At 40.4% G+C, this 256,793-nt stretch overlaps 8 protein-coding genes, 1 non-coding gene and 4 pseudogenes across 40 annotated transcripts; 6 read left to right on the top strand and 7 right to left on the bottom strand.

Moving 5' to 3' along the window:
* Window positions 1-21,085: 21,085 nt before the first annotated feature.
* On the bottom strand, window positions 21,086-22,489 carry LOC118663527 (annotated as a pseudogene).
* A 1,372-nt stretch (window positions 22,490-23,861) lies between these two features.
* Window positions 23,862-48,157, top strand: SPTY2D1 (SPT2 chromatin protein domain containing 1). 3 transcript variants are annotated; one of them, XM_036325617.1, is made up of 7 exons: window positions 23,862-24,164; window positions 36,414-36,620; window positions 37,849-37,963; window positions 39,656-41,134; window positions 42,334-42,502; window positions 43,608-43,685; window positions 44,921-48,157. In XM_036325617.1, the coding sequence occupies exons 2-7, from the start codon at window positions 36,618-36,620 to the stop codon at window positions 45,012-45,014; spliced, it is 1,938 nt and encodes a 645-aa protein (XP_036181510.1). In that variant the 5' UTR covers window positions 23,862-24,164; window positions 36,414-36,617; the 3' UTR covers window positions 45,015-48,157. The 3 variants fall into 3 exon arrangements, with proteins under 3 accessions (XP_036181510.1, XP_036181509.1, XP_036181511.1); XM_036325616.1 differs by lacking the exon at window positions 36,414-36,620; XM_036325618.1 differs by lacking the exons at window positions 36,414-36,620; window positions 37,849-37,963.
* A 119-nt stretch (window positions 48,158-48,276) lies between these two features.
* SPTY2D1OS (SPTY2D1 opposite strand) lies at window positions 48,277-55,461 on the bottom strand. 4 transcript variants are annotated; one of them, XM_036325630.1, is made up of 5 exons: window positions 55,343-55,461; window positions 53,295-53,636; window positions 52,778-52,866; window positions 49,789-49,890; window positions 48,277-48,586 (listed from the first exon to the last, which is right to left on the bottom strand). In XM_036325630.1, exons 2-5 carry the CDS (start codon window positions 53,361-53,363, stop codon window positions 48,556-48,558), a joined length of 291 nt encoding a protein of 96 aa, XP_036181523.1. In that variant the 5' UTR covers window positions 53,364-53,636; window positions 55,343-55,461; the 3' UTR covers window positions 48,277-48,555. The 4 variants fall into 4 exon arrangements, with proteins under 4 accessions (XP_036181523.1, XP_036181521.1, XP_036181524.1 ...); XM_036325628.1 differs by having other exon boundaries at window positions 53,295-53,505; window positions 55,319-55,457; XM_036325631.1 differs by having other exon boundaries at window positions 53,295-53,505; window positions 55,343-55,440.
* Window positions 55,462-55,521: 60 nt separating this feature from the next.
* Window positions 55,522-83,529, top strand: UEVLD (UEV and lactate/malate dehyrogenase domains). Of its 10 annotated transcripts, XM_036325625.1 has the most exons (13): window positions 56,177-56,999; window positions 57,366-57,450; window positions 59,072-59,137; window positions 61,001-61,168; window positions 61,492-61,578; window positions 63,115-63,250; window positions 64,356-64,474; window positions 68,012-68,114; window positions 73,716-73,886; window positions 74,866-75,039; window positions 79,570-79,633; window positions 81,905-82,028; window positions 82,820-83,529. In XM_036325625.1, the coding sequence occupies exons 5-13, from the start codon at window positions 61,504-61,506 to the stop codon at window positions 82,985-82,987; spliced, it is 1,134 nt and encodes a 377-aa protein (XP_036181518.1). In that variant the 5' UTR covers window positions 56,177-56,999; window positions 57,366-57,450; window positions 59,072-59,137; window positions 61,001-61,168; window positions 61,492-61,503; the 3' UTR covers window positions 82,988-83,529. The 10 variants fall into 10 exon arrangements, 9 of the variants coding, with proteins under 9 accessions (XP_036181514.1, XP_036181518.1, XP_036181515.1 ...); XM_036325621.1 differs by lacking the exons at window positions 56,177-56,999; window positions 61,001-61,168 and adding an exon at window positions 55,522-55,649 and having other exon boundaries at window positions 61,415-61,578; XM_036325622.1 differs by lacking the exon at window positions 61,001-61,168 and having other exon boundaries at window positions 56,177-56,785; window positions 61,415-61,578.
* Window positions 83,530-87,743: 4,214 nt separating this feature from the next.
* TSG101 (tumor susceptibility 101) lies at window positions 87,744-116,604 on the top strand. Of its 3 annotated transcripts, none has more exons than XM_036325613.1 (10): window positions 87,744-87,898; window positions 93,358-93,442; window positions 95,372-95,437; window positions 96,333-96,496; window positions 99,347-99,473; window positions 102,996-103,062; window positions 109,195-109,286; window positions 113,393-113,595; window positions 114,766-115,005; window positions 116,267-116,604. In XM_036325613.1, the coding sequence occupies exons 1-10, from the start codon at window positions 87,857-87,859 to the stop codon at window positions 116,354-116,356; spliced, it is 1,176 nt and encodes a 391-aa protein (XP_036181506.1). In that variant the 5' UTR covers window positions 87,744-87,856; the 3' UTR covers window positions 116,357-116,604. The 3 variants fall into 3 exon arrangements, with proteins under 3 accessions (XP_036181506.1, XP_036181507.1, XP_036181508.1); XM_036325614.1 differs by lacking the exon at window positions 87,744-87,898 and adding an exon at window positions 88,930-88,959; XM_036325615.1 differs by lacking the exons at window positions 87,744-87,898; window positions 93,358-93,442 and adding an exon at window positions 95,228-95,279.
* A 5,081-nt stretch (window positions 116,605-121,685) lies between these two features.
* LOC118664903 (L-lactate dehydrogenase C chain) lies at window positions 121,686-145,491 on the bottom strand. Its single transcript, XM_036325612.1, has 7 exons — window positions 145,297-145,491; window positions 140,715-140,832; window positions 138,683-138,856; window positions 132,006-132,179; window positions 129,636-129,753; window positions 124,643-124,766; window positions 121,686-122,152 (listed from the first exon to the last, which is right to left on the bottom strand). The coding sequence occupies exons 1-7, from the start codon at window positions 145,420-145,422 to the stop codon at window positions 121,988-121,990; spliced, it is 999 nt and encodes a 332-aa protein (XP_036181505.1). The 5' UTR covers window positions 145,423-145,491; the 3' UTR covers window positions 121,686-121,987.
* On the top strand, window positions 122,270-123,022 carry LOC118664902 (annotated as a pseudogene).
* A 6,655-nt stretch (window positions 145,492-152,146) lies between the features above and the next one.
* LDHA (lactate dehydrogenase A) lies at window positions 152,147-163,573 on the bottom strand. Of its 2 annotated transcripts, none has more exons than XM_036325611.1 (8): window positions 163,422-163,573; window positions 161,224-161,376; window positions 158,423-158,540; window positions 156,969-157,142; window positions 155,541-155,714; window positions 154,706-154,823; window positions 153,601-153,724; window positions 152,147-152,834 (listed from the first exon to the last, which is right to left on the bottom strand). In XM_036325611.1, the coding sequence occupies exons 2-8, from the start codon at window positions 161,347-161,349 to the stop codon at window positions 152,670-152,672; spliced, it is 999 nt and encodes a 332-aa protein (XP_036181504.1). In that variant the 5' UTR covers window positions 161,350-161,376; window positions 163,422-163,573; the 3' UTR covers window positions 152,147-152,669. The 2 variants fall into 2 exon arrangements, with proteins under 2 accessions (XP_036181504.1, XP_036181503.1); XM_036325610.1 differs by lacking the exon at window positions 163,422-163,573 and adding an exon at window positions 161,607-161,684.
* Window positions 155,652-156,552, top strand: LOC118664085 (annotated as a pseudogene).
* Window positions 163,574-169,135: 5,562 nt separating the features above from the next.
* On the bottom strand, window positions 169,136-169,238 carry LOC118665536. The gene has a single exon (XR_004970651.1). It is a non-coding gene; the product is annotated as a U6 spliceosomal RNA (small nuclear RNA).
* Window positions 169,239-179,115: 9,877 nt separating this feature from the next.
* Window positions 179,116-213,769, bottom strand: GTF2H1 (general transcription factor IIH subunit 1). Of its 2 annotated transcripts, XM_036325609.1 has the most exons (16): window positions 213,586-213,769; window positions 211,558-211,703; window positions 206,148-206,316; window positions 202,714-202,906; window positions 201,563-201,728; window positions 200,575-200,668; window positions 198,833-198,982; window positions 198,625-198,704; window positions 194,848-194,975; window positions 194,657-194,744; window positions 191,053-191,141; window positions 190,560-190,677; window positions 186,863-186,953; window positions 186,306-186,421; window positions 183,272-183,364; window positions 179,116-180,323 (listed from the first exon to the last, which is right to left on the bottom strand). In XM_036325609.1, exons 3-16 carry the CDS (start codon window positions 206,299-206,301, stop codon window positions 180,237-180,239), a joined length of 1,647 nt encoding a protein of 548 aa, XP_036181502.1. In that variant the 5' UTR covers window positions 206,302-206,316; window positions 211,558-211,703; window positions 213,586-213,769; the 3' UTR covers window positions 179,116-180,236. The 2 variants fall into 2 exon arrangements, with proteins under 2 accessions (XP_036181502.1, XP_036181500.1); XM_036325607.1 differs by lacking the exon at window positions 211,558-211,703 and having other exon boundaries at window positions 213,586-213,768.
* Window positions 206,985-213,829, bottom strand: LOC118665428 (annotated as a pseudogene).
* Window positions 213,830-214,021: 192 nt separating this feature from the next.
* Window positions 214,022-253,016, top strand: HPS5 (HPS5 biogenesis of lysosomal organelles complex 2 subunit 2). Of its 14 annotated transcripts, XM_036325594.1 has the most exons (25): window positions 214,193-214,460; window positions 214,608-214,842; window positions 218,012-218,075; window positions 219,122-219,285; window positions 220,937-221,047; window positions 221,225-221,289; window positions 221,738-221,930; window positions 223,010-223,143; window positions 227,992-228,204; window positions 228,706-228,777; window positions 231,667-231,755; window positions 233,384-233,562; window positions 234,255-234,413; window positions 235,227-235,413; window positions 236,332-236,455; window positions 238,038-238,187; window positions 239,506-239,583; window positions 239,882-240,459; window positions 244,789-244,909; window positions 245,113-245,268; window positions 245,781-245,900; window positions 247,635-247,748; window positions 249,211-249,317; window positions 250,465-250,735; window positions 252,135-253,016. In XM_036325594.1, the coding sequence occupies exons 4-25, from the start codon at window positions 219,178-219,180 to the stop codon at window positions 252,193-252,195; spliced, it is 3,390 nt and encodes a 1,129-aa protein (XP_036181487.1). In that variant the 5' UTR covers window positions 214,193-214,460; window positions 214,608-214,842; window positions 218,012-218,075; window positions 219,122-219,177; the 3' UTR covers window positions 252,196-253,016. The 14 variants fall into 14 exon arrangements, 13 of the variants coding, with proteins under 13 accessions (XP_036181489.1, XP_036181487.1, XP_036181488.1 ...); XM_036325596.1 differs by lacking the exons at window positions 214,193-214,460; window positions 214,608-214,842 and adding an exon at window positions 214,022-214,137; XM_036325595.1 differs by lacking the exon at window positions 214,608-214,842 and having other exon boundaries at window positions 214,193-214,373.
* Window positions 253,017-256,793: the final 3,777 nt, after the last annotated feature.

Here is a 256,793-nt window from a genome sequence, read left to right as displayed (position 1 = left end):
TGTGAAAGTAATGTATTTATTGTGGAAAATTTGGAAAAAACAGAAAAGCATAAATAATATAATAGGAATCCCCTATAATGCCACAGTCCAGAGATACTCACCTTTGAATATTTTAATATACTTCCTTCCAATTGTTTTACATGCATATTTCAAATTTTTAAAAGTGAAAACTCACCATAATTTATTTTTTTCCCATACTGTTGAATATGTAAATTTTTTCTATTTTAAATAATGCTACACTAAACATACTCTACCTAAATCTTTGCCCACATCTTTAATTATTTTCTCAGGAAAAATTCTTAAAAGTAGGATGATTAAACCAAAGGGAATTATTATATTTATGATTCAAAAATTGCTCTGCAGCCCTAGCCGGTTTGGTTCAGTGGATAGAGCTTCTGCCTGCAGACCAAAGGTTCTGGGGTTCGATTCTGGTCAAGGGCATGTACCTTGGTTGCAGGCTCCTCCCTGGCCTGGGCCCTGGTCAGGGTGCGTGCAGGAGGCAACCAATCAATATGTTCCTCTCACATGGATGTTTCTCTCTGTCTTCCCCCTCTCTCTTCCACTCTAAAAGATCAATGGAGCCCTGACCAGTTTGGCTCAGTGGATAGAGCGCCGGCCTGTGGACTGAAGGGTCCCGGGTTCGATTCCGGTCAAGGGCATGTACCTTGGTTGCAGGCACATCCCCAGTGGGGGGTGTGCAGGAGGCACCAGATTGATGTTTCTCTCTCATCGATGTTTCTAACTCTCTATTCCTTTCCCTTCCACTCTGTAAAAAATCAATAAAATATATTAAAAAAAAAAAGATCAATGGAAAAATATCCTTGGGTGAGGATTAACAAAAACAAAACAAAACAAAAAACTGCTCTCCAGATAAATTGCCAAATTACAAACTCTTTACTTAAGCATGATGTAAAGATCACACTTCTATTTTTCTAAAGGCTCCACTCTCTGTATTAGTAATAAATGTTTTCTGGTGTTTGTTATGCTGGGTAGCATTCGGGGTATTCTACCAACAGGGTGGAGCAAAAGTAGGTCTACAGTTGTTTGTATGAAAATAATACAATAATTACTAAACAATAGCCCTGTGGGTGGGGCTCAGCTGGTTGGAATGTTGTCCCAGATACTGAAATGTTGCCGCCAGTCAGGGCACATACTCATTTTAGTAGCAACCTGGGTTCGATCCCTGGTTGGGATGCATGTGGAAGGCAACTGATAAATACTTCTGTCTCACATCAATGTTTCTCTCTTTCCCTCGCCCTTCCTCTCTCCCTAAAATCAATAATAATCTAAAAATACATTAAAAAACAATACAAGAATGGCCCTAGATGGTTTGGCTCAGTGGATAGAGCGTCTGAGGGTTCCAGGTTCGATTCCGGTCAAGGGCATATGCCTGGGTTGCAGGTTGGATCCCCAGTAGGGGGAGTGCAGGAGGCAGCTGATCAATGATTCTCTCTGATTGATGTTTCTATCTCTCTCTCCCTCTCCCTTCCTCTCTGAAATCAATAAAACTATTTTTAAATAAAAAAGTAATATAAATTACTTGCACTAAGACTGTTGGCAATAAAATTTGGGACTTGTTAAGCCCACATCCCCAGGGGTCTGCCCACCAGGGAAAGCACCAAAGCCTATACCCCTGGAGACCCACCGACACAGGGCAGTCCCAGGGAAAACAAGCAGCGAGGCTTATGTCCAGGGAGGACATAAACTTTACTGGGTAGGATAATCTCCTTCATTCACTTCCTTGTAGCTTATCAGTAGAGCAGTGACCTTGGAATAGCCCTTATAATGGAACACAGAGATTAACCTAGACAAGATTAAAATCAACAGAACTAGATAGAGACAGGATTTTTGGCAAAGGTCAGATAAGAAACTATGGATATGAAACAAGGAACTGTAGAACCTTACCCAAAACATACCATGATGTGATTATAGAGGCATGCTTATAGGATCAAATGGTATAAATACAGATGTAACAGGACAATAAAGAGAGAACATGGCTAGGCTGCTGATCAACTGAACGCTGCCTCAGTGTCATTCCTTCTTCGCTGACTCCGTCCACACCTTTGGGAACCCCTGGACCTGCTGGGGCTGGAGCCCAACAATTGGCGCCCATTTTTAAATAAAAAAAATATAAGAATAAACTCTGTGTTTTCGATACTCACAACTGTAAATCTACTTTTGCCCACACTCTTTTTTTTTTAATTCTTGCAATACCTTTATGATATGGGCACTAATATTGTCTCCATTATACAGATTAGCAACTTGAGGCTCAGAGAGGCTAAGGGACTTTACCTAGGTCACATGTGAGGAAACAGGAAATTATAATACCCCCAAATTCTTTAATAAGCCTTGGCTAAAAATCATATCTGAAGCCAAGGGCCACAAGCTTTAGTTTCCCATTTGATGAGGAATCTTGAATAAGATAACTGTTGACACAGGTACTTGGAGATAAATTGTTCAGCTGGCCTCACACCTCTGATAGCTAATGAAAAGAATCGAGAATAATTACATGTCAGTACCATCAAATTTTTGTTAAACCTATAAGTGCTTATATTCTGTCATTATAAAGGTGAATTTCTAAGTTTGTTTACTAAGAATGACAAAAGACTTCCTTGTAATATGACAGGTTGGTTTTAATGGTTTCAGGGATTGCTGACTAACAACTTTGAGCTGTTGGCAGCAAAAGGGCACCAGGTGTTAGACTTGTGGAGTCATACCAGACCTAGGTTCAGCAACTTTGGTACTTGAGTTCTGGCTAAGAAAGATTTCAGAGCCAAGACTCAAACTAGAAGAGAAAGTTTATTTAGAAAGTCACAGAAGTAGTAGAAGCGAGTCAGCTGGGCTGCATAGGCTCAGGAAATAAGGTACAGAGGCAAAGGAAGGGCCCTTGGGCCTTAGGAGAGAGAAGGGCAAAGGTAACCGGCTTGTGGGGGAAGAAGAGGAGGAAGAGAAAGGCACAGGCATGCTCTAGGGAGGGAGAGTGCCCACTGGGTCTGTCTTGAGGATTTTATTTTTAAAGTGTTTTTTTTATTGATTTCAGAGAGGTAGGGAGAGGGAGAGAGATAGAAACATCAATAATAGAAACATCAGTGATAAGAGACAATTATTACTCAGCTGCCTCCCACACGCCCCCTACTGGGGATCCAACCCGAAACCTGGGCATGTGCCCTGACTGGGAATCAAACCTTGACCTCTTCATTCTTAGGTCAACACCCAACCACATAGCCACACTGGCAGGGCTGTCTTTGGGGGGGGGGGGGGGGGCGGGGGGGGTGTTAAAGGCTGGGAGTTTAGAAAATATCTTAGGGGAAAATCTCAATAGAAAATTCATGGAGAAACCAAGATGGCGGCATAGGTTAACGCCGGAGATCGCTGCCTCAAACAACCACTTCAGAGATATAACTAAAGGACAGAACGGACATCACCCAGAACCACGGGAAGGCTGGCTGAGTGGAAATTCTACAACTAGGAGGAAAGAGAATATCATACCCAGACTCAGAGGAGGCGCTGTGCTGAAGTGAAATACTCAGGTGCGGAAGTGCGCGCGGAGCGGGCTGGCGGCGGAGGGCGCGGTTGTTGTTTTCAATCGGGAGGGAGTTTCAGACTCTGAGCTCCAGATCCGGGCGAGTCTCTGGGGACCGAGACTCAAACGGGAGAAACGGGACTGTCTGGCTTCGGTCGGAACTCGAAGGCAGCTTTCTCTCCGAGGTTTGCAGCCATTGCTGGGGCTCTGAGAGGCAGAGCCCCTGGGGAAGGAACTGAGAGTCGCCATAACTGCTTGTTCCGCCCGCCCTGTAGATCCCCGGGGACCCGCCCCGCCCAAGCCCTGCACAGAACCATTTGCCTGATAGCCTCAGGCAAACGCTAGATTAGCACCGCCCTAGAGATCCAGCACAGAAGCCCTCCCACTACAGACACAGCAGACTCTCATAGCCAGTTAGCCTGGAGGTCAAATCACCCCGGTATTGCCGACAACAATCAAGGCTTAAAGGCAACAAGACTGCGGACAAAGACCACTAGGGGGTGCACCAAGAAAGCATAAAAAATGCGGAGACAAAGAAACAGGACAAAACTGTCAATGGAGGATATTGAGTTCAGAACCACACTTTTAAGGTCTCTTAAGAACTGTCTAGAAGCTGCCGATAAACTTAGTAAGGCCCTCGAAAAGACTGGTGAGACCGCCGATAAATGTAGTGAGATCCTCAAGAAATCTAATGAGACCCTCGATGTTGTGATAAAGAACCAACTAGAAATTAAGCATACACTGACTGAAATAAAGAATATTATACAGACACCCAACAGCAGACCAGAGGAGCGCAAGAATCAAGTCAAAGATTCGAAATGCGAAGAAGCAAAAAACACCCAACTGGAAAAGCAAAGTGAAAAAAGAATCCGAAAATATGAAGATAGTGTAAGGAGCCTCTGGGACAGCTTCAAGCGCACCAACATCAGAATTATAGGGGTGCCAGAGGATGAGAGAGAGCAAGATATTGAAAACCTATTTAAAGAAATAATGACAGAAAACTTCCCCCACCTGGTGAAAGAAATAGACCTACAGGTCCAGGAAGCGCAGAGAACCCCAAACAAAAGGAATCCAAAGAGGACCACACCAAGACACATCATAATTAAAATGCCAAGAGCAAAAGACAAAGAGAGAATCTTAAAAGCAGCAAGAGAAAGAAACCCAGTTACCTACAAGGGAATACCCATACGACTGTCAGCTGATTTCTCAACAGAAACTTTGCAGGCCAGAAGGGAGTGGCAAGAAATATTCAAAGTGATGAATACCAAGAACCTACAACCAAGATTACTTTATCCAGCAAAGCTATCATTCAGAACGGAAGGTCAGATAAAGAGCTTCACAGATAAGGAAAAGCTAAAGGAGTTCATCACCACCAAACCAGTATTATATGAAATGCTGAAAGGTATCCTTTAAGAAGAGGAAGAAGAAAAAAAAAGGTAAAGATACAAATTATGAACAACAAATATGCATCTATCAACAAGTGAATCTAAGAATCAAGTGAATAAATAATCTGGTGATCATAATAGAATCAGGGACATAGAAAGGGAATGGACTGACTATTCTTGGGGGGGAAAGGGGTGTGGGAGATGCGGGAAGAGACTGGACAAAAATCGTGCACCTATGGAAGAGGACAGTGGGTGGGGAGTGAGGGCGGAGGGTGGGGCGGGAGCTGGGAGGAGGGGAGTTATGGGGGGAAAAAAAAGAGGAACAAATGTAATAATCTGAACAATAAAGATTTAATTAAAAAAAAAAAAGAAAAGAAAATTCATGAGCTTTATACTGATGTACCAAAATGAGATTTATTCTCTTAACTTCATGTGTTCTTGGGGGTTGTTGGCAAATGGCACTAATTGGATTTCTGCTGTCTGTCTCCGTGAGTAGGGTGATTTAAGCTATTTACCCTGTGGCTAGGGAGGAAAAGTGTAAACCATTTAAACTGATTTGAGAGAGAAAACATGAATTTGTTGTTCCACTTATTTATCCATTCATTGGTTGATTCTTGTAAGTGCCTTAACCCAGGATGTTACTGTAACTGGCAAGATGATAAGACCTCAATTCTTGTCTTTTTTTAAAAATATATTTTATTGATTTTTTACAGAGAGGAAGGGAGAGAGATAGTCAGAAACATCAATGAGAGAGAAACATCACTCAGCTGCCTCCTGCACACCTCCCACTGGGGATGTGCCTGCAACCAAGGTACATGCTCTTGACCGGAATCAAACCTGGGACCTTTCAGTCCACAGGCCGATGCTCTATCCACTGAGCCAAACCAGTTAGGGCAATTCTTGTCTTTTTGAAAAAAATATTTTTTTATTGATTTTAGAGAGGAAGGGAGAGGGAGAGAGAATCATTGATCAGCTGCCTCCTGCACACCCACTACTAGGGATCGGTCCCGCAACTGAGACATGTACCCTTGAGTGGAATCAAACCCAGGACCCTTCAGTCCTCAGGCCATGTTCTATCCACTGAGCCAAACCAGCTAGGGCAAATCTTGTCTTCTTGAAGGAAAGATTTCAGTCAAGAGACAAAGTGCAACAAGGCAAGAATTTATTGGCTGCATCAGTAACACTTAGGACAGTGAAGCAAGGAAGGGCATAGAAGAAGCAATAGGAGAGCCTACACCCAGCCTAGGCTGGGCTGCTTTGGCTCACTGGGAATTCAGAGAAAAGGAGGCAATGGAGGGGTTCAGGGAGTTAGACCCGGAGGAGCTGCCGCTGCCAATTGTTTCCCTGGTTGCAACTCTCCTGAAGTCCCTTGGAGGGAAGAAGGGGCCAGAGAGGAATGATGAGGGTGTGCTCCCCTGGAGGAGAGCTCTGAGTCCTTTGCATTGAGGGTATTTCTCTGCTGCAGGTGGAAATCTTAGGGGAGGTCTCAGGGTGTGGTGGACAGTTGGATACACATGAGCAGAGCAAGGAGGAGGAGCCAGGTACAGAAGGCCACCATGGTGGAAAACCCTTGGTGCCGAGCACATGACAACTGTAGTGTGGGACCTGGGGGTGACCTTACCTCTCCTAGCACATCACTGATCATGGGGTTTGGACCCCCCTGACATTTCCTCCCTAGAGATAACATCTAGGCCTCGGTTGTATTTCAGCTCCAGGCCCAGAAAAGCAGCAAAATGCCCCACACTGGGGATTGAACCCACAACTCAGGCACATGCCCTGACCAGGAATTGAACCGTGACCTCCTGGTTCATAAGTTGACGCTCAACCACTGAACCACACCGGCCAGATAATACTCTTAGGTCCTTGGTTAGAGAAGATAGAATTTGCAATGTATTAGATGGCTGTAAACTGACTGGCCGTTTAACTATTTGCCTCAGTTTTCCTATTCCACTTGTCCTGGCTTACTAGCCTGTCTCAAACCTAGTCAAATCTCCTTCCATCACCATTTATCCCCGCTTTGTTCTCTCCTACCTACCCCCACCGCCCTAATAGTTGGTATTTTTAATCTTTTTATTTTTGCCAACCTGAGAGGCGGAAAATAATCTAATTTTAAGTTTCTTCATTTAATTATGAAAGCGGTTGTGTTTCTCTTTGTGTTTATTAGTCATGTGTAAACTGTTTTTTCTGTGAACTGCCAGTTCTTTCTTTTGTGCTTTGAGATTCTCTCCATCACAAAGCCCTTTCCCACACCTGCTCCTCCCGACCCACAGCCCCACCCCTTGCCCTGCTCAGTCCTCTACCGCCACCTAGCGAGAAGGCCGGGATTTACCACAGGCCCTCACTGACACTAATTGCCTGGGCCTCACCAGAGCTAAACTCCCTGCTGGAATCATGCCCTTGGTTCCTAGGCACTTGGTTTAGCAAATAAAAGTGCAGAACCTCCATTTAGATATGGATTTCCAATTAGTAAATTTTTAGTTAGTATATACAATACTAAAAAATCATTCATGGGTTATCTGCAATTCAGAAGTAACTGGGTGTCTGTAATTTATTCTGCAATCCTATTTCCAGGCTTCCATTCCCATTAAGACCAGGTCCCAAAAGCAGGTTGAGAAGCTATTTCATGTCCAGGGCAGCTTTGCTCATAGTGCTCATAACTTCATAAACCACATTATTTGAGAAGCTGCAAAGTCAACTTGCATAATCAGTTTTACTCCATAAAATTGTAGCTCTAATGTTTGCATATAAGGAAAATAGTTATCATGTTAGTAATACCTCTAACAGTATAAGCCCCACCCCCAAATTGGCCAGTAATCTTGTAGGAAGGTACTGTATGATAAAATGGTTAATCATAAATAGAATGTAAATGTATCACTGAGCACTGTTTTCTAGTGTATCAAAATTTTTATTTCATCATTTCCTTCACTGTGCTATTGTTATGATGTGCTTAACCGAGAACGTGGCTAGTGAAAGGAAGATAAACCTGGATGTTACTGTAAAACTTAGTTTAACAAATATTTAAAGAATTTGAATTTTATCTGCCTCTTGTAATTTGGATCTCCTCTTATGTACATAGTGCTAATATGACGACCTTTCTCTGCACTATATGCAAACAGGGTAACTAAACAAAGCCACTTTCAGTCCTTGAAGGTATATCCAGGTTTATGACAGTAATTGTGTTTACATTTTATGGTGCCTAGTATTGACAAAATGTTAAAAAAAATTAATAAAAAAAAAAAGACCAGGTCCCCACCCTGACTATGCCTTACCTCCTCTACTCTCAGCAAGTTCTATTGTGCCACATTCCATCCCAGTGGTTTTCACAATGGTGGTTGCAGGTGAAAATGAATCATTGTAATTAAGACCTTGGCTCTGCATTTTTTTTTACTTTTCCCCCCAGTATAATTTGTCTTAGTTCTCAGCCTCTTTTTAAAAATATTTTTATTGATTTTTAGAGAGAGAAGGACAGAGAGATAGAAACATTGATGAGAGAGGAACATCATCATCATCATCATCATCATCATCATCATCATCGATCAGCTGCCTCCTGCACACCCCCTAGTGGGGATCAAGCCCGCAATCCAGGCATGTTCCCTGACTGGGAATTGAACCGGCGACTTCTGGGCTCCTGGGTTCCTGGGTTTTGAGCCACACTGAGCCACATTGGCTGGGCTGTCTCTGCATTTGAATCCTAGCTCTCACAGTGTGAAATCTCTTGAAAGGAACATCCTCTCTTGTGTCGGTCTCTGTTTCCTCATCAGGAGAATAAGAATAATATTTTCCTCTCTGGTTGTACTGATGATTTCTAACATTAAGGCTACCATTTACTGAGCACCAAGTATTTAACATGTGTCAGTTCCTGTGGTTGTTACTATTAGAATAAAAGAGCATAGACTATGAGGGTGATCTTTCACCCCAATGATTGGCAGAGTTGATTCAGTTGATATGGCTGGCTAGGCAGGTGTCCCCTTCCTCCCTCACCGATCCATGTGGTCCTCCCCAAAGCTGGGCACTCAGTTGAAGAGGACGACCTATCCCCCTCCACCCAGAGGAAAGGACTGGTCTTCAGGGTATACGAGTAGCTATGCTCCCTGCTAGAACCTCCAAACAAGCTCTCAAGGCCCGTTTTTAGGAGAACATCGGGTAGTCAAGCTTCCAAGACTCCGTATATATCCAAATGAGGCACTGCATGTGGCAGACTGCCTTTCTTTAAAAATAAAATAAAATAAAGTAAATGTTTTTTAAAAGAGCACAGCAAATATAAAGATATGTTTTAGGCATATAAAAATTAAATACTGAGGAGGCATCAAGAAGAGTTGAGGGTGGTTACCATTAGGAAGACATCTGGGGTATATGGAGAGGAGTGGAATAAAAGACTATTCTTTTAAAATAAATTTCCTGCTTAACCTTTAAAACCAAAGTCAGCCCTGGCAGAGTAGTTCAGTAGTTTATAGCATTGTCCCCATACACCAAGGTTTGGGGTTCCATACAGCAATCAACCAATAAATGTATATACAACAAAAATTGAAGTTTCTCTCTCTCTCTTTAATAAATAAGTAAAAGTTAAAAACAAAAAATGAAGTTAGCATGTTCTGATTGAAGTTGTCTGTGATCTTAATTCTGTTCTCTTTAGTGTGTCTGTCAGCTTCCCTTTTAATAAAAAAAAGTAGCTGCAGCCATTCCAGGCCTCATATTAGCACATCTAACCATCTGGAGCAGCCTTCTTTCCCTCCCATTATTCTAAAGGCCTGGACCTAGAGAATGCCAGGGCCTGATTACAGGGTCACATTATGACTTTCATTGGCCCTAGATACTTCCTCCATAAAAATAAAAAATTTAAATGAAATTATATTTTATGAATGCACTGGTGATAAAGATGAATATATTAATACTATCTATTGCATGTGTGTTCAGGAAGCCATAACAAAATACCACAGAGCTGTTTAAACAACAGACATTTATTTTCTCACAGTTCTAGAGGCTAGAAGTGAAGGTGCCTCAAGGATTGGTGTCTGATGAGGCCTCTCTTCCTGTTTTTTTTGTTTTGTTTTGTTTTTAATTGATTTTTTACAGAGAAAAAGGGAGAGGGAGAGGGAGTTAGAAACATTGATCAGCTGCCTCCCCCCTACTGGGGATGTGCTGGCAACCCAGGCACATGCCCTTGACCGGAATCAAACCTGGGACCCTTCAGTCTGCAGGCTGACGCTCTCTCCACTGAGCCAAACCGGTTAGGGCTCTTCCTGGCTTGTAGTTGGCCATCGCTAGCTGTGTCCTCATGTGGCCTTTCTTATATGTGGACATGGAGAGAAACTCTTTGGTATATCCTCCTCTCCTGTGAGGACACTGTGAAATAAAAATTTAACTTCCAGAGCTGAAAAATTTTTTTGGAAAGAAAGGGTTTATTAGGTCATTGGTGCAAGAAAAAGACAACCAGGTCCTGGCGCAGTGCTGAGTGGAAAAGGCAAGCATGTCTGCCAGCCTGGAGTTGGGAGTATGTTTTTAAAATATATTTGTATTGATTTCAGAGAGGAAGAGAAGGAGAGAGATAGAAACATCAATGATGAAAGAGAATCACTGATCAGCTGCTTCCTGCAGGCCCCACATTAGGGATCGAGCCTGCAACCCGGTCATGTGTCCTGATTGGGAATTGAACTGTCTGTCACCTCCTGGTTCATAGGTGCTACTCAACCACTGAGCCACGCCAGCCGGCCGGGGGCATTTTTTATACATCAAGCAGGGGGGAGAAAGCGGTAAACCACTCTGAAAGAATTTACATTAGCTATAGAAAAAGGGGATGGGAGAAGGTGGATCTGGACAGTTCTGGGATAGGTGCAGAATCCAAATAAGAAGGAAAAGATGTTCCTTCCTGTGGATTGTCTATAGGCAACAGATTGGAAAATTTGTGTATAAACAAGAAACGGAGGCTCCAGGGGTCCGATGGCACCTGCTATTCTCTCTTTTGGATAATCTCAGAAATAGCCACCTGGAATTTAATCTGAAATTCTAACAGACATAAAGGATATTCCAGCAGTCTTTTGTCAGCTGGCCTGCAGTTGTTAACAGCTGTAATTTAATTTAGGACTTCTCAGAACTTTCTCCTTGTCAACACCATCATATGGGATTAAGGCTCCACTCTTTATTTTTTTTAATGTTTTTATTTATCTTTTAGAGAGAGAGGATGAGAGAGCGATAGAAAGATAGAAACATCAATGAGAGAGAGAATCATTGATCGGCCGCCTCCCAAATGCCCATCCCGCTACTAGGGGCCTAGCCCCCAACCCGGGCTTGTACCCTGACTGAATGGAACCAGGAACCTCTTGGTTTGAACCACACTGCAGGGCAAGACTCCACTCTTAAAACCTCATTTCACCTTACAGCCCTAGCCGCAAATACAGTCACATTGGGAATTAGGATTCAACATAGGGATCTGGGAGGGGACACAGTTCAATCCATAATATATGAAAGTATCTTTTTTAATCTAAAAGTTCACTTTTTTCCTTTTGATTTTATTTAAAAATTAAGGCATTTTCATGTGCCCTTAAAAAGACTTCGTGCTCTAGGCCAGCGGTTCTCAACCTGTGGGTCGCGACCCCTTTGGCGGTCGAACGACCCTTTCACAGGGGTCGCCTAAGACCATCCTGCTTATCAGATATTTACATTACGATTCATAACAGTAGCAACATTACAGTTATGAAGTAGCAGCGAAAATAATTTTATGGTTGCGTCACAACATGAGGAACTGTATTTAAAGGGCCAGCAGGTTGAGAACCACTGCTCTAGGCACTGTGCTTACTATGCCTGAGGAATGCTCCTTCTTGTTTGATTGGTTTACAACCACACCCACTGGAAAGCCTGGGTGAGGTTATGCTGATGGGATTATGGCACTCACTAGAGCTGGGAGGAGGGTCTATCCCACCCAGTGGGGATTTCCGATATACAATGGCACAGGGAGTGGGGTGGATACCAGCAAAATAATAAAAATATCTGTTGCAGATGGGAACAATTTACAAAAGAAAAAGAACAACGAATTACAATTACCACATTAAAAGTGGCTAATAATTGATGCTGGCTAGTAATTAAGGATAGGAAAAGTAAGACAACAATAAGGTATTTTTCACCAATCAAATTGACAAAAATTTAAGTTTGATTAATATCCAGAGCCATTGTATAGAGAAAAGCATGCACCGGTATATTGGTGGTGGGAATCTAAATTGGTACACCCGTTTGGGAGGACAGTTAAGTAGTAGCTATCAAAATTTTAATTTTGGCCAAAACCGGTTTGGCTCAGTGGATAGAGCGTCGGCCTGCGGACTGAAGGGTCCCAGGTTTGATTCCGGTCAAGGGCATGTACGTGGGTTGCAGGCACATCCCCAGTGGGAGGTGTGCAGGAGGCAGCTGATTGATGTTTCTCTTTCATTGATGTTTCTGACTCTCTATCTCTCTCCCTTCCTCTCTGAAAAAAATCAATAAAATATATATTTAAAAAAAATTTAATTTTGAATACTCTTTATCCCAGCAATCCAATTTCTAGGTACCTAAATACCTAGTGTAAGCAAACATGAGGACTATTTGCACAAAGAAGCATTTATAAGGCTATTCATTGCTGAATTGTCCATGATAGCAAAAAATTGTAAGAAGCCTCACAATTCATTAGCAGTGGTGTGGTTAAATAATCTATGCTAAATACATACAATGGAATACACTGCAGCAGCTGTATAAAATGAAGTAGGCCCAGCTGGCATGCCTTAGTGGTTGAGCGTCAACCTATGAACCAGGAGGTCACGGTTCAATTCCCGTCAGGGCACATGCCCAGATTGCAGGCTTGATCCCCAATAGGAAGCAGCCGATCAGTGATTCTCTCTCATCACTGATGTCTCTATCGCTCTCTCCTTCTCTTTTCCTCTCTGAAATCAATAAAAATATATTTAAAAATAAAATAAAGGAGGTCAATATGTACTGAAATGTAAACAGCTCCAAGACATATTTTAAACTGAAAAAAATCCATATACATATATATACATATATAGAATTATCTCATTTCTGTAAACAAAGTTATGTTTCCAAATATAAATATTCTAAATTTGCATTGATATGCAAATATTTACATATGCTACTTTATGTAAATACATATAATGCACCTTTATATATGTATATTACATGTATATGGTACATTAGATGTAATTGTGCATAATAAAACATCTCAGAAGAACACACAGCCATCTGATATGGTAGTTTTCCTCTGGTGAAGCTGCCCAAATGACATTCCTATAATGTCTGGCCTTCCCTTTGCTCCTTTTCTATCTTTTATAATAAAAAGCTAATATGCAAATTGACTGAACAGCTGAATGACCAGTCACTATGATGTGCACTGGCCACCAGGGGGCAGACACTCAGTGCAGGAGCACAGGGGGAGCGCTGCTCAGCCAGAAGCCCTGAGCTGGGCTCACGGCTGGCAAGTGCAGCAGAGGTGGCAAGAGCCTCTCCCGCCTCCACAGCAGCACTAAGGACCCCTCGAGGGATGTCTGCCTGCCAGCTTAGCTCCCCTTGGGGAGTGAGCCTAAGCCAGCAGGCGGACATCCCCCAAGGGATCCCAGACTGTGGGAGGGCACAGGCCAGGCTGAGGGACCCCCCTGCCCAGTGCACAAATCTCATGCACCAGGCCTCTAGTTATTCATAACTAGCTAATTACAACAGTTTCAAGAGGAGTGAAATTGAGTGAAACTTTTGTGTTATTTCTAGTCCTTGTAAATTTTTTTCATCAAGCATTGTATTAAAATGCTGTGCAATACATACATTAAAAAATAACCAAAGCCCTAACTGGTTTGGCTCAGTGGATAGAGCATCAGCCTGTGGACTGAAGGGTCCTGGGTTTGATTCTGGTCGAGGGCATGTACCGTGGTTGTGGGCTCGATCCCCAGTAGGGGGCGTGCAGGAGGCAGCTGATTGATGTTTCTCTCTCATTGATGTTTCTAACTCTCTATCCCTCTCCCTTCTTCTCTGTAAAAATCAATAAAATATATATATTTTAAAAATAACCAAAAAGTAACTTGCCTAGGAACACATAACTCTTCCACGGCAGAGCTAAGATGAAAGCCTAGACCGTGGTCAGCAAAGATGCAGGCTCATTTCATTACTCCCTGTCCACACAACCTCTCTGAGTTTGACTTTCTCCCAATAGCTCCCACCCCCCACCCTCATCACTGTGTGTCTCTCACTTTTTCTTCATCACGAAATCTCATCAAATACCATAGTCACCCATCTTTCCTCCCACCCCGTTAGCCTCTAGTGCAGTGGCTCTCAACCTTGGCTGCACATTAGAATCCCCTGGGAATCTTTTTAAAATCCTGATTTCTGGGCCTGACTTCTTTGTTATGGGGTGAGGCCCCAACATTAGTAACAAAGAAACAGAATTTCCGGAGGATGAGGCCCAGATATCAGGATTTTCAAAAGATTCTCAGGGGATTCTAATGTGCAGCCAAGGTGGAGAGCCAGCGCTCTAGTGGCTCTGTTCTCCCTGCATCCCGTTACTGAAACTGCTTACAGAGCCCTGCCAGCAGGTTTGGGTTGTTTAATTACTGCAGGAAGTCTGAGTGCTGAGATAGCTAAACACTGGAGCCTGCCCTGCCCAGGCCTCTGCCTCTCCCCGATGATAATAAAAACGCCACTGCAGCAGCTCTGACACTCCAGAGAGTCCATTCCAGACTGAGATCTCTGATACTAGTAGAGTACTTCATGTCTGTACAGTGACTCCCCAGAAAGGGGTACATAAGGCTTTCCTGGATACTGTTAGAAGATCAAAGAAATGCATGCCCGTGAGTGCACATTTATAAAGGGAAAGCTCTACGTGACTGTTGGCCGTCACAATTTCTTTTTTTTAAACCTAAAAAAAAAGTTGGTTTGTTTTGAAAAGGCAGTACATGCACAAGGGGAAACAAATAGCACCAAAGAAAATGCAGTGAAAAGTAACCCTTCCTTTCACAGGTGACAGCTCTCTCCTCCACAGAGGCAACCATTTCCTAGATCATCAGTTCTCAACCTGTGGGCCGCAACCCCTTTGGCGGTCGAACGACCCTTTGACAGGGGTCGCCTAAGACCACCCTGCATATCAGATATTTACATGACGATTCATAACAGTAGCAACATTACAGTTATGAAGTAGAAAATAATTTTATGGTTGGGTCACAACATGAGGAACTGTATTTAAAGGGCCAGAAGGTTGAGAACCACTGTCCTAGATCATCTTTTTGGCACCCACCCTTTCAGAAATCACCTTTATATATACAAGCACATATGTGTGTATATACATCTATATTCACCATTTTTTTTTACCCCAGTAGTAGCATACATTGTTCTGCGTCTTGCTTTTTACCACTTAATATATTTTAGAGATTATTCCATAATATACATTCTTTTCATAGTTTTCTACCCTAAGGCTGTACCAAAATGTATTTAATTCATTTCCTACTAATGGACATTCAGATGGTTTTTCAAACCATGCTACAATGAATAACTCCGTTACGTTGTCTTTTCACACATGTGGAATAGTCTGGTTGAACATATTCCTAGAAAGGGAGTTTCTGTGTCAGAGGAGTTGGATTTTAATCCTCACCTGAGCACATGGTTATTGACTTTAGAGAATGGGGAAGGGAGAGAGAAACACTGTTGTCTCCCGTATGTGCCCCCACTGGGGATCAAACCCCCAACGTAGATATGTGCCCTGACTGGGAATCGAACCCACGACCTTTCAGTGCAGGGGATGATGCTACAACCAACTAAGCAATACCAGCCAGGGCCAGAGGAGTTGGATTTTAGGCTTTGACGGATGAGGCCAGTGCATGGTAGCATAACACAGCCTGGAGCTAATTGCTGACTCAGCCACTTATTAGTTGCGTGAACTTGGACAAATCACTCTATGTCACAGGTTCCCCATCCCTCACAGGGTTGCTGGGAAAATTCAATGCGTTAATACACAAAAACTGCTTAGAGTACCTGGCATGTAATAAACACATAGCATTAGCCTTTATTATATCAATTTATTATTTTGTCAAGTTAATTTTATTTAAAAGGAACCTCGCCAACATTGCTTATTTTCCAACTTTTTTAACTTTGTCAATCTGATGGGTGAGAAGGGTATCTCATTGTGATTTTAATTTTCCTATAATATACTCATTACTGAATAATTCAGTGGCCTTATTCCTACTGACCCTCCTTGCAGCATTTGACATTTGAAGTCTAGATCTTTTAAGTTGTCCCCTTCTCCTTGGCAAGTCTTCTCTATTGCCTCCTGGAATACTACACTATACTCCTTTGGTTCTCTTCCTTTCTGGTCTTTTAATGGTTCCTCTCCCTCCTTTCCTCCTGCCCTGATTCTTAAGCTCTTCTCAGCATGGCTTCACCCACTTTCTAACCTTATTTCCTATCCTTATTTCTGACATTATTTTCTTCTAAATACATACACTACTTGTTCTCTGGTCCCATTTGTATGCTTTCCTGCCTCTGTCTTTGCTCATGTTCTAACTGGAATTCCATCTCTTCTAGGATTGACAGATAAAATACAGGACAACCATGAAATCTAAATTTTTAGTGTTTTTATCTGAAATTAAAATTTAACTGGATATTTTATTTTAGTTGCTAAATCTAGCAATCCTCCCTCTAAGACACTGTGCCCCCTAATGCAGTTAAATCTTTCTGTCTTACATCATTGTTACTTGTGTTCATACAAGAATAAAAGCCTTAACCAGGCAAGAGCTGGGTCTTTCCTTTCTTTGTATTGTATATACAGCTGTGCATACCATAGTTTCTCAGGAAATATTTGCTGAATTCAGTGATATAAATTTTCTGTTATATGGTTACAGGGAAATTTCTTTCCCCTTCATTCCTTTCCTCATTCCCACCTCCAGCAGTTCTTGTTGATTTTGAGTAATTGCTTAATCCAAGCCCACTTAAATTATCTATAATTTAATGTGTGTGTGTTTATACCAATTCAAATGGATTAGTTAATCTATAGTAGCTAATCTTTCAAAGATTTGTCTTGGCTCTCCCATTGACTAGCTGTACAATATTAGTCCAGATATTTTACCTCTTCATGCCTTGATTTTTGTTTCTGTTTTTTTTTTATAGGGTGTAACACTTTATTTTTTAAAATTGATTTGAGAGAGAAAGAGAGAGACCAGTTGCCTCCTGCACGTGCCCCAATTGAGGATTAAGCCCACAACCTACGTATGTGCCCTGACCTGGAATCAAACTGCCACCTTCTGGTATATGGGACGATGGTTCAACCAACTGCGCCACACTAGCCAGGTCAAGCCTTGGTTTTCTTAATCTATACAATAGTAACAAGTGCATTACTACAGACACCTATGATTAAAGCAGGTGATCCATGTCAAGCACTTAATATACATTAAGGGCTCAATATATGTTAGCTGTTGTATCTGTGAAAGGCTCTATGAAGGAAAATATACTGGGGGCTGTAAGAATTTACACAAGGAGTCCTGGAGAACCAAGATGGCGGCATAGGTTAACGCCGGAGTTTGCTGCTTTGAACAACTACTTCAAAAGTGAAACCAAAAAACGGAAGGGACATCACCCAGAACCACAGGAACGCTGGCTGAGTGGAAGTCCTACAACTAGGAGGAAAGAGAAACGCATATGGACACTCAGAGGAGGCGCAGTGCTGAAGTCAAATTCTGAGGTGCGGAGTGCGCGGAGCGGGCTGGCGGCGGAGGGCACGGTTGGCGTTTTCAATCGGGAGGGAGCCGCAGACTCTGAGCTCCAGATCCGGGCGAGTCTTTAGGGACCCAGACTCAAACGGGAGAAGCGGGACTGTCTGGCTTCGGTCAGAGCGAGTGCAGCTTTCTCTCTGAGCTTTGCAGCGGGTGCTGGGACTCAGAGAGGCAGAGCCCCTGGGGACAGGACTGAGAGCCGCCATAACTGCTCTCTCCGGCCCACCCTGTTGATCCTGTGCGACCCGCCCCGCCCAAGCCCTGCACACAGGCATTTGCCGGATAGCCTCAGGCTAACGCCAGATTAGCACCTCCCTAGAGGACAGAAGTTCTCTCACTGCTGACACAGCTGATTCTCATAGCCACTTGGCCTGGAGGTCAAACCCTCCCTGGAATTAGCTACAACAATCAAGATTTAACTATAAGACTGTGAACAAAGACCACTAGGGGGTACACCAAGGAAGCATAACAAAATGCGGAGACAAAGAAACAGGACAAAATTGTCAATGGAAGATATAGAGTTCAGAACCACACTTTTAAGGTCTCTCAAGAACTGTTTAGAAGCCGCCGATAAACTTAATGAGATCTACAAGAAAACTAATAAGACCCTCGATCTTATATTGGGGAACCAACTAGAAATTAAGCATACACGGACTGAAATAACGAATATTATACAGACTCCCGACAGCAGACCAGAGGAGCGCAAGAATCAAGTCAATGATTTGAAATGCGAGGAAGCAAAAAACACCCAACCGGAAAAGCAAAATGAAAAAAGAATCCAAAAATGCGAGGATAGTGTAAGGAGCCTCTGGGACAGCTTCAAGCGTACCAACATCAGAATTATAGGGGTGCCAGAAGATGAGAGAGAGCAAGATATTGAAAACCTATTTGAAGAAATAATGACAGAAAACTTCCCCCACCTGGTGAAAGAAATGGACTTACAAGTCCAAGAAGCGCGGAGAACCCCAAACAAAAGGAATCCAAAGAGGACCACACCAAGACACATCATAATTAAAATGCCAAGAGCAAAAGATAAAGAGAGAATCTTAAAAACAGCAAGAGAAAGAAACTCAGTTACCTACAAGGGAATACCCATACGACTGTCAGCTGATTTCTCAACAGAAACTTTGCAGGCCAGAAGGGAGTGGCAAGAAATATTCAAAGTGATGAATACCAAGAACCTACAACCAAGATTACTTTATCCAGCAAAGCTATCATTCAGAATTGAAGGTCAGATAAAGAGCTTCACAGATAAGGAAAAGCTAAAGGAGTTCATCACCACCAAACCAGGATTATATGAAATGCTGAAAGGTATCCTTTAAGAAGAGGAAGAGGAAGAAAAAGGTAAAGATACAAATTGTGAACAACAAATATGCATCTATCAACAAGTGAATCTAAGAATCAAGTGAATAAATAATCTGATGAACAGAATGAACTGTTGATTATAATAGAATCAGGGACATAGAAAGGGAATGGACTGACTATTCCTGGGGGGGAAAGGGGTGTGGGAGATGCGGGAAGAGACTGGACAAAAATCGTGCACCTATGGATGAGGACAGTGGGTGGGGAGTGAGGGCGGAGGGTGGGGCGGGAACTGGGAGGAGGGGAGTTATGGGGGGAAAAAAAAGAGGAACAAATGTAATAATCTGAACAATAAAGATTTAATTTAAAAAAAAAAAAAAAAAGAATTTACACAAGGAGTCCTGAGCTAGATCAGAGAGAGCTTCCTTGAGAAATAATACCTGATATTTATTGAGTTCTCACCATATGCCAGTATATTAGATTGCTAGGGCTACCATAATAAAGCACCACAGACTGGGTGGCTTAACAGAAATTTGTTTTCTCACAATTGGAGATTGAAGTGTTGGCAGGGTTGGTTTCTTCTGAGGCCTTTATCCTGGGCTTATAGGTAACCATTTTCTTTCTGTGTCTTCACATGGTCTTCCCTCTGTACCTGTCTGTCTCCATATGTCCTCTTCTTAGAAGGATACCCTAATTGAATTAAGACCCGCTCTAATGACCTCATTTTACCTTAATTATCTTTTTAAAGACCCTATCTCCAAATATGGTCACACTCTGAGGTCCTGGGGGTTAGGACTCCAGCATATGAATTTTGGAGGCACACAACTCAGCCCCTAACAGTTAAGCACTAATCTGTAGTCCTTACATGCATGATTTTACATCAACTCTATCATTGCTATTTTAATCTTACAAACTGAAGTGTAGAGAGAGGTTAAGCATTTTCCAAATTATACAATACCTAGGAACCAATAGTGCTCAGGCCTGAATCTAGATAACCACCCACTGAAGGTTTATGAAATACTGAAGGATGAGTTGGAGCTGGCCCCACCAAAGATTAGAGGGAGCATACCAGGTAGAGGGGAGTATATTGAAAGGCCCTGGAGTGGAAGAGAGCTTGGCACATATGAGGGGATGAACGAGTCAAGGTGATGATGTTAAAGAAGTGGACCAGAGAAATCCACAGCAGTCCTTACAGGCCATGGCTAGGATTAAGATTTTGGTCTTTATCCTAAGAATAATGGGAAACCATTGAAGGATGACTTTACCCACTGAATAATAAACCACTTGAAAGAAACACAAAAATCCTAGTTTTAATTTTTTACAGATGAGGAACCAAGATCTGCTAGATTTTTCAATGTATTGCACCTAAGCTTCCATATAACTCAATCACGAGGGGGAAATATTAGTAAAGTTGGCTTCTTACTACTTAACACAGGTGGGTGCCCTGGCCAGTGTGGCTCATTTGGGTGGGCATCCTTTCGTGTACCAAAAGATTGCTGGTTCCATTTCCCGGTCAGGGCACATGCCCGGGTGGGGGCTTAATACTTGGTAGATGGCGTGCAGGAGGCAGCCCATCAATGTTTCTTTTTCATTGATGTTTCTCTCTCTCCCTTCCTCTCTCTCTAAAAATCAATAAAAATATTAAAACAAACAAAAACAGGTGGGTATGTATCTAAAAGCAATGTATGGTGTAGGTGGCCTATAAGCTATGCTGGGTTCCCCAGATGGGAATGGGAAAATTGAGAGTTCTAGCCACCAAACTAATTTAATCTTGGTCTGATGTATTGGCCGCCTTAAATGTAGAAATGTCGTGAGGGCCACCACTCAGCATTAAAACTCGGAAGAATAAGACCAAGTAGCTTTTCCTAATTTGTTGTTGTTAATCCTCACCTGAGGATACTTTTCGATTGATTTTTAGGGAGAGTGGAAGAGAGAAGGAAAGACAGAGAGAAACAACTATGTGAGAGAAACACATGGATTGATTGCCTCCTGCACTCCCCCAACCAGGACCTGGGCAGGGAGGAGCCTGCAACCGAGGTACATGCCTTTGAGCCTAATTGAACCCGGGACCCTTCAATCTGCAGGCCCACGCTCTATCCACTCAGCCAAACCAGCTAAGGGCGCTTTGCCTAATATATATATATATTTTTTAATTTACAGTGTAAAATTTTTATATTTAGAATTAGGCAGCTGGACTCAGTTTAGATGATTCCAATTTTGTTGGCAACATCCAAAGCATCATAGTCAGGAGCCAGTCGAACATATGCCTTCTTCTCGCCATCAGGCCTGATCAGGGTGTTGACCTTGGCCACATCAATGTCATAGAGCTTCTTCACAGCCTATTTGATCTGGTGCTTGTTGGCCTTGACATCCACAATGAACACTAGTGTATTGCCGGGAGCCGGTCCATGCTTGCTGTTTCAAGGGACCTGGCATATATAGCATACTGTTCTTAATATGTTTGCTCACCTTCTTGGCACTATATGTTTTAACCAAGGTCTCTGAGAAAGGTTGTTTCCCCAGGTAGGGATTTTCCCCTGAAGTTAGGGAGGGAATAAAACCTCAACTAGTGCCAGGTGGGTAATTAATCACTTTAACTACGAACAATCATGCTTAAGCTACATAATCTTTACTCCCTGGAATGGAGATGAGAAACGCCCTAACCTTTGAAATAGAGATTGATAGGATTGGAATCAACTGGTATAAATACAGATGTAAGAAGACAGACAAAAGAGAGACAGAACCTAGGCACAGAACCTACACAGAACGTTCTCTAGAGACAGAAGAACTTCGCTGGAGAGAACATGGCAAAAGATCCTGGACAGAAACTGGCCTCAGAACCTAGAGACAGAACCTAGTGAGAGAACATGGCAAAAGATCCTGGACTGAACCTGACTACAGAAATTGGCAAGAGAACCTGACTAGAACCTAGTGACTGAACCTGGCTGGAGAACCTGGACAGAACCTGGCTGGAGAACCTAGCGAAGGAACTTGGCTACAGAACCTTGCTGGAGAACCTGGAGAACCTAGCAAGAGAACATGGACACAGAACCTGGCTGGAGATCCAGACCAGAACTTGGCTGGAGATCCGAAGCAGAACCTCTCTGGAGATCCAGACCAGAACTTGGCTGGAGATCCTGGCTGGAGATCCTGGCTAGGCTGCTGATCAACTGAACGCTGTCTCCGTGTCCTTCCTTCTTCGCCGACTCCGTCTACGCCTTTGGGGACCCCTGGACCTGCTGGGGTTGGACCCCGGCAGTGTATTATTGTCTTCTATCTTCTTCATGGCTGACTCGGTAGTCAGGGGGAATTTGATGATGGCATAGTGGTCAAGCTTGTTTCTCCTGGGTGCGCTCTTCCGAGGGTATTTAGGCTGCCTCCGGAGCCTTAGTGTCTTTGGCCGTCGGAAAGTGGGTGACGTGCGGATCTTCTTTTTTGTGTGGCTGTGGACGCCTTTCAACACTGCTTTCTTTGCCTTCAAAGCCTTTGCTTTGGCTTCGGCTTTGAGAGGGGCAGGGGCTTCCTTCTTAGCTTTCGGCGCCATCTTCGTAAAAAGCAATATTTTTAAACAGCTTTATGTAGCTACAATTTACATACTGCAAAACTCACCTATTTTAAGTGTACAATAATTTTTAGTAAATTTACAGGACAACCACCACCGCAATCCAGTTGTGGAATATTTCCATCACACTGAAAAGATTCTTACTGTCCATTTACAATTAACGCCGGCCTGTTCCAAATGTGGACGAAAGGGGCCACATGCTGACCTGACAAGCTCAGGAGAGGCCTGCATAGCAGTCTTGCAGACTCAGAGACCTAAAGTAACCACAAAGGATGGTCTGAAATTAAACTTTAACTAAAAGCAGTTATGGTGGACAGTTATGTCCTAGGCCAGTATCTTCACTGATAAGGGCACAGCCAGGTGTGCTGGGCCCAGGACAGATACCACAAATTCCTTCATCATCATGTTAATTGTTCCTGCACCCACCTAAGTATGTGTCCATCATTTTACTTTTTATCCTATCCCAGAGGTTTCCCCACTTCGCTTAATCCCACCTCCTTAAATCTGTCACCAATGAATTTCATGTAACCCACCTATGTTCCTCCTTTGATTGCAATATATAAATACGGATGTAACCCTGCCATTCTCCGGAGCACTATCTCAATTCGTTGAGGTTCTGCTTCCCGGCATATGTCAACAGTTTGGCTCAAATTAACTCACAAAAATTCTTCACAATGGTTTTTTTTACGTTAACACAAATCAGCCTAAGTGTATTTTACAGAGTTGAGATGACCTTACAGACCTCAGACAAGCCCTAAAAGGAACCCAGGATTGGACTCCCAATGACTATGAATATAGGGTATATATGTATGTTTTTTCAGCGTGCCAACTATATCCAGGCTCGATCTGTATGTGAGGAATTCATTCTTCCACTGACCAAAACAGTTAGCTTCCCTTACGTGTTTAAAATGGTGCAAAAGCGGTAAGCGGGTGCCTCTAAACACGCAATGCGCATCGGTGTAGGAGATGAGCGCCATGTGCTGAGTGATAACGTGTATCCAAGGCAGGGCCAGTCCGTGGCGTGAGCGCCTGCGCGGCTTCGTGAGCGCCTAGAAACCAGTAACTAAAATCCCCTGCCCGCCATCTGCCGGTTCTGCTGCTGGGGCACTGCCGTCTCAGACCTGAGCGTCCACCCGGGATACACATCGAATCCAGGCCCGGTAGGTAAACCCACCCCCTCGCTTTCCCCACCCGGAGCTCGCTCGGAGGACCGCGATTGTCAGGCTACACTCGGGGGCCGCTAGAATGGGGCGCTCTGCCATAGCCACACCCCACAGTTTACTGGGCGGTGTCTCCTTGGTCGAAGAAGGACTTGGTCCCGCCCCCTTTGAGTGACGTCATTAGCCACGTACCACGTCTCTACGTGTCTCTAGCCTGAAAGCGGAAGTTACGCTAGGGACTCGCGAGCGCAGCGATGGACCTGTAAGGATATAGGCCATTTGGGGCAGGGGGCGGGCAGACCTCCTTGGACGGCGCCGGAAGTGGTCGTGCCGAGAAGAGCTAGGGAAGAAGCTGGCGAGCCAGCTCATTTGGCTGCCGCTGGCCGCCGGGGTAAGACGCCTTCTCCCTCCTCTCCGAGAGCCTGGCCCATTCTATCCGATTCGGTCAACATGGATTTCAGGGAAATTCTCATGATAGCTTCTAAAGGACAAGGAACCAACAGCGTACCGGTAAGTAGCCACTGGGACGCCCCTGAGATTCTAATTTTAAAGTTGGGAATGTGTATCGATCGGGCGGAACTTCGAGGCATCCGCCTCTCGGCTCCGAGAGAGGAAAGACCTGAACAGCTTTGCTTACTTTTCTTGGGCATGCACTTCTGGGAACTCCGGGTGCAGATGGGGCTGAGGCGGGACGACGAGGCGGGAGCTCCCAGTGCGGGGCTTGGCCAGCCCAGGTCCCCCTGCAGCCAGGGCCGTGCGGGGTGGGTGCGTTACAGCTGCGAGGAGCTGGTGAGCGGAGTCGTGCCTGGCACACAGTGGGATCTAGCGCTTGTGTTTTCTGGCTTCGGTATAAACTTCTGCCCAGAGTGGGGAGCAAGTAAGTGTATTGAAGAGTTCAGAGGTTTTAGAGACTTGGCCTGATAGCCTTTTGGCTGACTTCCCGCCGATTTTCGGGTCAAACATTTAGCGCTTTTCCCGAACAAGTTCTTCTGATTTGTGGCCCCACCCACTTCACAAACGAAGTGATTAAGTTATCATTTCCCAAGGACCACTTTTTGTGTTGGAAAGAGACATGGAGCAGAGTCCACGAAATCTTTGGCTAACTTAAGCATGGGTGAGCTAGTTTTGGCTTCCGTTTACTTGTGGCCTTCCAGGTTTGTCTTTGTTTGAAATCTAGGTCTCATTTGCTTGGCAATGTTTGCCAATTCGCTGGTACTCGCCGCGGTGGTGTGCGGCTTTTAAAATCGAAACGCTGAAATGGTAGAGAGTATCTGGTTTGCGGGATTGTAGCTGCTTTGCATAAGCTAGTCATTTCTGGGTCCTCAGATGGTCCCCACAACACAGCTGTAAACCGGTAAATTGCATTGTGATACCTGCGGTTCTAATCATTGATGTAGAACTCAAACAGCTCTGTTAAAGTCAATTCAGCTGGAATTTATTGCTCTCTCATTGCGGTCTGCATTTCTTAGAATTTTGTCTATATGTGTTTTTTTCTCTCTTGTACGTTTCTTGTCGTCTGATGCTGTCCCACCCTTTTTAAAGCAGTGATCTGATGATAGTAAAATAACTGGTAAATAAAACATATCCATCCGTTTATTATCTGTCCCCACCATCTCCATCCCAAGTACTCTTACTATCCATTCCCTTGGACTCATTAGCTATGCAGGTTGAAATTCTGGGCTTAAACCTTTGAAACCTTGAACAACAGAATTATTTCCTACATCTGTAAATTTCCTAGACAAGTCAATACTGAATTTTGTAGTACTGGATCTTTGCATTAGGTCCATATTTAATTCTAGATCTTCCTGAGTTTCAGTGTAGGTGAAAAATGGGTGGTAATACTATCTTTGATGCCCAGGAATAGCCTGTAGGAGAATTAAATAGTCTTTAAAATACACACACACACACACACACACACACACACACACAAATCTGTTTCACTTATTTATGCCTTCATTGGTTGATTCTTGTATGTGCTCTGATGGGGGATCGAACCCATAACTTTGGTGTATCAGGATGACACTCTAACCAACTGAGCTATCCAACCAGGACTCTTTTTTTAAATTTATATACTTATTTTTAGAGAGAGAGATGAAGGGGAGAAAACATCAATTTGTTGTTCCACTTTTTTATGCATTCATTGATTGCTTCTTGTATGTACCCTGACCTGGAATAGAGTATCAGGACCACGCTCTCACCAATTGAGCTACCCACCCAGGGCCAAGAGTTGGTCATTTCTTACTCTAAAAATCATTAGCCTCTGAGAGAAAGGCAAATGCAGAGCAGAAGCAGATTTCAGAATATGTGTAAATTTCAGACTATATGCATTATTTATTGATCTGCCTATGATTTGAATAATGAAGATTGGAAGCAGAAAGATAAACAGGTAAATTAGTGAGGTCATTTAAAATTTAATAGATGAATATAGGTATATATGTTATGAAAGCATGCTTTCCCCTACCCATCCCCCAAAAGCTAGTAAGCTTAAAAGTTGGTTTAGTTAGCAGCATTATAATCCTTATCCTTTTACATCACAAGAGAAACTGATGTAGAGCAAGACTTTAAATTTAATCCGTGATCTTGCTTCAACTTGATTCACCTAGTTATTCTAAGTTACATTCTTCATTAGCTTGACGTCAAGTCTTTTGGAGCACACCATCAATGCAAACAATGTATACATAATAAGGCCCAGGAAAAAATACTTTCTTTCTGCAGGATTCTTTATTATTTTATATTGTTGACACTATTACATGCCCCCCTCCACACACACACTTTTACCTCTTTACCCATCTCCAGCCAGCCCCTGCCCTCCCCCGCCACCATTACCACACTGTTTTCTGTGTCTTTGGGTTATGCATATATGTTCTTTGGTTAATCTCTTCATCTTCTTTCATCCAATCTCTCCATCCCCCTTTCTCTGACTTCTGTCAGTCTGTTCCATGTGGCCATGCCTTTGGTTCTATTTTGTTTGTTAGTTTATTTTGTTCATTAGATTCCACCTATAAGTGAGATCATATGGTATTTGTCTTTCTCTGACTGGCTTTTTTTGCTTAGGTAATAATCTCCAGGTTCTGCAGGATTCTTTTTTTTTTTTTTTTTAATATATATTTTATTGATTTTTTACAGAGAGGAAGGGAGAGGAATAGAGAGTTTAGAAACATCGATGAGAGAGAAACATCGATCAGCTGCCTCCTGCACACCCCCTACTGGGGATGTGCCCGCAACCAAGGTACATGCCCTTGACCGGAATCGAACCCGGGACCCTTCAGTCCGCAGGCCGAGGCTCTATCCACTGAGCCAAACCGGTCAGGGCTGCAGGATTCTTTTTTAAATCAACTGGAGACACACATTTTTACAAAATACATATTTTTAAATTTTTGGAAACTTGTAAAACACATAGAATGCTAACATATACTTATATGCCCACACCTCACATTTAATATACATCAATATTCTGCCATATTCTTTAAAAAGATGATTTTATTGATTTTAGAGAGGAAGGGAGGGAGAGATAGAAACATCAATGATGAGAGAGAATCATTGATCAGCCACCTCCCATATGCCCCCCACTGGGGACTGAGCCCTCAACCTGGGCATGTGCCCTGACCAAGAATCGAACCGTGACCACCTGGTTCATAGGTTGCCCGCTCAACCACTGAGCCACACGGGCCAGGCGCCATATTCGTATTATTTTAAAGAAATAAAGCCTAGCCCTAGCTGGTTTGGCTCAATGGATAGAGCGTCAGCCTGCGGACTGAAGGGTCCCAGGTTCAATTCCGGCCAAGGGCACATGCCTGGGTTGCAGGCTCGATCCCCAATAGGGGCTTGCAGGAGGCAGCCAGTCAGTGATTCTCTCTCATCATTGATGTTTCTATCTCTCTCCCTCTCCCTTCCTCTCTAAAATCAATAAAATATATCTTTAAAAAAAAAGAAAGAAAGCCTAATTGATATGAAGTCTCCCAAGCCCTGTTTTCTTTTTTTTTTTAATTATAACATATGGTACAGTGTAATACAGGTTCTTGTGTGTGTGGTTGTTTTTTTGTTAATCCTCCCCCAACGATATTTTTCCATTGATTTTTAATCCTTTTTTTTTTTCCTGTTCATTGATTTTTAGAGTGTGTGTAAGGGAGGGGGAGAGACACACAGAGAGAGACATTGATGTGGTTGCCTCCCACACACACACCCCTGTGGATCAAGCCTGCAACCCCGCAACTGACATACATGCCCTTGTGTGGAATCAAATCCAGGACCCTTCAGTCTGCAGGCGGACAGTCTATCCACCGAGCCAAATTGGCTAAGGCAGTACAGATTCTTATAAAACAAATATCCTTGTAAGCCACCATCCAAATCAAGAAACCTTTCAAGCCACATACACACACCCAGCTTGACATAAACTTGGTTGATTGATTGATGTTCTAGAACCAGATCTTTGCCATAATTGGCAGTGACATCATCATCCCTCTCTAGTGCATGATTCGTTTTTCCTTTTTAGCCATCTTCTTCCCTATCTTCCATTTGGATCCTGTCAGACTTGATGTTCAGATTTAGTCTTCATAGTTCCTATGGCAGACCTTTACTACAGGAAATTATCACTAGCATTGATTAGAATGAAATCCAAGGGAGGCTAAAATCTAAAACACCTGTACAGCCACTCCCAACTCTTTGCAGGGCTTTATTTTTAAGAGGTGTCTGTTGTCATCTGACTTGAGAATTAATGAACATTTATTTCCCCATGGGACATCTTTTTTTCTGTTGTTTTCTTTTTAAACGAACTAATTTTTATAATGTTTTAGTTAAAACAAAGAAAGGATTGCATCATGCCTAGAAATATTTGGCACACTATATTTCCCAGTGGGAAACTGAATGCAGAATAACAGCTGATCAAGGTGATGTAACCAGTCATTATCATTAGCTCTGCTTATATTTAAACAAGAAAAGACATTTTTTGTAACCTTATACTTACGATTTTCCCCCCTGCCTTCCTCTAGCAAAAACAAAGCATTTGTCTTGTTTTGATACAACAGTAGAGCTTAGATTATGGATTCTTCTAGGTTTCAAGTAGCTATATTCAATGGCTTGTAGTGCATGAGACAGGTTACATGATCTTTCTCACAGTGAGACTCTGAACATCATCTCAGACAAGATAATAGTCGCTCTGATGTGACCCTCAAACCAAAAAGTAAAGGGGAAGCCTTCATTTGGTGCCAGATATATAAGGATTTGGGGGGCTATGGCTCCTTGAGAAAAATAGAGGTACTGAAAATGGAGCCCAGGAGCTCTAACTGGGATGGCAGTTACAGATGTCTTCAGGAGCTAGATATTGTAAATTCTTGAAGTAGTCTGGGTATAAAATGATCAGTGGCAAAGCGCCACATATTCCAAAGAAACCCACTATTTATTACAGTAGTTATATTTCCTTTTAAAGAACAGTATGGCTGAAACCGGTTTGGCTCAGTGGATAGAGCGTCGGCCTGCGGACTGAAAGGTCCCGGGTTCGATTCCGGTCAAGGGCATGTGCCTGGGTTGTGGGCACTTCCCCGGTGGGGGATGTGCAGGAGGCAGCTGATCGATGTTTCTCTCTCATCGATGTTTCTAGCTCTCTATCTCTCTCTCTTCCTCTCTGTAAAAAATCAATAAATATATTAAAAAAAAAAAAAAAAAGAACAGTATGAGCCCTGGCTGGTTTGGTTCATTGGTTAGAGCACTGGCCCTCGGACCGAAGGAGCATAGGTTCCATCCCTAGCCCCAGTTCGGGCACCTGCAGGAGGCAGCCTATTGCTGTCTGTCTGTCTGTCTGTCTGTCTCTCTCTTTCTCTCTCTCTCTCTCTCTTCCCCACCCCCCCCCCACCCCCCACTCCTTCACTCCCTCCCTTCTCTCTAAAAATCAATGGAAAACATATCCTTCGGCGAGGATTAATAAATAAATAAATAGATAAATAGTATGAGCCAACAATAAAGTTTCTACAAGCTATCACTTTGTAAAACTTGATCTATAATCTTTGTAACTGGATTGCTCCCTATTCTTGGATCTGAAGATGATTTTTCCAATGCCTAGAAATATGGATTTCTAGCCTAGAGCTATACTTCTCAACCAGTATTTTAGTGAAAGGGTCTTTTTTTTTTTAATCCTCAACTGAGAATATGTTGTTATTGATTTGAGAGAGAGAAACATTGATCAGTATTGCTTCCCATATGTGAACGGCTGGGATCAAGCCCCAACCTAAGTAAGTGCCCTGACCAGGAATGGAACCTGCAACCTTTTGGTGTGCCAGATGATGTTCCAAGGCCAGGGCTAGGGAAAGGGTCTTTCAGAAACCAACATCCCCACAGAAATTATTTCTCTTCCTCATCATTACCTAGATAATCTCTTTCTGAATAATAATAGCAATAGCAATGAACATTTACTAGTATAGTGCTTACTCTGTGCGAGGCATTATATACATATTAATTAATTTAAGTATTATAATAACCATATAAGGAAAGTTGTTTTACAGATGAGACCCAGAGAGATGTAGAAACCAGCGTCACACAGCTAATAAAGTGACAGGGCTAGTAATGGCAGAGCAGAGAATCTAATCCAGACGGACTGGCTGCAGAGTTCATTCTGTGGAAAGAACTGTGTTGAATGAGGAAAGTGTGTCATCTATACAGCCTGGACCACTGCACCCATCCAGCTCCCTATCCAACTCCAGGCTAATATAGCCTTAAGCAGTAACCCTATTGGTTTTATTAGTAACACTTCTTAGTGTATAATAAAGTCTGATGGGAGAGATATTTAAAGACCAAATCGACAGCATTTGAAACTGGTGAATAGAGAAAATTTTGGCCTGTAAGGGAGAGTGCCATCATGGTTAACAGAAACAGTCTGAGGGTGAGGGAAGAGAAAGGTCAGTGGTGGACCTGTTTGAGGTAATGGTACTGTCCAAGAGGTAGGTGGAAATTAAGGAATGGCATTTAAGATTGAGGTTAGAGCTAGAGATATAAATGTTGGAATTAAATTAGAAGTGAGGCATGTTGTAGTGGGAACACTTTTGGACCTGCCTGAGACCTAGATGCTAATTCAGACTCTGTCTGCTACAAACTGGAAATACATGGTTGTCCTTCCTGGGGCATTTCTTTATTTTTATATCTTTAATATATTGATTTCAGAGGAGGAGGAATAGGGAGAGATAGAAATATCAATGATGAGAGAGAATCATTGATCAGGTGCCTCCTGCATGCCCCCTGCTGGGGATCAAGCCTGCATGTATCCTTGACCGGAATTGAACCCAGGACTCTTCAGCCTTCAGGCCAATGTTCCATCCACTGAGCCAAACCAGCTAGGGCTTCCTGGGGCATTTCTAACATAGAGGTTGGACTAGAGGCTCTGAAGTACCTATCTGATATTTCATTTTATAATCAGGTACTAGAGGCCTGGTGCACAAAAATTTGTGCACTCGGGGTGGGGAGAGGGGGATCCCTCAACCCGGCCTGTGCCCTCTCGCAGTCTGGGACCCCTCGGGAGATAACGACCTGCTGGCTTAGGCCTGCTTCCGGGTGGCAGAGGGCAGGCCCAATCCCTAGGTGCAGCCCCTGGTCGGGCTCAGAGCAGGGCCGATTGGGGGGTTGGGGCACCGCCCCCTGTCACACTCAAGGCAGGGTTGACGGGGAGGTTGCAGCGCCACCCCGTCACGCACAGAGCAGGGCCAATCAGGGGTTTGGGGAGTCCCCCCTGTCATTCACAGAGCAGGGCCGATCAGGGGGTTGAGGAGCTCCCCCCTGTCACTCACAGAGTAGGGCCGATAGGGGAGTTGGGGCACCGCCCCCTGTCACACACACAGCAGGGCGGATCAGGGGGTTGGGGCGCCGCACCCGGTCACACACAGAGCCGCAGGGCGATCAGGGGGTTGGGGAGCTCCCCCCTATCAGGCACAGAGCAGGGCTGATCAGGGGTTTGGGGCGCCTTCCCCTGTCACGAACAGAGCAGGGCCGATAGGGAGGTTGTGGCCCCGCCCCCTGTCACGTTGCTCCAGGGGCCAGGAGGCCTCGCTGCTCCGCTGATCCTGGTGCTGGGAGGCATATTACCCTTTTACTATATAGGATAGAGGCCTGGTGCATGGGTGGGGACCGGCTGGTTTGCCCTGAAGGGTGTCTTGGATCAGGGTGGGGGTCCCCACTGGGGTGCCTGGCCAGCCTGGATGAGGGGATGATGGCTGTTTGCAGCTGGTCACACACCCTTCAGGGTGGGGGTCCCCACTGGGGTGCCTGGCCAGTCTGGGTGAGGGGCTGAGGGCTGTTTTCAGGCTGGCGGGTGACTGAAGCTCCCAACTGCTCCTTTTTTCTTTTTTCTTTTTTATTCTGGGCCAGCTTTAGCGCTGAGTCTTGGCTCCAGCTCTTAGGCCTCAGCTGCTGAAAGCAGGTATCTGGTTTGTTTGGGTTCTATAATGGAAACACTGTTTCAACTCCAGCTCTGAGATCCCGGCTGGCTGAAAGCAGGTTTCTGGGGTTTTGTTTAGCTTCTATATTTGTAACAATGTTTCAAACTGCAAGCTCAGAGGCCGGCAGCAGCAGGTGGGGAACGTTGGAGTCCTCCATCACTGAAGCAAGCAAGCCTCATGTTCGCTTTAAGCTGCCTGGCTGCCGGCCGCCATCTTGGCTGGCAGTTAATTTGAATATCGCCCTGATTAGCCAATGGGAAGGGTAGCAGAGGTACGGCTAATTACCATGTTTCTCTTTTATTAGATAGGATATTATAAACAAAATAATAGTAAATTTTACATGTAATGCCACAGCAATTCTGAATAGCAACATTTTGGTTTTATACAGGTTTCATATGCACAATCCTACAGCACATCATCTGTACACTGTATGGTGTGTTTACCACCCAGGTCAAGTCTCCATTCATCACTATTTATCCCCCCTAAACCCTCCTCCACTTTCTCACCCCACCCCCAATTTTCTTTTCTTTTTTGAAAATTTTTTATATATATATTTTTTATTTTTTTACAGAAAGGAAAGGAGAGGGATAGAGAGTTAGAAACATCGATGAGAGAGAAACATTGATCAGCTGCCTCCTGCACACCTCCCACTGGGGATGTGCCCGCAACCGAGGTACATGCCCTTGACCGGAATCGAACCCAGGACCCTTCAGTCCGCAGGCCGACGCTCTATTCACTGAGCCAAACCAGTTACGGCCCCCAATTTTCTTAATATGACCATGACAGTATAGTCTCAATGCAAAGAACACATATGTTTTAAAGTGACTTAGTGTGTTCTAAGTCTATTGGCTTTAAAATTATAAACCTTGGCAAAATCTCCAATACTGTTTTTAAATGGTACAAGCTTCACTGTTATGGATCATTCATTGGGGTCCAGCAAATGACTGAGTTGGCTTACAGTATAATGAAATGGATATGCTTAGGATGAAAGAAACTCTGGTCCAGCTGCTTTTCATGAAGCTGAAATAATGAAGCAGCCTGGTGAGTTGAATCACATTCAGTATTTGTGGAAGCATCTTGATGTGCTGCTGCTAGAGTTAAATGTGACCATCTGATGTAGGGGAAAGTGCCAAGCAGTTCTTCTGCCTTATAACTAGAATATGTTGTAATTCCAGCTTGAGGCTTTCTTCAACATTTTTATTGTGATATAATTCACATAGCATAAAACCCACCCACTTAATGTGTAAAAGTCAGAGTTGTGCATCCATCACCAATATCTGATTCCAGAACATTTTCATCTTCCTCAAAAATAATTCCTTACCTTTTAAGCAGTCATTTCTCCCCGATCCCCTTCTCCACTCAGCCCTGGCAACTACTAATCTGTATGGGTTTGCCAATTCTGGACATTTCATATAAATAAAATCATATACTCAGTGTAACATTACATAGTGATAGATATCATAAAATAAGGAATAAAGGTTAGGCCATAAGTAAATGATTAAATAAGTGATTATACAAAGTATATAAGATTTTTTTAAGTTTTGGAAACCCCCATGAATTTTTACTTAACTCTCTTAAGTTTGAAAATAGACACCTTCAAAGGCCAAGAGAATACCTTTTGGAGAATGCTTTCTAAGCTGGTTCCTAACATCCTTGAACTGAGAAATTATAATTATTTCTCTGGCTTAACTAATTAAGAGATAATTAGTTTCTATGCCCATTAATGCTTCAACAAGGGTATCATTTTAATTCTTTTGGAGTAAAAGCAGAATATCCTAGAAGTTAAAAAAATGACAATTATATAAGTAAATTTAAATGATGGTAATGTGATTTTATTCTGTAGTCAATGTTGACTTTTAACTTATGAAGTGGAGAGGGGCATTGCTCAGATAAAAACTTTGAAAGAAAAAAATATACAATATGTAGCTTTGATGGTCAGTTTTATGCTAGCTTTGTTTATTGATTGATGAGCAGGAGACATCTATTTGTTGTTCCACTTACTTAAGCATTCATTGGTTGATTCTTGTGAGTACCTTGACAAGAGATCGAACCCGCAACCTTAGCGTATCAGGAATCAGCTAAGCTACACAGCTAGCGCAGGATTTTTTTTCTTAGTGAATCTGAGTTCCTGAAAATCCCCTCATTGTTTCTTCCTTGTGCTCTGCCTTTTCTGTATTTAAGTTCCTAGTTTGTGTTTCCTAAAGTGCTGTATATATAGCTTTGGCTCTACCATGATTTTAAACTGATGCACAAATACTTTTTATTCTAATAGTCATTTTTTAAAATATATATCGTGATATGATTTGGAAAAATATAACTAGCCTTCTAACCTGTCATTTCATAGATATTATTACTTGAGGTAAAGCTGTAATATTAAGTCATGGTATTAAGTTTATGTATTTTCTTCTTTTTTTTTTTATTTCTTAAAGTATTACAAAGAGTATTACACATATCTCCTTTTTCCCCCCCCTTGACATTCCCCTGGCTTCCCCCATCCCCCAGTGTCTTGTGTCCATTGGTTATTCTCATATGCATGCATACAAGTCCTTCGGTTGATCTCCTACCCGCCCCCCCCCAACCCTCCCCAGAGTTCCCACTAGTTTGACAGTCTGCTCAATGCTGCTCTGCCTCTGTATCCATTTTTGTTCATCAGTCTATAATGGTCCTTATTATCCATAAATGAGTGAGTTCATGTGGTATTTTTCTCAACTTCCCAGGGGCCGTCTCAGTCTCACAGGGGCCATCTCAGCCTCACAGGGGCTGTCTCAGCCTCACAGGGGCCACCTCAACCTCACCAGGGCCGTTTCAACCTCACCGGGGCCGATTCAGCCTAAGTCTACGTATTTTCTTAAAATTACTCTATCTATAATAATAAAAGCATAATATGCTAATTAGACCAGACAGCCAAACGACCTTCCGGACGTCATTCCCAACGAAGCCGTGGAGGCAGGGGCCAAGGCAGAGGTGGTTAGGGGTGATCAGGCAGGCAAGCAGTTAGGGGTGGTCAGGCAGTCAGGCAAGTAGTTGAACCACTGAGTTAGGGGCAATCAGGCAGGCAGGCAGAGGGGTTAAAGGCAATTAGGCAGGCAGGTGAGTGGTTAGGAGCCAGCGGTCCTGGATTGAGAGGGTGCAGGCCAGGCTGAGGGACCCCCTTCTTCCCCTCCCCCTTCCCATGCACGAATTTCATGCACCGGGCCTCTAGTAAATAATAATACAGATGGTATACTGAAAGGAGAAAAATCATGAATATGGTATGAGAATGTCTGAAGCTTGGTAAACATTGTGTTAAATTGTGCCCATTGACATTGTTTTCCTTTTGGGTACCTGTATTCAGTGAAGAGTCGCTTTGCTACTAGTCATAATCCCATTACCTATCCCAAGTCCCAGGTTAAGAAGAAAGATGTTTATCTTGAAACCAGGTTAGGAAGTGCTCATTGTTATAATATCTAGATCAGGGGTCCTCAAACTTTTTAAACAGGGGGCCAATTCACTGTCCCTCAGACCGTTGGAGGGCCGGACTATAGTTTAAAAAAACAATTATGAACAAATTCCTATGCACACTGCACATATCTTATTTTGAAGTAAAAAAACAAAACGGGAACAAATACAATATTTGTATTTGCATGTGGCCCGAGGGCCTTAGTTTGAGGACCCCTGATCTAGATAACAAACCGATCCTATTTTAAATAATTAACGCTGCCCTGGCTGGTGTGGCACAGTTGGCTGGAGCATTGTCCCATACCCCAAAGGTGGCAGGTTTGATTCCGATCAAGGTTCCATCTCATCAGGGCACATTGGGAGGCAACAGATCAATGTTTCTGTCTCACATCAGTGTTTCTCACTCTCCCCCTCTCCTTCCCTCTCTCTAAATATCAATTTTAAAAAAAAGATTCTCGCCGAACCGGTTTGGCTCAGTGGATAGAGCGTCGGCCTGCGGACTGAGGGGTCCCGGGTTCGGTTCCGGTCAAGGGCATGTACCTTGGTTGCGGGCACATCCCCAGTAGGGGGCGTGCAGGAGGCAGCTGATCGATCTCTCTCATCGATGTTTCTAACTCTCTATCCCTCTCCCTTCTTCTCTGTAAAAAATCAATAAAATATATTTTTTAAAAAAAGATTCTCTAAAAATAAATAAATGAATTAACACTAACCTGTGTATTGGCATTTTTCTGTGGGAAACACTGTATATAAGCTTTGATTTGGCAGGCAAATCTATTCTTGTAAACCAGGACAATTTTATATACCTAGTTGGGTAAACAATGTGCTCCTTCCCTTAAGTCTCCCTTTACCTCTCCTTTTCTCCTTAAGTGGATTGGGGATAAGGATTTTTATTATTTATTTTAAGGATCTCATTATGACTCAGCCAAGGGGACTGGGAAAGAACTCTGGATGCTCTTGCGATTTTTCTGTCAGGGATGTGTCAGTTCTCAGCATTGTTGTTATGCAGGATTTTCAGGTTGGTCAGGGCCTGCTTCCTTGGCCAGTTGCTTCTAGACTGACTTAGCTGGAACTTCAGCCTGTTTCAAGATGCCTTGTATTGGACAGCCATATGGTAAGCATGGATCCTTTGGCTTTCCTCAAGGAATTTCATACCCACTTGAGGAATTATTTTGGTTCCTATGTACCTGAATTTGTTCTCAGAGTTAGTGTTTCATTTTTAACTAATACAGCAACAGTTTCAATGGATAAGAATGTCATCTGCTTAATAAGACAAATGAGGGAGGGCACTTGAAACATCTTCTTTCCTAGCCTATACATTTAATGTGGAATGGTCCTAGAGATGAATCATCTCAGCCTGAGTTACTAGCTGTTTATCACACTTCTTTAATGATAGTTACTTATAAAATGGAAATGTTTTTCTTTTCACAGTTCAAATTAACAATATTCTAGTGTTAGTCATTTCCCGATGCAGTTATATAAAAAGTGAAGCCCAGAGAGATGTCATCTGTGCCAGGATAATGTTAGCACTTTTTGGGTGGTCAAAGTAAAATCTGTGTTTCATGTTGTAGGCAAAACTATGTAGCCATGTGTCCCTATTAGAAAATCAGCTGGAGTAGGGTACTCAGGAAAGAATATAGGTGTGAGTAGTAGTTTTTTCTGCTTGTTTGAAAAGTTGGACTTGAAATGCTTAATTCTGAAGGTGGCTGATTTTTAAAAAATGTATATTGATTGGTGATGGCAATCTTTAGTCTACTCATTCAAATGTTAATGTCTTTTAGAAACAGTGTCACAGATACACCCAGAAATTATGTTCTACCAGCTACTTTTCTGGGAATCCCTTAGCCTAGTTAAGTTGACACAAAAAATTAACCATCACAGTTCACAGTACACTGTTGCCTGAAATTGGGTCTCTCTTCTGAAAGGGGGCTCACAGGCTGTCATGGAGCCCCAGCCGAAGATGCCTAATAGTTCTATTTTTTATGAACCTTCACCTCCAGTAAGGCCTCATTGTAATGGAGAAGGCTGATTTTTTAAAATCAGAATTTTAAAGCAGTGTGTTCTAAGTGGTGAATTTTTTTTTTTTTTTTTAGCCTGGACTGAATTTCTCATTTATGCATTATTTGGGATGTTACAGAAAAACTGCACATAAAATTAGTCATATTTAGCCTGAACCTTGATGGCTAAGCTTTAATGTGGGTTATTTGATGTCTTAATTATTCAGAATAGGTATTTCAGTCAATACTTAAACCTCTTTATTGCTTGCCACAGTGCCTTACACCTAATAGACAATATATTTTTAAAGTTGAATTGATTATAACTTTTACTTTTTTTTTTTGTAGAAAAGGTATAGTTTGGCAGTGGGTCCTGCCAAAAAAGACCCAAAAGTTAAGGGTGTCCAGTCAGCAGCTGTACAAGCTTTTCTCAGAAGAAAAGAGGAGGAGCTCAGACAAAAAGGTACGTTATCTCTAGCCTTATTCTCAGTTATTTTGTTGTTGGTTTTTTTGTTCTGTTTGTTAGTCTTCCGGTGAGGATATTTTTTCCATTGATTTTAGGGAGACTGGGAAGGAGAGAGGAACATTGATGCGAGAGTGTCAGATCAATGGGTTGCCTTCCATGAGGGATCCAATCTGAAACTCAAGTAGTACCTGCCCTTGACCGGAATCAAACCTGCCATCCTTCTGTGCGTGGGCAGTCTAACTACTGAGCCACGCCAGCCAGGGCTTACTCTCAATTTTAAAGTCTTCCACCTTCACAGCTAGCTTATACTTAACCAATGGATATTCGTAGTAACATAACAGGCTAATGGATTTGTTGCGTATGTGTATGAATCAGCTGTATTTATTTATAGCAGTATATACATTGTGTGTGTTTTTTTAATATGTTTTTATTGATTTCAGAGAGGAAGGGAGAGATAGAAACTTCAATGATGAGAATCATTGTTCAGCTGCCTCCTGCACGCCCCCTACTGGGGATCAAGCCCACAACCTGGGCATGTGCTCTGACGGGGAATCAAATCATGACCTCTTTGTTCATAGGTCAACACTCTACCACTGAGCCACACCAATCAGGTCATGTTCTTGCATTGATCATTTGTATGGGTGTTATCTTTTATTCCCCCTTAAATAAAAGCTTTTTGGGAAAAGCGATCATATCTTCTGAATCTGCTTCTAGCCTATTTTGTATTTTAATTTTTTGGTTATTATTAAAAGTATTATCTAAAAAATTAAAATAGAGGCAATTTTTGAAAACTAGTAAACTCGAAGTAATTTTACTTCATGAGAAGGAAACTGATTTAATAAATTTAAGTATTCATTGATTCTAATAACTATTAAATTGGTACTAATGTTCCCTTACCTTGGTATATCTGGTATGAACTATTTTCTATATTTAAAGTTAAAAGTCAAGTCTCTCGCTTAGTCATATAGAAAAACCCATATGTAACCCACTCATTGTGTTCAGATGACTCAACTAATACTCATTCAAATGACTTTCTCATTTGATTCCTAGATGTCTTTAAACTGTATTGATTTTTGTGGGTGTGCTTTTTAAATATATTTTTATTGATTTCAGAGAGGAAGGGAGCGGGAGAGAGAGAGAGAGAGAGAGAAACATCAATGATGAGAATCATTGATCAGCTGCCTCCTGCACGCCCCCTACTTGAGATCGAGCCTGCAGCCCAGACATGTGCCCTGACCAGGAATGGAACTGTGACCTCCTGATTCATAGGTCAATGCTAAACCACTGAGCCATGCCGGCCAGGCTGTATTGGTGTTTTTTATTGTTGTTTTTTGTTAATCCTCACTGGAGGATATTTTTTCCATTGATTTTAGAGAAAGTGGAAGGGACAGGGAAGGGGAGAGGGATGAGAGGAAAACATCGATGTGAGAGAGCCACATTTATTGGTTGCCTCCTGTGTGTGCCCCAACTGGAGCAGGTAACCTGCAACTCAGGTACATGCCCTTGACCAGATTCGAACCCATGACCCTTCAGTTTGTGGACCGACGCTCTAATCACGGAGCCACGCCAGTCAGGGCCAAACTATATTGTTTCAAACTACATGTTGCTTATGTTTTGGCCACCAACTGATTGCTTATAAACATACTGTTACCTTGAGACCTTAAAATACATTCTTTTTGTCCCTTTTAGCCTTAGAGGAAAAAAGGAGAAAAGAAGAACTAGTGAAAAAGCGAATTGAGTTAAAACATGACAAGAAAGCAAGAGCTATGGCCAAGAGGACAAAGGACAATTTTTATGGTTACAATGGGGTTCCTGTTGAGGAAAAGTCAAAGAAAAGACAGGCAATGGAAAGCCATGGTCAGGGAACAGACCAAGAGTATGAGATGGAAGAAGAGGAAGAATTCTTAGAATACAATCAAGCAGCATCAGAGCAGGAGTATGAAGAAGAGCAAGAACCTCCTCCCAAAGTTGAAAGTAAACCAAAGGTCCCCCTTAAAAGTGCCCCACCACTCATGAACTTCACTGACTTGCTCAGGCTGGCTGAGAAAAAGCAGCACGAACCAGTGGAAATCAAGGTGGTGAAGAAAACAGAAGAGCGGCCTATGACTGCACAAGAACTTAGGGAGCGAGAATTTCTTGAACGAAGGCATAGGAAAAAGAAACCTGAGGCAGATGCAAGACTACCTCCAACCAAAAAGGCACCCTCTCAGACAGAAAGTATGGGCACAAAACCTAGCAGAGTTTCTGGGAACAAGCATCCTTCTTCCAAGGGTACTCCCCTTCCTCGTGATGAGAAGAAATCCAGACCCAGCGCAGCTAATGAGAAACATTTAGGTTTGTTTTCATCCAAATCCATGCCAGGAGAGAGGACCAAAGCAGGCTCTAGCAACTGCTCCCAACCCTCGCTTCGGAAGGACCATGACAGGCCTGTTTTCAATGGGGCTGGAAAGACCCACTCGAGCACCTATTCACCAAGTGTTCCAAAGACTTCTGCTAAAGGGATGCAGAAATCTGTTACTGAGCACAAAGCCAAAAAATCTCCTCCCCATCCTACCCATTCCAGACCTGGACCCGTGGTCACCCCACATAAGGCTAAGAGTCCAGGTGTCAAGCAGCCAGGCAGCAGTTCCAGCCCAGCTCCTGGGCGGCCCGGCACAGTGAGTGTTCGGCCTACAGTTAGTTCTGGCTCCGTGCCCAAGCGCCAGGATGGCAGCTCCAGCTCAGGACCTGAGCGATCAGTCAGTGGGACCAAGAGGCCAGCAAGTGACTCAAATCCTGGAAGGACAGGTGGCTCTGGACGACCCATCAGTGGCTCAGGTGGTTCTGGGAAGTCAGTGGTCAGCTCTGGTGGCCCTGGGCGGCCTGTGCACAGTCCACATGACCGACAACCAATGAGTGGCTCAGTGCCCCCCAGGCGGTCAGTCAGTGGCCCGGGGCGATCAGTAAGTGGCTCAGTTCCAGCTGGACGGACTGTCAGTAGTTCAGGCCCTGGAAGACCAGTGAGCAGCTTGGGACCTGGGCGAATAGTTAGTAGCTCAGGTCCCCCCCATAAGCCCAAATGCACTGTTGTCTCAGAAACAATATCTTCTAAGAATATCATTACCCGGCCCAGCAATGGACAGATGAATGGAATGAAGCCTTCCTTGGCTGGCTACAGATCTGCCCAAGGTAAAATTGCCCCTCCCTAAGAGTATCTATTTGTCACTAGGAAATTGGAAAACACACCTTTTAAAAATATAACCAGGGACCCTGTAATCCTTCTATGTGCCCTTTAATGTATTCGTATGTTGACAGAATCCTGGTTTGTTTGGTTTTTTTTTGTCTGTGTCCGAGAATTCCTTTAGTGATCATAGCTTGGAAAAGTCTTTAGAAAGAGACTTATCTAGGTCCTGGGTGTTTATCCCAGTAATGTCTCCAAGTTTAATAACCTTAGCTCTGTGATTTGTAAGACAGTGAGTGTATATGCCTAAATCGTTCAACATTGGTTCTCCACCGAGAATGATTTTGATCCCTAGTGAACATTTGGCAATGTCTAGAGATATTTTTGATTGACACAACTGGGGATGGGATGCTACTAGCATCTGTTGGACAGAAGGCGGGAATGCTGCTATTATCCTACAGTGCACAGGACAGCTTCCTCATAACAAAGAATTATCCGGCCCAATATGTCAGTAATGCCGAAGCTGAGAAAGAAGCTCTGAGCCAATGAGACAAGCCATGCATATTAAAACTTTAGAAGAACAAAAGGAGTGTCTGTAATCAAGGACAAGAAAGCAGTCTCCAGATGCTGGTCTATTGGTCGGTGTCAGTCTTTTGCTAAATTTTAATCAGACTTTTGGAAAAATGACAAAAATAAGGATAATATAGTGAATTTTTCCTAAAGTCAAACTTTACTCAGTTTGACCAGTTACCCATAATTCTGAGAATCTTTCCTACTTTGTTGGACTTTTTATAAATGTAAGGACATTAATGATGATAATAGATAGTAGATTGTTACCTATGGTGTCTTGTCTTTGCAAAATTAAAAGTTAGTGATCCTATAGCTATTTGTAATTTTTTTAATGTTGCCAATTTTTTAAGTCCAGAAGAATGGAAACTACTAAGCTAGAAAATGTAAGACACAGTAAGTCCTGGGACATACAGGAATTCTATTCCTTGTGGATACCGTGAAGCATCAGGGATGATGGAGGAATGACTCCATGCCGTGCACTAGCTTGCTGGCTCAGGTTTTTGAGAAGACCATCTTAATGACTTCTCAAAATGTCAGTTTACATAGAACTTTGTTGAAACTATTATTATTTTTGAGGGGAGCGGGGGACTATTTCAAGTTTTAATGCTCTTATAAATAATGGCTTTTCTATTCTTAGGTCCTCAAAGGCTTCCCTTCCCTAGTGGTTACAAAAGACAGCGAGACTATGAAGAGGAGGAAGATGAGGACTATGACTCTGAAATGGAAGATTTTATCGAAGATGAAGGAGAATCTCAGGAAGAAATATCCAAGCACATTCGCGAAATCTTTGGCTATGACCGAAAAAAGTAAGGCCAAAGAAGAATTATATATATACTTTTCATTTTGAATAACTCATGCAAAGAGAAAAAATAAACATTAATAGTTGAGGTACTGAATGCAATTCTTAGCTAGGAATTCTTGCATGATTTAGCTTTACTTCTTTAGTATTTATTATTTAAGAATTAACTCAGAATTATTTGTGTAGCTCTTTGCATGAGTGCCAAAAACTATCCCCTTTTAAAAAGTTTTCTGTAAGATGTATATTTAATGTGAGTAAAGCACTGTGGTATGGTAGAAAACAGATTGGCTTTGAAATCCGAAAGCCATCCACAAAGCTATGTTGAAAGCTGATCTGATCTGACACCTGCTTTTCTTTGGTGTAAAGAACTTTGCTACTCAAAAGTGTGGGTCCCTGGACCAATAGCATTGGTATCACCTGGAAGCTTGTTAGAAATGCAGGCTCTCAGGCCCCACTTCATATCTCCTGAGTCCAAATCAGCTTTATAAGGTTCCCAGGTGATATGCACATTAAAGTTTGAGAAGCAGAGGAAAGATGAGGGTTTGAGTGGAAGTTCCACCACTTGTTAGCTAGGTAAACTTGAGTAAGTTATTTTATGTAAAATGATATTTGGAAGGATTAAATGAAGTACTATGTGTATAGAACAGAAAGACTGTACCACATTAGTTAAGCTATGTATTCTTGGTCAAGCCATTAACCTATGTGCTTCAGTCTCTTTTCTAAAAGTCCTTCCCTTCCTCATGATGGTCTTAAAGTTCAAATGAAATATATACAAAATAATTTTCACATATATTGTGCTTTCAGGATTTTAATATAAACTATCACGTAAGTAGAGGTGAGTTGAGTAAGCATTGGATTGATACCTTCATCAGCATTAGATTCAGGAATAGTTGCCTCTGGGAGTAATAAGGGCTCATTTAATTTGCCTTTACTTCAGAAATCCACCTCTACCCATCCTTTGCTCTCCTATTCCCTGCCAAGCAAGGAGGAGGAACCCTAAGTGTGTTTGATTTAGTTGTAAAGATGTTGATTTTAAAAACAGCACGATTTAGTTCCTTTAGAAAATTGAATTTTTGTTATTTTTTTAAACAATTTTGATTCCCTCTCCTCAGATACAAAGATGAAAGTGATTATGCCTTACGTTACATGGAGAGTAGTTGGAAAGAACAGCAGAAGGAAGAAGCAAAGAGGTAAGCAAAAAACTTATATTTGTGTTGGCATGTCCTAAAAACTCCTGTTTGCTGCTTCAGTTGTACCATTGGGCCACACAATTCTGAATTCCAGTCCTGCTTGTTGTTGTGGGGCTTTAGACAAATTCCTTAGCTTTTCTAATTCTTGTTTTCTTGTTTGTAAAATGAGAATATACTGTTTTTACTGCTTGGGGTATTGTGAGGATTAAGATAATGTTGACACATTGCCTAGGGCAGTGCCTCATCCATGTAGGCACATAACAACTGTTTGAAGCCACCTCTGATCCCAGCATAACATGGTCTTGGTTTTTTTGTTCCCCATCCTGATTCCCTTTGACATCAGACACATCTCAGTCTTGCCTAACCTGTACCACTGCTGGCCTCAGGGACCTGATGAGGGATATTAAATTCCCTCTGTCTGATTCCCGTTTGGCTACCTGGTAATGAAAATTTCTTGGGTAGAGGTAACCAATGATTACTAGTACTTTGTTTATAGCATTTACTTGGTGAAATAATTGACTTCAGTCTCAACCCAGAACATTAAACCTTAAACCTTTTTCTCCCTCTTGCCCTTCCTTGTCCTGTAACTAGGTATCAAGCTAAAGTGTTGGTAAGGGACAAGCATGGAATGTTGTTATTTTTATATAAGTATTTTTTTTTATTTTTAAGATCTGTTGAGAATTCTACTTTATTACTTTAAGAGGAAAATAAAATTTTGAGGTGGTGAGGTCTTTTTAAAAAAAATATATTTTTATTGATTTTAGGGATGGGGAGAGATAGAAACATCAATGAGAGAGAATCATTGATCGGCTGCCTCCTGCACACCCCCTACTGGGAATCAAACCATGACTTCCTGGATCATAAGTCAATGCTCAAACCACTGAGCCACAGCAGGCAAGCTGTGAGGTCTTTTTTCCACTATAATTTGAGGCAATAGCATGGCTCTTGGTAGTAATTTTGAGTACACACTACATTCCATCTGAGCTCTCAGTGGAAATTTCATTCTTGCTTTTTAAAGAAAGAATCTTTGTCCTACCCTATATAAGCAGCTGGCTTATGCGGGGCGGCAGAGCAGATTTTTGTGGATGACCTGCTGCTCTCCCATACTACCAGCAGTATTGGAATAAACAGTCCTTTTCTGAAAAGAAAAGAAGGGAAGGGAAGGGAAAGGAAGGGAAAGCAATTTCATGTACATATATTGACAAATACCATTTTTTCTTTTCCTTTTTTGACAGTTTAAGGCTAGGTATGCAAGAGGACTTAGAGGAAATGAGACGGGAAGAAGAAGCAATGAAATGCCGAAAGGTCAAGAAGCTGAAAAGACATTAGCTGCTGCTTTTATTTATTTTTGTGAAACTCTGGAGACACTCTACTGCAAAGAAGTCCTGCCTTCGGACTGAAGAAGCCCATTCTCATTTTAGATTTATACTTGGGTCCTCAAGGACAAGGAATGGATATTGTATATTTTGAGCATAAAGTATTTTCAAATACTTTCTGGGGTGAAATCTGTAGTGCAGATGACATAATGCCCAGTGAGTGCTCTGAGGAAGTTAACTGCTCACAGGTCCCGGCCTTGATCCTGATGAGCTATGCACTCTAATGTGGGCCCACTCAACAGTCAGCCAATCTTCTTTTGTTCCTTTGCTATTTTAAAAAGGAAAAAAGATTGCTTCTTGACTTCCATAATTCTGTTGATGGGTGAGTAGGGCAATGGCTGGCTCCCAATCAAACTTATTTTGTCTTTTTATGAGAAATCTGGCCCTTCCATGAATGTTGCCAGGAATAAAGTGACCTGTTCTAATCTATATGTTTGGATTGAGAACTTGAAAATGTAGAGTAGGCTTTATAATTATATGGATGTCATCTCTGTGACTTTGAAGTAAAAAATAGAATAAATTATATTGTATTCTATATTCATGGATTGGATGCTGAGCATTCTTATTCACTGATTTAGGTGATTAGGCAATTAACCAAAAATATTTGAATTTAAAAAACAAGCTATGCCATTTGGTATAAGAATATTCTTTTCCAAGTTTTCCTTTCAGATTTATTGTAAAATAGACAATGTTACTGTGCTGAATTTTATCTAAAAAGTCATTTTATATTGAAGAAAAAATATTTTATTCAAAGATTAGAGTTGAAAGAGTAATTAGCTTAAAAAATAAGCAAGTGACACGTGAGGCGACCCTTACTCCTCCATTATGAAGATACTTTGGAATCCAAGGTGCCCTTGTATCTCTTGATGTTAATGACTTTGCATTTTTATCTTTAAATTCCTTAGCAATTAATGGCAAAAACCAAAAACTAAATTCATGTGTATCAAGCGCACCACCGCCTCTTTTTACTCATATTGCACTTTTATTTCAAACTATGCACTGTGAAGAGATTGTTTCCCCAGGTTGAAAAGGATGTTTCCTGCTACTGGTGGTATCCTGGGCTGTGGAACTTACTTCCTTACCTTTCTTCAAGTCCTCTCTATAGACTTACGCTCTCTTAAGCCTCAAATGCAAGCAATTCTCAGTCTGACTTAGGTTTTAGCTGGAGAGAAGCTAAGTCTCAAGGAAAGTCAGTGACAGAAAATGAGATATGCTGATGATAGAGAGCACTTGTCCTTGATGCTAAATGTGGAGGGTTGGGGACAGAGGGACAAAAGCTTACAGAACACTTCTACAATAAGGGTGTGGCTACTTTAGGCTGTTGGATGGTAGTAAAGGTTGTCCTACAAAGAATGCTTACTATTCAGTAGGTCCAAAACTTGTTTTGTGGTATTACTTTTTATTCAAAAAGCTTTCTTCTTCAAGTTTGGGTATTATACATGACCATTTTTAACCTTCCTTAATGAGTTGACCATGTGACTCAGTCCCTTAACCCTGACTCATTTTGAATTGAGTTTCACACTTTGAAAGTGCAAGGATTTAATTTTGAAGTTGAGTCCAATGAAAGGTGTCTTCATCACTAGGAATAGCACCCTTCCTAATGCTACACATAGACTGTTACACTGGTGGCAGAAAATCCTATTAACTGCCTCACTGATCTCAAATACCTTCAGTCCAGTGAAATTGGTTTGAGGGTAGTGTGATGTTCCATGTAATAAAACAGGTTTGGAACATTATTTCCTTTGCTGCCATGTACTTCCTCCACCCCTTCAAATTCATTTTTCTTGGATAAATTTTTTTTCAATATTCAGACTCTTTGAAATTGGCAATTACAATCAAGTGCTTGTCACAGCGGAAAGATTCTTGGCGGCTTGAAGTTTCCTGGCACTTTACTCAATGACATGTGTACAGAAAGGCACCATTGTGCTTGATAGAAGTTCCAGAACTTGGTAAGAAGTCAGGTTGTGTCCTATGCGTCTGTCACTTCTGAGTGTTTCCAATATGGATGTTGAGTTTTAGTAATCTGCAACATCAACATTAGAAAAGGGCACTTCTGTGGTTCATTTTTTTTGAGAAGTTCTGAGTCGTTTAAATTAATCTTGGCCTTGTTTCCAAATCCTGTCTTCCATTTTATTCTGTAATTCCTGACCACAAAGTTCACAAACCTTTGAAGAAACTGGAATGGGCTGTTATTTTATCAAGGTTTACAAATTAAGTGCTTGATTTTCAATGTATCCTCCGTTTTGACTTTCAGATTTTATTCAATATTTGAAGATGTGCCTTTTATTGGATAATGTTAATGCACGAATGTAGTAATGTTATTTCACGGTTGTAATAATGTTACATGATCATGGGTGTGGTATTCTCTAACAGATGACGTGAAAGGAAAGTAGTTTTCATAAAACTCGTATGCCTCTGATTGCACAGTCCCACTTGCTTTTGATGGTTGCTATGTCAAAGCAAGGGCACTTTCTTTTAAGGCTACTTTCAGGATTTGTCTTTGTATTGTCTCTATACTATAAATGCAATTATGTCCATTTGGAGGGCAGGGTACCACATGTCACAGGCAGCCTTACATGTGTGCCGTGAAAAGGTTCAAAGACTTAACAAAAAAGAAAGTCTATGGGAACTCAAAATTTCATTTTTTTTAATGTAATCCCCAAGATTTTCTCCCAAGAAATAAATTACTGTTTTGTATTTTGTAACTTAAAAGCAGCTACTGGTACATTTCTGAGATATAGCAGGAGACCAAAACATGTTTGGGAAGAGAATAAATATATGAAGAGAGATGGTTGGTTTATTTTCAATGTGCAGAATATATTAGACTATTTATTTTATGAGTGAATGTGATGAAATAAATATTCAGGTTTTAGTGTATGATTAAGAATGGGATATATAGGTTTCTTTGAAGTTATTAAATCCATCATTTCTTTTACATAAACATTGTTTCTAAACAAGTTTAGAAACATTTACATAGCTTAGCTTGTTAACCTGGTGCTGTTGACCTGCAAGAGAATCTACTTTTGCATATACAGGTGAAAGTTTTGCAATTTATGTATAAAAGAAATTGTAGGCATTAAAAATATTTTATTGATATCTCCCTGGTTTGCACTTATTTACCAAAACTCATATTCCTATATCATCACCCTGAACATATTTCCAGCTAGAAACCCCAGTAGACTCATCAGACTTCAGAGATGGGGTTTGTCTCCTTATACACATGCCTCTGTTCATTCTCCCTTATACATTCACATCTGTTCAGACCCTACTAGTGACCTATCATCTCTCCCACCAGCTTCCAGAAGGCACCCAAGTTAGGAGAACTGTTTGGAGGTGTCCTCTGAACTGGAGGGAAATAGAACTGGGTATATACTTATCAAGAAAAGCAAGCTCTGATCCCCTATAATAAGACCTGAGATGAATCTTTAGGAATACATACATGAGGGACAACCATGCAGCCGAAGAATGCAGTCACTTCATGAAATGTGTTGAGACTAAGTCGTAAGTACAAGAGATGCTAGTATCCTAGGTTGAGAAATTACAAAGTTTTGCTCATGGGTTTTGAATTCACATTTCCTTCCACAAAAAAAAAAAAAAAGGCTAATCCATTCACTGCATAGAGCCACTTACAAAATAGTTGAGCAAATCTGTACCAAATAGGCATCAACAAAATGTGTACATAACAAAAAGATATGCTGGTAAGGGTGCACTCCTGACAATGGAACTATATCAGTCATCCAAGCAGCCACAGAATGGGAACAACTTCTACATTTTATTTTAAAAGTACTATGTTTACTCCTGTTACAGCTGTTCCTCCCTCCCCATCTCCCCTTAGGGTCAGAAAGCTCCAAATCCCTAGAGGGCTCATTCAGAATAACCTAAGGCTCAGACACCCAGCGTAACTGGATAGATCTCATACTTAGTTTCTGTCCTTGGTCTCATAAACTGCATCATAATGAGGACTAAGCAGTTAGCTTTTGTTTCTACACTTGCCTGTTTAAGCAGCAGTCAGTGCAAAAAGAATCATCAGGCCACTTCTTTGGCTATACAGATGAAGAAGACATTTGGACCATGAGGCAGTCAAGATCTTTAGATACCCCAGTCTCTTGTTTGGCCCTTTTCCTTGACGCACAAAAGCATGCTAGGAAAAGGCCAGGATCTTAACCTTCACTGCAACTCAGCTGCGTGGGTTGGTAAGTTACTTACGACTCTCAACTTCATTGTTGCAATTTTGTGAAATGAGGCTACTACTCAGTTACTGGAAGGATTAAAATAATGTAAAATTGAGTATCTTATACCTAATATGAAAATGAGGACCTTTCCCCCACAAGGTGGAAGCTTTGAGTTCTTAATAATAGTTGTGGAAAGGCCACAGAGAAATACCCCCAAAGAATAGGCTTAAAGTTGCTGCAATCTCTAGCCCTTGAACATAATTTCAATCAGGGACCCAGGAGAAAGGCATTACTTGGGAAATAGGTCTAAAGAGCTCTTGAGAATTTCTATCCTTAATAAGGATACAGAACAGAGGAGAAACTGAACTGGATATCTTAGTCTTACTACCAGTCTTAGGGACTATGAAACAGAAGGTAATCAACCACTTCCATCCACCCCCAACTACCTCCCCAGCCTCCCTCTCCCTGTTTTTGAGCTAATAGAATACCAAGTCTTTATCTTCAAAAGTACGGTAACTTTTTACATAAAATGTGACAAAAATAATGTGCAATTACTTTATGTGAAACCAACAACAGGAACTGTACAGCCAGCGGGTCAGGAGGGCTTCAGAGCTGCATTGCTTCACCAGGATCATCTTTGCTTGTTTCCAGTGGGATCTGAAGGGAGAAAAGTATGTCGGGTGGGTCATGCTTCGTGTGGGCTGAGGTCATTGCCCTCCTTGCCAAGAGTGGACAGGGGTAGCTGCGTCCAATTCTGTCACCACATGCCTCGGATCTCAGTTGCCAGAGGGGCTTAGCAGTATTGGAGCTGACGAGGCAGAGAAGGGCCAAATATCCAAGGTCCAACAGGAGGAGAGAGGAGAGAGACATGTGCCACCAGAACCATTACAAACCAGTGTTTACTTGAGGGAGAGTTAAGTGGGGTTGTTCGTGTGGGCTTGTCTAAGAAATGGCCTTGAAGACGGCATACACAATGTCCCATGAGAAAAGACTAGGTCTCCATGTCAGGCAGCTTTGACAGTGGGCCCGAGAAATCTTGACCTCTACACTGCCAGTTTATTTGAAAGAGACTGAAAAAGAATAGAGGCTCTTAGGAAAATGTATGTAAAAGATCACATGAAAGACAGGGGAAGTCTCCCAACTGTAAGTGGAAAGTGAATAGTAATAGAAGTGGGTAAGCTACATAACTTCTTTGAAATAAAGACGAGGGTGTTTCTAAAGTTACTAGAGTTGGATTTTGATGCTTAATTCATTTATTTGGGACAGTGGTTCTCAACCTTCCTAATGCCGCGACCCTTTAATACAGTTCCTCATGTTGTGGTGACCCCCAATTTCATTGTTACAAATTGAACATAATTAAAGCATAGTGATTAATCACAAAAACAATACGTAATTATATATGTGTTTTCCGATGGTCTTAGGCGACCCCTGTGAAAGGGTCGCTCGACCCCCAAAGGGGTCGCGACCCACAGGTTGAGAACCGCTGATCTGGGGGAACACATTTCAAAGTAGGAATAGAGAACAAAGTTGAGGGCACACTTACCCCTCCTGGGGGATACTTATATCCCTTCCACATTGTTCCTGCAATGAGAAGCATCCATAAGACAACAATCATTGTGGCTCAGTTGGTGGTGTGTGCAGGGGCAAATAGGTGTTTCTGAAAGGTGTGTTGTGTTCCCTGAGTCCTGGGAATTGGGCTGTCTTCATTCAAGGCCTGATGGTGGATGGCCCAGCATGATAGCTCCTGGCTGGAGCTTTGTGGTCTAGTCTGAACTGAAATGGCTTGCCATGGTCATTTTGGGGGGCAGGGCTCAGATACCAATTGTGACATCAGCTCCTGTGACCTTGGGGACCAGTCAGAGTGAGTATAGGATGGTTGGCCAGGATGCCAGATGTGTTGGGGCTGAAGAACCCTTATCAGGATGACCCTGTTCCGTGGTGGCTGACTCTATGCAGTTGGGATCTAGCTGGCATCCGATCTTTATTAACTCATCACCTAACAATATTTTGACTTTCAGCTTTATGCAGTCAAATGAAAAAAAAAAAAAAAGAAGAAGAATTCTTATGTAAAACACAAAACAAAAAATACCCTGGATTAACTGGAAGGGTTAATTGGCTAGATATGTTATGAGCAATTACTTTAGATAAGATTGTTAGGACTATTCAAAGAAAAAAATTTTTTAATTATCGATTGATTTTTAGAGAGAAAGAGGAAGGGAAAGAGAGAAACATCAATTTGTTGTTCCATTTATTTATGCATTCATTGGTTGCTTCTTGTATATGTCCTGATGGGGGAATCTAACCAACTGGACTACCTGGACAGGGTGAAAAATCTTGAATGTTGTGAACTAGCACAGTTAAACTTTCATGCAAGGTAAACCTCATTACAATTTCCTTCAGAAGGGAAAAGAAGGAACATGGGCTATTACACTCAATTTATAGCTGGAGAAACTGAGGCACAGGATAATTTCAGCAGTTTGGTCAGGAACACAGTGTGGCAACAGCTCAGCTAAACAAGTGCCCAGGGCCTCCATTCTCATCCCCACCCCCACAGAGGTGTGATTGTGTTGTGCCAATATACTCCTAGGAATTCTGGGGCAGAGGGAGTGGGGGGAAAAGCACCACCATCATGCCTTGCTCTTAGAGTATCTGGGGCTGGGTGAGACTCGATACCCCTGCCTTCAGTGTAGCTGCCTAGAAAACCTGCTCCTGTAGTCGGTACATTACTAAGACTCAGAAGTAAGTTTCTTTAACTGTGGTAACATCTTTGAAAAAACAGGTCTGAATAAAATGGGTGGGGATGATTTGATTTGCTAAAAGGACACTCTTAATATTTGCTACAGGTAGGCTGGTCTAGCAGAATGAGTGTGAGGGGCTATTAAATCCAGAGATCTATGCTTACATCCCAGCTTCGCAAACAAGTTGGCCTGTGTGGCCTTGGATAAACAGCTGAGGTCATTGCCACAAGCTAATCTGGTTCATGATTGGTTGACTGGTTCATGATTTTGCTTAGTTTTTAAGTTAGCATTTACTAAATGCTAATTATCAAGCTTTGCATTAAATGCTTTACATGAATTCCCAAATATAATCCAACTAATAAGATCCTGAGATATCTCCATTGCACAGATGAAGAAACTGCACTTCACAGAGATTAAAATTTCCCAAGTCACATAGCTAGTAAGTTGCACAGTTGGGACTTAACCCAAATTCACCTTAACTCCAATTCAGTATTTGCCAAAAGGGGCATTAAAATGCTGGCCCAATTTATTATAGAGCTTGTAAGTTAATAGATGGGAACAGTTTTCAAAACTAATACCTTTCCTTTCAAAACAGACCAGAGTTGTTAACAAATCTTTGAACCTTGATCTGCTTTTCAGCAGTGCTCCCCAAATTCTATTTCCCTGCTATCTACCTCTAATCATTTCCCCTTCTACGGTTTATCATATTCTCCAGAGGAATACAAAGTCTCCACTGAGATTTCAAGGTGTTACCAAGTCCTCTGGAAAGGGAGGAATTCAGCCCAACAGACATGACCACCACTCACAGTTGTAGATCTTCATCCAAAGCCTGGCTGTTCCGTCGGGCCTTGCTCTCCTGAACAGGCCACCTCTCTTTCCACCTCAGAGTTGGAGTCTGAATCAGAAATAAATGTAAAGGCAGACATGGCTCCACTTGTTGGTCCAGTAGGTAACTGTCTCTGTATAGGACTGGAAGGACGGCTGAAAGTCCCCTCCAAGGCCTACCTTCCCTCTCCTGATCAGCCACTTGGCCTGGACTTAGTGAAATCCAGAAGGTGGGCACTATCTTTGGCAGAGCCCTTATAAAGCCCATAATGCTTTGAAATAAGTGACGCTATATACCTAAGAGTAAGGGGGATTTAAAGATGTCCCAATGGGATGGGAAGTAGCCTGGGAAACTAACTTGGCTCCCATCACATCCTGACTTTCTAATTCGTGGTGAGATCTCAACTATCTTTCCCATTTGGTCAGAAACCCCAGCTGGGAGGGTTAGCGAGAGCCAGGACTGACTACCAGGAATTTGCAGGCAGAATCGTTACTTACCATAAACTCCGGAAACGTGCCCATGTAACATGCAAGGCCAACAAAAAGCATCCAGCCAAGCACAATCATGATAAAAGAATTTCTAAGACACAACTGCAGAGTGAAAGACTTTTCACCAAATCTTGGCAAAGGAGTGTGCTCAAAAAACCCTCAGTTGGTAGAGGTCTCGCATGTCAGTTCCAGTCCTTGGCTCCAAGGGATCCAGAACTCCCTAGTAGAGAAGTTGGAGTCTAGTAGGGCATTGTGACATCATTGGTCACACGACTCATACTCACTACCCGTCAGGTCAGGTCATTCCTCTGTTCAAAACCCTCTGGTGGCTTCCTCTTTCAGAGTAAAAGCCTAACAAATAGAAAAGCAGCCCTTGACATTGGAACTGGGCTGACCCAGCTCTGTCTCAGTGTCGTTAACTGACTTGGCACTCGTAGCTAGGCTATGTGATTCTCCTGTCTCACAGAAAACCAACATTAGATGGGTCATTCGGACCATGACAAAATGAGACAAACAAGGCCACTTCATAATTCTGTCTAAGCAAAAATAAGGTCACTGTATAACCCACAAAATACCAAACATCCTCTTCTCTCTGCAAATATAAGTGATTGCTGCTTTTTTTTTTTAACCTATCACAGCTCTATCATCACTCTAGGTTGCCCACTTTATAGATATTTTAGATAACCAATCATAGAATTGTCCTTTTGGACAGCACCCAACCCAAAGTGGAGCTTTGCTTTCTTACACTGTCTCCCAAATCACCCCAAACCCAAATCCTATAATTATGGAGTAATCAACCCTTCTTGTTTAAGTGTGAGTGTGTGCCTGCTGGTCTCTGGCTGAAGGGCATTTGACAAGCCAGTCACAATTGTTTGCAAAGCACTCACGCTGGTTCTCACATTTTTTTCTTGCTTTAGGATTACCCAGGCTTCTTAAAACAGACTCCTCAACCCCACCCCCCTAAGGTTCTGAGTTTGTAGGTTTGAGGTGGGGTCTCAGAATTTGTATTTTTAACAAGTTGTGGGTGATGCTGAGGCTGTAAGTCTGGGGACCACACGGGGTAGAATCACTGCCTTAGCTCCCTCTTATTTCTCTGAGTTAGCCTACTTCTGCTTCCTCACTTCTTACTTCATTCTACTCCAGCCATACTGGCCTCGCTGTTTCAAGCCTCCCCAGGCTCATGCCTGTTTTAGGACTTTGCTTTGAATATCCTCTATGAAATGCTTATTGTTTCAGCCCTCAAGGGGACTTACCCTGATCTCCTTATGCTGCCTTTTAAAATTGTATTACCATAACACAAAATTACTTTATAACCTGCACTCTCATTTATTTATTGTATTTATTATTTTGCTCTCCTCCTACAAATAAAAACCTTAGGAAAGCTGATATTTTTGTGTATTTTGTTCACTTCTGTATCATCAGACCTAGAAAAATATCTAGCCAATAGTCAATGCTTAACCAAAAGTCTGTTGAATGCATAAACGCTCCTTCCAGCCTTTCAACCTTCTTCCCCTAATTGAGTCACAGCATTCTTGCCTCTAGGTCTTCCAATTAATACTATCACCCTACTGCCAGCCCAACCTCTTAACAGTTAAAAAATATCTCCTGCTCCTGCTCCAGCTCCAGCTCCAGCCAAGAACACAAAGCAGGTAGCTCACAAGTCAAGATCACCAAACAAAGCCAGTATATTGCATAACTTCGCCTTCCTTCTTCAGGTGACCTAATCCACCAATCTACCGCCTCTCCTATTTTCAAAGTGTTTTTTTTTCTTTTTTCTTCTTTCTCACCTGGCTGTTGCCTTTCTCTACCACCCATATGGTTAGGGGACTCTCCCTTGATAAAAAAAGGCAACCCCTCCCCCGATGCGGCATCCTCCTCACAGGGCTGTCCCCATCTCCCAGTTCTCCACTACGCTCCTGCTGGCTTCCTATTCTAGGGCTCTGACATTCTGATTTTGAACTTTCATGATCTCTTTCTTCCTAAATCCAACTACAATATTCGTCCTTGATCTTTTTCGATACTGAATTTAACACCTCTTTCTAGGAACTCTCTTCCACCTCCTTGACTGCTTCTCCTCAGGTCCTTGCTAGTCCTCTCTTCATAGATGTGCCCAAGTTTCTTCCCCGCAAACTGGACGCTACTTCCCTCGGAACCGCCGCGGAGTGTGGGGCGTTGGAGGCGGGTTGACTGTCGAGCCGGGGAAGGGGCGGGGCCTTGCGCCTCCCGGGAAGTTTGGTCCTCGGCGGCCGCCGTCCAGGAGCCGGCGCGAAAGGAGGTCGAGGGGCTGGGGTCGCGGAATCGGACTCGGGAAACCGCCTGGAGATGGAGTTCGACTGCGAGGGTCTGAGACGGCTGCTGGGCAAGGTGCGGGCAGCCCTCCGGGCTGGTGCTGGGGCCTCGGGGCGTTTTCACCCCCGGCCGGGCCGCCCCCCAGCGGCTTGTCCCCCGCTTGTTGCGGGGCTTGGAGCGGAGGGGGCGCTGGCCTGAGGTCGGCTGCGGGGGGAGGCCTCGGGGAAGCACCCGGTCTCTCCCTCCCGGGGCTGGGCTCCGGCTGCACCCGCAGCTCCGAGGCCCCAGCCTCCTGCGGTGTGAGACCTCCTCACGCCTCCAGCGTCTCTCGGTCTCACGTAGCTTCTGGCACCTGCCTGTCCCTGGAGCCGCTCCCTTTTCTCTCCGCTGAAATGGCTTGTTCCACCCACTCTGTTGACTTGCAGTGTTCACTCGGCCTCTGTAAGGTCCAGCTCAGATGCCAGTGCCTGGGAGACAGAGGCAATCCATTCGCTCTGCTTGCTTTCAGAAATACCGATGATCCATCACATCGTGGGGTCATTGTGTACCTGCACACCTTACTCGTGTTTCTGAACGCCGCCGCCTCGCCTGTGCCTCCCCGCGGCGGAGGTGCTCAGTAACCCTGCGGCGGAGGAAGGACGGGAGTAGATTTAGGCTTGAAGACGGGGCTGGAAGGCCCAGAGGAGGTCCTCTTAGCCTTGGAAGGTTGGCCGGAGGGCTGACCCACGAGTCTGACCTACATTTCTGGGGCTCCGCCAGCGCCAGTTTCCGGTTCAGGCTCTCTGATTCCAAACCATTGGATAGTCTGAGGCAGCCCCTCTTCTCATCAGTTTTCTAGTTGTAATTCTTTTTTTTTAAATATTTTTTTAAAATTGATTTCAGAGAGGGAGAGAGATAGAAACATCAATGATGAGAGAGAATCATTGATCAGCTGCCTTCTGCACGCCCCCCACTGAGGATCAAGCCCACCACCCCTGGCGTATGCTCTGGCCAGGAATGGAACCGTGAGCCCCTGGTTCCGCCGGCCAGGCTGTAGCAGTTCTTTATTTTTATGCCTGAATATTCCGTGTTATGGTTATATTACATTTTATTCATCAATTGATAGACATTTGGATTGTTGTAAATGATTCCTCAAAATCATTTTTAGAATGGTAATAGACTCTTAACATACTTCTTTTTCTTGTATTTAATCCTCAGCACAAGTCTACAAGGTAGGTATTATTTCTCTTTGCAAATAAGAAAAATTCAAAGAAAATTAGATGATTTTGCCCACAGGGCCACCAAGGTCACGTTTCTGGGAGTGCATCTGTATGAATGAGGAGACAGTTCACTCAGCCTGACTGCAAACCCATGCATGCTTTTTTTTTCTGTTCTCCCTTTGAAAGCCAAGATGCAGTACCAGGAGGGTTGGAAGGGAAATTCAAGGTGTGTCAAGTGAATGAATGAATGAGCTATTCAAGAATAAGACTGGATCTTGAACAGTGGTGACAGGAGTGATAGATACACCTGCCCTACTTCTTAAGCCTTCAGGAGGTATTTGGAGGCAGTTTGATTTAGTGATTCAAGGCCCGGGTCCTAGGTTTCATCTCTGGCTTCCCTACTTAATTTACTAACTCAGCAGGTTATTTGTATTCTCTAGCTTTCATGTTCATCTTTATAGGGTTGTTATTACTACTCATGTTTGTAAAACTCAGAGCCTCGTACACAGTCAGTGTTCGGTTAAATGTTGATTGTAATTGTTCTGTCATCTATAGATTTATTCTTATCCCATGCTCATTTTTCTCTTTTCAGTACAAGTTCAGGGATCTAACTGTGGAAGAACTAAAGAATGTAAATACGTTTTTCCCACATTTCAGATATTCCATGGACACCTATGGTAAGAATTGTATTCTCTAGTTTTTGCTACATTATGTAAACTATTATTTGTTCCTAGTGAGCTACAAAACTATAATTTCTCTCTTTTATCCCCTGATTTTGAACTACACTTTGTGACCTGTGATTTCTGAAGAAATTTAAATTAATACATTTTACAATGTATTAATTTTCTATTGCTGCCATACAAATTAGCACAAATTTAATGACTTAAAACAACACATATTTACTATCTTACAATTCTGGAGGCCAGAAGTCCAGCACAGGTCACTGTAGATGGAAAGTGTGGACTAAAATCAAAGTGTTGGCAGTTCTCAGTTCCTTTTGGAGGCTCTGGGAGAGAATCCATTTCCTTGCCTTTTTCAGTTTCTTAAAGTCATCCTCATTCTTTGGCTCCAGGTCTCCTTCCTCCATCTTCAAAGCTAGCAATGTTGCATCTCTCTCACCATCCTCTGTAGTCCGATCTCCCTCTACCCACAGCTAGGAAAGGTCCTCTATTTTTAAGGACCAGTGTGATTCGATTACGTCCATTCCAATAGCACGGGATAATTTCCCACCTCAGGTCCTTAATTACATCTAAAACGTCTATTTGCCAAGTAAGATTAGCATATTTAGAGGTCCCAGGATTAGGGTATTAAATATCTTTGGAGGTCATGATTCTGCTTACCACATACATGGTTGAAGTTTTAGTTATCTTGTTCACTTAATACAGAGAGTCTGGCTACCTAAGAAAGATTTTGATTTACTATCTTTCAAAAATTCTGACCACAGCCTACACTTGGAAATACATTTCATGCCATGAACCCATATACACATAGCTAAAATACTGTGGACTCTTTGGCATTTTTTCTTCTATTTATTCCATTCCATTTAAAAACAAGTATAGTATAGTTACCGAGGTACTAAAAGGACTACATTCCAAGGCAGTATGATAGTTTGAAGCCAAAGGTAGTCTTTTCTATATTTAGTTCAGAGATTAGGGCATTCATTCTCCATCAGTGTGTCCTAGTCATTGATGAAATTTCAGGGATGTGAAGATTGAATAAAGGTTGAGAATAATGTAATTAGAGAAACCAAAGAAAATAATTATGGATCTTTCTAAAAGGTCACTTTAAAAAATAAAGCTAACATTTTTTTTCTTATTCCAAAACTTATAACCTGATTTCTGAAAGTGATTGGAACTGCTTTGTTACATGTGACAATTATTTAATAGTGTCCTCACGTTTTATAATCCTTTACTTCTTTTTACATTATATCATTAGACCCTTATAACAACTTTATGATGCAGTCTTATTATCTTTATTTTATGGATGATCAAACTGAAAGTCAAAGAGATTAAAGTACCAAAAGTCACGTGCCTTTAAGTGGGGAAGGTGGGCCTAGAACTTGGGATTTCAGTATCAAAGTCCTGTGTTTACTCACCTACCCGCTCTGCTTTCTAAGAAAAAAAAAAATGTAGTAATTTTCCTTTGTCAACATTTTTATTGATTCCTAGACAATGGTATTTAGAAATTATGTTTTCTGTACATGTGTATGTGCATATGTACGTTACCTGCCATTGAGTCGACTTGATTCCTCTTCCTACTTCTGATTGCACATTTTGAGGCTTTTTTTTCCCCTTTCAGTTTTCAAAGATAGTTCCCAGAAAGACTTGCTGAATTTCACTGGTACTGTTCCTGTGATGTATCAGGGTAAGTGTGGATGTTGAGAAATTGTGGGAATTTTCTAAATGAGCAGTTCAATAAGAACTTAAATTTGTTTAGTGCCATAATATTCAGACCTGTTCTGCATTTCTTATGGTTAGATGTTAGAAAGAGAGATAAGGAATTCCTATCCACCCCAAGGATTGGTTGGTTGATTGAGTTCACAATTCTTACCCATCCCAATAATTTCAAGGTATTTGCATATTAATGGAGGAGCTTGTGAATTTAAATGAATCATTGTTTAGTAGCATTTCAGTTTCTAGGACAATGTGGGAGGTAGCAGGCGGGCATAACAGTTATCTTACTGCCATTGGTAAGATGCCCCTCATTGACTCTCCTAGTGCCATGGAGTTATGTCATTGATTCTTATGCTGGCTGGGCCTTTCAAGGTAGTAGTGGTACCTGCAATACCTTTTCATTGGAAGTACCTTTTTCCCCCTTTGCTTTTGACTAGAATTATATTAACTCAACGTGATGCACACTAGTTACTTCTTGCTGATCAGAAGGTCAGAATGTATTATCTTTCTCATTATCAAATGGGCCAGTATAAATGGTTACTTTGTGATGCTATGATCACTTGACTTTATAATCGCAGAGTTATCTACAGACCAATAGCTACTTCTCTCTATACCTGTATTGTAAATACTTGGGCACTATATATGGTGACAGATGTTAACTAGACTTATTGTGGTGACATACCTCAAAAAAACATTTCTTTAATAGTTAGACAAAAGTAGAAGAGGAGTATGGTTCTGAGAACTGCTAATATGAAATAGTAGACCAGGTATTAGGACATTTCTGTAATGTACTAATTTTCAGTCCTAGCTGGACATCAGAATTACATGGGAATCTTTTTAAAAATGACATCCAGTCCCCATTCCATTGAATCAGAAACTTTAGGAGAGTGGCCTGGATATTGGTATGTTTTGAAATTCCTTAAGTGTTTCTAATTTGCAGACACCTCTGAGTACCGTTGTGCTTAGGGGAGCAGTAAGCAAGATGAAAAAAGTAACTTTCAGTGGAAGGAGGATTTCCTTAGTAAGAAAAGGTTGCAGTGGAAAAGAAAATATTTTTATTTATAATGGGCCTATTTTCAATTTTCAAAATGCAAACCCTGCCAACCCGTCGTGGTACTTACCATATCATATACTGTTCTAAGCATTTTACATACATTAACTAATTTTATCCTCACAATAACCCTATGATGTAGGAGCTATTCTTATTCACATTTTATAGAAGAAGGAATTAAGACATAGAAGTTAAGTTGCCTAAAATCATGCAGCTAGTAATGAGTGAAAACTACGCATTCTTGCTTCTGAGCATCCATGTTCTTAAGTACAGCGAAAGACATATGCAATAAAGCTATGGGAGCAGTAATAAATATCAGGAGATAAAATAAAACAGCCAAGGTAATTGATGAGATTTCTAGTTGAAGTTTTATTTTTATAAACTTACATTAGGTTTCACTTTGGGCTTCCTGACAACCAAGGCAGTCAGATTTTGGTTCTCGGTAGGCATGACATACATGATTACAATCGGAAGAACTTATATGCAACTTCCTTTCTCAGTACACTAAAATTTAAGAACCACTGGACAATGTGACTATTAAGGTTATTTTCAGCTCTAAGTTCTATGTATCAAAAACTAGCTGGTATGTTATAGTACCTGCAATTAGTGAGCAACTTGAGGGCCAGTATCAGATTCAACTTTACTCATTCATTTATTTTTTCATTTATTTATTAATTCAGTCATTCTTAATTATATAAGAGACTTGTATTGAGCAGCCAGTACGTTAGGCACTATCTTTAGTGAAGGGGTTATAGAAATGAATAATACATAATCCTCTCTTAGAAAGAAGTTTATAGTGTAAAGTGAGAAACAGAACTGTAAGCAACTAACTTCAGTGCAGAAGTATAAAAATACGTGTCCACTACCAGTCAAGATAGGTACTATAGCTCTGCTTGGGTAGAGTGAAGAAGATTACATATAGAAGATTGTGTATCTCAAACTCCTGGCATAGTAGGTCCTTTATATATTTATTGAATTGAGTTGGGTGTCTTAATTAAATTTCCTCAAATATTATGCTGGTAATTTAATGGGAATATATTTTCAATGTTAATGTAGATGAAATGAGAAAAATAGGCCTCAGTTTACATAAGTTCTTTTCATATAAACTTGACTACACATCTTAAAATGCCACCCAGCTATACCATACATAGTGTGCATGCCTTATTGTTTGAAGTATGTTTATTTTGTCTCAAATAGGTAATACATATAACATACCAATTCGTTTGTGGATTTTGGATTCTCACCCTTTTGCTCCCCCCATTTGCTTCTTAAAGCCAACTGCAAATATGGGAATCTCAGTTGGAAAACATGTGGATGCTCAAGGCAGAATATACTTGCCCTACCTCCAAAACTGGAGCCATGTAAGATCAATTTGGATTTTCTTTGAATAATTCTTATTTTTTTGAGTATTTATCTTTGATCTTAGTGAATAAAAGTAACAAATAAGTTACTGAATTTTCTTTCAATGATATTTTTCATATGGTCATTAAGAGTAATTTGAAATTGAGCTCCCAGGGATACCTGAGTCCCAGAACCCTGATGACAGCAGCCTGCCTGAAGCTGCTCTCTTTGAGTCTAAGAGCCAACTGTTGTTTGCTCCCTATCCTCCTTTATAATAAAAGGCTAATATGCAAATCAAACGAACAGTGGAACAACTGGTCACTATGACATGCACTGACCACCAGGGGGCAGACACTCAACGCAGGAGCTGCCCCCTGGTGGTCAGTGCACTCCCACATGGGGAGCGCCGCTCAGCCAGAAGCCCTGAGCCAGGGCATGGTGAGCACAGCAGCATGGGGGGAGCCTCTCCCGCCTTGTGGGGCGTTAAGGATGGCCCACGGGGAGCGGGCCTAAGCCGTCAATCGGACATCCCCCAGGGCTCCTGGACTGCAAGAGGGTACGGGCCAGGCTGAGGGAACTCCCCACCCCCCAAGTGCATGAATTTGTGCACCGGGCCTCTAGTCTTTTTATAGTTGTTTACTGCTTGATAAAGTACATGTAAAGTTACTAGCAAGTATTGGGCATTATTTCCTAGTCCCTCTCTATTGAAGAGTCTTATGTAATATACATATTTATTTGTAGTTTTGCCTGTTTTTGACCTTTGGTATACTAAGTCAGATAATCTGTTATGTGCTTTGTTTTAACTGAGCATTTAAATGTTATCTGGATACGTAACCATTCTTTCCTTAGTCTTTTAGAGGGTAATGAGAGAGTTACCTGGAGCTTTGATGTATATCCAGGCTTTGACACAGGACTGGAAAGTTCAAAAGTTTAGGTTTCCAGGCTCATTAAAACAAGAATAGAATCATTTCCTCATGCTTCAACTTACTTGATTTTAGTGATTTAGCAGCTTGACTACACTGACTCCATTTTATCTCTTTATTCCTCAGTATTTAGGGATGAAGAGGTATCATATCAGCAGTTTACTCTTAATTGGTTCAGAAAAATAAAAAGAGGGAAAGAGACCAAGAAAGCAAATGTGATACAATTTTAGTGATCTGGGTGAAAAGTACATGGAAATTCTTTTACTATTTTTGCAATTTTTCTTGATTTGCAAATGTTTCAAAGTAAAAATTTAAACAAAGACAGACAGCTCCCAAACATACTCTGCTCATAAGCACATTCATGTTATACCCTATATTTTGGAGATGTGGATTTAGCATTTCTCCCTTCATTTTTCAGTTAAAAGAATTAAGTACTTTTTCAGTGAAAAGTATTAAAACAATTGAAGGTAAAAGTAATGAAACAGTTGAAGGTATAATTTCTATGGTAGTGTTCCAAAATGAGAACATAATACAATAGTTTGTTTTGGCTGACTATAACAATGTGTAGATTAACAAGATAGTACTCGTTAGCAAAATTTTTGCATAACTCTTCCCTTTGTGTATATTCTGCAGCCTAAATCTGTTGTTGTAGGATTAATTAAAGAAATGATTGCCAAGTTTCAAGAGGAACTTCCCCTGTATTCTCTATCATCATCTGATGAGGCACGGCAGGTGGATTTGCTAGCCTATATTGCAAAAATCACTGAAGGTTTGTATTTTATTATTCAGAGAGTTTTAAGTTTATAATTTCTCACTGATAGCCTTTACTCTCTGCTACTTTATTTTAACAAATAAATACATGCATATGTACATATATACACATGCATATATACACACACAAGTCTGTATTGAATTAAAAATTCCTGTACATATATCATAGGGTAAGTATTACCTACCATAGTTCCAATTACCTAACTCTACAGTTCTAAGGAATATGCTTTCTTAAAATGTAAAAGATTAGCCCTGGCCAGTGTGGCTCAGTTGGTTGGCATGTTGTCCTGTAAACTGAATGGTCATGGTTTTTATTGATGTTTCTCTCTCTCTCTCTCTCAGAATCAATAAAAACATATCCTTGGGTGAGGAGTTTTAAAAAATACATAAAAGATTACCCTTATACTGATAAATAAAATAGTTTGTATTTTGTATAAAACCACTTGAATATACAGGGCTGGGCAAAAGTAGGTTAAATTGCCAGCCATTATTACCTAAAAGATACATCATAAATATGGATACAAGTAATAATAATAATAACAATAATAATAAAAAGAATACAAATAAATATTACAGGGAAAACTCTGTGTTTCACGTACTCAGAACTATAAACCTATGTTTGCTGACCCCTGTATTAATGATCCCAAAACTTTTCCATTATATCTTTATGCATCTTTTTGCCTCATTTCAATATATTGGACCAGAAAATCTGTGATTCTCACTGATTATAAAGTAAAATACCCATACTTGCAAAATTTTGTGAGGTGTTAAATATTTTTGCATTTTAAACCACAGCAGTGAGAATCAGAATATTTTCCAGAATTATGGAAATCCCGTTTTTTAGTCTTATTTAATATTTTTTAAATGTTTGGAAAGATATTTTCTTTTTAAAAGGGTTGTCTTTATTTAGTGGAATATTTAATAAGAGATTCCTAGCTTTCTAGTATACCATTTGTTTGACAGGTATTTTTGAGTGCCTGTTATGGGCTAGCACCATGCTTTCTGTCCTAAGTTATTGAAGCTTGGTGTATTTTTTTGAAAGATGTTAAAAAGGTTTTTGATATTATTTTTAAATTGTCATGATCATTCACTTTTCTTTCTAGGTATCTCAGACATAAATTCAAAGAACTGGGCAAATCATGAGAATAAAACAGTAAAGAAAATTACTGTGGTTGGAGGTGGAGAACTGGGAGTTGCCTGCACATTAGCAATTTCAGCAAAGGTATGTTAGTATCTTTTATAATAAAAGGGTAATATGTAAATTGACCCTAATGGTGGAATGACCAGAACGACTGCTTGACCAGTCACTATGGGGCACACTGACCACCTCTCGGTCCCTTTCCTGGCCAGCTGGCTCCCATCGCCCGATGGTGAATGGGGAGCTGGGGGTGTGTGGAGGGGGACATGGGTGGTGCCAGGCCATGGCCCCCGCCCCACCAGAGAGGGCAACCCATGGCTGGGGTGGGGCTGGCGAGCAGGCGGGAACGGCCGACCTCGGTCCCTTCCCCCAGCCGTCAGGCTCCAATCACCTGATGGCGAATGGGGAACTGTGGGTGGGTGGTGGCAGGGGGCAGGGCCAGCTGCAGGCAGCCTGGGAAGATGGCTCTGATCCCAGGCCAGGCCTAGGGACTGTACCTGTGCACGAATTTTGTGCACCGGGCCTCTAGTAGTAGTTATAAATATATATCATATTGATATGCTTTTAGGTAGTTTATGTTTAATTTTTTCATGTGGAATAAACTCATTTTGCCTTAAAATATATTTAGTTGACCAAAAAAATGGCTAAAAACTCATTAGGGATGTTGCCTCTTAATTAGCAGTTAGCCATGGAATAGGCTTTGAAAAAGTGGTTTGAATAATGGGGTCATCAACCTAATTCAAGGGAAACCTCAATTTGACATTCATCTGACTTCATCACAAATTCTTTTGTTTTAATTAAACTCTTATTTAATAAGTTAATTTTAGCTTTTTCTGAAATTAGAATATCTTTTACAGTTGCCTTTTTTGTGTAATTACTCTGCTTTCTTCTATGATCATAGTTCCTGAGTTGATAGTTTGAGATTTATTTTTATCAGTCCTTTTACTAGATTGTTTCCATATAAATTATTTTCAGAAAGGCATTTCAATCCCCTTCCAGAGTGGTTCAAAAGACCCTCCAGGGCCCAGAATCATGGTAACAGCATGTCTGTGTCATTTGAGGGATATAGCCCAGGATAGACTAGCTGTCCCTTCATATACTTATTTGGTAGTTGGCATTTGGTTTTCTATTCTATTAAAATTTGATTATTTGCCATCTAATTTCTTCCATTTAAGAATCACATATGTCTTGGAGGTAGGGTCTACTTCAGCAAATGATTACATTGTACCTAGGGAGCTAGAAAATTTTAAAGCTGGCTGCTCAGAACAATATATGCTAACTTTTGACACATTATAGTTTTATTTCCTCCGTCGTCCGTCAGAATATAGTGTTCCCTCTTAATTGGAATTGGATTTTTTTTCACTTCTTTTGTTACTGAATAGAATGCTTCTGTAAATATTGCTTTACAAGTTGCTTATTTTCTCATCTGAATTTTTTTTAGGTGTGTATAAAATCGTATTAGTGAGTCAGAGAACATGAATGGTTTTTATGGCACTTATTACATATTGCAGGATTGCTCTTCAGAAAGGCAATACAAATTTATGCTGCTAATAAAAACGTGCATATCAACCAGATTTTTGCCATTCCTAACAGTACTGAGTTTTATCAGTTTTCTTTGTTTTTGTTAAGTACAGGAAGGCCTCTTAAAGTCATGTTTCTTTAGTTGTTAGCAGAGTCTCACTGTCAGTATTTCTTTGTGAGCTGTCTAGATGGAAATTTTTTTCCATGTTTCTTTTTGAACATTAATATTTTGATACAGGATAACAATATTCAAATAGTGCAATAGTAGCCATAATAGTGACAGTAGTATGTAGCAGTGGTGGTAGCAGCAATAACTAACCTTTACTGAATGCTTAAGTAGGTGCCAGCACTTCACTCATTTTAAACACTTGACTCATTTTTACAGCAATTCTATGGCTTAGATACCATCATTACTGCCATTTTTACAAATGAAGAAACCAGGGCATAGGAAGGTTACCAACTTGCCAAAGTCACACTGTTAGTAAATGGAGGGAGGATTTGAAGCGAGGCAGTCTATTTATAGAACCTATATTCTAAAACCTTACTACTCAGATGTGGCTTTTAGACCAGCAGCATTGACATCACCTGAGATCTTATTAGAAATGCATAATCTCAGGCCCCACTCCAGACCTATGGTAGAAATCTGCATTTTAACAAAATCCCATGTGCTTCCCTGATCTATTAAATGTGATCTCTCTCTTTTTTTTTTTTTTTTTTTTTGTAAATATATTTTATTGATTTTTTACAGAGAGGAAGGGAGAGAGATAGAGAGTTAGAAACATCGATGAGAGAGAAACATCGATCAGCTGCCTCCTGCACATCTCCCACCGGGGATATGCCCGCAACCCAGGTACATGCCCTTGACCGGAATCGAACCTGGGACCTTTCAGTCCGCAGGCCGACGCTCTATCCACTGAGCCAAACCGGTTTCGGCTAAATGTGATCTCTTAAAGCTTGAGAAGCTCTGCTCCAAACCACTATGTGAAACTGCTTTGTTGTTATTGTTGTTATTGATGGACACTTAAGTTGTTTCTAGACTTTTTTTTCTTAAATGAGTTTATTTGAGCCAAGGTGATGACATATGCTAGAAGCAAGATCTCAAATGCTCTCTCTAGTCTTTTGAATATCCTTATACTTTTACATATTGTATCATTATCCTACATGTTCTAATAAACTTATAGGCTAATTTATATAAATGAGATTGATGGATTAAAGGAGCTTTGTGTTTTTCAATTTTGATAGAAATTGTCAAATTATCCCCCATGTCAACTATACCAGTTTATTCTCATACCCACCTTGTATGAAAATACCTGTTTTACAGTTGTTAATCTTTTGGATCTTACCATGTATGATAAATTAAAAAAGGTAACTCAGCTTTCTTTGCATTTTTCTTACAAGTGGTTAACAATAATAAAATTAATCGGTACAATTTAGAGGGGACTGCTCTCTGCCAGCCCTGTGTAACATAATTAATCCTCACACCACATGAAGTAAGGCCAAGTTCAGTGACTTTCCCAGCATTACAGAGCGAATAGGTAGTACAGCTGGGTTGTTTTCTTAACTTCCACACTTCCTTCCCAGTAGTCAGGTAGATCCCTGGGGACTCTTGCCCCTGCACTCTAAGATAGGAGAGAGCCTTAAATCCCTTACTGTTTTGGAAAAAGACCTTCCACAAAGGTAATTAGACTTTTAGGATGTTCCTTTTGTCATTTATAGTAATAAATGACAATAAAAAACACAATAACTCCTTTAATCTATCAATCTCATTTATATAAATTACCCTATAAGTTTATTAGTACATGTAGGATAATGATACAATATGTAAAAATATAAGGATATTCTAAAGATTAGAGAGAGCATTTGAGATCTTGCTTCCAGCATATGTCATCACCTTGGTTTCCAGTCAAGCCTAAAGGATCACAGTATTCATAATAATTTCTTGCTTGCATGTCCCTTTCATTATTATTGTGTTACTTTTGATTCCTAAGACAACATATGACGCCTCTGCATTTTCCCTTAGCCCTCACTTCTGGATGAATTTAAACTGAGTAACCGGACATGCCCCATGTAATGCTGTTCTTTTTTTATTGTACTGTACAGGGCATTGCAGACAGACTTGTCCTCTTAGACCTCTCAGAAGGGACTAAAGGAGGGATGATGGACCTTGAGGTCTTCAGCCTGCCTAATGTGGAGATCAGCAAAGGTGTGGTTTCTCTGCTTAACAGATGTATGCCTCATTTGCTCTTGTATTTAAGTCCTGGAATTTTTAAATAAATTGTATTTTTTTACAGCTGTTTTAGGTTCAGAGCATTATTGAGCAGAAGATACAGAATTTCCCATATATACCCCCTGCTCCCACACATTCATAGCTTCCCCCATTGTCAACATCTCCTACCTGAGTGATACAGTTGATAAACCTACCTGGAAACATTATTATCATTCAAAATCCATAGTTTACATTAGGATTCACTCTCGGCATTGTACATTCTATGGATGTGGACAAATCTATAATGACATTTACCCACCATTATTGTATCATAGAGAGTTGTTTCACTGCCTAAAAATCCTCTGTGCTCTGCCCAGAGTACTAGAATTTTAATACTGAAGGTACTTTAAAGATCACCTAGTCGAAATCCCTCAATTTACATATTTGGAAACTAAGATTTCAAATAAGTTAAGTGATTTACTCACAGTCATACAGGGACTGCAACTGATTATATTAATAAGAGCCAGATAAGCAAATAATATTCAGATTGATCAAAGGGGTTTATTCTTTCTCTTTCAAATCACTTTAGGACACTGTTTAGTACATGGACCCTGGAGGTGGTAAGGCCATTTAGGATATGAGGAAACTGTTTCTTTCTATGTGTCTCACTTTAATATGAATTTGTTTTCTCTGATTGCTTCCTTTTTCATAATATATTGGTTAAGAATACTGGTCTTAGAGTTGGAAAGATGGAGTTTGCATCTTAATTCTGCCACATTATAGCTCTGACACTTGTCAGATTATATAATCTCAAAGTTCAGTTTTATCATCTCTAAAGTGGGAATAATACATACTTCTTGGTATACGGCAAAAGTGCTAAACTAATATTCTTTCTAAAAATTCAGTTAACATTGCTTTCCCTAAAAATACATTGTTAAAATAAGTTTAATAACAACAAAAAGGGTTTTGTAGCAATAGATAAAAATTTAATGCTAAAAAAGTAATTTTATCTTATATTTTTAATGTAAAAATTTTGCATGTACTTTATAATGTGTGTAATATATTAGTGCAGACATATATCTGTAGGTAAATGCTTTATTTGAGGATGTGAACTTAAAAATATTTTATCCCTAGCTGGTTTGGCTCAGTGGATAGAACATCAGCCCTCAGACTGAAGGGTCCCAGGTTTGATTCCAGTCAAGGACATGTACCTCAGTTGCAGGCTCGATCCCCGGCCCTTGTCAGGGCCCATGTGGGGGGCAGCCAATCGATGTGTCTCTCTTACATAGATGTTTCTCTCTCTCTGTCTCACTTCCTCCCTCCACTCTCTCTAAAACTCAATGGAAAAATATCCTCAGGTGAGGATTAACAACAACAACAACAACAAAATATATATATATATATAAAATTATTATTATCATTATCAGGGATGCATGATCAAAAAAATTGGAAGACCATTGAATTAAAAATTGTTTACTCCAACCTTCCAAATCTAGGTTATAGCAAAAGTCAGGTTGTAACATGTTGTAGTTGTTTGGCTTGCCTTTCCCTTTCCTTACTTGGGTCCCTTGTATTGCTTGACCATGTTTTCCAAATAAAATGTTGAGACATAATGGTTTCACAAGCTTAAATGTACTAAGAACAGTGGGTCAGAAAAGTTGATATAATACCTTTAGGTTATAAAAATTGGTGTAACAATTCTAGCAAGCCTCTAGATCCCTATAGGACACAATGAGTTAATTTTCCTTTTCTAGAAAGAGTAGAATAGTTGCTTTAATGATCCTTTTGTAAGCCTCATAAAGAGGATTCCTGGGGGAGCTGGATATTCTCTTGTGCCTGTCATTTCTAGGTACTGAAGTTCTTAAGGGACATCTTAACTCTTCCAAAGTACTTTAGGGAACTGTTAGTACATGGGCCCTAGAAGTTGTGAGGCCACTTAAGACATGAGGAAATTATTTCTTCCTATGTATCTCATTAACCATCAATAACTATTGTTTTAGATCATTGAAAATATAGAATCCTTGGAATAGATATATAGAGCATGGTGCTTGCCACCAAATAGGAAATGTTGAATGAGTATACACTATCTTGGGGCAAGTTTCATGTTGCCCATGTTAATTTTGGTTGCACATTCCTGATAATATTTAATTACTATGACATGAAGTAATTTAAAATACAAGGTTAACTAACATTTCATAAATATAATCTATGCTATGAAAAAGTGCATTAATAATTTTGGGTAATTAAACTCATTTGGAAATTTTAGTAATGTTCCCGTCATAACCATCACTGATGATTGCAATTGACTGATCATCTTAGAGTTGTTACTTTGCTCCATATGGATATTTTATTTTATTTTTGTTAATCCTCACCTGAGGATATTTTTTTCATTGATTTTTTTTTTTTTTTTAGAGAGAGTGGAAGGGAGGGAAAGATGGGGGTGGGGAGAAACATTGATGTGAGAGAGACACATTGATTGGTTGCCTCCCACATGCACCCCAATCAGCCCGGGGATCAAACCTGCAACCCAGGTACGTGCCCATGACCGGGAATCCAGTCCAAGACCCTTCAGTGCATGGGCTGATGCTCTAACCACTGAGAACACCAGCCAGGTTATGTTGTTTGTATTTTTATGATTACAAATAATGCTTTAGAGAACATTGTAATGCAAAAATCTTTGTGCACTTCTCTAACTAGTGGGATAAAGTAGAATTACTGGGTCCAAGGGATGTGTTTTTAAAATGTGTACTTTTAAGTTGTACCTATTTATACTCTCACTTACTGTGTATGAGGGTTCCTGTTTCCATTCTCTCAATTACTTTTATTCATTGTTAAACACAGCTAATGGAATAATTCTCCTATGGTATTATTTTAATCATGTCATTTTCTGACTGAAGACACTATTATGCTTGTTTCACTGCCATTATTTTAGGGAATCAATAACATATGTTGATATTTTATATATATTTATAGTTTCTTACTTCTCTTTATTTTATAAATGATTCAGAGAGATCGTGGCTTTGGTCACACAGTAAGGGGCTTAGCTTGGGTTTCAAACATATGTTTATTACCAATTTCTTATTTACTCCAGGAATAGTCTCTGCATATACAAGCATAAATATTTGTGTGTAGAGGTATAAACATGTGTGTGCATGGAGAAAAAAGTGTTCAATAGTTCTAAAACTTAGCCAAGTAAGATTTACTCAGTAGTCATTGATTCCTAAAACATGGTTCATGGATTGATAACTTGTGTCCAAGTCACCTGAGGTGCTTTTAAAAATTACAGATGCCTGGAAGCTTGACATATGGACTAGGAAGCCTTTCTTGCACTTTTGAAATATTAGACAGCTTCTACACTGTTCACTAATGATCAGCCTTGAGTGTGAGGCATTTTTATCATTCAAAGTAGAGGAAGCTAAAGGGGGAAAAGAAAAGAAATGTTCCTGGCAAGGTAGGCTGATGCCAAATTATAGGATCGTAAGTTGAACTATTCACTGATATTTAATAATATTGACAAGCCATCTAATCTTTCCAGGTATCAATTTCCTCATCTTTATGAGGGTATAGGACTAAATCTGTAAACATAGGACAGTGCTAAACAGTACTCTGAAGCCAGACTGCCTGGGCTTAAATTCTGGCTCTGCTACTTACAAGTTCTATGACTTTGAACAAGTTACTTAACTTCTCTGTGCCTCAAATCTGTCAAATGGGGATGATATTAACTCCATAGTGTCTTGTAGCTTAGATTAAATGAGTAAACATAGGGAAAGCTCTTAGAACAATACTTGACACACAAAAGTGGTAGGAAAGTGTTAACTATATCCCTTCCAGATCTACAGTCTTCTAATTCTTGAGATTTTGACTGACCACCAGGTATCTATTTTGAACACTAAAACACAGGAATTAATTATAGTTTATGAAGAACCATAATTAAAATCCATGAGTCAGTTTTTGGAGCTACCATCCCCACAGTTGCATTAGATTATGTACTAAAATTGGGTAGTGCATTTCCCAGTGGACACATTGCACATAAACTTGTGTAGAAAGATGGCCTTAGAGGCTTCATTAAGACTAAACCCTGGAATCTACTCATTGTCTCCCTGGGATGCCAGTATTCATTTACAAAGGTTGATTAAACTGATACCATTTTAGTTGTTTCATTATTTTTCTGTTGTATCTGATGTTGCTAATGTCTGGCCACTGTTTTGACATGTACTTATTCTAAAACACACTGTGTAACAGAAAGTTATGTTGTAAAATAGCATGTGTATGCTTGAGGATCATAGCAGTGAACTCCAAAACCAGTGGTTGTTTTTTATAAATCTCATTTGAGAACATGCTTAGAGAGAGAAAGAAAGGAAGGAAAGGAGAGAGAGGGAGAGGGAGAGGGAGAGAGAAATATCAATCAGCTGCCTCCCATATGTGCCCTGACCGAGGAGGATTAAACCCACAACCCAGGTATGTGCCCTGACTGGAATTGAACCAGCAACCTTTTGGTGCATGGGACAATGCTCAAAACTGAGCCACTCCAGTTGGGCAGCAGTGAACTCCAGAGAATAGCTTTTTCTAAGTCATAACAGTTGCTTATGCATTAAGGTCCATTGAAAGAAGAATCTAAACCCAACGACTCTAGGCTTCATTCAGTATAAGAAAAAGTCAGGCCGAAGCCGGTTTGGCTCAGTGGATAGAGCGTCGGCCTGCGGACTGAAGGGTCCCGGGTTTGATTCCGGTCAGGGGCATGTACCTGGGTTGCGGGCACATCCCCAGTGGGGGATGTGCAGAAGGCAGCTGATCGATGTTTCTCTCTTATCGATGTTTCTGACTCTATATCTCTCTCCCTTCCTCTCTGTAAAAAATCAATAAAAATATTTTTTTTTTTTTTTTAAAAAGAAAAAGTCAGTAAAAAATGAGCTGAGACATTTTATCTTCATGTAAAGATTTTCAAACCATTTTTATCCCCTCTTTGGAGTAGAATCCGTCCTTAATAAATTAAATAGATACAGCAGAACTACTCTGCTTGGAGAAGTTGAAATAAATGGCCTGGAGCCATGCCTACCAGCCTTCTGATTTTCACTTATTCCCAGTCCTCCCAGATGGCCCCTGAATCACTTTTTTTTTTAAAATATATTTTATTGATTTTTTACAGAGAAGAAGGGAGAGGGATAGAGAGTTAGAAACATCAATGAGACAAGAGAGACAAGAGTTCCTTTTAAGGAACTTTAGAACACCTAAGCTAAAAGTTTTAAAATGAGTGATGTAATTGATTTTAAGTTTATTTTGCCTATAACATATTTACTTTCCCTAATAAAATGATGGATTAAATAAAAATTAATTCCTTTTTTGTGGGTTCTGGATCCTGTAATTTGTTTGGTTTATCTTTATTGCTCTCTTTCCCTCCTTGGAATACACTGTTGCTCCTTAATCCTCTTTCTGGTGGCAAACTTCAGCACTTTGTATACTTCCTATTGAGATAAGATTGATCTGGAGGTAGGTGTGCAGAAAAGGTCTCTACTTGGAGAGAAGAAAAACCTTCTTTATGAACACAGACTTGATTAAAACATATACCTTGAGCTCAGACTGTTTCTTTTTATTCATTAGATTTGTCTGCCTCTGCTCATTCCAAAGTGGTCATCTTTACCGTTAACTCTTTGGGTAGTTCTCAGTCCTACCTTGATGTGGTGCAGAGAAATGTGGATATGTTCAGAGCCCTTGTCCCAGCTCTGGGACATTATAGTCAACACAGTGTCCTGCTTGTTGCATCTCAACCAGGTAATAGGTTTTATTTTAAATGAATTTGATGATCCAGTGCATCAGTAGAATTGCTGTTACTGATAAAAGTCATAAAACTGGATTATAAAAGGATGACTAGTCAATTAAATTGCTCTTATAATGAACAATACAGTATTTCCATATCCTGTCATACAGTGACTTCTTATGACTAGCATTAACTAGAAGGTTACAAATTATCGTTTTTATATTATACTATTATTATTATGTTCCAGGTTGTTAGCCATGCTTTTCAGTGAGAAAATGGTTATCTCCCAAGAGAAAAATGCAGTGGCTATGTGAAAGAGCTTTTTTTAATTCTGAAGTGTCATACAATGTTAGTGAGCATGCCAGAGTACATTTTTAACATTTTGAATTTAAATTATTGGAAACTGTTTTACTTAAGAAAGAAATATTTTTAAAGAGTTAGGTGTGGTACTGGCCTCAAGTTGGTGAACAGATTTTTTTACATGTTCCCCATGTAGGAGTATGGCATGCATTTCACTTGTTTTTCTTATAGTAATTGAGGAACTCTGGTCTCTTTAATTCTTGACATCCTTTTGGCATATTAGAAAAAAAGTAGTTGTGTTTTTGTTCATAATCCTATACCACATAGTGGTGGTATATGAATCAGTATTTTAATTTAAAGATAGAAACTCAGCTTAAGATAGATAGAAAGATAACTTGATCAATGAAAAAAATTATCTTCTGGTTTTCTGTACCCGGTTTTTATCCTTCTTGCTTAACTATTCTAGGAAATTATTCTCCGCTTTATATTTAGCAGCGAAGTTATGTTAAATCATGCTGAAACCGGGTGGTTTTTTAAAAATATACGTTAGAAATATACCTTATAGTGCATTTAGGACCTAAGAAGAATATATACAAGGTCTAATATACTTATTAAAATAATATTTGTTTATGAACTAGGCTAGAAGTATGTTTTTTAAAATATTTACATTTTTACCTTGTGTGCAATATTTAGTGGAGATCATGACTTATGTGACATGGAAACTGAGTGCATTTCCTGCAAATCGAGTAATTGGAATTGGATGCAATCTGGACTCACAGAGGTTACAGTATATTATTACAAATGTTTTAAAGGCAGAGACTTCAGGAAAACCAGTGTGGGTTATTGGTGAGCAGGGAGAAGACAAAGGTAAGAAGTACATTTTTACTAGTTATATTGATAACCTAAATCACTAGTGGCCATGATATTCAGATATAACTGGGGACTCAAGAATTGTGGAGCTTAGTTGGGTTTTGTTCCACATTTGGGTGCCTTTTCTGTAACATCTCTGTCTAGTGAATAGATACCTCAAATGTGTTATCCTACTTATATTTACCTTTCTGTAAGTTTACAATTAGGCAAGACTCCTTAGTCACGTTTTATATTTCTTCAAAAGTATTTTCTTAAAATTTAAAGCTCCGTATATGCTTTGATGCCAAATATTAACAGCTGTTATGTCTGGGATAGAAGTAACTTTTAAAAATGTGTACTTTCCTGTGTTTTCTAATTTTGTTATGGATATGTGGTATTTGTATAATTTTTAAGAAAATTATTGTAATAAAATACAGTAGTATTTTAAATATGTATAAATCTGCACTGGCTACCTAGAGAGTTCAGTGCTATAGAGTAAACTTTTACAAAGCCTGACAGTGTAATTCAAGCAGAAATACTTTCCAGGTTCAAAATGCTAAACATTAATCAATAGGACCCTAGAAAAAGGTAGCAAACGAGAACTTGGAGCCAGACGCATTAGAGTAATGAATGTCTAGGGATTCAGACAAACCCAAGACCTGAATTTTACTCACTGCGCCATTTGAATTCTGGTCCAGGTTGATCTTTTGGTTATCTGGCTATTGTAAATCTCCCAGTCAGTTTGCTATTTCTCCTCTAGTCTGCCAAATTAACAATGATAGTAGCCAAAACTTACACGGTGCTTACAAATGCTTTCATTATAATGCAGTCTTCCTAAATCGTATACCTCCTTCCAAAAACGTTTACTGGCTTTCTGTGATCAACCATTAAATTCCTTTCGTTGGCATTCAAGGAGTCCCACAGTATTCAAGGAATGCCCTCATTTTCCTTCGCAGTTATAGTTATGGAGGTAGTCATGTTATTAAAGAGTTGGAAGGAACCCAAGGGATCATCAGTTACACTTTAAGAACCCAGAAATGGATACAGGGATGGTAAGAGTGACCTGCCCAGGAGCCTATAGCTTTCCTGGTCTAAAACCCAGGGCTTGTGCTGCCTAGCCCCACTCTACAGCTTTGCTTCAGCCACAGGGATCTTTGCCCATCTCATTTTCCTCCTAATCCCTTCTCCTTCTCTCTCAGCATATTTAAATCTCATCCTTCAAGATTTCGGTCAAGCTCCCCTTATTATACTATGAAGCTTTTCCAGATCACATCACTCCACAGTGATTTTTTTCAGTCTTTTGAGCTAAAAGTTATTGTTAGCTATATGGTGAATAACCATATATTGTCTCACGATGCTTATTCTTTTGTGAAACTGCTGTTTATTCTGATCCAGTTTGAATTTTGTGTTTGCACCTTCTCCTTATTAAAAGTGTAAATTATTAAGCTGTTCTTCTAGTTGAAAAAAATCATACATTCACATCGCAAAAAAATTTAAATAGTACAAAAAGGTATACAGTGAAAAATAAGTCTCCCTTGTATGCCGAAACCCCTTTCTCTAAAAGCAATCACAGCTACCAGTTTCTTATGTAATCTTACAGAAATGTTCTGTGCATAGAGAAGCAGATGTATAAAATATATATCATACATTATTCTCTACCTTGCCCTTTTACGTATTGATAACTTGCAAATGACTACTATATATGCATTTCATTCTTTTTAACTACTGGATATATCAAAATTTATTTAACCAGTCCCCCAAATAGGTTATAATTTTTTAATGAATTAGAACATTTCATAAATATAGTTGCATTAATATCACAAATTGTAAAGAGAAAATAAAGGATGGTGTGACAATAAGTAAACCTAAGACACTATGCTAACTCCTGTTAGAGCTATATAGATGTATAAGAACCTGACCCTGTTTTTAGGAAGCTTAGCATATAATATAGGAAATGACTGTACTAGAAGGCAGTATTGACTTCCTGTGAGAAAGGCCTAAGGGAAGTAGGATAAAAACATAAGGAATATTATGGTAAATTTGTCTTCAGCTCTCAAATGGGAACTAGAAATAGAGGGATGTAGGTACATGAGAATTGAGATTACTTAAGTATAATATGTAATATTTGACACATACAAAAGTATATAATGTAATGTATATATATGTTTTAGAGCAGTGGTTCTCAACCTTCCTAATGCCGCGACCCTTTAATACAGTTCCTCATGTTGTGGTAACCCCCAACCATAAAATTATTTTCGTTGCTACTTCATAACTGTAATTTTGCTACTGTTATGAATCGTAATGTAAATATCTGATATGCTGGATGTATTTTCATTGTTCGTGACCCACAGGTTGAGAACCGCTGTTTTAGAGCATAATAGAATAAACATTCCTAACTTGCAAATGACTACTTATATATATATGTATCCACACTCAACGAATCCACACTCAATTATTAAGAACAGTACCGATACCACTGAAACTACCTATGTACTCCCCAACCCTACCTTTCATTTAGATACCACTATCAGATCACTTTTTATCCTGTTTTCTATTTGTTTTCAGAGATAGTGATAGCAATGGATTGGTATACTTAGCTTGGCCCTGAAGCCAGAAATGGATTAGAGGCTCCCTCTGCTGGTTTTATAGATATCAACTGGTTATATTTTTGTATAAGTGATACTACCACAGTAATAGCATTTATAATTATACTAGAGGCCCTCACCTGGCCTGCATCCTCTCACAATCTGGGACCACTCAAGGGATGTCAGATAGCCGGTTTTGGCCCCATCACCACAGGCCCGATCCAGACAGGAGGGAGCCCAATCCTGTGCGTTGAGCATCTGCCTCCTGGTGGTCAGTGCGCATCATAGTGACTGGTCATTTGGTTACGTAGGCTTTTATATATATAGATTGAGTGGATACTATGTGTATTAAATGGTTTGCATATCTCAACTTAAGAAGGAGATGGTGGTTTTCCAAATTAATATATCAGAAAGCTTAAAACTCAGGTTGACTAATCTGTTTGTGGTTACACATGTAGTAATGGCAAAACTGAGGTTTGAACCCTGGTCGACTCCAAAGCTGTGCTTTTCCTTGCTGTGACTTAATTAGATAATTTACTGAAAGCATTTAGTACAGTGTCTGGCATCAAGTAAACACTCAGTAAATAGTAGTTGTTATTACAGTAATCAGCAAGATGGTTATGAATAAAAAATTGGTAAAAACATGTAGAACTATGTTTTGCAGTAAAGCAACATTAGGATTTGGAAACATAATAATAGTAAGTGTGTAAGTAAAATTATTCTCCAACTATTTCAGAGACAAGTGGCAATTACAGCCTAGGGAGAAATCATATAACGTACAAAATGCTTTAGGATCTGTTTCCTGCTTCCTTCCCCAGCTTCATCTTCTGCCATTAAGCCAGGCATTCTATGCTAGTCAGATGGTCAACTTGCAATTTCCTGAATGGTTCATGCACTCTCATGTCTCCCTGCCTTTGCACCTGATGCTTCCTTTCCCTGAATATTCATTCACTGGCTACTTTCTGCTTACCCTTCAAGACTGGGCTTGAGTGCCACCTCTCCCAGGAAGCCTTTCCTAATTATCCAGGTTAAGTAAGTTTATGCCTCTATTATAAACACTATCACACTATGTTATAACTGCATACTTACCAGTCTTACCCCACAAGACTGTAGGTTCCTTGGAATGGTCTCAGTAAATGTGTTTTGAGATGAAGGAATGATCCTGACACCATCTTGTGATCAAAGGTCATTCATATTATGCCATACCAAATTAGATAGTCAGCAAAACATGTACTTTGGAGCAGCTATTTTCAGCTGTGATATTGAAATCATATGTAAACTGCAGGTAGCCTCTTCGAATGGTGTTCTAGAAATCCAAGGCTTTACCTCAGGACAGAGTGTTAGATCATCTGCTTTACGTACACATCCATCTTTCCGAAGGGGAAGGTGTTATATGTAAAGGAAAAGTGCTGTCCCATGGTCATTTTTCATTCAAATTTTGGGCTCCGGAGGATTACTGTTCTTGAAAAATGGAACCAAAAAGATTAGGATTGATACTAGACACAGTATTTAAAAGAGCTCCCTAAACTAGCATGGATTTACATTAGGAAGTTTGAAATCTAGCCTAGAATAGATGGTGAAATTATTCCTCACCTAGTGAAAGAAATTAGTCTGTGTGGGTCCCAGCAGAACAAATACCAAGTGTTTGTAATACTTGAGAGCCTGTTATTCGCAGCCTGCTGAGGAAGGAAGGCTTTCTATTTGGACAGTAAAATGGCCCAGGTAGAACTATTGTTGATGAGAGAGAACAGGTAAGGAGGCTTCAAGTAGACTTTGGGGATCTTGTGTTTTGGGGATTGCAGCTCAAAGTCTTACCCCAGCTGTCACTACAGCACATTTAGTGTCATTAGTGGAAAATGTAACTATTGCTAGAAGGTGGGTACCCTTGATGGCAAACAATCATTTATCACATCTTAATCCTAAAAGAGTTATTAACAAAATATATTGATTTTTTACTTTTTAGTTACCAAATGGGGTGGCCAAGAAGAAGTCATGAGTCATAACTCTCAGGTGCAGCTGTCCAGCAGGTAACACTGAGTGTAAATTTACATTTCTCTAACTAACATTTACTTACCAGGCTCCTGCAGACAAAACTAGCTAGTATGGACAAATCCAAAAATACAAGGGAGCAATGATTTCTATTGTTTCTGTTTTTTTAATATATTTTATTGATTTTTTTATAGAGAGTAAGGGAGAGAGATAGAGAGCTAGAAACATCGATGAGAGAGAAACATCGATCAGCTGCCTCCTGCACACCCCCCACTGGGGATGTGCCCGCAACCCAGGTACATGCCCTTGACCGGAATCGAACCCGGGACCCTTCAGTCCGCAGGCCGACGCTCTATCCACTGAGCCAAACCGGTTTCGGCTCTATTGTTTCTTATCTGAAAATGGATCAGAGTGCTTTGCAAACTTTACTTCAGATACACACTTGACATTTCTTTAAATGTTGAACAGGTTCCTGATTTATAGACAGTGATTTACTGCTTCCATATCTAAACATCTGAGGATATTGACAATTTTCTCTTTTTTTAAAATATATTGTATTGATTTTTTTCAGAGAGGAAGGGAGAGGGATAGAGAGCCAGAAACATCGATGAGAGAGAAACATCGATCAGCTGCCTCCTGCACATCCCCGACTGGGGATGTGCCCACAACCAAGGTACATGCCCTTGACCGGAATTGAACCTGGGACCCTTCAGTCCGCAGGCCGACGCTCTATCCATCGAGCCCAATTGGTTAGGGCTTGACAATTTTTTTTAATGTAGAAGAAAACTACTCATACCACTTAAAATTTGAAATGTACTTATGAATCACACATAAATACATTTAGAAATTAGTCTAACACGAATGGATAAGCCATATTATAAGTGCAGGCAAAAACAAAGTATAATGCACAGATCCTTGTATCTTTTGCTTTATTCAGAGGCCTTCTGGGGGTGAAGAGCTTATAGGTTGGACTCTACATATATTTTCACACCATTTGTTGTTTCACCATCATATAATGACATACTTTCCTACAGTCTGAGTGGTGGAGATTTTTAGCTTTTTAAAACTTCAGCATATAGTTCTGAACTGGAAAGAATATTCTCTTATTGATAAGGGGAGTATGTTGCACAATCCATTCTAACCTGATTCTTTATGTAAACCTGCATTTATAGCTTTTAAAAGGAAGAAATTCAAACATGTTTTTAAATTTTATATCATGTTTTATTAGTTACCAAAACAATGTGTACTATTATAAAACTGTAAATGCTGTCGATGTCTATAAAGCAGGAAGTGAAAAGCTGGGGTAATTCCATTCTCTAAGAACCACTGTTAGCAGTTTAGTGCCCATATGTTCAAACATTTCTTTCAATGCTTCTGCAAACATCATTTTTATTATTTTTTATTATAACAGATTTATGTTATTCATATTATCTTGCTTTGTTTTCTTTTCTTTCTTTTTTTAAATATATTTTATTGATTTTTTACAGAGAGGAAAGGAGAGGGATAGAGAGTTAGAAACATCGATGAGAGAGAAACATCGATCAGTTGCCTCCTGCACACTCCCCACTGGGGTTGTGCCCGCAACCAAGGTACATGTCCTTGACCAGAATCAAACCTGGGACCCTTGAGTCTGCAGGCTGATGCTTTATCCACTGAGCCAAACCGGTTAGGGTGCTTTGTTTTCTTAATAATAAATCTTGGACATTTTCCATATTGCCCATATAAATCTACTTTATTCTTCTCTAGAGCTACATGGCACTATATTAGATAGAGATTTATTTAATTCACTTTTGATTGTTTCCAAATTTTTTCTGTCTCAGACAAGGCAAACATAATTATATGTATGTCTTTGCACATTTGAGCATATTGCTGTAGGACAAATTCCTAGAAGAGGAATTTCTAGATCAAACGTTGCCAAATCTTTCTCCTAAAAAATTGTGTCACCTTATACTCTCACCGGCAGTTATGGGAATGCCTTTTTCTCTGTAGCTTCTCTAAAAGTAGTTACCAATTTTTTTAATATTTGCCAATTTTGATAGGCAAAACTGATGTATTGTTTCAACTCACATTTAGTTAAATAGTAGTAGTGGTAGAGCATCTTTTTATGTTAAGTCATTTTTATTGTCCTGTGAACTGCTTATCCAACATTTTAAGAAAACCTTAATCATTAGTTTATCTGTGGATTTTCCTAACAATTAGTGTGTAACTCATATTTCTGTGTTATAAAAATATGTAACTAATACTTTAAATTGAAAGACTAAATACATATTTTATTCATTTTCTGAATTGATTTTTTTTTCATAACCTAGAGCCATGGAACTATTAAAGGTCAAAGGTCAAAGATCCTGGTCTGTTGGACTATCAGTAGCTGACCTAGTTGACAGTCTTATAAATGATAGAAAGAAAGTGCATTCTGTATCAACTTTAGCAAAGGTAATTGCTATTCTCATTCTCTCATCATATGGTTAAACTTTTATATTATTAGCTTAAAACCTGAAAAGATGCTATTCATATTGTAATGAGGTATCTTCGATATTAGAGTAATACATGGGCGGGAAACAGTTTGGTCTGATCCCTCTCTTGCTTGGCTATGGAAATTCTGCACTTCTATGTTTCTCTTCACCCCCATGTAATTTTGGGGAATTCCTACGAAGCATTTATGTATTCCATAAACTCCTTCTGGTTGTCCTTTATCACCTTAGCCATCCAGGTCACCCCAGACTGATGTGTCACCAGTCTTAGCTGTTCATCAGTTTGCACTCTCCGGCTCAGTTGTCCTTTACCACTTCATCTCAAGCACCACTAAGACAGGCACAAATGCTTAACCAAATTTTCTTGAAAACTTAGGAATTCCAGGAGAAATAAAACATGGAAAGGAGAACTTAAAACAGGTTATTACATTGGACTGTACCCAGAGCCCATTCTGTGCCCCTCCCCTGGGAATCTATTCTAACAGTCTTTTTTCTTTGCCCCCAACTTGCTACTCATATTGCAGGGGGCTAGCTTCTCTTCCCATAAAGGGGATATCTTTGACCAAGTTCCTCCCATCTCACAAAAAATATCTGAAACAATAACTTGAATTTAGAAAATAAATGAACATTTTTTTTTTTCTTAAAGTTCAACTTTGTACTACGGCTATAAAAGCAAGAAAGTAACCATTTTTTATGATATTAACTTGTTTGTAGAGCTTTAGCTCTATTATAATCTAATTTTATTCATTTCAGGGATATTATGATATAAATAGTGAAGTGTTTTTAAGTTTGCCTTGCATCCTTGGAACCAGTGGGGTATCTGAAGTCATCAAAAGCACAGTGCAAGAAGACGGAGTGACTGAGAAGCTCCAGAGCAGCGCCTCCTCACTTCATGATCTCCAGCAACAGTTAAAACTTTAAGTCCAAAGTTCACAGCTACCTGGAGGGAAGCGTCATTTAATTTTGCCAACATATAAAGGGTTGAGAACTTCTGTATCTTTTTTTTTTTTAAATATATTTTATTGATTTTTCACAGAGAGGAAGGGAGAGAGACAGAGAGTTAGAAACATCGATCAGCTGCCTCCTGCACACCTCCCACTGGGGATATGCCTGCAACCCAGGTACATGCCCTTGACCGGAATCGAACCTGGGACCTTTCAGTCCACAGGCTGACGCTCTATCCACTGAGCCAAACCAGTTTCGGCAGACTTCTGTATCTTATTACTTATCCTTACAAACTACTTGGTTAAGGTAGATGGTTTTTTGGTTGGTTTTGTAATTTGAATTCTTAGGGAGTTAGATAAGGAGGGGGAAAATCCGATTTTCTTTGTCGTTCTTTATATAACTACTAGAGGCCTGGTGCATGAAATTCATGCACGGGTAGGGTCCCTAGGCCTGGCCAGCAATCAGAGCCAATCAGGGTCCCTGCCTCCCCGTCTCCCCGCCTCCTCCTTCCCTCACTCCCTCAATGCCCCGCCACTGCCACTGGTCGCCTGCCATGTTCCGCACTGCCCCTTGGTGGTCAGCGCATGTCATAGCAAGCGATCGAACTCCCAGTCGAACTCCCGAGGAGACACTTTGCATATTAGCCTTTTATATATAGATATTCTTTAAACCTATAGCAGAGATGAACTTTATCTGCAAAATGCATCATGTAAAATTATGTATCCTCAACTGAAAGCACATTCAGCACTTTGGGAATATTTTGAAAGTAATATATTTTTAGAAGAAAAGTACTCTTCAACTGCTACAGTAAACATGCTAAGTCAAAGGGTCAGTATGGATTTGCCAAATCTGTGCTAGGTATATAGTCAAAGGATCCACAATTTAAGGTATAAAAATAAAGTTGGTAGTAATGGTAATAAAGCATTTTGTTTTCCTTCTTCAATTAATTAGCTACCAAACAATGGAAAAGAATTTTACATGTACTTTAAAATAGTAAAAGGGAAAGTGAATTTTTTTTAAAATATATATTTTATTGATTTTTTTATAGAGAGGAAGGGAGAGAGATAGTTAGAAACATCGATGAGAGAGAAACATCGATCAGCTGCCTCCTGCACATCTCCTACTGGGGATGTGCCCGCTACCCAGGTACATGCCCTTGGCCGGAATCGAACCTGGGACCTCTCAGTCCGCAGGCCGACGCTCTATCCATTGAGCCAAACCGGTTTCGGCGAATTTTTTTAATATATGAAGAAAAAGTATAGTTTACCTTCCAGTGGAACTGTCCTTTTTGAAACTTTCTATAACCTCTTTCTGGGCTATCAGAGTTCTAACACCTCATAAATTCACAGTAATATTAGTAGAATCAGAGAGAAATGTGTATTTTCAGTGAAAATAGATTGTGAATGAAAGCCAAGCAGTTTACTTTTAAGCTAAAATAGGTTGTCATAAAAGCCATTGGTTTTAAAGGGGGAGAGGTTGGATGAACTGATTATTCTGAGCAGATCCTTTAACAATTCCTAAAGAAACAATCAGAGTACATATGCTTTGGTGATGGTTCAATAACAATATCTTCATATGTGAAAGATTGCATATCATTACTGAGGTGGCATACAACTAATAGTAACAACCAACATCAACACTTGATGTTTGAGGCAGTGTGATGAGCACTTTATTTTGTTGAATCCTCACTGTAAACCATTGAGGTGGGGATTATCATCCTCATTTTATAGAGGAGGAAACTGAGCTTTAGTGACCAAGATCTCACGGGTAAAGGGCACTTATCCATACCACCTCTACTTTTTCTAATTGCTAGTAGAGGGAAAAGGCCTAATAGCCAAAATAGTCACCACAGGCCCCTAAAGCTGAGGGTCTGTACCTTCCATTCCCATGTAGGAGCTGACTTCCCCCCCCAACGTAGTTTTTAGAAAGATTGATTCCCTGACTTCCCAGATTTGCCCTCAGCAAATGGCAGAGAGGGGTATGCACTGCGGTAGGTGCTTATTTATTTGGTCATTCAGGTAGTGTTGACTGGGAGCCCGCTGTACCGCAGCACTGCATTTTCAGGCACTGCAGGTACAGTGGTGAGCAAACCTGGGTTAGGTACAAGCCCTTAAGGTCCTTATAATCTAGTATGGCATACACAGTGATCAGATGTCACAAATAAATATACAGTTGAAAATGTAATAAGTTCTGTGAAGAAGTCCAGGTGCTTTGAAAGCATATCATAAATAAATGGTCAGAGAGATAGGAGCCCAATGGTTTAAAGGACAGATACATTCTAGATAGAGAGGAAACCATCCATCTAATGCTGATTTAGTACAATAAAGTTTATAATGATGAGCTTAAATCATTAAGAAAAGATAAGAGTATATTCAGTATATAATTGTTTATATTATATCCTGTGTTTAAAAAGTAGGAAAGTAATATGCTTGGAAAGATTCCCACCAGAATTAACTAGTATAAAAACCTTGGACATTTGAAAGAGATGAGCATTAGTTCTGGTGTAAGTTCACTAGATGGGTAGATTATTTTGGTGTTACTCTAACAATGTATCCTCATTGTCCATTTGTATGAGATAGGAACGTAAAACTAAAAGAACGATTCTTACATTTTTTAGAAATACAACTAGCCTTTTCTAATATCAGATACCTAATGAGAAATTAGATAATTTTACTGTCTACTGTGCTCTAAAACATAAACCTAACCACAAGATACTGTATTATAGATGAATTGCCAAGAATTTGCTACATTAATTATAGAAACATGACAACACAACAGATATTTATTGAGCACCTATTATTATTCCAAGTACTATGTTAGAATCTGAATATTCAAAGATGAGAAACAGCCTTTGCTCTACAGAAGCCCACAGCATAGAAGTAATTCTATCAGACAGTTCCTTGAATGTTGAATATTATCAGTTATGTTGTAAATTCCATATACAAGTCAAGAAGCAGTACCACCACCATCTCACTATGATTTGGTAATAATTTGACATTTGTGATGCTGCTATTTTCACTTTTTTATTTTTCCAAAATCATGCAATGTCTCTTGTTCTAAGTTTTAGTGATGCTTGGATTAAAATGATTCTTTGATATTGTAGCAGAAATAAATATTTTATTTTTCCAGTTTTACATTGCGATTTTCCTTACATGTCGAAAATTATGAAAAAAATAAACTTTGACTTTAAAATTAGATGTTTAATTTATTGAGTGGAAGGAAATTTATTCAGATTGAAGAGAAAGATCCTTTCATATAATTCTATAGTCCCCAAGATATTTAGTTATTTCATTTTAAGTGGCTTAAGTGCAAAATGAAGAGACTAGATTTTGTTAATTGTTTGCAAACTTTAAAAAAATATTTTTAGCAAGAAAACTTTATTAATTGCGCTCCCCTAATTAATAAAAACATAGTTGCTCTAAATTAGGTGTGGGGAAACTTTTTTCTGCCAAGAGCCATTTGGATATTTATAACATCTTTCGAGGTCATGCAGAATTATCAACTTAAAAATTTGCCTACTATATTTGGTCAGACATTTAATTTACTCACCCCTAATTCCTTGGCAGGGCCAGACCAAATGATTTCTCAAGCGTTGTACAGCACACAGGTGCGCCAGACATTCTCTACCCCTGCCTAAGTGAAGGTACTCCTAAGCTGTTTGAAAACCAGATGGCTTTTAAGTGACTTAAAAGAGGTGCAGTGGCAAGATAGACTGCCTTATAGTTTCCTTTGACGAACTGTTGCTTTACTAACGTATGGTGTCCATAGTTTTAGAAGCAATATAGTTTTTGTGTTTGCATGCAACAATTTATAATGATGCTTTCACGTGGTTTTGATTATACCCTTTGTGTATGTGGCCTTCACTTAAGTGCCAACTTGGAAGGGAATTAATACCACAACCTGTTCCTTGTTAGCATTAGGCTGAATCATCCAAATCACCATACTACAGTTTACAATACCTTGAATAACATTATACTTATAAAACTGGCAATGTTCAGTGACTAATATGACTCTGAACAACTTTTATCCGAAGTAGAAATTCAATCAAGATCAAGTACTCTTGTGCTGTACAAGGCAATGAGCATCTGAAGACGAGCCTGCCCTCAAAGACTTGGCCTTTGACAGTGGACAGGTTAGGATACAAATGTAGTGCAAAGTAAAATAATGCAGCCGGTGTTAGCATTGAGGTCTGGGCACAGAAGTTCTGACCCAGGGGAATGGTTTCCTGAAGAAATTACTGCCAGGCTTCCTGTGAAGGAGGAATCTGCACGTGGCCCTTGGGAATGCAGTATTAAGAACTTATAAGCTTCAGACAAACACACACCCTGAGACACGGGGCATCATGTAATGCAAGCCGCCCGTGTTGGACGGTGAAAAACCTCGGCCCAAGCCGGAAGTGCATTGCTATTATCGCAAGGGCAAGTCAGTGGCAGTTGTCTGGCGCCCAGTCCAGTGCCCTCCCTTTCGATGAATCAGCCATTAAAGCTCGTTGGCAAGACCTTCAGTGCTTGTCCTCCCTGCACCCGCTCCCCAAGTCTGAGGGCAACTGCAAACACCTGCAGATCTCCCCAGCCCCGGGTCGCGACCCTCGGCACCAGCGGCCGCACAACACGGGCGCTACCAGCCGCACCTGAGCAGCGGGTGGGCGGGAACCACCCAGCTTCAGCGCTGACCTCGGAAGTGACGTAACGGAAGCGGAAAGAATGTCATGGCGGCCGACTTCCTGTAGTTAGGGGCGGGGCGGCGGGGGGCTGGCTGCTTGGTGCTCAGTGCTGTGGGGCGGGCTGGGCGGCCCCGGCGCGGCTGACCCTCTGCCTGCGGGGACGGAGCTGCGCGGTGGCCGCCATGGCCGTGTCGGAGAGCCAGCTCAAGAAGATGGTGTCCAAGGTGAGGCCGCGACGCGCTCGCCCCGGCGCGCGCCCACCGCCGCCTTCCGCGCCCGGGCCGGCATGGCCCGACCAGTCCAGCGAGCCTGCCCGGCCCACCGGCCGGGAGCCCGGTGTGGTCCTCGGGCGCCGGTGCGGCCCGGACCCAGAGGTTCCGGTCGCCTGGTCCCGTTCTCGATGCCGGGCCGGAGAGGGTGGGGGGCGGCGGCTGTCAACAAAGGCGCGGGGTGGAGGCCGTCTGCCACCTGCGGGCCGGCCCGCCCCCTTCTCTTTGGGTTGAGTTCGGAGCAGTCTGTGGGGCAGAACAGTTTTCGTTTTCGTTTTTATAGACACAAAGAGAAGGTTGTATTTAATTGTCGATCTGGGGCAGCCCTGCACTCCAGTGTAGGGATCGCCAGCTCTGGCCCTTCCCTCGAAGCCCCGGAGATTGTGTCTCCCTGCTTTGTATTCCTCACACAGCTCCGTCCCCGACCCGCGGGGGAGCAGTGACTTGGTGAACAGGCAAGTTTTAGGCAAAAACGCCCAGAGGAGCCAAAATACCAGTCTCTCCCTACCTCGGGTGAAATAGAGAGAATTGCATTTCCATCTCAGGGGCTTTGGCTTGCTCAGAGCAACTATCTTTTCATTTACGTTTTAAATCTTGTTTTTCAGTTGCAGTTCACATTCTTTATTATTTTGTATTAGTTTCAGGTGCACAGCATAGTGGTTAGATAAGCAGATACTTTGCAAAGTGTTCCCTCAGGTATTTCCACCTGGCGCCATACATAGTCGTTACAGTATTATTGGGTGTGTTCTTTACGCTGCATTTGACATCCCATGACAGTTTTGTGACTTGCAGTTTGTACTTTTTAATCCCTTTACCTCTTTCATCCAGCCTCCCAGCCCCCTCACCGCTGGTAGCCATCAGTCTGTTCTCTGTATCTATGAGCCTGTTTCTATTTTGTTTGTTTTGGTCTTTAGATACCACATAAAAAGTGAAATCATATAGTATTTGTATTTCTCTGTCTTACTTATTTCACTTAGCATTAATGTCCTCTAGGTCCATTCATGCTGTCACAAATGGTAAGATTTCATTCTTTTTTATGACTGAGTAATATTCCATTGCGTTTATTCACTATGTCTTGTTTATCCACTTGTCTATTGATGGACACTTGGGTTGCTTTCATATCTTTTTTAAAAATATATTTTCACTGATTTCAGAGAAGGGAAAGGGAGAGAGAGATTGAAACATCAGTGATGAGAGAGAATCATTGATCAGCTTCCTCCTGCACACCCCCTTCTGGGGGTTGAGCCTGCCATCCAGGCATGTGCCCTTGACCAGAATCGAACCTGGGACCCTTCAGTCCCCAGGCCAAAGCTCTATCCACTGAGCCAAACCAGCTAAGGCAGTGATGGCGAACCTTTTGAGCTCAGCGTGTCAGCATTTTGAAAAACCCTAACTTAACTCTGGTGCCGTGTCACATATAGAAATTTTTTGATATTTGCAACCATAGTAAAACAAAGATGTATATTTTTTATATTTATTTTATATATTTAAATGCCATTTAACAAAGAAAAATCAACCAAAAAAATGAGTTGTGTCACCTCTGACACGCGTACCATAGGTTCGCCATCACTGGGCTAGGGCCATATCTTGAGTATTGTAGTTAACATTGCAATGAACATAGGGTTGCATACATTCTTTTGAATTAGTGTTTTCGGCTTATTTGGAAATATACCCAGAAGTGGAATTGTTGGGTCATAAAGCAATTCCACTTTTTATTTTTTTGAGGAACCTCCTGTTTTCCCACAGTAGCTGCACCAATCTGCATTCCCACCAGCAGTGCATCAGAGTTCCACTTTATCCACATCCTCCCCACCACTTGTTTGATGATTTATTGATTATAGTCATTCTGACAAGTGTGAGGTGATATCTCATTATGGTTTTAATTTGCATTTCTCTGATGATTAGTGACATTGAGCATCTTTTCATGTCTATTGGCGATAAAGGTAAATATCTTTAATTGTATGCTTATAATATGAATTTATTTGCTTTGAACTTAATTTATAATCCTCACAGTTCGAGACTAGTGTAAATTTTCTTTTAAAAAAAACACACCAGGGATTTTGTCTATTAAAGCTATGAATTATTTTGGTAATAACTTCAAATATGGCACCTGATACCAGAGTATACTGGGCGTTTGTTTTTCCCCCTTACATTTACCAAACCTAATTGGAATAAGATGTATATGAAGTAATTGAGAGTTGATTCTTGTGTAATTCACTGGGTTAGCTTTGGATGTTTGAGGAACCTCCTGTTTTCCCACAGTAGCTGCACCAATCTGCATTCCCACCAGCAGTGCATCAGAGTTCCACTGCTGAGCAAGAATGATAGAAAAAAAAAAAAAGAATGATAGACCCTAGCTGGTTTAGCTCAGTAGTTAGAGCGTTGGCCTGTGGACTGAAGGGTCCCAGGTTCGATTCCAACAAGTACCTGAGTTGCTGGTTCAGTCACCGGTGTCCTGATGTGTCTCTCACATTGATTTCTCTCTGACTCTCCCACTCCCTTCCACTCTCTAAAAAAAAAATCAATGGAAAAAAATATCCTTGGATGAGGATTAACAACAGCAACAATAAAAAAACTGACCTGGGAAAAAAACACACAGAGATGTAAATAAAAAAGAATGATAGACATTGAAGTAATGTAAACAGTTTTCAATATTAATAAAATATCCTATATAATAAAAGGCTAATATGCAAATCAACTGAACAGTGGAATGACTGGTTGCTATGATGCCCACTGACACCAGGGGGCAGACGCTCAACACAGGAGCTGCCCCCTGGTGGTCGTACTGCACAGCAGCAGTGGCAGGAGCCTTTCCCACCTCCACAGCAGCGCTAAGGCTGTCCGATTGACAGGGAGTGGGCCTAAGCCATCAGTCAGACATCCCCTGAGGGCTCCCGGATTGCGAGAGGGTGCAGGCCGGGCTGAGGGACCCCCCAAGTGCACGAATCTCGTGCACTGGGCCTCTAGTTATGTTTATAAGCTTATTTCTTTGAAAAAAAAATTTTTTTTCCTCGTCTGTAGTCTTTGGTTGAAAAGAACATAACCTCTATAGAGAAAGTGACAGTTTTCTTTTTTTTTAAAATATATATTTTATTGATTTTTTACAGAGAGGAAGGGAGAGGGATAGGGAGTTAGAAACATCGATGAGAGAAAAACTTTGATCAGCTGCCTCCTGCACACCTCCTACTGGGGATGTGCTCACAACCAAGGTACATGCCCTTGACTGGAATCGAACCTGGGACCCTTGAGTCCGCAGGCCGATGCTCTATCCACTGAGCCAAACCAGCTAGGGCAGAAAGTGACAGTTTTCAAAATATTTCTTCTCTTGGTTGTCTAGTATCTTCTAGTCTTCTTGGTTTTCTTTTGATAAAGTAGTTATTCTTATTGTCGAGAAAGTTTTGGGGAGCCCTAGAAAATAGTGGCCCAGACCTATGTTGTAACATTTATATATCACTTTTTAAAAAACAGTACATTGTTTTACATACTGTGTGACTGAAGAGTGTCTTTTCCATGCAATTTTTGATCTTTAAGTTGATAACATAATATTAAGTATATATATATATGGACAACAATATTCAGATAATGATTTTGAATTTTAAAACCATAATTAAGATTCCTAGGCTTCCTCTAGAGCAGTGGTTCTCAACCTTCCTAATGCCGCAACTCTTTAATACAGTTCCTCATGTTGTGGTGACCCCCAACCATAAAATTATTTTCGTTGCTACTTCTTAACTGTAATTTTGCTACTGTTATGAATCATAATGTAAATATCTGATATGCAGGATGTATTTTCATTGTTAGAAATTGAACATAATTAAAGCGTAGTGATTAATCACAAAAACAATATGTAATTATATATGTGTTTTCCGATGGTCTTAGGCGACCCCTGTGAAAGGGTCGTTCAACCCCCAAAGGGATCGCGACCCACGAGTTGAGAACCGCTGCTCTAGAGGAACCTGCCTCCCTCTCTGTCTGACCTCTCTTTACCCTAAGAAACAAAAATGATGTAGGGGAGAGGTGGAAGAAGGCATTCTACCTATCTTTTAGTTTTTTGGCCCAATATCTGAAAAACTGAGTCTCCTACCAGTGATAATATTAATTCCTAGTATCAGCATCTTTTCTATCCAGCCAATAAACAGATGGTAGGAATAGTAAGTAGCATCAATTTGTGAAATTTCATACTCTGGTGGAGGACTAGCTTCAGGTGTTATTCTTTCAGTTGGGTGTGGTTCCTGTAGGAATTGATAGCCAGGACCCTAGACACAGGTGATGGTTCTTTTTTTTCTTTTCTTTTTTTTATAATATATTTCTTTATTGATTTCAGAGAGGAAGGGAGAAGGAGAGAGAGAGAGATAGAAACAGAGATAGAGATAGATTCAATGATGAGAGAGAATCATTGATTGGCTGCCTCCTGCACGCCCTCCACTGGGGATGGAGCCCGCAACCCAGGCATGTGCCCTTGGCTGGAATCGAACATGGGACCCTTCAGTCCACAGGTTGACGCTCTGTCCACTGAGCCAAGCCAGCTAGGGCAAGGTGATGGCTCTTGATTCTTTTTTTTTTAAATATATTTTATTGATTTTTCACAGAGAGGAAGGGAAAGGCATAGAGAGTTAGAAACATGGATGAGAGAGAAACATCGATCAGCTGCCTCCTGCACACCTCCTACTGGGGATGTGCCCGAAACGAAGGTACATGCCCTTGACTAGAATCGAACCTGGGATCTTTCAGTCCACAGGCCGACGCTCTATCCACTGAGCCAAACTGGTTAGGGCTGGTTCTTGATTCTTTATCTGATTGGGGGACCCTGCACCCATCATAGTACTTTGCTGCACCTGCCTTGACCTATTTTATTTTGAGGTACAGTTGACATACAACATTATATTATCTTTTTATATATTACAGATCACTTTTTCCTTTGAACATTATCTTAGCTCCCAACTTAAATATAACTTTTAGTTAACACCCTCCTATGTCATTTTAGCAATTTATGGAGGTATATTTATACCATTAGTCCATCTTGCTTTACACAAATAACTTTAAGTTTTTCAGGCTTTAATGTTAATGATTAGTCAGAACCATTATACTTTTAAGAAGAGTGCTATTGCCGAAACCGGTTTGGCTCAGTTGGATGGAGCGTCGGCCTGCGGACTGAGGGGTCCTAGGTTCGATTCCGGTCAAGGGCATGTGCCTGGGTTGCGGGCACATCCCCAGTGGGAGATGTGCAGGAGGCGGCTGATCGATGTTTCTAACTCTCTATCTCTCTCCCTTCCTCTCTGTAAAAAATCAATAAAATATATTAAAAAAAAAAAAAAAAGAAGAGTGCTATTAAAAAATAAGATTTAAGAAAATTAACCTAGCAGTAAAATATGTACATTGGTTTTAAACTAAATTCTTGTGATTTTGCTTTTCAGTACAAATACAGAGACCTAACTGTACGTGAAACTATCAATGTTATTACATTATACAAAGATCTCAAACCTGTATTGGATTCTTATGGTGAGTTTACATAATAAAATATCAGTCACTGTACTTTTGAGTTTACTCCTTTTGTTAATTATTGTAGGTTTTTCATTTTCCTTTTAAGATTGTTGTTTTTTTCTATTGTAGGACTAAACCTCCAACTAATATAAGTGTTGGAGGGATAGAAAATTGCAAGATCTAATAATAATGTCTTATATTTGTTTAGTTATTTTAAGTGTTAAAAGGGTACTCTAAGATATAGCTCTGCAAATTTAGACCTAGAGGGGATGTTAAAGATGTTTTAGTTAATCATTTCCCAAAGCATTATCCATAGTTGTGAAGAATGTTGCTGGGAGTTTGGGTTCTATGGTTAAGTTTGAGTAGTGACATACAAAACAAAATTAAGTGGGCTTCTTTGCAGCAGTATTACAATGTTTCTCAGAGCCTTTAATATGCTACCTCACCAAGAGGGGAGAGAATATATTGTAGTGTATCCTAAAGTTAATTAGCTACTGACACATTCCTTCCTACTCCCAGCATCTCTGAATATTCTTAGGAAGACATTCAGCAATTATATGCTGGACCATCACTCATTTTGTAGATGAGGAAAACATTTTTAAAATATGACGCTTAATTCTGTAGAGTGTGTAGGTGACAGTTTCGTTATTGAGATGAGTGAAGTTGGGTTTTAAGTAAGAAATAACAATACCTAAAGTTGTTCCTTTTTTAAAAATAGTCTTTTTGGCTCCACACCTTATGTGCCAGGGCCAAGAGCTCCTGTCCATTAGGAGACCCTTGGCACCAAGGACAAGGAGCTGAATTTGTAGCTGAGACTCTCAATCTAAACTCCCCTCACCCCTAGAGCTTTGAAAACATTAGGAGCCTGGTGAGGAGAGGTGGGAGGCAACAGAGGGACAATCAGTCCTGAGTTTCCTGAACAACATAGACGTGAACTTCAAGTTCTCTTTCAAACTTACGGCACGATTCTACTTCATGTCCACATACTGTACAATGGTACCTAGATCTGCAAAAAGACTTGTCTTACCAAAATTAGTTTATTTAAAACTGGCTTCAATGGGGTAGGGTGGGATGGAGGGGGACTGGAGCTAGAATTTTACTGTGACAGTTTTTACTTCATGCTAAAAGAGTAACAAAGACTCCAACATCATTGAACAAACCTTACATTAGCGTTATATGGTCAGACCATGTCCAAACCATTATTATCAATATGCTTTTAGAATAAAGTAAGTCGTAATTTAAATAAGATGTGTTTTTTTAAAAAAGAAAACAAAACCACAAAATCAGAATAAATTACAGCATAGTTTGTAATTGTCAGTAGTAAGTAAAAGAACTAAAGGTCAACAGTATTTTGTTCTTGTACTTCACATTACAGCCTTTTCCATATGTGGTACAGAGTTAATTCCAAATCATTACAAATAATAGCAGCCAATATAATACAAATTATGTGTGCCTTATTTAATCAATCAATTATAGTTAGAAGAATTTGTGTGACATGGTATGAGAAATATTTGTATTAAGAGGTGTCTATATTTTATTGTGAAAACTCTTTTTAAAAACTGGTTTGATGCTATGTTTGGGCTAAACATGGGGAATCTAAAATTTTATGATATTAAACTAACATTTAGTATGGTATTAGTTCATAGTATTTTTTACGTAATTTTATAATCGTGTTAGTTGGGGAAGCAGAGCTCATAATTACTGTGATTGTAGCACTCATATTCATTTTTCCAAGTAATTCAAAGCATCTTTTCTTTACTCATTTAAAAACTGATCGCATTGAGTGAATCAACAAAGGATACTCTGTTATTTGGCAAAATGGACGATACATTTAACAAGTTAACGCGTTTCAAGGGTAATAATGAGTTTTAACCAGCACTTCTGAAAGAATAACTTAATGGGAACATCTACAATGCTCATGTTTAAATCATTATTCTTTCCTTTCAGTTTTTAATGATGGCAGTTCCAGGGAACTAATGAACCTCACTGGAACAGTTCCTGTGCTTTATAGAGGTAAATATCTTATGTAATTTATGTTTCCAGTATAGATGCATTTTGATTCACATAATATATTGTCAAAGAGTTATAAGTAAATTAAACCTATTTCCTCGTGATTTTCATGATGATGTAGAGATTTAACTTCTGTTGAAATTGAACTTCATTTGGCGGCAGCACCTACTATTTCAGCTTACTCTTTCCCTTCCTACCAACATACAGTATATCAATAAGTGACTCCTTGTGCTGACGTTTCATAGATTCAGAGAATCTTAAAACTAGAATCTTACATGCCTCCTAGTTCAGCATTCCACCCCATTCAGACTTTTCTAACAGTGGTAGCTGTACAGTGTAGTGGCTAAAATAGAGGCTTTAAAGTCAGATTTCTCAACTGAAAGAGATTCTGTTACATAAAGCAAAGAGAACAAGATGACATCGTTGATTGAATAACTATTACTGAAAATGCCATATGAATTGGTCAACTTGTGGCCACCAATCAGCATCTGTTTGACTGTTGGATTAGCTTTGGCAACAGAATTTTACCACTTTCTGATAGGATACCATAATCCATGGTCTTCCTTGTATGACCCTTCTCAGTGAACATTATTAACTGAAATGTCGGGGGTCAAGTAGCAAAGAATGGATTGAGTTAAAAGATAATTCATGAAGAATGCTTTTAGGGCAGCAAGCACACACTTAGCAGAGTAGTGATCAATTACCCACTGAATCCTACTGATGTATTTTACAAACTGAAAATTTAAGAAACTGATCTTAAACAGAACTTTGAAATATTAAAATATTTGTTGTGATTTTTAAAAAGTGTTGCTTACTTGTAGCTCTCTCTTGCTCGCCTACTAAGCCATTATTGAAAAATAATAAAAAATGGAGTAACTGTAGTTTCTTTCTCTCTCAGGTAATACATACAATATTCCAATATGCCTGTGGCTGCTGGACACATACCCATATAACCCCCCTATCTGTTTTGTTAAGCCTACTAGTTCAATGACTATTAAAACGGGAAAGCATGTTGATGCAAATGGGAAAATATATCTTCCTTATCTACACGAATGGAAACACGTAAGTATTAACAGTGTTCTGTGAATTTGTTGTATTTTATATATTTTACTTACTGGCATCTACTTTTTGTTAACTTCCAAGGAGGAGATAAGTTCATATAAGATCACAATTTGCTGAGCTGAGTAATCAGAAAAGGCTCTCCAGAACAAATATAGTCATGTGCCCTGTGACAACATTTCAACCAATAACAGATCGCATATACGATGGTGGTCACATAAGATAATGGAGCTGGAAATTCCTGTTGTCCAGTGATGTAGCCATCCTAACATTATAGCATAATGCATAACTCATGTTGGTGGTCATGCTGGTATAAGCAAACCTACTACGTTGCTAGTCATATAAAAGTATAGCATATACAATTACAGTAGTAGGCTATTCCATCAAGGTTTGTGAAAGTGCATTCCGTGATGTTCACACAATGATGAAATCACTAACAACGCATTTCTCAGAATGTATCCCCGTTGTTAGGTGTCACATGACTGTATATCTTATGTTTGTATAGAGCTTGGTAATTTACAGAATACACACAGTCACTTTTATTTGCTTGAGTTGAACCTTTAAGAATAGGTAGAATTCATACAGTAGGAAATACATTTTAAAAAATAGTATACTGATGACATATATTTGTTTAACTGTTCAAATCTCATTACTCAGAGTGTTCCTTTCAAGAAGTAATAGGAAATTTTTGTTTCTACCTCTGATGGTAAAGCTCTGGCAGACCAGTGTTCTTATCAAAATAACTAGAAAAAAAAAACAAAGTATAAACAACATCTCTAAGGCTTTGGAAAACTGTTGAGGCAATAAGATTTAAGGGACAAGATCTACTAGTGAAGAGAACTGCAAGAGATAAGCCAACATTCTGCCAATTTCCCCTGGGAGTATTTACTAATTTTCGCCACAGGTTAAGCGGCTGAGAATCTGGGCAGAGGGCCTTCGCTGAGAGGCAAAGAAACCTGCAGAGTTTCTAGCCATTTCACAAGGCTGAAAAGACAACAGTTGTTGTTCTGTATGCCAATACAGCCAATCCTTTAGGAACCAAAATTTGGGAGAAGGGGAAGTTACAAAGAAATAAACAGGCCCGGCCAGCATGGCTCAGTAGTGGAATGTCTACCTAGGAACCAGGAGGTCATAGTTCGACTCCGGTCAGGGCATATGCCCAGGTTGTGGGCTCGACTCCCAGTAGGGGGCAAGTTGGAGGCAACCAATCAATGATTTGCTCTCATCATTGATGTTTCTATCTCCTTTCCTCTCTGAGATCAATAAAAATATATTAAAAATAAATAAACATTTAAAAATAAATAAATAAACAAGATAATCTGCATTTTCCCCTTAAGGGATATGCTGGATTCCTAAGCTTCAAAGACAAGATGCTAAAAAGCTAAGCAGCCCTGGCCAGTTTTTCTCAGTGGTTACAGCGTCGGCCCAAAAACGAAAGGGTCTCGGGTTTGATTTCTGGTCAAGTGATTTCTGAGATAGCCTGCTTATGATTTCAGAGTTTATAATACTATCTTTAAACAAAAAAATTAATCTAAGAATATGTGTTTCCAAGGTAACATCATCTTTTAAAGGCCTTAGTATTTGACTACTGCTGTGTTCATTCCTGAATTTGTAACAGAACACTTAATTTGTTCATTTGAGATATGTTTTGGTTAGCTCTATGGAGTCAAACGAATAATACTACTACCTGAATTTTGCAGTATATTCTTTTGGTTACTGCTTTTTCTTAATATACAGTAGCCCCCTGTTATCCTTTGGGGTTACATTGCAAGACCCCTAGTAGATGCCTAAAACTTCAGATAGTACCGAAGTATATGTATCATGTGGCTTTTTTCCTATACATACATATTTATGATAAAGTTTAATTTATAAATTAGGCACAGTAAGAGATTAACAACAATAACTAGTAATAAAATACAGTTATAACAGTATACTATAATACAATTTATGTGAACGTGATCACTTGTTTCAGAGAATCCCTTGATGAAGTGTTCAGAGAGGCTCAGTGCTTTCTGATGCAACATGTTACCGTCAGTTGGAGCACATTTTCTGTTCATGTCTTCTATCCACAAATTTTATTTTTAAAGATTTTTTTTTATTTTTTATTTTTTAAAATATATTTTATTGATTTTTTACAGAGAGGAAGAGAGAGAGATAGAGATTTAGAAACATCGATCAGCTGCCTCCTGCACACCCCCTACTGGGTATGTGCCTGCAACCAAGGTACATGCCCTTGACCGGAACCGAACCTGGGACCCTTCAGTCCTCAGGCTGACACTCTATCCACCGAGCCAAACCAGCTAGGGCATTTTTATTGATTTTTAAAGAGAGGAGGGGAGAGGGAGAAAAAAAAATCAGCTGCCACCTGCATGCCCCTCACCAGGGATGAGCCTGCAACTCTGGCATGTGCCCTAACCAGGAATCAAACCAGCAACCAACTAAGCTATGAGTCAGGGCTCCCACAAATTTAATGCCCTTTCCATCTTTACTAAGCCACTTTATCACACACTGTGGCCATAACTTTTGCAGTTTGAAGTGTTGCAGCAAAACTAGCATTAACTTCTTTTTCTGTAGTTTCCATTTAATATTTAGGACCATGGGTAACAAACTGCAGATGTGAAACCTTAGATAAGTGGGGAATACTATACATGAAGCAGCAGACTTGCTACACATAAATAAGTAATAAGTAAAAAAAAAAAATCACATAGCTCTATTAATTAAATGAAAATTTTGGGTTTGGGGGTGCTGTAAAGAAAATTATCAAGCTGAGTTGAAAACTGGTAAGAAATGGCCAGACTTCTTTTTGCCGAAAATTAAATCTGTAGCTGACTTAAATTTGTTTTTTGTTTTTAGCCTCAGTCAGACCTGTTGGGGCTTATTCAGGTCATGATTGTGGTGTTTGGAGATGAACCTCCAGTCTTCTCTCGACCTACAGTTTCAGCGTCTTATCCACCATACCAGGCAACAGGGCCACCAAATAGTAAGTAGAATTGAGATTTGGTTTTTAAACTCAGAAACAAAAGACAGAAAACCTTGTTAACAAAATGTTTTTAATGACTTCACTTTGCTTTCTAGCTTGTCAAGTTAGTGGATTTTTTGGAGATATTCTGAGGCCTCACATCTGCATGTACAGATTCCCACCAAAGACTGGCATTTGGGCTTTCGTTTGTGGGTAGAAATCTAACTCTGGTGTGCTGCATTCCAAAATGGGGGAGAAAGAATGCTGGAATAGAGCTAGAATTTTTTAAAAATTATGCATGCCATAGAATAGCCTTATTTGGTCATTTATGGAAGCAGATAAAACTTGAAAGGTAGTCTGAACTCTCCTTTTCTTTGCAACTCCAGGGTCAGTGTTGTAGATAAGAATCAAAAAACAAAGTCATAAATCATTCACATTCAGCTATTCTGGGTATACACAATTGGACATCTAGCTCTCAGCTTTCTTCTCTTTAGTACAGCCAATTCATGATTTTACTTTGAGGGAAAGGCACGGGGGCATAGAGTCAATACCAGTTCTCCCCTAATTGGTGTACATTATCTCAACTATTTTTTTTTTAATAATTCTTAAAATCACCCTGGATAATTGAGAATTGGTTGTACGTGTTTGATTTTAATAAACCTGCATTGATTTCATTGTTTTGAGTTGTGATTATATTTTACAAATTTTGCTTAAGATTATAATTAACCAGATTTATTTATCTTATAAGTCAGATTACATGAGCTTTAATTTTTCTGCTGAAAATTATTCTTCCTTTTTAATCCATTCTGTCTTGAGGAGTATCTTGACTCAGAAACTGAATGCGAATTTAATAGAAAGAACTTTCTGAACCCATTTACTTTTCCTTTCCTGCCTTCCCAGAGTAAGTTTGGTTTTAGAATTTAGTACCTCTTTTAATGAAAATTCTAGGTATTATTCATCTTAAATTCTGTTGTCTCCAGTACCCAAGACTATGTAATCTTGCTCATATGTCTTTTAAAAATCAAATATTTCTTATTTCATTATTCGTGTTTATTTGCTCAGATAACATAGCAGTGACCACTTAAGATAAAGCTAGCCTTTTCAGAAATTTAGGCAGTCTCCTGAGCAACATTTTTCCCCTAAATTTTTTTCAGTTTTATATTGACATTGGAAGCACAACGTTCTAGAAAGAGACCACATTGAAGAGGGTACTACTGGAATTCAATTTTGCGAAATGATCTAGAACTAGTTTAAGTAAATTACTAACTAAAAGACCAATTTATTGCCCATCCTCTCCAGTTTTAATATTTTTATACATTTAAACAATATTATTAGGTATAATTTTAAAGAAATTAAAGTTTGAATTTTGTTCCCTGCATCAAGGAATAGCTCAAAAATTTGGGTACATACTTAAATGAATATTATCTTCTAGTTGAGAAATCATGTACTTCTATTATCACTATTATTATCATTAGTCAAAACACTTTTTAAAAAATACATTTTTTTATTGGTTTTGGAGAGTAAGGGAGAGCGACATAGAAACATCAGTGATGAGAGAATCATTGATTGATTGATTGGCTGTCTCCTGCATGAAAACACTTTTGATCTATTTTAGGATAACTTTCACGCTTTAAAAAGTGTTATGTTCAAATCTCGTTTTTGACAACTAACAGTCAACTTTTATTGAATGGGCCTGGCCAGCATGGCTTATTGGTTGACCTATGAACCAGGAGGCCACGGTTCGATTCCTGGTCAGGGCCACATGCCCAGATTGCAGGCTTGATCCTCAGTGGGGGGCAAGCAGGAGGCAGCTGATCAGTGACCTCTCTCATCATTGATGTTTCTATCTCTCCTTCTCTCTTCCTCTCTGAAATCAATAAAAATACTTATTTTAGAAAAACATTTATTGAATGATAACAATGAGACACAGTTAAGCACTTCGTATTCATTGTTATTTAATCCTTAAAATAACCCTATTCATTATGTGTATTTGTATCCCATTATAGTCTGGCTCTAAAATGACTTCACTTCATTATATGCTTCCCTGCCAGTGTTCACTCCAAATAGCATTTGTTTCCCAAAATCAAAATTTGAAGGCTTTGGTAGAATTGTTAGCTTTTCAGAACCTCAGAAAAGGAAAATTGCTTGTAACTATGAGGTGGTGGTTTATATGTGTGAGAGAGAAACTAGCATGGGGGTATTAACTGATTATGTATGTTGCTGACACTTAATAGTGGCCTCATCCTTTGATGTTCATAAAGATCAACTGTGCTTTGCCCCTAGGAAAAAAGATATTTTATGTCATCTACTAATTGTGACATTTTGGGAGGTTCTTATCTTTCTGAAATAGCCTTGAACACCATTAGCTTCAGAAAAATTTTACTTAGGACATGGATAGATTCATCCTAACTAGAAGATTATGAACACTGGTACTCAGAGATGTATGCTCGGCAACTCCGATAAAGACTTCTGTGGTCCTGGGTGAGAGTCCAGCATACTTCTCCCACCTCTGTTGCCTTCATATACCGTTCCTCTACTAGATCACTTTTGTTTACCCCCACCTCCTAGGTTTAAATTACCTGCCTCCTGTATGACTTCCTCTGTCGTAACACATCACTCTGTACTATTATTCCTTGCTTGCTTATCTCCCTGACTAGACTATAAGCAATTTGCGGCCAGGAATTCCTTTTTATTTTCCCATCAAATTCCCAGTGCCTGTCACATAGAAGGCACTAACATACTGATTGGATTAAGGATAATTCATTGTTATGTTCAGTGAGAAAAATTTCACTGAGGACATTGATTCTAAGACAGCTCATTTCCATTTAACATCAAAGTTCTGTTTTCTTCCTCTATGTTGATTAGCCTCTTGGCACGACTGACTAGTTCTGTCATTGGTGTTCTCTTTAAAATATATGTAAAACATTCTTTAGGCTTGCTAGATTTGAGCTTTTTCCCCCTAGTATTCCCAAGCTTTTGTTTTGTTTTAAACTATTCTAGCTGAATGTAAGTTTTGTACAGGACTTCTCATAGTAATTTGAAGTCTTTTAAAGTCCTCAATCAAGTCAACAAAACCAGCTGTGCTAATCGGTCAACATAGTCTTAAAAGAAATATAATAAGATTTCTTAGATATAATACAGAGGTCACTAAGAAGCTGACATTGGACCAGAGTTACCTTCTTCTAAATTCCAAATTAAACCAGTTCCTGTCTCAAATTGGATACTTCTTGAGAGCTTGCAGAGCTGACCAGGTTGACCTATTTGCCAGTAGTCCTTGTTGGGATTGTCACCTGTGTTGTCTTAACTCATGTTTAATGCTTTGAGAATTATGTGATTTACAGAGCATTATGCTTGAAGTAAAGAACTAATGTGGGTGAAGTGTTTTTGTTTTGTGCTGAGATTTGGATTCTTTAAGTGTATGAAATTTTTGATTCTTTAACTGTGTGAAATTTTGCTACGGTTTGACAGTGATGTATATCTCATGTGATCACTTATGTACCAGGACTATAAATATTATTTTAAAATGTTAAAACTTATTTTCAGCTTCCTACATGCCAGGCATGCCCAGTGGAATCTCTTCATACCCATCTGGATACCCTTCCAATCCCAGGTAATCAAAAATCTATTTTTTTAATAACTTAGAAATTCTGTTGATCTAGAGTCAAAATAATAGGTGCCAGGGCATTAAACTAAATTTAGTTAACAATTTAATGAAAGTAAAATTGGGTGTATTGGAATTTTATGGTATGTACATAGCTCTAAAGGAGTTTTTGCCATTTTAGAGAAACGTGCTCTGTCCCATTTATAGAGAGGAAAGGGAGAGGACAATGACAATGATCTTTGATTGGCTTTGGACCTTGAAATTCTTGCTGCTTCCCTTAGGGAACAGTGTAAGTGACTCAAAGGTGAAAGGAATACGACTTTTAACGAATTCAACCAGGAGAATAATATTTTAATACCCTTTTTAAAACTTAACCTTTCTGGCCTGGCCAGTGTGGTTCAGTGGTAACGTTGACCTATGAACCAGGAGGTCACAGTTCAATTCCAAGTCAGGGCACATGCCCAGGTTGCGGGCTCGATCTCCTGTGTAGTCCGTGAAGGAGGCAGCCAATCACTGATTCTCATCATTGATGTTTCTACCTCTCTCTCCCTCTCCCTTCCTCTCTGAAATCAATAAAAATATTTAAAAACAAAAAAACCCCAACCTCTTTAAATGTGTACTTGTTCCATTGGTAATCTAGGAATAGTTTTGAAAGGTGGTCTTTGGGCAGACTTCAAGTGAAAGACTGGCATATACTGGTGCCTGAATGAGATTTCCAGCTACTATAACAATTAACAAGAAATTTTTAACCCTGCTAACTCTTCTTAGGGCCAGATAACCCTCACAGATAAATGCAGTCAGATTTCCTGAACAGATAACTGCTATGGCTAAATATATAGATTTACATATATAATATGTAGGATCTTATAACTTAAATTTAGGAAACTTATTTATTTCTGGGTCTTTCTCTTAATCTCAGAGACTAGCTCTCTAAGGTAGTATGTGTTCAGTCACATTAGACAGGTAAGCAGAGATTAGATGAACATCTGTCAGGTGCAATAGAGAAGGATTCCTATGATTATAATATATAAGCAGGCTGTACGTTTTAGATTTTTTGAGGCCCTTAATTTTCTGATTAAGTTCTAGATATGGAATCCTGTATGAAGCCCTGAAATTACAGCCTATAATTAGCAGTTGCTAGTAAGAAGGAACTTAAGATGTGTAGGGAATAGTTGTTGGAAGGACAAGAGGGAAATGGACTTCTGAATAATAAAGCCATTGCAAAGAAACTTGTCAATAAAAATGAAGATGTTGACAGAAATGTAACCTTTACCCACTTATCATATGTAACAATAAAAGTGTGTTTTGTGAGATTGTTTGTAAGAAGTTTCTTTTTGAGACAGTTATTTTTCAAAGATTTGATTTTTTTTCCTGTGAAACATACTTTTCATCTCAAAGCATAACATGCTAATGAGTGTGAAGGTAACTGTATTCACATGGCCATCGATAACTCTCTGTATAAGAGGCCTTGGCAGAAGAGCCAGAACCTCTTTCTCTTCTCCCTTTGTCCTAAAGGAGAATTAATAAATCAGTGACTGAAGAAGAATCTTTATCTTAAAACAATGGCTATGAGAGTCTTTTTTTCTTTTCTTTTTTTCTTTTTTTGAGAGTCTTTATTCTTGCTATAAAAAGTTGGACTAGTTGATCTCTAAGGTCTCTTCCAAATCTTAAGAACTTTTCATTTTTATTTAGCATCTGCAGGATGTATACAAGGAAACTAAAAGGTATGTCAAGAATGGTTGTCCCAGTTTTGATATGTGTATTAGCAAGCATGTATCAACATAATAAAAGCTATATATGACAAACTACAGCCAACATCATAATCAATGGGCAAAAACTAAAACCATTTCCCTTAAGCACAGGAACAAGACAGGGATGCCCCCTCTCACCACTCCTGTTCAACATAGTACTGGAAGTACTAGCCATTGCGATCAGACAAGAAAAAGAAATGAAAGGCATCCAAATTGGAAAAGAAGAAGTAAAACTGTCCTTATTTGCAGATGACAGGATACTGTACATAGAAAACCCTAAAGACTCCATCAAAAAATTATTAGACTTAATAAATGAATTTGGCAATGTAGCAGAATACAAAATTAATGCCAAGAAATCTAAGGCATTTCTTTACACCAATAGTGAACTTACAGAAAGGGAGACTAAAAAAGCAATCCCATTTACCATCGCACCAAAAAAATTAAGATACCTAGGAATAAACTTAACTAAGGAGGTAAAAGACTTATATGGGAAAAACTACAGGACACTGAAAAAAGAGATAGAGGAAGACATAAATAGATGGAAGAACACATCATGTTCATGGATTGGTAGAATCAACATCATCAAAATGTCCATACTACACAAAGCAATCTATAGATTCAATGCAATCCCCATTAAATTACTAACAGCATATTTCACAGATCTAGAACAAACGTTTCAAAAATTCATCTGGAATAAAAGAAGACCTCGAATAGCTGCAGCAATCCTGAGAAAGAAGAACAAAGTAGGTGGGATCTCAATACCAGATATTCAAGCCGTATTACAAAGCCACTGTTCTTAAAACAGCTTGGTACTGGCACAAGAACAGACATATAGATCAAAGGAATAGAATAGAGAACCCAGAAATCGACCCAAACCACTATGCCCAATTAATATTCAACAAAGGAGGCAAGAGCATACAATGGAGTCAAGACAGTCTCTTCAATAAATGGTGTTGGGAAAATTGGACAGATACATGCAAAAAGATGAAACTAGACCACCAACTCACACCATACACAAAAATAAACTCAAAATGGATAAAAGACTTAAACGTAAGACGGGAAACCATAAAAATACTAGAGGAATCCACCGGCAGCGAAATCACAAACATATGCCGAAGGAATTTCTTCTTTGATACTGCTCCTAGGGCAATGGAAACTAAAGAGAAAATAAACAAATGGGACTACATCAAAATAAAAAGCTTTTGCACAGCAAAGGAAACCATCGGCAAAACAACAAGAAAGCCCACTGCATTGGAGAACATATTTGCCAATGATATCACCGATAAGGGTTTAATCTCCAAAATTTACAGGGAACTCATGCAACTTAACAAAAGGAAGATAAGCAATCCAATCAAAAAATGGGCAACGGACCTAAATAGACACTTTTTGAAAGAGGACATGCAGAAGACCAAAAGACATATGAAAACATGCTCAAAGTCACTAATTATACGAGAGATGCAAATCAAAACGACAATGCGGTATCATCTCACACCTGTCAGAATGGCTATCATCAACAAATCAACAGACAACAAGTGTTGGAGAGGATGTGGAGAAAAAGGAACCCTTCTGCACTGCTGGTGGGAATGCAGACTGGTGCAGCCACTGTGGAGAACAGTATGGAGTTTCCTCAAAAAACTAAAAATGGAACTCCCATTTGACCCAGTGATCCCACTTCTAGAAATATATCCCAAGAAACCAGAAACACCAATCAGAAAGGATATATACACCCCTATGTTCATAGCAGCACAATTCACCATAGCTAAGATTTGGAAACAGCCTAAGTGCCCATCGGCAGATGAGTGGATTAAAAAGCTGTGGTACATCTACATAATGGAATACTACGCTGCAGTAAAAAAGAAAGAATTCTTGCCATTTGCAACAGCATGGATGGAACTGGAGAGCATTATGCTAAGTGAAATAAGCCAGTCAGAGAAAGATAAATACCACGTGATCTTACTCATTTGTGGAATATAGAGAACAACATAGACTGACGAACAGGGACAGATCCAAAGACAGAGAAACAGCGATCAGATTATCAATCCCAACGGAAAGTAGGGGAGGGGTGGGGTTAAGGGGAAGAGATCAACCAAAGGACTTGTATGCATCCATATAAGCCAAACCAATGGACGCGGACAACAGGGGGATGAGAGCATGAGTGTGGGGGGGAGGTTGGGGGTTAATGGGGGAATGAGGTCACATTTGTAATAGCTTAACCAGTAAAGAAATTTTAAAGAGTATTAGAAAACAGTTCCTGGTATCAGAAAAGACAGAAAATGGTAAGTGCTGTGATAAATAAACAGAGCTTTAAAAGAAGGTGTCACATCTGGTTTGGAAGTGGGAGCTTAGAGATAGCTTCATAAATGCAAGTACTGGTTTTTAATGATGACCTTAAGAAAATTAGGTGTTTAGAAGTAGATGGAGCAGCAAAGAGTAATAACATTTGATAACTGAGAGGAAATTTATTATCAAGTCCAGTCCACTCAAGTTTTATGCAAGCCAAAAAAATAAAAATAAAATAAAAACCAGGAAAGAATAGGGAAACACTTTAGTGTGGCTGGAAAATACAGAGTTGTGAGTAAGGGAATTGAAGAGAATTAGGTAGGTACAACTTTCATAGGTATTACACATCTCCCAAAACCTTCCCTGATCTCCTCTAACTAGTATTGATTTTCTGTTCTCCTTCTCCTGAATTTTGATTTAGCATGTTATTTCCTTTATCCTATCAAGATTTTTTTTTACAGGGATCTTGCCCTGTAAAGTTAGTAATATCTTGAGGAAGAAATGGATTCACATCTTAGCTTCTGCCTCAAGTACTGACACTGTGCCTTAAATAGTAAATTTTGAAGAGATACATAAAGAAAAAGGAACATAAAAATGTTGGAAATTTTTTTAAAAATACACTTAGATCAAAAGGGCTCTTTAAAAACCTGAAAGAGAGTTGGTACCTAGGGCAAATTGCTTAATAACATGCAAAGGTAGAAAATAGTCCAGTAATCCCCTTTATCTGCGATTTTGCTTTCCACAGTTCGTTACCCACAGCCAACCATGGTCCAAAAATATTAAATGGAAAATTCAGAAATTAACAGTTTATAAGTTTTCAGCTGCATGGTGTTCTGAGTGCCATGATTAAATCTTGCACTGTCTCACTCCGCTTTGCCTAGGACATAAATCATCCCTTTGTACAGTGTACCGATGCTGTATATGCTACCTGCCCATTAGTCACCTAGTAACCCTCTTAGTTATCAAATCAGCTGTCTCACAGTATCACAGTGCTTGTGTTCAGGTAGCTCTTCTTTTACTCAGTAATGGCTCCAGAATGCAAGAGGAGTGATACTATTGTCAGGGATATTGTAAATGATATTTATGTTAGAACAATGTTAGAAGATAGGAGGAGAATGCTTCTAAGGAAAGTTCCTTCCAACTCTATGGGAATGCACGAATAACACAAAGTTTCTATAGAATGAGAAGAAAAATTTTAAAACTATTTAGGTAGTATTTTCAGATCAAATATTAACAAAGGTTATCAGTGAACCACAGGTAAAAACTAAATAGTGTAATTTCCCTATTTGCTAGGAAATCAGAATGGAAAAATTCTCTCACAAAATATTTTTTGCTTCCCATTCTGATGCTGTTGAACTGCCCTTAGACTCAGCGGTTCTCAACTTGTGGGTCGCGAACAATGAAAATACATCCTGCATATCAGATATTTACATTATGATTCATAACAGTAGCAAAATTACAGTTATGGAGTAGCAACGAAAATAATTTTATGGTTGGGGGTCACCACAACATGAGGAACTGTATTAAAGGGTCGCGGCATTAGGAAGGTTGAGAACCACTGCGTCTAGTTGCTTTCTGTTGCTGTGAAGGTTACCTTCAGATAACCAGGGCCAAGCAAGAGCATTTTAACCATTCACTTTGAGACTAAAGCTAGTGTCGTTTATGGAATTTTTTTTAAAATTGGACATCCTTAGCCTCTAGAGATGAGGAAGACATTTTTTAAAATATATATTTTATTGATTTTTTTACAGAGAGGAAAGGAAAGAGATAGAGTTAGAGACATCGATGAGAGAGAAACATCAATCAGCTGCCTCCTGCACACTCCCTACTGGGTATGTGCTCACAACCAAGGTACATGCCCTTAACCGGAATCGAACCTGGGACCCTTGAGTCCACAGGCCGATGCTCTATCCACTGAGCCAAACCGGTTAGGGCTTATTTATGGAATTTCTATAGAACGTTGCTTGAATAGACACCTGTAGCTCCAAAACTGTGAAGTCATGAACTAGTAAATGAATGACCTGTCAAGTTTAACTTCCTGAATGGGGTTCTAAAGACACTGTAGAGTTGGGTGATCTTAATATTTACTGTTTTCCGTTCTTCTCTTTAGTGGTTACCCAGGCTGTCCTTACCCACCTGGTGGTCCGTATCCTGCCACAACAAGTTCCCAGTACCCTTCTCAGCCTCCCGTGACCACTGTTGGTAAGTAGCCTTAAAAATTGTATTTCTCCACATAAGGAGAGTGAGTCTCCTGTTGTGAAGAGTACTTTTCACTTTTTTTATTGAATAAATTTGACCTGTACCATTGTGTAAGTTAAGGAGTACAGCATGCTACTTTGATACATTTATATGTTGTAATACTGCCATTGTAGCAATGTCACTTTATGAAATTATAATACAGTATACTGCACACTAGATCTAGTGCCTTAGCAGGGTCAGGCCAAATGATTTCTCGTGGGCCAGACGTTTTCCACCCCTGTTAGCAGGTATAAAAATATTAAAATTCCCTGTCCAGGTTGTTCATTTGGTTAGAACATCTTGATTCGCCAAGTTGCGTATTTGATCCCTTATCAGGGCACATACAAGAATCAACCAATGAATGCATAAATAAGTGGAACAATGTTTCGCTCTCTCTCTTCTTCTCTCTCTTTAAAAGCAATAAAAATGTTAAAGAATGTTAAAATTTTTTCTTAAGATGTTTAAGATGGGGGAATTGCTTTTTTTGAGAAGTAAACCAGAGGAGGAGAATCTTCCACCATATTTTTTGTTGTTTATGTAAACAATCTCTTTAAATGTCAGGGTCCATTGAATTTTGAACTTCAGTGTGGGTTTTCTCTTTTGGCATTTACATTTCAGATCTTAATTATAATTCTTTTTAGAAAGCAGGTGGATTTAAAGTACTCAAATATGCTGTGTAAAATGGTCTGTGTGTGAGAGGAAAGGACTAGGTCTGTCTTGGCATTTCTAGCCCCCATAGATGAACTGTGGCCTTTATAGAAAGCCAGGCAACTGCTGCCACAGTGGGGTTCCCATTTTGAGTGTTAATGGCTTTAGCTGGAAACTTATTTGGTGCTATGTGGTAGCATTTGTCTTAACATATAAGAGAAACAGTGTAAATTCCAGGATTTAAATGTTTTTAGAGATGGGTATCTGAAACTTTATCCTAAGTATAACTTTTTGTAAATTTAGAATGACCAGAGTTTGTTAATGGAAGAGGTAGAGCTGGTAATGGAGAAAAGCAGTATCATCTAGCACAGCGGTCAACAATCTTTCGGACCTCACGGACCACCAGTTTGGCGACCACTGATCTAGCAGGTCGTTATTTACAGGACCTTCAAGAAATTTGCCTTTCATAGGTTTTAATTCGCATAACTTCAATGTTGTAGCAAGTGTAGATCATAAGTTTAGGAATGAGATTTGATGTGAAGGCCAACAAGTAGAAGTTTACAACAGCAACAAAATTTCTGGTAAAAATAAGAATTACAGATGGATTATAGCAGTGTTTCTTAACCTCAGGAACCTTTTAAGGCATTTTTTTCTTAATCATACCCTCCCCCCCCAAATGAACTGTTAGTACCATAGTTTATACTGTATATCTGTTTATGTACTATATATCTCCAATTTATACATAAAAGGAGCAAGGTTTTTTTTATCTCCTCAAAGCCAATTCTCATGAACTAGAGAAGCAATGTCAAAGGCATTGAGCATGTGCATGGATTACAGTGATGGTGGCTAAAAGTGGACTAGAACTCAGAGGTAAGAACTAGAGAAAATCAAGTTCAAAGATTATCTGAGGTTTGGGGTTAGGAAAAGAGGTAATAAATGGACCTTTCCTTAGCCAAGAACAGAGCTTAACCAGTGAACCAGAACAAAAGCAGAGTAGATAAGGCAGTCACTGTGCTTTTAGACGCGTGCAAATTAGAAAGAGGGATACATGAAAGCTTAAAAGCACCTGGTCCTTCAAAGGGATCTGGAAGAAAGCAAGTTGTCTTGCTGAGAAAGGTTAGTACTTTTGAAGTGTGAGAAATCAGGCACGTATTTAAAGGGGTCTGGATTCTTATTCCAAAGGAGAGACTAAGTGGAAGACTTCCATCTGATGGTTTCAATCTTCTTTGAAAATGTTCTGAGGATTTTTGTTACATTTTGGCAGATGAGGCCTTTGGAGTTAGAAGTCCTGGTAATCTGATAGATCTGAGAGGAAGATAAGAAAAATTGAGTGAAGGGAGCCTAGAGGTGATGCAGTAGCTGGTAAATTCCTGAGAACACTCTGGAAAAGTTAGGTACTAAGAAGCCATAAATAATAAGACCTCAGTTTTAACTGGGAAAATATGATTAGCCTCTAGCTTTACAATTCTGAACTCCAAAGCACCGGTTGTCTGAGTTAATACTTCTGTTTCTCAGAAAAATGAAATAAGCTGAAATACTTTGGTAAGATCAGAAGTGAATTCTAGAAAGTATATACTATGGATTTGTGTGTTAGTAATCAACCAAAAGCAGGAATTGCCTCTGGTAGGATGGATACTGTTTGGGCTCTCCTCAGCAATAAGTTTCTAGTGGAAAGAAGTCGAGACCCTGGTAGGTAGAACTAGGAATCTGATGTTGGGCTCTTCCTTGTGCATAAGCAGTGTCCTTTGAACAGATGGACAAGGGACACTCCTCAGGAAAACCTGGCCATGTGAGACACTGTACTAATTTTCACTTGCAAGAGAAAGAAAATCCAATTTAGAAAAACAAAAACAGTTCTTCTGGGGTGGAAACAAGAGAAAGGGGTGGGGAGCAAAACTTTTAACACCCATGACCCCTGAGAACACCAATGTCTCCTCCCCATGTCATTTTCGAAGGCCCAGAAGAGCACTCAGGGTAACCTGGGTATGGAACAGCTTCTGGGAGAAGACAACTTTATTCCTCAATAACTAAAAAGCAGAGTGAGACCGGTTTATGGAATAGTGGGAGTTGTGATCAAATGGGACACTGAAGAGCATGTGTGGAGCTGGTTGTGTTGTGGTTTGGACAGCGGGTTCCTTTTACATCTGTAACTTGGGACCAGGAAGGGGCTTGTAATAGATGGAAACAAGTGGTGAGAGTTTAGGTACATTCTTACAAACTAAAGGGGCTTTTTCCCTGATGAGTGAATTCATTGTCAAGGTGATAAAAATTTTCAGCCCAAACTGGAGGTATACTTCCTTAGTCTGTAATCATTCCTATGCATTGGAGGCAATAAAAGGTAAACATACTTAGAATAATTCCCCACATAGTATTCCATCATCGAACATAATTGAAAATCAAATGCCATTTATACATTTGCTGATTTAGGACCTTAAGTGAAAAACATTGATAATTATAAAGAGAATCCTTACTTATGTTAAATGTAGGACATTTTGTGGGTGGTTTTTTTTTTGTTTTTTTTTTGGTTTTAAATGTGTTGTTAGTGTTGAAAGTATTACAGATGCCTCCCCGCCCCGTTTTTTTCTCATTGGCCCCATCCACCCTGCACCCACCCCTCCCAGGCCTTCACTACCCAGGACCTTTTGAAGAAAATATCTGCAGCATTTATTTGATCTGAAATGTGCAAGGCAATTATTTAAAACACTGGCTAGGAAAAGTCATTTAGAAGAGAATAGTAAAGAATCTGAGAATAAGTTTATCAGCTGTTGAGTTTTTCTGGATGTCATTGTCTTGCTCATTGGTTCTGGTCAAGAGAAAGGAGTAGCCTTGGCTGGTGTGACTCATTTGGTTGTAACATTGTCCCATGGACCAAGAAGTGGCAGGTTCGATTCCCAACCAGGGCACATATTCAGGTTGCCAGTCCCATGCCTAGTAGGGTGTGTATGAGAGGCGATTGAAGTTTTTCTCTCTTCTTCCCCCCTTCTCTCCTCCCTGTCTCCCTCCCTTCCTCTCCCGCTCTCAAAAAAAAAATGTAAAGGAATAAAGCCTTGCAGAAGGGAAGCCTTATTAACCTGTACATTAGGGACTCTTCCTGGTCTCAGTCCTGTTACAGGCTTCTCACATGGGTTCCTGTCTCCTTCAGTTTAGCAGTGAGGCCTGAGAATGGTCTTGGCCTAAATAAAATGCTTTTCATTGGTATAACTTTGTTGTTGAGAAATATATGAATTGATAACCTCTTGAAGGAAAAGTATTTCTGAATCAACTCAGATTTCAAAGTTATTTATGGAATTGTAACATTTAAAAGTTTTTCTTTCCTCCTACTTCGAAAGTGTCAGCTTATACTTTGTCCTGTTTTTGAAGGTTCCTGTGAAAGAAATAGAAGGACTTGGGAAATAAGTGTTTTTTGCCCTATTCTCCTGCAGGTCCCAGTAGGGATGGTACAATCAGTGAGGACACCATTCGAGCTTCTCTCATCTCAGCGGTCAGTGACAAACTGAGATGGCGGATGAAGGAGGAAATGGATCGCGCTCAGGCAGAGCTCAATGCCCTGAAACGAACAGAGGAAGACCTGAAAAAAGGTCACCAAAAACTGGAAGAGATGGTTACCCGTTTAGATCAAGAAGTAGTAAGTAACTCACTGAATAGTTGCAATTTTTAGATTGAATGGTAGAGGCAGTGTTACCTCATTACACTGGACGTTGTAGGATACAGTCAGTTCAGAAAATTATACATCTTCACACATTTGAATATAGCTTCTGTATAGCTTTGTTTAAATGGAGCCTGTCTCATATCTGATTGGAAGGTGGATGGTATTTAGAGCATTTTTGCTGGCACCTTCACCCTGGGGGGTGGTGTTTTGACACAGAGGAGGACTGTGTGTTTGAGTGCTTGATTTTGCCAGTTACCAGGAAATAAGAATTTGAGAGCTCTTAGCCATGGTAAAGATCTGCAGACCCTGGTGCAGACCTCAGTGTTAGTTCTTTGTATTGTTTCCAGATGTTGTTTGCGCTATATTTAAAGCATCTCCATTGAGCCCTTCTGACTTAATTCAAGGATATAAATGTAGTTTACAACCTTTAGTTCTTAAGCTTTCTTACATTTTATCAGCCTGTTTTGCCCTAGATAGTCAGTATAAGTCAGCCCTGTGACGTTAACAATGAAATAGAGGCAATAACATAATTTGAGTGCCAGCTTCACTCTCTACTTTGATCCCCGCAAGGGACAACTCATTCCAATAAATGTGCAGTTTTGATGAAAGGGTTAAGAGTTAGTGAATGTTTTGAGGGCTTTGGGGTGGTTCTAGTGTAAAGTGAGCTTCCCAGTAGCCAGCTATTTTCAAAAGTTCAGGAAAGTGATCTTGCCTATCTCAGAGCTTGCAGCTACCGCCTGTGATATCTTGTGACTTATGTTCAACTGTGTAGGGTTCTGTCTGTTGAATCTCTGTAAACTGAGGAAGAGTTATCCCTTTGTGGCAGATGCCCACTTGTTTGAAAGAAAGGTATCTTTTGTAGTTTTCATGTAAAGAACCGCTGGTTGTAAAGTGTCTTGTCTGATGGTTTATTTTGCAATATCATTTGTCAGTGGTAAGTGATAAGGTTATCACTGCCACTGAAAGGGTTCAGGCTCAAGGTATTTCCAACATTATCCTGCTTTCACTCATCATACCTTCTCCTCTACCTTTGACCAATGTGCTGAATGAAACATTAATCTCATCCATGAGTTGTAGATGTCTGACAAGCAGATAATTACACACAATTAGTATAAAGTCATCATGCTTGGACTGTTCTGTTTTCAGGCTGAGGTTGATAAAAACATAGAACTTTTGAGAAAGAAGGATGAAGAACTCAGCTCTGCTCTGGAAAAAATGGAAAATCAATCTGAAAACAACGATATTGATGAAGTTATCATTCCGACAGCCCCACTATATAAACAGATCCTAAATCTGTATGCAGAAGAAAATGCTATTGAAGACACTATCTTTTACCTGGGAGAAGCCTTGAGGCGGGGAGTAATAGACCTGGATGTCTTCTTAAAGGTATGTCTTCCTCACTCTGCTTTCCAAGATTTTGGAAATCTTAGAGACACTGATCTTAAAAATCACAAACCCAAGAGAGTTTCTCTGGAGGGTGTGGGTTAAAATTCCTCATTTTCCCCAAAAGAGAGCAAGTTGACATATATGGCAGTGTCTTCTCACATACAAAGGCTGAGAACCCGTAAGGCTGAGGACCCGTCTGAGCAGGGGAAGGAAAGTGGACTAGTGACCACCCGCCCCCCGCCCCCGCCCCGGGAGCATTACACTGAGTATCGTTCTTACAGCTGAGCTCGGGTGGGTCAGGAGGTACACTCACGTTTCCATTGGCTCTTTCTGGTCATACTATGTAAATGAAATCACTGACAACCCTCCACCCCCATTATTTTTCTGATAATTTTCTTCAGTTTACATAATTTCAGACCAGTTTTTCCAGCCCTGCAAAGTTAGGGCTGCCTTGCTGGTACCAAAGCCCTCTGAATGCAGGTTGTTTCAGGCTTAATGCTATTGTACAGGCACAAAGAAAAGATCCTGTAAGCCAAATCTGACTACTGTTCTTTGTTGGGTGATAAGCAGCATGGTTTTGGGAAAAGCAGTAGCCACCCTTTGGATATTTAGTCTGGCTGCTGTTGATGGTTCACTGTACATGTGAGGCTAGTCGGGTCACGCGATGATCTTGCCTATCTCAGTGAGGGCCCAAACCACTCTTGGACCTTGTGCAAGCTCATGATGGTTGCGTATAAACACGAGACCAAAGGGGACTCCCTTCCATACACTGTCCCCTGCTTAGGTGGCATAACTGAGGGACAGATGCACAGGGAGAGGAGGCAAGAGAGGTAAGCTATTTGCTAAGCATGGGACAAAAGCTGGCCTTGCGTTGCTTATCCCTGCCCTTCCTAGCCAAGTGAGGACAGTCATAGTTATCAAAGTTTTTTGTAACTTCATTAGGATCACAGTACAAATTTCCCTGGCATCTTGATAGTCTCAAGATGTAGCTCAAATTCCTGAGCTAGATTCTGCAATATGGTGCTTTTCTTGTGAAATATATCTTTATAAGGTCTCAGAAGATTACTTTCCTTAACACAATCTACCAGCATGAATCTAGTGGAGTTTAAAAAACCACATGTAATGAAGTATTGGTTTCAAAGGAAGGTTGATATAATGAGTTTAGGATTCTTAGGTCGCATCTATGTTACAGACTGTCTGATACTTTATACCTGGGCCAAAGCCATTCTAAACTGTTGAAACTTTTCCCCCCCACTTCCAGCATGTACGTCTTCTGTCCCGTAAACAGTTCCAGCTGAGAGCACTAATGCAAAAAGCAAGAAAGACTGCAGGTCTCAGTGACCTTTACTGACTTCTCTGACACCAGCTGGAGACGAGCTCTTCTTAAGGCATTCTTTTCTTCTTTCTTTCTCTGATCAGTAGGTGACCAGAATAAGTTATTGCAGTTTATCACTCAAGTGTAAAATATTTTGAATCAATAATATATTTTCTGTTTTCTTTTGGTAAAGACTGGCTTTTATTAATGCACTTTCTAGCCTCTGTAAACTTTTGTGCTGAATGTTCGGACTGACTATGCTAAATAAAATTTGTTGCATAACTGTTCTCTTCTTTATTGAACATTTTTAGGAAAAGTCCATGAAACCTTAAGACGTCCTGAGTGATACCCTCCTGCCAATCAGTCCCTACTTAGATTTGTTTCCTCTCTAGGCCTGACGAACCCATAACTTTTCATCAAGAAGAAAGTGGCCAACCTCTACACCTAAAAACTCACGTTAACTAGGCAAGATGGTCTGGTCACAACTAGGGAAGAAGGTGCGATGAACTACTCTTGTTGTTAATCCTCACCCGAGGATATTTTCCCATTTATTTTTAGACAGAGTGGAGGGGGGGAGACATCGATTGGTTGCCAGGGATCGAGCCTGAAACCAGTATGTGCCCTTGAGCAGAACCAAACCCGGGACCCTTCAGTCTGCAGGCCGGCGCTCTGTCTACTGCGTCAAACCAGCTAGGGCAATGAACTACTCTTCTATTGTCATTTGAAGTCCGTCTTCCTGGCAAGTAGTTCTGTTTGGGACCACTAAATGACTGTACTGTCCTGCAGAGCTCATCTAGTAGAACAGAAGGCTCATGAGGTTATAAAAAAATGAATGTCCTAATTCTGAGATGTTTTCAAGATATTTAGGGAGTAGGCAGTTTACTCCTAGAAATTTCTTAGAAGGGTTGGTTATTTAAGGTAAAGCGCAGAGATCCAGAAATTAATATTAAATCAATTTTACCACTAACAGTAAAGTCTATGTAGCATCAGTTTAAAAGCACATATTGTCAGTCAACAGTGAGTGCCTACTAGATGGCAGACACTGGGTTAGGCTCAGCAGTAAGACAGACATCACTACTTAAGAATATATAAGGCACATGACCAGAATTGAACCCAGGACCCTTTGGTCCGTAGGCTGATGCTCTATCCACTGATCCAAACCAGCTAGGGCTGTGAGCTCAATTTCTTAGTCAAGCAAATGAGTGAAAGTCTAATGTCAACATGCTTTCACAAAACGCTTCTAACACATGATACTATCATAAGCACTAGAAAAAGAAGCCTACTGTGGGTGGAGCAATTAAAAAGGGCACCTGGCCAGTTGTTAGGAGTGTCTTCCTATTTCCAGTCAGAGCACGTACGAGAGGAAACCGGCCATGTTTCTCCCACACATTGATGTTTCTCTCTCCCTTCCTCTCTAAAATCAATAAAAACATATCCTTGGGTAAGGATTTAAAATAAAAGGTCACCTCTTCCTCTGGGTTAAGCCAGATAGGGCTCCCACTCAACCCTTGAACTGGACACACTTGTACAACCACATGTGGTAGCCTTACCTCCAACAGAGGAAACCTTGATTAACACTATGGCACAAAGCACGTAACTTCTAATAAGATGCTGATTGCACAGGCCACACCAATTGCTCCAGTTCCTATAACGGGGATCTTACTGTGATGAATGGCCTTCTCTGAAGTGCAATTCTTAAGTTCATGATTGGCAGTCGCCATCGTGGAAATCTAATAGAGGAAAACTGCAAAGTCACATCCACATCAGAAATTGGTTTGTAGAGAACTCCTGGGCGCCAGTGAGGAAGGAGGTGCTTCAGACACAACGGAATGACAAAGTTGACTATCAAGCTGGGTAGTTTCTGGCCAGCAGCCCAGCATCCAGGAGGCAAAGCAAGGAGAGGAAGAGGAAGGTGTTTACAAGAGGGAATGAAGGAAGGAAAGGGGGCTGCTTCACCAAAGAGACTATAGCCAGTTGGCTCTTACTCCCCTTCCACCATCGTCCTCCCCCTGCCCTAGTTGTCAGCTCCAGAACAGAGCCAAGTATAGCCCAAGGCCAAGTACAGCCAGGCACAAGGTACCTCCAGCCACACTCACACGGGAGAACGGGAGAAAGGCCAGCCCCCGCCCCCAAGGGACCCAGGGTAAGAAATTCGCTCCCATTGCATCCTCTCACCTGCTGGTGCACAGGACTTCTGCTGTCCAGCTTATGGCCGCTCTCACTGGAGAGGTAGAGGATGAGAATGCAGAAAAGCTGGCTGAGGTCCGAGGAGGAAAACCGTTGATTACTGAAGCTGTGCCCAGCTCGTGCACCCTTCATAGGGGCCTAGCACACCTGGCGTAAGCACGAGGTCTGAGATAGGGGCTCTGATGCCTGACACCTGTGCACATTTGGTGGGCTGAGGTATCTAGTTGGCGATCTTCAAAGAGGCTCAGAGGCTCCTTGGGCTCCAACTGCAGGAGGTGCAGCAGGCACACTGAACTAGCGGGCCTCAGCTATCAAAAGGAGTACAGCTTCCCCAGAACCCATCCACCGGAGAGTCCAAGTAAAACTATTTCTAACCACCCTGACTGGTTTGCCCCTGTGGATAGAGCGTCAGCCTGCGAACTGAAAGGTCCCAGGTCTGATTCCAGTCAAGGGCATGTACCTTGATTGCGGGCACATCTCCAGTAGGAGGTGTGCAGGAGGCAGCTGATCAATGTTTCTCTCTCATCGATGTTTCCAACTCTCTATCCCTCTGTCTTCCTCTCTGTAAAAATCAATAAAATATATTTTAAAAAGTGTTTTTTTAAAAAAACAACCATTTCTAACCAAACTTTGTCCAGATGTATACAATAAGGGTTTTTTACACTTGATTGGGAATTTTTCACTAGGGCTGTAGGAGAAAGATACCACAGGGATACTTTTTAAAAATACATACATTTTTTATTGATTTCAGAGAGGAAAGGAGAGGGAGAGAATAAAAACATCAATGATGAGAGAGAATCATTGATCGGCTGCCTCCTGCCTGCCCCCCTACTGGGGACCGAGCCCACAACCCCTCAGGACTACTTTTTACCACTCGCAAAAGTGAGCTTAAGTAGAAAAATATAATTTTTAAACCCTCTATGCAATGAAGATGTTCTGTTAATTTTTAAAAATTGATTTGAAAGAGAAACATGGATTTGTTCTACTTGTTTATGAATACACTGGTTGCTTCTTTTTTAATTTTTATTGATTTTAGAGAGGAAGGGAGAGGAAGAGAGAGATAGAAACATCAATGAGAGAATCACTGATCAGCCGTCTCCTGCACACTCCACACTGGGGATCAAGTCCACAACCCAGGCATATACCCCGACCGGGAATCAAACCTCGAGCTCCTGGTTCATAGATCGATGCTCAACCACTGAGCCACGCCGGTCAGGCCACTGGTTGCTTCTTATATGGTCCCTGACTAGAGATCGAGCCTGCAACCTTAACATACGGGGAGCTACCAAGTGAGCTACCTGGCTAGGGCCTGCAACAGGATTTTGAAATAAGATATGAAACCCTAAGAATTTGATCAGTGCAGTGCCGATAACCATTTCTACAAATGGAAGGGAAAACAATTCATTATCTGAGTGTAGAATCCAAAATTCCCCACTTATCCCTTAGTCTGAAATAAACCAAGATTTCCACATCTTTTTTGCCATATTCTACATAATTAACTGTTTTTCTAATTCATTTGTCAATCATAATAGACAATACATATCTGACAAATAATTTTATAAATGTAGGGCAGTGTTTAACTTTTTTTTTTCATTATCTCTCCCTCAAGAGCTTTTTTAGGCATTTTCCCCTAATCATTCGGTTCCTCCCACCTCATGAAATTAGATACTAAGTAATAAGATTTTACCTGGTAGGGCTGAGCTTTACAGAGCCAAACCCTTGTAATATCTAAGAGTCTCATTTAAACACACACACACACACACCAAAGGGTGATATTGCCCCCACTGAGAATACATGATATAGTTGTACTTCCTAGAATATTCACTGTAGAAACTATTTACAGCTTTTCAATCTCTGCCAGGATTTCCTAAAATAAAATTTTAATTTGGAATACAAAGAGGAGCTTTTAAAACAAGGCAAAATCCACAGAAGATTCCCCTTTCCCTCGATCCTACCTAAACTCATTACTATATTTTGTGTATTCATGGGAAGTGTGTGTGTGTGTGTGTGTGTGTGTGTGTGTGTGTTTTAAAAAAAACAACAAAATAGCCCTAGCGGTTTGGCTCAGTAGATAGAGTGGCGGCCTGTGGACTAAAGGGACCTGGGTTCAATTCCTGTCAAGAGCACATGCCTGGGGTTGCAGGGTCAATCCCCAATAGGGGGTGTGCAAGAGGCAGCCGATCAATAATTCTCTCACTGATATTTCTCTTTCTCCCTCTCTGAAATCAATAAAAAATTAAAAAACAAAATAATAGGGAACAAATCATGTTTGGTAGTAAATGACTAGAATGAAAGCTATTACAGTAGCAAGACTAACAGGGTGAACTGTGACTCTCTTTGCAAATAGGTACACCTGCACTAGAGCCATGCAAGGCCTCAGGGCCGGCACAGATGCCTTCTAACTTTTCCCGCTGCTCTAGTCTTAATTTGTAAATCACCTTGGTCCTGATTTCTTAGCTTTTGTTTCATTGGTATTTCCTACAGCTGCCTTAATTCTTTGTGGAGTAAAGGAAACATATGTTACATATTATATGTATATACACATATACATATGTACATATATTTGTATATATAAATCAAAAGAAGAACATTCACTCCTAGATTGGACACAAAGAGGGAGCTATCAGTTGACTTTTATAAAGCATTCATTAATAATTAATTAGTTGATGTACCTTAAATACTCACTGTAAGATACTGGAGGGCAGAAATCATGTCATATTGACTTATAATCATTACACAGCAAGAATAATAGTAATTTGCTGAACGAATTGGAAAGAAATGTAATCGATTTCCAAATTGAAAGTTGGAAATCAGAGGTTCCATGTTTCACATTAGTTTCAGTTAATCACACAAACCAAGACATTTCCTTATATTTATTTTCCACAATGCTTAATTTTCACTTATATCTAATGTGATGGTCTAAGCTCCCGGTGTAGTATTTCAACAAAGACACCAAATCCACAATTTGAATTTAGATTAATTGGTATTATACTTGCAGGGTTGAAGATATTTAAATTTTTTTACACCAAAAAGGTATATTTCTGTTTTCCTTCTGAAATACATGGTCTTAAAAATAAGCACTCAGTAAAAATTATACATAGACACATGAAGCAATATAAAGTGAATATGCTGTTTCCCTAAGGGAAGAAAGCACAAGATAAAATTTCAATACCAGAAAAAGTGCTTGTTTTGTGAAAAAAATCAAGTTCTATATTATAATGGATTGTTATATATATTTTATTAAACCCAAAGGCCACTCTTACATTTGTACAAGTTGGGTATCTTAGAATAGAGCAATGCGAGATTCATAAAAGAGGATATTTCTTTACCACTTCCTTTTTCTACCCTTGAGAGGCTGGAGTATGCTATAGGTCTCCAATGCCTTCTTATATTTTTCGTATCAGATGAAAATACTTTCAAAATGTAAAATACACAGTTTGTTATCTTCTGTTCTATAAAACAGTGGAACATTAAAAGGCTTTAAAATACCAGGTCTTTTTGGATATTCCAAACTGTGTCTGCACTCTTCTTAAAAAGGTCCTCCTCCTCAGAATTCAAGTTAACTTTCACAATATCTGAGATACCACTTTGCCCCAAGATACAAGGGACACTGAGAAAGATTTCTTCTTTTATTCCATATAAGCCCTAAAAGGCAAAATTAGATTACTGTTCAGTTAACCTGATATGGAAAAGCAGCTGTGATAGAAAGCTTCTTAAGAATAAGAGTATACTGGAGCACAACAAGAATCCTCAGCGGGTGGTTGAGTGATCATTGACAATACCAAGAGCATCCTAATGTCCTATGACCATGTGGAACTTGTGTTCAGTATCATGAATATTGTGCCAGAGGCCTCAAAGGGACCAAGAAAGGCACTGTTTACCCCCTACCGGGTCATCCTTCTATCTAAGGGTAAGGGTGCCATGCAGTCCTTCATAATGTCATTTCATCTGATAAAGAACTGTACAATCAAGCAGCCTGTGTTTGAGATACATCAAGAGAACAGTGAATTCTGAAGCAGAAAGTGACTGAGAAGGCTCTGTTTTGTATAAATTGACTTTTACACCATGGTGTGCCACTGAGTTTGGACAAAAGATGCCACAGATGGAATCTCAAGTCTCCAGAAGTGAGCCTCCAATGGAACCTATGGGTATGGGTACCCTCTCATGCCTAGCAGGGCACTCACCAGTTGCCAATGGAATATACTCCTACCTTCCAGGATACCTCTATCCACTGCCCCAACCTGACTGATACCCTGAGCCTCCCGTGATGTACAGGGCCCATGGCATAGGTGCAGTCATGACCACTACCCTATCTTGGGCCTATTGAAACATTGGTCTCCAGCCTTAATATTCCCTCCACTCCAGCTTCTGAATCCAAGGCCACAGAAGCAGCTGCCAGAAAGTCTATTAAAACCTGCACAAATTGCCTGGTCCGCGTGACTCAGTGGTTGAGCATCGCCCTATGAACCGGGAGGTCACAGTTCAATTCCTGGTCAGGGAACATGCCCGGGTTGCGGGCTCAATCCCATTGTGGGGCATGCAGGAGGCAACCGATCAATGATTCTCTCTCATCATTGATGTTTCTATCTTTCTCCCTCTCCTTTCCTCTCTGAAATCAATAAAAATATATTCAAAAAACAGCCCTGCACAACACACACAATGCTTGCATTCTCATAAACTAGCCTCTGCCTCTCCCTACTATCCCTGGAAGATAAGAAGACCCAGTAGACCCCTCAGACCTCCCTGTCTCTCATCACTCATTACTCTTTCCTACTCCACCCTTGGGGTTGAGTCTAGGGTTGGAGGAGGTGACGGAAAGGTCTTGTTATTCCTCCAGGTCTGATTATAAACAGTTACCAGGAACTAGCATTCAGAGAAGGGCAAAGTCCCTTGATTCTAGAGTGGTGCCTCCCAGTTTCCCACAATAGCTCAAAGCCCACAGGCACTACTCAACCAAGCATCCCTCTCACCATTTCTGGGCTCTCCTCAGGAGCTCAGGGTATACACCTTGTTCCTGTCTTGCTCTAGTCACCCACAGAGGGATTCTCTGGCCGCCTCCTCCACTGAAGTCCAGCTTCCTCATTTGGTAGTCACTTTATATTCAACCTCATGAGCTCCATCAGACCAACCACATGTCTTCCTCTGAGGGCCCCTGTACAGGCTGTACTCACATTCACTCCACTCTGGTCTGTGCCTAGCTTTGGAAGCCCACTGTCCCACCAGACTGTCAGCCCACATTCCATTCCCAGCCAGGCTCCAGCTCCAGCTCCACTCACCTTCCCTTACTTTCCCTGTACTTGGTCATTCTGTTGTCACCTCTCTGTAACTTTTGAAGTTTTTTCATGAGCTTCCAGATGTTGGGTGGTATCAGAAAGAAGGTCACTATGCTGGGAAAGAACACCCTCTGGTTCCCTGCCAGTGTTCCAGGAATTTGTTTCTCTCTACTTTCTCTCTCTCTCTTTCCTCTAGAAGGGGCTTCTCTGACTAGAACTGGAGAATGCATGCCCATCCCATCATGCCATTTGGGGGCTGTGAGTGGGCTGAAAACAAGGTCCTAGACCCCTGGGGCCTAGCCTGGCCCTGTGTGATGACCATGACCTGCTGCCACCCCCTCAGCCTACCCTCTTCCTTTTGGTGGCCTGACTCTGCGTGCTTTTCCCTTCACCGTGCACTTCCCATTACTCCCTTTGCTCTCTGCATTTCAACAGATGACCCTTTATTTTCAGATCCTCAAGTGTTCTCTGCTTATATATACCTCAGATCCTCTTGCACATGTGTTCCCTCTGCTTGGAATATTAATCCAGCCTTCCAAATTAACTCCTACGCATTACTTGGATTAGGTCATTTTACTTCTTTGGGAAGACTTCCCTAATGACCACCCATGCCCCTTCCCAGAGTAGTTAAATTCTCTTCTTGTGTACTCTTAGCACTTTTTAGTTTTTCATTATAGCACTTAGTATAATTTATTATTAGATATTTTCTTTTGTAATTGTTTTATTAAGTCCATTTTTCATTAACTTCTATAAGGGCAGGATCTCTGTCTTTTTTGTTCACCATTATAACACCTTGTATATGCCTGGCATATAGTAAGGACTCAACAAACATTAATGATAATAAAGATCAATTTAAGCCTACCTTAACCATAGTCGAAACTGGATGCACTCTCCTAAGATTTTTCAAAATGGATTCTACCAGATTTGTCACAGATAGGCCAATAGCCCAAGAGGTGTACCCCTTCAGCTTAATAATCTCATAGGCACTACAGTTGTAGAAAATAAGAAAAGCAAATGAATGAGAAGTCAACTTAGAGAAAAGAATATATTGCAAGCATCCATTCTGAAGCAACCTACATATCAATGCCACTCCATTAAAATTTTCTAGAAACCAGTTATAAATAATACAAATTTTAATACTACTCTCACAGACTTCATTATCACTTTAATAATTCACCCTCCTTTTATCATAAAGGCAGAATATTGAAGCCATTCAAGATGAAAATTAGTTTTAAACTTTTTGTATTATTGCTTTTTTAACTTTTTTATTGAACTTGTTGGGGTGACACTGGTTAAAAAAATACACAGGTTTTAGGTATACAACTCTATAATATATGATCTGTATGTTATACTGTGTATTTTATATTATTGCTTAAATATCCAAACATAGAATCTGTTCACCTTGAAAGTTAGCATATGTATCTTGCTAGCCACTAAAAATTGTTACTGAGGTGCAATGTATACAATTTAAGCCATGTGCACATATTTTTCCTAAGAATATATCATTAAACCAGTAATATATGGAAATTTGGGAAAATGTTGATAAACCTTCTTTATTTTTATTTATTTCAGAGAGGAAGGGAGAGGGAGAGAGAGAAAAACACCAATGATGAGACAGAATCATTGATCAGCTGCCTCCTGCATGCCCCACACTGGGGATCAATCCTGCAACCTGGGTATATGCCCTGACAGGGAATCAAACTGTGACATCCTGGTTCATAGGTCGACACTCAACCGCTGAGCCATACTGGCTGGGCCATGATACATTTTCAAAAGAAAATAACACAGTCCTAAACACTATGTAATTTCTCATCTCAAACTTGTAAAATACACAATACTTTTATTTTGTTGTTAATCCTCACCGGAGGATATTTTTTTCCATTGAGAGAGAGTAGAAGGGACCAAGGGAGAGGGGGAGAGAGAAACATTAATGTGAGAGAAACACATCAATTGGTTGCCTCCCACATGCCGTGATCATGGCTAGAAATAAACCCAAAATCCAGGTATGTGCCCTTGACCAGGAATCAAACCCACAACCCTTCAGTTCGCAGGCTGATGCTCTAGCCACTGAGAAACACCAGCCAGGAGAGAACATAACACTTTTTTTTTTTAAATATATTTTATTGATTTTTTTTACAGAGAGGAAGGGAGAGAGATAGAGAGTTAGAAACATCGATGAGAGAGAAACATCGATCAGCTGCCTCCTGCACATCCCCCACTGGGGATATGCCCGCAACCCAGGTACATGCCCTTGACCGGAATCGAACCTGGGACCTTTCAGTCGGCAGGCCGACGCTCTATCCAATGAGCCAAACCGGTTTCGGCTATAACACATTTTTATAGAAACTTTAGAACAGTATCAATCCACCAAGTTATTAATAGTGATTATTTTTTAGTGACAGGCTTACAGGTGCTATTATTTTCTTTTAAAAAAAAATTTCATTAAATTCAGAGAGGAAAGGAGAGGGAGAAAGAGATAGAAACAGCAATGATGAGAGAGAATCACTGATTGGCTGCCTCCTGCAGGCCCACACTAGGGACCGAGCCTACAACCTGGACATGTGCCCTGACTAGGAATTGAACTGTGACCTCTTGGTTCATAGGTCAATGCTCAACCATTGAGCCACGCCGGCTGGGCTGCTATTATTTTCTTTATGCTTTCCTGAATATTCTTGTTGTCTACAATATATATGTATTATATTTTTGTACTGCCACCAACAGTGGTCTCAGGTTTGGATTGACTCAAAAGACAAGGAGGTTTTAAGATAGCACTGAGTTTACTTAGTTTTGAGAAAAGAATATACGATAGGAAACACAGAATGTACAGCATCGTTATTCCTATCAGGTTATCTAACAACCACCTACACATAATGTCAAGGCACCAGGACTGCACATAACATACTTGATTGCAAAATGTAAGACTGATGTGTAAATGGAACATCTCAGCACATAACAGTTGGACTGTACTCATTGTGGTGTGCTGGGATTTGACTATCAATCCAGAACCAGGGGTACTATTAGAATTCATGCACATTAGTGTCAAATTAGAATTAGCTTTCAGACTCTTAATTGGTGTCAAATTAGAATTAGCTTTCAGACTCTTAATTGGTGTCAAATTAGGATTAGCTTTCAGACCAAGCATCTGTGGGTTAAGTAAAAGGAAAGGGAGGAAGATTATGCCTAGAAAGTCATTAATTGATGGTATATAAGTAGAAAGCTCTGCCTAGATAACTGGGGACAAATCTTACCAGTGGAATCTGGATGACAGATCTATCCTCTCAGGAATTAACAAAATCGCTTTGAGAGCCCTAGTCGCTTTGCTCAGTGGTTAGAGCATCAGCCCTCAGACTAAAAGGTCACAGGTTCGATTCCCAGTCAAGGGCATGTACCTCAGTTGCAGGCTTGATCCCCAGTCCTGGTCAGGGTACATGCAGGAGGCAACCAATCCATGTGTTTCTCTCACATCAAGGTTTCTCTGTCTGTCTCTTGCCCCTCTTCCATTCTCTCTAAAAATCAATGGAAAAATATCCTCCAGGTAGGATTAACAAAAAATGGCTTGAGAAAGAGGATTGAGAAAAAATGGCTAAAAACATAATCTTTTACCTGTTATTAACCATCCTAATGAAAATAAAATTTTTGGTATAAAAGGAAAGCTAAAGGGAGCAAAGAGAACAAGCAGTTCTAAGGCTGATATTTTAAGACATCTGATCCATGTTCTAAATTACATGATCTATTGGGAACCTAGAAGGACATCTTATTAAATCCTGATCTCACTCCTCTGCAATTATTGGTTAGGTACTGGAAAATCAAAGATTATAAAAGAGTTGAGTCATTTTTTAGATAAATACTAGCAGTACTCTGAGGATTTTTTTTATAATTATAGATCCTCTGCTAAATGACTAAAAGGCAAATAATTCCATTTTGGCCACTGCATTGTTGAGAGGACTAATTGGAACAAGTACTGATCTGTAACATGTTATAGTATTTGGTATTTAAAACATACAAGATAGTGATGTGGCCTGAAAGCTACACCTGAGCACTTGTAATACCTCCTTAAAATGCTAATACTCTATACCAGGGAAGGCGAACCTATGACATGCGTGTCAGAGGTGACACGTGAACTCATTTTTTTGGTTGATTTTCCTTTGTTAAATGGCATTTAAATATATAAAATAAATATCAAAAATATAAGTCTTTGTTTTACTATGGTTGCAAATATCAAAAAATTTCTGTATGTGACACGGCACCAGAGTTAAGTTAGGGTTTTTCAAAATGCTGACACGCCGAGCTCAAAAGGTCGCCATCACTGCTCTAAACTGTGTTTTTTGTCCAGTGTCCTTTCACCAAGCTTGATAAACTTAATGTTAGGTTAAAGCTTATTATGTTTCATTAACTTGACAGTCTGAACTTCAAAACACTATGTATAGCCATGTACTTTATTTTCTTTTTTAAATAGTGGTAAAATTGGCCATTTTAACCATTTTGTGTATACAGTTCATTGGTATGCTATCTAATAAAAGGGCAATATGCAAATTAACTGTCACTCCATGACAAAGATGGTGGTGCCCAGTCCTCTCAGCCCCACCAGAGTCCCCCAGTCCTGGGGAAGCGGGGGCAGCCGCTGAGAGCGGGCAGCATGAGCAGCCTGGCAGAATTCCTGCTCTGTTGCTGTGCCCCACTCAGGCCGGCCCCCTGGAGCCGGAGTGGACACAGACAGGGACAGGGGGCTGGCCCGCAGCCTCGGCGGCCGAGCGCAAGCCTGGAGAGGAGATGGCGGGCCCGCCTCCCGCGGAAGCAGCACGGCTCCCTCCCACCTCCCGCGGAATGAATGCGGCTCCCGCGGGATGAATGCAGCTCCCTGTGGTTCCAGCAGATTCCCGTGGAAGCGGCGGGTGGTCTACTGCACATGATATCATGCGATGGGCTACTAGTTAAGTACATAAACACTGTTGTATAACTATTACCACCACCTTATCCAGAACTTTGTCATCTTCCCAATTGAAACTCTGTATAGATTAAGGTGATCATATGATTTTATGATCAGAAAATAATTTATTTTTTTAAACTAAAAGGCATTTAAAAAATAAAAACTTGCCCATAATCACTGTTGCTATATTGTGTATCTTTTTAGTCTCTGCCCTAATTATCATACATTTTTGTAGAGTTGACATCCTAAATATACATTACACTTGAGCTTTTATAAATTTAATATTCCAGTTTAGAATATCCAGAAGTGATTTTTAGATTGTGTAACTTTTACTAATATGTGACTTGGCTAAAGCATAAAGGAGAATCATGTGGGCTGTTAAAGCTGATTTACACAGAGTCAGACACTTCATTTATAAATACACCCAGTTAACTTCTGATCATCTGCATCGGCTCCGTGTTGTTTTTTTCATCGAGTCATTTGATGAATCCAAGTTCTAGGTGCTATTCTAAGCATTTTATGTGTATTAACTCATTTACTCTTCATAACAGCCCTCTAAAGTGAGCTCTATTATTATCCCCATTTTAAAAACTTGGAAACTGAGCTTCTGAAATTTTAAATAGCTTGGCAATATCACACTACTTAATAAGTGGTGAAGTCAGGTTTCAAACCTAGGAAAGCTGGTTCCAAAGTGCTCATAATTACTTGCTAAATTACCCTCAACCACATATGAGTTCTTGTAAAGCACATTTGCTTTGTGAAAATGCCCCCAAATAAAGCAATGGGTAATATAAGTCTGAATTCAAGGATTTTCATAAGATTAGAATCATTTACCACACAAAACTCAACGATCAACTATATTTTTTTCTGTGACATTTGTTCTTACTACTGATTATTAATGCTTTAAGAAACTTAGTGAGTACTTTACCTCTCAACAACTTGTCTATGGATATTTTTCCATTGGTCCTTGTCTGAATCAGTTCCTAAGTTAGGGTTTAGAGTCTTCAGAGCAACACCAGCGACATTCACCCCACTCCATAAGGGCACTAAAAAGAAATGTATCTCAGAATGAACTCTTCTTCCTAGCACTGCTTCGGTTGTTTTAGTAATTTTTTATAAACTTAGATTACTACCTTATACCATATAATAAAAATAAGTTTCAAATGGCCAAAAGGGGAAATGTAAAAAATAAAATTATGCTTTAGAAAAATATGTAGTAGAATTTATTTATAACTATGTGACATAGGAGGTATTTTAAAGCAAGGTACAAGTACAGAATCCACGAAGAAAAGGATGGTTAAAAAGATAAAATATTACAAGCAAAACAGGAAAAGAGCAACAAATTAACACCAAACTTCTCAACAGTAACAAAGAGCTGAGGGGGAACTACTGTCAATCTAGAATCTCATATCCAATTAAAGAATAAGGTGAAGCTAACCTGGCCAAATAGCACAGTTAGAGCATCATCCTGATATACCAAGGTTGTAGGTTTAATCTCCAGTCAGGGCAAATATAAGAATCAACAAAAGAATGCATAAATAAGTGGGACAATAAATCTCTCAATCTAATATGTCTCTCTCTCTCTCTCTCTCTCTCAAGTCAATAAATAAAAAATGTTGCCCAACCAGTGTAGCTCAGTGGTTGAGCATCAACCTATGCATCAAGAGGTTGCTGGTTCGATTCCCGTCAGGGCACACTCCCCAGTTGCAGGCTTGGTCCCCAGTAGGAGGCATGCAGGAGGCAGCTAATTGATGTTTCTATCTCTATCTGCCTCTCTCTTCCTGTCTCTCTAAAAATCAATTTAAAAATAAATAAAATATATATTTTTAAAAATACACTGATTTGTTTTCAAATAAAATAATGTAATATTAAAAGTGAGAAATAAAAACATAATTAGGAAATTTTATTTTTAATGACTTCCAGGAGGAAGAGCTGAATTAGTACAGTAACACAAACCAATAGGTCAAATTAAGTATTTGTCTAAGTCAAATCAAAAGTATTTCTTATAATACTGCACCCTCCTGCAATCCGAGACCCCTCAGGGGTGTTGGAGAGCCAGTTTCGGCCTGATCCCAGCAGGCCTGGCTGAGGGTCCCCACTAGTCCATGATTGGGGCTGGTGAAGGACCGTGGGAGGGCTCCAGAGCGTGTTGGCTCGTCTCCCCCAGTCCTGTTCAGTCGGACCCCAGCAGCAAGCTAACCTACTGGTCGGAGCGTCTGCCCCCTGGTGGTCAGTGCGCATCACAGCAACTGGTTGAACGGCAGAACAAACAGTTGGACACTTAGCATATTAGGCTTTTATTATATAGGATGACATTTGGAGTAAAACAAACAAACAAACAAAAAAAAAAACAGGCAAGCCCTAACCGGTTTGGCTCAGTGGATAGAGTGTCGGCCTGCAGACTGAAAGGTCCCGGATTTGATTCAGGTTAAGGGCATGTACCTTGGTTGCGGGCACATCCCCAGCAGGAGGTGCGCAGGAGGCGGCTGATCGATGTTTCTCTCTCATCGATGTTTCTAGCTCTCTATCCCTCTCCCTCCCTCTCTGTAAAAAATCAATAAAATATATTTTTTAAAAAAACACAACAGACAAGAAGGACTTATTAAATGTTTTGACTAAACAAATGAATAACTGAATCAATGGTCCTTATTCTTAATGGGTTTACTGCCACTGTGGAAAGAAGATTCAAACATGATACAATTAGAGAACACTGTAAGAAGTATAAAGTTCTAATTGTGCTGCAGAACTTAAATGTTTAAGTTCAGAAAAGAAAAAGATAGGTATGGCCTAAGTAACAGTTTAAACATAAATTATATAAATTTATTTAAATGAAAAGTCTGGAATAAACAGAGCTACAGAGTCAGAAAGTAAATTAGTGGTTGCGTGGGGCTGGGGTAGGAGTGAGTTCAGGAGCAAAAGTTTCTTTCTGGGGTGATGAAAATGTTCTATAACTAGATTGTGGTCATGACTGCACAACTCGGTGAATATACTAAAAACCAGTATTGTCCCTTTGTAATGTTTAAAAAATAACAATAAATGAAAGTGCTCCAGATAAGAGAAACATTCACTGGCTTTTAAAATAGTTATATGCTCTATGCACAATTTAATGAGTGGTAACTAAATCCATGATGCAAAAAGCTGAAAATAAAGAAATCAAAAAAGATAGTGTACACCGGGAAAATACCAATAAAACAAAAGTTACACAGCTATATTAATTTCACAAAAAATAGACTTTAAAGAAAATAAAGCATCATTATAGATAAGTGTGATTACATAATGAAAATGGGTTTATACTTACCACTAGAATCACCATGTTCTCCAATAATCCAACCGTGGCAGCTAGCGGGATGGACACCCAACTTCTCTCCAATCAGGTAACGGAAACGGGCAGAGTCTAGATTACAACCACTTCCAATTATACGAGCGGCAGGTAAGCCACTTAGCTTCCAGACCACATATGTCAAAATATCCACTAGGAAGAAAAATTTCTTGTTACAAAAAGATTTATAATAACTTCCTTTTATAGTTTGCTTTTCTGAATAGACAGATCAAATGTCTTAGTCAAATATAAATTTATTACAAAGTTTGAAGCAAAGCAATTCAACAAGGAAATATTGATAATCTCTCTCGTAGGTTTTAAGAGGTTGAATTATTCACTATTAGAATTTTTTAAATTCTCTTTTAAGATAATATATGTGCCTATCTGTATATTTTATAGTTCGTTAATTCTACCTCAAGGCTGCCTAGATTTTCCCTCTCTATCACCAAAGCCTCATCGAAGCTACCAACATTTTCTACCTAGACAAAAGTCATATGCATACCCAGGGCAGTGTGCCAGTGTGTGCATGCTCAGGAAAAACATGAGAAGATCCTAAGCTTAAGCTCTGTATGACCTTGAGGCTCTGCACAAGCAGGAAGTGAAGGGCACAGTGGTAAAACTGGCTGAGTGTTGAAGGCATACTCCAACATGCACACAGAGGCCTATAGCAAAGACTGGGAAATACTTTTTGGTTCCACATTTTTTAAAAGTTCCATTCAATAATTAGCTGATCACGAAACAAAGAGATAAAAGATGTCTGTGGCCACGCACAACAAAGAATACAGACTTGCAGATTGAGTGCACAAAAGTCATGAAATAAACAAAAGGCAGCTGCAACAAGCATCAACAACAAAAATCCCTAGAAGAATTTGATTTATACAGTTTTCATACTATCATTTTTTTAATGTTCAGTTTTTAACAAAAATTATGAGGCATGAAACAAAATAAGGTAGTTTGGCCGAAACCGGTTTGGCTCAGTGGATAGAGCGTCGGCCTGCAGACTGAAGGGTCCCGGGTTCGATTCTGGTCAAGGGCATGTACCTGGGTTGTGGGCATATCCCCAGTGGGGGATGTGCAGGAGGCAGCTGATCGATGTTTCTCTCTCATAGATGTTTCTAACTCTCTATTTCTCTCCCTTCCTCTCTGTAAAAAATCAATAAAATATATTAAAAAAAAAAAATAAGGTAGTTTGCACCAAAGGAAAAAAAGCATCAATAGAAACTTAGAAAGCCCTAACATTGAACTAACCTATCTTCAAGTCTACTGACTCCTCCTCCTGCCTTTTCAATCTGATGTTAAACCCTATATACTGAATTTTCATTTAGCTTTCAACTTCAGAATTTCTATTTAGTATTTTTTAAATTTCTGTTTATTAATATTCAATATGTAGTGAGACATCAGTCTCATATTTCCTTTACTTCTTTAGGCTTGGTTTGCTTTAGCTCTTTAAACATACTTATAATAGCTGATTTAAAGTATTTGTCTGAGCCCTAGCTGGTTTGGCTCAGTGGATATAGTGTCGGCCTGTGGACTAAAGGGTCCCAGGTTCGATTCCGGTCAAGGATGTATGCCCAGGTTGCAGGCTCTATCCTGCAACAAGTGTGGGGTATGCAGGAGGCAGCCAATCAATGATTCTCTCTCATTACTGATGTTTCTATCTCTCTTTTCCTCTCCCTTCCTCACTAAAATCAATAAAAAAATATATTTAAAAATAAATAAATAAAGTATTTGTCTGATAAATCTTTGTTCAGTGACTCTGGCCAGAACTTCCAGCATGATGTTAAATAGAAGTGGTGAAATGACATCTTTGTCTTACCTGATCTTATTAGCAGGGAGAAACCTTTCAAGTCTTTCTCCACTGAGTATGATGCTAGTTATAGGTTTTGCATCTTTAATATCTTTTTATAGGTTATATGTTTTATCAGAATAATTTCCTTCTACACATAGTTTACTGAGGGATTCACTTGTAAAATCATGATTAGGTGTTGAATTTTGTTGAATGTTTTCTCTGTGCCTATTAACCCTTTTGTCACTACGTAATACTAGAGGCCTGGTGCATGAAATTTGTGCACTCGAGGGGGTCCCACATCTCAGCCTGCACCCTCTCACAGTCCGGAAGCCCTCAGGGGATATCCGACTGATGGCTTAGGCCCACTCCCCACAGAATGACCGGAATGACCGGTCGACCATTCGCCATGATGCACACTGACCACCATAGGACAGTTGCTCAATGCAGGAGCTGCCCCCTGGTGGTCAGTGCGCTGCCACAGCCAACCTCCTGCGGCCCTTTTTCCCTTGCCAACTGCCCCGCCCATAGGCCCCAATTGGGGGGCCAGCCAGCCAACCTCCCAGGGCCCCTCCCTCCGGCCAGCCAGCACCCCCGATAGGCCTCCATCACTGGCCAGGCCAAGGGACCCTACCCGTGCACAAATTCGTGCACCAGGTTTCTAGTATAATGATAAAAGGATCAATAGATGCAGAAAAAAGTATTTGATAAAATTTAACCCCCATACATGATTTTTAAAAAACTCTCCACAATTATGAAGAGAAGTGAATTTCTAGGGGGAAAAAAGCCCACATTAAACATCATAATCAATAAGACTGAATGTCTTTGCCATGAAATAAAGAATTAGGCAAGTATGTCCACTCTCAACACTTATACAAGGTATCACGGACACTAATACTACTACCAGTATGTACTACCAGAGGGCATACATATAAATAGTATTTACTGGAAAAATCTTAGCAGCAGAGAAGTAGGGAGCCACTCTATGTACACTGACTTCTCATTATTCCACAGCATAGGCTAGGCCAGCCGTGGGCAAACTACAGCCCGCGGGCCAGATCTGGCCCGTTTGAAATGAATAAAACTAAAAAAAAAAGACCGTACCCTTTTATGTAATGATGTTTACTTTGAATTTATATTAGTTCACACAAACACTCCATCCATGCTTTTGTTCCGGCCCTCCGGTCCAGTTTAAGAACCCATTGTGGCCCTCGAGTCAAAAAGTTTGCCCACCCCTGGGCTAGGCACAGATCTTCTGTATACAAAATGGCCAAGTGCAGAGGAGCCTCTCTTGGCTGATGTGCTGGCTGTTTTCTTGAAACTCCTCTGAGAACAAAAATGAGCCCCACCAGCACATTGTGTTACATATCTGTATGTAGCTTTGGAGGGGGAAGTGAACCCCTAGTTTCCTTAAATAACAAGAAATTTATCAAAGGATAGCTGGGTCTGCGAACAGTGGTAAGCAGCATGCATTTCCAGAGCCAAGATATATCCTTAGGGCCCTGAAAAGAACCTTGCATGCCAGGAATACTGACATCAGCTTAAGACCTTGCTGTTTCTACATAGGCTGGCTCAATGGCTCAATTTAGCTGATCCAACTCTCTAATAAGCTACCAAAACAAAGGGAGGAACCTAGCCAATTTGGCTCAGTAGATAGAGCGATGGCCTGCAGACTGAAGGGTCCCAGGTTCGATTCCAGTCAAGGGCACATGCCTGGGTTGCAGGCTCGATCCCTAGTAAGAGGCGAGCAGGAGGCAGCCAATCAATGATTCTTTCTCATCATTGACATTTCTATCTCTCTTTCCCTCTCCCTTCCTCTCTGAAATCAATAAAATTTTTTTTTTTAAAAAAAGGGAGTAAATGAGCCTCCAGGGTGATGTACATTTGTCTGTCATTACTACTTACATTCACCATTTTACTAGAAGTGCTAACTAGTGAAATGAGGCAAGAAAGTAAAAAGGTCTTCAAATTGGAAAAGAAAGAAAACTAGTAAAATTGTATTTGCAGATGACACGATAATATATAGAGCAGCGGTTCTCAACCTGTGGGTCGTGACCCCTTTGGGGGTCGAACGACCCTTTCACAGGGGTCGCCTAAGACCATTAGAAAACACATATATAATTACATATTGTTTTTGTGATTAATCACTATGCTTTAATTATGTTCAATCTGTAACAATGAAATTGGGGGTCACCACAACATGAGGAACTGTATTAAAGGGTCAAGGCATTAGGAAGGTTGAGAACCACTGATATAGAGAATATCCCAAAAATTTAAAGAGAATTACTAGAATTAAAAAGTGAATTTAGCAATTTTTCAAGATACAAGGTCAATACATAAAAATCAACAGTATTACTATTTACTCACAATAAACAAAAATGAAATGTAAAGAACTCCTTTTATAGCATCAAAAACATAAAATATTTAGGGACATTTTGTGAGGATGTGGAAAAAAGGAAACCCGTGTGCACTGTTGATGGTAATATAAACTGGGACAGCCACTATAAAAAGGAGTATGAAGGTTCCTCAAAAAATTAAAATACAGAACTATCATATAATCTAGCAATCACACTTCTTGGTATATATCCAAAAGAAATTAAATCAGTATCTCAAAGATACCTGCGCTCCCATGTTCATTGCGGCATTATTCACAATAGCCAGGATATGAAAGCAACCTAGGTGTCTATCTATGAATGAATGAAGAATATGTGGCATATTGTCTGGCGTGGCTCAGTGGTTGAGCATCGAGATTATAATGCCTATGTTTTCTTCAAGGATTTTTATGGTTTCGAGTCTAACATATAAATTTTAATCCATTTTGAGTTTATTCTTATGTATGGTGTAAGAAGGTTGTCTAGATTCATTTTACTGCACATACCTGTCCAATTTTTCTAACACCATTTATTGAATAGACTATCTTTATCCCATTGTATGTTCTTGCCTCCTTTGTCATATATTAATTTATTATAAAGGTGTGGGTTTATTTTTGGGTAACGCAAAATTTAGAGACAAATAGTATCCTATATAATAAAAGTCTAATATGCAAATTGACCAAACAGCAGAATGACCGGTTGCTATGTCACACACTGACCACCAGGGGGCAGACGCTCAGTGCAGGAGCTGCCCCCTGGTGGTCAGTGCGCTCCCACAGGGGTTGCGATGCTCAGCTAGAAGCTGGGCTCACAGGCTGGCGAGCAGAGCGGCGGTGGCAGGAGTCTCTGGATGTCCAATTTTGGTATCCACAGCGGTACCAAATGCCCTGAGAATACCAAGAGATGACTGTATGTGTTGAAGTTGTTAATTAACCCTACTGTGGTAATCATTTCCCAATATGTAAATGTATCAAATCATCATCACACTGTACACCTTAAACTTGCATGTTATATGGCAATTATAGTTCAAAAAAGCTGGAAAAAATCATTGTATTATATATTTTGAATGGGTAGTTTATTGTGCATAAATTTTACCTCAATAAAGTTCTTTAAAAAAAAAAGAGAAAAAATATATTTTTGAATAGAAATAATCCTGTTATTTGCAGATTTTTAATATTTCCTACAACTTTTGTGATACTATGTTAGTACAGTTTTGGTATTATTATATTGAACACATTGTTTGCGGGTAGTTTTTATCACACGCTAACAGGTGGCATGGGCCATTTTTGCTAATTTTTTGCGCAAATGGAAACGTTCAGTAAAATTACGATAACTTTAGTTTACGTATTTATACGTTACCCGCATTCTACCACTAGTCTATAAAAAATGTATTAATACGTCTCCCGCACTCTACTACACTGGTAGAACGTATAAATACGTTTCCCGCATACAATGTGTTAAAATCTTTTTTCTTGAAATATTAATTTTTATTGCATGTAACATTATATTTAAAACTGTTTTTCTTGAAAATAAAAAAATCTATATATATATATAAGCCTAAGCAACCATTATGACCGAATGACCAGAACGACTGGAATGACCGGTCACTATGATGCGCACCTACCACCAGGGGGCAAACGTTCAATGCAGGAACTGGCCCCTGGTGGTTAGTATGCTCCCACAATGGGAGCACTGCTCAGCCAGAAGCCAGGCTCACAGCTGGTGAGTGCAGCTATGGCTGTGGGAGCCTCTTCCGCCTCTGCAGCAGCACTACCAGGTGGTGGTGGCAGTGGCAGGCACAACAGGGCCAGGATGAGTGGCAGCAGAGCTGTGCCCGGCCCCGGCTGGAGTTTTCCCCGGCCACCTGTCGCTTTGGCACTACTACATCCCTCAGGGGGATATCGGACTGTTGGTTTTGGCCCAATCCCCGAAGGCCTGGCTGAAATCGGCAGTCCGACATCCCTCCAAGGGGTCACGGATTACAAGAGGGCTCAGGTCAGGCTAAGGGACCCCACCCATGCACGAATTTGTGCACCAGATCTCTAATAATAATAATAATAATAATAATAATAATAATAATAATAAAATAAACTCTTAAAATAAAGAACCCAGTACATGCTTTCTCTCCAGAGCCTGCCCATGCCTTTATTCTTCAAGCTTGTATCTTTCTTTTCATTCTGTTAGGGTCCCCACAAGACTTGCAACTAAGGGAGTATTGGACTACAGCAGCACATCCTGGGCTAACCCCCTTCAAGCCCCTTCTTTTGCCTCTGTAACTTGATTCCTGAGTTCACACAGCCCAGCTGGCTCACTTCTTCTGCCTCTGTGACTTTCTTTCTAAAGGGCCAAGGCACCTCTCTAAGCATTCTGCTCCAGTCTCCTCTTTAAGTGTACTTTCGCTTTGCATGCTAAATAAACTTCCCCTTGCACTAGGGGTAAAAAAAAAAAGGAATGGTCTGGAAAGATCATCCTTATGCAGTTAAAGAGAAAAGACTCACCTGGATTTGAGACAATAAGCATCTTACAGTCGGGACTATACTGGACCAGGGCAGGAATAACTGATTTCATGATATCCACATTACGTTGAACCAGGGAAAGACGACTTTCTCCTTCCTGTTGCCGTACACCTGCTGTGACAATAATTAATTTGGAGTTTTCAGATACACGATAATCTAAAAGAGAAACAAAAGACAATATTTGGATCATGACTGCCATAATCATTGTTCCTTAATTCTTTAAAAGAGTATTGTATGATCTTGGTATTAAAGCATTTATATACTTTCATGTCTGGCATTTGGAAATGAATAGACTTTCCATGTAGTAATATCATTTTGAATAACCTGAAGGAAGTCTTGTCACTATGACTTAAAAGTTTCAAACAGCTTTTTTAAAAAAAAAATAGAACATACTATGCTTTTAAGCAGACATTCTCATTTATTATTAAGGCCTGAGGCAATGCAAATCAACTCTCTGGCTTCTTAGAAACACTATATATATCAGAAGCTTAAAACTCTGAAAATGTATGTATCTGTTTCAGGATTCCAAGAGTAGGAATGTATTTATTTCTAATTAGAAGGGACTGGATTTGAGATCACAGGCACATTCTTGATCCAGAAAAGAAAATAAACTACCTTCTAAATCTGATGATCAGTTGTAAAACTGTTTCACCTATGAACAAAAATAGATACAGAGGCAGCATCGAACAGACTGTCAAACTACAGCAGGAAGGCTGGGAGGGTTTGGGGGGAGGTAAGAGATCAACCAAAGGACTTGTATGCATGCATATAAGCATAACCAATGGACACAAGACACTGGGGGATAGGGGAGACCGGGGGAAGGTCAAGGAAAAAAAAAAAAAAGGAGACATATGTAATACTCTTTGTAATACTTTAAGCAATAAAACAAAATTTTAAAATAAAAAAAAATAGCCCTGACCGGTTTGGCTCAGTGGCTAGAGCAGCAGTGGGCAAACTAAGGCCCATGGGCCATAAGACTAAAAAAAAAAAAAAGACCGTACCCTTTTATGTAATGATGTTTACTTTGAATTTATATTAGTTCACACAAACACTCCATCCATGCTTTTGTTCCGGCCCTCCGGTCCAGTTTAAGAACCCATTGTGGCCCTACAGTAAAAAAGTTTGCCCACCCCTGGCTAGAGCGTCGGCCTGTGGACTGAGGAGTCCCAGGTTCGATTCCGGTCAAGGGCATGTACCTTGGTTGCGGGCACATCCGCATTAGGGGATGTGCAGGAGGCAGCTGATCGATGTGTTCTCTCTCATCGATGTTTCTATCTCTCTATCCCTCTCCCTTCCTCTCTGTAAAAAATCAATAAAATATATATTTTTTAAAAAAGCACCGTGTCTAGGCTAGTCTTGGACTTCAATTTCTGAATGAGATTTGAATAGACATTACATAATGTATCAACTGAATTGGTAATATTTCACTGGGATGCACTAATGTTTGTTATACTTAAACTCTTCTTATATTTCAAAATTAATATTTTAAAATAATTGTTTCTATGAATATTAATTTGAATATCTTAAAAAGACATTAAAAGCAAGTTGTTTAAAAATTGTCCTGCCCAGCCGATGTGGCTCAGTGGTCGAACACTTACCTATGTCTTAGGAGGTCGCCAGTTCAATTCCTGGTCAGGGCACATGCCTGAGTTTCAGGCTCAGTCCCTGGTCGGGTCATGTGTGGGAGGCAACCAACTGATATTTCTTTCTCTCTCCCTCTCCCTTCCTCTCTCTCTAAAATTAATAAAAACATATATTTTAAAAATTGTCCTTTTAAATCTGAGAAAAATAAAAGTGAAGGAAAACCATAAGAATTTAGTATAGCCTTGGCTGAGTGGCTCATTGATTGGAGCATCATCTCATACACCAAAAGGTTATGGGTTCGATTCTTGGTCAAGGCACATATAAGAATCAACCAATGAATGAATAAATAAGTGAAACAACAAATCAATGCCCCCCCCCTTCCCTGTCTCTCAAATCAATAAATAAAAATTAAAAAAACACTAAAATTAACCTTTTCCACCAACAATCTTTGAAGTAGCAAAGAAAAGACTGCCATGCTGAAGATCCATCATTTCTCCCTTTAACTTGTCCTCTGCGACATCAACAAGGGCGAGTTCATCAGCCAAATCCTAAAATACATTAAAGTTATGAATAAGATATTCTGGAAAATGTTCTTATTTTAGGAGAATGAGAAAAAATTTTGTGTGGCTATTTTATACGCAAAGGATATATATATATATACTTTTAAATATATTTTATTGATTTTTTACAGAGAGGAAGGGAGAGAGATAGAGAGTTAGAAACATCGATGAGAGAGAAACATTGATCAGCCGTCTCCTGCACACCTCCCACTGCGGATGTGCCCGCAACCAACGTATATGCCCTTGGCCGGAATCGAACCTGGGACCCCTCGGTCCGCAGGCCGATGCTCCATCCATTGAGCCAAACTGGCTACGGCAGGAGAGTTATATTTTTAATAGAAAAAATTATATAAAAATGATGTTTTTTTTGTTTTTTATTGCTTAAAATATTACAAAGAGTAGTACATTTGTCTCCTTCCCCCCCCACCCCGACCTTCCCCCAGGCTCCCCTAACCCGCCAGTGTCTTGTGTCCATTGGTTATGCTTATATGCATACAAGTCCTTTGGTTGATCTCTTACCGCGCCCCTCCCCCAAAAAATGATAGTTTTTTAATATGCCTAGAATGGGCCAGAAGTCAAGGTAAACAACAGAATATAATAAAAAGTCATTGTTTTGCCTTCATATAATTGTTAATTTTGTTAGAATTGGGTTTCTTCCACTTCAGATAACAGTTTAAAACTGTTGCCCTGGCTGGCTCAGTTGGTTGGAGCATGTCCAGATACACCAAGGTTGCAGTAAGATGACATGGTCAAGGCACATACAATCTATACATATAAGAGCCCAGCAACCGAATGGCAGAACAACCACAATGACCAGTCGACCAGTCGCTATGACGCACACTGACCATCAGGGGCCACGCCCCCCACCAATGCACAAATTCGTGCACTGGGCCTCTAGTCTATATATATAAAAGGCTAATATGCAAAGTATCCCCTCAGGAGTTCGACCAGGAGACTGGGAGTTTGATCACAATGACATGCACTGGCCACCCGGGTTGGCGCGGAACGAAGGAAGTCCCTGGTCAGCAGCTGGAAGGCCCCCATCAGCCCTGGTCGCCAGCCTAGGGACCCTACCTGTGCACGAATTTTGTGCACCAGGCCTCTAGTAAATGCATAAATAAGTGGAACAACAAAGGGATGTCTCTGTCTCTCTGTCTCTATCTCTGTCTCTCTCCTCCCTACCCTCCTTCCTTCCCCTCTTACATTCCTCTCTCCCTTCCTCTTTCTCTCTAAAAATCAATTTAAAAAATAAAGCCTATGAGAAATTATTAAATTCTCTCCAAGGATTTTACTATATTTAGCCCATATGCCTTATTTCTAAATTGGCTAAAGTTGTTTTCAGTATGCATCGTTATGGCCAAATAGAAAAGTAGCCACCTATAGGAACCCTTTCTATGTAGGTCAGTACAGTACAATTAATATCAGCCCTCCAACCTAACAGTAGATGTGCATATAACCAGACCCAACCAATTGTTCCATTCTTCCTTCTGGTCACAGAAATTAGTTCACAAATGGGCATATGGCCCAGGCATAACAAATGGGCACAATGTCTATAAGGTTTGAAGTGGAAGATGGAAAATTAAGTGTCATTTTTCTTTGGAATCATAGCTCTAAGAATGACATAAGACTCTTAAGAATAAACTGTATAGTTATCTTTACCACTACACAGAAAGACCCTGCCTGAGAATTAAGCCAATAGAGAAAATATAAACCAAGATATATAAATACTGTGTCTCAATATGTATGAATTCTAGAATCTAGTAGTACCTGAAGCTAGCTCTGCTCTTAGATTTTCTAGTTATGTGAACAATATATAGTCTCTTTATATGCTTACTCTAATTTGAATTGGGTTTTCATCAGATTCAACAGAATATAAAACTATATAGAAGGAGTGTATTCCCTTAGATTCCAGTGGCCAGATTTCAAAGGTGAGCAATAACAAAAAAGGATACAAGTCCCTATTTACTAATGGTTTTTTCTCAAATCAGATACCATGTCATCTTAAAGGACAACTGTAAATTCTAAAATTTACTAAATTATGTGTCATATATCAGGAATAGGAGGAGGATAAGGAGTTTCATCCAGAAGAATGAAACTTTTGGCTAGCTGATTTTTAAAAATATATATTTTTATTGATTTCAGAGAGGAAGGGAGAGAGAAATAGAGATAGAAACATCAATGATGAGAGAGAATCATGGATCAGCTGCCTCCTGCATGCCCCCCACTGCGGATCAAGCCAGCAACCCAGGCATGTGCCCTAATGGAGAATTGAACCCAGGACCCTTCAGTCTGCAGGCTGATGCTCTATCCAGTGAGCAACACCAGCCAGGGCTAGCTGATTTTTAAAAAACTATATGTTTACAGATCTGTTTTTACATCAGTCTATGTATCTGTCTGGGTCTGGAACAGGAAAACAGAAACCATTCTAAGCATTTCAACGGAAGGAATTTAATATAGGAAATTGTTTAGACAGATGTTGGAGGGATGAAAGAAGAAAAAGGTAACACTTGAGATAACCCAAAGATTGTAACCACAGCTTGAAACTATCACCCCTAAGGCTGAAGGCACAGAAAGACTAAAACAGGTGCTTCAGGAACTAGTCTCAGAACTCTGGAGGAGGCAAAATCTGGCTGCTGCTGCTGCTGCTAGCACTGAATGGGCAAGATGAGGCCAATGCTCGAGCTCCAAAACAAACTGGGGGCAAAAAAAACCCCCACAAATTCAGAAAAAGGGAGGGAGGGAGGTAAGGAGGGAGGGAGGGAGGGAGGGAGTGGGGAGGGAGAGATGGAGGAAGGAAAGAAGGGGAAGGGAGAAAAGGGGAAGGGAGGGGAGAGAGAAGGGGAAAGGAAAGGGGAGGAGGAGGGAGAAGGCATGAATAGCGAATCTTGAAAAATAACAGTTAGAGGTTTTATGCTTCCTGATTTAAAAACTTATTACAAAACTACAGTAATCTAAACTGTGAGGTAATAGAATACAGACATATAGCGCAATGGAACAAAATAGGGAGCCTAGAAATAAACTCTAATGCATATGATCAAGTGATTTTTGGCAAGGGTGCCAAGAGCATTCAACCAGGAAAGGATATCTTTTTAACAAATGGCATATTTTCATATAAAAGAATGAAGTAGGAGCACTTACTTTATACCATATACAAAGTTAACTCAAAATGGATCGAAGATCTAAAACTATAAAACTCTTAGAAGAAAACACAGAGGAAAAGCTTCATGACACTGAATGTGGCAATGATTTTTAGATATGACACCAAAAGCACAGGCAATAAGAGTAAAAATGATAATCTAAACTACATTAAACTAAAAAATTTCTGTGCATCAAAGGACACAATCAAGAGAGTAAAAGGAAACTAAGGGAATGGGAGAAAATATGTAAAAATCATGTATCTGATAAGCAGTTAACATCTAAAATATAAGAACTCTTGCAACTAAACAACAAATAACTGGATTTTTAAGTGGGCAAAGGATTTTTTAAAGTATTTTTTTTATTGATTTCAGAGAGGAAGGGAGAGACAGAAACATCAATGAAGTGAGAGAATCATTGATCAGCTGCCTCCTGCACGCCCCTCACTGGGGATCGAGCCCTCAACCCCGGCATGTGCCCTGACCAGGACTCGAACCATGACCTCCTGGACCATAGGTAGACACTCGACCACTGAGCCATGCTGGCCGGGTAAAATGGGCAAAGGATCTAAATAGACATTCCTCCAAAGAAGATATACAAACGGCCAATAAGCACATGAAACGATGCTCTGGAAACAGAAAGGAAAATTAAAGAACTTCCATTTCAAAATAACTTTATCAAATCGTGTACTTTTTGTTTTATAACGAGCATGTCATACCATTTTTTTTTTTAATTGTAAAGTGGAAGCCACTAGGAAATATAATTTTCACCCATTCCTCCTCAAGGAAGACAATTCATGGATTGAACTGTTATAATGCAATGTCATAATGCTTAACAACGTGCCTACAAATAAATCTGAACTAGTCTAAGAATGGTAAGCTCCAAGTAAATGTTTTTTAAAATATATATATATATATATATATTTTTTTTTTTTTATTGATTTTTTACAGAGAGGAAGGGAGAGGGATAGAGAGTTAGAAACATCGATGAGAGAGAAACATCGATCAGCTGCCTCCTGCACACTCCCCCACTGGGGATGTGCCCGCAACCCAGGTACATGCCCTTGACTGGAATCGAACCCGGGACCCTTCAGTCCGCAGGCCGACGCTCTATCCACTGAGCCAGACCAGTCAAGGCTAAATGTTTCTTAAATTGCGTCAAAATCAGAGGAGAGGAATACGACCAAGAGGGGAAAAAAAGTCAGATGAAGAGGATACATATTTGCGGCCAAGGGATTAGCCGTGCAAACCTGAACTCATCCATCGACAAGGCCCCGAAGAGCTTGACCCTCAGCCCCAGAACGGGCTGATCACTTACCTTCAATAAGATACAAATGGCGCAAGCCATGCCCACCGCACCGACCCCGACGACGGTGATCTTCTGGTGGGAGATTTTATCTTCCACGACCAGGTTCTTAATAAGCTGCTCCTTGACCGTTGACATTGTGAGAACCTGAGAGAGACGACGCCATATCAGTGGAATCGAACTCCCTAAATAACGCTGGTCGCGAGCGATGTACTTAGTCACACTGACCTAAGACACCACCTCGGAGTCTGCACCAGGGGGAAGCCGGGGTGGAGGGGAAGCCAAAGAGAGGATATCCTGGTCAAAGGTGACGAGAGGTGGTCGGGGCCGAAGCACCAACGGCTTCCTGAGCTTGCCCTGCCCCAGCCACCATTTCCGCCCCTGCGCCGGATACTCACCAATGCTCTGCTTGGCGCAACCCACTAAAGACACCCCGGAAGCATAACACACAGCCTCGCAGGACTTTTAAAAGAGTGACTCCGCAGCACAACAACCACGGCAGTTGAGGTGCGAAGCCCGGCTGCCGTTACTCCCCGCCCAACACGCCAGCACGCTCCGCGTACGTCAGCACGCAAGCCCCGCCCCCGCTGGCCGGCGCAGGCGCATTGGCAGACGCTCGACGTCCTCTCGGTGTGAGCTGGTTGCTGGGGTGCCTGCGATTGCACCTTCCTGCTGTCCTTGTGAAGAATTGAGAGACGATCTTGGAGAGTGTGCAGTCAAGGTGATCGGACTGTGGTTTCGTTTCCTTCAGGGGGCCTGGGACTGATTTTCGGGCCCTGACTCTTGGAGACTCCACAACCACCCGGCTAGGCACACCAGGCCCCCGTGGGAAAGAACCCTCCTGGGAGCACCTCCCGTGTTTACGGTGGTGCCAGCTTAAAGCAGTAAAGTGTGGACTTGGGAGTGGCCAACCCGACTTGGAGAAACATACATTTTGGTGCACTTATCACACCTATATCCAAACATTCATTTGCAGGAATTTTTTTTTTTTAAATATATTTTATTGATTTTTCACAGAGAAGAAGGGAGAGGGATAGAGAGTTAGAAACATCGATGAGAGAGAAACATCGATCAGCTGCCTCCTGCACGCCCCCCAGTGAGGATGTGCCCGCAACCCAGGTACATGCCCTTGACCGGAATCGAACCTGGGACCCTTGAGTCCGCAGGCCGACGCTCTATCCACTGAGCCAAACCGGTTCGGCCATTTGCAGGAATTTTTAAAAATTATTATTAAGCTAGGTAACTTCAGGATGGAGTGCTGAAATAATGTTTGAATGAAAATGAGCTCGGCCGGTGTGGCTCAGTAGTTGAGCATCCACCCATGTACCAAGAGGTCACTGGTTTGATTTCCAGGGCACATGCCCAGGTTGCAGGCTCAATCCCCAGTGGGGGGTGTGCAAGAGATAACCAATGGATGTTTCTTTCTCATCAATGTTTCCCTCTCCCTTCCTCTTTCTCTAAAAATCAATAAAAAACGTTGTTGGTTTTTTTAAAATAGAAGAAGCCATAGCTGGGCCTGCGGACTGAAGAGTCCCTGGTTCGATCCCGGTCAAGGGCACATGCCTGGGTTGCAGGTTTGATCCCCAGTGGGGGGACCTGCAGGAGGTAGATGATCAATGATTCTCATCATTGATGTTTCCATTTCTTTCCCTCTCTGAAATCAAAGATATATATGGCCGTGTCTAGTTTTCTAAGAGTGATTTCTTTTTTTTTTTACAGAGAGGAAGGGAGAGGGATAGAGAGTTAGCAAAATTGATGAGAGAGAAACATAAATAAGTTGCTTCCTGCACACCCCCTACTGGGAATGTGCCCGCAGCCAAGGTACATGCCCTTGATCAGAATCGAATCTGGGACCTTTCAGTCCGCAGGCCGTCGCTCTATCCACTGAGCTAAACCGGTTAGGGCAAGTGATTTTTAATTTATAACTCACACAAAGGGGCACAACCTCTGTAATTTTTTGTCATTTGCATTTGAATCTTTTTCAAAACCTAAAGGGTAATTCATTTTCTGTATCAAAGCCTATGATTAATATAGTTCAGATCATGCAATAACTGCTTAAAACCCTTCAATATTTGCAACAGCATGGATGGAACTGGAAAGCATTATGCTAAGTGAAATAAGCCAGTCAGAGAAAGATAACTATCACATGATCTCATTCATTTGTGGAATATAATGAACAACATAGACTGATGAACGAAAACAGACCCAGAGACAGAGAAGCATCAATCAGACCGTCAAACCTCAGAGGGAAGGTAGGGGAGGATGGGGGTAAGGGGGGGAGATCAACCAAAGGACTTATATGCTAGCATATAGGCCTAACCAATGGACACAGACAACAGGGGGGTGAGGGCATGAGTGGGGGGGGATGAGGGGTAACGTGGGGATAAGGACACATATGTAATACCTTAATAAAAAATTTTAACAAACAAACAAAAACCCTTCAACAGCTTTCTGTCACACTTAAAAATAATTGCCCTGGTTCATGCAGCTCAGTTGGGCGTCCTCCTGTTCCATCCCCTGGTAGGGGGCATGCAGAAGGCAGCCCATTGCTGTTTTGCTCTCACATCAGTGTTCCTCTCCCTCTATCTCTAAAAAAAATCAATTTTAAAAAAAGGAGAGCCCTAACCGGTTTGGCTCAGTGGATAAAGCGTCGACCTGCAGACTCAAGGGTCCCAGGTTCGATTCTGGTCAAGGGCATGTACCGTGCTTGCGGGCACATACCCAGTAGGGGCGTGTGCAGGAGGCAGCTGATCGATGTTTCTCTCTCATTGATGTTTCTAACTCTCTATTCCTCTCTGTAAAAAATCAATAAAATATTAAAAAAGGAGAAAATAACCAATTTTTACAACCTATGATACATTAAAAATTTGGCCTCCTCACACCTCTGCAACTTCATCTCAAAACACTCTTCATCACATTCTCCCCCCAGCTTTTTCTTGGCTGAGAACTTGTTGCTGTTCCCTATACGTATCTGGAAAGTTCTCCCCCAGCCCTTCTCAAAGTTGATTGTTCATTTTCAGTTTTGAGCACATATGCCACTTCCTCTAGCTTTCCTTGATCAATGTGTCAACTACCACCACCTCCCTACTCCTGTTCCTCTTAGGGCCTTTAACCTATTGCCAGACCCAGGCAAGAGGTTTCTATGGTGGATAGCAGTGGCAGCTGTTGTTGGTCCTGTACTCCCACTTACTTGTGTGTTTCCACAGCAACTCCCTGCCTTTGAACCTCACTTACCATGGGGCTGAGAGGGAGACACTGCTGGCCTAGATGACCTCAAATCTAAGCTCTACATCTGCTTCATAACCCTGTTGGCCTAAGGAGTTATCATCTGGTAGTGACCAAACTCCTGTTCTGAAGGAAGAAAAGCTCTTCATTCATACCTGCCCAAGGCCTAGGGACATTGGCAGGAGCTAGACATCCTCTCTGCCTGAGTGGGTTCTCTGGTGGCCGTGAGCCAAGCCTACTTCCCATTTTGTTATTTTATGGCAGTATAAATACAAGAGAGCCAAATATGCAAGATTTTTGCATATTCCCACATCTACTAAAGTATAGTAGGCACTCAGCAAAGGATTAGAAGGAACATGGCTTTGAAGTCTTGATAGTTTTATTTTCTCAACATAGGTTTTAGTGGGGAAAAATATATCTATCTACACAGAGAGAGAGATATAGGCATATCTAGCTATATGAAAGGAGGACCATGTTGTGACCATTCCATTTTTTTTCCCCGCTAACTGGCAATTTGCGTGAGATGGCGGCTAAGACCTGCTTAATCCACTTCACAAGGCATTAAAACTAAAATGAGATCATATTCCATTAAAAAAGACTCAGGGCTCCTTGCAGAGTTGGCCTATTCCTTGCCTGTGGCAGAAAGTTACAATGTGTACCTGGAACACTTACTGTGCCAGGAAGCAAGGAAGCTTAACAAGATTAAATCTGAAAAGTCTATGAAAATTTAAAAGTCTCTCTTAAGCATTATTTTTCAGTCATGTTGGTGTTTACTAATTTATTGTATCAAACAATTTGATATTAAGAAATGTAAATTAAAAAAAATTCTTGCCGAAACCGGTTTGGCTCAGTGGATAGAGCGTCGGCCTGCGGACCGAGAGGTCCCAGGTTCGATTCTGGTCAAGGGCGTGTACCTGGGTTGCGGGCACATCCCCCCCAGTGGGAGATGTGCAGGAGGCAGCTGATCGATGTTTCTCTCTCATCGATGTTTCTGGTTCTCTGTCTCTTTTTCTTTCTCTCTGTAAAAAATCAATAAAATATATTAAAAAAAAAATTCTTTTTAAAGACTGAAGATGCCGCCCTAGCCGGTTTGGCTCAGTGGATAGAGCGTCAGCCTGCGGACTGAAGGGTCCCAGGTTCGATTCCGGTCAAGGGCATGTACCTTAGTTGCAGGCACATCCCCAATAGGAGGTGTGCAGGAGGCAGCTGATCGATGTTTCTCTCGCACTGATGTTTCTAACTCTCTATCCCTCTCCCTTCCTCTGTGTAAAAAATCAATAAAATATATTTAAAAAAAAAAAAAGACTTAAGGTGCTTAACGTAAAAGGCTATAGGGCCCTAGCTGGTTTGGCTCAGTGGATAGAGCATTGGCCTGCGGACTGAAGGGTCCCAAGTTCGACTCTGGCCAAGGGCAAATGCTTGGGTTGCGGGCTCAATCCCTAGTAGGGGACCTGCTGGAGACAGCTGATCAATGATTCTCATCATTGATGTTTCTCTCTCCCCCTCTCCCTTTCTCTCTGAAATCAATAAAGAAATATATTTTAAAAAAAACAAACAACACAAAGGCTGTAGGATTGCATACACTTTTTTTCCTTTACAGTAAATTGAAAAGTCCCAAGATTAGTGGTTGGAGTGCACAACTATGTGGATCCACAGAATCCTACACTTCAAGAGTAAATTTTACGGTAAGTTATAGCTTAAAGTTGTTTTTTAGAGTCTACTACAGGAAAGCAAATAGTCAAGACTGCATAAGTCAGTCCTGTCATTTTACATTTAAGACACATTTTTTTAAAAATATATTTTATTGATTTTTTTACAGAGAGGAAGGGAGAGAGATAGAGAGTTAGGAACATTGATGAGAGAGAAACATCGATCAGCTGCCTCCTGCACACCCCCCACTGGGGATGTGCCTGCAACCAAGGTACATGCCCTTGACCGGAATCGAACCTGGAACCCTTCAGTCTGCAGGCCAATGTTCTATCCACTGAGCCAAGCCAGCTAGGGCTTAAGACACATTTTAAAAAGTGTAATTATTTTCCCTAACTAGCTCTCAGGAAGGAAATTTTGGGGAAAAAATTCTAGAAAAGGGATGACAATAAACTTCCTCTGGAAGTAGTTTTTAGGTCTGGATAAAGGTCATAGTTATGGACTATTTTATTTAAAATCATTAAAGATAGTAGTCCTACCCAGCCAGAGTGGTTCAGTGGTTGAACGGCGACCTTTGAACCAGATCACGGTTTGATTACCAGTCAGGGCACATGCTGGGTTTGGGGCTCAACTCCCAGTAGGGGGCGTGCAGGAGGCAGAGGATCAATGATTCTATCATTGATGTTTCTCTCTCCCTCTCCCTTCCTGTCTGAAATCAATAAAAAATAAAAAACAGTAGTTCCTCCACTTATCCACGGTTTTGCTTCCCATGGTTACCCATAGTCAAATGCAGTCTGAAAATATTAATTGAACATTCCAGAAATTATTCATGTTTTAAATTACACACCATCCTGAGTAGCATGAGGAAATCTTGTGCCATCCCACTTCATCCTGCCTGAGCCATGAATCATCCCTTTGTCGAGATTATCCACATGGTACACACTACCCACCAATTAGTCATTTAGTAGCCATCTCGGTTATCAGCTCAACTCTGTATCACAGTGCTGATGTTCAAGTAACTCTTATTTGACCTAATGCCACATTTATAACTTTAGTCTTGGTTATAATTGTTCTATTTTATTGTTAATTCCTCACTAATTTATTTAATTATTACTGGGGATGTGCCCGCAACCAAGGCACATGCCCTTGACCAGAATCAAACCTGGGACCTTCCAGTCAGCAGGCCGATGCTCTATCCACTGAGCCAAACCGGTTAGGGCTTAATTATTCTTACTAATTGTTTCCTAATTTATAAATTAAACTTAATCATATCCCATATGTATGATAAAAAAACAGTATACATAGGGTTTGGCATTGTCTGTGGTTTCAAGCATCCACTGGGAGTCTTGGATGTATCACCGACGGATGAGGGGGGACTACTGTACCATTATGTTACTGGCCTCCAGAAAAACAAAGTTTCTTAAATATCTGTGTGTTCCCCTGTGTTGGTAAAGTACCACTGCTTATGTTCAGCTGGCAAATGTTTTTTACATTAGTTTGTAGTATATTATATACATGAATTGTAGGGTACAATTATGATTAGCACTATTATCAAGTTATCTTATGTAATACTTTAGGGCTTAGTTTATTAAAATAATTTATTAAAATGGAAATGGTACCAAAATAACCTAATCAATCTAGCCACAGCCTTAATCTGTTAATTCAGATAAAACTAAAGTCTGGACAATAGTAAATATTCCTTAAAAAAAAAATCATTGCAGCTCAATTGGTTCAAGCACCATCCCATATACCAAGGTTGTGCGTGGATTCAATGCCCAGTCAGAGCACTTATAAGAATCAACCAACGAATGCACAAATTAGAACAACAAATAGGTGTTTCTTCCTCTCCAAAATCAACCAATAAATAAACAAAAATCATTGCAAAAAAAAAAAAAACATTGCAGTTGCCCAAGAATAACGCGTAGTAGCCCCCAATAATGTAATGAATAGTAGCTTTATGATTTTATATCATAATAAATTAACAGAGTAGTCACTGTTCAAGGTTTATTTGGCATTTTAGTTGGTATGACACTTGGATAGTTGGCTGTATTATTTATATGTAGACTTTTCTTTTTACATTATATGGCAATGTACACTAATCTGATACATATAGTACACAGAATAAGATCCTTTAGAACAGTTATGCACAAAACATGCAATATTGGCTTTACATTGGCTCCCAGGATGTGACTAATTATAGAAAAAGGAACCACAAGTCATATAACACATGGTGAACACACATCTAGTCTGAAGGGCAACTGTAGCGGGAGCAACATTGGCAGTGGTGCCTCTGAGGAGGTGGAACTATTTCACACTAACCAGTTTAGGGCTACCCAAGATAAGGACCCTCCAGCATCAGGATGCAGATGCTGGGTTTTATGAACCATTACTAGTTCTATCTTTAGGAAACGGATGTTCTTAGTCACAGATCAGATAAAAAGGACAATATGCACAATCGCCAACTAAAATCCTGCTGTAGCCTAGACAGTGAGGTGGTAGGACATCAGGAGACTTTAAAACTGCAGCTCTTTCTGGATCCCCCACAGTGTGTCCGCACTCTTCTTCAAGCGGGCCTCTTCCTCAGGTGTCAGGGTCACCTTCACAACGTCTGAGATTCCATTCTGTCCCAAGATGCAGGGAACACTAAGGAAGACGTCGTCCTTTATTCCATAGAGACCCTGAAGACAAAATGAAAAATACTTTATGTTTTTTCTATACATTTTGGGGTCTCCCAAGACTTTCATTCTCTACAATTATGAAGCTTATTTGATATAAATTGATAAGTAGAAATTCCTTTCCAGATTTTCAGTGAGGATGTAATCAACAGTGTAAAATAAAGTCATTAAAATTGCAGCAAGATTTCCATTCTAGACTCTGGCCTGATAGCTCAGTTGGTTAGAGCATCGTCCTGATATGCCAAGGTTGCCAGTTCAATCTCCAGACAGGGCACATACAGGAAGTAAGCAATGAGTTCATAGATAAGTGGAATTAGCAAATAGATGTTTCTCTTTCACTCTCTCTGAAATCAATCAATAAAAAATTTAAGAAAAAATTTCATTCTAAAAGAAAATCTTAGCTATTGCTATTATCCATAGTACTTTCCCATTTTTACTGATAATACTTTGGTAACTGTAAATTGAGTGTGATTTCCATTTTTCCCAAAAGAAGAAATTCTGTTTCTTTTAGTCTTCCACTCATCTGAACATAATTGAATAGATTTTAAGTCAACAAGTTATCAAGTATCTATGTGCTACACACAGTGCTAGTGGACATTAATCTTAATGCTTGCCCATGTTTCTTCCAAAAAAGAAAGTTACAGGTGCATTAATTTCTTAAATCAATGACTGAGGACGTACATTAATCTAATTGCTTTCTCAAAAGAAATTGTTTTTTAAAAATATAAATAATGACATTCAAGTACAACGTATCACTACATAGACCTACCTTAATCATGGTGGAAATTGGATGCACCCGCCTAAGATTCTTCATCATACTTTCTGCTAAATCAGCCACAGATAGGCCAATGGCCCAGGATGTATAGCCTTTCAGTTTGATTACCTCGTAAGCACTGTAGGGTAGGAAATCACAGGGAAGGGCAGGAAAAAGTAAGATAAGAGAAACAAACAAAAACAACACACAAACATAAGCCTTATAGTGAATAATGCCACAAAAATGCATTATACACACAAGAGCAGACCTTTCGCTCTAGCCGGTTTGGCTCCGTGAGTAGAGCGTCAGCCTGCGGACTGAAGGGTCCTAGGTTGTGGGCTCAGTCTCCAGTAGGAGGTGTGCAGGAGGCAGCCAATCAGTGATTCCCTCTCATCATTGATGTTTCTCTCTCTCTCTTCCTCTCCCTTCCTATCTGAAATCAATAAAAATGTTTTTTAAAAAAGAGAGATCTTTCCATGTATACAAGGATATTATGTATAAGGATGTTCACAATAGTATTGCCAGCAATAGCCAAAACCTGACAACAAGCCCAATTCTCTCCAACAGAAGAATGAATACACTATGGTATACTCATACATTGAAATATTACATAACTATCAAAACAAATAACTATAGTGTCTTGCAACAAAATAGATGATTCTTTAAGATATAACATTGGATTTAAAATAAATCCAGGAATACATAAACATGCTTACTTAGGATTATCTCAAGAGTGTGAGGAAGCTGGGGGTTGGAGGGATGAGTGAGAGAAGCAGAGAATTCACTCATTTCCAAGCACCAGCAGACTAGTAATTCTAGCCCAACAAACACTACAGTTAGTTGATAGCAACTTAATAATTTACTATATAAGCAGAAAGATTTATCATACTATAAACTGGGAATTATGGCAAAAGATAGACTGTAGCATTAATAAATGTCTGTAATTTTTAATATCTTTACCTCTTTTTATAGTATGATCTTTAACAAGGCTTTAGGAAACAAGTTTTCTCTCTACAAAATATACTCAAATGCAAATGCTAGTAAACTTTTAATATTTTTAAACAATAATACAAACAATAAAGTTTAATCTCACACGCTGCCAAATTATGAGACATATTACCTGTCAACCACCTGTTTGTGAACTTGTTTCCACTGTTCCTTATCTGCATCAGTGCCTAAATCAGGGTGCAGATTCTTTAGGGAGACACCAGCAACATTCACTCCACTCCATACAGGCACTAAAAGAAACAGTACAAAATTCACTTATTGCCAGGCACCAGTCAGCAACTAGTAATTCTGACCCATTTTTCTAATTCTCTTTTATCTGGGGAGTATTACCCCTTTTAGTAGATACTCAAGACTACAATACCTAAAATAAAAAGAAAAAAATAAATGGAAAAAAAGACTACAATACCCTTATTTTAGATTTTCATTTGTTTATATCTTATTGTAAAACTAAGAATTTCTACAATATTCTAACCTATTTTCCTAACCAACTGGGATGCTTAATAGACATATATTGGAATATAAAGATAGTATAAGATTATAAGGAGAATTATCGTGGTATAAGGAACTGAGAATTCTGCAAAAATTATAGCACTTCTACTGTGATAATAGGATTTTTTCATACTCTCTATTTGACTTGACTGACCTTTTCAGGGCTAAACAGTGCAAGGCAATTATAAACAGCTATGATATTGAGTGACTGAGGTCTTATGTAATGTCCATGGTTAAGAAGTAAAATAAATTTCATTCCCCACCCTGCATGCCAGGTAAATGTCATGTAAGATGGCTAAAATCTTAACAATTCTTAGCATTAAATTATACAAAAAGTAGATTTCTGAAAACCATTCTACCTTGATGAATGGATATCTGATTTAGGCTCCAATTTAATAAAACTGTCAATTTTTTACACAATCTTTTGAAAACGGAAAGAGGAAATAAGGTATGCTTACCACTAGAGTCTCCATGCTCCCCAAGGACCCACCCATGACAGCTTAATGGGTGAACTCCCAGCCTCTCCCCCATCAGGTATCGGAAACGGGCTGAATCCAGGTTGCAACCACTTCCAATAACACGGTTCTTGGGAAAGCCGCTTAACTTCCAAGCCACATAGGTCAAGATATCCACTGTGAAGAAAACATTTAGGCAAAGATACCAGGTGAATGATTAGATAATGATTAGCCACTGAAGACATACGGCGGAGGCCTGCCTGAGCTTTGCTGCTGCTGGTGTAGCCACTGCCTTTGTCTACGCCTCCACCATGCCACCCTACACCATAGTCTACTTCCCTGTTTGAGGGCGCTCTGAGGCCATCACATGCTGCTGGCTGACCAGGGCCAGAGCTAGAAGGAAGAGGTGGTGACTAAGGAGACCTGGCTGCAGGGCTCCCTCAAGACCTCCTGTCTGTACAGGCAGTTCCCCAAGTTCCAGGTTGGAGACCTCACCCTGTGCCAGTCCAATGCCATCCTGTACCACCTGAACTGCTCCCCTCGGGCTACATGGGAAGGACCTTCAGGAGGAGACCCTGGTAGGCGTGGTGAATGACAGCATGGAGAACCTCTGCTGCAAATACATCACCTTCATCTACACCAACTAATAGGCAGGCAAGGAGGACTATGTGGGGGAACCGTCTGGGCACCTGAAGTCTTTTGAGACTCCACTTTCCAGAACCATGGGTAACATGATGATCTCCTTCGCAAACTACAACCTGCTGAACTTGCTGCTGATCACCAGGCCCTGGCCACCCACTGCCTGGACTCCTTCCCCCTGCTCTTGGCCTACCTGGCTCGCCCAAGTGCCTGGCCCAAGCTCAAGGTCTTCCTGGCCTTCCCCCAGCACGTGAGCCTCCCATCAACAACCATGGGAAAAAGGGAGGGCTTGTGCCACCCTCAGCAGGTGGCAGGGGTTGCCTGCCTCCCTTTCCCAAGGACCCATACAATTTTCAAGAGAGAGAAAAAGACATAGGGCTCTGTATGGATCTTGATCATGATCATGGTCAATGTTTTTGTTAATATTTGTAAACCTCTATAACATGTATAATATAGCAAAACATTAAGTATCCAATAAATGCAATTTAATCAAAATAAGCTATGCATCAATTAAGAGGATAACACATTAGCCATAAACTTATACCTTATCCAAGGTGTTCTTGCACAAATAACTAATTTTAAAGTTCCAACTGCATTCAGAGGCATTGTAACCTATCCCCTTTCATGCTTTAAATTTAACTATTTTAAATTAAAAAAAAAAATTAACTATTTTACAAAAAGAAAAATCCACTCCCAGGAAGAAAGTGAAAGATGAGAAATAAATATGTGTATACAGAATATACTATCAGCTTTACTCTAGCTCATGTATTGTTATGCAATTAAAAACCTCACCTGGATTGGAAACAACAAGCAGTTTGCAGTTGGGACTGTATTTTACAACATTAGGAATGATAAATTTAAAGATGTTCACGTTACGCTGGACCAAATTAAGGCGGCTCTCCCCCTCTTGTTGACGTGCCCCAGCTGTGATAATAACCAGCTTGGAGTTTGCAGTCACACTATAGTCTAGACAACAGAAAACAGTAATTAGATTAAGGCCTTTAAGAGATCTCCAATACCTAGCCGGCAAAAAATTTTCCCATCAACTTTTTTTTTCGGGGGGGGGGGGGGTATCGGGGGGGGGGGGGACGACAGTGGTTTGTATATGTGGCAGAAAAATGTCTTTAATGCCCCCCCAGACCTCTCTCCTTTAGTTTTTGGAGTTTTATCACTGTGGCCACTTACATGGACGGAGAGTACATCAATGCCCCCTTTTTGTTTTAGTCACATTGTGACTTTATATAACTACAACTGGGGGATGCTGGAAGGAATAAAACTTAATAGATTCTCATATCAAATGAGATACATTGCCAAGTTTTTGGCCACCTCAGCTCAATGCTCATACTCTTCCACACTCCTGCTTCTACTTAAATACTTAATTGTGGTCACATCAGCCCAGGAACAGGCCTTCTTTTTAGAAAAGCAAAGGCAGCTTTACACTAGTCAAGTACATCTTGCTTCTAGATCCCTATGGTACAGGATGGTTAAGTGAGGGATGAAGATAATGAAGATACCTATCAGGTAAGTTGTCAATGATTTTCAAGTGTCAAAACAGATACTATTGCCGTCGCCGGTTTGGCTCAGTGGATAGAGCGTCGGCCTGCGGACTGAAAGGTCCCAGGTTCGATTCCGGTCAAGGGCATGTACCTTGGTTGCAGGCACATCCCCAGTGGGGGGTGTGCAGGAGGCAGCTGATCAATGTTTCTCTCTCATCGATGTTTCTAACTCTCTATCTCTCTCCCTTCCTCTCTGTAAAAAAATCAATAAAATATATATTTTTTTAAAAAACCAGATACTGCCGAAACCGGTTTGGCTCAGTGGATAGAGCGTCGGCTTGCGGACTGAAAGGTCCCAGGTTCGATTCCGGTCAAGGGCATGTACCTGGGTTGCGGGCACATCCCCAGTAGGGGGCGTGCTGGAGGCAGCTGATCGATGTTTCTCTCTCATTGATGTTTCTAACTCTCTATCCTTCTCCCTTCCTCTCTGTAAAAAATCAATAAAATATGTTTAAAAAAAATAAAATAAAATAAAAAAATAATAAACCAGATACTATTATTACGTTAGTGTGCAAAAGGAAATATGGAAAGTAAATAAATTGAAACTTCGGTATCAGTAGGTACCGATGCAAAATTGTTCCAAGGCTCTCTTATCCTGCATAAAAAAAAAGTGTTTGAAGAGCTAGGATTTTGAGCCTGGTAAACAGTTAAGTCTAGCAGGGACTACAATATAAATGTGCTGAAATTAACCTTTGCCAGAGACAATTTTTGGTGTTTTAAGGAAAAGGCTGCCATGTTGGAGATCCATCATTTCTCCCTTTAATTTGTCTTCCATGACATCAACAAGAGCGAGTTCATCTGCCAAGTCCTAAAACACAAACGTTTTTGTTAAATCAAAACTGCTTCCAAAGGCAACACCTCAAAAATAAAACATTTTCAACAACAACAAAAATCAAACTTGCTACTTCCAAATTTTTAGATGGGCCTGCAAAATTTCCATATTTCTGGCATAGGAGCAGGCCCCCATGTTAAAACAGAACACTGGATTGGCAGTGTAGTGTTCAATTACGTAAAACTGATTGAGTTATTCTTTCAAATTCAGTTTCACATATTGATTTTAGGTTGTTATTTATTAAATAGGTGATAATGACCAGTATTAAAACTTAGAATTAGCCCTAGCTGGTTTGGCTCAGTGGATAGAGCATTGGCCTGCAGACCGAAGAGTCCTGGGTTCAATTCTGGTCAAGGGTACATGCCCAGGTTGTGGGCTCAATCCCCAGTGGGGGGCATGCAAGAGGCAGGAGATCAATGATTCTCATCATTGATGTTTCTATTTCTCTCCCTCTCCCTTCCTCTCTGAAATCAATAAAAATATATTTTTTTAAAAAAGACTTAGAATTAAAAAGTCTGGATCATTCCATGGTTATGTTTCCACATATTAAAGAGCTATAACAACTTTACATATATAGATTTGTGCATTGTAAATTATTAGTGAAAAATATCCATTCAGTTCAACATATAAAAGTCCTTAGAGCCCTAACTGGTTTGGCTCAGTGGATAGAGCGTCGGCCTGCGGACTGAAAGGTCCCAGGTTCGATTCTGGTCCAAGGGCATGTACCTTGGTTGCGGGCACATCCCCAGTGGAAGGTGTGCAGGAGGCAGCTGATCGATGTTTCTCTCTCATCGATGTTTCTAACTCTCTATCCCTCTCCTTCCTCTCTGTAAAAAATCAATAAAATATATATTAAAAAAAAAAAAAGTCCTTAGATGCATCTGACCAGGAGCACCAACAATAGTTTTAATACAAATGGGATATGGACTGTCATAACCAAAGAGGTTGTACTATATGAGCTGCAGATCTACCCCCAAATCATCTACAGTGTAATGAGTGGTCTGGCAGTTACTCTTACCCACACCTGAATTAGAGGGCATCACTGAAAAAGGCCATAGGTGGTGTAGGAAACACAGATGGCATCAATTTCTGAGTCAGTGGTGGAGTTGGAATACTTTTGTGGCCTTTCCTAAGAACAGATAGAGCAAGTACGTTGCTCTGCAACATCTGCATAGCTCATTTCTGCTTTCAATCCCTTCTCACTTCAATCCTTTTCTGTTTAGAACCCAGAATTCATAATTCCATTTACTTATTTATATTAAATTCATTGGGGTCACATCGTATATAATAAAACCCTAATATGCTAAGTGTCCAGTTGTCCGTTCAACCAATCAAAGTGTAATATGCTAATGATATGCTAAGGTCGCTCAAACGCTCACTATGAAGTGCACTGGCCACCAGGGGGCAGACAGTTGACCCGTAGGTTAGCTTGCACTGGGGTCCAGCCGATGGGGACTGAGAGAGATGGGCCAGACACACCCTGGAGCCCTCTCGCTGTCCCTCCCTGGCCCCGATAGTGCACCAGTGGGGCCCCTCAGCCTGGCCTGCACCCTCTCGCAATCTGGGACCCCTTGGGGGTTGTTGGAGAGCCAATTTCAGCCCAATCCTGCAGGCCAGGCCTAGGGACCCCACTGGTGCACTAATTCATGCACTGAGCCTCTATTTGGTTAATAAGATCATAAAGGTTTCAAGTGTATATTTCTATGATACATGATCTGTATATTGCACTGTGTGCCCTCTGCTCAATCACTCTATTATTAAGAACTCCAAATCTGAACTTAAAATATCTTAATATTGTAAGTTGCCTCAATTTTGGTTTTATATAAACCAGGCTTGATTACAGTAAAAAGTGCTTTTTATTCATTCACAATTTTTTTTTTAATATATTTTATTGATTTTTTACAGAGAGGAAGGGAGAGAGATAGAGAGCTAGAAACATCGATGAGAGAGAAACATCGATCAGCCGCCTCCTGCACATCTCCTACTGGGGATGTGCCCGCAACCCAGGTACATGCCCTTGACCGGAATCGAACCTGGGACCTTTCAGTCCGCAAGCCGACGCTCTATCCACTGAGCCAAACCGGTTTCGGCAACACAAATTTTTTTCTTCTAATTAAACTTTAGCTTCCAAATTAATACTAAAATTGCTATCCAAGTAGAGGGCTAATGGTGACTTGCATGGGAGCAAGACTTTAAGATTTCCCACAGTCAAAAACAAAATTAAAAAATTTAAAAAAATTAAAAATTAAAAAAATAAAAACATCCATCCTCTTTACTGACAAAATATAAAAAGAAAATAGATTTCCCACATTCAGTGTGATTTTCATTTTACCATAATATATATTATTTCACTTCAAAAATTACTTCAAAATAATTTTAGCTTGTTTAAAGGGACTCTTTCATTTGTAGGCAATTCATGCATGTTAATACAGCAGAGTGAATTTAAGAAACTGTGTTGCCAATCTAGTAACCTTGATTTTTTTTTTGTTCTGATATCCTTTTGGCATAGCATATTGCAAAAGTTTATTTCACATAACGTTCTTTGAGTGCATGAACCTCAATATTTGCATATACAATGTGATCACGCAGTTATTAGGGAGTGGAGGAGTGGGTGGGGTCAAGTTATCCTTGCCTTCCAGAGTGATGGACTCTCACTTACCTTCATTAAGATACTGATGGCACAAGCCATGCCAACAGCACCAACCCCAACGACGGTAATCTTATTCTGGGGGCTCTGTTCTTCCTTAAGAAGATTCACAATCAGCTGATCCTTGAGTGTTGCCATTTTGTTGGACTTAGAACCAAAAGGAACCTATTGCGGGGGAAACATGAACTGTCATTGCACACTTCTTAACCAAAAGGTGTTCGGGAAAAGCTTATTTCACTTCCTTTTGGGGTACTTGCCACTAGAAATCGCAAGGAACGTCTAAAAAGTGGGAAGAGGACAAACCTAAAGATAGCCAAAGGAGAGGCGAAAGGCCATTAATGCCAGGGTCTGGTCTGGTCTGGTCTGGCTAGGAACGTGGTTTGGAAAAACCTCACCTTCGCATGTAAAATTAATATTGACGTCTGAGTGTAAGTATATCCTCCTGAGTGTTCACCCATCTTGCTCTCTTAACCCCAGGCTGGGCCGGCCTTTCCTCAAACAAGGTCACCAAGAGCCGTCCACTCCAGAGGTACGTGCAAAAGTACCATTAACTGCTTAACTGCCTCGCTACCCAATCCTGGGGCAGCGAGGCGGGCAGGGAGCTCTGCTCATGCGCGATCACTCACCGCTCCCCCCCCCCCCCCCCCCTCGGGGAGATCGGACCGACTGCGCGGTCCCAGGCGCCCTCCGGACCGCCCTCGGGTAGGGTAGTAACACCCAGACCCGGAAGATGAGCAGCCGGCCCCTCCCCCGCCACCTGGAGCGCTTGCGCATTTCAGAGCTGGGAAGGGACTACAGAGGTCCAGAGGCCGCGGGCAGTATGTAGAGAGGTGGGCGCTGGCCCCGCCCGTGCGGAAAAGAAGAGAAACTCTCCCGCCCCGAGGGTCAGAAGGCGCAAGCTCGGAGTCAGACTTTAGACTTAGCTAGAAATCCGAAGCAGACCGGAGCCACGTGAAGCCCGGCTGGCAGCCTCCTGGGCCTGGCGCCCGGCCAGAGCCAGGCTCTAAATCGCAATTCCAGGGGCTGCTAACCAACCCTGGAGGGGAGGCGCCTGGTGTGGCTTCGGCAGCGATCCTTGTTGCAAAGGAGTGAGGCCCGGGATAAGGAAACTTTTTGTCAATCCAGGAAGTGCAGAAATAGCTTCAGAGGCCTGAGGCCTGGATGGAGTCCTAGGCTTAATACTTGGTGGAATCCTCGATTTCCAGAGCTTGGGAGGGAACACACATTGGACTCTGTTCATCTAACCCGGCACTGCATTCGCTGGATCTAGTTTTGACAGCGTTCCAACGGGCAAAAATATCCAAGAGGGCTTACAGGCAAGCAGCCGGGGTCGCCAGGCTGGGATCGGGTCTCTCCTTACAAATCTCTGCTATTTCTGGACAGCCTTGTAGGCTCCTGCAGCCCAGCAGGGGGGAGGGAGCAGTTCTCCCTCCAGAGACCTCCTGGCTTCACCAAAACTTAAGCTCTGGGCTCCAGCGCTTCCTCCAATGTGGGGACACGTGTGGGAGAGCAGCTTTGCAGAGAGAGGGTGTGCTCCCCAACTCTGCCACCTGCCGTGACCTTAGAGACGCCCCAACCCTCTCCCAGCTTTAGGCTTCCCCATTTGCCAGAAGGAACGGTTCGGGATGATTCTCCTCTCCATAGACCGTGTGAACCGCGGAGAGCTGATGCACAGGGCTTAGCATAGATACCTCAGTCGCTGCTTAATAAATAAATGCAAGTGGCGCAGAGAGCACTCTGTAATCTACAGGCGGCGGCCACTCCCAGGGAGCCCGCTTCCCCAGAGTCCCCGGGTTAAAATCCGACTCAGCGGCTTTCCGGAACCCACCCAGGCTGCTGAGGCTTCTTTGGCTCCATGGGGTCTTTTGCCGAGTTCCAGCCCAGAGGTCCACCCCACCCTTCAGACCCGTCAGCTCCTTGTCCTGCATCCCCCTGGACTCTCCACCCCAGGTTAGGTGCGGCCACCTCCTGCGTTCCCCAGCCAGGCCGGATGCCATTGTGCGCCCTGACAGCAGAAGCTGAGTGCGGCGGGCTCCGCACCCACGCCGGGCGGGGGCCACCGCCCAGGGCTCCCCACTATGCTTCTGGAAAACAGCGCCTACACCCCCAGGGAGTGGGGACCGCTGGGCAGGTAGCGCCAGGCCACAGAGGCCCGGGCCAGCTCGCTTGCCCGCCCCATCGGGCGCAGAGCGCGCCGGGCCCTACCGTACCGGGCGTGCACGGCGGGCGGGCGTCGGTGGCGCGCAAAGAAGGATCCGGACTTGGCGGCTGCAGCTCCGGTACTTTGAACCCAGCTCGGGAGGGGCCTTAAATGGAAGGGTGAGGCTGACGTCAGGGGGGCGGGGGGAAGCGGGGCGGACGTGCGGGAACCCACGTGTGGGTCGGGCTGGGGGCGGGCTCCCAGCTGGGCCGGGCAGTGGGGAGGCCCTGGCGGCGCGCGCAGCCGGACGACCACAAGCAGACCCACGTGTGCTGGCCGCCCGGAGCCGCTCGGCCCTCCGGTTACAAAGACCCCAGCCGGAGCCACCAGCTGGATCAACTCGACCCTCACTTTCCTCTTCCGTAAAATGTGAAGTTTACCCTCAGAGAAGGCTTGATTTGAATCTTGGTTTCCCAGTGCCCAGGACATCTGGCACGAAATAGTCACTCGACAACTATTTGTTGAAAGAAAATGCCTAGCACAGGGTCAGTCTGTCTTTCTCACCTAAGTCGAATGATCTCCAAAAGTTGACCTGCTTTTCCCCCTCCTGCTAAACCTTCCAAGCCCCACAACTCACAGGGAGGACTCAGCCTCTATGGTCTGCTCTCCCTACTGGCCTACCCCACCCAGCACTTAGCATTCCAACCACACCCGGGAACTGTCAACGATATTGGTTTGTTTTTTATGTTTTTGCTTTTAAACATGTTATTTTTACCTCCACTCCAAGCCTTTGCTCAGACTGGTTCTCTTGCCTGGCTTGCCTTCCTCGTCCATCTCTTCTTTAAACTACCAATCTCCTGGTACTCCCCACCCCATACACCCACAGCGTTGGTACCTCCCTCCTATCTGCTTCTACCTCACTGGTCTGTGCATCCCTCAAACCCTCTGGCATTAGAGGTATGTGGCTCTGCTCTCCTACCTGACAGTGAGTCCAAGGGCATAAATGAGTCTATTTCCTCCCTGCACCTGGGACTTACCAAAGCAAGAACAATCCATAACTGTGAGTTTCTTGGTTGTGAAGGGAAAATTCTAACCTCATCTCTAGAAAAGTAAGGCATCTCTCTACCATGTTCTAACAGTTTTCCCATCACTCTAAGGCCCAGAATCCTAGGCGCTCACAGAAACACACAGCTGGCAGGGCTGAGGGCCAGCCACAGGTTCTCCAGGGTTCCTCAGGGCAGGGCAGATGGCAACAGTGTCTGTGGTTCCCCAATGTTTGCAACAATGTCCTCACCCAGTTAGGCTGGGCCCCTGCCTGCCTGCCTGCCTACCAAAGATGGCCACAGCTGCTGGGAAGAGGAGGCCAGAGCTCAGAGAGCGGGTATTAGGCTAAGGAGACAGGTAAGTACCCTCACCAGAAGGGCTCTGGGATGACCTCTGAAGATAATCTGGGCAAGGAGTTTGCTGTCCCCTAAATTAAAACAAGAATAGCTCACTCCAAGCACAACTTCCCTTTTCTTATGCAGAACTATAGCCTCTAACTCTGCAAATATTAATAAAATAAATACCATTCAATGAGTACCTCCTATGTGTCAGGCAGCAAGCTAGGCAATCCCCATGCTCATTTCACTTTAATTCTTTGTAACAGTCATAATGGTCTCCATTTTTTTAGATAAGGAAACCGAGGCTAAGAGAGATTAATGACTTTGCCAAGGTCATAGAACTAATAAGTGATTTCAGCAGGTACTTGACCTGGGACTGACTTCACTCCAAAGTGTATGATTTTTCCTCTATATGTTGTCCCTCCCCCACTCCTTGACTCCCCACTCCACAGAGGTGAGGAAATTATGTAGGGAGCTTCAAGCCAGTCCCATGTTCAGAAAGTTGTTTTCAGTGAGACAGTGGGTATCAGTGGGCATCTCTGCCTGTCTGCTTGAACTGAGAGATTGGTCTTTTCCCACCAATTTGAATTGTGGGAATTTATACCACCTGCTTTCCTGAGTCTCCAGCTTACAGATAATGACAGATCCTCCATAATTGTCCCATGAGCCAGTTCTTTACATTAAATCTCATCACGCACACGCACACGCATGCGCACACGCGCACACGCACACGCACACACTGTTTCTCTGAAGAACCCTGACTAATGTAATCTAACGGAAAGAATTTCTGTACCAAAGCCAAAGCAGAGGGAGGGGCCCATAGGATGGGTCAGGAAACACTGTTTCATAGGGTAAAACAGACTTCTCAACCTAAGTGCTCTTTGGGGGTGGCCTCTTTAAAAGAGAAAATCTCACAAAAGTGGTTTGATCAGGGTATCCTTGGCCTCAGAGAATGGGTGCTGCTCAGCACCCAGTACAAGATTTTTCTAAAATGGACCTGGACAAATAATGCTGTCCACCAAACACACTGCGATCCATTCCTCCATTCCCTAACTATTTGTCACACTCCTCAAGAGCATTCAGCGGCTCCTCATGCCACTTTATTCCAGGATAAAATCCAAATTCCTTGGAAAGGCACACAAGGCCCTCCATGATCCAGTGCCCACATACCTTCTCTTGCCTTATCTCCTATTTGCCTTCATGCTTCCTATATGCCAGTCCCAAGGCTACTTACCAGGTTGCCCAAATGTGCCAGGTACATCCACCTAGGCCGTTCCTTCAACCTGAATGTTCTCCCCCTTGCCACCATCTCTGCCCACCCAAACTCTGCATCTTCTTAGGCCAAATACTGTTCCTTGGGCTTGATATTAAATTGATTCTTATAGCTGTATATCTCTTCCTCACTATCAGCTCCTAATGGACAGAAACGCTCTCATTTGTCTCCATATCCCCAGCATATACACTTATTTGTTTAATACACGTATGTTGAATTATGTGCCCGCTATGTAAATGGTACTGTGTCAGGTGCTGGGAATACAAAAATGAATGAGACAAATTAAAAAGCCTTCCAAGACTTACCATTAGTGGTGGTGGTGGGGGGGGAACCAACAGCATCCCCTCAATAGTTAAAATGCAAGATAGAGTGTAACACTGTCACAACAGAAGTAGAAAAATGGCTCTAGCATTCCGAGGAGAGAGGGGTCCTTGGCCGGAGATACCAGAGAAGGCTTCTTGGAAAAGCTGGCATCTGAGCTCAGCCTAGACAAAGGTTAATGAAGATCCGGCGTGGAGAAAGCGGAGGACACAGCATGAGTAAATGCAGGGAGGCAGGAACTTTCAGATGTGTCAGGTGCGACTTTAGCTCTAAATGCCAGGATAAGAAATTGTTGTGTTTTGTTGTTGTTTTTTTGGTGGCCAGTGGAAGTCACTGATGTTTTTGAAGAATGGGAAGAGATAGGGGGAAAGCAAGGTAGTTGAGAGGTTTTGGGAAAGGAGGTCAGCTTGTCTTTAATAATACACAGCAAGAAGCTCAGAACATACACAACTCCAGCCACATGGGCATAGAACACACATTTCTCGGATACGTCCCACCAGCCCCGCAGCCCCTCTGAACACTCACTGACAGGCAGACGCTTTCACCTTTTTCATGGTTGCAAAGCTGATGGCTTTCCTGAGTTGCAGGGCCCAGGATGCAGATGGCCTCATCTGTTTCCTTCCCTGACCAGCAGGGCCCGATGTGTACGTGCCAAAGTAGAGGTTTCTCTCTCTGGCAAGACAGCAGGCGCCTGCCCTGGGTACTAGAGGAGGTACCGTCATCCCCCCAACTTCATCCATCTCTCACATGATGGGAGTGGAAGCCAAAGACTCCGCCCCACTCCTCAAGTTCTCCTGGGTGCCTTCCCCACCTGCTCCCCCACCCCCACCCCACGCCCCTCCATCTCCGCCCCTCCTCTAGGCTGGGCTTATCTTCAGGTACTAGATGCTGCCTCTGTTTCCCTCTTTGTCTTGGACTGTCATTACCTCCAGAGTTCATTCCTCACATGACCCCCTAACAAAATCCACCTCAGAAACTCTATATTCATCCTGGCAGGGTTTCTCAGTGGTTAGAGCACCTGCCCTCAGACTAATTGGTCTTGGGTTCAATTCCTGGTCAAGGGCAGGGCACACACCTCGGTTGCAGGGTTGATTCCTGGCCCTGGTTGGTCGGGGTGCGTGCAGGAGGCAACCAATCAATGTGTCTCTTTCACATGGGTCTCTCTCTCTCTCTCTCTCTCTCTCTCTCTCTCTCTCTCTCTCTCTCTCTCTCCTTCCCTCCCCCCTCCTCCCCCCCTACCTTTGGGAAATGATTAGGGCTGCTCCTGGGGTAGAGGCAGTCAAGGAGGGAACCAGCCCTACCCATGGAAATCCATGCCTACCATTCTCTTGTCCCCTATATTAGTTCCAAACTGGATCCAAAATTCCCAAGGCACTGCTGGGTGTTGAATTTGTGTATAAAAACAGTCTCACAGGGCTTTGAAAGCAGATTACTGATAATAGAACCCATCTCTCTGACTCCTGTGTAGTTAGTTTTAAACCTTTAAACCTTACCAAATGGGGAATTATATTCCAAGTCCTAGCTAAAAAAATTACAAGTGGGAAGACAGCCAGAGGAAACTACCATTTCCTGGGGCTGGGTGGAGGGTGGGGGGAGGAACGGGAGTCTTAGCTGTGCAGCTGCTGACTGCAGAGCACCCTCACAGAAGTTTGGCAGAGGGGCCCTGGGTTTTGTTTAAACTGCTGTACAGAGCCAATCCTCACAAGGCAGGAGTGAAAAGGTACCCCCATCTAATTTTTCTAGGGTCCCAGAAGGGGACCTGGGATTCTGTTAAGAGGCGGGATCTCAGGCTGTGGTGGGGCCGGTTCAGACGTGGAGAAGGCTCCGCTCTCAGCTAGGTAAAGCTCCCTGGTCCTTCATTTGTGCGTAGCTTAGGGTGGCTTTTATAATTATCCTTTTTTTAAATTGGGGTAACATTGGTTAGTAACAGAGTCTACCTTAGAAACTTTAAAAAGTTTTATTGGTTTCAAGTGTACAATTCTATGATATATCACCTATATATTGCATTATTTGCCCACTATCCAAAGTCAAATCCTTTTTTATTTTATTTTTACATATATTTTTTATTGATTTCAGAGAAGAAGGGAGAGGGAGAGAGAGATAGAATATCAATGATGAGAGAGAATCATTGATCGGCTGCCTCTTGCACGCCCCCTACTGGGGATTGAGCCTGCAACCTGTGCATATGCCCTTGACTAGAATCGAACCTGGGACCCTTCAGTCCGCAGGCCGACACTCTATCCACTGAACCAAACCAGCTAGGGCAGTCAAGTCTTTTTTTTTATTTATTATTATTTTTATTTTTATTTTTTTTAATATTTTTTTATTGATTTTTTACAGAGAGGAAGGGAGAGAGATAGTTAGAAACATCGATGAGAGAGAAACATCGATCAGCTGCCTCCTGCACATCTCCTACTGGGGATATGCCCGCAACCCAGGTACATGCCCCTGACCGGAATCGAACCTGGGACCCTTCAGTCCGCAGGCCGACGCTCTATCCACTGAGCCAAACCGGTTTCGGCGAGTCTTTTTTTTTTTTTTTAATTGTGTTGATTTTAGAGAGAGTGGGTGAGAGAGAAACATCGATGCGAGAGTGAAGCATTGATTGGCTACCTCTTGCAACCCTCCCCCCCCTCCACCCCCGCCCCCCGCCCCCCGCACCAGGGATGGAGCCTGCAAACCGGGCATGTGCCCTGACCAGGAATCAAACCATCAACCTTTCAGTGCCCTGGGCAGCGTCCAACCAACTGAGCCACACTGGCCAGGGCCGAAGTCAAATCTTCTGTCATTATACATTTGACACCTTTAAAAAACGTGGAACACTTCAGAAATTTGTGTGTCCTCCTGGCACAGGGCCACGCTCATCTCTGCATCATTCCAATTTTAGCATTTGTGCTGCCGAAGTGAGCACCATTTCTATTCATTTATGGCATTTCCACCTCAACTAGGAGAGGAAAGCAGAGCTGGGATTTTTATCTCATTTTACCGGTAAGACTGCCAAACCTCCGAAAATGTAATTGCTTTGGGCCGGCCACACAGCTGGAAAGCAGCCTGGTGGATTTCGAGCCCCCGGATCAGTTTCCTTCCCCTACACTACTCTGTCTCTCAGTCTTTCCGAAGGTGCTTCAAAGTTTCGAAACAGCTAGGCCTCTGTTCCCTGGCTATCAAAGGGCAAATGTGCTGGATATTCCTGAGCCCCTCGCCCAGGGCTGCAGGAAGGTCCAGGCAGCTCACCGCCCCCCGGAGCTGCTCCAGGGCCCTATCCGGTGGGCCTCCCTCTCCCTGGCACTCACTCCGCTAGCCTTGCACAGCCATGTGTATTAGGGCCAAACTCTGCCCTTTGCTCAAGCCCACTTGCAGCGTCTGGCCCGCTCAAAGGACATTTTAACTTAGCTCATCCTCCAGTTTTAGCCACAGAAGGGATGAAAGCCTAGGAGAGGCCCTCACAGCCTTGGCCCTCCTTTACCCGCACCTGCCCCTCACACCCGCTAACACTGCCAGGAGGGATGGGGCTCTCAGCTACTCAGTCCACAGGGCGAACATTAGTCTCACAGCCGGAACTAGGGCTCCGAGGAGAGTGCTCTTGACTACCTCAGTGATTCAGAGTTGGTGACTCAGGGACTGGAACCTCCCAACTAATCTAGTGCTTTCTCCTCTGCACCAGACACCTTCTCCACCAGCCTGGGCTCTTTCCTGTGGGCGTGGCTCTCACTTCCGGCTCTGACTCCTGGGTTTTTCCACTGTGTCAGAACCTCTTCTAACAGCCCTTGCTGGGGTTGGCAGCTTGGCAGCGAGGCCTTACTCTGCCAGAGGCTAGCCCCAGCCCTTAAAGCTGCAGGATTGGCAGGAGGCCACTTCAGTGGAGTTCATTCTCCCAGACCTCCCAGCCTCACTCTCCTCTCCAGCCCCTTCAGGGCTGGCTCGTGATGTCACAGACTACCCCCAGGCTCAGCTAGTTCTCAAGCAACCAAATTTCTCCTTCTTTCCTAAGGGAGGCTGTCAACCACAGATGGGCACAGGCTCTGCCAGCATCTCCATGGTAACCAGAGGCCGCAATTTCCTGCCTTGGGCAATAATCCAGAGCCAGTACCCTTGGCAGGGCTCCTTTGCAGATTCCTGGAGGGTTGCAGGCCCATCACACTCCACTGTCATCCCTGAAACTTGGGGACAGCTTAGGGAGGTGGCCCAGATGGGTTGCCCTGAAGACTACAGACCCAGCAGGAGTTCTCTGCGGAAGGTCCTGAAATGGGGCAGGCTGGGAAGGCCTTCCTTTGGAGGCTGTTCCCTCCCTCCCCCATAGAATCGATTGTGGGGACAGGCTTATGGGATTTGTTTTAAACCCTCCTCAGGGCAATAGGTGAAAGTTGACAATTCCAGTGTGTTAGTTGGCTTTAGACTTTGCTCTCCCTGGTGGACAGGGTGGTTGTTGTTTGGGAGATAGATTGCAATGGATTATGCAATAATCCCAGTTCCTTGCCACCCTCACCCATTAAATAACCCCTGGGGCAGCTGAGGAGCTGGACAGCTCTCATGCAGGGCGTGGGTGTTTATCAATGTGGAGGCAGAGACTCCAGAGTGACAGGGTGGACAGACCTGCTCCTTGTGGCTTCTCCTCAGGGAGGCAGCGGACTGGCAGGGCACCCCAGGAACAGGGATAGAGCTGACCTCACTGCCACAATCTCAAGAACTGGGAAGGCCTCCTCAGAGAGATTCTGTTTCCAGTATAAATGCAAATCAGAATGCAAAGAGAACTGCTCCTGGCTCCTCCCACCCCTTCTCAGCCCTCTGTGCACAGCTCTGCTTCCAACAGCAGCACTTGGGCTTGGTGGAAGAGGACAGGAGGGAGCCTGAAATCGATTGTAAAGATATTGTACCAGGTGAGGGGTCACAGCCTTCCCTGACCCCTAGGGTATTTATTTTTTCCTGTTTGACTTTCTCAATCTCTATGGCAAAGGTTCTCAACCTGTGGGTCGCGACCCCTTTGGTGGTCAAACGACCCTTTCACAGGGGTCGCCTAAGACCATCCTGCATATCAGATATTTACATTATGATTCATAACAGTAGCAACATTATAGCAACGAAAATAATTTTATGGTTGGGTCATAACATGAGGAACTGTATTTAAAGGGCCAGAAGGTTGAGAACCACTGCTCTATGGAGAGTTTGGTCTTTGCTCAAGTTTATTTGAGCTTTTGTGATGCAGCAATAAGAATACCTGGTGGATGAGAAGCAATCTGGTTAGAGTATGATCCTGATATGCCAAGGTTGCAGGTTCCATTCCTGAATGCATAAATAAGTGGAACAACAAATTGATGATTCTCTTTCTCACTCTAAAAAAAAAAAAGGTACCTGGTAGTGAGATGGTAGGTGGGGAGAAGGATTTTGGTCCACAGGCTGTGGGAGATTTGGAAAGAGATGCCCTAACTTCTGTGGACAGATGGAAGTGGATTAGAGAGGAAAGGAGTTTTGGTAACCACAGCTGTGGACATCACTGTGATCACCACTCTCATTTTGTCAGAGTGCAAGCCAGAGATTTGAGCCACTTTGAAATTATTAGTGATTGCTGCCGAAACCGGTTTGGCTCGGTGGATGGAGCGTCGGCCTGCGGACTGAAAGGTCCCAGGTTCGATTCCGGTCAAGGGCATGTGCCTGGGTTGCGGGCACATCCCCGGTGGGAGATGTGCAGGAGGCAGCTGATCGATGTTTCTCTCTCATCGATGTTTCTAACTCTCTACCTCTCTCCCTTCCTCTCTGTAAAAAATCAATAAAATATATTAAAAAAAAAAAAGAAATTATTAGTGATTGCTGAAGGGTGCTTCCCAATCAGTGCTGGGCCACCAGACTTCGTGGGTCTATGCGAATTGCAATAATAATCACTCGCATGTCTACTGAATAGTTAATATGTACCAGCACTCCTGCCTTATCTAATTTAATCCTCACAACTACCCTGTGGAGTAGGGAACATTATTATCCCCATTTTACAGGAACAGGAACTAAGTCTTAGGGAGGTAAAGGCATTTGCCCAGAATCACACACCCAGATGTGCTGTAGCCAGGCTTCATGAAATCCAGGTAGCATCTGGGCAGGCTCCCGGCCTGGAAACCAGGAGCAGCTACGGCCCCTAATAGCAGGGACACTGGGGAGTTCCTCCAGGAGATTGCTAGACCTTGTTGGAGAGGGCTCTCTGCGGGAGCTGCAAACCCTCACTGACCTAATGAAACAGAAAATCAATGAGGTTTACACAGGCATCTGCATGGAGGCTGCTCCCTCACTGATCTGAGCAGCAGGAATGTGCCTGGGGCCAAGTGACCATCTGGGCAGCTCTTGCCAGCCTGTTTCTGTGATGTATTGTTAAGTCTTGGGGACAGAGAGGGTGGGGAACAAAAGGCCCAGAGGGACCCCCCTCTAACGAGACCCCCATCTTTCTGTCCAGGCTTTTCAGGATATAGACATCCCCTTTTTGCCCCCACCACTTGGAGAGACGCTCTTCATATCTAAGGGATGAGGAGTAGACAGCAGGGCTCCAAGTGCACTGCATTCCTCTATGTTGCACCAGTCACCCAGAAAGAGGGTCTCAGTAGGAATCTCAGGTTTGGGAGCCAGACAGACTTGGCTTCCCTGACTCTGCTCCTACTGCCTGTACGTTTGTGGGCAAGTCACTTTCTAAGCCTTATGCGTCTGTGAAATAGGAAAAATAATAGTGCCCACCTAATAGGGTCAATACCAACATGACTTGGTATGGGGGAATTGCTCAATATTCCCATCTCAGGAAATGTGCTAAGGAGAGAGGCGAGTTGTGGTCACTGTTCTGACAGTTTGTTTCATCTATTTCAGACTGTAACTTGTTTGTGGAACTCTTGGCCTTGCACCAGGCCTAGCCTGACCCCTTCCTTAGGTGAGGGCTGTTCCAGAACCTGCACATAATGCCTACTTTTCTTTTTTAAAAGAGGGATGCCTTACAGTGGTTCTTAACCTTCTGGCCCTTTAAATACAGTTCCTCATGTTGTGACCCAACCACAAAATTATTTTCGTTGCTACTTCATAACTGTAATGTTGCTACTGCTATGAATCGTAAATATCTGATATGCAGGATGGTCTTAGGCGACCCCTGTGAAAGGGTCATTCGACCGCCAAAGGGGTCGCGACCCACAGGTTGAGAACCACTGCCTTATTATTTAGCACTACAGTCAGTTATACACTTGGCTGGTCTGGTCAGGGAGGGGTTACCAGTTTCCTCCTTTTCCATGGTTGATGCAAGGCTTAAATGTAAAGCTCCACACCAGGAAGGTGCTCAATAAATGTTAGTCCCTTTTCCCATCCCTTTGGAACAATCTGGAATGTTGAACTGAAGACATTTCCTGGGAAGCTTTCAAGAGTCCAATCTAAGAATAGGGTTGGCCCCCACGAGCCAGCAGAGACCATGACACCACCTGCTTCCCAGCCTGCTCTCTCTTGTCTGAGCTGGAGCTGTGCCGCGGGCAGGTCTGAAACAGGTGACCAAGTGCCTTGTATTCTTTATCTGTTCTCCTCACAATAACCCTATCAGTCAAGTATGACTTCAAGTAAGAACCATGTTATTGATGAAGAAATGGAGACACAGATTCAGTAAGTTGCTAAAGGCTGGGATTTGAACCCAAACAGCCTACGTCAGTGATGGCGAACCTATGACAAGCGTGTCAGAGGTGACACGCGAACTCATTTTTTTGGTTGATTTTTCTTTGTTAAATGGCATTTAAATATATAAAATAAATATCAAAAATATAAGTCTTTGTTTTACTATGGTTGCAAATATCAAAAAATTTCTATATGTGACACGGCACCAGAATTAAGTTAGGGTTTTTCAAAATGCTGAGACACCGAGCTCAAAAGGTTCGCCATCACTGGCCTAGGTTCTAGTCTGTGCTCTAACAGGTCTGCTATACTACGTCTCCACTACTGTTGAGGTTGCAATCCATCTTGGGAAGGCATATTGGAACGCTACTTTTTCTCTACTCTTTGTATCTGTGGGTCTAAATTAGGGGTCCTCAAACTTTTTAAAGAGGGAGCTAGTTCACTGTCCCTCAGACCGTTGGAGGGCCAGACTATACTTTAAAAAAAAACTATGAACAAATTCCTATGCACACTGCATACCTTATTTTGAAGTAAAAAAACAAAATGGGAACAAATACAGTATTTGTATTTGCATGTGGCCTGCAGGCCGTAGTTTGAGGACCCCTGGTCTAAATGTTGTTGGGTGATGGGAACTGACTGTACATGTAAAAGTCCAGGAACTTGTTGTATTGAGGCCAGGCCTAGCCTGTTCTTATGGATCACCAAGTGCCAGAAACAGCATACTAAAGGCTAGGACCAAAATTCACAAAAATTGGATAGGGCCACAAATGGAGATGAGCCCCATTGTCAAGGTTTATCTTAAAAGGCATCAATGTGTGCACAGGTGTCTCTTTGCCAGAAAATCCTGTAGTTTAGAAAAATAATTTAAAGTGCATAGAAAATGTCTGGAAGAAAACCTTGATAAAGTGAAATTGGGGGTAAGGGTACAGAAACATTTTGCATTTTATATACTTCAGTACTACTAAAACTTTAAAAAATATACTTTTATAATTTTAAAAAATCCTCACCTGAGGTTATGTTTATTGATTTTTGGAGAGAAAAACATAAATGTGAGAGAAACATCTATCGGTTGCTTCCCGTACATGCCCCGACTGAGGATTGAACCCACAACCGTTTGGTGTATAGGACAATGTTCCAACCAACCAAGCCATCAACCGAGCCACCTGGCTGGGGCTACTTTTATAATTTTTCTAAATGGACATTAATGGTCAATGATCTCGTATTTGTCATTCCCTTTTCATTGCTCTGTCCACCAGACATTTAGCTACTAGAACCAGAAATAAATTTGGGCAATAAAGGCCTTTGAACGGGAACACCTATTGAACCTGAATTTGACACATGATGGGAGGGCAAGTCCAGTGAGGTAAGTGTAGACATTTCTGTGATTATAACTAGCATTTAGTTGAATCATGTTTTCTGATCCAATCTGACAATCTTTTAGAGTATTCAGTTTGTTTACATTGAATGTAATTGCTATAAGTCGGCTTTAAGTCTACCATCTTACTATTTATTTCTATGACTACTGGTAAGTAAACTTTTAAATTTAAGCCAGAATTGCCCTGGCCTGTGTGGCCCAGTTGGTTGGAGCATCATCCAGTACATCAAAAGGTGGCGGGTTTGATTCCTGGTCAGGGCATATACGCAGGTTGTGGATTCAATCCCCAGTCAGGACATGTGAGACAACAGTGAGACAACTGATGTTTCTCTAAAATTAAGAAAAAATAAAAACAAACTTAAGGCCCTAACCGGTTTGGCTCAGTGGATAGAGCGTCGGCCTGCGGACTGAAGGGTCCCGGGTTCGATTCCGGTCAAGGGCATGTATCTTGGTTGCGGGCACATCCCCAGTAGGGGATATGCAGGAGGCAGCTGGTCGATGTTTCTCTTTCATCGATGTTTCTAACTCTCTATCCCTCTCCCTTCCTCTCTGTAAAAGATCAATAAAATATATTTAAAAAAAAAAAAAACACAAACAAAAAAAAACAAACTTAAGCCAGAATTTACCTTATACTTCAGCTTCAGCCTGCTCGTTATCAGCCACCCCAGCAAACATAGCAGGTTGCCAGGTGGCCAGAGAGGGTATTTGTTTTATCCTGTTCTGTTAGAGGAGTGGGAGGAGCTGGGTCTTTGGCTCCGCCTCAACAGGTGCAATTCCATGTTGGTCCTATGTATTAGTGATTGATTCTGTGAAAGACTATGAAAGCAGGGTTCTGTGGTTACAAAGTTTGAATTCCAAAGTCGTTTCTGTAACTTTAATACACAGCCAGGCAAGAATATGGATTACAAAGTAAGGCTGATCACTCCGGGACCAGGCTCTAGGCCAGTGATGGTGAACCTATTGAGCTCGGCCTGTCAGCATTTTAAAAAACCCTAACTTAACTCTGGTGCCGTGTCACATATAGAAATTTTTTGATATCTGCAACCATAGTAAGAAAGATTTATATTTTTGATATTTATTTTATATATTTAAATGCCATTTAACAAAGAAAAATCAACCAAAAAAATGAGTTCACGTGTCACCTCTGACACACGTGTCATAGGTTCACCATCACTGCTCCAGGCAATGCTCCAGCTCTGGACAATTTGAGCTGAAAATAACTAAGATTATCCTGGTCTCAGGAACTGGGAGAACAGCTGAGTCTTGAAGAAGCTAAACTGGGAAAGGGCAGAGGTAATGCAGAGGAATCCCACAAGTCTTGACACTGGAGACAGCAATTCTAAGTTTAAAATGGGCAGCCTTCCACCTCAGGGCCACTCCACTGTTGGCTTCTGACAGTACATGCACCAACAGGAAATCACTTTCAGGTTATCTTTCTAGATAACGATGTTTAAGCTTTTTTTTTTTTGGGGGGGGGGGCGGGTGTTCCAGACTGTTGTGGTTATCACAAGGTGTCCTACTCATTTTGCAGTGTAAGTCTAAAGCAGACTAGCACTACTGACTTTATGCTTCTTTCCAGGAGACACGCATTTTCCTAAGGCAGGACATGGTTTCATTATATTATATTTTGCAGCCTTCTGGGCTAATGGGACCTACTAAGCAGACTAACCCCAAAATGTGCTTTGCCACACAAGTAGCACAGAAGAGAACTGGAGGCAGGAGTGACTGACAGGGCAGTCAAAAATACAACTAGGCAACAGAAGCACAGGCTGGGAATCAAAGCTTCCGACTTCACAAGCATCTTATCCCTAAGTGGCTACAGAAGCTTAGCAGTTTAGGGTCAATTCCAGCTCTGCCACTTACTGTGTGCATTTGGATAAATTAATACCCACACCATTTACAATCTATAGCACCATCTGATGCACTGGCTGTTGTGAGAATGAAGTGAGATACAGCAGCAAAGGTGCTTGGTACATGCTGGTTTAGAGCAGCCCTCAGTCATCAATGGCTATCATTTCCCACAGTGGGAAGGTAAGGCCATAGCAGGCCTAAATGGCGGCCAAAGTTCACTTTTAAAGGACTTGAAGGATCAAATATTTCAAAGCAAAGTCGACATAAAATTGACAGCTATCTCTGGTGAAATCACTTAAGTCCTTCCTTCTCTGTGAGTGACTTGGTCACATACCTTAGGACTGTCCTTTACTCAGTCTCCTTCTTTCTATTTACCAGAACTCTACTCTAATTCAGACCAGTTTCCAGTCTGGATTGTTGCAAAAGCATTCTAGGCTTTAGCCTCCCTAACTGCCAGACTTTTTACCGAGAAAACCCTAGCAAAAAACCACAGAAGACCTTCAGAAAAAACCTATGTGCTCAAATTTTCTCCCAGGGGACCCCTTATGCCTAATGGGTAAGGCCTCAATTTCTGACCTTCATACACAAAGCCATTAACGTAAACTGATTTTCCAGCCTCTTGGCACCACTGACCCTTCAATCTAATAAATACACTGTTCCTTTAACACACTGGGGTCTTTCCAAGCCTTTATACCGTCATCTTTCTTTTCCTTATTCAATCTTAAAGGCTCAACTATAATGTACCTCTTCAGCGAAGCCTACTCAGCTCCCCCAAACAGTTTCTTTTTTCTGGCTTCACTGTATTTATCACTTAATCTTTAACAGAGCATTTTCTTCCTTTACATCTGCCTTTCCCAACAGACATACTCTTTTACTTCTTGTCTTTTTATTGATTGACTTTTGGAGAGGGAGGAAGTTGGGAGAGACAGAGAAACATAGATTTGTTGTTCCACTTATTTATGTATGCATTCATTGGTTGCTTCTTGCATGTGCCCTGACTGGGGATTAAACCCACAACCTTGGTGAATTAGGACGATGCTCTAACCCAGTGGTCGGCAAACTCATTAGTCAACAGAGCCAAATATCAACAGTACAATGATTGAAATTTCTTTTGAGAGCCAAATTTTGTCAACTTAAACTATATAGGTAGGTACATTGTTATTAACTTAATTAGGGTACTCTTAAGCTGGCCTTTGCTAAAAACGTCCTCAATCTGATTGAGGTACATTGGCTGAGGTCGTCCTCTTCCAACTCTCCCACCCGCACTCATCTTGTGTACTTGTTTTGTCTATCTTTTGCCACCCGCGCGATTTGCGGAAGCGACTAGCACTAACCACTGCACAATGAGACTGCTGACTGGCTCACTCAACTTGTGCATGAATCGCGCGTGCCTCCCCTGCGCTGCGTCTCCCATCCGACCAACACCCCCCACTTCTTCTAACGCCACTTCTTCAAAATAAACTCGCCCAGGCCGAAAACCGACTTCTGCGCATGGGCCATGAAGTTTCAATCACACTGTACATGCGCGCCCGCACGTGGTATTTTGTGAAAGAGCCACACTCAAGGGGCCAAAGAGCCGCGGTTTGCCGACTACTGCTCTAACCAACCGAGCTACTCGGCCAGGGTCCATACTCTTCTATTTAAAACATTTTTCTATCTGCTCCATTGCTACTGCTTAGAGTAGTTGTGGTGATAATACATTTTTAAAGTACTTTGTAAAACTGTAAGGTGTAAGGGATTACACCATTACTATCCTGACATGAAAGAAACAGGAGGAATGAAGCAGAAAGTGATGCTGTCTCTTTCCTTTTACCAGTCTGAACAGGGTTTGACCTACTGTAGCCATTATATTAAAGATAACCAGCTTGCATAATGGCTTTAAAAAAGAATGAATAGCCCTGTGCAGTGCACCCAAATAAATATAAAACATAATGAGAAACCACAAGATGTGTTACAGTTAAAAGTGCATCTATAAAAGTTTTACTTTTTTCCTGTAACTTTTAATGTAAGACATCTAAAGTCTTAAACAGTTGATCCTATTAGGAACAAAATAGGGCACAGCATGGATTCCAGATACAAGAACATATCTTTTTTTTGCATTTAGGCTTTTCATCAATGATTATCAATTTGCCAAGGATAGTAACAGTCAGATACTGGAGAAAAGAAGATATGAGAAACATCTTTTATTTTTCTAAAGAAGTGAAAATAAGTAAGATCTCTTATATTTCTCACTCATAAGATTTTTAAACTTTAAAAATGCAATTTCCTTTTTTCAAAGCACATGCTATCTTAAAAAAAATCTTAGCAATGTACATTTGCACTCAAAGAAGAACATGCAGCACCATTGTCTTCTGACAAAATTCTGCATAAAACCCCACACAACTTTCTGCAAATTCTGTTCCCTCTTTACACTTAGGGACTTAAACCACAAACATTCAGTGCAATATTTATTGTCTCATTTCCGTAGGAAACACAGGACCAATGATGTCTTCTGAGCACAACTGTTTCCTGATGGTTGAGCAACACTCTCCCTCTGCCCTGCTTTAAAGGACTCTCTTTAACTTACTGTTGTAAGGTACAACTAGAATCCAGTAAAACTTGAGGATCCAAGTGGAGGATGGAGGAGAAATACTTAAGGTGTACCCTGTGCCATAAACTTAGAAAAAAAATTTACACAGAAAACAACAAAAACCTCGGATTTTATCAACGCACCCTTTTAAAAAGTGTTGTTGTTTTTTTAATTTCTGAAAGCAGCTTAATATGAATCAAAAGCAGTTCCTGAGTAACTGCAGTAAACAGTGTCTTTTTAAAAAATATATTTATATATATATATTTGCAACTTAGCTCATTTTGGTTCTGCCTTAGTTTACCTCCCCAGCTTTTAGTTTAATCAGTTCTTTTCCTTTCAGTTCACAATGTGCAAGTACAATAGCATCAGCTCTGAGAGTTGGCGTGGTGCAGACGTTTCTTGCACTTCTGTTGATCATCTGCCTGTCTGTCTGGCCAGGTTTCCAGAGTCACTGTAGGTCACAGTTTCTCAATCTCACAAAACCTGTAAGAGCCACAGACACCTCACGTTTTCTTCAGCAGACGTCGTGACTGCCACGTGTGGAGCTTGTTGTAGGCTGTCTGGAGCATCTCTTCTATGTGACTTACCAACTGAAAAACATAGCAGGACATTTAAACAACTGGGCTGGGAAGTCAATGCCTCTGATTCAGATCTGGCATATACTTCAGAGTGCAGTTTCAAAGCTCACTTGCATTTCCCCAATAAGGCAACGAGCAAGCCCTCTGTGAAGATGTTATCAGACACATTTTGTACAGAAACTTGAGATGATGGGGTACAGCAGAGGCTGGAAATTCACCTGTTCTGTCTGCCCTGTCATTAACCAGTTACAGGACAACCTGAAAGTCTTAACTGTGTGATAGGCCTCAGTTTCTTCTGTCAAATGAGGCCAGGATAGTGGCATTCGCATTACCTTACAGAACATTTGAAAAATGTCTCATTCCCTTGAAGATTCTGATGTAGCAGGTCTGAGATGAGACCCAGGAATCTTTGATTTTCAAAAGCTCCTGCAGTTAATTTTGCTGCATAGCCAATCTTGTGAAGCACTTTTCTAAGTTTTTTAGGGCCTTTCCAGCTCCAACATTTCAGGATTCCAATATAACCCAGTAGATTACAGAAAATCTAAATGGTTTCAATGCTTCACACAAGTAGTAGATCATAGCTGAGGTCAGCACTATGTATCTTGAGTAGAAAAAAAATTTGCCCTCATCATGGACATAACCAGAAGTCAATAGGACCACATTGGTCTAAGCCAGTGGTCGGCAAACTGCGGCTCTTTGGCCCCTTGAGTATGACTCTTCCACAAAATACCATGTGTGGGCGTGCACATACAGTGTGATTGAAACTTCGTGGCCCATGCGCAGAAGTCGGTATTTTGTGGAAGAGCCACACTCAAGGGGCCAAAGAGCCACATGTGGCTCACGAGCCACAGTTTGCCGACCACTGGTCTAAGCTAATGAAGACTCCGGAGGTAGAATGTCTTTGGAATATCTGTTTCCTTGGAGGTAGACATTTTTTATGTGGTTGGAAGCAAAAGTCTTTTAAAGTCTCCAAGTCAATACTGGCAGTATTGGGGTAAAAATCAGGAAGTCCTAAATCCTTTAAGCATGTCAATGACTTAGATCCAGTCTGAAGTAGAGTTAAACAAAAAACTCCTATTTACGCCGGTTATCATTAAGTGTGTGTGTGTGTGTGTGTGTGTGTGTGTGTGTGTTGTTATTTAGTTCTGTCTGAAACTAAAAATGATACAAAAATCATCCTTGCCCTGCTGCACAAAGATACTCCAAGCTGCTTTTCTGGTAACTAATACTGTTATATTTTGAGAAAAACAGCTTAGAATGTTTAGGGTATAAAGACTTACTAAAAATCTTACTGATGCAGATTTTTCAGCTTTCAATTATAAAACTCCTTTTGATTATCCTACTTATGGATATATTGAGTCCTAAGTGTGTATATACTATTTTTTCCTATCATTTCTGAAAGGATTTGCATCACACACACACAAAAAATCTTTTGTGGTTGCTCTAGTCTTGCATTAAAAACAAAGCTAAGCCCTAACTGGTTTGGCTCAGTGGATAGAGTGTTGGCCTGTGGACTGAAAGGTCCCAGGTTCGATTCCGGTCAAGGGCATGTACCTTGGTTGTGGGGCACATCCACAGTAGGAGGTGTGCAGGAGGCAGCTGATTGAAGTTTTTCTCTCATCGATGTTTCTAACTCTCTATCCCTCTCCCTTCCTCTCTGTAAAAAATCAATAAAATATATTGAAAACAAAACAAAACAAACAAAACAAAGCTAAGCCCTGGCCGGTTTTGCTCAGTGGATAGAGCATTGGCCTTTGGACTGAAGGGTCCCAGGTTTGATTCCGGTCAAGGGCACATGCCCGGGTTGTGGGCTCGATCCCCAGTGGGGGGGTGTGAGGGAGGCAGCCAATCAATGATTCTCTCTCATCATTGGTGTTTTTCTCTCCCCCCCCCCCTTCCTCTAAGAAACACACACACACACACACACACACACACACACACACACACACACACACACACAAAACAAAGCTAAAAACCCTGGGCACAAAGTGACACTTTTCATTCAGTACCTCATCCAGTACCCCACCCTGATGTAAACAATCAGGGGCTGTTGAATTTACTATCACAGTGGCAATTCTGCCTTTCATTGCGTTGCTAGGTTCATGCTTACTACTCTGGCTTTCAAGATGTCTATTTCTTGTTGTTGTTAATCCTATACTGAAGATATTTTTCCAGTGATTTTCAGAAAGAGTGGAAGAGACAGTGAGAGACAAACATTGATGTGAGAGAGATACATCCATTGGCTGCCTCCCACACCTGCCTGGACCAGCACCTGGGATGGAGCCTGCTACCAAGGTACATGCCCTTGACTGGAATAGAACCCGGGACCCTTCAGTTCATGGGCCGACATTCTATCCATTGAGCCAAACTGGCCAGAGCAAAAATAAATTTTTTAGGAACACATACATAGGTTGTAAATCTATAAAGAAAAGCATGGAGATGATTATTAGAAATGCCTCATTAATCATGGCCTTGATTATGAGTGAGGGGTATGAGTGAGGGGTAGGTAACTGGCAGGGACCCTCAGGGAATACCTATGGGTATGGAAATGTTCTATTTTTTTTAAAAATATATTTTATTGATTTTTTACAGAGAGGAAGGGAGAGGGATAGAGAGTTAGAAACATCGATGAGAGAAAAACTTCAATCAGCTGCCTCCTGCACACCCCCCACTGGGGATGTGCCCGCAACCAAGGTACATGCCCCTGGCCGGAATAGAACCCGGGACCCTTCAGTCCGCAGGTTGACGCTCCATCCACTGAGCCAAACCGGTCAGGGTGGAAATGTTCTATTTCTTACTGTGATTGGTGGACACACATATATTTATTATTTTAGAGTTAAAAAACAGTATTCTGAGTTAGAGAAAAACAATGTATTCTACTCATTTACATGAAAACAAAGTTAGTCTCATTTTACTACATAGAAAAAGAAAATCAGGCCAAAATCAGATTGTTGCCTTACGTTTGTGCTTAAATACTGTCTTCGAATTTTTTCTTGGAATGGGCAGAGCTTTGTAACCTGGAATCTTTCCAAATTACTTTTCATTTTCACTACCTACAAAAGGTGAAAGAAATAATGAATTACAATCTCAAAGCACTTATAGAGATCAAGATAAAAATGCACAAAGGAAGGTTACTTTATTATTATTTTTTTAAAGATTAATTGGCTCCACCAGGCAGAGAAGCAAGATAATTAAAAATTTAAAAGTAAAAGAAATCTATCCCCAAATAATGGTTGCTGTAGAAAAAACTTAAAAAATGCCAAAGGTAGAAAATAAAAACATACTTATTATATTCCACCATTCATAGATCATTAATACTTTGGTCCATAACTCATATCCTTCCCAACATTTTTTAAAATTTTATTTTATTATTGTCTAAAGTTTTACATATGTCTCCTTTTCCCCCGATTGACCCCCTCAGCCATTCCCATCCCGGGCAAGCCCCCACTGACCCAGTATCTGTGTCCATTGGTTACGCTAATATGCATGCATACAAGTCCTTTGGTTGCTCTCTAACCCCAACACATCCCCTACCATTTGTCTCTGGATCTATTTTTCTTCATCAAATTATGTTGATCCTTATATCCCACATATGAGTGAGATCATGTGATATTTATCTTTCTCTGACTGGCTTATTTCACTTAATGCTCTCCAGTTCCATCCATGCTGCTGCAAATGATAAAAGTTCCTTCTTTTTATAGCGGCATAGTATTCCATTGTGTAGATGTACCACAGTGTTTTAATTCACTCATCTGCTGATGGGCACTTAGGTTGTTTCCAAATCTTAGCTATTCCTTCTTGACATTTTTTGTGCATGTGTATAAATGTATATATGCAGAAAATACACAGTGCATACTATTTTAAAATTTCACTAGGTTTAATATGAACATCTTTCAGTCATTAAATACTCACTTAAGTCATCATTTAAAACAGATGTATAGAAACATCAATGATGAAAGAGAATCATCGACTGGTTGCCTCCTACATGAGTTCCAACCAGGTCCCGGGCCGGGGAGGAGCCTGCAATTAAGGTTCATGCCCTTGACTGGAATTGAACCTGGGACCCTTCGGTCCACAGGCCGATGCTCTATCCACTGAGCAAAACTGGCTAGGTCTGGGTCAAGTCATTTAAAAAGAAATGATCAGTTTAAGTTTTTTGTTCTTTTGCAGATTTTAGATGAAAATGCTCTTTGACTGTTATCTTTAAAGACTAGAAGCCCGGTGCACAAAAATTTGTGCACTAGAGGGGGAGAGGGGGTCCCTCAGCCCGGCCTGTGCCCTCTCGCAGTCTGGGACCCCTCGGGAGATAACGACCTGCTGGCTTAGGCCTGCTCCCGGGTGGCAGAGGGCAGGACCAATCCCTAGGTGCAGCCCCTGGTCGGGCTCAGAGCAGGGCCGATTGGGGAGTTGGGGTGCCGCCCCGTCATGCACAGAGCAGGGCAGATTGGGAGGTTGTGATGCCACCCTCAGTCATGCTCAGGGTAGGGCCAATTGGGGGGTTGGGGCACCGTCCCCTGTCACACTCAAGGCAGGGTCGATGGGGAGGTTGCGGCGCCACCCCGTCACGCACAGAGCAGGGCCAATCAGGGGGTTGGGGCGCCGTCACTCTCACACTCAGGGCAGGGCCGATGGGGAGGTTATGGCTCTACCCCATCACACACAGAGCAGGGCGCGTGGGGGGGGGGGGTTGGGGAGCTCCCCCCATCAGGCACAGAGCAGGGCTGCTCAGGGGGTTGGGGCCCCGCCCCCTGTCACACACAGAGCCGCAGGGCGATCAGGGGGTTTGGGCGCTGCCCCCTGTCACGCTGATCCCGGTGCCGGGAGGCATATTACCCTTTTACTATATAGGGTAGAGGCCTGGTGCATGGGTGGGGCTGGCTCGTTTTCCCTGAAGGGTGTCCTGGATCAGGGTGGGGGTCCCCACTGGGATGCCTGGCCAGTCTGGGTGAGGGGCTGAGGGCTGTTTTCAGGCTGGGAGTGACTGAAGGTCCCAACCGCTCCTTTTTTTCTTTTTTTTTCTTTTTTTTATTCTGGGCCAGCTTTACCTTGAGGCTTGGCTCCAGCTCTTAGGCCCCCGCGCGGCTGAAAGTAGGTTTCTGGACTTTGCTTACAATGTTGCGAATCTGCTGGCTGAAGTCCGGCGGTATTTGTTACAATGTTTCTTAAACTGCCCACTCAGAGGCCTGCAGCCGCAGGCGGGGAACGTTGGTTTCCTCCAACGATCCTCCGTCACTGAAGCAAGCAAGCCTCATGTTAGTTTCAAGCTGCCTGGCTGCCGGCCGCCATCTTGGCTGACAGTTAATTTGCATATCTCGCTGATTAGCCAATGAAAAGGGTAGCGGTCGTACGCTAATTACCATGTTTCTCTTTTATTAGTGTAGATAATTTATTTGAATACTAGTGAGTATGAAAATTTCCTCTTAGGTTTATTGGGCCACTTGCATTCTTTAATGAGTTAGTTGTCTGTTAAAATTCTTTTGCCTATTATTTTTAATAGGGCATTTGTCTTTCTCTTAAAAAATTTAAAGAATAATCTATATAGTAAAACTACTACCATTAATACTATACTTTTCTATCTGCCAACTTTCCTTTAATTGGTTAACAAGGTTTTAGTGTTAAATAGCAAGTACTATATTTTTCATCAATCTCAGTTTAGATTTTATTACTTCTAAAAAGTATACCAAATAATTAATTATACTGATGTGACTTGTTTTAGGTCTCTGTTCTTTAATCATTCCCAGTGGCTTAGAGGTAAATACAAGTTTTAAGATGTATGATCATTTGTTATGGAACTAGTCTGGACCTAAGTTTCTTAATCTTTAAAATTGGTATCAATACCTACTCCATCAGGATGCTGTGAGGCTTAAATAACATATGCAAAGCAGTTATCCCACTGTCTGTTACATGGTAAACAATACAAATTTCCAATTTCAAAATAATACCTCACTAAGTCACACTACTATAATAGCTGGCTGTGTTTGGAACTGGTTCTACCTTTTCTTCGAGGAATGGCGTATTAACAGGAAAGCAGGACCAAAAGTGCCGAAGAAGTTCCCCAACAGCCACATACAGGTGTTTCAATTCAGACTGAATATCATTTGGCACCATCTCTGCAAAAGAAAAGCCCATGGGATAAAAGCTGTTTTCCCGTATATATAGTCTTGGAAAGAAGGACATGCACTCGTTGCCAATGCCAAACCAGGATGTGCTATTCTGAGATATGTTACTGATTTTGTGGCTGACAGATCACAGAATTTAAATTTCTTTGGGATTCTGGAAAAACTTCTAGGTTTCCCTTTATTCTAAGAGGTAGGTGAGGAAAAAGGAAAGCTTTTAGGGTGATATAGGGAGACTACGAATGTGCCACTTCTTGTAAAATTAAGACAATTCTGAAATCAAAGTTATTGTCTAGATATGTTTCAGGATCTGGATGCATAAAAATTACAACAAAAAACATCCCAGAAAATTTCCAAAGAAACACCAATAAAATTTTAGCCCTCCTCCTCTCAAAGTGCTCTTTAGACAGCAACAGAAGGTGGTCCAGCACATACGGTTTATGGCTTGCTGTGTCCCTCCCTGCATAAGTGCTCCTCCAGGTGACAGTGCTGTGATGGTGCTGGTGGCGGCACTACTTGAGAGAACCTGAAAGAAAACACAGAAAGTAGTTTCCCTCTTTTTCGCTATCTTTTTTAACATTTCAGTTTTATAGCAAAATGTTGAGTTTTATTACTGTATAAATATATAATTTATAGCAACCAGAGTGAACTACTACTTTTTACACAGAAACACGGTGTGTGTAGAAAGTGAATATATACCAATCTTCCAGGAATACTAAGCAAGTCCACAGGTACCCCCGAACTCACACACTTTTGCCTTGTCAAACCTTTTCTTAAGCACCAATTCAACTTAACTTGTGAACTCTTACCATTGAAGGTAAAACTGAGTTTAAGAAAAAGAAACAAGTAAATCAACATGTATCCTTGCTGGCAGCTGGGGGATAGGGGTGGGGTGGGGGATGGGAACACAGCAGAAATACATCATTTGTCATCAAAGAACTGAATATACTTAGCTAAAAGAGGAAAGAATGTATTCTGCACTGTGTCAGTATCAACATTCAGGGACATAACTGACCTATCTACTCAATGAGCACCCACAAGTGCCAGGCACTGTGGCTACAGAGGAACAAATCATTTGCTGAATAGCTTCAAGTGCAGGATTAGTGTGTCCAAAGTTTTTCAATGGAATTTTTACAAGTATAAATCCAAGTATGTATGGGCTGGAGAAGAAAAATTAAGCTTGGTATTGAGTATAGCACATAACAACCATGAGTCAAGGGGACATGAAGTTTACTTTGCTCCTATTTCCTTTTGTCAGAATATTTATAATGCATTGTAACCAAAAACTTGTGATTACTGAGCTTGCTGACTAGCTCCTGGCTGCACTCAGGTATATACACCTGAGGACACATAATCTCTTGGGCCTTCATGCCTCAATGTTTCTCAGATAATAAAATCAAATCTGGGGGTGCAGAGAGGGTACATATGGGGAAGACTGGAAATACTTAAGACTAACCACAGGTTTAAAAAGTTAAGTGGGTCTCTTGGGCCCAATGGCCAGATATTGGACAATTACAGTCTAGAAGGAAAGAAATGGTCAAATAAGCCCAAATGTGTGTGATATATATATATATATATATATATATATATATATATATACACACACACACACACACACACACACACACACACACACACATATATGTATTTCCTAGCTCTGTCTGCTGAGGAGACAATAACACAAGTAGCAAATTACACCCTAATAGCAATGAGTATACCCAATACTGGGATCTTGGTTTCTAAATCTACTCAGTACTAAAAGGAAGATTCTGTGACTGGGGCAGGTAAAGTATAAGATGAACCTGAAAAACCTATCCCATTGTGCCATAAAACATAAAATAAGGAGGTGCTCAACTGATGAACATTATCAGAAAGATAAAGAAGCCAGTGCAAAGGGCTTGGAAAAGGTCTGACTACAAAGGGGCACGGGTATATTTTTGGGGGCAACAAAACTTTTTTTATATTGATTGTGTTGGTGGTACACAACTGTGTATGTTTATTAAAACCCATAGAACAATACACTAAAAAGGGTAAATTTTACCTTAGTTAAAAAAAATAAAAAAAATAATTTATAACCCATAGAATAATGTAAGAATCCATGCTGATATAAGTAAATACAGGAGAAGGGAAGGAAATTTTTCTTTTAGTAGAATGTCAACTGGTAAGACTGGATGGATTTACAAAATCACCATTTAACCACCACCATGATAATAATTGTTTTCAGCAAGCATCATCAATGGATTTTAAAAAACTAGTGGGTAAAAGTTTGATGGGAAATAGAATATTTACAGTCTTAAAATAACCCACAATTATTAATTACAAAGGGAAAAATATTAACTTTTTGGTGGAGAAACCAGGCCAATACTACTCTAACCAAGTGATCAAAGTTAATATCACAAGTTAGGACAAATAAGTATGTGCCTACTGATGTGAGGATGACACATCATTTAAAGGTTAGCTCTGTGGTGTTTCTGCTAAAAATACATAATGTGAGTCCAATGTTAAAGAAACATTAGGGAAACTCAATTGAAGGCATTCCACAAAAAAATGGCTTGTACTCTTTAAATATGAAGGTCATGAAGGCAAAGAAAGATTGAAAAATGATTCCATTTTAAAGGAGACTAAAGAGACATGGGAACTAAATGTAACTCATGAACCTGACATGGATGCTGGACCAAGAAGTCTTCTTTTGCTATAAGGGACATTAGTGGTACAACTGGCGAAATTTTTGTAAGAACTCAGGTTAGATAATACTTTTTTAATGTTAACTTATTGTTTCTATAACTTTACTGTTATTACTTATGATAATATCTTGTTCTAGGAAATACGCACTGAAATATTTAGGAATAAAGGGATCTACTCTCAAAATTGGTCAGAAGACATTTTTCGTAACTTCCTGTCAATCTAGGATTACTTCAAAATAAAAAGTAAATATAAGTCCCAATATGTGATGAGGACTACAGTAAAGTCAGGCAGGAACTCAGTGCCTCAGTATTTATAAAAAGAGAAATGGAAAAAACTCATTACGGGGTATATTAAGGATTGCTTTACAGAAGCAATGAAATCTGAGGTGAGTCTTGAATAATTATTATTAGTTTCCCATGGCAGAACAGATTAAGGGCATTCTAAGAAAAGAGAAAGCATGAGCAAAAGCACAGGAAGCATGAAGATAGTATGATCAAACAACTCTGGGTAGTCTAGTGTGTTAGGTTGGAACACAGGACTCTTTGTTATGTGTGGAAGGGAATGGTGGAGATATGGCTGCAGGCAGAACAAGATGTGGGTTAAGGCCAGATTATAAAGGGTCTGGCATACCAGACAAAGGCATTCAGATAATTGCTGTGGCAACAAAAGGGGACAGTGAAGGTTTTTAAGCTGCAGAGTGATAAGATCAGAATTATGGTTTTAGAAATATAATTGTAATGGCAGTGTGGAAAACTGATCAGGTTTGCATAAACAAGGTGATGAAATAAAAAAAATACTGAAGGCCTGACAGAAATTGATGATTAACTAAAGTATAAATAAGGGTGGGGAAAAATGAAGAACAGATAATGAGCTCTGTTTTACATATTTATTTTATATACTGAGGTCATACAGAACAGTTAGAGAGTGATGACCAGAAGGTATTTTTTGAAAGATTTTACCAACGAAACTGTGTATATGGAAGAAAAAATTAGCAATCACAAAAGTCATTATTTTTCATTATCATATTATATCTTCAGATCTTCTTTTTTTAAAAAAATTTTTTAAGAATATATATTTTATTGATTTTTTACAGAGAGGAAGAGAGAGGGATAGAGAGTTAGAAACATCGATGAGAAACATCGATCAGCTGCCTCCTGCACACCTCCTACTGGGGATGTGCCCGCAACCAAGGTACATGCCCTTGACCAGAATCGAACCTGGGACCCTTCAGTCCTCTAGCCACTGAGCCAAACCGGTTAGGGCACAGATGCTTCTTGAATAAGCCAAATACCTTTTCTCTCTACCTCTTGACTTTTTGTATTTAGTAAGCAGAAATATGTTTTTAAACACAATTAAAACATTAGTCATATAGCTGGTTGTGCACATAAAATAAGGAAGTAATTGTGTGTGGGGGAATTCTGGTTTTCAAACAATATAAATAACCCACCTGAGTTAATTTGGGTGTATAAGCTTCCATTTCTTGTCTAATACTTTGAAAAGAATTAATAATATCCTGACTTGTTGCATACTGTAGTGACTGGATTGGAGTTGGACCATGATAATACCTAAACGTTAGCAAAGAAGAAAGAAATTACAAAGAATAAAGGTGCTCAACATTTGTTTTAAAATATTTTAGCAATCTCAGTACATTTCCCTCACAGCAAAAAATGATAATACAGTTAATGAGATTTCAATAAGATGATTTATTTCATAAAAGGACAATAAGATGAAAATAGCACAGAGAGCCAAAATTTATTTTCTTGGTTTTGATAATTTAGGATCCTTTCCTGAAATGCACAGAGTACATTAAAAAAAAATACTGCACTTTTATGGTAACAAACTAATTAAATTTGAATACTACACTTGCAGAATATATTCTGCAATGACTTGTGTTATATAACTATTCTGCCTCAACTTAATTTAATATTGACCAAACTTACCTATCTGACTTCTTGAGGTTTAGCGCAATCGTTTTTATGGAATTATTTTTTCCCAAGTCTTCATATTCAATGGACTCTTGTAACTTCGCCTATAATTATTAACACAACACTTTTAATCATAACTTTCCCTTGTAAAAGTAATGAACATGACTGAAAAAGTAAAACTGTATGGTCTTCATAACATGAGCTTCACTTCTAGAGATGACTGCTGTACAGGTGGTTGAACCCATTTTCTCACCAACCAATTAGAGAGAACACTTGTTTTCCTACACTCCAACCATTATAATTACTACTAAACTTTTAATTTTTGACAATTTGGTAGGTAAAAATGTGTATTTTACTATTTCCCTCCAAGTAAATGACTAATTTATACTTTTTCTCTGATTTAGTGTTTGTTTTTTAATTATTCCTTTTGCTTATTTTTCTGTGGATTAATTTTTGCTTAAATCTTTGATCCATTTGGAATTTCAGAATAAGGAGTAAAGTAGGTAATCTGAGTTTCTTTTTACTAAATTATTAATGAGTCCTCCTAACTCCATCTGTAGAATAATCTGTTTTTTGCCCACCAATTCTGAAATGCCTTTTATCATCTAATCTAATAGACAAACATGGTAATTGACCGTACCTTCGCTACACCTCCCACTGGCTAATCAACATGATATGCAAATTAACCACCAACAAAGAGGCAGCTAATTTGCATACTGCAGGCAGATCCCGCTGTGCTGCCCTAGCAAGAGATCCTGGTCTGCTGTGTGCAGGGAGGGGCAGGTGGGGTGGGCAGCAACGTGTTACAAGCTACCGCCCGCCCCAGCGCGGGGATCCAGGCCTGCAGTGTCTTGGGCGGGGTGGGCGGGGCAGGCGGCAGCATGATCTGAGTGGTCGCTAGGCCCAGAGTGGGATCCTGGCCTGCAGTGTCTTGGGCGGGGTGGGCGGCAGTGAGATCCCCAGCCGCTGCCTGCCCTAGAGTGGGATCTGGGCCTGCCATCTGCGATTGGGGGAGACGGGGCAGACACTGCAGGACTGGGCGTGCCATCTGCCACCCGGGGAGTGGCCCTAAGCCAGCAGGTGGTTATCTTCTGAGGGGTCCCAGACTGTGAGAGGGCACAGGTTGGGCTGAGGGACTACCCCCTCCCCTGCCAGTGCACAAATTTTTGTACATGGGGCTTCTAGTACATTATATTTAATTCTTCCAAGTATTTGGGTTTACTTATGAACTCTTTTTAAAGAACAATTTCCTTTTTTAAATTTGTTTGATTTTTTGGGGAGGAGGAAAGAGAAACATATTCCTGGGTGAGGATTAAATAAAAAATTTAGGTTATTAAATATATCACAAAAAAGGTCAATTTAAACACTTATTATTTTAAATTGCTCCTATTTTAAGAGTCTGAATAGTTCTCTTGTAGTACAGGAATAAATCTGATTTCAGCATATTCAGAGTAATACATCCATGAGTTGCACCTTACCTAGAGTCAGCCTATTTTATACTTTCTCAACTCTATACCTTTTAGCCAACTTCAAGGCATACTAATGTCATTACTTTTCACATATGCCAAGCTCATTTTGATTCCTGCTGTTGCCTTACCTAAGCTGTGACCCTATTAAACCTCCCATAATAATCCAAATCCTAAACTTCTGCCACAGCATAGTTAAGTCACCTAACTTTCATACTTAACTGAAAGCTCCATAAATGTAAGAACTCTATCAATACTTCTGAATCTCTCATCCTATAAAACCCTCTTTAGAACAGAGGCAACTCTTGACTTCAAAGAATATCCAGAATTAGAATTTATTATTCAACATTGTGAAAATCCACACAGTGATTTGTGACAACTCTTTGACTACCAAGATCAACTCTACTTAGTGCAAGAGTATTGCAAAGAAAAGCATCACTTCCTAGATTTCTTCTTTAATACCTGTAACTTACATTTTAGTTTCACTTTCTTAGTTCAGAAAAAATTTCCTATTGGCTTTGTTAATTTTAAAGGTTCAAATACCTGTACAAACATATTATCAAAATATATTAAATAAAGCATAAGACTCACCCACAACCCCTTTACAGAAAGATTACCATTTAGCATGCTCTTTTAAAGGACTTTTTAAAGTTCATAAACTTCTTTTTCCCATGTGAAATTATCGCATACAATCTGCTCTGTGAACTATTCCACTCCATTCATTCATTCATTCATTCATTCATTCATTCATTTTATATTTTCTTTGGTTCCTATTGTAAATAACACAACTAGTATACTTTAAATTTTGTTTTGTAATTATTTTTTTGATTTTTGCCTTATCTACAGACACTAAACTCTTTGAATACAAGTACTGTCTTATTCATTTTGTTTCTCACCATCTAATATTTTAGGCAACTCAAAAGAGTTTTTTGAATTTAATGTTTTATAAACTGAACTACTGTTATGGTATATATTAACTCTTTTTAATTCAATATATCATTAACTCATTTAAAGTCCTTAACGACTGCAGTGATCTTCATTATACGGATGTACCATAGATATTAGGATGTTTGCCATTTTCTCTATTATCTATAGTAATAAAAGCGAAACATGTTAATTAGACCGGACATCCTTCTGGACAAAGCTGGGGCTGTGATGGAAGCTCGGGTCCAGGGTGCCAGTGGGAAGCTGATGCTGGCAGCCAGGGTAAGGAAGGCCTACTTGTGCACGTTTTTCGTGCATCGGGTCTCTAGTAATACTATAATGAGCATTTGTAACTAAATGTTTGCACCTCTTTATTTTTAAAAAATAAATGTCCAGAAGTAGAATAAACTTTAAAAGGGCATAAACTTTTAAAATTTCAATACATATTGCCCTAAAAGGAAACTTCATTGTAATTTATTTTTGTAACTGGGGAGGGAGGAACTTAAACACACACACAGAGTAATAGCCCTAGCAGGGTGGTTCAGTTGGTTGGAGTGTTCCACACACCAAAAGGTTGCAGGTTTAATCCCTGGCTGGGGAGCATACAGGAGGCAACCAATCGATGTTTCTCTCCCACATTGATGTTTCTCTCTGTCTCTCTCCCTCTCTCAAATCAAAACATATCCTTGGGTGAGGATAAAAAAAAAAACACACCAAAAAACGACAAGCAAGCAAGCAAAAACAGAGGAATAGAGTAGCCTGGCAAAGTTGCAAGGAAAGAAGGAATATGCAAGTAGATAACTGTCAATATTTAATAAAAAGACATATCTAGCCTTGAAATGCCAGGTTTAATATGAGGGCCAAATCCTATCTTTTAAAAACATGATACACAAAACTTCAGTTTTTCTTTCTCTCACACTGCCTTTGTTGAATACTCTTTCCCAGAAAACAACTATATGTCAGTATGTGCATAAGTGTACATGTCATGGGGGGAAAACACAAACAGTAAAAATAGTGAACAGACTTGAGTCCATGGAAAGCTGGCTGGCAAGCCAAAACTGAGAATGTACTTTTTACAAAGTTCTTCAATTTAAGCCAAATACTTAACGTGTTGGTTAGAAGAACTAAGTCATTTGATATAATCAAGTGTCAACATAAAGTACTAGCAATTATACATAAGGTATCTGGAGAAACCTGAGCCCTAAACGTTCCCAACTTTTTACCCATACCCTTTTGACTGCTGGCTGAAAGCAGTCTGCATCTCTGGAATTTCCATCAATGCTGCTGGGCTCACCATTTTGTTCATTTTGTGCTTCTCTAAAAACAAGAAAAAGAAATTGATGTTAAAAACTACAGAACAAAAACACAACTCATTCTATCTTGAAAAGCTCAGTCACTGCATCTTGCATGTATACTTAACTGTTTCCTGAGACCTGCTGCTAGGACCATGGCACTGTGATGGTTAAATCTCTTGATGATGGCAGCATTACTATTCTCCTTTATGGATTTAGAATTAGAAGTAGATGGCACAGAGGATATGCCATAGCCCTACAAGAAACAATTTAGTAGATTAAAAATCAAAATAAAGTTCTAATTTTCTTATCTGTTACATGTTAAGCTGAAAAAAATTTCTGTATGATGGGACTTTATTAATTCTGAACACTAATAAATATTTATAGGTAAACATTTAAAAGTAAGTGACAATATACACATAAAAAATTAAGAAATACCACTAACTCCTTTACCATCAAGAAAATCTTAACTTGAGCTTGCACTTTTAAAGAGCAATTTTGGTCTTAGTTGGCAAGATATTAAGTAACAAAATACAGTGAAAAAAAGCACAGACTTTTGAAGTCAGATAGCTATGAAATAAAATTCTGACTTTATCACTTTTTCAATGTTTGTCTAGGTAAGCTCTATAAAATGGGATATTTGGAGACAAATGTTATAAAAAAAAAAGAGGGTGAGATAATGTAGTAACTGGATTGGAATGAGGAGCTATTTTAGATAGGGAGGTTAGAAAAAGTCTCTCTGGAAAAATGACATTAGAATAGATATCTGAAAAATGGGTAGAAGCTAGTTAAGTAGAAGAGCAGGAAGAAGGAACAGCAGATGTAAAGACCCTGGGGTAGAAAAAGCTTGGGAGAGATCTGAAGGTCATTATGTCTGGAGCATGAATGAGGAACTAGCCCAAATTGAAAAAGTAGTAGTAGGTAGAGGCCAAATCAAGAAAGGCCTTGTAGGAGTTTTGATTTTATTCTATGTTCAATAAAAAGAAATTGAGGAGTTTTACGTAGTGGAACATTATGAGTTAATTTATAACTCTTATTCCTAGGAGAGTATGATCTATGACAACAAAAGTGGAAATAGGAAGATCAATTAAAAGGCTAATGCAAGCAATGAAGCCAGAGATAGTGGCAGTCTACAGCAAGAGGGTGTTAAGTACCTGTGGAGATAAAGAGATGTAGACAGATTAGAGATGTATTGTAGAGGACTTGTTGACACAAAATGAATGTTGAAGATAAAGGATGGGGGGAGGGGGATCAAGGAGACCCTTAGGTCTTGGCTTGAGCAAGTGAGTCCATGGTATGTTCTTTAACTGAGATAAACCCAGGAAGAAATGATTTATGATGATGGGAATCAAAAGCTCCATTTTGGACATGTTACATTCAGATGTCTGAAATATCTAAGTGAAGATATCAAGTAGCCAGTAGGATATATGATTTTGGAGTTCTGGGATTGACAGACCAGTACTATTTGGGATTCATCATTACATATTTAGTATTTCAAGCAAAGGCATGTAGAGAATGTATTCAGGAGGAGGCCCAAAGACAATATCCTGGGACAGTAACAACTAGAGGATGACAGGGAAAGAAGAGGCACCAATGAAAAAAGGAATCAACCAACATTTCTTTCTTTCTTTCTTTTTAAAAAAATATTTTTATTGATTTCAGAGAGGAAGGGAAGGGAGAGGGAGAGATAGAAACATCAATGATGAGAGAAAATCACTGATTGGCTGGCTCTTGCATGCACCACACTGGAGATTGAGCCCTCAACCTGGACATGTGCCCTGACCGGGAATCGAACCATGACCTCCTGGTTCATAGGTCGACACTCAATCACTGAGCCACTCTGGCTGGGCAACCAACATTTCTATTAAGATTATACATCCATACAATGGAATATTATGCAGGCACTAAAAAAATGTAGATAACAACACCTATGACTTATTGAACACGTACTTTGTACTAGGATCTCTTAAGTCTTGTAGCAATCCTATCAGGCCAGTTCTTCCCATCCCCGCCTGCATTTTAAAAACTGAAATACTGTGTAAGTTTGAGTACGATGTATTGATTTCATTTGAATATTGTAATATGATTGCTATGAGGTTAACACCTCTGTCATTGTTACATAATTATCATTTCTTTGTTTGTGGTGAGGACATTTAAGATCTAGTTTGTTAGCAACTCTGAAATTTATACTACAGTATTGTTAACCGTGCTGTGCATTAGAATTCCAGAACTTATTTATCTACTACTTTCAAGTTTGTACCCTTAAACAACACCTCCCTAATTATCTACGGTCAGTACTATTAACCTCATTTTATAAGAAAACTGGACTTAGAAGTGTTAAAAAAAGGACAGAGTCTGATCCATGTAATGTTTTCTAAATATATTCTTATTGATTTCAGAGAGGAAGAGAGAAACATCAATGATGAGAGAGAATCATTGATTGGCTGCTTCCTGCATGCTGCTAGTGGAGATCGAGCTGCACCAGGCATGTGCCCTGACTGGGAATCAAACCCGGGACCTCTTGGTCCATGGGACAACGTTCAATCCATTGAGGCACCACTGCCAAGTGCTAATTTGGTTTTAAAGTGTATGAACTTAATGATTATGGTATATTTAGCTTAGGCTGATATTGGTAATAGGTAAAGTGAAGAAGTTACACATATGCATGTAAAAATATACCATCTTTTCATTAAAAAAAAAAAGCCCTAAAATGTCTTTTCTCATCACATTAAGTAAGCTGTAATCTCTAAGCTTCCCTAAATTTCATTTTGACAGGATGATTAAGAGGATCCTATTTGTAATCTGTTGAGAATCAACAAGGAAGTGACTGAGTGCTGAGAATCATCAAGAAAAAGCTGAATTTCATTATGGAAAAGACTCACATGCACACCAAAAATTATATTCTATTAATATGTAATTCAGACTATAGGACAAAATTTTAACATTGGTTTTCTCAATTGGTGAGTAAATACACTAACTTAAAATTAGAGGAAAAGTTAGGAAAAAAAAAAAAAGGTAGGTGGGAGCATGTATATATAGCCAGCAGAAAAGAAGCCAAAAAATGGGCAAGAAAATTACAATATAAGAGTATGAGAAGAATAACTGAGAAGGCAGTTTCCTCTTACTCCAGAAGACAGAGATAGGTAGCTTTGACTAGAAGATATAACCTCATTTTCTATAACTGGATAAGTATGCAAATCTAGAGTTATGATGCTGAGGTAGGTAGCTCATATTTGAAAGTGTGCCAGTTGAAACATATTAGGAATAGTGTGGGTAAGGATCATGAGTTCATGGTGGGTAAATAATGGGCAATCAACAAAAGCTTACCTTTTTCTTTTCTATTAATATTTATCCACATTACTAGAGACTGTTAGCTAGAGCATAAAGCCAGACTCATCAATATGTTAAGCTTTCATTATTACCTAGAGTAGTGGTTTTCAACCTTCTGGTCCTTTAAATACAGTTCCTCATGTTGTGACCCAACCATAAAATTATTTTCGTTGCTACTTCATAACTGTCATGTGGCTACTGTTATGAATCGTAATGTAAATATCTGATATGCAGGATGGTCTTAGGGGACCCCTGCGAAAGGGTCATTCGACCGCCAAAGGGGTCGCGACCCACAGGTTGAGAACCACTGACCTAAAGACTTGTTGAGTGGAGAGCTAGAAAATTATTTTAAAAAGTTTTAGCAACTCATACAGGAATTTGTTTTCCAAGCAATTTTAATAGTGAACAGTACTACTGAAAAGCACTTCTGATAAATCATTCTAGATAACAGTATTTTGTTTGATTTACATTCTCACAAGTAAAACATCCTCACTTAAGGCAATTTTAGAATTATAAAAATGTTGAAGACTAGGAAAAGACTGTGTTCTCTCATAAATCCTTTTACTATAACTTACCTCATCTAATGGTTTATCTTCCAAAGCTGTCAAATCAAGTAGTGGGTTTTTCACTCCTAAGGAAACCATTGTTTTTAACCCTAGAAAATAAATGAAATAAAGTCGATCAAGTCTTACCCTTTCTCAGAAATTAAAAAACTCACTAACATTACTAATAAGTAGAGAACAGCAAAATAAATGATAGTGTGTGTCAGGGGTAAACAGTTACCTTTTTCATCTATTTTGGCACATTCTGCAAACAGGTCCTTTGACCCTGTATTCAGCCGGTCCCTGTGAAAATAATGGGACTGAAAAAAACGCGTCCAGAATTCCTTTTCTGTCATGCTGTGGGGAACATTTTCTACATATTTCATTTTTACTGTGGAAGAAAAACCATAATGGTTACATGCTGCATTTCCATTTCTTAAAACCTCAAATTAGTTGAAATATAAACTAATAGCAAAAACTAGGTTATAAAACTGTTCAACTATATATTCTGTATATAATAATCTAATTATAAATATGAAATACAAATTGAGAGATAAGGTGAGGTACTACCTTTATGAATCTTAACAATTACAAACAAAACCTTATTTTGTACCAAGAGATTTGACAAGTTTTAATAATAGTTCCTACTTCATAGGTTATCTATTTATATAAAAGCCTAAGTGACCATAGCAACTGAACAGACGACCGAACAGGCTGTGTGGGGCGACCCGGCTGGCAGAGGGGTAGTGAGGGACGACCAAACGACAGAGCAGCAGGCTGCATGGGGCGACCAGGCCGGCAGAGGAGTTAGTGAGGGGCGACCAAACAACTGAGCAGCAGGCTGCGTGGGCCACCAGATCGGCAGTGAGGGGTGACCAAACGACTGAACAGCAGGCTGCGTGGGGCAACCAGGTGGGGGTGGGTGAGTTGGGGACGATCAGGCCAGCAGGCAGAGGCAGTTAGGGGTGATCAGGCTGGCAGGGGGGCAGTTAGGGGTGACCTGGCTGGTGGGGGGGGGGGGGCAGTGAGGGGTGATCAAGCTGGCAGGCAGAGGCAGTTAGGGGCAATCAGGAAGGCAGGCAGGTGAGCGGTTAGGGGCCAGTGGCCCACAATTGTGAGAGGGATGTCTGACTGCCAGGCCTAACCCGGCAGTCAGACATCCCCCGAGAGGTCCCGGATTGTGGAGGGTGCAGGCTGGGCTGAGGGGACGTCCCTGCCCCAGTGCATGAATTTTGTGCACTGGGCCTCTAGTTTGTGATAACTAAATGAGTCAATATACATAGAGGCTTTAGAATGGTGTCTGGCACACCATAATGTTATTATCAGAAAGATGTGCAAATAAATATATTACAATGTGATAACTCTGAGGCAGACACAGGCCCTACAGAAGGCGAGGGGGCTCATATCTATCTGAAGAAATCAGAGGTGGTAATGAGGCAATGCTTGAGCTGAGTCCTGTGGGAGAGGTATGTTTCCTAAGGACTAAAGGTGCACGAGTGAGGAAGTGTGAAGAACAGCATATGGCTTAAGAGAGCACTGGTTGGTTAAAAAATGACTAAAGCAGCGACTCTCAACCTTGACTGCACATCATAAATCACATTAGGATGGTTTCTGCAAGGGAAAGGATTAAGTTAGAAAGGTCGCTCTGGAGGAAGTATAAAGGATGATTTGAGTTAGTGCTCTAGAGACTCATTTATTGATGCCTCTGGAGGATGTCATCTTGCTCAGATATGGTTAAGGGGAAATCAAGTTTAAGAACTACTGATGGAAAGAATGGGGAAGTCATCATACCAATGAATTGATGATAATACACTATATACTAAAACCCTTAATATCTACCACATGTCAAAACTAGGTACAGTACTCCACATATTTTGCTGTACTTGGTCAAAAATAAAAGTAAACTTTTTGTTTTTCATTGAAATATTACTGAATTCATCCAAATAAATATTTTAACTATCCAAAAGAAGTGATTCATCTTACCTGCGGGATAGGTCCTAAATATGGACTCAATAATATCAGAGGTTAAATTATATCTCAGACCATTACATCCATCTGTTTGGGGCCGGACATCAGCCTAAAATAATGAATATATGTTAATTAAAATACTGGGGAAAGATGTTAAACACACAACAGACACTGGACCAAGGTGGAAAAACAGATTTTCTGAATGAATTACAGAGGCAAAGGAAGTCCCTCACCTTTATTTTTGCAGAGAGACAAAGAAGCCTGGCCTGTTTCATATAATCGTAGTGACCTATAAAATCTGCTTCCTTGAAAATCCTACATGGTCAAACAGGCATGTTTATGTGTGGACAAAAACAGATAGGTATAGGAGCTTTATCATAAACTTCTACAGTTACCAAAACTATAGCATACTTTACTTACTAAATAAATATTATCTGACTAGTTTAAGAAAGGCCTAATTAATACTAAGCACACAGAAAGATGCCAAACATATAATTCATATTCAAATTTTTGTTAAATGTACTGCTTTGGTTCCACCAGAGTAGAGACATTTTCTAATTCTACATGTAAGGTACTCCCAATTTTTCTCTAAGATACATTTTATAACCCTTACTTTTTCTATACTATGATAGTCACTATAAATTTAACTTTTATTGTAAGTAAAATATAGCAACCATAAAAAAATTATCAGAAAGCCCTAAATTTAAAAGTACTAGGGGAAATAAATATTAGTTCAATGGCTAAAAGATCTTTTAAAAGTCCATTTGATTTCCAGCAAGTTAGGGTCAAGTCCAGAAACCAAGAAAAATAGCAAAAATATAAATTAAGAAAATACTGTATGTATTTAAAAATATTTTAAAAGAAGACCATGAATATGGAAATGCCCATGAATTTACTTCAAGGAAATATTAAAATTTATCAAAGAAATGGCATTGTTAACACAGAATCAGGGTTTTCCTTAACCTCTGCCCCCCCTTTTCAGAAATCTAGAAGGGTCACATACCAGAAATGCTGCAGAAATGCCAACATCCTGCTTATGATTGGATGTGGAAGAACTTTCTGTTGAGTTCACATTTAAACGATTAGCCCAGAACTCCTCAGCACTGATCACTTGACTCACAACAAGGTCTTTATAAAGCTGAAACAAAACAGGATCTTCTTGCAGCATCCTGGGGATAGAACATTGAATATACTGAACTTTATAGAACAAAACACCATTTAGGTACCATTTTAAAGACTTTAACACAAAATACTGAAACACACAACTTTCATTTTGTGATGATTGAGCAGCAGCAGGTCATTTTGTTCATTTGTTAGTAATTAAAAGCAAAAACAAAATAAAAAAACCCCAAAACTACTCCATATTTTTGGAGGAACAAATAAAGAGGAGAAATGGAAGTTTGAAGAAGCAAAGACTAAAACTCTTTGAGGGCATGGATATGGTCTTATTCATCTTTATATCCCAGTGATACAAAGGTTACTGTATCTGTATTTGTATTGCACTGTATTCTGTTTTACAAATAAAGTTGAATGGAGAAGAGGAAGCATGCTTAAGATTTTCCAGCAACCAATTTTTCATGGTGATAAGCACTTGGAGTCATAGCACAGATGGCTGAAAGAGGCTGGTGATGGAATTCATCTTATCAGAAATTCTCATCATTTTACATGCTTTCTCAAGTTTTTTTTTTCCAAGAATAAAAAGATTTTAAGTATAACAATATTACCAAAACTGTACTGACATAGTATATCACAAAATCAACTTTTTAACAGTATAATTTCCTTCAGGTTTCTTATTCATAAACACACTTCTAATGGTTTAGTATCTTTTCTGTGAAGAGAACTGAGAAAAGAAATTAAGGGACCTTAGCACCTTTGAATCTCAGTTCTTTTCCTAATCAGATGTTAGATTTCAGGCAGTTAATTTAACATCTGAGTTTATACATTCTCATTTGCCCACAGCTAAATAGCTAGTAAGAAGCTAAAGTTAAAAAAAACCCAAAAAACAAAAACACACACACACAGAGGTAAAGATACCACAGCTATATTTTTCTATATTGTACTATCAAAGTACAAGAGATGATAAATAGCAAGCTATTACTCTATGAGACCGGAGAGAACCTAGTTCTTCAAAAGGCTATTCTTTTCCTCCTTCACCTGTTTTTCTCTTCAAGTTCTTTATTAGCTTTCCTCTTGAATTTGGGCAGCAGTTGCTGAAGAAGGTCTTTCACTGCATCTCGCTCTTTGACTGCTGTGCTTTCATTGGAAAAATGGAAGTTAGTTGTGTCCCCTGCGTGCAGAACCAGCTGAAGCTGAATTTTAGCTTTTCCTTCTGGACTGATTTTCTGACCTAAAAGGAAATATGAGGTTAATTAGATGACATGCACATTGTGGAAACTGCCATACGACAGGTTACTTACTTGGCAGAAATGCACTCTTCTTAAATAAGAATCCAGAGCACGGTTCAACAAAGTCACTGCTAACAATCTGCTTCCTCCTTTAGTATTCTTTTTGTGCGGCACTTCTCACCCATGGCTTCCACCTCCAGATACTAAAGAGCTTTTATTTCCATTCAACTGAGACAGATATCTTTAAAGCTTCCTAAACAGTCAAGTAGGAGACCCAAATCCACCCTACACAGCTACCTCCAATTAACATTATCATTAATAAAAATGATTTGTCATGATTCAAAAACACCAAAGCACAACTCATGGTTTACTTACTAGTTGCAAAGGAAGATATGAAATTTTACATTTGAGAGATTTAGTGTCACCACTTTAACCGAGTGATCAAAGCAGGACAACCTGACACAACAGGCTTTCTGAGGTGACAGAATAGGAAGTAACCACCACCCTTACAAGTTAAGACAATTAGGCATAATCATAATGTGTGATATTCTACAACCTCAGAGAAGAGACTAAAGAACTACAATTATAGCCCGGCCAGTGTGGTTGAGCGTGGACCTATGAACCAGGAGGTCATGGTTCAATTCCTGGTCAGGGAACATGCCTGGACTGTGGGCTCGATCCCCAGTGGGGGGTGTGCAGGAGACAGCCAATCAATGATTCATTCTCACTCATTATTGATGTTTCTATCTCTTACTCCCTCTTCCCTGAAATCAATAAATCAATAATATATATAGATAATATACGAAAATATGTGTGTGTGTGTATATGGATATAAGAACTATAATTATATACATGAATCTAGATTGAATATTGGTTTAAAAAATCACATTTCTAAAAACATTACTGGGACAATAGGGGAAATATAAAATGGCCTGAATATAAAAATTTTTGTGGTGTGATATTATAAGCAGCCAAAGTATACATAAACAATAAAGCAAATATGGCAAACTAGTAACTGTACTTTTTTTGTTAATCCTCATCCATGGAGGATATTTTTCCATAGATTTTTAGAGAGAGTGGAAGGGAGGGGGAGAGACAGAAAGATTGATGTGAAAGAGACACATCGATTGGTTGCCTCTCACACACGGCTCCAGGATCAAGCCTGCAGCTCCCTACCCTCAGTCTGCAGGCTCTATCCACTGAGCCAATCTGGCTAAGACAATAACTGTACTATTTAGGTGGGATATGTTATATAGTAGATGTTGTACCATTCTTTAAAATTTTCTAAATGGGTGACTCATGGTAGTATGAACATGCTGCCTAGTATTCTCAGCCCTAACCAATTTTTTTCAATGAAGATGCTGCTTCCAGACCAACAGTTCAGATGAAATATCTTAATGTCAGCAGCAGCAATATGAAACAATTTACACTGTCAGCCAGCCTGTCCCAGTATCCAATTCCTCCAAAACAATCACCCCTACGCTTTTCTCAGTCACGACTTTATCCTTGCTCTAGCTTAGCTCTTGCCTCTGAGAGGCCTAATTTTGAAGTTTGTTTTTTTTAACAAGATTAACTGCTAAATTTCCCCTTAGTAACCTATTATTGATAACTTTCAATAGTTTCAGAAATGGGCATTCTATCAATAATTCACCTTAAAATGAAAAAATGATCTGGTGCAGATCTAGGTTTTGATATGTGTTCTCCTCCCCAATAGCCTAGAATTGTGGAGACACAGGAGGCGGGCATATTCTTTATTGCACACTGGGGATATGAGTGTATTTTACAAATCTATTAAGGGCTAGCCTGCTAATACAGGAAGTTCCTAATTTATGAGTCTATTGTAGTACAAATGATAGTTTGTAAGACTATTATCAGGAACTTGATGAGGCATTTTTCCACAGAAACAAAGTTTTATAAGGAAGTGACGTTACCAGGATAGTGGACAAAGACTGGATAGTTTAGGCACTACTGAATTATGATAGGTTTTAAATAGTATTTCCTTTTGAAATTAAGATTCTAAATTATTTCAATGGAGAAAGATGAAGATCTTGGCCATTTCCAGCAACAAATAGAGATCCTTGGGCAACTGTTCATACACAAAGGACATTTGTAAACTGAGCACTTCTAAGTTGAAAGTTGTCTATTTTTCGAGGTGTCATGTTTCTTGAAATTTACGCAAAATTTTATCCAGGTGAAGAATTTTATATCCAGGGGGAAAAAAATAAATCCATATTAATAGTCACAGTTAAGATAACCACAATTTGTCAAGGACTTTGTTGCCCAGACTACCTTGGTGTCACTCTTATACAAGATCTTTAGCTAGGTGGACTGCAGAACTCCCTTTCAGAGGAAAGGTCCTAAATCTCAGGATTCGCTTGGTGTTTTTAAACCTAATTATTATTGAGCCATCGAGTACGGAACCTTTTGGGTAATATTTCAAAGTTATTCTTGCTAATTTGGAAAGAGAAAAAGAAAATAAAAATAATATACTCTGTATTTCTCTCATGTATAGTCAGTATAAAATTGAATATCTTCTCAACAGACGATAGCCACATAACTAAAAATTAATTAGACAACTTGCTTAAATGATACAATTTTATTAAAGGGCCATCTGGTATCATCTATCAACATTTTAAGTGCATGAACCATTTGAACCAGTAAACCCAGTGCAGAGATGTATCCCATACATCATACATACAACCTCACAAAGGTATTAGTACACAGACCTATACAACATTATTTGCAACAACAAAATTCTGGAAACTTCCTAAATGTCCTTCAACAGAGGACTGGTTAAATACATAATTGTATATCCATTTGGTGAAGGTATATATAGCCCAACTGGTGTAGCTTAGAGGTTGAGCATTGACCTATGAACCAGGTGGTCATAGTTCGATTCCCGGTCAGGGCACATGCCCAGATTGTGGGCTTGATTCCGTGTGGACATGCAAGAAACATCTTTGATGTTTCTCTCTCTCTCCCTTCCTCTCTGTAATCAATAAAAATATATTAAAAAAAAAGATATACAGATATCTTTACATGTGGTAGATTTACATATGTAAAGTTTTACATATATACACATTCTATTAAGTGCAAAAGGCAGTTTATAGAATAATATATATTCAGTAATCCCACTTTGTAATTATTTTTATGTGGTTGATTTTTTTTGGGGGACATTAAAATAAAAAGCCCACAAAGATTTTTATAAGCAATCTTCTAAAATTACTAAGAAATATGACTTACATTTAATATCTCCATACATATGGCTGATTGTAAATCTATCTTTGCCTTCAGGTGCCCAAGCAATTCTTTCTGCCATGAGGTATAGAGCTCCATCCTGCTTCTTCTGACGCACCTTCTTTACAATCAGCAAGACTTCTTCAGATGAAGTTGCCATGATGGCTAGAAGGTGCTAATGGAGACAAAAAGAGTTCACATCTCAGTTAGGGCCTGATTTATTGACTTCTAAAGTCCCTTCCAAATCTAAAACCTAAACTAATAATGGGGGGGGGGGAATTTCTTCCTTCATTCAAAGTTGAAAATACAATTATATGGCATTATTCCTTAAAATAAAAATTTTTTTCATACCATAGGTATGAATTTACATAACAGTTTATAACATTTGGCAGTTTTCAAACCATTTCCACATATGCTAATCAGAGTATTTTCAAATTATTTTTATTTTTCCCAGTTATATTCTTAAAATCTTAAAATGTATGATTTGACTACAAATGTGGTCTTTTATGTAATTTATATTTAGACTTGTAGAACTTCAGAATTACACAGGAGTCTAATAAATATTTAGTTCAAATTGTTTCAACTGAAACAACTAAGGATCACAGGCTTTCTGTGACTATTCTAGACCCACTCCCAGAGCTGAAACCACATGCACATTTCCTAATTCTTGGTATAGGTTTTGTCCAGTATGCTTGAAAAATGTAAAACCGAGTCAAAAAATGTTTTCTCCTTTTATTATTCAAAATGTTACAGATAATGGCACTGCATTTTGGACTATAATAGTCAAATCAAAGGTTGTCTTCCTGACTACAATCTTGTTTTTTTATTACTAAATGGAAAGTATTAAAATAGCAGCTGTGAAGAGAAAACAGAGAAATAGGGCTGTCAGATACAATATAAGATGCTCAGGTAAATTTGCTTTTCAAATAAACAAATTTTTAGCTAAACTATTTCCCAAATATCAAATTTATTAAATCATTATTTGTTGTCTAAAATTCAAACTTAACTGAATTTTGTGTATTTTTATTTGCTACATTTGGCATCACTTTATAGATTCTAAAAGGCAGGGGGCAGCTCCTGTGTTGAGCGTCTGCCCCCTGGTGGTCAGTGAGCATCACAGCGACCGGTCATTCTGCCAGTCTATTTGCATATTAGGCTTTTATTATATCGGATTAACATGCACTTTCATGATGATGATACTTTACAATAATTTACAGTATCAACTTTTCTGCCCCCCAAAACCTCCAAATAAACAAAACCATTTTATTAAGTTTCACAGTGCAAAAATTCTTGTCATTTGCTGTTTTCTTTTTCTTCTCTATTGGTTCTCCTGTTTCTACCTTGTGTTATTTATTTGGTTAATCCTCACCCAAGGATACTTTTCCCATTGATTATTTTTTTTAAATTATAACAAGTGGATGTTTTCTTTTTTTTCTTTATTAAGGTATTACATATGTGTCCTCATCCCCTCATTGCCCCCCCAATTCCCCACTCATGCCCTCACCTCCCTGGTGTCTGTGTCCATTGCTTAGGCTTATATGCATGCATACAAGTCCTTTGGTTGATTTCTCCCCCTTACCCCCACTCTTCTCTACCTTCCCTCTCCATTGATTTTTTTTTGTTTTTTTAAGAGAAAGTAGGAGGGAGTGGGGAGACAGAGAGAAACATCAATGTGGTTGCCTCCCACATATGCCCCGACTGGGGCTGGGAATCGAGTCTGCAACTGAGGTACATGCCCTTAATCAGACTCAAACCTAGGATTCTTCGGTCTGCAGGCCGACACTCTAACCTAGTGGTTCACAATGTGGGGCACACGCCCCATGGGGGGGGAAATTTGAGAATGAGTTATTAACAGTGAATTTTTTGCACTTCTTATGGTTCTTGGGGCCTCATATACAGCATATATATATATATACACACACACACACATATATATGTATATTTATGTATTTCAGTTCTCTATTATGTTTTAAAACATTGCTATTTTTCATATCATTTCATATTATTATTTTTTTTTTAACAATTTCTTAGTGATTTCTTCCTTAGTACTTCAACTGTCCTTTTGTTCTTTTATTTTTCTCTTTCATGGGTGCCATATTCTTTGGAAGCTTGTTTAAACCAAGTTAATGGCCTTTTAGGCTTCCTCCACATGAATAGGAGTTCAACTTTTGAATAATAAGAATTATATGTCACAGGGATATCAGACTTTTAGAAATGCTTAGGTGGGGCATGGCCAATAAAAGGTTCGGAACCATTGCTCTAACCCAGGGGTGGGCAAACTTTTTGACTCGAGGGCCACAATGGGTTCTTAAACTGGACCGGAGGGCCGGAACAAAAGCATGGATGGAGTGTTTGTGTGAACTAATATAAATTCAAAGTAAACATCATTACATAAAAGGGTATGATCTTTTTTTTTTTTTTAGTTTTATTCATTTCAAACGGGCCGGATCCAGCCCACGGGCTGTAGTTTGCCCACGGCTGCTCTAACCACTGAGTGAACTGGCTAGGGCTATTTTATGCTTTTTAGAAGTATGTTCATCTTTTTAATCTGACTCCTCTATCTCTTTCCCTTCTAGCTTTCTTATTGTTTCCTGGGATGTCATCACCACTGTCCTCATATATGTTAGACCATTTTATTGCCATATCCAGCTCTGGGTGGGGAGGTTTCGTATCAGTAGTGTAAGTCTCCAAAGGTGGTGCAGTTTGACTTCCACATTTTGAATTCCTTTAGAGGCTTCTCAGGTGTCTTGACACTGCCTCTCCCAGTCTGTTGATCAGACTGCAGAGAAAGGCTGGGCCAGTCATGCTCCAGAATAGCTTATGGGTCCTGGCAGCCACTGTTCTGTCTTGTTCCCACAACCACCCACTGCCTTTGCAGGATCCAGGGCCCTGGGACTGGTCTCCTCCAGCTGGTTGTTTTCCTCCTTGTTAGAGAAGCTTGAGGTGCTGCTTCTGTAAGCCTCAAAAGAGCTCAGAGGGTCCTTCTCCCAGCCACCATGACAGCAATATGCCACGACCCAAAAGTGAAAATTTAATACTTAATATTTCAGATACTTCTTTCTCCATCTTTTAACAATCAAATGTCTTCAAATGCTCTCCATATCTTTGAGAGTCATTTGTATATATGGCTAATTTGTTACCTAGGAAACAGCCTGGTGTCCTCCCACCTTTCTCCTAAATCCTGGGAATCTTAAATACCCAACACAAATGCTAGAGGCTTGAGTGTGAATGTCTGGAATATGAGGCCAAAAAGGACTCTGAGGAAAGATCCCATGATTGATAGTGATGAAAAATGCCACATATATGCCATTTCTGAAGTAATGAATAGTTTTCATTCCCAAAGAAACAATTTAAAATATAATTTTAAAACATTTACTTCTTCCAGCTCTGGAGGGGAAGTTTCTAATTTTAGAGAAGCGAACACATCTAGGTGTCATAATTTGCCCCGAGCAAACAAGAAGCTTTACTGAATTCTTACTATGTCCAGGTATTGGGACTAAATTATTTATAGGTGTTATCTCATTCAGTTCCCAGTTAACAATCCTGAGACAGGTGCTATTATTAGTTGCATTCTGTGGATAAAGGAAACTGGGTCTGAGAAATCAAGGTATTTTCCCAATATATCAAGGAGTAGGAGAACTGGGTTTCAATCTGGGTCAGACTGACCTTGGAGTTCCACTATGCTATTTTGTGAACATTTAGAATTAGAGGAATGGGTATATACCCAATTTAATAGTGGTTACCTACAGTGACAGGATTACAGACGATCTGAAGATACCTTTTGTTTTCTGGATTTCTATAATATATTATTTCGTAATGAGAAAAGTAGTTTTTAAAAATGTCTTTGCAGAAAAAAAAATGTCTTTGCAAGAGTGTATCCCTATCAAACCATATGTTTGTTAAGGAAACATGGAAAAGTGTTAGGTGTCTTAGTATGGGTAAGAATTAAAACAATTTTCAATTTTTGTAATATATATATATCAATTATTTTATTTAGCTTTAAAAATTTAATCCATAAAGGAAAATTTATAACATCTATGGAACCATTAAATACTCTAATATTCATTTCCTAATATCCATTTTAATAAACACGTAAGTATCAACATTTTAATAAGCCTGTCTGTATTATGTAAAATTATACTAATTGAATTTTAGGAAACATGAATTAAAATCTGAGAAAGATGGGGAGGATAAGCAGATAACCGTAAGATAACTTTAAGTATGTTCATATATGGAGGAAAAGCAGTGAGCAAGACAGTTGATAGAGCAAGTCCCCAGTTAACTGGACTACAGGCACACATAAGTATTAGCTTTGGGGTAAAAAAACTTTTCTGAGATGGAAGGTATGGAGGAAAAGATGAGTTAAGAGAGAAACTGAAGTGGAGGAAAAATCAGATGAATAGAATTGACTTTATTAGCTACTTTAAATCAATTGGGAAAAACATAGCCTCTTAAGTACAGCGTGGGACAAAAGTAGTTTTGCAGTTGTTCGTATGTAAATTAATACAATAATTAATAATAATATAATAAACTTTTTCATACGCACAACTGTAAACAAACTGTTGCCCCATCCTGTATATAGCATGTAAAACCATTTATATGAAGCCTTAGCTAGTTTGTCTCAGTGGGTAGAGCGTCAACCTACGGACTAAAGGGTCCCAGGTTCGATTCCGGTCAAGGGTACACGTCCAGGTTGTGGGCTCCATCCCCAGTGGGAAGCATGCAGGAGACAGCCAATCAATGATTCTCTCTCATCACTGATGTTTCTATTTCTCTCTCCCTCTTCCTTCCTCTCCGAAATAATAAAAAATATAAATATATATATTAAAAAAAACATTTACATGAAAATCCACTAAGGGGGAACTTTAAAAATAAAGTTTGCTTATCAAACTTCCCTGGTTATCTGTAGTAACTTTAATTGTGCTAGGACCAATTTTAGGAAGTTTAATAGAACCAGTAGGGGTATCAGTAACTTCTGATTTCTAGACTTTTCTTGAAGATAGTTCCTTGAGGAGCAAAAACTTCCCAGTAGAGTTCTATAAGAGTCAAATAGCAAGATCCTTCGGTAAAGTCATTAATTCATTTTCAGTGAAATATTTACTTGCCTGAAGCTAAATGTACATGCCTTGCTCTGAGCCTTTGTACATTCTCCTTCCTTCCCATTAACTAACTTTTACTCATTTTTTCCATACTCTAAGCTTCAAAGTTATTAGGCAAGGCCTTCTATTCTTCTCTTTATAGCACTTATCACAACTATTATTAATTTTTAAAGTAATTATTTTAATGTCGATCTCCCCTTGACACACTGCAAGCTTCATAAAGAAGGGCAGAGACTACTGTATTGTGTTCAGTGCAATACAAGCACCCAGCAGCCTATTTTGGCCTATAGGAAGAGTTTAATAAATATCTACGATACCTTCTTAAGATCTTTGTTAACAGAAGGATACAATCTTGGTAAGACACAAGAAACCTTTGCACATACATCTGCGGCTAATTCCAGGAAGCACTATTACTTTCTTCTCACAAATCAGAGGACCATTCTTCATAGATTCCAATAACTGGCTTATAAGAAAACAGGGATAGGAAGAAATTGAAAATATTCAGCAGAAATCTTTAAATTACTGCATCTCTATATTTCCATTACCTACATCCCCTTTTCCAATGGCAGAGGTAAATGGGGGAAAAAAAAAAAGAAAAAAGAAAAGAAAAAAAAAGTAACAAGTGAAATATAAACTCCTTATCACCCTCTAACAGAGCTGCTGTACCTGCCAGCATACAAAATGGAGATTTGGAATACTGTTTGTCATTAGGCAATCCAAACTTTTTTAAACAACTCAGTATTACAGGGAATAAGACCTTGAAAGTATGTAAAGAGTAACCCAAATGTATTGTTTTAAGGATAGTTACACACACAAAGCAGATATTAAGAGGGAATAACTAATGTAACAATTTTAAGACCGAGCACTTTATCTTACAACAGTACAAGGAGAGGAAGGAGGAGGAAAACGCTACAGAGAAATGCAAGATAGAGGGAAAGACATGCTCATATTAACTCATAAATACTGCATGCAAGAGGACAATACCAAAATGGAGAGAACAATCGGTTGGCAATCACAGTGGGGAAATGAGGGTCTACTGGATGGCTGACACCGCCACAGCGGTGGTAGGGGAAGAGGAAGGAGGAAAGGTACACAAGAGGCCTCTAGCAGCAATAACCCCGAGATAAAAGTGGTCAGAATGCTGGGAAAGCAGAAGGTACACTTGGCAACGTTCCAATGGTAGGGAAAAACCAGCAGCACAGGAAAACAGGGCTGAAAGGTGGACAGACCAGTAGGTGAAGACATGTCTCCAGGGCAGTGCACACAGGAAGCAGTCACAACTGACTGGAGCCCATCATTTGGTTCACTGCTTTTAACCGACTCCTGTCTCTCTGCACCCACGTCCCTAGTATTTTTAAAAAGCTGTCTTTACATTTGCACTACCACATGTATTTCATACCACCTAGAAGAGACTCGGTTTCACCCATCGATCTGCTGCAATGCTAACAGGTGTACTGGCCCCAAATTCTCCCTCCCTCCTTGCCAAATGCGGGATTCAGGTCTGCTAAAAGGCACACCTTCTCCCCAGAGCCCGGCCCCTCTGAAAGCCGTAGGCCTGATGCTAGAGGTTATCTTCCCTCCTGCGGTGACATTTCCATTTCATCTGTTCTAGTTTTGACTTTGCTTTACACATGAGGATTCCTGGTTAAGATTTCATGGGGAGGGATTGTTCCACTTCTTTTTGGAGTCAAAGCACTATGCTTTTGTATGTTTTAAAATCGGATCTTCTAATGGGGAAAAGGTTAATTTTTAAAAATCTCTCTCCCTCTCCCCATTTCACAGGTCCTAAAACGGATGTTTGAGAGTCAATTGGATAAACGTTCTTTAGGCAATAATTACATATCCCCATGTGTTGGTGATCTATTTTTAAGACGATCAAGCCGGGCCCAGTCCAAACCTGGGAGGGGTGTGTGGGCTGGCACACGAGTTAAGGCTTTCAAAGCGGTAGGACTGACAGGCGAAGCACAGCGTGCAGGCACCGAGGCGAGAGCTTTTTCTCTTACAGAAACCGAAAGACTTAACAGCACGTTTCCTAACGGGAAGGGCTCCCTTGCGAGGGAGAGGCCTCCACGTCCTTCATTCCCATGAGCCGTCCGACCCCGGCTTTGGGGGAACGCTCTGGTCCCTGCTCTCAGTAGAGGGGTAGGCTTCCTGCAGCAAGTATATTAAGGGTCGCTTCTTCCCCGCTTCAGGATAATAACGGGCTGCCCGGAATGCAGCGTGGGAGGTGCGGGGACGGCGACAGGGACACAGGAAAAAGGGGCAGAATCCGCGCCGTCCAGCGGCCCCCAGGCCTGTCAGCTACTCACCCACCCACCCATTCCCATTCTTTGGTCTAAACTTACCAGGTGGGAGCTGCGGCCCTGGGCAGGGAGTAAGAAAGTGGGATGGGTCCGGTCGAGTGCCGCTGCGCTTCTTAGCGACGCTGCCGGGAAGAATCTGAAACCCAGTAGCCGCCGCAGCCTCCGCTACCGCCTCTGTTACTGGGGGGTCTCGCCTCCATCGCTGGCTGCGAGAACTCTGAGGGCACGTGACCGGAAGTGCCAAGGCGGGCCGGCGGGGCACGTGACCCCAAAGCACGGCCGCCATGACACCTTCCGCTGGTTCCCTCCCTCCCCCGCCGGAACCCGCCTGGTTTCATTTTCTCTCGCCGGCTTCCAGCGGGGAAGAGTCCCGGGATCCTGGCAGGCTCACCCCTTTGGCCTAGAGTTCCTCCGGTTCCGGTCGGCGCTTTCTCTTCGGCCGGCAGCGGCCCACTAACTGCAGGCCGCAGAGAGCGTAATTGCGATGGCGGACTGAGGGGGAGGGACCACGCGGAAGCAGGGGCGTAGCCCCTCACGTGACGAGGAAGTACCGTTAACTGCGCTGTCCCCGAGTCCTCGACGCTCCGGGATGACGTAAGCCTGGGCGGGGAGGAGTGAGGGGAGGGGCGACGGGAGAGACCAGCTGCTGTGTGCCTCTCAGTGTTCGGTGAGTGTCCGGCGCCCAGCCTGGAGGGACGGTGCGAACCGCTGCAAATTGGGGGCTACTGTCCTGGAGATAGTGGTGCAGGACTGGGACTTGGATTTGGAAATTGGTTACCGAGGCTCCTCCCCTTAAGAGATGAAGACGACATTAGAGTTTAGCTGTTAAAGTTAGTAGTTCCGCTAGGCGGGGAGGTTTTCTTGTCGGCAGGGCCTGTCTCCCCCGCGGGGACGAGGCACATCGAGTGCGCGAATGAGTGAGTCGCTATTGCTGTCCGCGGTGGAGAGTTCTCTGATTGTTACTTCTTGGGTGGGAAGACCGAAATCTCCTCCTTTCCCTTCACACAATAACTCTAACGTTTGCTTCCTTTCTTCTCTTTTGCCTCCTCTTCCATGCGAAAAAGAGGATGCTGTGATTTGGGTTTGGTGTGAGCAGCAAACTCGGGTTCATTAGGGAAGTGAGTACAGCACTAGGGTGATGAGAGAACTTTTTCTCGATCCTACTACTCGATTGTAGCAACATGGAAAGGTGATTAGGTTTTGGACTCAGGAGAAGTGGATTCTAGCCTCAGCTCCACCTTTAAAACCTCTGTGACCTTGGGCCAGCAAACCCCTCAAGAATTTGTTTCATTAACTTTGGTAAGCATTTATGACCCCCTTCTGTTGGCTTAGTTTTTTTTTGCTAGGCTGGAGGTGCGACAGACTTAACGGAAGAACTATTTAAACTTAGGTTTCCAGGAAGATAGGATTTTGTTAGACGGAGGGAGATTCAAGAAACAGCCAATATTAAAATTATGGAGGCACAGAATGTTGACGGGGAGAAAGAGGAACAAAAGATAGCTTCATGTAGTTGGAGAAGAGGAGAGAGGATAGGATGGAAGACGAAGCTGGAGAAATAGGGCTAAGATCATAGTTTCTGTAAGAAGGGTAGCTGTTGAAGGTTTATGTGGAGCTTTTCTAAAAAAAAACTTACAGAAAATGTCACACATAGATAAAAATACGTTAATTTAATGAACCCTCATGTACACGCCATCCAACTTTAACAATGATCAGCATTCTACTGTTCTTGTTTGTACAGAGCTTTCCAATTTCTAGGTACTTTTTATAGCCATTGTTACATTTGATTAATAGCAGCTTTCAATTTGAGCTCAGTTCTACTCTGTGTAGGTAGGTACTGACCATTTTATGTGAAAATTTCTTTGAGTTGTAGCTGACCACTTGCTCTGTTGAATCCAAGTGTGGTATGGCAATTTTAAAAACACATCTGGTGCTATTTTAGGTAGTAAGATAGAAACTTAGTGTCCATATCAAGTAGGTTAGTGTTTCTACTCTATTCTGTTACCTAACTACTTAAGGAGTATTATGTTCAGTTCTAGGCAACACGTTTTCGGGTAAACTAAAGTGCCTGTGTAGGTTGACCAGAAGAGAAGAACTGGGACATTGTCATGTAAGAAATGACTGGAAAGCTGGGAGTGTTAAATATTTAGAAGACCTGATAACACTTTTCAAATACTGAAGGGTTGTTTTGGAAGGAATAAACTTATTCCCATAAACCAGCGGTTCTCAACTTGTGGGTCGCGACCCCTTTGGAGTTCAAACGACCCTTTCATAGGGGTCGCCTAAGACCATCGGAAAACACATATATAATTACATATTGTTTTTGTGATTAATCACTATGCTTTAATTATGTTCAATTTGTAATAATGAAATTGGGGGTCACCACAACATGAGGAACTGTATTAAAGGGTTGCGGCATTAGGAAGGTTGAGAACCACTGCCATAAACTATAGAATCCACAGTTAGGAATATTTAGTAAATGCTGTAAGTGAACACATTTCAACCCAATATTTGAAAAAAGACCTTATAATACTGAGAGCTGGAGAAGTGGAATGGGCAGCTTCAAGAGAGGAAGCATTCCTTTTCCAGTGCTGAAAATGTTCAGAGGTCCAGGTTACAACTAATTTCTGAGTTAGGTGGGTGTATGCACTTTGAATCTTCTTCCACCTTGAGAATTTTGGGAAGTGGGACTTATATTAAGCCTGAAAGGCTGGGTGTATTTGAATAAGTAGGTGTGGAGGGAGAGGAGTCATTTCAGGGAGAGAGAAAAGTATACATTTGGATTTGGCTTAGCACTATCACCCAACAACTGCTCTTGAGAACTGATATTGCTTATGCTGTTTCTTTTCCATCCTTATCTCCACTAAGTCTTAAGAGCAAAATGGTTTTTTACTCCATTAAATCATAACTTCCAGGACATTCTCTCTTCACTGAGATCAAGGCCAAATGGCCTATCAGCTGCAGTTTGAAGATCACTAGTAGAAGAGATCGATACTGTGGCCTTGATGTCAGTCCTTTTTTCAGGATCTTGTACTGTGGTTTTATCTTTTTCTTGTATCTTCAGATCCTTTCATTTTAGAGACTCTTTTCTTTTAGCTAGTACCTAAACTGTTTTGAGTTTTGCCTGGTCAGAAAGCCAAGAATTTGTTTTCTTTCCACCAGATTTATTTAGTAATTGAAAAGCCTTATCTTTACTTCCTCACCATCCATCCTTCTCACATAACTACCCACAGGACTTCACAGAAATTATGTGATCATCCAACACAAATTTTCCAATACCTTTATTTCCTTCCAAATTAAAATTTGTTCAGGTTCCTTGGTTTGAGATTCAAAGTGTTTTGTAACTTATGCTTGAATGGCTATTCCAGCTTTATCTTTCATTATTCCATTGCTTGGATCCTGTGTTTCAACCAAAGATTAAATTTATATTCTCCAAACATATTCTATATATCTTTGCTTATTGCTGCCCCACCTGTTACCCTCACCCATTTTCTTCTGATAAAAGCCTGTTCAGCTACCAGGGCTATTTCCCTTAGGAAGTTTTCCATGGTTCCTTTGAACTCGTGATTATCTCTGGTTTTTAAGTTCCAATATAGCACTTTGCTTATGTTGTCCTTGTGAGAGATGTGCGTATGTGAGAGAGATTTGTTCTTTTTTTTTTTCTCCTATTTGAATTTAAAATTATTGATTTCTGGTATTTTATTTGTCCTGTTCCCACTGCTATGCCTCATATTTTACTAAGTACTCAATAAAATGTATTAATGGGGGAAAAAAAGATTTTTCTTCGGTCAGGAATTCTCAAATATTTTAAGTATGGACATACTCATTTTATTGCACTTTGCGTTATTGTGCTCCACAGATGTTGCTTTTTTACAAATCAAAGACAAGCCCTTCCACCAGTAAAAAGATTATGACTCATTTTATTGCTGTACTCACTTTATTATGGTGGTCTGGAACCAAACCCGAAATATCTTGAAGTATGCCCATATAGGATGCCTAAAGATTTTTCTTTTTTTGAATATTATTCTCCTTGCAGAGGTTAAGATGTATTACGAACAGTGTTACTAGCATATGCTAGATACTTATTGCTAGAACATAAGACTATATTATGTGTATGCAATAAAAATATCTTAAGCTTGTATGTGCTTTGTCACTAGAAGGTATGCTCCATGAGCATTAAGACTTTATTTTGTCTTATTTTGTTGTCCCTGGGACCTAGAACAATGCCTGGCACATAGTTTGTGCTAGGTACATATTTGTTGAGTAAATGAATGAGTGAATTTATGTGTCTCTGAAAAAACACAAAGTGTAAACAATCAAAAAACAAGTATAAGCAATTGCTTCTCTAAAAAATTTTTTTTATTCATTGATTTTAGAGAAAGGAAAGGAGCGAGAGCGAGGGAGCAACATTGATTTGTTGTTCCACTTATTTATGCAATCATTGACTGATTTGTGTATATGCCCTGACTAGGGATTGAACCCACAACCTTGGCGTAGCAGGACGACGCTCTAACCAACTGAGCTACCCGGCCAGGGTAAGTATTTGCTTTATATTCTTAATTTGGCAGGTAACAAAGGATTGGGAAAATTTAAAATTAAGGGGTAGACTTTTCTTAACTTTTATTTATTTCCTTTCTTTGGAAATTGATGCAATTTGACAAAAATGTATACTTGAGAGTTGTTGAACAGTTAAGAACTCTTATTTTAGTTTACAAAGTCCTCATTGGGTATTTGGCATTTGCTATCAGGTCTCTTACTAAAGTCTTTATTCCTCTTCAAGCTGTAATTACCTGCACTTGACTTGTCACTTACTTAGTAGGTGCGTTCATTTATTCAGCAGATACTTAATGAGCTCCTGATAGGCAGGAGAAAGAGATCCAGAGGTCTATTCCTTTAAGCACTATTAAATTGTTGACTGATAACCATTGAATTTGCTGATAAGGATTTATAGTTAGAGGCCTTTTTTGAAAATTGCCCTTTAATAAGGAAAATTGCTGTTTAATGAAAGACACTTAAAGACAGATGATGATTTACAACTTAAATGCAGCTAGGGTTGCTATTTTCCCATAGAGGAGCTTGACCAATTTTCCTCTTAAATCCTGCAGTGTTGCTCAGATGGTGTGTCTCAGTAGTTGAGTGTCAACCCCTGAACCAGGAGGTCAGGGTTCGATTCGAGGTCAGGGCACATGCCGGGGTTGCAGGCTCGATCCCCAGTAGGGTATATGCAGGAGGAGCTGGTTGATGTTTCTATCCTTCTCTCCCTCTGCCTTCCTTCTCTAAAATTAATAAAAACATATATTAAAAAAATCCTGCAGTGTCCATTCTACCTTCTCACACTATTAGATGAGTGGGGTAGGATTATGGAGGGCCTTGAGAATCTGGACTTACTCTGGGAGGTTTAAAATCAGGAAATGATGCAGTACAAGCTGATGTTTGCATGTTACCTATGCGTGTTTTCTTTCCACCTAAAGGCTGAACACCTCCAGAGTAGGGATTCTTATCCCTGTCTTTCCGTGTTCTTTACATACTCATTAAATGCATGTCAAACGAGTGCTTTGCTTCTTAAATTATGTTTTTTCAGGTTTAATTCAGGAATCCTGTGCCTATCACTCAACATAGTTTCAACTTTCCAGCTAAATGACTTTTGTGCCAGTCATACTGGAGTCCTACACCCATGTTCTTGCAGAGTTTGAGTCTCTGGATCCATTACTTTCAGCCCTAAGGCTGGACTCAAGTCGTCTAAAGGTGAATTTCTTGATATGAATGATTCACATTCATATTCATATGATTGTGTGCTCTCTGTTACATGTGCCTCCTGCCCTTTAGTTCTTTATGTTTTATGGAAACTTGAGTATTACCTATACTAGTATTAAGCATTACTGCCTATATAGCATGTTCATAGCTCTTTCTTTTATTTTTTGAGCTATCATTTGAATTCTTTCCTGTCCTTGGAAACCATGGTATTGATTGCTGATTTTCCCCCTCCTCTCAGTAATCTTCCTGTCTTCTTTCAGGAAGTAATGTATTTGATTGAAAATAAAATAGTATAAATGAGTTTTGAGCAACATGAACCTCTGCTGTTAAACTAACCTCATTCCAAAACAAGGAATTTGATGTACACTCCATTTTAGGGAACAGAGCAAAAGTTATTAGTTCTGTAGCAAAAGTCGTTATCTCATGTGCTTCCCTCAAATACTGAGTTCTTTTGATAAACTCAGGAATAACATGGTGAAGAACAAGTCTCATAACCAATTTTAAAATAATTTTATTTTTACACTTTTTCTCTCACCCAAAGTACCATTGTAGCCTCTGAGCAAAGGGAGAATAGGAAGTAATGGGCAAAATAATATGAGCAACAATTTTAAGGGTCGATATCAGACATGTTTTTAGCTGCAAGTTACAGAATACCTTACCAATAGTGGCTTAAGCATTAATGGTGTTATGAACCTTGTTGGAGGTTAGTATTTCTGGATATAGTGTTGTGGCCCAGTGATTTCCACGAGGACCCAGGCTCTCCATTTTCTGTTCTACCATCATCCATATGTTGGTTTTTAGTCACAGTTGCAAGATAAGTATCCTGGCTCTAATCTTGATGTGTCCATTAGTATCTCAAGCAAGAAAAAGGGGGCCAAAGGTAAAGGCTTTCTTAGTTTTTGGACTCTGACTTTTATCTGGGAAGGTGGGGTTTTCCAAGAAGCCCCATCGTTTTAGTTTTATTAGCTGGATTTGAGCCACATGACTCCCCATAACTGCAAGAGAAACTGGGCAAGTAAGTGTTTAGGTTTTCTAGCTTCTGAGGTGGAAAGCAGCAAGGTTGAAGAGGGTTGGGAATGTCTGTGTGTCAGCCAAGCAACAATTTTACCAGGGGTACAGCCTCGCCACTGCTTTCTCTGGTGGATAAGGAGAGGAATCATCAGGGTGAGGGTGTAGGGGAAAATAGTACGTAGTGATCTTTATCTGTTTCCTCTGCAGTCTCACTTGCTCTAAAAGCTTTGGATGTTTGTGTTGATTATACAAATGCGAAATTATTGGAGTGAACAAATGATTAAAGTGGTGGTGTATTCCCTGGAGACATAATTGATCCTCCATCATTGTGGTCAGAGTTGGAATAACCAAGCTAAATTCTACAAGAGATGAATTACTCATTTATATAATTGAGCCTATTCAGCCATTTTGAGATTCAAAAATTAACAATTTAAAGCCAAAATGTTCTTTCTTATGTATTTTTCAGTACACTAGAATGAGAGCATGAGTGCCATTTTGTGGTATCCAGCTGGGCAGGGGGTGGCTGGGAGAGGAACCTGGTACGCAGATCCTCAGTATGTATTTCCAGTGCATAGTTTATTTGATTAAATGACTGTGGTGATCTCACTCTTGTCTGTTTACATGTTTTTAGTGCACGAGCATAGCTGTATCTCGGAAATGGTTGGCTTTGGGCAGTTCAGGAGGAGGTCTCAACCTCATCCAAAAAGAAGGCTGGAAGCACAGGCTCTTTCTTTCACATAGGGTAAGATTAAGGATAGCTCTGTCATATACCATTCGGAGTATCTTTCATAAATGCCAATTTCTCCATTCTAAATACTCATTTGGAATAAAAGAAAAATATAAAACTTGAGATTTAAAAGTGAAAAAAAAAATACCATTTTTGTGCAACTGCCTAAAATTTTTCCTTTTTGTGCTCTAGGAAGGAGCAATTTCTCAGGTTGCCTGTTGTTCACATGATGATGATTATGTTGCTGTAGCTACCAGGTGAGAAACTGTTTCAAAACTATCTGACCTTATCCAGATGCATTTTAAATGAACAAATGTAGCTGTGTGTAAGGTGACCAACCATCCTGATTTGCCTAGGACTGTCCCAGTTTTTAGCACTGAAAGTCCTACGTCGTGGGAAGCCTCTCATTCCCCAACAAACCAGGATGGACAGTCAGTTGCCATAGTGTTTGTGGAAACTGCTAAAATGAGGCAACAACATTTCAGTGGTCTTAAAAGGGAAAGGTAACAGATAATTTAGAACATCTGAGTTCTGTTATTTTGGATTGGTGGACTAATGCAAGGAAATAAATACCTTGATTTTTTATTTCCTCTTTTCTAAAGAACAAGTTTACATATATATTTAGTATAGTTGATACTGTTATGCAATTAAATTGTACCTTTTCACCATTGCCGAAAATTTGCTTCTTTGTCTCAATTTTTGCAGTCAAGGCTTTGTAGTTGTTTGGGAATTAAATCAAGAGCGTCGTGGGAAACCAGAACGAATTTATGTGTCTTCAGAACACAAGGGCCGAAAAGTTACAGCTCTCTGTTGGGATACAGCGATTCTTAGAGTTTTTGTAGGTGATCATATGGGGAAAGTTTCAGCCATCAAACTCAACACTTCTAAACAAGCAAGGGTAAGAATCAGTCCAGTTATTTGCATATGTGGGTGAGATAAAAGGTGTTATGTCACGGAATTTCAAATAAATGACCAAATTTTTGGGGGGACTGATCTAGAACCCAGAATATTAATTTTGAGAGACTTGTTAGTATGTGGTACATATGGGAGCCTGGTTTAGCTTGATTCTGTTGCAGAATGGCTTCTGTGAGCTAACTTAAGTCTATTATAGTACTTCATAATTTATCTGTATGGCTAACTTAAATAAAGCATTATTTAATACTAGGCTATTAAGAAAGATGCCAATTTATTAGTTGTGTGAATAAAATGGCATCAGTTGCCCAGGCTCCTTTGTAAGGGTAGAAGAAATTCATGGGTCTAGGTATATTTTCCCTGAGGATGGTGAGAATGGAATCTTAAAGGCACCTCCTGGATTGTGCTCAGCTGTGGAGGATCCCAGGCTTTGTGTCACCGTTATTGGGATGGAAGGGTTGAGTCTCAGGTTACCCGACCAGAATGCTCCAGTCTGTTATTAAGCCAGCTTCGCACTGTCTCTCTTCAAAGTTTATTTATTATATAGGAAGTGGGTAACTTGTCTTTTCATTGCCTTATTTCCATGTATGATCCTGGCAGAAAAGAGATCTAACTACCATTGGCTAAATTATTTTAATTACCATATCATAATATTCTTCTGGTTTGCTTGTAATGACCCATCAAGTTATCACTTGATTCTTTATAGTCTTGATCCAAAATATAATTGGAACCTGACACATAGTACAGCCCTAATTTGTCTTTCTTCCAAAGGGAGAAATGCTGTCTACAAATGAAAAATTTCCTTACATATTTGAAAACTTGCTTCATCTTTTCATTCCAACCTCTCAGTTTGGATCATCACTAAGAGAGCCTTAAGATTTCTCTTCTGCAGTTGTGTACCAAATTATTTCACATAACTTTGATATTCCAACAGGCAAATTAAATTTGGTCCCTTAAAAGTTTTTATTTTGCTATTCAAGGTATTTGCATTTAAAAGGTAGAGAAGGAGGTTATGTGTATATGTAATGATAAATAAACTGTATTTCTTTGTTATGTTCCTTTTAGGCAGCTGTTACCTTTGTGATGTTTCCTGTTCAGACAATAACAACAGTTGACTCCTGTGTTGTCCAGTTAGATTATTTGGATGGAAGACTACTTATATCTTCACTCACTAGATCCTTCTTGTGTGACACTGAAAGGTATATTGACCAACCATGTGTCATAGGATATACAGAATTTAAGAGCTGGAAAGGACTTAGAAATAGTGTAACCCATCCCTTTAATTTAATTATACAGATATTCATAAGGAACCAGCTGTGTGCAAGCTGATGTTAGAGAGTAGAGAAGAGATAGAGGATATTGATTCAGTGAAGTGGGTGACTAGGAGAACTATTAACTCTATGTGAATCATGGTCTAAGTGCCATGAAGAAAGGCCAAATAAGGCTTGTTTTAATATGGGGAACCAGGGAAGTTTCCTTAATTGAATTTGTTGTATATTTAATGGAATTTTACTAAAGTGTAAAATTAGATGAAGAATAATTAAGAAATTGTGAAGCTGACAAATACTCTACCAAAATCTCAAGGGTAGAGCCAAAAGTCCAATGAATGGCAAAGGAATATATTAAAGGTATCTGTGCAATACCAGGACAGAATAGGAAATGAATATATATCACTGTGCAGAAGTTCCTCAGCCATTCTCACTGCAGGGAAATTTTCACAGGCTCCCTTTCTTCCCCCAAAACCCCCTTCCCCCGAAAAAATTCCTTAGGACCTTCCCATTTAAAAATATTTTTGGAGTTTTGAGCATACACAAGAGAGAATTGTATAGTGAATCTACTAGCCAGCTCCAGTAATTTTGATGAGGATTTTTGGTAAATGAAGTCTGGAGGAAGAGGTGCAGGGGGGATATTCTAGCAGGAAGGAACAGCCCTTTGGGGAAAAGTGAGCATATTCTAGAATTTGCCAATCTGGATTAAGTAGAGGAGTTGTAGGAAAAAAGTTGTTTAATTGGCATCACACTGAGAACGACAGCTTTAAATGCCACACTGAGCAGGTGGGTTCTCAGGTCATTTTTAAGAAAGTGTACATATAGAAAATCAGAGTTTGGAATTGATTCCTTTAGAACTATCCAGGCTTGGAAAGTCTATTTCCAGGGGTTCATGTATCTCAGGAGACTGCTATTTGAGAAAGCAGGAGGATATTTATTGCAAAAGGTTTGAAGAAATGTGTGCTGACTGTCAGGGATGGTAGAGGAAAGGATGAAGAGAGATGTACTTTGCTTTTTTTGCTTGGGATAAGAAAGGCATATGGGAAGGAGGCCAGTTATAGCAGGTGGCAAGTGTCTGATATCAGAGAACCTAGCTGGATAGCAGAAAGGCAAGGCTTTGAGATACAAGTGGTCAGTTTACATGCAATCAGTAGGAAGGATGATGCACTTGCTTTGGACTTATTTCAGACTATAGTTCAGTGGTGAAGTTAGACTTAACAGAACTGGAGATCATCTTGTGTCACCCTTTAATTTTTGTAGATCAGAAAGCTGAGGCTTAGCTGGGGAGAGACTAGAACCTTTCTGTCCTGATTCTGTGCCCTTCCTGTTACCTCAGTTACTTCAGTTACCTCTAATACATTCTTTGACATTGGACCTTTGGCCATTAACTCCACCCTTGAGATTTTATAAAATGCTTGTTAATTTCACAAAGTTCTTAATTATTTTTCATCTGTAAGCTTCCAAGTTTATCAAGTGGCCCAATTCAGAAATTTGGCTGAGCCCTAGCCAGTTTGGCTCAGTGGCTAGAGCATCGGCCTGCACACTGAAGGGTGTGAAGCGGGGCAGCCGTTAGTTGATTCTCTCTCATCATTGATGTTTCTATCTCTTTTCCCCTCTCCCTCTTTGAAATGAATTAAAAAAATTTTTGGCTGAAATTCTAATAGTCAGAACACTGACTGAAAACACTTTATTAGGATTGTTTGGAGGATCTGATGAAATTGTATATATGAAACACTTTAAAATTAAGAGCTAAATAAGTCGAGGTTTATTTTTCCCTCTGCAATAAACCTAGAGTTGCTAATCATTATTTTGCCATTTCACAGGGGTGTGGCTAGAGTTGGTTATGAGAATAACATAGAATTTACTGCTAAAATAACATATTTTAGAAATGCCCAATTTTAGTAAGTTAGAATTCAGTTTTGGAGACATGGATAGTACCATAATTTTTTCCTTTTTAAATATACTAGAGGCCCAGCACATGAAATTCATGCCCGGGTAGGGTCCCTAGGTCTGCCCTGCAATCAGGGCTGATCTTCCCCAGCTGCCAGCAGCGAGCCCCACCCCCGCCATGCCACCACGTCTGCCAGGGTGATCGGGGCCCCAGCGCCACCCACGTCTGCCGCCACCCACCCTGGTTTCTGGTTCCCCATTGGGCGATTGGAGCCTGCTGGCCGGAGGAGGGACCAAGAGATTGACAGTTCCTGCCCACTTGCTGGCCCTGCCCCCTGCCACCACTGGTTGCCCTCTGTGTGTGGGGCGATCGGGGCCATGGCACTGCCCACGTCTGCTGCCACCCACCCCCGGTTCCCAGTTCCCCATTGGGTGATCAGGACCTGTGGGCTGGGGGCAGCTCCTGCGTTGAGCGTCTGCCCTCTGGTGGTCAGTGTGTATCATAGCCAACTGGTTGTTCCACCGTCTGGTTGATTTGCATATTACACTTTTATATATATAGATTTTTATTGATTTCAGAGAGGGAGAGATGGAAATCATTGATCAACTCTCTCCTGCAGGCTCCCTACTGGAGATCAAGCCTGAAACCTGGGCATATGCTCTGACCAAGAATTGAACCTGGACTTCCTGGTTCACAGGTTGACGCTCAATACAGAGCCACACAGGCGAGGCTAATTTATCAATTGTATGCACCCTGACTGGGGATCGAACCCAAAAACTGGGTATGTGCCTGACTGGGAATTGAACTCTTGACCTTCTGGTGCACAGGATGATGCTCCAACCAACTGAGCCACACTGGCCAGGGCTGGTTCTGGCACTTTTTATTTATTTTTTATATATTTTTAAAATGTATTTTTATTGATTTCAGAGAGGAAGGGAGAGGGAGTGATAGAAACATCAATGATGAGAGAGAATCATTGATCAGCTGCCTCCTCCACACCCCCTATTGGGGATCAAGCCCACAACCCAGGCATGTGCCCTTTACCGGAATCGAACCCAGGATCCTCTACAGGCGGATGCTCTATCCATTGAGCCAAACCGGCTAGGACAGTGGCCGGCAAACTGCGGCTCGGCAAACCACGGCTCACGAGCCGTATGTGGCTCTTTAGCCCCTGGAGTGTGGCTCTTCCACAAAATACCGACTTCTGTGCATGGGCCACGAAGTTTCAATCGCACTTTACGTGCGCGCCCGTGTGGTATTTTGTGGAAGACCCACACTCAAGGGGCCAAAGAGCTGCATGTGGTTCGCGAGCCGTGGTTCTGCCACTTTTTAAAAAAAATATATTTTATTGATTTTTTACAGAGAGGAAGGGAGAGAGACAGAGAGCTAGAAACATCGATGAGAGAGAAACATTGATCAGCTGCCTCCTGCACACCTCCCACTGGGGATGTGCCTGCAACCAAGGTACATGCCCTTGACCGGAACCAAACCCGGGACCCCTCAGTCCGCAGGCCGACGCTCTATCCACCGAGCCAAACCGGTTACGGCAATTCTGCCACTTTTTAAGCTGTGCAAAATAACAGTTTCCCCTTCCAGGATGTAGATAGTTTTCAGGATTAACTAAGGTAATGTATATGAAGTGCCTGTCATATATTGTTTGAAATTGTAGAAAACAAGATTAATGAGCAAACAAATGAGCTGACTGTATTTCTTCACTTGGCAAACATTTATTCTACTTCTCTGGATCCTTAGCATTGTATTAAGCATCATAGACGATATAAAATAAGCAAGAAATATATTTTATTTCCCAAATAAGGAACATAAGTAATAAAATATTGCACATTTCTAGGGACTTTCACATTCATGTTCTCAGAGTAAGGCTAATGTATTTTATTCATGAAGGAAATAAGGACAGAGTTATTTATTGAATTATCTAAGTCAATAGTAAATTCACACTAAAGAGCATATTAGATCATTCTCTAATAAGAGGGTTTGAGTGTATTAATTCAATGACAAAGCCACCAACTTTACAGCTAAAAAAAAAAAGGGGGGGGGTTGAGTATACAAAGCACTACATTATATTGAGTGCTTTCTATGGTCCAGATGCTGTGCTATATACTGGGGATTCAACCAAAGAGGAACAAGAAATGGCCTTTGTCTTTGAGAAAGTCATAATCTGTTCAAATAGACACAATTACCATATATAATGTTGTAAGTGCTATGAAAACATAGCATGGGAAGCATGTAATTCAGCTTATGGGGGTCAGGGAAATCTCAGAGGAAGAATGATGGCACTAAGTCATGAAGAGTAAGAAAAGGAGTTTTTAGAAAAAGACGACATCATCATCATCACCTTCCATGTTCCAGACAGTGTGTTAAACTCAAATATATCTAACTCATGTAATCATAAGGGAACAGAGTTCCAGAAGGATTTAGCATTTTGAGGAAAGAGTAAGGAGATTATTGGGTGTTTGTGGCAGGGGAGTGGCTTGGAAACAGTGCTGGAGAGGTAGATTAGCTTTTCCATGGAATGGCCAAAGAACAAGGTGATTTGGGAAGCAATCAGTAGGATTTACAGATGTATGAAATGGTTTGGTAACACCCATTTTTTTAGGTTTGAAAAGGGTCATCACATTAATTCTGCACTCCTTCTGTGGATAATAGACATGTGAAATGGTTTGCTTCCTGTCACAGAAAGAGTTAATGGCAACTCATTGCTAGAACCTTGTTTTGACCTTTCCATTCTGTGTTCTGTCCAGTAGTATACCTCTCATATGAATAATGAGAAGACATTGTGGGTAGAATTATTATGGCCATGCTGATTTGTAGTGCCATTGTTTTTGACTTTTTGTAGGTAAACATGCTTTCTCTTCCTTTTTGGGTATTAGAGAAAAATTTTGGAAAATTGGAAACAAGGAAAGAGATGGAGAATATGGAGCTTGTTTCTTCCCTGGAAGGTGTGCTGCGGGCCAGCAACCTCTAATATATTGTGCTCGTCCTGGCTCCAGAATGTGGGAAGTGAACTTTGATGGGGAAGTTATAAGTACACATCAGTTTAAGAAACTCCTCTCATCACCACCTCTCCCTGTGATTACTCTCAGGTAAGGTGATTTGTATGCCTGGTAGGGAGTATTTGAGGAACTTTCATGGAGATGTTGGGTTGAAGTCTCTGATTTTTTTTTTTAATGTATTTTTATTGATTTCAGAGAGGAAGGGAGAGGAAGAGTGAGATAGAAACATCAGTGATGAGAGAGAATCATTGATCGGCTGCCTCCCGCACACCCCCTACTGGGGATGGAGCCCACAACCCAGCCATGTGCCCCTGACCGGAATCAAACCTGGGACCCTTCAGTCTGCACGCCAACACTCTATCCACTGAGCCAAACCAGCCAGGGCGAAGTCTCTGATATTTTATATGTGTTAAAGATTATGCCATAAAAGATTCAGAAAACCAAAAGTCTTTCCACCAATTATCTTTCATATGATTTAAAGCAAATGGAGTAAGGCACATGTAATTAGGCATTTGGAGGCAAACATTTTCCTATGGAGGGAAAACATGCTTTTATGTTGTGATGAAATCAATGGGTGTGTTTACTTCCTAGATCAGAACCTCAGTATGATCATACAGTTGGATCCTCCCAGTCTTTGTCTTTCCCCAAACTCTTGCATCTTAGGTAAGTTTCTCAATTTGATCCTTGAAATGCGCGTGCGCGCGCGCGGGCACACGCTCACGCGCACACACACGCGCGCACAAAACCTTTTCTCTGTTTCTTGCTCAGGGGCAGTTATCTTTTAAAGATTATTTTTGTATTAAATTTTAATTCTTAGCATGCAAGGACAAAAATAGTTGTAGAACTTGTTCTTGTAAGCTTGGTGAAACTTTGGCTCTCGGTCCTTTAGGTATTCTGACAAGTGCCTTGCATGAAAGATCTACCTGAGGTAGACTCAGCTGGCCATATTTTAATATCAGGGTTCAGTTAGCCTTCTAGTTGGATTCAGTGCAAAAGTCCACCATTAAGTGGCATCCCAGAGTGCTACTAAAGGCTGTCAGCTGCTGGGCTTGCCAATTCTTACACCTTGTTCTGTAAGCATGGGGATGCCAGTGTGATTTCCAGCCAAATCTATATGTCTGGAACTCTACTTATTTCAACAATGGAAAATATTTGGCCAATGCATAAGGTCTCTAATGCAGATTCAGAGAATATTATTTAGAGCTGACTATAGGTACCCTGAAGTGTAGACTCTTGATTGGGGTTTTTCAAAGGCTAACTAATTGTTCTTAGAATGTGATTTTTTTTTGAACACTTGAAATGTTAACTAATTGCCCCTAACTAATGTATGTATATGTCTCACTACCTACACTGAAGTATTTGAAAGTAAATTGTAAAGTATCCTGAAATTTACTGGAGACAGTTATTTTTTTCACAATTAGATAAAGCATAATAAAAAAACTTTCTTTATGGCTCTTATCACAGTTTAAAATTACATATGCATGCAATATTTATGCCTATCTTACTCTTAGACAGTAAACTTAATGAGGGTGCCATGTCTGTTTTATTCACTATTTATTTTCAGTGCTTGGTATAATGCCTGGCATATATAGACAATTAATAAATACTTGTGGACTATAGTGTGTGGGGTATGGGGAAGTCCCGTACCCAAAAGTATGTTTTCTAATAGCAAGACTACAGTTTGCTTGGTTCTCTTGTAGAGCTATTATTCCTTTGTTTCTGTTATTTCCTACCTGTATACTGTGTCTTGTGGTAACCATTACTGTTATACCCACAAATCCTACAAGAAAGCAAATTTTGTACTTTCTTTTTGAGTACATTGGTATCACCTTCCCTTCTTAAACAATGCTGTTAGGCTTGTGTCCCAGTCTGTTATCAGTGAAGGGATAGGGGATGAGGGATATATAAATTACAAAGTATCAGCTCTTATCTATTCCCTAATCACCACCCCCAATCGAATCTAGTTTGCTACTCCTAAGGGATCTTTCCAAGTTGAATATCAAGTTTAGTATCAAAATCATGATCCTATATCTCTTTATTCAGGGATCCTCTAGCCTCTCATTTTTTCTCCTTTGGCTCCTGAAGGCAGCCTTCTAATTTTACTTACTTTAGACTAGGATTCTGACCATATTTTCCATCTTTGTGACAAAGATCTGGCTCTAATATTGGCAAAATGTTTAATATTTGTGTTAAATATCAGTCTTAGTTTCATTGTTAAATGGTACAATTTTTAGTACTCTTGGGTACATTAAAAAAAATGTCCCTGATCTCAAGGTTATATTTTGTTGGAGAGATATGGTTTATTTCTACAAAAAGTTTAACAACAATAAAAAAGTAAGAGTTGTGACAGTGCAGTACATGATTAATGCCCCATGATCAGGGTTGGCAAGAGGTAGTCTGGGTGCAGGAGGAAAAGCAATTGCTGTGAGCCATCAGAGAAGGACTTCAGAGGTGAGTACAACTTCTGATCCTTGAGAGGTGGCTAGAATGAGAGCATTATAAGTTGGGGAATGATGCCTGGGTGAAGCCAAGAAGCAGAGATTACCAGTGGTGTGTAAAAAATAGTAGTAGCTTTGAGAGAGTAAGTGAGATATATGAGCAAAGGATTATAGAAAGAGCTGATCAGAGATGAAGAGAACCAGAGCAGGAACTGGAAAGGAAAGTGGACCAAGAAAGTGCAGTGTCCCAGAGTCCAGCGAGGCAAGATTCTGGAAAGAAGGACAGCCAGCAGGATTGGCCCTTGCTTAGGGATCAAGAAAAGAAACGAGGAAGGGTTATTGGTTTGGCAGTTAGGAAATCTTTTTGAGAATGCAGTCAAGAGGAATAATTTGGATTCCAGATAACAGTTGGAGAGGATAAATAAGAGAGGAAGTAGATTTTGGGAGGCATAGAGAGAAAAGTCTAGGTTTTGGAGCCAGAGGGTTCTTGGTATAAATTCTGACTCTTATGCATTCATGCTGAATGGCTTTGGGCATATATTTTCATGTTTCTGCACTTCAAATTAAAAAAATAAATACAGACAACACACTTACCTTGATGAGTTGCTACAGGCTTAGATAATTTAAGTAGAATCTTCAGTAAAGCTCCTGGCACATAGTTGACTGGGAGTTTCCAACCTTTCTTGCTCACACACAACTAAGAATATAAAAATATTACCATCCCTTAAAGTAGCTCACTGGAGCAGTGACTGGTGGGGAGGTGCTATGTTTAGTCTTTGTTTTAAATGTTTCCCTGTCATAACACATGGGAAGTTTAGCAGGTTTAACAAACATCAGGAAAGATACCAGCCTTTTTTCTTCTTTTTCTAGAAGATATTTAGCATATATAATTGAATTTTTCCCAGTGGGCATTATATAACTTTTTTTAGCAGTTGTTAGAGACAGAAAAGAGGTAGGTTTCAGGACTTGATTGGCTGATACACTTTTATATTTTCTTTGTACAGGCTAATTTTACTTTGATAGCTAATATGAGGGTCTGAATGCAAGGAATTATATCATAAACTGTATCTGAGCAAACTAGAATTCTCTTGATTCCTTCCTTTTTTTCTTGCAGTGAGCATTGTGTGTTGACTTGGACAGAAAGAGGAATTTATATTTTCGTTCCTCAGAACGTTCAGGTTCTTCTTTGGAGTGAAGTCAAAGGTAATTATATTTTCCTTTTTTATGTAACTTACAATCTCATGCTTATGAAAGATTGAATTATTATAGGAGGATTCTTTTGTAGTGTAAGATGTAAAAAAACAGAACAAGCTGACATTTCTTTTAAACATTAATATCATAGATGTTTCCCTTTGTAAGGTAGTTCACAAGCATACATTTGTGAATTTATATTCAGTTATTTATTTCTTCATGCCTTTTAAACTTTTAAATATAGTTTTTATTTATTCTTAAATATTAGTAACTACTGTTTAGAATTGAATGGGTTAATTCCCCCCCCCTACTTATCCTGAATTTTTCCTCCTATTGGAAGTCTTGCTTTAGCTCCTGTTTTGTGTCTCAATAGTTTGGGGTTCAAAAAGTCCTTATGGGAACAATCTCCGTATTCTTTTGGTTAAAACCAGAAATGTAAGATATTTAGCTTTTTTAGCATTGCTTCTCAAGGAGTGTATTTGACTTTTGGTTCATTTTCTGCTTTGTAAAAACATAAAAAGAAAGAAAGCATTACTTACTGATTCTGATCAGCATTGACTTCTTTTGTGTGTGTTTTTAAAAAAATATATTTTATTGATTTTTTACAGAGAGGAAGGGAGAGGGATACAGAGTCAGAAACATCGATGAGAGAGAATCATCAATCAGCTGCCTCCCGCACACTTCCCACTGGGAATGTGCCCGCAACCAAGGTACATGCCCCTGACCGGAATCGAACCTGGGACCCTTGAGTCTGAAGGCCGACGCTCTATCCACTGAGCCAAACCGGTTAGGGCAGCATTGACTTCTTATGGATTAAGTACCGTAAGGGTATCCCATGAAAACTAATTTGTTTATTCTTTTTAGACTTTCAAAAATTGACATATACATTGTATATGTTTAAGGTTGTACAATGTGTTGGTTGGTACGTTTATACTATATTGCAATATGGTAAGATCACTTAAGGTCTATCTCTTACAACTTTGAAGTATATAATATAGTATTTTTTACTATAGTCACAATGGTGTGCATTGGATCTCTAGAATTTATTCATCTTCTACCTGCATGTGTGTATCCTTTGACCAACATACCCCAATTCCCCCACAATCCCAGTCCCTGGAAACCACCATTCTACTGTTTCTATGAGACCATCTTATTAGATTCCACATAAGTGGTATTAAAACTAGTTTTTAAAGTCCTTTCGTGATAGTTTACCATTAAGTACTTTCATGATATTCTGTGTTTTTTTTTTTTTTCATAAACTGTTTGTTGTTTTACATAGTATGTTAAAAATCCATTACTTGACACTAGATGATAACTCTCATAAATGTCATAGTCTGGTCTCTAATGTAGAGTGTCCTCTTTTAAAGTCCCAATTCCTTTTCACAGAAAATAGCATTTTAAAATAGGACTTTGGATCAGAGAGATATGTTTCTTTCTCTGTTTCTTTTATTCTTGTTCTTTTTAGAATAGTGTCTAAAATATTATTTCTTCATTGAAATGAAAATATAAAAAGATGAAATTCAATCAAGCCAAACCTAATGAAAAAGTAAATTTATTAGAATAATTTCAAGCCTTGCAAAAATGGAAAAGGAATATTTGTTTAACATCTTGTGTGCTCACCCACCCTTTGGTTTTTGTAGATATTCAGGATGTGGCTGTCTTCAAGAATGAGCTGTTCTGTTTGCATCTAAATGGGAAAATCTCACATCTTTCCCTCTTATCTGTGGAACGCTGTGTGGAACGCCTGCTAAGGAGAAGCCTTTGGAACCTGGCTGCTCACACTTGCTGTCTGTTCCAGAATTCTCTCATTGCTGGCAGAGTGAGTCAGAGAGCTTACATGTTCTTCTGGGCTGTTACAATCATCCTAGCGTGCAAGATTGTGCTACAAAGTTTTTTGGCTTAACTAGCCCTTTCTATTTGACCTATAGATAAAGCAGCAGTAAATTCTCAAAGGAAGCATGACAAATAAATCTAGGGGCGGGTGGAGAGTAAAAAAAAGGGTATACTTGCCATTAAAAAAAAAATCAAGCCGAGACCGGTTTGGCTCAGTGGATAGAGCGTCGGCCTGCGGACTGAAAGGTCCCAGGTTCGATTCCGGTCAAGGGCATGTACCTGGGTTGCGGGCATATCCCCAGTGGAGGATGTGCAGGAGGCAGCTGGTCGATGTTTCTCTCTCATCGATGTTTCTGACTCTCTATCTCTCTCCCTTCCTCTCTGTAAAAAATCAATAAAATATATTAAAAAAAAAAAAAAAATCAAGTTTACTCACAAATTTATTTGAATTTCAGACTTTTTTTTAAGGGGGATGATTGTGCATACGGTAAATCCTAATTAAAGTCTTAATTCCTAAGGTAATTCTCATTAATTCTTTCATTTGCTTGTTAAGCCTTTTTAAAGCACTTCGGAGGTTTATCTTATGTTAGACCTCTTTAAATATATGGGCCATTTGAATATAGATTTAGTTACATGTAGTAGGCTATTCTATTAGGTTTCTACTTACCCTTTTATTAGGGAAGAAAATCATTGACTGTAGATAAATTGGAGCACTTGAAATCTCAGCTGGATCTCACAACCTGTAGTGATTTGATTTCTCAACTAGAAGAATTGATCTTAAAATTTGAACCTTTGGATTCAGCTTGCAGCAGTAGAAGAAGCTCCATTTCATCACATGTAAGTATTCTCACTTTTAAAGGGTTTTTCTGTACAGTAAGATTTTCTACTTTAGGTTGTACTCACCTCTAGAATCCCAAAACTTGTCTTTCTTTCCATATAGTAGATTTTTGGAGGGGGGTCAAAGGGAGCTTTATGTTAGCTGCTGGATAGCCCTATGAAGCCTTCGTTTAGGTTTGTCTTGGAGCCACATTTTGTTTTGTCATTTTTTTTAAAAAAATATATTTTATTGATTTTTTTACAGAGAGGAAGGGAGAGAGATAGAGAATTAGAAACATCGATGAGAGAGAAACATCGATCAGCTGCCTCCTGCACATCTCCCACTGGGGATGTGCTCGCAACCCAGGTATATGCCCTTGACCGGAATCGAACCTGGGACCTTTCAGTCCGCAGGCCGACGCTCTATCCACTGAGCCAAACCGGTTTCGGCTGTTTTGTCATTTTTAATTATATTCTTTTTGCAAATGCACCTCAGAGCCTCCAACACAGTTAAGTTGTTCTGTTCCTAATATGCGATTATTTTAGATTCTTCATGCTAATTGGAGTCTCAGTGCAGCTCAGATTTGCCTCATTCAGTCCCCATTCTCACTGCCACGCTTTATGGAGACAAGCTAGAAAAATATGGTAGCATGATTCCACTTAGCTGTAACCCAGCTGCCAGGAGCCTAGACCTTGCTCACCAGTTTGTACTAATAAGCCATAAATGTTATTATTGACTTGCTGCTTTTACCATTGATTTTTCTCTTAAAAAGCTACGTTGTGTTATAAAGGAAAGTTTTACTTTGATTTTTTGGAATTCTTTTTCATTTTTAGGAAAGTTTCAGCATCTTGGACTCTGGTATTTATCGTATTATTAGTAGTAGAAGAGGCAGTCAGTCAGATGAAGACACTTGTTCCCTTCACAGCCAAACCCTCTCAGAAGATGAGAGACTTAAAGAATTCATCTCACATCAAGAAGAGGACCAGCCAGATCAGTGTTGCAGCTCACACGGAAATGAGGGTGATGAGTGTGTCTTTTTATATATATGTATTTTTTAAATATTTTTACTGACTTTTTAGAGAGAGAGGAAGGGAGAGGGAGAGAGAGAAACATTGATGTGTGAGGGGAACATTGATCGGCTGCCTCCTGCCTGCCCCCTCCCAAGGAATGAACTTGCAACCTGGGCAAGTACCCTGACCGGAAATTGAACCAGCAACCTTTTGTGCACTGGACAACACTCAGCCAACTGACCCACACTGGCCAGGGTCTGAGTTTGTCTTTTATTGGTTGCAGATGTGAAGCACTAATTTTCTGTCACTTTTATTTGCCTGGATTATCTCGTGCATAGAGTTTCCTATAAGGTGTTAATTTTTATTATGTTGACAGACTTTCCATCTAGACCTGTAGATCTACTCACGAGTAGAAGAGTGGATTTGTGTGTAGTTGTTCCCTCCCCCTCATGTTTAGGATAACATTGATAAAGTACCTAATTTTAATCATGCATCAAAATGCTGGAAAGGTTAAGAAAGGACGTCATTAACCAAAGGAACAGGGCAATTTTATTCTGACTAACCAAATTATTTTCCATTAGGACTGAAAAATTACTACAATTTTGGGGCCATTGCCTACACTTTTTGATGTTTGAGCATTCCTGTGACCGAAGTGTTGAGAAGAGATTAATAGAAACTTTAACTTCCTTTTTGACTTGTGGGGATTCAGGGTTAGTAGGAAAATGAAGGTACCTGCTTGAGTGTTTTATATGTGGACCATCCCATGCATCTTGTAAACCTGTGTTCTGCTCATTTGTATCTGGGTCAGTTGTGTTTTTGGTATTGAATCTTTCATTTCCTTTGGTTTATTTATTTCAGAATTTCTTTAAAGGTTAAAAAACTCCCATATGATTAGATTTTGTTTCTTTCCCTTGATTTAATTCATCAGACAGTGTTTCTCATGTTCCAGTGACGTTTGAGACAGATAAGAATGAAACTTTTCTCCCCTTCGGCATTCCATTATCATTTCGTTCTCCATCTCCTCTTGTGTCTCTTCAGGCTGTCAAGGAAAGGTAAACTAATTAGTCTTGTCATTTAATCCCATTCTGGTTTTACTTTCTTTGTCCCCTTAGGTACTTTTGTGCTGAGAATGGAGAGCCATTTTATTTTATTTACTAGAGGCCCAGTGCATGAAATTTGTGCATGGGTAGGGTCCCTAGGCCTGGCCGGCAATCAGGGCCAATCTGTGGGGCGACCGGCGGGGTGATCAGGGGCCCCCACTGGCACCTGCCTTGGCTGGTCTGGGGCCTGTGGGCTGGGGGCAGCTCCAGCATTGAGCGTCTGCCCGCTGGTGGTCAGTGTGTGCCATAGTGACCAGTTCCACTGGTTGTTGCACTGTTTGGTCGATTTGCATATTAGACTTTTATTATATAGGATTTTAAAAAATGCTTTTAATGATTTTACAGAGAGAGGAAGGTGAGAGGGCGAAAGAGAGAAAAACATGGATTAATTGCCTCCCTGGGACTGAACCTGCAACCTGGGCATGTGCCCTGACTGGGAATTGAACTGGGGACCTTTCAGTGCATGGGACAATGTTAAACCAACTGAGCCACACCAGTCAGGACTGGAAAGACATTTTAAATGAGAAAAAGTAAAGTCTCTAGGTTATTTCTCATATCACCTGTTATATGGAGCTGTTAACTTCTCATTTCCATCTTGGGGAATTTAGCTTCCCTCTTTGAGTAGCTGGATATTTGAGTTGTTATAGATGTGGTTTTTTAACCCACAGACAGCAAAAGTTTAAAAATCTGGTATTTTTCTCATCCCTCAAAGAAACAGTTTATATATATCATTAGTCATTGCCTTTTCCTTTTTCTTTTTTAAAAAGATTTATTGATTTATAGAGAGAGAGAGAGAAAAAAAAACCCCACGTTGATTTGTTGTTGCACTTATTTATGCATTCATTCATTGAATCTTATATGTGCCATGATTGGGGTTTGAAACCTTAACCATGGTGGATGGGGGGCGGGTGCTCTTACCAACTGAGCTACCTGGCCAGGGCTATCATTAGTCAATTTTTGATCCTTTCTCAGTTTGTGCTCAGAATTGGAGACTTCAGAAGTCTTTCTAGCTAATACATGGGACCAAGATTGGCATTTGAGTTTGAGAGAGAAGACTTTGTACAACTACTTAACTGTTTATCTGTCTTACTGGATACAAATTTTGCTTATCAAGAGGAATATGTTGTGACTAGTTGGCAGCTGAGTTTCATGAAGAAATTTATTAATTTTCTGGCTAGGGTGGCGCAGGTGGCCATATGGCTTTCTTTGCTTAAATTGACAGAAACATCACAGACTGGAGTTGAAGACCTTTTCTTTTTTTTTTTTTTTTTTTTTTAAAAAGACCTTTTCTTTAGCACTTAAGGCAGTTTAGTAAATGAAGTGAATTCTTATATTGTAAATTTTACGTGGACCTTATGTGAAATATATGGTTGATTAGGGAAGTTGCTGTAAGCAGTCAAGCGGTCTTTCTTTTATTAAGTCCAAGTTGCCTTTCTGGGACTAATAGAAACATAGACAACTAGGTACTGAATTTTTCATTTTTGTTAATAATTAGATTTCTTTTCATGTTAGTTTTTTGGTATTTGACTTCCAGTGTTTCTAGCTTTGTACGTAAAACTACTGAGAAGATTGGCACCCTTCATACAAGCCCTGATCAGAAAGTGAGACCAGAACCCAGAGGTGATGAACAGTTATGTGAAGAAGATGTGAGTCCTGTCACTTGCTCAAAGGAGGAAGACACAGAGTAAGCTCTTGCATATAAATCTGTGTAAATTCTGGAGGGGTCATCTATCAGTGTGAAGAAAACCATAGGCTATGGAAGGTATATATATGACCCTGCTCATTGTTGATTGCTAAGGTAGCTCATAAAAATGGTGAATACCACAACCCTGGCTGGTTTGGCTCAGTGGATAGAGCATCGACCTGCAGACTGAAGGGTCCTGGGTTTGATCCCAGTCAAGGGCACATGCTCGGGTTGTGGGCTCGATTCCCAATAGGGGGCATGCAGGAGGCAGCCGATCAGTGATTCTCTCTTATCATTGATGTTTCTGTCTCTCTCTGAAATCCATAAACATATATTTTTTAAAAATTGTGAATACCTCAAATTAAATGTTGGAAAATGGCATCTACCCATAGCAAATCTGTTAAGACGGTTTTAATTTAGCACAGTTGTATCTATCTCCTTCACAATTTCCTCCTTTCCAAATCTCTTCCAAGTTTTGGGATGTTAGAGAAGGAGTATTAAATTAAGAGTAAGATGACCAAGGATCTAGGCCTTGTCCTGGCTCTGCTTCTGACTAATATGTAACTTTGGGTAGGTCAGTAATATTCTCTAGCCTATAAAGTGAGAGCATTGGTATTGATGTCTTGCCTTATACTTTCTTATGATATGCTGGTGGCATAGTCCTTGTTCTGGCACAGTGTGAAGTGCCTTGTCTATCTGGTCTCTGCCTTATTTCATGGTTCAGAGAATGCTCAGCACTCATTCAGGAATTGAGAGAGAGACCCATAGGCCCAGTGTGTCTGGACAGTGAGATGAAATAGAAGGCGTGTTATTCTCAGAATAACTTAGTGAATCTACATATACTTATAGAAGAAATGTACAGATATGCCTAGGCATTTTAGGCAGCCCTCAGCCTGACCTTAGCTCACCTTTCCAGCCTCATTTTTAAATTTCAGTCCTGTGGGAGAACTAGGTATGTATACTTCACTGTCTTTCTTTGTGTCGTTTTCTTCTACTTGCAGTATTTCTCCCCATATTTTCTGACACAAATACCACTTCCTTAGGAAAGTTTCCATTGTTTGCCTAGTCAGAAGAATTACTCCTTTTTTTGTGTGCTTTCATAGCACAATGTATGTGCTGCTCTCTAGCATTCATTTTATTCTCTTTTAGATTATAGTTATTTGCATGCATTTCTTTTTGACTTGAGCCATTGACCATTTTGTATACTCATCTGTTTATTTCATTTAACATTAAGTACAATACCTGCCACTTATAAGCACTTAGAAATATTTGTCTAAGGAAGCTATAATCCCATCTAACTCTTTTCACTCTCTTCTAGGGGAATAAAAGAAGTAACTAGTCAACCTCCAGAAGAAGATAAATTCCAAGAGCTCAAAATAGCAACGGCAGAAGCAATGTGAGTATTTATGAAGGAGGAAGTTTTATAGTGAATGGGAATGACTTTTTGGGATCATCACTAGTGGTCCCGAGACAATGTGGGGCAGAGGTAGTCTCATTTGGAATTGAAATTTGAGAATTAGTATACAGTTAATGTTCTCTGTATTGTTATGTTGCCTAGGTAGTTGTTAAAGAGTAGAAAAGTAACACTTGTATTCCAGATTAGTATGCTGTATTCATTAGGTTTATTTAGCAAGAAATAATTTGTTTAAAAAAACACACATAAAACAAATTTCATATTTGTTTGTCTTGTATAGGACCAAGCTACAGGACCCACTGGTTTTATTTGAACCTGAATCTCTGAGAATGGTTTTACAGGAGTGGCTTTCACAGTTAGAAAAAACATTTGCCATAAAGGACTTTTCAGGCATTTCAGGTACCTGCAACTCATCCACAACATCGAATGAGGATGTACTATTGTTTGATGAGTCAAAAAATGGAATATTGGTTGAAGATAATGAAAAAGAAAAAAGGGACTCTTTAGGCAATGAAGAAACTGTTGATCACAAGGCATGTGAATCTGTAAATAGTCTGAGGGAGCCCTTGGATGACCTCTTTCGAGTATGTTCTCCATGGAGCATAGCAAACGGTCTCTGGAAGGACCTGGCTGAATTGACAACATTGTGTTTAGAATTGAATGTACTGAATTCTGAGATCAAAAGCACAAGTGAACATGAGGACCACACTTTGCAAGAGCACTCTTCTGAAATTCTGGCTTGTCAGTTCCTAAAGAAGTACTTTTTTCTCCTGGACTTGAAGAGAGCAAAGGAGAGTATCAAGCTTACTTATGCAAACAATCATTGTGTTTGGGATACTTTTATCGAAGGATTGAAAGGTAATAGTCAGATTGCCTTACTAAAGGTAGAAATTGATATAGAGCACCTTGGCATTTTTGAGTTGAAAATATAAGAATTAAGTAGAAAATTACCTCTGTTCTGGTTAACCTCGATTCTTTTTTACACTCAACTTAATTTTTAATAGTTCTTCAAATATTGCTTTAATTTGCATCCGTATCATAAGAAATTAGTTTTCTTTCTTTCAACCATATTTAGAAAGTGACAGCAGTGTTAGAGAAGTTGGGGTTAAAGTAAGATTTTTATAATTATAGATATATAAAAATGAAAAAATCCCTCTGAGTAACTTACTAATATTTAGTAATATTAGTAATGTTTACCATTTATTGAGTACTATTGTGTGCCACTATTTTTGCTAAACACTTTCCAGGCATTGTTTCGTTTTGTCCTTATAACAGTCTTCAGAGGAGATGGTGAGGAAACAGGCACAGGGAGATTATAATCATTAAGTAGGTTACACTGCTGTACTATCTCATGAAATATTAACTCAGATATTGCAGAAGTTTATTTCTTATATACTAGTTCAAGGCAGATGTTTCAGGTCAGTAGGCAGCTCTCTTCCATATGGTAATCGAGAGTTCCAAATTCCTTTCATTTTTTTTGAGTTCCATCCTCTCTTGGGTTTGTGATTGAGATTGGGTTGTTACGTGCTAGAGAAAGCACATGGAGGGTCAAACATGCTCTTACTTATAGGCTTGGCCTGGTGGTCGCTTACATCTCTTCTGTTCACTTTTCATTGGTAAGAATTCTATCACATGACCCTATTTAACTGCAAAGGAGACTGGGAAATGTAACCTATCCAGGTGTCCAGAAGGAAGAGAATGTATGTGGCCGAAAAGCTTGTATGTCTGCCTTGGAGATTTGGTTGACAGCCAGCAGTCTTTCTTTTACACTTGATTGAAGGTCACACTATTTGTCATCCTCATGTAGAAACCAGCTCTCATACTCCAGAGACCATGCATGCGCTTTCTACTGCATAGGCCCATGTTTTTGAAGAGGTGAATTTTTTAAATTCAACATTCTGCTTGAATCAAAGATGCCGTCTGTCTTATACTTGGTTTATTTATTTATTTATTTTTAATTAAATCTTTATTGTTCAGATTATTACATTTGTTCCTCTTTTTTTTCCCCCCATAACTCCCCTCCTCCCAGTTCCCACCCCACCCTCCGCCCTCACTCCCACCCACTGTCCTCATCCATAGGTGCACGATTTTTGTCCAGTCTCTTCCCGCATCTCCCACACCCCTTTCCCCCCCAGGAATAGTCAGTCCATTCCCTTTCTATGTCCCTGATTCTATTATAATCACCAGTTCATTCTGTTCATCAGATTATTTATTCACTTGATTCTTAGATTCACTTGTTGATAGATGCATATTTGTTGTTCATAATTTGTATCTTTACCTTTTTCTTCTTCTTCCTCTTCTTAAAGGATACCTTTCAGCATTTCATATAATCCTGGTTTGGTGGTGATGAACTCCTTTAGCTTTTCCTTATCTGTGAAGCTCTTTATCTGACCTTCAATTCTGAATGATAGCTTTGCTGGATAAAGTAGTCTTGGTTGTAGGTTCTTGGTATTCATCACTTTGAATATTTCTTGCCACTCCCTTCTGGCCTGCAAAGTTTCTGTTGAGAAATCAGCTGACAGTCGTATGGGTATTCCCTTGTAGGTAACTGAGTTTCTTTCTCTTGCTGTTTTTAAGATTCTCTCTTTATCTTTTGCTCTTGGCATTTTCATTATGATGTGTCTTGGTGTGGTCCTCTTTGGATTCCTTTTGTTTGGGGTTCTCCGCGCTTCTTGGACCTGTAAGTCCATTTCTTTCACCAGGTGGGGGAAGTTTTCTGTCATTATTTCTTCAAATAGGTTTTCAATATCTTGCTCTCTCTCATCTTCTGGCACCCCTATAATTCTGATGTTGGTACGCTTGAAGCTGTCCCAGAGGCTCCTTACACTATCCTCGCATTTTTGGATTCTTTTTTCATTTTGCTTTTCCGGTTGGGTGTTTTTTGCTTCCTCGCACTTCAAATCATTGACTTGATTCTTGCGCTCCTCTGGTCTGCTGTCGGGAGTCTGTATAATATTCGTTATTTCAGTCCGTGTATGCTTAATTTCTAGTTGGTTCCCCAATATAAGATCGAGGGTCTTATTAGTTTTCTTGTAGATCTCATTAAGTTTATCAGCGGCTTCTAAACAGTTCTTGAGAGACCTTAAAAGTGTGGTTCTGAACTCTATATCTTCCATTGACAATTTTGTCCTGTTTCTTTGTCTCCGCATTTTGTTATGCTTCCTTGGTGCACCCCCTAGTGGTCTTTGTTCGCAGTCTTATAGTTAAATCTTGATTGTTGTAGCTAATTCCAGGGAGGGTTTGACCTCCAGGCCAAGTGGCTATGAGAATCAGCTGTGTCAGCAGTGAGAGAACTTCTGTCCTCTAGGGAGGTGCTAATCTAGCCTTTGCCTGAGGCTATCCGGCAAATGCCTGTGTGCAGGGCTTGGGCGGGGCGGGTTGCACAGGATCAACAGGGTGGGCCGGAGAGAGCAGTTATGGCGGCTCTCAGTCCTGTCCCCAGGGGCTCTGCCTCTCTGAGTCCCAGCACCCGCTGCAAAGCTCAGAGAGAAAGCTGCTCTCGCTCTGACCAAAGCCAGACAGTGCCGCTTCTCCCGTTTGAGTCTGGGTCCCTAAAGACTCGCCCGGATCTGGAGCTCAGATTCTGCGACTCCCTCCCGATTGAAAACGCCAACCGCGCCCTCCGCCGCCAGCCCGCTCCGCGCACTCCGCACCTCAGAATTTGACTTCAGCACTGTGCCTCCTCTGAGTGTCCGTATGCGTTTCTCTTTCCTCCTAGTTGTAGGACTTCCACTCAGCCAGCGTTCCTGTGGTTCTGGGTGATGTCCCTTCCGTTTTTTGGTTTCACTTTTGAAGTAGTTGTTCAAAGCAGCAAACTCCGGCGTTAACCTATGCCGCCATCTTGGTTCTCTTTATACTTGGTTTAGACTTTAAACACACTTTTCATTTATTAGTCACAAGACAAAATACATTTTTATATTATTGACTTAAAGATCTTTTTGTTTTCTAGAAAATGGATTTATAATATCTGCTTCAATTGATATTTAGCTGTTAAAAGTATAAGAAATGATTTCAATTTCTTTTTCTGTGTTGAGGCAGACTTTTATTTGCTATGTATGTTTCTATTATGTAATCATATCCAACCCTGGTCACAGGAAAATAACAGAAAAGAATCTCTTCAGCCTGATTGGTTGTTAACTTATTACCAGAGCTTCCTAGAGCAAGCCTGGTAGTTAGTTTGAGATTATACACTGCTTGCTTGAATTTAGGGTTATGTTTGGCTTAGCTTCCACCCAATCTAAAGCTTACCCTTACTTCCCAAGCTTTAAATGATGGCCTCCTCCCTGAATTACCTTAAGTACTTATTGCCTGATACAGTCAAATAGGAAATAATAAAACTGAGAAGAAATGATTTTTTAAAAAATCAGAAATTGAATGTTGGTGTTTTAGAAATGGGTTGTTGAACAGGCTTCACCCTTGCAATGATGTTGTAATTATTGAAAACAGCCTTCTAACTACAAGTGGTTTTTAATTAGATCATAATTCACTTCATTTACCATACATGGCTTTAAATAAATTGGCTATTCTCAAAAGTCAAGTCTTTGTTCAGAGAAAGAAGTTTTTCTATACATGTTTAAGAAAAAAATAGGTCAGTCCAGCCAGTGTGGCTCTCAGCAATTGAGCATCAACCCAGGAACCAAGAGGTCATTGATTCGATTCTCAGGCAGGGCACATGCCCGAGTTTCAGGTTCCATCCCCAGTAGGGGGCATACAGGAGGCAGCCAATGATGATGTTTCTCTCTGTCCCTCTCCCTTTTCTCTAAAAATCAATAAAAACATATTTAAAAAATAGGTCAACATTTTAAAATTAATTTAATTAAATTGGAATAACTTATTTTGTTTCAAAAGATGGCAGAGGGGCACTGTTTCTAGAAAAACAGGAATTTGGCATTGATAGTATACATATATACTGTATATCTCTTTTTCAAGGGTAATAGAGACATATATTGGTGATCTCTTACTTTTTCTTGTTTAAAACTTGTAATATGCTTGGCCTCCCAATTTGGTTTTAAGGTTCTTAAAAGCAGAGTTCGTATCTTGTTCTTGTTTGTCTCTCCTGCAGTGCTTAATGAGCATAGGGCCTTGCACAGGGTAGGTGCATGAATCATGGTTGTTGAACCAATGTGTTCATGAATTAAATATTTACAGTTATGAGATGAAGGGAACAAGGTATGTTTTATCTTTCAGAAATGGCAAGTTCCAATCCTACATATATGGAGATGGAAGAAGGCGATCTACCAACAAAATTAAAATTAGTGGATGACTCGGTCCCTTTTGACAGTCCTTTGTTGATTGCTTATGCTACCCAGTAAGTTGTTGTGTATGTTGTTTATATGAACTAAATCACATGCATATTTTTTTTTTTTGGTCTTAATCTGTAAAGTTTTATTCAGTTGCATGTTGGTCAGCTTCTTGTTAGTATATTTATTTCTAATAAGTACTTAGATAATGTAACCAAGCTATATCATCTCACTGGAGTTGGAGACTAATATGTTTTGTTTTTAAATGCAGATTGTATGAGAAGTTTGGGGAATCTGCCCTTCGATCCTTGATCAAGTTTTACCCATCAATTTTGCCTTCGGATGTCATGCAACTTTGTCATCATCATCCTGCTCAGTTTTTGGCCTATTTAGACAGTCTAGTGAAATCAAGGCCTGAAGATCACCGGTAAGAAGGCGAGAATTACTAGTATTTGTAGACTTTTCTTTCTTCAGATAGGGTATTATCTCTCTTGTATAGCAGTTGTAGCATTTTTACTGTCAGCTGCCATAGAATTGAGGCATCTACAATGGAAGAGAAGGACTTGGGCAGTTGAAATTAGACTGAGGTTTCATTTTCTATCTCCACACAGCCCCTATTATTGAGACTGGCTATTCTTCCCACCCTGCACCACCACCCTTCTTCTTCCTTCGATTGATTCATATTTGCCATACTGACTTTTATTTCTCTTTTTATTTTTGGCTGTTTGGTATTTTCCTTATTATCTTGGGGCTCACCTGTTCATTTAAAAGGCTATTAGACTTTCACCAGCTTTTCTAGAAATTTTGTAGCAGAAGTTATTTTCAAGTTATTTTATTCACTATATGATTCCTCAGCAATGTTTTCACATCCCCACAATTTATGTTTCCTTTCTCAGCATGAAAAGTGGTGACTTTTCTCCCCTATTTTCTGTCTCTTAGGCAGTCCTTCCTTGAGTCCCTTCTACAACCAGAGTCTTTAAGATTGGATTGGCTGCTGTTAGCAGTGTCCCATGATGCTCCCCCAAGCACAAGCACTATGGATGATGAAGGAAATCCCAGGTATAGAAATCCTCTTTTTAAGCTCTGATGTTCCTTTGGGATGGAGCTGGTTTATTCACATATAGCATTCTGGGCTTACTTCAGGAACAGCTCTGGAAGAGACTGAGCCAAGTTATGGTAGTAACGAGATTGAGTGCACTTCCTAGTGGTTCTGAATATTTTTTAGTTATAGATCCTATTAAGAACCTGATTTCTCCTAGAAAAATGCATATCCATGCAAAATTTTGCACAGAAAACAAAACTGACCCTTTTAAGCTCTTTCATGGACCCATATTTAGAGCTCTTGATAACCAAACCTGTGTTAGAAGTGTTACATGCACCTCTCATAGACACCAGAGAGGTGTTATCGGAAAGCCCACTGAAGGAAGAGGGCTGTCCCCACCTCGATTCTTGTCTTGCTCATAAGAATGAATTCTAACGAGTGACTCCCAGATAATTGTGTTGTGTTAAAGTGAATTTATTAAGAAAGTAATATAAAAAGTAAGGCATGCAAATTTATTAAAGGAACAAGGCAAGCAAATATATCATTCTGCATAACGCAGGGATGGGCCCTCTTGGCTAATCCCAGGAGTTAGTGGGGTGGGGATTGAGGGCGGGGGGAGGGTTTGCCTTATATACTTTTTTGTCTATAGATTTTAAAACTCCTCTGCCAAATATCTTGGCTAATTTTTAAGGTCCCCTTTTTACTTTGTTTTGGCTTGCCCAGAATTTGTGAGAAGCACCTGGCAATTTTATCTTGCCAAGCCCCGAGACTGCTGGCTTTTCTGTTTAGGGAATGGGATGAGATAAGACTGCATTCTTCCTTCTTCTTTCTCCTTCCGCATTTCTCTATGCTGTCTTTGGAGACACATTAACCATTTGCTCTCAAATGTCCTTAGCTGGGGAAGATAAGGGCTTGTTATTTACAAGCTAGCTGCAGGCTGTGCAAACTGCTTGGCCTTATTTTAATTTTCTTGTCTCAGTTTCCCTGTTCCTCCTGCCCTGGAATTTTTGTAGTTTTTTGCTATCCTGTAACAGAAGGGAAAAAATTGTGCATATGTGCTTGTGTGTATTTTCTCCCCAGAAATTTCTAGACATACCTGATTTAGGATTTAAAAAAATAGAATTCATAAAAAATACACACTGATACTTATAATGTGTCACAAATGATTCTTGTATTTTCCTGCAGAGAAACTTTTTTTTTTTTTTTTTTAAAATATATTTTATTGATTTTTTACAGAGAGGAAGGGAGAGAGATAGAGAGTTAGAAACATCGATGAGAGAGAAACATCAATCAGCTGCCTCCTGCACATCCCCCACTGGGGATATGCCCGCAACCCAGGTACATGCCCTTGACCGGAATCGAACCCGGGACCCTTCAGTCCGCAGGCCGACACTCTATCCACTGAGCCAAACCGGTTTCGGCTCCTGCAGAGAAGCTTTAAAAGCCCCCAAAGACCTATCCTATATGCCTAAACTAAAGGTCTGGAAGGATATACAGTGGCTATCTGACTGGATGAAAGTATAGGCTTCTTTCTTTTGTTTTTGATTACCTAAAAATGTCTAATTTTAAATAATATGTAGGTATTTGTGATAGGAAAAATGTTTTTAATTTTTCAAAATCCAAGTAAAAATGTTTGAAAAATATAATAATGGAACAAATATAATTAAATTCTGCTCTTACCTATTAGATGACTAATAAGCATTTTGTAGAATTTATTTCCTATCTAATTTAGGGAGTTTTTCATTTCACAGGCCTCATTCACACTTGTTTTCCTGGGGTTACAGTCAGCTGATCCTTCATCTAATTAAACTACCTGCAGATTTTACAACCAAAGAGAAAATGACTGACATCTGCAGGTCTCGTGGGTAAGAGAATTTTCTTAGAAGCTGAAGTTAAGATTAGAATCATTTCAGTTAATAACTTTGTAGTAGTTAAGGGCCTGAATCGATATACTTTATCGTTTGCGAATACTCTTTGCTACAGGAAAGTATCTTAAGTAATAGTTAAGTACACAAACTTTTCCTTTCAATTTTGTGCACATTTTTTCATATTTGTGCGTATTTGTGGGTGGGGCCACAACATTAGTAACAGAGAAACAGAATTTCCAGAGGATGAGGCCCAGAAATCAGGATTTTAAAAAGATTCCCAGGTGATTTTAATGTGCAGCCAAGGTTGAGAACCACTGGCTTAGTTGCTAACCCCAGGCATATAGATGGTATTTAATTAAGCTCTAGACTGTGATTTGAATTATAATTGCTATAGGGTTGTCCAAATTGGGAGGGATCAGAATGTTCTCAGGAGAATTGCTAGTGAAGGACTCAGGGAGGAGTTGAAACTTTGGAGGTAAGCCCTGAAGGCTGGATAGGATTTGTATTTAAAAGGAGCCAGGAGGAGGGCTGGTGAGGCTTACGAAACAAGAATAAGGGCAGGAAAACCTGACATTACTTTTTATTCATACCACATATTAGTCAGTTACTTATTGGCTAGCCATGTTATCATATGGCTCCCCCTGGATTATAATCTTTTGAAGATAGGGACCTGTTTCTTCCTTTTCCCTTATAATGGCAGGTACTTGATACATGTGTATTTATTGATAATGAAGGATGAAACTTGCCAGGTGGTGGGTGATGATATCATGGAGGACCTTGAAAGTTGGTCAGAAGAATTTAGTCATCAGTAGAGACCTTTTAGACTTTTGCGTATGACATAAAAATGGAACTTTCTGGAAATCATTTTTGGTGTCATACATGAGAAAGGTTGGAGACAGAAAGGTCAGCTTAAAAGCTATGGCAGTAATTCATTCTTAACTGAATTGGTGATTAGTAAGGCAGCAAAAGGACCACATCCAAGGGACATTTAGAAGGAAAATGCAGTGGGATTTATAATACTGGATATAGCAAATGAAGGGGGAGATGAATCAAGGAGAACTTTCACATTTGGAGAAAATATGCTAATTTGTTTTGAATCTTTGCATTTATAAAGTATGTATATATATATAAAGTAATAATTGGTGCTTGGCCTTGAATGTCAGTATTTACCACTAGCTTTTATTCTTTTTTCTTATATACTCCAGATCAGGGCTGTCAAAACTTTATGGTAATGGAAATATTCTGCACTGTCCAATATGATAGCCATTAGCTACATGTGACCATTGAGTACTTGAAATATGGATTGGTCAGCTGAAGAACTGACTTTTAAATTTTATTTACTTTTACTTAATTTAAATTTAAATAGCCACATGCACCTAGTATCTTTTATAATGGACTGTGCAGCTCCAGATAAATTCACTGCCTTTTATTCCTTTCTTCAACTTTGGTTTCTTTAAAGTTTCTGGCCTGGATATCTTACTCTCTGTTTGGAGCTGGAGAGAAGAAGAGAGGCCTTCACCAACATAGTATATTTGAATGATATGAGCCTGATGGATGGGGACAGTGGTATGTAAATCCAATTTGTTTACTCTTGGTTGTATTTTAGAAGTCACTTCAGACCTTCAATAAAGAAATTTGGTGGACATTTCAGTGATCATGTATATAATTCTAGCTAGCTGTCAAATTTGTAGTTTGTTTTTTAAAATTCTGTATCACTTGGTAATTATCTATACTAATAAAAGGGTAATATGCTAATTAGACCAGGTCGACCGGACATTTTCCGGATGTCCCACTTTCTTCCGGACAAAGTCATGGTTGCAGGGGCCGAGGTGGAGGCGGTTAGGGGTGATCAGGCCGTCAGGGGAGCAAGCAGTTAGGGGTGCTCCGGCCGGCGGGGGAGCAAGCAGTTAGGCATGAGATCAGGCTGGCGAGGGGGAACAAGCAGTTAGGGGGGCAATCAATCCAGCAGGGGAGAGCAGTTAGGGGGTGATCAGTCCAGCAGGGGAGAGCAGTTAGGGGGTGATCAGTCCAGCAGGGGAGAACAGTTAGGGGCGATCAGGCTGGCAGGGGAGGGCATTTGGGGGGCGATCAGGCCAGCAGGAGAGGGCAGTTGGGTGCAATCAGGCTGGCAGGGGAGTGGTTAGGGGGCGATCAGGTCGGCAGGCAGAGGTGGTTAGGGGCGATCAGGCAGGCAGGCAGGTGAGCAGTTAGGAGCCAGTGGTCCTGGATTGTGAGAGGGATGTCTGACTGCCGGTTTAGGGCTGGTCCCACAAGGGGTCCCAGATTGGAGAGGGTGCAGAGGCCGGGCTGAGGACCCTCCCCCCCCCCCAGCACGAATTTCGTGCTCCAGGCCTCTAGTAAATATATAAGGATAGTGCATTTATGTGTTTGTCTAAGATCTGTCTCCTTTGCTGTAAGTCCCAGAAGAGTTCTTCATTGCACATTCAGTGCCCAGCATAGAATATGCCCTGGGTAATTAATGAGTCAATGAAAGAATATTGAAGTTAATTTTGTGACTTTTCCTTGTCATGAACTATTTATTCAGCAGATGTTCAGAAAATATCTTTGTGTTAGGGTGATGAGATTATGTTCTCTAATATTTGTATGTTGCAACTAAATGTTTTCATAAACTGTTTTGACTCTCTCCTATGTGCAGGCAGAGTACAAAGAGCAGTCAGAGCCAACATTTCTATGTTTTTGTGTGTTTGTGTAGGTTGGATCCCAGAAACCATGGAGGAGTGGAAACTTCTCCTACATCTTGTTCAGAACAAAAACACAAAGCCAGACCCCCAGAATTCACCAAATGGGAGCTTCAGTGATGGGCCTTCCCCTGTTAACCTGGAGAATGTAGCACTGCTGTTAGCTAAGGCCATGGGTCCAGATCGGGCCTGGTCATTGCTACAGGAATGTGGTTTGACACTTGAGCTGTCAGAGAGATTTACCAGAACCTGCAATATCCTAAGGATTGCTGAGAAAAGACAGAGGTAATACCTGTCTGTCATGCCCTCTCCATAGGTGCTTCGGGAATGTGGAAACCCAAGATTTTCAGAGGGGGATGGGACTAGAGAGATCATCCAGTCCCAACCCCTAACAACAGATGAGGAGACTGAGACTCACCTGTTGATTAAGGTGATTAAGGGAAGAGGCTAAAGTAATACTTTGTTCACAATCATGACCAAGGCAGTTTGGATTAATGTGAATGAATATCACATTAATGTGTACTCAGTTCTTTAAGAATATTATTGGTATCAAATACCTAATTGTCTTAGGTTTTTTGTTTGTTTTTTTTAGTTGTGGTCAAGTACAGATAACATAAAATTAACCATCTTAACCATTTTTTAGTGTTTGGTTCAGTAATGTTATGTGTATCCATATCATTGTGCAGCTTAATTCCAGAGCTTTTTCATCTTGCAAAGCTCTCTACCCATTAAACAATAACTTCTCATTTTCCCCTCCACCCAGCCCCTGGCAACTGCCATTCTGCTTTCTGTCTCTGTGATTTTGACTATTCTAAGTATCTAATTTAAATGGAATTATGCAGTATTTGTCTTTTTGTAATCGGCTTATTTCACTTAATGTAATGTCCTCAAGGTCCATCTATATTGTAGCAAGTGTCAGAATTCCCTTCCTTTTCTAAGGCTAAATAATATTCTATAATATGTGCATACCACATTTTGTTTATGCACTCATTTGTCAATGGACACTTGGGTTGCTTCTACCTCTTGTCTATGTGAGTAATGCTGCTATAAACATGATTGTATAAAATGTCTCTCTGAGACTTTGCTTTCAGTTTTTTGGGGTATGCCCAGAAGTGGAATTGCTGGATCATATGGTAATTTAATTTTTTGAGGAACTGCTATAACTGTTTTCCATAGAGGCTCACCATTTTATATTCTTGTTCACAATGCACAAGGGCTCCAATTTCTCTACATTCTTCAATACTAGTTATTTTCTGTTTTTTTTTGTTTGTTTTTTTTGGGTGTGTTTTTAATAATAGTTGTCCTATTGTAGTATCTTATTGTGGTTCTTATTTGCATTTCTCTAATAATTAATGATGTTGAGCATCTTTTTAATGTGCTTGTTGCCATTTGTATGTCATCTTGGAAAAGTACCTATTCAAGTGTTTTGCTCATTTTCAGTTGCACTATTTGTTTTTTTGTTGTATGAGTTTGTATACATTTTGTATATTAATCTCTAAAGATATATGATTTGCAAATGTATTCTATTCTGTAGGACAGGATGCCTTTTCACTCTGTTGATTGTGTCTTTCGATGCTTAGAGTCAGACAGCTTTTGAATCCTCTATTTGTAGTTTTTAAAGTTTCTTTGTAAAGAATGAACAATGAGAACTAAATTTACTTGTTTCTTTTCTTTGTGATTTCAGAGCCTTGATACAAAGTATGCTTGAAAAATGTGATCGGTTTCTCTGGTCTCAGCAGGCCTAGTGGAAGAAGATTCAACAGGATGTCATAACATTTTAAGGAAAATGGAATCATGCTCCTGAATCTTCCGAATGTGTTTGTTATTGAAGGAAAGGCACCACTTGAAAACCCTGCTGCCTTATTGGGAGTACCTTGGCCAGTGTCTGTAACCTCTGTATTTATGGCTTATCTGTGACCTCAGTGATTCTCAACCAAAGTTGAATCTTGAAAGGAATTGGTCCTTGTTTGCTGATATGAAGAGTTCTGTAATCAGAATGTGAATGCTCACAGCTATGCAGTCCTTACTAGTATTCTGAACAACAGTGTTATTTATTTCTTGCTTGTGGATTGTAGGAGCAGAAGTTTCTCATTGTGATCACACGAAGACAGATCATTTAATTGACAGGAGTTGAAATTTTTTTATCCTTGTCTAGGGCAGTTGAGAAATTACTGAAATATGACCTGGTGTAATGGAATTAATACAAAAAAAAGTGAAACACTGAAGACTCAAATTAGATATGTAAGTGAAATGGCCCCATATTTAATTTGAACTAATTTAAAATACATTTTTTCTAGTATTTGACATTTTATAATCTGAATTTGACATTTTATACAACTGATTAATTCATTACTGATAATGTTTTAACTTGAATTTTTCCTAAACAGAGTAGTTCAAAGAAATCATGCACTTTTAGAAATCATTTTTTTAAAGTCACAATAAAGAAAGGCTAAAACTAATGAAGACTGAAGCAAGTGCTTGTATTATTTAAGCCAAATACTAGATTGCGATTTGTCAGACTTCTATAGATATAACATGTTATATTAATAATAAATGTAAAATCTGATTGAAGTTTTCATTTGAATAGAATATAGACATGAAGTTTATTGTGAGCAATTTGTAGGAAGGTATGGGTTAGACTCAGTGTGGAGTAAGCAAAGTGTTGGGTACTTGAACGATTCACTTTTTTTTTTTTTTTTTTCATTTATAACACAGCCAGAGATCTATAGACAAAATTACTGTCATACTTTCACATGACATTTAGGTATGATGTAACCTGATGGGTTAAAGAGATTGTCAGAGAAAAAGTTTACAAAGCTTCTTAGAATTTTGAGAAACCTCACGATTCTGGGCAACAGTGTGTGGTGGCAGTAAGGGTGTGGGATGGTAATGGTGGTGGGGTATGTGTGTGTGTGGTATTTCCCCATACTAAGTTCTCCACCAGCTTTGTGTCCTACAATTCAAATCAATTCTTACACTATCTACATGGAGATAGCATCAGATTCTGTTGGTTAAGGGATGTTAAATAAAAACCTTTGTAGCCAAGAGCTATTCTGAAAGAAAGGGCTTGTTGAGCCCTGTGCTAGTCGGAAAAAGGACCCAGTCCTGGGACATATAGTCGATATAGTCAATACCACCAGTAGCAGGGCAGGATGTAGAAGATGAATATTTATCCGCAGTCTTGGAGCTGATGGAGCTTTTTTTTTTTAATCCTCATCAGATGAGTGAAGATATATATTTTTTTAGAGAGAGTGGAAGGGAGGGGACTAGAGAGAGAAACATTGACCTGAGAGAGACACATCAATTGTTAGCCTCCCACTCTCACCCTGACCGGGGTAGGGATTGAACCTGCATCCGAGGTATGTGCCTTTGACTGGGAATGGAACCTGAGACTCTTTGGACCGAGGGCCAGCGCTCTAACCACTGAGCAACCGGGCCTAATGGAGCTTTCTAAAAATGGTTTGGGGAGGGAAGACGCAAGTTGTTTTGAAAGAATTTATATTGGCTGTAGAAAACAGAGTTGGGAAAAGGTGAAGTGGGGAAAGTTCTAGGTTAGGTGCATAGTCCTTAAGGAAGAATTGTTTACTACTTCTGGGTTGGTTGTGGACAAAAGTCCAGAAAGTTTGTGCCTGGGTAAGCAGGATGCAGTGGTGTCTGGAAATCTGCTATTATTTTTAGGTAGCTGCTAGGAAGTTGATTCAAAGTTTCAATATGCATTCAGGAATGTGAATAGTCTTTGGTTCGTCTCCAATTATAGCTGTTAACTGAAAGTTGTCTCTTTCTCCCCCTCTCTGGCCACCTGTAATTTAATTTAGGTATTTCAGAATTTTTCTCTAGTCAGAGCTCAGTTTCCCAAGACTGCCCTCCACTTCGGACCCAGTCCCAAGTCCAGGTTGTTTACTGTGCTTCTGACTGGCTACAAGTCAGAGGTTCCCACAATTCCCTCCTCGTGTTTGATTAATTTGCTACAGTGGCTCTCAGAGCTCAGAGAAACATTTACTTACTAGATCATCAGTTTATTGTGAGAGAATATAACTGAGTAACAGTCACATGGAGTTGTTGCATAGGACAAGGTGTAAGAAAAGGGCAAGGAGCTTCCGTGCCCTTTCTGAGCTCCTCGCTCCCTGAATCTCCTCCACATGTTAACCAAACCAGACGCTTTGGAACCCAGTCCTTTTGGGTTTTCATGAAGACTGAATTGCATAGGCGCAATTGATTAAATCATTGGCCATTGGCGATAGAAATTCCGTCTCTAGCCCCTCTCCCCTCCCTGAAGGTGAGGTGTGTGTGTGGGGTGAGGCTGAAAGTGGCTGGTCCCACTGGCAACCAGCCCCAATATTAGGTGCAGTCTAGAGTCACCTCATTAACACAAAAACGACCTCTCCCTCAACTCATCACTTGGAAAATTTCTAGGGTTTTAGGAGGTCAGTTTCAGAAACTGGAACCAAGACCAAATATATGCATATTTCTCCTTACAACTCACAATATCACACCCACAAGCATCAGCTGGATTTGGGCTGTATGGATTATATTGAATGTGAGTCTACTAAGGTAGAGAGTTAGAGATCGCCCTTCACTGTCAGCTTTTGTCATTACAATGTGACTGTCCAAAAGACAACCCAGAGGAAATCTCGGAAGAAGGAGACATATATGTGCAGTCATTTCCCAACATATATTTCTAGAGCATATTACAGCAATCCTCATTTACCAGAAGGGGACAGAGGGAAATTTCTAGCATTAAAAAAAAAAAAAAAAAAAAAAAAATCTCACATCATCAGAATTCATTTTCCAAGGCAAACTAAAAACAAAAAACCCCTTTAGTTGAATATTTAAATTTGAACAGTCAATCTGGATATTAGGCAATGTTTTCAAATGCAACTTGTATCTGTGACTTGCTAAAATTTCTAGGCAGGCTGTGATTCATGGTTGCCTCACTTTTACTTTTGTTTATACACTGGGCCGCAGTTTAGGAGGGCTGCAGGATAGCGTAGTGGTGAGAGTCTGCGTTCTGAGACTCTGGCTTTGAATGTCCTGTCTTTTTCTGTCTAACCTTTGGGAAGTTATTTATGTTCCTCTAGGTTTCAGTTTCCTCATCTGTAAAATGGGGCTAATATTAGCACCCACTAATGAACAAGTATGAAGCCCATAGTACAGTACCCGGCACATAGAAAGTTAAGGTCAGAGATACCTAGTAGTGACCATTAAATGAGACTAAACTGGACTGCATAGTGACATGCTATATGGGTGAGAAATGTTAGCTGTTGTTTGAAAGGTTTAGACTATCATCATTTCACTCAGTGGTGATCAGACCCATGTAAATTATTTTACACAATTCAGAGAAAGTGGGAAGACCGAAATTGAAGTTCATACCTTCCTTGCACGTATTAAATTTATCACTGCCCTGGTCACGGCTCAAAACCTGTAGTCACCTTGCTACTTCCCCCTTCTCAGCCCTCCCTGCTGTTAAAGAGAAAACCAAAGACCAGGTCACAGAGCCTGAGCAAATATGCCACACCAAGGCCCAGCAGAGCTGCAGAGTGGTAACTGAGAGTGATACTAATGCCTGATTTTTTTGATTTTTTATTGATTTTTTACAGAGAGGAAGGGAGAGGGAGAGAGAGTTAGAAACATCGATGAGAGAGAAACATCGATTCATCTGCCTCCTGCACACCCCCTAATGGGGATGTGCCCGCAACCAAGGTACATGCCCTTGACCAGAAGCAAACCTGGGGCCCTTCAGTCTTCAGGCCGATGCTCTACCCATGAGCCAAACCGGTTAGGGCTAATATGCCTGAATTTTTATCATATCTCTTAATTAAGCTGAGTGTCTGATCAAAAGGGAATTGTTAAAGAGAAAGCGGCAGGCTCAAAAAGGCGCATGCTGCCAAATCTAGATTTTAATATTTGATCCAATTGTACTTTCAACCTCTCCTGGAAACATAATCTTAATCAACTAGTCTGGAATTTTCTGGTAACACCAAGGAGATAATCTGCACTGTGGGCCCTCTCCACCTCCCATAGAAATAGGCAATCTGCATGATGAAAACCCTTCCTGATCTCTTCCCCTAAAAAAGATGTCCTGGCCCACAGACTCAGTTGATTTTTTTCTTCTAACATTGCCAATTACTAGGTAAATCCTCTCAGTTCTATGTGGTGATATTTTTCCATTCTTTTGCCACCACCCACATTCCCATTACCTCTTGCCTAGACAGCTGCAGCAGTCGCCTAAGAACCTTCTTCACTTCTAAACACTGCCTTCCCACCACCACCTCTCAGTCTCAGCACATGGAAATGTAAGCAACCTTAGGGAGCATCCAGTCAGCTGATTGGCAAACCTGCTACA

Source organism: Myotis myotis, unplaced genomic scaffold (assembly GCF_014108235.1).
Source record: "Myotis myotis isolate mMyoMyo1 unplaced genomic scaffold, mMyoMyo1.p scaffold_m19_p_10, whole genome shotgun sequence".
Taxonomy (NCBI): Eukaryota; Metazoa; Chordata; class Mammalia; order Chiroptera; family Vespertilionidae; genus Myotis; species Myotis myotis.
The sequence above is the reverse complement of the archived record's forward strand: the minus strand, read 5'-3'. Positions and strand labels throughout refer to the sequence as shown.

Coding starts and splice junctions, on each gene's coding strand:
- SPTY2D1 (XM_036325616.1), top strand. CDS start 24,105: ATGGATTTCAGGGAAATTCTCATGATAGCTTCTAAAGGACAAGGAACC. Junction 24,165..37,848: donor AAGGAACCAACAGCGTACCG/GTAAGTAGCCAC, acceptor TTTTTTTTGTAG/AAAAGGTATAGTTTGGCAGT. Junction 43,686..44,920: donor CAGAAGGAAGAAGCAAAGAG/GTAAGCAAAAAA, acceptor CTTTTTTGACAG/TTTAAGGCTAGGTATGCAAG.
- SPTY2D1OS (XM_036325630.1), bottom strand. CDS start 53,363: ATGATTGTGCTTGGCTGGATGCTTTTTGTTGGCCTTGCATGTTACATG. Junction 52,867..53,294: donor GCACGTTTCCGGAGTTTATG/GTAAGTAACGAT, acceptor TTTCTGATTCAG/ACTCCAACTCTGAGGTGGAA. Junction 49,891..52,777: donor TTGGATGAAGATCTACAACT/GTGAGTGGTGGT, acceptor TTCTCCCTTCAG/ATCCCACTGGAAACAAGCAA.
- UEVLD (XM_036325619.1), top strand. CDS start 57,219: ATGTTCATCTTTATAGGGTTGTTATTACTACTCATGTTTGTAAAACTC. Junction 75,040..79,569: donor TGAGCAGGGAGAAGACAAAG/GTAAGAAGTACA, acceptor TTTACTTTTTAG/TTACCAAATGGGGTGGCCAA. Junction 82,029..82,819: donor CTGTATCAACTTTAGCAAAG/GTAATTGCTATT, acceptor TATTCATTTCAG/GGATATTATGATATAAATAG.
- TSG101 (XM_036325613.1), top strand. CDS start 87,857: ATGGCCGTGTCGGAGAGCCAGCTCAAGAAGATGGTGTCCAAG. Junction 87,899..93,357: donor TCAAGAAGATGGTGTCCAAG/GTGAGGCCGCGA, acceptor TTTGCTTTTCAG/TACAAATACAGAGACCTAAC. Junction 95,438..96,332: donor AGTTCCTGTGCTTTATAGAG/GTAAATATCTTA, acceptor TTTCTCTCTCAG/GTAATACATACAATATTCCA.
- LOC118664903 (XM_036325612.1), bottom strand. CDS start 145,422: ATGTCAACGGTCAAGGAGCAGCTTATTAAGAACCTGGTCGTGGAAGAT. Junction 138,857..140,714: donor AAAGATTGTTGGTGGAAAAG/GTTAATTTTAGT, acceptor TTTCTCTTTTAG/ATTATCGTGTATCTGAAAAC. Junction 122,153..124,642: donor CAGTTTCGACTATGGTTAAG/GTAGGCTTAAAT, acceptor TTTGCCTTTTAG/GGCTTATATGGAATAAAAGA.
- LDHA (XM_036325610.1), bottom strand. CDS start 161,669: ATGGGTGAACACTCAGGAGGATATACTTACACTCAGACGTCAATATTA. Junction 158,541..161,223: donor CCATCAGTATCTTAATGAAG/GTAAGTGAGAGT, acceptor TTTGTGTTTTAG/GACTTGGCAGATGAACTCGC. Junction 154,824..155,540: donor GGAGCATGGAGACTCTAGTG/GTAAGCATACCT, acceptor TGTTTCTTTTAG/TGCCTGTATGGAGTGGAGTG.
- GTF2H1 (XM_036325609.1), bottom strand. CDS start 206,301: ATGGCAACTTCATCTGAAGAAGTCTTGCTGATTGTAAAGAAGGTGCGT. Junction 186,954..190,559: donor ATACACCCAAATTAACTCAG/GTGGGTTATTTA, acceptor GTTTTCTTTCAG/GTTCTCTCAAGTAGTGCCGC. Junction 180,324..183,271: donor GACAGTATTTAAGCACAAAC/GTAAGGCAACAA, acceptor TATGTTTTTCAG/TTGGTAAGTCACATAGAAGA.
- HPS5 (XM_036325596.1), top strand. CDS start 219,178: ATGACTTTTGTGCCAGTCATACTGGAGTCCTACACCCATGTTCTTGCA. Junction 235,414..236,331: donor CAGCTCACACGGAAATGAGG/GTGATGAGTGTG, acceptor TTAATTCATCAG/ACAGTGTTTCTCATGTTCCA. Junction 244,910..245,112: donor TTGATTGCTTATGCTACCCA/GTAAGTTGTTGT, acceptor TTTTAAATGCAG/ATTGTATGAGAAGTTTGGGG.